This window comes from Crinia signifera, chromosome 3, assembly GCF_055691185.1.
Source record: "Crinia signifera chromosome 3, ASM5569118v1, whole genome shotgun sequence".
Lineage (NCBI taxonomy): Eukaryota > Metazoa > Chordata > Amphibia > Anura > Myobatrachidae > Crinia > Crinia signifera.
Window position 1 is genome coordinate 189,232,113 of NC_139219.1, and position 288,358 is coordinate 189,520,470.

Sequence of the window (288,358 nt, forward strand, 5' to 3'; positions counted from 1 at the left end):
CAGCGCAACCATCGGACCCCATGCGAACAGTCCTGAATAAGGTCCAGAGTCTCTTCCATATGTACTGTATATTCCAAGAAATTCCCAACTTCACTCATGCAAATATTGTTGGCCCTATTTACCTCCATCCTCTTCGTCTCTGTGAGCCAGTCACTATGAGAGTGGTAATCACTCGAGCTGGGAAAGAGGCTATATTTGGCAGCAACAACAGAACCATCTCCTTTTTGAATGTGGACCTCAAGTTGTCTATAAAAAATATAGCCAATAAACTAAGCAAAGCAATTACGATTCTCATCCATTTGGATCAACTGGGATTTATGCCTAAGAGATAAACCTCTGATAATACAAGATAAACCTCACACCACTTTCCAATAAAGCCAAACTCCCTACTGTGATGGTGGTATTATATGCAGAAAAGGCATATGAAAAAGTTGGGAAATGGAGTTCTTTCCTTCACATCATAGACACTAAGCACTATATATTAATCTCACAGAATATTTAATTGCCAATGGCATAAATAGTTTCCTGATTCTGTGGTGAAGACTTTGCTAAGGAGATTTCTTTATACTGTAGTTGTACCCTTGCCCAATGCTGGAGAGGAGGCAGGCCTTCACCCTGTCTGAGCCTGGGACTGCAGTCCCGTCAGTCCTTCTAGATGGTTAGATGCCTCCAATAAGAAAAAGTGGATAGTGTCTTTAGACACTGATCCTCCTGGCGCTGAGGATATAATACAAAATGATAATAATTTCTAAAGGATAGATATAAATAAAAAATGTATATAAAATATATGATAAAGATAGTTAATCTTAGCTTCCCTGCTGCAAGATTAATGCGTTATGGTTCTCATGCTATTTTGCATTAACCTTATTTGAATTAAAGCACCAGTTGTTTTTTTATCTGTAATTTTCCCCCTCTAACTTTAACTGTATTTCTTTCTTTTATGAATTTTACAAACGTGTTGAAAATTATTAAGCAGTTTTTAAAAGAAAAGAAATCAAATGTCTGAGCGGCAAGTCAAGTAGCAGGGTCAGGAACAAGCTAAAGGTCAACAACATTCATCGCTCCACTCAGTGTCAACATGATAGGTCAACATACAGGTCATCATGTCATCCCGCTACATGGAATCTTCAAAATTATATGCACAGACATTGGTGTGCTGAGTTTAGTACAGATGCATCAGTATAGTGTGTGATTTATAGACATCTTGTTAGTTACTTTAAAGTAATGTTTTGATTTGTTGTATTTTTTGTTAATGCAACACAATATTAATTAGGATTTCTTGGATTTTCATTTTTGGAAAATATTTCTTTCAGTTTGGATTTATTTAAAAAAAATTCACCTAAATGTCTCCACTTGTATACAAACGCCAAACATCCAAATTGTATATGTAATAAACAATCCCAAAACTCAGTGTGAATTTTTTAGTATATAAATACAGTATAGCACAGCTTATTGGCTTATTGAAAATGGAAAACAAATAATATATTTGAATGTTCTAAACTATATTTGTGTTTTAAAAATACTAAACTATATTTACCTTTCCAAACTATACTGAAAATTAATATTTTTTATTTGGCACATTTAAAATCATTAAAACAATCACAAATGTATATTGCATGTTTTGTTCAGTTGTGATTTTTCTGAGTTGTCTGTTGTAAAGTGTATTGCACTGGTTCACAGAAATGTGTTTCTAATTAGAAATCTGTCTGCAAACAGTATCATTTACTTGTACATTTGGTATCTGGTGCTGTTTGCACAGGTCTGTCACATCTGAAAACAATGTATAACACAATCTGTTGTGAGTTTACAGAACTCAACTGCAGAAATAGTTTACTAACGAGATGGCGAAGCTGAAACCATTTCTACTCTACTAGGATTTATAAAACAGCACTGGTTGTCAACTTTAATATTTGTTTTACAGTTAAACTTGTCTTGAATGCATTTTAAAGCATATGAACAGGTAAACACTGGTTCTGTAACTAGCTGAAATCACTATGTAAGTATGGCCAAGGGACTATTAAACATAAGCCGTTGTTGCCATTGCATATACAGCAGAATTATTGCCAGCACTGCACAGTATTTGTGTTTATCTGTATTCAAGATACAGTATTTAATTTTAAGATAAATTTAAATTTATTTAAGTTAAAAGTAGTTCATAAATTCCTTGTCAAGAAACTGCCCTGTTGCGGAGTGTGGAGAAAATTGCATGATCAACATTGAAAGAAATATGGAAATGTAATATGATCAATCTCTCTCCTATTTTCACACGTATTATTTAATTATTTATTTAAATAGAATCGACCAATTAAAATAAAAAAAAAAATGTTCTAGAATATCAGATAATTAATTCTATGTAGATCAGAATATAGAAATATTAACTTAAGTAGGAAAAATTCTACCAGAACAGGTCAATTACAGTATTGCTTCAAATACACAGCATTTAGTCATTGAAAGATTTTTAAAATCGAGTGCCAAATATTCTGAGACTATTATAATGGTGCCCCACTTGTCTCCACCCCTTATCTGACTGTCCACACACAAGTGTGCACATACTGCGATACTTACCCCATCAACCTGTTCTTCTCTCCTATCTGTTGGCACATACTCAAGGCTCTCACTGTGTGCACATTGAGGAAATGGCACAATCTGCAATTATCATATAGCTGTGCATGCAAATAGGCATGATTTAATTAAATGAGTGGTCAAATTAAAATTACATTAATTCATACATTAAAATATGTGTTATATTAGTTCCAATAATGATCACTAGTGCTAAATAATACATTTCATATGTAGCTATTCATTTTTCAGCATATGGCCACCTAGGATTAGATCACTCAAAATAAATCCCATTCATTCACATTCATTCTAGCAAATTAACATCTTTTTGCATAAATTCATTCCAGTCACCTGTAGGCAAGTTGGGAGTTTGGTACTCACACCCTTAAAAAAAAGGGTAACAATGGCAGATGGGTCAGGTTCAGATTTATGAGATTCAGCCATCTTAACATGAGAGCAGAAAATATCTTTGCCCCCCCCCCCAACCACAACCCCCTCCACACACAAACCTACCTACATCTTTGCAGGGGCTGGCAAAACCATCACCAGCCGCCTCGTGAGTCGCTTGTGCACCTGGTGGCAATGGAGCTCCCTGCCACTGTCTGACGCCTCCCGGCTGCCAGAGCCGGTACCCACCGCCGCCCCAAGACCCCCCCCCAACCCTGCCCTTCTCCCTGAATTGGTCACGGGCAGGGACCCGCTGCCCAGCCGCTGAGAGACTGGGATGCACGTGCGCTTGGGATGCACGCGCATTACAGTTTAATGGAGTCCCTCTCCCACTGCGCTCGCCAGAGACATCACTGGCGGGCACTTGCTGGGACCGCTGAAGAAGATTCTGAAGGCCGCCGTGGACGCTGGGGGACGCTGTGGGACCATCAGAGGGACCAGGTACGTATGTAAAAAAAAAACGTAAAAATCCCTTATTCAAAATGCTCGTGGTCCCGAGCATTTTGGATAAGGGATACTCAACCTGTATTACAGACTTTTAAATATATAAAAATGAAATGGGGGAGGACAAACGATCACCATAAAAATTTAAATAATTTATGTAATAGAAGAATACTGTAGGTGAATAACTGCATTAAAAATATTCCAATATATTGTTACTTGTTTTTATAAGTTCATTTTGAAAAATATTTTAGGCTTTTTGATATACCATAAAGACAATAGATTGATCACAACTCTACAGTAATCTATAATAATCCTGCTTTACATGCTTTGAAATGTAATAAGAAATGTGATATTTTCCTAGAGGTTTTGTAGAATAATACTATGGCAAAGCTCTGTTTATTATTTTTTGCAGTGCTAAAATGTAGAGGAAGCAGATATTTCTAAGTCAATGAGGCAATATGTGGGAAAGTTTCTATAGCCTTCGTTTTTTCATCTACTTTTTTAAGTCTGCATCTCCCAAGAGCAATGACATATATTGCCACCCACCTTAGTTCTTCCTTCCTCTGCCCTTACAGAACCTCTTTGTTATTTTATCTAATCGGATTCAGGGGCCTTACTGCAGTTGGCTAGCTCACAATGTTCAAAGACTTTCATTTTTTTTTTTATTTCCCAGGCTTCAGAGAGACTAAAAATAACCGAGAAAAAAAATGTAAATGTAAAGCTAAAATGTCTGTTTCTAATAAATAAAAACCCTTAGCCATTCACAGTGTGTGTGTATATATATATATATATATATATATATATATATATATATATACAGTTATAAATATGAGGATTTTACATATTACTCATTATTTAGACAGATAAGAGACATTTTGTACACATGCTAAAGGTACTGCACAAACATTAATTAGATTTAGCACAACAAAGTTTTGTTTTGATTGGAGAATCCAAACGTGTGCAAACATTACAGACAGGTAACTCTGAACAACAGACCTAAGAATGTACTGTAGTTTTGAGTTGGGTTCAATGAGTTATACGAAACAGAATCTATAGTGGATGCACAGATTACCTGGTCTACTGTGTACTTGATGGCTGTGACAGTCACACAATGCTCTTTTCTCTCCTCTACCATTTGTAAGAATGGGAAGTTTATTATTTATTTACAGTTTCTTATATAGCGCATACATATTCCGCAGCACTTTACATAGGAAAGTTGAACATTCACATCAGTCCCTGCCCCAGTGAAGCTTACAATCTATATTCCCTACCACATACATGCACACATATTCATTCTAGGGTTAGTTTTGTTAGGAGCCAAATAACCTACCAGTATATTTTTTGATTGTGGGAGGAAACCAGAGTACCCGGAGGAAATCCACGCAAGTACAGGGTGAATATACAAACTCCGCACAGTTAGGGCAATGGTGGCAATCAAACCCATGACCTTAGCGCTGCCCCTCACACCCTCACATGAACATGGAAGTTCATGTGAGGGTGGCAGGGCATTGACTCCTACTAGGGCCAATAGATGATAAGAGACTTCAGGGCAGCCAGCAGATCAATTTTAATTAATAGATATTACAAAGTAAAATCTCTAACATCTATAGATAGATCAAAATAAAGAGCAAATAAATGAATAAAAGGATAGACAATAGGTCAACATGAAAAGGTAAAAAAAAAATGCACAAGATTTACATTGACAACATGTGGACACGAAGGTCGATACAAGAAAAAGGACATGGAAATGGTCGACACGTGAAAAGTTAATTTTTTCAATTTTTTGACTTTTTCATACTTTAACATCCACTTGGACTCCAATTGGGAACAAAGCAGGCAAGCAAAACAAGTCATTGTAGTTTATGCGCTACACTAATTGGGTGTCCACATGCTTAGGTGTCAACATTGTTGCCAAAAATAAAAGAAAAAACCCACGTCGACCTTTAAAACGGACTAGAATAAGACAACATAAAGCAGCAGTATCAGAATGCAATCTGGCTTTGATGAATAAAAATTCTATGCAGAATTCAATAGAAAATGAAAGAAATCAAAACATTTAAATGTGCCTGACGCGGTCAGTCTTAGAGGGGCCAGTAAGGAATGTCAGCATTGATAGCTATAGGGCATATCCCACTGTTAGCAAAAACATACAGACCTAGGACACAGTCATTTGCTGTCAAGTAGAAATTGATTAATTCCTTTACAGATACCCCCCAAGTATACAGCATTACCATTGCCTAGCAACAGCATAGGAATCAAAGTTTTAAGGATGTTAACCCAATATTTAAGGTATTTTTTTTATCATACCATATAAAATTAATGTCTTAGATTAACAAAAAAATTACTATCTGCATCACAGCGACCGCTCGCCACACTTCGGGGTGGTGTGGATAGTGGAATGAACAAGGTCGACAGCTGTCGACTAGAACAGGTTTAAGAGTGTTTTGCACAGTGCACCCCTATGTAGATGCCCCCCTTCTTAGCGGTTTCCAGGGAGTCTGGATTTAGACGCTTTAGCGTCTAAATTTTAGCGTGTGCCGGGGTGCAGAGAGTCTGGATTTAGACGCTTTAGCGTCTAAATTTTAGCATGTGCCGGGGTGTCTAGTTTAGAAGCCCCTACATTAGCGGTGCGCCGGGGTGTCCAGTTTACATGCCCCCGTTGTCAGCGGTGTGCAGGACTGTCTATTTCACTGTGGAAATACAAGTACCACAGTGACCTGTCAGCGCTGGGCAGCGCGCACTGCTGCTGCCCAGCGCTACGCTGATAATGTAGATTACATATGTAAAGCAGGCACGCGCTGCGCTGAGAACAGCTAGAGCGGCACGCACACAGTAAACACAGAGTCTGGCAAGCTGCCAAGTTTCAAACACAGACTGTGCGCGCGGTGGCGCCGTGAAACTACACAAGTACCCAAATTTTAAACTGTTATCTATTGTAATCATCTGTCACTTGTCTAAAGGTCTGCCTCCTTTTCTTTGCCTTATGGAAATTATAGCTAATTGGATGATCTGTGTGTGAATGTCAGGTCATGTGACCTCATTAAATGTAGGGTATATATACTGAACCATGCCTTTGATAAAGCTGCCAGGAGCAGCGAAACGCGTTTTTTTTTTTTTTACATTACCCCAACGCAGAAAAGGCCTAAAATTGAAAATACAGTACAGGTCTGGTCTAACTTATCTGTGTATTTCCCCCATCCACACCCCTTTTTTTCATACTTACTTCATCCCCCGATATCCAAGGCGGCCTTGAGGATCCTCATCAGTGGCATCTCTGGTCCCAGGGGTGCACTCGCGCAATACACCCCTGGGACCGGAGATGCAGCTGAAGAAGATCCTGAAAGCCACCGTGAATGCTGGCGGATACCGTGAAGGTCGGGGGGACCATCTGGTCATCTCCAGGAGACCAGGTAAGTATAGGGGGAAAAAATCCAAAATACGGAAAAATCCCTTATCCAAAATGCTTGTGGGCCTGAGCATTTTGGATAAGGGATACTCAACCTGTATTACCATTGTTAATTGGATCTCTCTATTTTTACTTTGCAGAAGTTACAATGCAACCTGCTTGGAAGCAGGGAATACAATCCTTTTTGAGTGAATGAAAACTTCTGGTACACATTGCAAATAATACCCCTTTCACACTCACAGAGCCAGGTCATACCTGGGAATGTGTTCCCAGATGCTTCCCGGGACACTACCTTGGAATGTACCCTTTCACACTGCACTCAGACCTGGGATCGACTCTGGACAGCCCCAGTCATACTGATCCCGGGAAATCCCTGCAAATACATATGCATGTCATTTGAAATGGACTCCAGGGCTCTGAAAGATGACATCAGGATTTGTGAGCCCAAGAAAGCTCCAATCAGCAGCTTTTTTAAAGTCCATGACAATGAAATAGAGATACATCTACATGCATGAGACAATTGAACATGGTTTGTGATAGCATCTTATGACTATGAAATGATTTAACTGTATGTATATATGTTCTAGTTCAATAAATGTGTATGTACCCAAACTGTGATGGGTTATCTTTGTATCAGCACATATACGCTATGCCCATGTTCCCCTGCTATTTCTATTACCTTTACTAGAACCATGACGTATCACATGATATCTTAGCCAGGTGCCTGGGCTTTATAGAGTAACATCTGCCAAGAGTAAATGAGCTCAGGACTTCAGAATTCTTTTGATAATTACCTTTTAAATATACTACATAAAATTTGTTTCCTAGAAATCTCTGACAGCATTCCATGATATTGTAAGGACAATAATTTGTTTACTGATTTATTTATAGACTGATCTAACATGCATGGTTTTCATATTGGAGTAACTGGTTAAGATAAAACACATGCAGATACTACAGTACAATCAGAGGAATAACGTCTAAGAAAAGAACATGTCTGATTTTAAATGTATATAATAAGGGACTGATGCTGAGAGAGCAGCAAAAAAATTCCTGATGCAATAAAATTATACTCCTACTCATAAGGTAGCAAATGCACCTCGTTTACTACTGGAAGCTATTACAGATTTTTAAGACACTTGTACAGTGGGTACAGTACAGGCCCCTCTTCACCCTGTAGCCAGAGTGAATGACACAGTAGTAGTATGCCTATCCGGGGTCCGCCTCCAACTTTTGCTGTCTGCCTCATCTTTCTTTTATATATTCTGAAAGATGATAAATATTAACTTATGTAGTCCCCACAGGTGCCTAATATGGCAATTGGAGCACCAGTGAAGTAGCCAAGCTTGCCAGTTGTCATTTCAAGTGCTGAATCTAAGGTGGTTAGTTGTGGCAGAATGCAGCTTGACACGGTTGCCCCTTCAGCCTCACTTAAATTGGTTGTTGTATCTGGAATATGTACTGTTTCCAAGCATGCAATAGCACTGCAGGATGAATGTTTGGTGTTTTAACCCAATAAAATCTAACATGTTGACACATGTCAATGTTAACTAAACATAGAGTGGTGATGTGGGCAGAGTATAATGTGTGACTTTGTGTCACTGGCATGAGGTTGTTGACAGAACTGTTAATTTTATGAAAAACAAAAATCATATGGACTCAAAAAATAAAAAATGTGCTGTAAAATCAAAGTGCCAGAGTGACCAAAGGTAAATTAGGCAATTTACTGAATCATCTATGAAAGAATTCCAACTTCCTCTGCTATGTAAAAGCGTAAATTCCTTTATCTGTGCAATGGAACCAGGAGACAAATAGAAAAATTGCAGAGCTGACTGGGCCTGATTCAGGTTCCAACATTGTTGTGGCATGTGCCGAAAAGTGCCCATGTTCGTTAGGGCAAACCCTACTGCGCAAGTGCAGTACAGGTCTGTGACGTTGCACGTTGATTGGCAGCAGACTGTAAGTGATTGATTTCCTGGCATCTTTGTTGCATCTGCGGCATCCAGTTTGCATGGCCCTAGGAGTCATGCAGGTCGATGATGTTAAGGTTGTACAAAAGTGGCAGAGTATGTGTGGTATGGGGGTGATCCCACCCAACTAAAATCTCCCCCCCCCCCCTCCCCCACCCCCTCCCCCCGGTGTGATTTGCCACACGTTTCAAATATTATTATAGAAGACCATTTAATTGCACTAATATAGGTGATTGGTACATTGGTGAAATTTAATAGGATGAGAGATTCAGAGAGAGAGTTGGTAAGAAATCTCCAGTTTTTTTAAAGCGGCAATCATTTACACTGCAAAATCAAACTGGTTTTGCCGTGCAAATGATTACCGCTTTAAAAAATGGAGATTTCTTACCAAATCTCTGAATGTCTCATCCTATTAAATTTCCCCCATAGCCTCGTGAGTGCATGGAAGGCATCTTGCATTTGTGCACATAAGATACTGGAATAAGCCACATGCTCATTGGTTTACTAAGCTCTTCTATTTACTAGACTAGCAATTTAATTAGAATAGCTGTTACCACTTATGACCTGGTTCCAAACAAGACTGAGTATCATGTAGTACAGTTTATAATGAATAGATTGTTTCATGTGCTTAGGACTGCCTTTAGTATAATAGAATAGTCAAAATACATACAGATGCCGGCATCCCGATTCTTAACAGGGGTCAGCTAAGTATACTTACCCTCCCTTGTAAACCTTACACACCATTGTAGCAGCCTAACCCTAACCCCCCCCCCCCCACACACACACACACATACACACACACACACCCTGACCCTAAATCTGCTTGCTTCTCTAACCCCCATACCCTGCCACCAAAACATAATTCCCTTGCCCCGCAGCCTAACACTAACCTCCACTCTAGGTGCCATAACCATAATTATCCATTCACATTGGATGGTCGGCGACCATTGAATGATTTCTCCAGCGCTCTCAGATCAGAGACACCTCTATGGTGTCTCTGATCTACGAGCACCCTGTGCGGCAAAGCTGGAGGACAGCTGATATCCGCTGATATCAGCTGCCTGCCCCCCGCCCCCGCGTCATCTGGCGATTTGCATGGGAACGCCCAGTGTTTTCATGGGAACACCCATGTAACACTGTGCATTCCCATGGGCTGTGGGAGGGATGGTGAACATGTAGTTCACCGTGCCCGCTCGCACCCTGCATCTGCACATACGCCGAAATGCGCCTGCCCTGCACATGCACAAAAAAACGGTACCCTGTGTGAACACGCAGGGAACATATTAAATTAGAATAACCCCCATAGTTTGTTGCTAATCAATATGAGGAGGACTATGAGGAGAAATTTCTCTATTATAGTGTTTTTACTGGTTTATTCATCAAAAAATATACTTGGCATATATACAGTTAACAGTTCAGCTGTTAAAAAAGACCCTCATTGTCTAAATAAAGTGAAATAGTAACACTATTGTTACAAGACACTGGAGACGTTTCTCACTATCTGGTGTCTGTAAAAGTTGTAATGATATCTCTTAGTGATTGTATAATTCCTACATGAAGATATACTTACAGTATGTAATATATTCAGTAACAACCATTGCAAGGTCTGCACTTAAAAGAAACTTCAACAGCTTATTCCTTTACAATAATCATGTTACAATCAGCATTTTAATATAATAATATAAATTTGCTATTCATTATTTATTCCTATAGAAGGAATAAATAATGAAGTGAAGTACTAATTATTTATACCAGGGGCATTCATGTGGGATATTAGCATATTCATTAGATGCACAGAGATGTTTTTAGGGCTGGGCAACTTCAAGCCGTGTAATGTACAGGAATTTTATACCCGGTTAGATCGTATATATTTGTTCAATTTAGAAAACACAAAATATAACAAAAAATCAAATATAATTCAATTATTGCAATGTTTTTTTTATACTTAGTTTTAGTTTTTAAATCTTAATTGTTATTTTATTCATTGTGAAGTATCAGAGTATAATTTGTACTCCTATAATATGTGTACATTTGTGAGACTCTGTAAGACTCCATATAGATGGAAACAAAATCCCTAGTGTCTCATATTCATTACAATATTTTTTATCTTCAATTAAATTATTTGAGATCCCTATGTTGCTATAAATTCCTTGGAGTAAGCTGACTAATTACAATAGAGAATTATAAGAGTTATATTAGCTTACTAGAAAGCACGCTCGAAGCAAAAGCTTCGAAAGCTAGTCTGCTACCTACTGTGTTTGTGCATGTGTGTGAAAGATGTAGTTTCACTCTCTGCCAGCAGATGGCAGGGTTTCCGAGACTCATGGACACTAGAAATAAACAAATATATATATATATATATATATATATATATATATATATATATATATATATATAGATGATCAGTTCAGAATAATCTTTATAATCTAATATACAGAATATTGTTATACAGTATTATTATATGTATTATTATTCCACAAATCTTAAATGTATGTATTCAATTAAAACACTGCACCTTAATAATTGATATTTACCTGCAAGACCATTCTTTCTACATGTGAATAATAAGAACATTAATAATTTAAACATATAATATATTGTAAATATGTAAGAACAATGAGACAAATGATTAATATTTAATTTTATTTTCACATCTTTCTTTCATTGCATTCTCATAACTTTTAACTATATTTCACTGCATGTATTTAACAGTCTGATAAAATTCTAAGGTACTTGTGAGTTATCTGGACGCCCGATTTTTTGATTGTATGCCTTAAGTTAAGGCATACAATCAGATACGATGCGATGCGATATCGCATCGCATCGCATCGCATGCGACCATCGGATGCGATGACCCGATTTTTCCATAGGAATCAATGTTAAAATGATTCCTATGGAAAAAGGGGTCCTTTTCATACCCCTACTATCCAAGTGGGCATGGAGTTGGATATAAACCTGTGGCGAGCGTAGCGAGCCACCGAGCCCGAAGCGTGGCGAGCGAAGCGAGCCCCGCGAGGGGACGGTATTCCGTGTCCCCTCGCGGGGCTCGCTACGCTCGCCACGCTTCGGGCTCGGTGGCTCGCTACGCTCGCCACAGGTTTATATCCAACTCCATGCCCACTTGGATAGTAGGGGTATGAAAAGGACCCCTTTTTCCCATTGAATTCCATGTTAAAATGGACTCAGTCCATTTTAACATTGATTCCTATGGAAAAATCGGGTCATCGCATCGCATCGCATCGCATCGCATCCGATGGTCGCATGCGATGCGATGCGATGTGCCCGATCCGACCCGATTTTGAAATCGGGCGTCCGGATAACTCACAAGTACCAATTCTAAATTATAATTATATTTTATTGTGCAATAGTGCACGAATATTGACTTTTTTCTTTGACTTGTTGTAGCTTTTGCAATTCTGCAATGTAGAGATTTATTCACTGTATTAGGTGTTAATGTTTGCAGGATTGTCGTGGAATAATGTAGCATTGTCGTGGAATAATGTAGCTAGTCCATACACAACATTATACAGTTAGCATAAAATGGCATATTTGGGTACTTCCTCATATTTGCAGTCACTGCTTATGCTGAGGAACTTATGTAGCTTCATCGTCCCGACGCGGGCTCACTTCACACACCACGCTCACTCGCTTTGCTACAACTTTACTAAAGGTAATAGATGGTGGCATGGACACAGGAAGGTGGTGTGGACACAGGGTGGTGGTGTGAATATACCTTTATTTGTCAGAGACAGGTGGCCAGATGTCAGAAATTGCTTTAAGAATAGTGGCTAATGTAAAGCTGTGTACACACGGGGGCAATATATTGCTGAGCAATATATTGCTCAGTGTCTCCTTTTCATCAGGGACCAGAGATGGTCACTTATGAAAGGGAACCTCTGTCGGGGGAGCTGCAGAGGGAATAAAAATGCTAAAAATGGGAGCGCGCACCCAGAGATTTATCGCCGGTGCACACTCCAATCGATGGCAATATAGCCGCTCAGCAACCATATTGCCAGCGATAAATGCCCGTGTGTATGCACCTTTACTGGTGTAGCGGCAGCAAAGATAAGGAAGTACCCATATTTGTCATACACTAAACATCCTAGCATCTGATGTGTGTGACCTCTAGCATGTATATACATCACATTTCAAGACTTACAAACTAAAATTTAAATAAAAACTCGGAGACTTAGATTTGGCAGAAATTGTTAGCTGATTTATTTTGCACTTTTAAGCTAGATTAATTTATTAATAATTAATTAATTAATGAATGGTGGCCCAGAAAGAACGACTAATTAACTAAGCTCCACCCACTCCATCTGCATACGTAATGAAGCCTACCCTAACAAGCGGTATCCGCTCGACCTACTGCATTGACTACCCACCCATCCGGGTGGGGTCGCTGCCCCCCGAGCGGGTGATCGAGCGAAGGCCTAAGTCAATGAGAGGCGAGCGCACCGAAAAGCAAACATATACGTAGCATCATCATCATTTGAATAAGAAGTAATTCTTTTTTTTTTTTTTTTTCAAAATATGTTTTATTGAACCTCACAGGTCATAAATGATACATACAGTGAAGCTAGTATTAAGGTATCAAGTGAGGAACAATTCACCATTTTCAAATTTTCCACAACTTATATAAACAGAGGAAGGAACATAATATGGTAACTCTATTAGTAATTCCATGTTGGACATAATATTGGTGTAAGGATACATATGGCGTGTGTGAAGCCAGAGGCATCACCAATCATTGAAAAGGAGCGTTACCAAAAACAATCAACAATAGCCGATATTATCAAAAAAATAAAAATAAAAAATAATTAAAACAAAATTATATATGTATATGCACATACATAATAAAACAAAGAACAATAACATCAACTGTCCGCTCCCAACTCCAAGCCGACAACCCATCCATGGACTGATCCAGCCGTCCAGCAGGAAAGAAGGAGAGAGATAGGGGGTTATGTGAAAGAGGAAGAGAGCAGGTAAGAGGGTAGCAAAGGCCTAGTAGTTACATAACTATGGGGGTTCTGTTCTGAAGAAGCTGAAGGTTATACCATGAAGTGGACTGGAAGCAGGTCTGGATGGCCTCTTTGGTCCTGGGGGGCAGGGTCTGAATGTATTTGTCCCACACTTGGAACAGGACCGAAGTCATAGATTCCTTGTGAAGAGATGCCTCCAACCAGTCCATGGTAAATAGGAAAAGTAATCGAGAAGTTGCCATCTCCAGTGAGGGGGCAGTGTCATGTATCCACTGCTGCAGAATAGCCTTCCTACCTACCGCTGATAAAAGTACAAGAAGTTTTTTATCATGTTTGGGGACCCCAGTTTGGTCTGCCACATATCCAAATAAAGCCCAGGAGTCACTGCAGTGAAAGGTCAGTTTCAGTGAAGAGGCAGCGTAATTATGCAGGGTATTCCAGAAGGTTTGAATATGGGGGCAGGACCATAGGCAGTGGAATAAGTCTGCCCCATGTGAGTGACATTTTGGGCAGTCAGAAGAGTCAGCAGTACCCATCAGGTGGCAACGTTTAGGGGAAAAGTATGCCCTGTGGAGGATTTTATAGGACATTTCTTGATAAGAGCTGGCAGGGATGAGCCTCAGATTTAAAAGGAATGTGGATAAGATGGTGTCAGGGTCAAGGGTTGTGATTTGTGAAGACCATTTGTGAAGACTCGGAAGGTCCGAATCAGGATCCAATTCGGGGCGTATTCGAGCATATAATGTAGATATGGTATGTGTACGGGTGCGGATGACGGAGTCAAGAGGGTTCGTGATGTCTTGGGGTGTTAGTTTGGGCAGTATGGATCTTAAGTAGTGAATGGCTTGGAGGTAAGCAAATTTATGTTGAGGGGCCAAATGAAAGCGTGACATGGCTTCGTCGAAAGTTAGTGGTTCGTGTGAGGTGTTCAGTAAGTGGCGTAGGGATAAAATGCCTAAAGAGCGCCATGAAGTAAAAGGAGACGTGGCTTTGCCGTTCTGAAATTCTAGGTTGCCGACTAGAGGGAGGGACAGGGAGTGGTAATGTTTTAAATGTAGAGATTTCCTAGCCCGTCGCCATGCATGAACAGTGGAAGAAAGGAGGAGGTTATCGTATTGGCTGGATTTTAATTGGGAGGGTTTAGCATGTAAAATGAAGCTAAGAGAAAGGGGGTAGCACAGTTGGGAATCTAGGGATACATCTGTAAAGATGTTGGAGTCAGTAATCCAATCTACTGCGAAGCGAAGAATGCAGGCTAGGTTGTAGTATTTAATGTTGGGCAAGTTGACACCGCCTCTTTGGGTAGTTTGCATTAATTTATAAAGACTAATCCTGGGTTTTTTGGAGTTCCAAATGAATTTAGAGATCATGGCATTAAGCGCTGACAGGTCAGATTTGGAAAGCAAAATTGGGGTCATTTGTAAAGTGTATAAAAGCTTGGGGAAGCTAGCCATTTTAAAGAGGTTACAGCGCCCTAGAAGGTTGAGAGGCAGATTTTGCCAGAGAGCAAGTTCCTGTTTTATTTTTTGAATAACAGGAGTGATGTTGCAGGCGTATAGGTTATGGGGATGTGGGGGAAGAATAATGCCTAGAAAGGTTATGTGAGAGGGAGCCCATTTAAAGGGAAAGGGAGTGGACCATCCTATCCGTGCCTGGCCAAATATGGCCAAAGCTTCGGATTTTTGAAAATTAATCGAAAATCCAGCAAAGGAGGAGAATCTATTAATTGTGTCAATGAGAAAAGGGACAGAATATTTGGGATTGGATAGAAAGAGGAGGATGTCATCAGCAAAAGCCACTGTACGTAACTCCCTAGTGCCTATAGAAATACCCTGTAAGTGAGGTGACGATGAAATATAGCGGAGGAGCGGTTCAAGTGCTAAATTAAAGAGTAGGGGAGATAGGGGGCATCCCTGACGGGTCCCTCTTTCAAGAGGAAAGGAGGGGGAGGTGACGTTGTTAACTGTTACTTTGGCTATGGGGTTGGTATACAGGGATTTAATGAGAGCTCGAAAAGACTCACCAAATAGTTGGCTAGCCAGAACTCTATGGAGATGAGGCCAAGCAATCTGGTCAAAAGCCTTTTCGGCATCTAAATTCAATAGAATATTGTCATGAATTTGATGGAGACGGGTATAGGAGATAGCGGCAATGGCTGCACGGATGCCCATCACAGATTGTCTCCCTTTAACAAAGCCCAACTGGGCAGGTGAGATCAAATGTGGTAGACACTTCTGCAGGCGATTAGCCATTAGTTTCGTTAAAATTTTAAAATCTTGGTTTAGAAGGGATATAGGGCGATATGAGCCGACAAGAGAGGGGTCCTTGCCAGGTTTCGGGAGGACTATAATTTGGGCTTCATTGAAATTATGTGGCAGGTTTCTTGAGGTCAGAATATGGTTAAAGAGAAGGGCCAAAGTCGGGGAGATTTCAGGGCAGAGTAGCTTGTAGAACTCAGCACCAAAACCATCCGGGCCCGGACTTTTGCCATTAGGGAGGGATTTAATGGTGGTGCATATTTCCTCCTCCGTGATAGGGCTATCTAACATGTCGCTTTCCTCTTGTGAAAGTGTGGGTAGGTTAGAGGCTGTTAAAAAAACTTCACTTTCAGTTATATTGTCTGGGCCTACTGAGTACAAAGATTTATAAAAATCCATGAATTCTGTACAAATGGCGTTGGGGTCAGTGAGAAGTGTTCCTGATTGTTTGATCGTGTGGACCCACGTGCGGGAGCGTGATCCTTTAATTAGGTTGGCCAGAAGCTTGCCAGATTTGTTTCCAAATCTATGTAGCTTATTTTTAAAATAGTTATGACTGGTCTGGGCGTGTTCTGTGAGAAATGTGTCGTAAAGCAGTTTAGAGGAGAGATACGCCTCCTTGTTAGCAGGGGTGTCAGAGTGTTTATAGGTTCTGTAAGCCTCAGTAAGAGTCCTACTTAAGTCTTTTAATCGGAGTGTAAACTGTTTGCGAGTAGAGCTTACGTAGGACATAATGTGTCCTCTGAGTACTGCTTTCGAAGCGTTCCAAAACAGTGGGGGATCATTAACATGAGTTGTATTATCAGTAGTGTAGTTGAGCCATGAATGTTTAAGATGCAATAGGAAATCATTAGAGTAAAAGAGATGGGTCGGAAAGCGCCAACATTTGGTGAAGGATTGGGGGAGGGACAGTCTAATAGATAGCAAAATAGGGGCATGATCAGAGATGATGATATCATGAATAGAGGTATGTGTTATCTTAGGGAGGAGATGGTCTGAGATAAATAAATAGTCTATACGAGAGTGTGTCGAGTGGGGGTGGGAGAAGAATGAATAATCTCTTTGTAGGGGGTGGAAGATACGCCAAGGGTCGATCAAGGAGAGCTGAGAGCATAAAGGTGAAAGAAGATTAGAAAGTGCTAGAGGCTGGCGTGAACTCACCCCTGATCTGTCCATGGATGGGTCGACGACTGCATTAAAGTCTCCTCCAAGGATGAGGTTGGTATGTTCCCATGAGAGCAATTTCTGTAGGACTAAGGAAAAAAAGGATTCATTAGGGTTCGTAGGGGCATAAACATTGAACAAGGTATAAGTAATATTATCAATGAGTACATCTAGCAAGATAAATCTACCATCGGGGTCTATAGACTTTCTGACTATGGAATATTGAAGATTTTTGTTGAATAAAATAGCCACACCTCTAGTTTTGTTGGTAAATGGAGCAGAAATGTATTCGCCTAGCCATGGGGCCCTAAGTGCAGGTTGTGAGCCATCAACCCAGTGGGTCTCCTGTAAAAAAACAATGTGTGGGGACATACGTTGTAAATGTGTGAGGACTTTGCGCCGTTTAACTGGGTGATTTAGGCCCTCTACATTCCAGGAAATAACATTAAACGAGAGAAGAGGGGTATCTCTCCCGGAGGATATAGGTGAAGGAGTGTGGTCAGTTATGCTAACCAACTCCTGTGAGCGGGATCATATAGTAAGATGTAAATGATAAGGGAAACCCCCCTCCGTCCCAGCGAGCGAAGGGGGGGCACCCCACAGAGGGAATCGGCCCGAGGTCAGAGCGGACAAAAACAAAAAACAACCTATAAACTAATAGAAAGAACATTAGCAATAAAACATATAGAGACCCAACGGTCACCTAACTAGCATTCGGTATGTAAGAATATTCACACATCATAGCCAACATACAGTTAAACGTAAATGAGGTGTCCACAGATATAGTTGACAGCACCCACAGTAGGCTCCAGCAGAAGGGAATAAAACCTTATGAAAGAGGGAGGAGTTCAGGTGTCAGGAATTGAGAAATGAGCTTTTGCATCTTCTGGGGTGTCGAAGAAGCGTGGCTTTCCATCCTCAAATACCCGAAGACGAGCCGGGTATATTAGGGAGAATTTGATGCTGGAGTCAATGAGATGTTTGCAGACCGGTGTAAATTCCTTGCGCTTGGCGGCCACCAAAGCGGAAAAGTCCTGGAAGATGAGTAGGCGTTCTCCATTGTAGGAGATTTGGGCAGTTTTGCGGTAGTGATCCAGAACTTTAATTTTGTCTGCGTAATTGAGGATCCTCAGTATAACAGGGCGTGGGCGACCCCCACGGTTGGGCCTATCCGGGCCAATGCGATGCGCTCTTTCTATGGCGAGAGGGACCCCCTTGAGATCGAGTGCCAGCTGCTCGGGAAGCCAAGTAGAGAGGAGGTGTAGGAGTTCAGGGCCCTTCACTGATTCGGGAATACCCACCACCCTCAGATTATTACGACGGCTCCTGTTTTCCAGGTCGTCGATTTTCTCCTGGAGGGCCGCAATGTCTCTAGATTGGGTGTCGACAGTGCGTTGGCTCGCAGTAAGGTCATCCTCCAGAGACGAAATCCTCTGTTCAACCTCGTCTAAACGCTGGGAATGGTGGGTTAGTTGAGTGAGAGTAGAGTCAATGGCCTCTTTGAGCCCAGCCAGTTTCTCATCCAATAAGGGGCCAAGCACTGCCGCGATATCGGCCGGCTTCATTTTGGGTTGCTTTGGTTTGGTCGTGGATTTGCGTTTTCTTTTAGAGATAGATCCGATGGAAGAACGGTCAGAGTCCGTGGAGTGTCCACAAGTGGTAACCTCGGAGGGGGCCAAAGCAGGGTCCGCAGAGGACATTTGAAGCGGTATCAGAAACCTTTTCATATACAGAGAGATTACTGGGATGGAGGGGGTGGTTGAAAGAGCGCAATCGGGGTGGTATGAAGGCTGTCCGTGTGGAGTTAAAGTTGCATGGTGTATATGCAGATGGTCACATTATTGAGTGGGACGGAATGAGGTCAGGTCAGGCCCGCTGGGGTTTGGAGAGCCGGACCAGGTTACATTGCCTAGTCCTTCCAAGTATTATAGTCAAACATGAAGGTATAGAAGCAGAAATCAGTCACAGTTCAAATAGAACAGAAGAGATGGTTGGTACACAATATGGGAGACAGGTGAATCCGATAGGCTGTGTAATTTAGATGGGGGCAGCCTTAGTGAGGGGTATCATAGAGGATTTGAGAGGCTTGGTATTAAATTATAGCAGGTGATTTCACTCTAGGAAGTGTGCACATCTCCTAATACTGATAGTACCCCCGCAGCAGGTAGTGCAGCGATTGGCGGTCTGGGGGAATGCTCCAGACACTGTAGGGAGATGGGCCCAGGCTTCCCCAGTGAGCAAGCCCCAGCCCAACCAGGCAGACTCGGAGCCCCACAATCAGGGCCACATATGTTGTTATTGAGTACCTGAGTGAAGGGATGGTCAGCCGAGTCAGTGTATATGTAGTGAAGGGTTAATTTCAGTGGCTGGAGAGGTCCAGGTCCCGCTGAGCTGTGCAGTCCCTCTTCTGAAGCCAAAATAACGTTGGTGGAGTGGTGGGGTGAGGTGCAGGCCGGGGTCCGCTGTGTGGACTTTGGGGCAGGCAGCCAGGTGCCGCCGGAGCCCCCCCCGCGTGCGTCTGCTGCCGCGAACGCGGCCGAAATTGAGTCCCCGGCTGCGGCCTCCTCCACGGCGCCCGGACAGCGGCAGGGGCGCAGTGTGTGGTGGACTGAGGTCCGCTGCTCCGCTGTGCAGCGGGGATGGTCAGAAGCCCCCGGAGCGCTCCCGCGTGTAGCCGCCGCCGCAGCCGCGGCCGAAATCCAGTCCCCGGCCTCGCCCGGCGTGCTAGGCCGCAGTCCGCGGGAGGGTCGGGAAGCCGTTCCCGGCCCCGCAGCAAGCACCGCCCGGGTCCCCGGGTTATCTGTAAGGCAGCGGCGGGGTTTTCGTGCGGGCTAGGGTGAGGGGGATGAGGGTTCTCTGCTGGCTATGCGGGAGCTGGGGAGAGATGCTGCCCTTCAGAATGGCTGCCAAGAAGTAATTCTATTAACCTGCTGTTCTTTCCCGCCTATCAGCCAACGCGATTAACACCCACCCCACCACATTAACATAAGGGAGGGAGGGCGGGAAAACCTTCAGGAAAGAGAGAGGAAGACTCCTCCCTTTCCTGACATGATATCCCAGCTAACACTGCCCATTCCCGAGTCCTTATTGGAACACTGAGTCACATGCTTCCCAAGGTCACACAGCAGCCTTGGATGTTTAACCCACTCCATGCCTATTGCAGGCATTACGTTATTCATTTATGATATTCATAAATATTTCCTAAGCTAGAGTTTCAGAAACATATCCTCAATGGACACTGACAGTGCCTAAATATCCAGATTTTAAGGTTGTCCATGCTTGTGCACAGATGGTGTAATCAAACCGATTAGAGTACTAATTAAGTCACCTGTGACTAAGCCAACTGAGCTAAAGCAAGGACAGCTATAAAACCTGGACTATTGAGGACCATGTTTGGTAACCATTACCCTAGGTTTAGGTCAAAGACTCTGTACTCCTTATTTATATTTTGGAATAAATCAGCACACAATACAATAGACCTCACATGGGATATACCCTCCACACAGAGAGTGAAAAATATTATAGGTATTATATCAAACAATTGTTTGTTGTTGAGTTGTTCAGGGTTATAAAAAGATTGAACATGGTTCATTTCCCCCCAAAGGTACTTGGAGGTATTACAAATAAATGTCATTGATGCTAAAGTTATTGCATAAATATTTGTATGGTGAGATGTACTGCATATAAGGTGACATTGCGCTGGGTATTCTACATTCAGTGACAGTGTTACATCTAAAATGAAGTGTTGTGGCATATTATATATAAAGTGATATGGTGGTGGTGTTACTTATAAAATTACATGATGTAGAGATTTACATACATACACATATCTTTTTTATATATATATGTGTGTGTGTGTGTGTGTGTGTGTGTGTGTGTGTGTGTGTGTGTGTGTGTGTGTGAAGGGATATATAAGTAAAATACATGGGGGGGGGGGTTAAGTGACATGGTGTGAGTGTGTGTATGAAAATGTGTGTGTGTTGAGGAGAGTGTGTACATAGTAAATGCCCTCACATACACATGGCTGGAAAGAGGATACAGTATTCCATGATGCAATTTGGGCACGTATACACTTCACAATGTACTATTGATTGGATGTCTAGATTAAAGAACATTCCTTTATATCACTCCCTGTATAAAAATGTTTGATAAATGAAATGTATTTGTTGTTTACTACTTTTTACTGTACTTGTTGTTTACTAATTACTTTGTTCATAGTAACTAAACTAAATACTGTATGTGAGGAGAGTGGGTTTCCATAGCTTGTCCTTATAGGAAGTACGATGATATTCTCTTGGTATAGTCTAGGCATAGAATGGATAGGGAATTTGTTCTGTCCTTTCTATAAACTTCCCTATGATCTAGGTTAAAGTTAACTGGCAGTATAACCACAACTACTGTATACTAAATAAAATCTAGATGTGGAAATGTGAAGAACGGTAATAGGAATGACTGAAGTGATGGTGAAGTGATGGTGAGGTAGCCCTCCTACCTCAAAGTCTGTCTGTTATTACCCAGTTTGTTTTATCACTGTCTACTATTGTAAAGCGCAACGGAATCTGCTGCACTATATAAGAAACTGGAAATAAATAAATAAAATGCAATAGAAACAAATAATGGAACAATATGCACTTTGTATAATGCAAACATAAAAACATGCAAGATGTACAGTATGAGATATAGCAATGTTCGCAAACATCAACAAATACAAACAAGAGAATTAACTACCGTATAATAATTTTCTGAATACACAACTAAATTCTGCACTATCATCAAACCTAATGGTAGCAGTTTTAGTTCAGAATTCTTACCATTGATGTTGTTACAAAGAGAAAAATATAGTTACACCTGTTGAAGTGACCATGAAGATTCCAAAATGGAAGACCTGCACTAACATCTCCCCAGGATGTACGGTATTAGGAAGCTTTGATGGAATGTACACCTTAAGGTGATATCAGACTTAAGGCCCATACACACTACCCAATCCTCGCCGCCTCCGTTATTGGCGGCAGTGGGGTCTACATCGCAAGTGAAAATACACGGTGGGGGTATGCAACACCCACAAGGGGAGCGGGTGCACTCATTGTTAACTATATGGAATGCACATACTAGACGAGATAGCAAAAGATATCACTTGGAAGGGCCTGCTGAGCGATATATTTTACTATCTCATCTAGTGTGTATGGGGCTTAATACTAGGTTGAGCACTTACTTAGAATAGATGCATATAACAAACATAACAAGATGCTGACGGCTTGATATAGGTCCTGATTTAGAGTTGATTGCAAATTCAAAATCTTTCTTAAATGGGCAAAACCATGTGCAGAGAGTTACTGTAGATTTGGGTAAGTTATTTTGTTTCAGTGCAGGATAAATACTGGCTGCTTTATTTTTACATTACAATTTATGCTGCTTTCACATTGCCTAAACGTTTAAGACCCGGTATTTCAAAACGGTATTTAAAACGGGTCAGAGCCACTAAACCCCATTCAAACCCCTTTCACATTGCAGGTGAAAACCATTTTAAAAAGCATATAATACTTTACACATTCAACCGTTTAACCCCCAAGGAACACTTTTCAAGCAACAGAAATAGACCCTTTCTCACTGCCAAAAAAAGGCTCTAAAACGGGTAGGACCAGTGGCGTAAGTTTGTCCATGTCGCCCGGAGGCAAGATAAAAGTTGGTGCCCCCCATAGATAGATAGCTAGAGAGAGGGAGAATGATAAATAGGGTGAGCAAGAGAGAGAGAGAGCATGCGAGAGAGAGCGGATCATGAAGAAGAGAGAAATAAAGAATGTCAGGGGGATAAGGGTGCATCAGGGAAAGTGAGGAAATTAGAGGGGAGAGCGAGAGAGTGTCAGGAATAGAGAGGGTGTCAGGGATAGAGAGAAGGGGGTTAGAGGATGTAAGGGTAAGAGAGAGAGGGGTCAGGTACAAAGAGAGAGGGGAGGTCAGGCAGAGAGAGGGGGTTAAGCGCGTGAGAGAGTGGGGTCAGGCAGAGCAAGGGATGGGGTGAGAGGGGGGTTAAGCAGAGAGAGAGGGGGTTTACGCAGAGAGGGGGGTCTAGCAAAGAGAGATGGGTGACAGTGGGGCCTGGGAGAGAGGGATTGGCTGGGAGGGGGGTTAGGCAGAGAGATAGAGAGGGGGTCATGCAAAGAGAGATGGGTGACAGTGGGGTCAGGCAGAAAGAGAGGGGGGTCAGGCAAAAAGAGATGGGTGACAGTGGGGCCTGGCAGAGAGGGATTGGGTGGGAGGGGGGGGGGGTTTAGGCAGAAAGATAGAGAGGGGGGTCAGGCAAAGAGATATGGGTGACAGTGGGGCCTGGGAGAGAGGGATTGGGTGGGAGGGGGTTAGGCAGAGAGAGGGGTGGGGTCAGGCAAAAAGAGATGGGTGACAGTGGGGCCTGGCAGAGGGGTATTGGGTGAGTTAGGCAGAGAGAGCGGGGCAGGGGTACGCAGAGAGAGATGAAGGGTCATGCAAAGAGAGATGGGGGGTCACGCAAAGAGAGATGGGTGACAGTGGGGCCTGGCAAAGGGGGGATTGGGTGGGTTAGGCAGAGAGAGGGGGGTTAGAGAGAGAGAGAGAGAGAGAGAGAGGGGTCAGGCAAAGAGAGATGTGTGACAGTGGAGCCTGGGGGGGGGGGGAGAAGGAGAGAGACAGAGAGAGAGAGACAGAGAGAGAGAGAGACAGAGAGAGACAGACAGAGAGACAGACAGAGACAGACAGAGAGAGAGTCAGGTAAAGGTACCTTCTCCAATCTCCTGATGGTGGTGCATGTTTCTGGTTTCAGCCCCCAGGGCCTCAATCAGTCCTGCTTAGATCTGGGCTGCAGTAGTGGCCTCGGCAGTCCCTGCGCAGCGGCTGCAGCGTGGCGCTTTTCCGCAGGTAGCAGATTAGCTGCTGCGGAGGGGGGAGGGGGGGGCCGCGGCGGCACGGATATTTGCGCATGTTGAATGGCAGTATTAGGGGGCAGGCGCCGTGGAGATGCTTCTCCAAGGGGGCCCTCAATCGCTGCAGGTGACGGGGGGCGGGGCTGACACCCGGCAGCTGACGCACACGCCGCACGGTTACTTGAGCTGTCTACTGCTCAGTGCTGCCGGAAGCTGCTGTGCTCAGGCCAGGACGGATATATTTCTTTGGGGAGGAAGAGCAGGGGGGGCGAGGGTGATGGGGGATGCCGCTGCATGCAAAGGGTACTGCTGGGGAGCACCTCTAAAATAGGAACATCGGGGGCAATGGAGCCAGTGCCCCCTTTAAGGCTGGCGCCCGGCGGCAGATGACTCCATTGCCTCCGGGAGTTCCGCCACTGGGTAGGACACTTGTTAAACGGTGAAAGCGCCCTGGAGATTTCACACTGCAGCTCTAAACGTTTTAAAAGGCTAAAAAAATGGCAATTTAGCGTTTAAGAGCTGCAGTGTGAAAGGGGTATTATATGCCAGTTTAAACTCACCCCAGCCAAATCTAAATCTTTCTGCACATGTTACATTTGCCCCACCTGCAGTGCACATGGTTTTGCCCATTTGAGAATGTTGTTGCTTTTGTGATCAACTCGAATCAGGCCCATAAGCAATCTGTGACCAGTCCTGCAATGGTCGCTGGTCGCAGGAGCATGCTCCTGCGACCAGCATCTTCCCCCAGCTGGTCGCTGATGAAAACAAGACACTCAGCAATTTGGTCGCCAAGCAATATATCGCTCAGCACCCAATCGCTCTGTATGTACAGAGCTTTAGGTCATAGTTGCCTACCCTCCTGCATTCTGCAGGAGACTCCCTGAAATAACAGCAATCTCCCTCTCTCCCTCATTAGTCTAGCAATCTCCCTCATTTCACTTAGCTCACATTACACTGTTCCATTTTTTGGTGAAAAAGGAATGAGAGAAAGATACATAGTATAGTATCTCTTACTAACTGCTTTGGGGCTCATCTACATTTGGATCTGTAATTTTAAAGGATTCCTCTCCATTGTAGCAGTACACACCCACTCCTCTAGGTGCCACGTTCACAATCTCTTTTCACAATTTCTCCATATATGAAACTAGACACGCCGTTTGGGTGGAGCATGACACGCCCCCTCAATGGGGCGTTGTGCACAATTCTACTACCAACTATAATCTCCCTGAAACTAGTTTTCAAAAGTAGGCAAGTATGCTTTAGATTTGTATAAATTACTACTTTCAGGGAGATCATAGATGATAATAGAATTGTGCCCAGTGTCCCCATTGAGGGGGCGTGTCATGCTCCACCCAAAGGGCGTGTCTAGTTCCATATATGGAGAGATTGTAAAAAGAGATTATGAGTGTGGCACCTAGAAGAGTGTGGGTACTTGTGTAGTTTCACGGCGCCGGAAGTGCAGAGGCTCGCGTGCCGCTCTAGCTATGAAACTTGGCAGCCTGCCAGAGGCTCTGATTAACCGTGCGCGTGCCACTCTAGGTCAGACAGAGTGTGCTTGCGCCGCTCTAGCTGTATTGACAGCTACGTAAACAGCGTATAGCTGTATTGACAGCGTGGCGCCGGGCAGCAGCAGCGCGCTGCCCAGGCGCTGAGAGGTCACTGTCACTGTGGCACTTGTAGTTCCACAGTGAAATAGGCAGCGCCTGGGCAGCGCTGACAACGGGGGTATGTTAAAGTGGACACCCCGGCACAGCGATGCCGGGGCTTCTAAACCGTACGCAAGATTCAGACGCAACTGCGTCTGAATCTCGAGTTGCATAGATAGCCGCTAAGAAGCCGGAAAGCCTGGATTCAGACGCTAAAGCGTTAGAATACAGGTGCCTTGCAAGCCGCAAAGGTGTTGGGGCTTGTAAACCCAGACGCAAATGCGTCTGGATTTACTTAGGTGAAGGGGTACATCTAAATTTAGACGCAAAAGCATCTAAATTTAAGTGGCCCTAGGGGAACACTATTGAAACCCACCCTCAGTGCCACTAGTGGACGCCACAGCTGTGGACCGTGTAAATCCCACTATCCACGCCCACCCGAAGCGTGGCGAGCGGCGGCGGTACGCGTCCTACGACCTTTTTATACCCCCACTATCCACGTTGGCGTGGAGTTGAGAATAGATTAGTGTGGCGAGCGCAGCGAGCCCGAAGCGTGGCGAGCGCAGCGAGCCCCGCGAGGGGACGCTGATACCTTCACAGCTATCCGCGTCCCCTCGCGGGCTTCACAGGTGTCAGCGTCCGCTCGCCACGCTTCGGGCTCGGTGCGTGGCGAGCGGACGCTGACACCTATGAAGCCCACGAGGGGACGCGGATAGCTGTGAAGGTATCCGCGTCCGCTCGCCACGCTTCGGGCTCAGTGGCTCGCTGCGCTCGCCACACTAATCTATTCTCAACTCCACGCCGACGTGGATAGTGGGGGTATAAAAAGGTCGTAGGACGCGTACCGCCGCCGCTCGCCACGCTTCGGGTGGGCGTGGATAGTGAGGCTGATTCAGGAACACATTCACCTCAGTGTCTCATACAGGGCTACTGCTGACTGACTGACTACGCAAACTGCGTAGCTCCCTGATTGACTACGTAACGCTGTCCACGCGCGTCTAAGCCGAAGTGCCGGGAGTGTGAATTGAGACGCTAAATAAGTTAGCGTCTGCATTGGGAACACCAGCGGTGTGCCGGGGTGTGCGATGTGCCGGGGTGTGCGATTTATAAGCCCCGTTTGTGTTTTTAAGCCCCGTTTGTCTGTTTTTTTACACGATACACTTCATTACATTTGGCGCGCGCAGCGCTACGCTACCTGGCAGGCTGCCAAGTTTCATAGCTAGAGCGGCACGCGAGCCTCTGCACTTCCGGCGCCGTGAAACTACACAAGTACCAGAGTGTGTACTGCTACATCTGAGAGGAATCTTTTATAATGACTTACATAGAAAGGTATATGAGCCCCAAAGCAGTTAGTAAGAGCTACTATACTTGCTAAAGTGCTGGGAAATAGTACCGATGATTCAATGTAAATGTATCTGTCTCAATCCTTTTTTCTCCCAAAAATGTAACAGTGTAATGTGGGCTAGGTGAGATGAGGGAGATTGCTAGACTAATGAGGGAGAGAGGGTGATTGCTGCTACAGTATTTCAGGGAGTCTACTGCAGGCTGCAGGAGGATAGGCAACTATGGTATAATGTCATGTTTATCAACTACATTGTTTATGCAACAAAAATGCAGATTCTGCATATAATACGGTAGTATTGTTATTATTGTTTTATTATAATGTGTTTTTTTATAAACCTACGGTTAATACCTAATTATCCAGGATAGAATGGTTACATATACTTATTAGAAACATGTTTTATTTATTTATTAACCGTTTCTTATATAGTGCACACCTATTCTGCAGCGCTTTACAGAGACTATTTGAACAGTCACATCAGTCCCTGCCCCAGTGGAGCTTACAATCTTTATTTCCTATCACATGCACATGCACACTCACTCATTCATTCTAGGGTAAATTTGTTGGGAGCCCATTAGCCTAGTCCTGTACATTTTTTGATTGTTTGGATGTATTACATGAATATGTTATAAATTAGATCTTTGTGGATATTTGGTATATGAACTTTTACATATAGAAAAACATCTAAATGTATGTCAGTTACTAGCATGTTCTGTTACATAACAGCTGCTCAGTTTCATTGATTTCTCTTGGTTGTCGGTCTTTTTCTGGCCTCTGCTGGTGAAACAGTGGTAATTGTCACTGGATAGAAAAACAAAATCTTGAATAGACCCCACAATATTATTATTATTATTAGCAGTAGTAGCAATAGTACTACTAGTAGTATTATATAAAGTTTAAAAGTAACAGTTACATAGTATATTTAATAGCAATAAGAGGTAACTTCTCAAAATAAAAAGCAGCAATGTTGCCCCTAGCAACCAATTAGATTCTGTATATCATTTCTACATGGCATCCTAGAAAATGATAGACATAATCTGATTGGCTGCTATGGACAACATAACCTCTTTTCATTTTTGGAAGCTTTAGTAATTTTACTCCTAATAGTCAATTGGCATTTGTTGTATAGAAGAATATATGTAATTATTTTCGATTGTCCATGGCATTGTAATATACTGTACTATAAAATTATTTGCATCGGTATTTGTTTCCTAGCACGGCCACAACGATCATAATCGCGGTCATCGGGGGTAAAATCGGGGCCATCGCGGGCATCGCGGCCGCTAAAAAATCGGGTGCGATGGGCCAGACGCGATGCCCGCGATTTCCCCATAGAGAACAATGTTAAATGCCTCAATTTACCCGCGATGACCACGATTTCCCATAGGAAACAATGTGAAATGGCTCAATTTAGCCAAATTATCATAGGAACAATAGTAAATGGGCCAAAAACACCCCTGAACATTGAAATGTCCCCCCAAAAGTAGTTGACATCACCCCGCCATCAACGTGAACCCGAAGCGTGGCGAGCGGCGGCGGTACGCGTCCTCTGACCTTTTCATGACCTACTATCCACTAGGGCGTGGAGTGAGAATAGAATAGTGTGGCGAGCGCAGCGAGCCACCGTGCCCGAAGCGTGGCGAGCGGACGCGGATACCTTCACAGTTATACGCGTCCCCTCGCGGGCTTCCCAGGTGTCCATGGCGACGCGGACACCTGGGAAGCCCGCGAAGGGACGCGTTTACCTCTGAAGGTATCCGCGTCCCCTCGCGGGGCTCGCTGCGCTCGCCACGCTTCGGGCTCGGTGGCTCACTGCGCTCGCCACACTATTCTATTCTCACTCCACGCCCTAGTGGATAGTAGGGCATGAAAAGGTCGGAGGACGCGTACCGCCGCCCCTCGCGGGCTCGCTGCGCTCGCCACGCTTCGGGTTCACGTTGATGGTGGGGTGGCGTCAACTACTTTTGGGGGGACATTTCAATGTTCAGGGGTGTTTTGGGGCCATTTACTATTGTTCCTATGCTGATTTGGGTAAATTCATCCATTTAACATTGTTTCCTATGGGAAATCGTGGTCATCGCGGGTAAATTGAGGCATTTAACATTGTTCCCTATGGGGAAATCGGGGGCATCGCGTCTGGACCATTTAAGCATTTTTAGGTGCACACGACGCGACCGACCTGATTTTTCACTGTTTTCAATGCATTTCAATGGAAAAATCGGGGGCATCGCGTCGGTCGCGACGCAGGCCACTCAAATTACCCCCGATGGCCAAGATTTGTGGCGTGCTAGGAAACAAGTACCTTTGCATCATCTAGAAACAGAAAATATGACACAAAAAATAACTGCTCAATTTTTTATTATCTATTTTAAATATCAATCTTGCCATTATCAAGTCCTTTGCTTTTATACATAAAATGATTGCATAGTAAATATTTTAGCAAAACGTGTTTGAGATAAGGGGCCAGATATAATAGGAGAGCATGCATCAGCATCCATAGAAAGCTTAAAAACATGTTCTGGGTCCCTAATGCTAAGTTTGAATCTGAGGTGCGGAACCCCAAAAAAGCCGGCATAAGCCAGTCACCCCAGGGCACCACACAGGTGAAAAACTAAGCTATACGTTTGTTAATAAGAAAGAAGCAGAAGCTAGAGGTTAAAACGTGTAGTGGTAGAAAGGGGGAACGTGCCCCCTGTCATTTCTGACATAGCTATTGCTGACTGCAGCTGAGAATCTGGGCTTTTTAAGGAGCCCGGCCCCTTGTCTCTAGCCCTCCGGGAACCAGAGATACCGCCAGGCAAAGATGGAACATTTTCCCAATAGAATAACATGGGACCCGCTAATTCCGACCCCCACCCGGTTCTGATGGCCGCCAGTTCCCCCCTCCCCCCGCCCACCCGGCATCACATAAGTACATGGCTGATCCTTCAATCTGATACAGGGCTGGTCTATACAGGTCAATTGGTTCCGGAGCTATTGTGGGCAAACCGATTCTTTTATTTCTGAAATGTAATTTCATGGGTGTTCATGTTCTTTGAAGGCAGATTTTTCTGGAACCAAATGGCCCAGTTTCAAAATCATTCGAAGCCCACTCAAAAATTCTTCAATATGATACTGGTCTCATGTAAAGGGGTCAGTTGGTCCCAAAGATATCGCCGGTTAAACAATATAGCTGGTGGGGAGGAGGGGAGAAGGGGGTGGTTTTCTCTCCGCATCACAGCAGAAATGCAGGGACTAGGCTGGTGTGAAAGTGGCCAACCCGGGCATGATCCTGGGACCATATTCACAGGTAAATCCCTGCATTTTCTGGTGTCTAAGGGGTATTATTTCAAATAGCCGGGACCAGCAGTGCTCTGAATACAGCTGAGCAGCCCCCACTGCTCGGCTGTCACTTCTGCCCGGTGGCGGCTGTCCCACAGTTACCGGGAGCATCTATTCCCCCTTGGCAATGAGCATGGAACCCCTAGCAATGAGCATGGAACCCTTGGCAATGAGCATAAGCAGCGCTTAATTTTGAATAGGCATTATGGTGTTTGGCATAATACGTAATGGACATTATGATGTGTGGCTTAATATGTAATGGGCATTATGGTGTAAATTTTTAATGCGCGTCTGGCACGCAATGTCCCTGTTAATGAAGCATATTGGGAATTTTGGCTCAATCCGTGTATCATCATGTGAATTTTGGCTCAATCTGTGTGGCATTATGTGAATTTTGGCTTAATCCGTGTGGCATTATATGATTTTTTTTTGCTTAATCTGTGTGGCATTATACAAATATTGGCTCAATCCGTGTGGCTTTATATGAATTTTAGCTCAATCCGTGTGGCATTATGCAAATTCTGGCTCAATCCGTGTGGCATTTTGCAAATTTTGGCTCAATCTGTGTGGCATTATATGAATTTTGGCTCAATTTGTGTGGCATTATGTGAATTTTGGCTCATTCCATTTGGCATAATGTGTAAGGGGCAAGTATAATGGAGTCTAGTATTTTGTTGCATAATGTGTAGAAGTTGTATATGGTGTGGTACTATACACTCAAGGACACGCCCCCTTTTGAGTGAACACACCCCATTTTCCGGAACGCGACTTCGGCGCGCACACAACTACATCCTTCACTTTTGTCACCAAGGTGGGCCTGTGTTCTTTAAATGCCAGTGCCTATTTTTAATCCCAACCCCCCCCCCCCCTCTCTCTCGCCGCTCTCTTAGCATTTACACTGGCACCAGTAACACCCCCCTCCCCCTACATCCCCTCTCCTGTCATTTTCTTCTGGACCCACCACTGCGGGGCTATTGTTACACTGCGGGGGCAATTGTTACACTGCTACCTGCTGGAACCTGCCTTATCCCGCTGCTTGCCACTGGGATTCGGGACCCGCAGATCTACTATTTTGCATCCCGGCGCTCCTCCTGGCTCCTTATGAAAAATATTCCTCACAAAATGGCCGTTCCCTTATAGCAGACAGCTTTTGAGGAGGCTAAAGGTGGCAGCGGCCTCCTCTAGCATCCATCCTTAAATGGGCGGGTGGGGGGGTTCTTAACTTTACTGGAGGAGTGCCAAAATTTTTCAGTGTGGGGGGGGGGGTGTAAAATTTGTCGTTATGCCACTATCCTCAGTGGCACAGTGTCTGGGGGATGTGGTGGTCAGGAGGATCCCGATGGTCACAATTCCAACAGATCCCAAAGGTGCCCATACACTATGCATCTTCTCCCCTTGGAGAAGTCGCATCGGGTGGCAGTATCGCATACAAGGCATTTCATTTGGTACCTCTGCATGCAATGTATCACATGTGATCACCTGGGATGGGTCCGACCAGGAGATCTTATGTACAGCACAAATGATCTCAGCAGATCCCATGCGCATGGAGTCATGCATCAGATTGGATGTCACACACATGCTATTTGGCCCATTTCACCTGATTTCTCTGCACGATCCACCAGAATCGGGTGAAATTGGGCCCAACTCGCATAGTGTATTGGGGCCTTAAGTACTGTCCTTGAGGTTATGGCTTTGGACTCAGAGTATTGGTATTAGGTTACAGAAGTGGCGGTGGTTAGGATTAGGAGGCAGGGGGACCAGAGGTAAGAGATAGGCTTCAGGAGAGGATGGTAAGGGTTAGGCTGTAGGAAGGGGGAGTTTAGGGTAAAAATACAGAGATCGGTCGGAATTCCGACAGTTGGGATCCCGCTGTTGGTATTCTGACTGTGGGGATTTTGTACCCAACCAGTGCCTTTAGATGTAAAAGTAAAGTGTACTTATCTCACCCTTGTCGGGATTCCATCCATCGAGATGTTGTCATCGGTATTCTGAATGCCGGCATCTCTACCGCTGTATCCCATAAGATCAGGTATATTGACTGCTTAAAGTTACACCTCCACATATGGAAATATTGTTGTTTTCTGAAGGTGCCCCTTCCTCTATGTAGCCATTTGCCGGTTATGGGTAAAAACCGGAAGCAGACAGCACCCCGGAAAGGACAGGCTCCATTCATCAATATCTGTCTTTCCGAAGCTTGTAGTGTCCAGTCTGGGGGTTCCCGTCCAGTGGGGCTGCTGTGACACCACTTACCAGGGAAAGGAGATGGGGGGGGAGGGGATAAATCCTCCCTGTATGGTCCGGGGATGTATTAAAACCAGAATGGTCTGGACCATAGGAGGAGTCTGTAATCTCGCCTTCCCCATGTCCCTGATGAAAGTTATCACAGGGAACCCCCGGACGTGACACTTCCTGGACCTGCACTCCCCTGGACAGTAGTGCACCCAGGGGGGGGGGGATTCTGAGTACCCAGAAACCCCCCCTGATGGGCCAAATGTGGGGTTTTTTGCTGGTCCTGGGGCTGGGTCGCAATCGATTGTAGCTCCACCCACTTAGGCTCCGACCACTCGCAGCATTTTACCGTGATTAGAAGTGCTGTCTAAGGGCAGAACTGGAGATGACACACTGAGGGGAGCCACAGGCAATCAGAAGCATTGAGAATGGTGCCCCACAGCTTCAAACAAGCATTAGCATAGGGTGGGTAGGTGCGGCACTCGGTTCTCTCATGCATAAAAAAGATGACAGGACTATGTCGACATATCGTGTCAACGTTTCAGTGCTTTATTCCGCACTATCATCAGGATACAAAAAATGGTACAGTGATCAAGCCGTAAATAACATTACCAATGTGTTAGCGGCATGCAGGTGCCTCCTTCCGCAAGCGGTAGGGGATGACGTCATGCAGCTGACTCTGATTACAAAGCATCAACTTCAATTAACGAAAATGCATATACAGCTGTCAAATAATGTGACCAAGTCATATAAAAAATATAAATATGAATACATATAATAGTGACTGAGTCATATAGAGGATGTATGAAACATAATTATAAAGAATTTTTTTGGGTATTACTGTGAGATGTCTTCATAACAAACGTGCTAATTGAAAAAGAAAACAAAAATATATAAAAATGTGAAAAAATACAAAAGTTGTAAAATGAAAAATATTGCAAATCAATTACCAAAGAACATATCTTATTATCAATTGTTCTAAAAAACAGTTTCAATACACAGTATTTGAGCAGTATTCAAAATGAGGTACTTGTTTCCTAGAAGGGCGCCCATCGCGGGCATCGCATGTACATCGCATGCCATTATAATGGCATGCGATGCGACCGATGCGATGGCCGCGATTTTACACAGAAATGCATGGTAAAATGTAAATCGCGTCGGTCGCATCGCATGCGGCCAAAAAATCGCATGCGATGCGACCAACGCGATTACCGATTTTACATAGGGAACAATGTTAAATGGCCCAATTGACCCGATTTTACATAGGGAACAATGGTAAATGGCCCACAGACCCCAAATAGCCACCCTGAAGTGTGAAATGGCCCACCCAATTGTTAACGCCACCCCACGATCAACGTCAACCCAAAGCGTGGCGAGCGGCGGCGGTACGCGTCCTCCGACCTTTTCATACCCCCACTATCCACGTCGGCGTGGAGTTAAGAACAGAAAGTGTGGCGAGCGCAGCGAGCCACCGAGCCTGAAGCGTGGTGAGCACAGCAAGCCCCGCGAGGGGACGCGGAATACGAGCCCGAAGCGTGGCGAGCGCAGCATGTTAAGTAATCCGTGTCCACTCGCCACGCTTCGGGAGCGTGTTCCCCGTCCGCTCGCCACGCTTCGGGCTCGGTTGCCACACTTTCTATTCTGAACTCCACGCCGACGTGGATAGTGGGGGTATGAAGTAGTCGGAGGACGCGTACCGCCGCCCCTCGCGGGCTCGCTGCGCTCGCCACGCTTCGGGTTGACGTTGATCGTGGGGTGGCGTTAACAATTGGGGGGGGGCATTTCACACTTCAGGGTGGGTATATGGGGTCTGTGGACCATTTAACATTGTTCCCTATGTGAAATCGGGTCAATTGGGCCATTTAACATTGTTCCCTTGCGATGCCTATGATCAAAATTGTGGGTGCCCTTCTAGGAAACAAGTACCCAAAATGATGTTAAACCTGATCTGACTACAGGTATATTGCAGAATAATTAAAAAGCAGCAAACTATAGATACTCGTTCAATCCCCTGGGAGCTAATACATCCAACCGATGTATCCACTCTGCTTCTCGTTTTAATAGTGCTCTATTACGGTCACCACCTCGCGTTGGTTTGTCCATTTGGTCAGTTATGCGATATCTGAGACTGAAAAGTGTATGTTGTTTCTCCACAAAATGACGGGCCACCGGTTGATCACTACTCCCAGCTGCCAATGCAGCTCTTATGGTGGACGATGACCCGCCATTCTTTCCTTGAACTTGCGTTGGGTCTTACCTATATAGGTAAGACCGCAAGGACATAGTAATTGGTAAATAACGAACATGCTGTTACAGGTTAAGTGTTGTCTAATCAACATCTTCTTCACCGAATGGGGATGGTTAAAGCTATTACCACTCAGCATGAACTGACACCGTGGCATGAACTGTGGAGAAACAACATACACTTTCCAGTCTCAGATATCACATAATTGACCAAATAGACAAACCAATGCGAGGTGGTGACCGTAATAGAGCACTGTTAAAACGAGAAGCAGAGTGGATACATTGGTTGGATGTATTAGCTCCCAGGGGATTGAACGAGTATCTATCGTTTGCTGCTTTTTAATTACTCTGCAATATACCTGCAGTCAGATCTGGTTTAACATCATTTTGAATACTGCTCAAACACTGTGTATTGAAACAGTTTTTTAGAACAATTGATAATAAGATATGTTCTTTAGTAATTGATTTGCAATATTCTTCATTTTACAACTTTTGTATTTTTTCACATTTTTATATATTTTTGTTTTCTTTTTCAATTAGCACGTTTGTTATGAAGACATCTCACAGTAATCCCCCAAAAAATTATTTATAATTATATGTTTCATACATCCTCTATATGACTCATTCACTATTATATGTATTCACATTTATATTTTTTATATGACTTGGTCACATTATTTGACAGCTGTATATGCATTTGCGTTAATTGAAGTTGATGCTTTGCAATCAGTCAGCTGCATGACGGTGATGTCGTCCCCTACCGCTTGTGGGAGGAGGCGCCTGCATGCCGCTAATACATTGATAATGTTATTTACGGCTTGATCACTGTACCATTTTTTGTATCCTGATGATAGTGCGGAATAAAGCACTGAAACGTTGACACGATATGTTGACATAGTCCTGTCTTCTTTTTTATGCATGAGAGAACCGAGTGCCGAACCTACCCACTATATATATATATATATATATATATATATATATATATATAGATAGATAGAGAGTTCAAGTCGGCACTCCAATAGAACAATAAGTATAAGTAGTGGCCCTGGTGCCATGTAATGTGTAAAAACACAAAAATGTAGAAACCAGGTCGGTACCGGCACTGTCGGGACTTAATCAAGAAAGGATGACAGACACAGCGGTCCGTGAAGCGACGTTTCGGTTTATTATAACCTTTTTGAAAAAGGTTATAATAAACCGAAACGTCGCTTCACGGACCGCTGTGTCTGTCATCCTTTCTTGATTAAGTCCCGAGAGTGCCGGTACCGACCTGGTTTCTATATATATATATATATATATATATATATATATATATATATATATATATATATATATATATATATATATACATATATAGAAACCCCCGGTACTTGTGTATTATCACGGCTCCCACGATTTCCATCTTATGGGATCTTATACAATTTAAAATTGTACACCATTGTATATGGCATACAATGAGATGAGATTTTAAATTGTATAAGCACACTAATGGGTGCTTTCAAGGTCAATTGGCCCCCCTATAAGATTTTTAGGTACTTGTGTATTATCACGGCTCCCACGATTTCCATCTTATGGGATCTTATACAATTTAAAATTGTATACCATTGTATATGGCATACAATGGCATACGATGAGATGAGATTTTAAATTGTATAAGCACACTTATGGGTGCTTTCAAGGTCAATTGGCCCCCCTATAAGATTTTTAATTGTATAAGCACCCTAATGGGTGCTTACAATGTTAAATGCACCCCCACGCCACCTCCACTATCAACGGCAACCCGAAGCGTGGCGAGCGCAGCGAGCCCGCGAGGGGCGGCGGTACGCATCCTCCGACCTTTTCATACCCCCACTATCCATGTCGGCGTGGAGTTGATCTTATATAGTGTGGCGAGCGCAGCGAGCCACCGAGCCCGAAGCGTGGCGAGCGCACGCGTAATACTTTACATGTATTACGCGTCCCCTCGCTGCGCTCGCCACACTATATAAAATCAACTCCACGTCGACATGGATAGTGGGGGTATGAAAAGGTCGGAGGACGCGTACCGTCGCCACTCGCGGGCTCGCTGCGCTCGCCACGCTTCGGGTTGGCGTTGATAGTGGGGGTGGTGTGGGGGTGCATTTAACATTGTAAGCAAACATTAGTGCCACCCCCACTATCAACGCCAACCCGAAGCGTGGCGAGCGCAGCGATCGGTGCGTGTGTGGGCACCTTAAGCCTTATGGTATGCAACGAGATGGGATGAGATGGGAGCCGTGATAGTACACAAGTACCGATTTTTAATTGTATAAACACCCTAATGGGTGCTTACAATGTTAAATGCACCCCCACGCCACCCCCACTATCAACGCCAAGCCGAAGCGTGGCGAGCGCAGCGATCGGTGCGTGTGTGGGCACCTTAAACCTTATGGTATGCAATGAGATGGGATGAGATGGGAGCCGTCCTGCACGCATGTTTAAAACCTATGATCGTGAGTGACAGATTAGGATTAGGTAGTAATTCCCTTGGTGAGAGCCGCAACGGCCAGGGCTCTGGAACGCCGAGCCCTGATCTCTGCCGCTCTGCAGATCTCTGTGCGCGTCCCCGTATAAGAGTGACAGGTGTCAAAGAGGCAACGGCGCAGGAAGACGCTCACAGAGAACTTCACAGCGGCAGTCGTCGTCGGTGGAGGGAGTTCCGGAGTCCGGTCCTTTCCGAATTTCTCCTAATCCCTTTCCGGTGCATTACTGATTTTTAGTTACACATACTTCGAAAACACATCAACTCCAAAATGCAGGATTACAATAAAAGCAGCGGCAGTGTGCTGTGACATACATCACATGGCTGCCAGGATCCTGCAACACAACAACAGTCATCGCCACAGCGTCTCTATAGCAACACACTAGCGTCGGCTGCGGGAGACAAGCCAGCCAATCAACGCGCGCCGGGCTCCGGATTCAGCAGAGAAATCGTGGTAAAACCGGAACGCTATTGGATGTTAAGAATAAGCAAGGGATTGGCTATGCCGGCATTGCGGTGGGCGGGAATACTGGCGGCAGGGAAGTGCCCCCGGTTACCTGTCCACGGTTACTACTAGTACAGATCCCTGTATTGCGGTCCCCTGTACCCCCAGAACCGGGGACTATTGGGTGGTAGGTGTCTTAAAACGTCTGTATACCCGCCGTGCTTACACACGCATCACTCCTTACACACTTTCACCTGTGATCTGCCCGCATATATACCTTGTAATAGACGCCTTTATACTAATAATGATTATTTATTTATTTATTTATTTATGAGCAGAGCTGAGCCCGGAGCAGCTATGGCGCATCGCTTATCAAAAGAGGAGCTGGATGAGCAGTTTGAACAGTTTTTAAAAGAGGTAAGTAACACTGTGTATATTTGACAGTGGTGTGTGTGTGTGGCTACTGGGGCTGACATACTAATAATCTGGGGCTCTCCTTGCTGCCAGCAATTCGATCAGTTTTCATCTGATTTACTTCAGATCCAATGTGATACCATACTATTGCATAACAGATGTTCTGCTTATAATTTTTTATTCAGTGCTTGCCAATATATATGTATTGTTAGGCGCTGCAGAACCCATATAAATAAATATTAATAATCTATGTTCTGTCCTGCAGGGCACTGCTTGTGTTCTGCCGCACATGAGAGTTCTTGTGTATGGGCAGTGGAGCAAGCCAGGAGGTGAGACACAGCGCATTAGCACTAGGCTGCTGCACTGTGACGCTTGCAGGGCTTGGCGGTGAAGAGAGTTTTCACTCCCCAACAACATAGGCCAGTAATTCTTCAGTAATAGGCAAAGCGTGAAGCACTATAGTACATCTCTCCCTGTGTTCTAATTTTACAATTCTATAGCAATTGTTGATTCATTTGCAGACAGTCAATGTACCTGTTTATCTCTGATCTCTGTCGCGTTGCCCTGTTTTGATTCACTAAATCAGCCCAACAGGTTTGTATGGGGATACTTACATGACAAATTTACCTTTTTGCTTTATTTCCCCCAATATTAAACACCATCTGTAGATTTTTTTTTTCTTTATTAAGTTTATTTTATTGCGCAGCATATTCTATTGCAGTTTACAATTGGACACAACAATGAAGAAACCAAACTGGGTAATAACCGACAGACACCAAGAAAGGAAGGGCCTATTCACAAACTTACAATATATAGGTATAGCTTTAATCATGTAGCCCAGAGGTTCTCAATCTTTTTTGATTCACGGCACCCTAGAGAATCAGAATTTTTTTCACGGCACCCCTAGGTCCAAAATTTTTTATTAGATTGGGTTTATATGCGATTCTTAGCGGCAGTTATGTGGTAAAGGGCAGGATTTGCTTCTGTTTGTACACATTCTATGATTGGCAGCCACCAGCACTGGTTTTGCTCCTAAATAATTAACCATTAATAATTTGAGTTGGTCCTGGACCACCAAGCTGCGGCACCCCTGCATGTGTCCCGAGGCACCCCAGGGAGCCACGGCACACAGTTTGGGAACCACTGATGTAGCCTATGAATTAAGACTACCCCCCTTTCCCCGGTTCTATCTAATCTCACATTCAACAAGCTATGCCCATCTAAATATGCCCCTTTAGTAACTGTTCTAAATATAGTCTAATTGGTTCACATAGGTGCAGATCCGTGTATAATTAATCATAAATAAACCTACTTTACTGCAGATGTGGCTTTTTCTTAATATTGACTACAAACTTGTCCTATCATGTGAGAAATGATGCATGTGTGCGACGATTTCCATACAGCAAACCGTTTCCCTGTGCACTTCTGTATGTTCAAATTGTAATTGTTAGACAGATTGGCCTTTGTATCTAAAGCAATGTACGTTGTAGCCGTTTAGCAGTATGTGCTTTATCAGTGCCCCCCCCCCCCCCAACTTATGCAGTTGCTGGCGGTGTTGGCAATTTTGGTACTTGTGTATTATCTGGGCGCCCGATTTATTTATTTTTAATCTTAGGGCATTGTACAACCAAAAATCCGTCGCATCGCTTGCAACACGACGCGATTGGACCCGATTTTTAATTGTACAGGCACCCAGATGCCTGATTCCTATGTTAAATGCCCCCCCAGACCCGATTTTTTTAATTGTACACCCACCCTGATGCGTAATGACTATGTTAAATGGCCCCCCATTGTTAACGCCACCCCACTATCAACGCCAACCCGAAGCGTGGTGAGCGTTGCGGTACGCATCCTCCGACCTTTTCATACCCCCACTATCCACGTCTGCGTGGAGTTGATTTTATATAGTGTGGTGAGCGCGGACGCGGATTACTTCACATATATTCTGCGTCTCCTCGCGGGGCACGCTGCGCTCGCCACGCTTCGGGCTCGGTGGCTCGCTGCGCTCGCCACACTATCTGAAATCAACCCCATGCCGACGTGGATAGTGGGGGTATGAAAAGGTGGGAGGACGCGTACCGCCGCCCCTCAGGGGCTCGCCGCGCTTCGGGTTTGCGTTGATAGTGGGGTTGCGTTGACAATGGGGGGGGCATTTAACATAGTGATTACCCATCAGGGTGGGTGTACAATTAAAAATCTGGTCTGAGGGTACATTTAACATGGGAATAAGCCCAAATCGGCTATAATCGCGTCGCATCGCATGCCATTATAATGGCATGCGATGTGACGCGATATAAAAATCGTACAATGGGGTTTTAAAACCCCTGAAATCGGGTACCATTGCATGACTTCATTAGTGGCATGCGATGCGATATATCGGGCACCCAGATAATACACAAGCACCGCAATTTTCGCTGCATCCATAGACGACAGGGTGAGGCTTTGTTAACAATACTGAGCATACACACTAGACCCGTTTTAAACAATATCCTTCAGAAAGGCCCTTCTGAGAAATATCTTTTAAATAAGCATGTAGCGCATGGGTCCTCAAACTGCGGCCCTCCAGATGTTGTGAAACTACAAATCCCAGCATGCCTTGCCACAGTTTTGCTATAAGGGAGTGTTAAAACTGTGGCAAGGCATGCTGGGATTTGTAGTTTCACAACATCTGGAGGGCCGCAGTTTGAGGACCCATGATTGTAGCGTGTAGGAGGCTGAATTTGTACAAACTGTAACACTTTTGTAACCAGTTAAGTCACCTCTTGTTATATGTGCACAGTGTGACTGTAAAAGACCGCATATCCTGCCTCATGGTCCCTAATGAAAAATAAATAGCCAGAACATTATTGTTCATCAATGCATTTTGTAAGAGTTACCACTAAATAGTGCTGTTTGTTGGTGGTTACCTATAATGCACTCTTTAGATATTCAAATTGTACAAGGATTTTCATATTGAATCATTGTTTTAGCTGAAATTAAACATTTTTTACCTTAGCATAAACTTTTTTTGTCTTAAATATGTTTGTTTTATTAGCTTGCCTTTAAGTTACATGGTATGCTCTGCATTTTGTTTAGTCCCTTTCAGATGATTCCTTTGACAGTAATAAAAAATCAGCTGTGCTTGAAAATCTTGGAAAGCCTAAAGTTAAAAGAATCAAAAAGAAAGATCCTTCCCCATGGTGGGCAGCGGAGGATGACTCTGACGATGGAGGTAGATTTGACAGAAACCGGTTATGATTGAGATTTTTTGTTCTTGTTTTAGCTATCAACTGTATATATTTATTTAACATTTATGTCATGCTGTAAATTTTGTACAAAAATATCAAACAAGCGTTCAGGATTTTCACAAATAGGTATAGGTAAGTATGACGTTTACACAAAAATGGTGGTTAAATTATATCCTATATCTAGTATAAATCCATTTTCTCCCAATGTGCTAATGTCCCATTCTCAGCGTGGAATCTGATAATCCAGATCAAAACATTTTCCTTCAACAGAGACAAAAGAGAAAACAGTGCAGCACCTTTTTGACAAAAGGGGTTTTTATTTGCACATTGGACTCACATTAGAACATATTAAACCACCAGGTTATTTGGAAAATATGTTCTTTGCAAAAAGTATTAACTTTGCCATGGATAACTCTCACTAAAATCGTCTTGGGTTGTCCTTCTAAATCCCGGACTGAAAGGCGTTCAGTACCTTTACTACCCTGACCATAAAAAGCCCTTTCCTTCTAAGGGTACAGAATCTTCTCTCCTCTAGTCTGAAGCATGCCCCTGCGACCTAGTTTCAGATCTCATAGCAAAGAGGTTGCCTAATAGTTCAGAATATTGCCCTCAGCATGTCTCCCCTTAAACATCTCTCTTCCAGCGTAAACATTCCCAATTTTTACTAGTCCTGTATTTCTAACTTAAAGACTTCATCCTTTTTATTAGCGAGGTTGCTCTTCTCTGGACTTTTTCCAGTTCCAAAATGTCCTTTTTGTAATATGGGTTCCAGAATTGCACTCAAAGTTCCAGGTGAGGTCTAACCAGTGCCTTTTAGAGTGGCATAATTGCATTGTCTTCGCTAGTTTCCATGCCCCTATTTTTACAGTATCCTGTAGGCTTTAGTGGCTGCACCATGACACTGATCACTGCATTCCAGTTTGTTGTCAATTTGGACTCCTACTGTAGGTCCTTTTCCAATTCTGATTTGCCCTATTCTACACCGTTTAGTGTATAAGTCGCACACTGTTATGTTTTATGAGATGCATAAACTTACATTTAACTACATTGAACCTGATATTCATTTATCAGTCCATTCATTAAGTTTGTCCCTCTGTAGAATGGAGACATCCTCAACCATTCTAACCACCCTGCACCGTTTTGTGTCATCCGCAAAAATGGGAAATCTGCTTAGTATCCCATTCTCTGTTTCATTAACGAATATGTTAAATAGAATAGGCCCCAACACCAAACCTTGTGGTACTGGTATCCAACTTGAAAATGCACCGTTTACCACGTGGCAGAAGGGACTTATATACACCATAAATAGGTGATTAATTCCATAAACTATAGGTGCATTAATTCTCTCATCATCAGTATTTGCTGCACATTTATTGCATTCCACTGAGCAGAAAATACTTCATGCCACGGCCGGAAACAAGATGGCTACCGCAACATGCATTCCACCCTTTGTTCGGGCGGAGGTCTCACCCTGTGTTCTGGTGTATGTATCTTGCTCCCACTACCTCTGTATATTCCCCTCCTCTTCTTGCCTTGAGCTTTCTTTTGTTCCCTATAACTGAGATTTGTATGTTCTTGCTTTAATTACTTATTTACTGTCTATCTTCTGCCTGCTTTGTTAACTTAGCTATCCTCTTGTTTGTATGGGTTTTTTTTTCCTAAATCTTTTCTTTCTTGTTCTTTAAGGACATCGACCACAATCTTATATAAAACAGAAGAAGCAACAGAGCGACCCATCAGTTGTTTCTGATAGGTTGGGATCAGATGTTCGAAAACAATCAGTTACAAGCTGCCATATTGGTACTTTTTTATTTGGTGCTTGATAATATACATTGTATTCCCCAAAAAAGTAAATTATATAAACAAAATCGAATCAAAAGGACATCAAACCGTTTTCAGCCACATTCGAACCTGATGCACAGCATCTAAATCGAATGGAAAAATAGACTGTGCAGGCAAGACTATATAGTACAGATCAAATCGAATGCATTTTGTCAATCAAATCACAAGCAAATTGGCACAGTGTGAACACCCCCGGAAGTGCAGTGTCAGATTTTTATCTGTTGAGTTTCACAGTTTTTTTTTTTTTTTCAACCATTGAACACTAAAACAAGGATTTGCTCCATCTTCATAAACACACATACTTTATTTTTGCATTGTGATTTAGAAAACCCATATGGCTTGCATCTTGTTAATTATTATACAAGTACAGATCAACTTGGATGATAGCTGGCTTCTGAGGCCAGTTTAATACAAATGTAGCCAAAAGCATAGTTGCGGCGATCCGACTGCTCATGGTAGTTTGTCGCACCAGTATCGCCACACAATTCACATGGAGTAGCATGTGATGATTGGCGCAGCATCTCGCAAGCGGGGGTCTGTTAGTGCAATCAGAAGTTGACCACATAAGCAAATAATTTAATATTGTCTGGATCTATGATTGGCAAATAAAGTGATGCAAACCTGATTTTCTTTTAAGTGTTTAATTTTTCCTTTTTTTTTTTTTTTTATTTTTTTTTTACTACTCTCCAGGAGGAATTTCTAAGATCCAATGGGTACAAATGCATCCATTTGTACCCATTCGATATCAAATACAACTGTAAAATTAGCATCCGCTTATTTACTATCAGCTGTATTTATGTACAGTATGCTCAGCCAAATTCTATAGAACTGGGCCATATATGGCCATTTCTATGGTGGTTTACTCATTTACTAACATTTGTACTGCCAAATTCGGCTACGAATTCAGCAGACAATACAAATGGAAAATACTCCAAGATTGGCATGGGGTCTCCCCCATGAGCATAACCAGCCCTCAACTCTTTGAGCCAGTCCTGGTTGCAGAAATACAGGAGAAAAAACTTGTTCCCCAGGTATTTCTATAACCAGCACCGGATTCTTGGACCAGTCCTTGCTATAAAAATTTGGGGGACTTTTTGTCCTGTCAAAATTCCAAAAGGGTACCTGTGAAAAAAATGTATATTCACCATTCCACTGGTGTAGATCGCATCCTTTTCGGTCCCTGTAGGCATCCACGTGGATAAATATTTTTTTTATAAAATTGCAAAAACCTGGTATATGGGATTCCTTCCTCCGAATGCCAGTCCCCCTGTGATTCCTGTCACTGCAGGATCCAGCAGCCAATCAGGGAGCACCACATCAGCAGGACTCTCCCAAATGGCTGAGCTCCGCTGACCTGTCAGTCAAGTGGAGCTCTCTTTAAATAGGCATAGAAACTTTGTGGTTTCCAAAACTACAAAGGTTAATTATGTCAGAACACACACTTGACCTTTACAAATCGCTTCACCTCCGGAAAATACTAATCCTGAGAATACATTATTTTAGTAAATTAGCTGTATTCTCGGATTTTTGGCTGATCCCGTTCCTACTGCAGATCGGCCTTAATCGGCAATGTTAGTCAATTTCCCCCTCCCTCTCTGGTTACTGTGGTTATGTATTTCCTTTTAAAAATTCAACTTGTGCTGCTTTTTTCTTTTTAACTTTTGAGTACTATAAGTATTAACTAACCTATTCTTGTATTTTCTTCTCCCACTCCTTTCCAATTGGCCCCTGGTTCTATTTTCCTGTCTTTATATTTTCCTTTCATTATCCCATTGTAATGTAGTAGAGCAGATTCCTTGTAGTTCATCTCTTAACAGGACACTGGATAAATGCATATCACTGGAAGAATCTTACAATTCAAAAAGCAAGTCTTGCTTAGATCCCCAATCTGATCCTCCCTCTTCTGACAGTCCAGAAAGCCCTGATGGTAAAATGTGTTCAAACATTGACTGCGTTTTATGGGGTGCATACATATACCCTAAAGTTCTCTCAATTCCATTATGTTATCATCTAAAGAAAGTGTTTGGTTCATCTAGGTTGTTTACTGTAAAAGATACTACATCATTAAGATTATTTAATAATCCTACCCGTTTCAGACCCTTTTTTTTTTTTTTTTTTTGCTGTCTGAAACGGTACCCAGGCAGCAGTGAGCACTATTGGTCCCCAGCGCCGTGCATATTTAATGAGCCGGCCGCTCATTACATATGCACATATGTAATGAGCGGCCGGCTTATTAAATATGCACGGCGCTGGCTCAGAAGGGACCAGCTAATGCTCAGTGTACCCGGCACCAGAGAGAGACTTCAGAGAGTGGAGGGCGCAGCAGCACAGAACTGTAAGTCACTGCACCAGGATCCCATTCTCCTCTAATGGCATGACAAGGGTGTGTGCTGGAGAGAAGGAGTTCTCTCTGACATATGGGGTGAACCCCTCAGGGAACATACAGTACATGCATGTACTAATACAGCTGTGTTTTGGGCTGTGTGTGCAATTGTTGAATGCAGTGTGGTGTGCGTGAAGCAGTAATGTCTCAGCTAAGGGTTTGGTCCTGGCTACACTGTTCTGTCACTGATCCAGAGAGCTAGACATTGTTACATTGCTTGAGAAAAGAAGAGATAAGTATACATATTGTGATGCTGCTTTCACACCGCAAAACCTGCTTTAGACAAGGTATTTACATGCGATGGAAAGGGGTTAAACTTGCTCTGAGTATTTAAAAAAAAAAAAGTTTTAAATACCTGGTCTAAGCAGGTTTTGCGGTGTGAAAGCAGCACTAGTGCTTCCAGACTATAGGCGCTAAGAGCATTGCAACCTCCATCGTTAAATCTTGTATATTAGAGATTCATCAGATATGGATGAAATAGTATGTGTGTGTGTGTGTGTGTATATATAGGTTGGTGCGGCCCGGCACTCACCGATATGATTCAGCTGCCCTGGTGCCCTTCCACAAGTCGGTATGAAGAATCAAAAAAAAGGCTGGCACTCCGGGGTCTTTTCAAATGTGCTGTATTGATGGCAAAAACTACCTTGTTTTTGCCATCAATACAGCACGTTTGAAAAGACCCCGGAGTGCCAGCCTTTTTCTTGATTTGTGTATGTGTAATATGTTAACATGCCTTATTCCGTAGATCTGGCAGGGACAAGCCGGAGCTTTCTGAAATCACAAAGCACATCCCAGCCTATAGAAGAGGTTGAAGAAGAAGAAGATGATCAAGTTGAAGAAATGAGACAATCGATAGATCCTCTGATTACATCAATAGAGAAGGACAGCTTAGAAATTGATGGTGATTATGCATTATGTTTCAAATAAAAATACTTAAGATCTTCATTGGAGGGTATAGCTATTTGTGAAAATGTCACTTTCATCTCCTTGTTCTCCTCCTTTTACATTTGATCTGTGTTGTAATTCCCAGCTGCTAGTCGGCATATCAAGCAATTGCCCTCCAGCTTCTTCCAATATGACCTCTCTTCTTATTGATTTTTATTTTTATTTTTTTCAGTTCTATTTTCATCAGATGGCACAGAGGGTTAGAGGTATGGAGAAGTGAGCCATAGGAGATGTGCCCATGTCAACCAATCCGCACTAAAGTAACATCTGTAATTTGCATAATATTAAATTATGCAGAGCAGCTGATTGGTTGCCATGGGCCACTTCTACGGCTCACTTCTCCTCCCTTATCACTGCTTCATACATCTACCCTAAAATTTGTAAAATGTGTTATACCCGCGTATCTGCCTGCATGTGTAGATTTGTCTTTTGTTTAGAAAAAGAGGACATTATATATAATTTGTAGTGTCTGTGTGTCACCAAATCACTCTGTTGGCAGCAAGTTAAACTACATATATCTCACTCACACACGCTACCTTACTAGTTTTCGGAGCATTTGCTTTGAGCAGGTTTTACTAGTAATGAATATTATATGTAAAATGCACTCTTAGAAAGCTTTGCCTTTTAAACTCTCTCTCTTTGTGGGAAATGTAATCCCTGCCACGGCTGTCGGCAGGGATCGACAGCCGTGATCCTGGATTGCATACCCCCCTGTGTGTGTGTGTGTGTGTATATATGTGTATATAATATGTGTATGTAATGAATGCTCATTTTCTACTTTAGATTCTGTTTTAGCTTCTGGCCCACATCAAACACACTATGGGGTCGGCCTGGATACATTAGAAGAACAGGAAGAAAAGGAAAGGTTTTTTGCTAGACTTGAAAAAGGTGCTTCATCTACAATTGACTATTCAAAATTAAATAAAGAATTGGATTCTACAGATTCAACACAACTTACAGCTTTAATACGGTAAAGTATTCAGAGAAACTGACAAATTCAATATTGCCATAATAAAATTCTGAATATCAACGATGATAGAAAGATAGATACATACATACATACATACATACATATGCAATTCTAATACTACAGAGACACACCCCAGACCCATAAAATTACCACCATTGGGGCAGATTTCTTTTTACCTACATTTTTCTGTAGATATGTTTCCTGTGTCAGACTCCCATGGCAGCCCTGACTTATTGGTCAATCCTTTCTAATCTGAGATGAAAAGGAACAACACAGTTACCATGTAAGGCAGGGCTGGCCAAACCGATCCTCGAGATCTGCCAATGGTCCACATTTTCCAGTCATTATGAACTGTCACATTTTCAAACATTCTGCATTCATTCCTACTATAGTTCCACAGGTTGCCAGAGAAACATGAACTGGTGCTAGATCTTCAGGACCGGTTTGGCCACCCCTGATGTAAGGTATCATTTAGGATTTGCCACAGCCCCGAAAATACTTTTGGTGGCAGCTAAGCTAAGAGCATATCTTTCACTGTAATGGTTCAGCAGTCCAAATATACTAGGGAGGCCGATCGATTTTGGCCTAAAATCGCCGGGATTTCAATCCCGGGATTAGCAACCCCATTAGTTTTTGCTTAAAGCCGGGCAGCGCTGAGCACCAGAATATGGCTCAGACGCTGCCCGGCTGACTCTTCCTTACCCCCGGTGCTGCTGTCGGGAGTTGGGAGGGACTGTGTGCTGTGCTGACAAGCATGGCAGCGCCCAGGCTGCGCAGCATGACCCCTGACATCACGTCACGCTGCGCAGCCCGGCCGCTGTTCTGCCTGTCAGCACAGCACACTGTCCCAAACCCGGACAGACGCCCGCTGTTACGCCCCCTGCCTTCCGCCCACCCACCGGAGATAGATGTCCTGCTGCTGCCTGTGCCCTGTCACCACCACTGCCGCCGTAAGTGACAGGGCAGAGACTATGGGCACGGCCACACGGGGAGGATGTGCGGGGTGCAGTAATTTATATTGACATCTGGGGGAGGGGCCATTTTTTTATTAGGGAGGCCAATCCCGGGATTGAGCATTTTTCAATCCCGGGATTGAAAAAATGCCCCGGGATTGGCATCCCTAAAATATACCCTAACATGGTTCCCTTTCATTATATTTTTGGGAAAAAATTGATTGTGATCAGTCAATAATGTACTGTAAATAGCATCAAAATGCTTTTATATGCTGCTTCTTCAAGACAACAATTCAGGCAGGCGAGAAAATACCTTTTTATGGCAGACTATATATACAGAACGATATCCAGATGCCTTTTTTCTTCTGCTTTTTAATGGGAAGAAGGAAAGCAATCCATAATCACACAGCTGAATTACTCTGTGTGCAAATGATTCGCCCTGCTGTGGTCCCAGGACATTAGACAGAATGGATACAAAATCTTTTTTGATGAATCCAGGTGGGGATATTTTTTACAGGTAAAAACCTCACAGTCCTACAGTATATTCAAAAGCAAGCAGCATCCAAATACAATACATTTTATTGGTGCAATCTCTCCAACAGATCTTAATGAGGGAGAGCCAATGTTTTTCTGGGGGTGTGAAGGACTACCTGAAAATGGTCATTAAATGTAATTTTTATTTAGATAGTGTCTTTTATATATATTCTTAAATATGTTTTCATGTTTAATTTCAGTAATGCAGAGTATACTAAATCCGAAGATGATGAAAGTAAGGATTTGTCAGGTACTTCTCTCTGAGTCTGTACTAGGAATAAATTGATGCCCAATACAACTACTGCGATGGATTGTTGACGGTGCACTACAATAATCAAACTACAACTCTATTTGAACCCCCCTCCACACACACACACACACACACACACACACACACACACACACACACACACACACACACACACACACACACACCTACCTTTTAGGGATATGCAAATCATCATATTTGAGACTAGTCAGGCAAATCAGTGGGTAGTAGTGATTACTTTGTAACACTTGTTAGTCATTTCTCTTAGCATAATGGGGCAGATGTATTAAGCCTTAACAAGAGATAAATGCAAGAGTGATAAGGCGAGATAAACGTCCAGCCAATCACCTGCTCACTGACTTTTTTCAAACACAGCATGTAACATGGCAGTTAACAGGTGATTGGTTGGACGTTCTCTCCTTATCTCTTGTTAAAGCTTAAGTATATATATATATATATATATATATATATATATATATATATATATATATATATATATATATATATATATATATATATATATATATATTTTCTCATTGGAGCTGAATTCTCCTTTCTGTTCACTAGCAGATGTTCACATTATTCTGTATTCCCTAGCCTGTTTAGCATGCAGCCATGCAGCATCTCCTGTCTCACATGGTTTCCCAGATAATATCTTTTATATCAGTGTTGGCTTGTTATTGACCTTGCGATGCGGGTGCTGAATTTCAGGCATATATAGATATTTGGCCAGACTATAAATCTTACGGTGTGCTAGATTTGACAGTAGAGGTTACACACAGAGAACAATAACCCTTATAGTAACTGCTACTGTGCAGAGAACTGAAATCTCCCAATATAGATTTGTCTCACTACAGCTGTGCTGCGCATAGCAGCTTTCTGTAGCAGGATACATCCTGGCATGCAAAGTGCTACAGATTGAGCCCCTGCCATCCTTGGCCAGCCTCCCCAGATCCTCCTCGCTGGCGAGTGCCGGCGGCATGTGGTACACTGAACTGGGATGCGCGTGCGTCTCACACGCACGCGTGTCCCAGTCTCTCGGCGGTGAGGGGTACCTGTACCGACGGACGGGGGAGGCGGCTGGGACCGGACCAGGGGGCGCGCGAGCTGAATTGTTTCAAATCTGACAAAATCTTACAAGTGTACGGGGCCCTTAAGAGGAGACATCTGTGTCAAGCAGGGAAAAGAGTGGGGAAGTTTTCAACAGCTACCAGTCAGCTTTGAGGGAGCTTTTATTAAGTACACCTTAGACAAATACAAAGACATTTGCTATCCGCACCAACAATAATATACTGCAAATCCGTGTGTATGTACAGATAGGAACATCTAAACAGGATAGGCTTGTAAGCCACACCCAACTTGGCATTTTGTAGCATTTTTGTAATCTGCCCTCCATATACACCTTAGAAGATGAAAGGTAGATGCTCTTTCCATTGTTTTTTATAAAAAACCCTTTATTGTAAAACCATACTCCTCTCCAGTCCTCCTTCTCTTTCATCCCATGTTACAATATCTACATGCATGATCGCATGGCTAATGAGGGCCTGGCCCTGCTTATGAAGTTACATACCAATTTCCCAGATTTGAATGCTAAGCAATTGGATCTGATCCATTGTCCAGCCTGGATTATATGACATTACATTTTCAGTGAGAGGAGTGTGTAGTGGATATTTCTAATCGTAATGGGGCATTGCGTTGTGACAAAACATGAACTGGATATCATATAAACTGTGATGTGGCATAATAAGAATTGGGGACATTGTATGGCATAATGTTTATTGGCAGCCCTGCAATGTGACTTGTAAACTAGGGAACTACGATAGATAGGGAACTAGAAAATAGGCTAGGGCACTTTTATGTGGCATAAATGTAATAACTCCTGAAAAAAGGTCTCTTCAATATGTTGCTATTTGGCTCACAAAGTTCTGGTTACGCCCATTTATATTTTTAAAAAGTGACTGAATTGAACGATATTAACATCCGGAACATAGCCCGTTATTTCCTGATTATGCTTCTGTAAATTAATTTATTTGTCCAGATTTGCTCATAATGTCAATAAAATGCATATAAATAAGTCACATGCTGTAATGGCAATCTCCTGTGTACCTGCTGACAACATGGCTATTGTCAAACATTCAAATGTTATACTAAAACTGAGAGGGGCGCACATGTTGCGCTTAACCTTTTGTTAACAATGCCTGGTTCTGATTCCACATCAAGAGGAGTTTAAAATTCAGTACTTAATTTAGAGACTATACCAGTAGATTACGTATTCAGAGGAGACTTATTAGCTTCAAAATATTGCGTGTCTTGATGTAATACTAATGATAACAAAAATACATCTCTACGTTCTTTTGTGATATTACTTCTGTATTAGGATAGCCACCCCGCTTATAGCATGTCAATCTAAAAGTCAATTAGAGTTGCCCATACACTTGCCCCTCTGTCCGCCCCCCCGCCGCTGCTGCAGCAGCTCCTCTGAGTTATTACATGCAATAACTTGCATGCAATTATTGCATCTAAAAATGGCACATTAAGTGCCAGGCAACTCAAGGGCATATTGGTCCGACTTGTCCGTAGGGGGGGGGGGGGGAAAGAGAGGGAGAAAGTTATTTATTCTGTTTACTTACTTTTCAATTTGTTATACTAACAGGAGAAGCTAAAAAATGCAACCAATACATAATTAGTGTTGTGTGTCTTGATTTATGCAAGTCAATCCAAAAGTAAAGTAAATGTAGAAAAGATATTGTTATTGCTGTAGATAGGTTTTCCAAGAAGTATGCTTTGTCCTGTGCCAAGTGGCCTTCTTAAATTTGCTTTAAATAGCAAGTATACCAAGTCCATTTTCCTTTCTTTGCTAGTTAATTACAGTGAGGACTTTGAAGATGAACCGGAAGGTAGCAGTCCCATTATCAAAAAAGCACCTGCACAAAATGAGGATTTGTCTGATAATGCAGAGTTAAAAAATCAGGTTGGATTTTTTTTTATCATTAAGTTTTATATAGTAGTATATTGGTATGCAGGGAATAAAACTGACAATGCATAGATGGCTATAATCTATAATTGCAACCCACAAAATGAATAATTAAGAAAATAAGACTTATATACGTAAAATGATCTATTTCTGAGTTTGATGGATCTCTCTCCACATAACCAAATGGTAAGTTTCAACATAAAGCGCATGTGCAAATGTTATGCTTTTTTTTGCCTATTGCCATATCTTTGCTGATTCTGTATCTCCATTCCATAATGCAATCACAAGGAACTGTTCTGTCTTTTGGGCATGTAGATTTTATTCTCTGCTAGTTGGAGTCATGTGTATGGAGAAAGGGAAGCCTGTTTCAGACAATTCTCTTGCCTACCCATAATAACACCAGATGCAATTGCTAATATTAAGGATGACTTCAGTGTGTAGAGTGGCTTCCCACTTAAAGCCACATAGAACTCTGCATTAACTCGAGGGAAACTTGCATTAGCATAAGAGTAACTTGGACTTCTGTTGTATCACAATAAAACAGCCATTTTGTGACCAACTTAAATTAACCGGCTGTTGTACTTTTATTCATGGACTAGCTCTGAGGAGAAAGAAGAATATATTCCAGAATGTATTCCAGACCAAAAATTCACAAGTTGTTACAGTGAGGCAGGGTTAAAAAAAAATCTATCTTCATAAATGATTTTTCTTGAACGAAAATTAACATTGTCGTTTTAATGCTATATTTGTTTGTTCTTTAACACTCTTCAGAAAGAAGAGACACCTGGAATGCTTGCCAAAGGTAAGGACCGTTGTAGATGTGGCAACCATGATTGATACATGTTATACACTGCTTAAGGGGCATACACATGGGGCGATTTAAGCCCTATTTCTAAGTGATCTCACTAGATTGCTTAGAATTGAAGCACGGATCGCTCTGTGTGTACACTCTCTATAGTGATGGTGATATGCGGTCCCAGGCATCACCATTGACCGCACAGATAGACAGTGCTTGCACAGTCTATCCTGCTTAGGCTTCCTATAAGCATACACAAAACACTGTTTTTAGCAAACATCACAGGTGTGCAGTGAGATTGTAAGCTTGCGAGCAGGGCCCTCCCACTGTTTTTTCCAGTTGTAAAGTGCAACGGAATGTGCTGCGCTATATAAGAAACTATAAGTAATAAATAAATGTGTTTTGAGCAATCTATGCTTAGGCAGCTCGTTCAGCATGGGGCTCAAGTCACCCCATGTGTATGGGGCTTTCAGCTAACGATTTAGGGAACTAGCCGAACACAAGGGCAAAGCTGGAAGCATTTAGTTGTGAAACAGAACCTATTGCATAGATGGATGTGCAGTTGCCAGCCATGGACTCCATATGTATTGAATTTATTTTTTTCTGCGCATGTGATGGATGCGACTGGGCACGTGAAATGCTAGTTCACTGTCCCGTTGGCACCTAGCCATGCATGCAGGGGGTGGTGGCGACGGGCTGAGCCCATGGGAACCCCCAGCGTTTCATGGGTGCTACAGTGTAAATGCTGGGTGTTCCCATAGGAATTAGGCAGTGACGTGGGTGCTGGGTGCGGGCAGCTGATGTCAGCTGCCCGCCCTGTTCCCGCAATGATAAGACAAGTTTTGTGTGCAACTTCCAAATCATTCAATGGTGTTGGGGGGGGGGGGGGGGGGGGCTGTAGGAGCTGTGGGCGGCGTTTTATCCACACGCAACGCTGCAAATTTTGCAGCATTGCATGTGGACCAGAATACGGTCCATGATAGGATCAGCAGATGCGGGTACCTGGTGGGCAGACCGCATCGGCAGGCGGGTGACGAATGAGGATGGAGGGCATGAGCATAGCTAGTTTCTTATATAGCGCACACATATTCCGCAGCGCTTTACAGAGAATATTTGAACATTCACATCAGTCCGTGCCCCAGTGGAGCTTACGATCTATATTCCCTACCACATGTACACACTTTCATTGTAGGGTTAATTTTGTTGTGAGCCAATTAGCCTACCAGTATATTTGGATTGTGGGAGGAAACCGGAGTACCCGGAGGAAACCAACGCAAGGACAGGGAGAATATACAAACTCCGCACAGTAAGAGCCATGGTGGGAATCGTACCCATGACCTCAGTGCTGTGAAGCAATAATGCTAACCATTACACTATACATACTGCACCATTACAGATACTTCCACCGAAAATAGGCATGACTCACCTACATTTTTCTGACCTCTCCCCATAAACTCCAAATTAAAACTTGCCCAACTGGTCAATAATACAGCACTTAGGTAGATAACTATTGTTGTATTATAAACTGCTGCAATGGTTTACAATATGCTCCACATAGAGAGTTAAAGTGCATGTTTAGGTAATTTTTAAGTAAACAAATAAAAATTTACAAGAAAAAATGTTTCAAAATGTTTTTCATTTAAAATTCAATTTAGTTGTCCTCCTTGACTCAATGGATTCCACAATTGACGCTCAAAAGCTTTTGCCACCAGAGGAATCTCAGTCTGTGACACCACAAGGGACCAATGAGGCAACAGGCACAGGTGGGAGACATTCCTTTTGTAGTCTGACATGTTAAGTCCACTTTTTAGTGTGGTTTCTTGCTGACCATAACAGTTGTCATGTTATTGTGGTGGGGAAAATCCCAGCATCACACCTTACTGTTTGTTGTTGTGTATAGTTCTGCAGTGGCTGTCAGGTTGCTAAATAATAGTTTTATAGCTGCATCCAAAGTTGCTTATTGTGTCCAGGGCACATACAGTAGGATTAGTATTTGCTATGCAATGGAGTTAGTATAAAGTTGCACATTAACCCTTTGCCAGTGCCAACATCTGTTAGTTGTGCAAAATATCTGCTACAAAAGAAAAAAAATCTCTCCTTTTGATAAATGCACTTGGCACTCAAAGGGTTAAGCACAATGTTGCATGGTGTGGCTCTTTGGTCCCAGTTCTGCGTTTTGGCCATTTTACCCAGTTTATCACCCGAGTCGCACACAGCTGCTGCATACAGTGCTAGCGCAATGTCCATATTGTTCATGTAGTTAACCATTTAGCCACATTTATGTGCGTTTCCTTTTTTTTTCTCTACTTTTATAAAGGTATTTCGAACCAGTACACAAATAGTGACATGGAAGCTTTGCATCAAGCATATCAAATTTTGGACCAGTCTATGGAAAACACAGATGAACAGAACAATTATCTTAAGACTGTAGACCACACAAGCACATCCCTTGGGGATACTGCGAACTCTAAGGCAAAGAGTCTTAAAAATGTTCTCACTGGCGATTCAGGTAATGTTTTCTTTATCAATTGTCCATTTATTTGCAACAAGGTTTATTTTTCTATAGATAATGTAATCTAAACTTTCCCATTTAGATGAAATAAAAAGGTTTTAGGATCTTTTATGTCAATTTTTTTACTTTGTGCAGAATGTGACGTGACAGAGACGAATGTAGGGGTTTCTCCATTATTTGGCAAACAAAGAACTACATTGTAAAGATCCAACTCCATTTATTGGCTAAAACCTTTCACTGCACAGGAATTAAGAGCAGACCACACTATACAATTGCAGCTTTATTTCAACAATTAAATATACATATATTAAAGACCTTGTGATAAATGGCTTAGTTTGCTCAGATGACACAGTGTGATCTGCTGGTGTGTCTTCAGACGCAATAGCGGTTCAAGGAAGCAGTCAGAAGGAGTCTATTTACACACCACACTATCCTGCTTCCTTGTGGCTGTATAGTATCGCACTATTCTGAATCAGGCATTCAGAGTAGTTACGATATACTGTAACTCTGGTATACTCTGGTCATGGGTACCAGGAGGTCAGTGTTCTCCAAGTACAGGGACCAGATCATATTTCAAGCTTGTATATTGTCCTAACCTTGTGCAGGCACTTTGGCAACACAGGTGTCCATGTCCACTGGATATCCATTATTTTTCTTGCATATCAAAAGATCAACATGAGTTTTCAATTTTTTTGGTGCGATATGTCGACATCCAAGCATGCGGACCCCAAATTAGTGTAGTGTTTACCCTTGCACGGCTCACTTCCCCTGCCATGCTTCAGGCCAGGAGCCTTGCTCCGTTACTGCTGCACTCTGCACACTTTTCCCATTCGGAGTCCAGGTGGATGGTAAAGCATGATTTAATCAAAGAAAATGACCTTTTGTCACTGTCTACTTGTTGACTGTTTAACTAGACATTGGGCCAGATGCACTATGCTTCAAAAAGTGATAAAGTAGAGAGTGATATGACCTGCCTTGTTACAGGTTGGGTTTTAAAAATGGCAGTTGGGAGCCATTTGGATGGTGGTTTATCACTATCCACTTTATTACTTTTTGAAGCTTGGTTCATTTGGCCTATTGTCTGTAAACCATCCGGCTTCCTTTTTTAAGCCACTTATTTTGGTTAATGTAGACTTACTAATAAGACTAATGGTCTTATTAGTTCTTCAGATAAAACATAGAACTTTAAACTTTGTGCTAAAATTTCCTCTGCGTGAGAGAAAAATAGAAAAACATGTCCGCACTCAGATTTAGGGGGATATTCAATCTCCATCGAGCATCTCCCGTGGGGTAGATGCTCGACGGGCCCTATTCAATGCTGTCTCCCCGACAGCATTGAACAGGGTTTCCTGCCAGAACGAGCCCGACATCTCTAGCTGTCGGGCTCGTTCTGCCGAGAACAGCCGGGAAGTGACGAGCTGCCGGCTGCAGCTCGTCACTTCCCGGCCGCAACTCGCGGCCACGCCCCCTTCTCGCCCCGCTGCAGGCGGGACATTGAATCCCGCCTGCGTGTTCTCGGTCGAGCTGACCGAGAACGGGACTGGGTCACGGCAGGCGAGCAAGCTCGCCTGCCGTGACCTGAAGATTGAATATCCCCCTTACTGACATTATACATGTTACCAGCTGCATGGTAATATTAATGCCATGCATGGAGACAAAGAAGAAAGACAATTCTTCTTAGTTCTGGTCATATTCACTGAACATCTCTCTATAGCTAGGAAATAAAAGCGTGCAAAATTTGTTCATATTTTTTATCAAAACCTCTATGTTTAAAGCCCATTGTCCAGGCATTCTCAATCTCTACACTAACATATATATATATATATATATATATATATATATATATATATATATATATATATATATATATATATATATATATATATATATATATATATATATATATATATATATATATATATATATATATATATATATATATATATATATATATACAGGTTGAGTATCCCGTATCCAAAATGCTCGGGACCAGGAGAATTTTGGATAACGGATTATTCCGTATTTCGGAATATTTTAATATTTCAATGATGTATTTTGAAGTATCTTGCATTTATGCTGTATAAACACATAATATACACACAAATATATTTTATTACCACATAAAATACACACAAACATATTTTAATTGTTCAAAAAACAAGGTTTCAAAACGTGAAACAAAATGTGTGTGTACTATCTCAGCACTGAATTTGAATGCCAAGCAATCATTGTCTTGCACATATATAGTGCCAGTTACATATCATGTCCCCAGTGATGCTGTTACATATGTCCCCAGTGTCCGTATTTCGGAATAATTCGGATAACGGATATTCGGATACGGGATACTCGACCTGTGTGTGTATATGTATATATATATATATATATATATATATATATATATATATATATATATATATATATATATATATATATATATATATATATATATATATATATATATATATATATATATATATATATATATATATAGCCCCAACAGTTCACATTTTCCAGGTCACCTGTGGACTTTTAAAATGTGACAGTTGGTTATGTATATACAGTGCACCGGTTGGGTGACGTGGAAAACCTGAACTGTTAGGTGTACATAAGGACTGGAAACCACTGATCTCGGGGTATATTCTTTAAATTCAAATTGCGGTCAATCAAGGAGATAAACATTTATTTTTGGCCATTCTAAAACCGTTGCAGGGCGTGCTGGACTGTGTAGTTCAACAGCTGGAGAAACGAAGGTTCCCTATCCCTGCTATTGACCCCAACTTCAGTAACTATACCCCGTAGACGGGGGCTGTCACACCCAAAAATCACTTTTTATTGCCTTGATTGACAGCACTCATGCAAACACTAGGCAAAATTTTTAAATATGACTGCATTCGGTTTTAGCCATGTCATTCTTGGTACCAGCTTAGTGTGTGTGATATTAATGTTTTATATAAAAGAAACAGAGACCATTGTTGGCACTTGTCACTACCGCTGTGTGGATACAACAAATAAAAAAATGAGGATCTTGTTCATATTTTGGTCAAAACATTTAAGCTTACAGCCCATCATAAAGGAACAACAATTGAATTTTTGTGGAAGAGTCTGCTCTTGATTGGCTATTAAATAAATAAGCTCAGTAGTGTTGTGCTATATTTTTACAATATTGCCTTGGTACCCAAGGGCCAGAGAAATGATGATTGTCTCACTGCCACTATGCATTGGGCCAATGGGCCTTATTCTAGTTCACTCTTTCTGACCAAATCCTTTGTAGATGGACAAAACCATGTGCACTGCAGGTGAGGCAGGTGTTACTTGTGCAGAGAGAATTAGATTTGGGTGGGGTTTTACTTCAAAGTGAGATCTGTATTGCAGTGTAAAAATAAAGCAGCCAGTATTTACCCTGCACAGAAACAAAATAACTCACCCAAATCTAATTCTCTCTGCACATTTTACATCTGCCCCCCCTGCAGTGCACATGGTTTTGTCCATCTAAGAAGGATTTTGTCAGAAAGAGTGAACTAGAATAAGGCCCAATGTGCCTAGGTATGCTGATAAGGCAGGGTATTTATTGACTGAAAGGTGTGGTGTGAAACTGGATAGTTCCCTCCACTTTAACTAAGGATATATGTAGAATTGTTTTGATCCCATTTCATAATAGTAAGTGATCATTTCATAACATTTTCTGTTCTGTTAACTAGTACTTTTAGTATTTGTTTCCTATTAATATCCATCTGTTTTGTACATTTAGACATGTCTACCAAGGATGAATTCATGCAACCTATTAGAGGGGAAGAAGGCTTTAACATGAAGCCTTTAAGGTAAATAGAGCTTAAGTATTCAGAGCATAATCAAATATTGTTTTTAATTATATTCTAAAACTTGTTTTAAACACTTTGAAAACTTTTTTCTTCATTAGTGTTAACATGCAGACAAACACTGGACTGTCTTCATTCAGTCAGAACAAATTATTGGAAATCGATCCTAAGGATTTACTACCGAAAAATAAAATCCTAGATTATCATGAGATTGATGGAAGATCTGAATCGGTAAATGTCATTTCATCACCTGAATTTAATCTGCATCATCAAAGCAGCAAGACCAGGATGATCGCTAAGGATCACCAAAGTCCACAGCATGTGGCTTTCAAAGAAGCAAAACATTCAGGAATGTTTGCAGCTCACCATGGTGTAAGAAGAATACATTTAGTTTTTTACACATTTTGATAAATCTGTTTCATAATACATGATGATTTTTTTTCTTCTTCTATACAAATTTTTGCTAGACCACTCCTGTTTTTGCCAGATTAGGATTCAAATTGTAGGACGTCATTAGAACTGAATTTTAGCATTTTTGGGTAAAAACAAAAAAATATGTAAACACTGTATACTATATAGATATATGATACTAGTAAGCCCGCTCAAAGCAAATGCTTCTAAAGCTAGTCTGCTACCTTGTGATTGCCTCTGTGCATGTGTGAGAGAGAGAGATATGTAGTTTCACTTGCTGCCAACAGATGGCAGTGTTTCAGAGACACACAAATGGACACTGGATATATATATATATATATATATATATATATATATATATATATATATACAAGGTGATGAGGCCGGCACTCAGGGCTTAGGTAATCGCCAACAAATAACCGGCTCCGGTGCCTTCTTTGGAGAAGGATGGTGTCCTCCCGGTATACAGCATAGGAGTAAGCGGCACTCAGAGACTGTTGTAATTGGTGTAAACAGACTTTCATATCTTATAAATGAAAGTCTGTTTGTCTTTGTGATTACCTCCAAAACCACTAAACTGAATGCAATGCAGATTTTTTTTTATCCTTGTGTAGGTGATTTTCCCAGGCAAGTCATCTACTGGAAACGTGACTCATCTGGCCATGCCATGTGTAGCCAGTCCTCCAAGGTCCAATTAGTGATGTCACAAGCCCTAGTGAGGCACTCTGCTTGGTGTCATAGTGTTAATATGGTCACTCTCGTGGGTCTTCTACTACCATATCCAATGGAATCTAAAGAACACTGCACTGATGTATCTCGTAGCTCCTTTATTGAATGGGGATGGAATTTGAGCCAGTGTCGCTTGTCTCTTGCCACAGACAATTCTGGGCAGATGCCATTGGTCTCCATCATTAAGCACCCATGGTCATGTTGGGAAGTAACGATTTCCATAAGTTATTTCCAGTGCACCCTTTGCAACATTTGCACTCAAAGGGTTAATAATGTCTGCACAACTTCGGGAATAGATTGTCACCTGATATTTTTTTAAGCATCTCAATTCCCCTTGAGTTTGTACTGAATGTATAACATTACCTGCAATTTTTTTATATTGTCCTTCTACACACAACTTTATTCTTTATACCATGTGCAGTGAGATGACAAATTGTAGATCATTGTGTACCTCGCTGTACTAATGCCTGCTCTTTGAGATGCATAGTAAGCATCATGTCCAAAGGGCATCAGCAGTTGAATGTAGCTCTTTTATCTGTGTAGAAGCTCCTTAAGTAAGTAATTCATACATACAACATATTTTGAATGGTTTCCTGTCACTTTGCAAAACCAGCCTGTAGCATAACAATTAGGAGCTGATTGGTTGGGGGTTTCTCACTTTTTATGCTTAGTACATCTGGCCTTTTATGTGATAGCTGTTGCTATTTCATTTACTTGTAGAAAATTGCTCTAAAAGTTGATAAAACCTTTCCTCATAGGTTTCTAACCACAGGAATTCTACTGCTGTGAGCGCATCGATCTCTTCCCGGCTGCTCCATAATAAGCTCTCAAACAAGAGTCCAACATCGCTTGCAAGGAAAACTCAAAACACGCACTATGCTTATGTTAAGAGCTCTGGCTATGGAAAGGCTGGAACACAAATGAATTGCTCCTCTATTGCTGACTTATCCACTTCAAAGGAGACCAAGGCAAAGTCACCTACTGATAAGAAACAAAAAGGTATGGTGGATCAGTTGCTGTTTCATTAATACTTTAATTATTTAAGGAGCACCCAGTAATGATGAGTTACATGTAACAACATATGGTTTACATTTGTAAAGTGCCTCAGTGCATTTTTTTTGCTTTATCATTTCAGGTTTTATAATATTCTAATTCTCTGCTCTTTACCGAAATAGCATCATTTATCTGTCAGGATTACATATTGCAATATTATTGCTTTTGGTCCTTGGATATAAAAAACACACTTACTTGTTCCATACTTTATGGATATCCTTACATTGATATAAGTTCCTTGTAAGTTCACTAGATATTTGGAAGCAGAAATATGATCCCATACTGTGTGTGTGTGTGTGTGTGTGTGTGTGTGTGTGTGTGTGTGTGTGTGTGTGTGTGTGTAGATATGTATGTATGTATATATGTGTGTAGACTCTATGGAACTCCCTTCCCCGCACAGTTCAAGAGGGGCCACCACTCTCAAATGTTTCAAAAACAGACTGAAGACATTCCTGTTTACTCAAGCATTTCCGTAATTCCCTTAAGTATTGTCTGACGAGCTTTTCTGTACTTCATTGTTCCTGTATTGTATTCTATCTGTTAAGTGCCTTGAGTCCTATTGGAGAAAGAGTGCTATATAAATAAAATGATTATTGTTATTATAGAAGTGTTATACTAGTAGTGTATTACATGCCCAGCCAACCCATGGCTCTCTAGCTGTTTAATAACTAAACGTTTATTTATTAACCGTTTTTTATATAGCACACACGTATTCCGCAGCACTTTACAGAGAATATTTGAACATTCACATCAGTCCCTGCCAGGGTCAGATTGGGCAGAAAAACCAGCCCGGGAAATTTTTGGAAGCAGCCCTAATTGGGGCGGGGGGGCGACTCGTGGGGTAGTGGGACAGTTTTTTTTCCTCCGATGCAAAAGCTTTTACAAAGCTGAAACTACCAATGTTTCTTTTTTGATGATAGGGCTCTTTTATAGGGATGCAGTTCTGATGTGTTAAAATTGTCCCAATCCGCAATGCGATAATTAATTACATTGCTCAGATGTATCAATTGTTGCCTGCAAGGATTTACTATTTCAGGAATGCACCTGATGTTTTACTGTTTTGTGCTCGCATACAGTGGATACAGCAGAGGGGAGATTGTAAGGGTCAAGCTGCAGGAGAGAGGGGGACATTTACCCTACAGTGTACCTTCTCCTGTGACAGCGCCTGACTTGATCAATCAGTATGACCAGGGACCAGGAGGTGCCTGTACCGGGAAAATCTGGCTGACGAGCTGGCAGCAGTAGATTAGTAAGAGATAGTGGTCAGTGGTGAGAGATGGTGGCCTTACAGCTGCTGCGGGCTGCCTGATCACTACTTGCTTACCACACACCATAATGCCCTTTACACTTTTCACCACACACCAAAATTCCCATGCCGCATTATACCACACCCCATAATACCCATTACACAACATGGCATATACCGTAATGCCCCAGTACTCCTGCTTATACATATGATGCCTCTATTAGTGTCCCTCACACAATGCCCTTAACACAATGCCCCCGGTAGTGCATTTCACAAATGCCCAAAGTAGTGCCATTTACAAACAATGCCCCCAAAAGTGCCACTTACATTATAATCTGCTGCTGTGGGGAGCTGATGCCAGATGGGGAGATTGCAGAACATGCGCTTGCTCCCCTCTTGGCAGACATTTCAAATGTGGTCCCGGTCGCTAGCTCTGACTGGCTGGCGGCTGGGACCATATTTAAAATGTCAGCAAAGAGGGGAGCATACGTGCTGCTCTCTCCTCTTCTCCCCACCTGCCGTCTTCATCATCAGTGGGTGTAGCTGATAGCGGCCAGTTGTGGGCGAGCGGTGCTGCTAGATGGTGTGCCCACAGTGCAAATGCACAACGGCCCTGTGTGGGACACACAGACCAGGCTGCTTCTGCCCCAAGCCATACAAATTATGTTGTTACACTGTCCTTGGTGCACTGCCCTCCCCCTAAATCAGCCACTGTCTGCCTGCCAACATGATCTTTCATTTACTTACCATTTGCTTGGACGACTTTCCACTCTTTTTTTCTCCTTCTGTCTTCCAGGGATCCTCTCTGCATGCTCCTCACTGAATGACGGGCTAACTTGATGACGTCAGACTTATGCCCGACATTCAATGAGAAAGGAGCAGGCAGGAGTGGACTGCGGAGGATGCTGGGTCCTCCCAGGCGCCTCCATATTAGGTATTATAGGTAGTAGTATGTGTATTTTTTTTTATTTTGATAATGCCAGCAGCAGCCAGGATCTTGAGCCGCTGAGTAGCTCAAGGAAGTTTAGCTGCCCGCCTATCACAGTGAGAATGGTTGCAGCTGCTGCACAGCCTTCTCCTGCAGCCAGCTGAGCCACATAATACGGTATGATGCAGGGGACGGATGCCTGCAACAAGAAACAATAACAATGTACCGGCCAGGGGGTTAACTGGATTTTCTGTGCATGCCAAGTTTTGGTAGCTGCATGGCAACTGAGAGGGGTGCGGGACCCGGGCCACCGGCATTTTGCCCGGCTTCCCGGCGTCCCAATCTGCCCCTGGTCCCTGCCTCCGTGGAGCTTACAATCTATATTCCCTACCACATGTAGACTCACACACAGACCTTCTAGGGTTAATTTGTTTGGAGCCATTTAGGCTACCAGTACATTTTTGGATTGTGGGAGGAAACCGGAATACCCGGAGGAAACCCACGCAAGTGCGGGGATAATATACAAACTCTGCACAGTTAGAGCCTTTGTGGGAATCGAACCCATGATCTCAGTGCTGTGAGGCAGTAATGCTGACCATTACACCATCCGTACTGCCCCGTATACATCCAAGTATGCCATGACACAGTATTCGCATTCCTTAATAGCAAAACTGTGGCAGGGCATGTTGCAAACAGCTGAAGTGCCACTGTTAAAATTGTATCAGATACACATCAAATCTGCATAAAATGTGTGTACATTAAAATTTCTTGTAAGTATAATACCCCTTTTACACCAATGTGACCTGGCAGTTGTTCCCTTTCACACCGGCGTCCCCCCGGCATTATGCCGGGTAGGGGACGCCGGTGAATTTGGGCCCTGAGCCGGTGCTCTGACATGACATCTCCAAGCGCCGGGAAACTTACCGACCGTCACCCCCGCAATGCAGCCTGACACCCCCGCAGCGCTGACCGATGCACTGGGGGCAAGCCCAGCACCCCCAGCCTTCGTCCATGAGGTGAATGGATGCCGCACACAGACATCTATTCACCTCTGCTGCTGTCTGCATAGTACTGCAGACAGCAGCGGAGGCTGTACGCAGCCCCTACCCAACCTCCGTACTGACCTCAGGGCTCTGCGGTCCGGAGGTTGGGGATCTCTGATTGGAGGAAATGGGTCCCTGGGTCGAATGACCCGGGTTACCCATTTACACGGCCCCTGATTCCGGGGAAGCCCTGTGTCAGACCCTGAACATTTGCCAGGTCGGACACCGGGTAACAGGGTTATTTTTTTTCACGTTGGCACAAAGCCCTGGCCCGGACTGGAGCAGCAATAATCAAGGTTGCCACTCTGGTGTAAGGTGTAAAAGGAGTATAATATGCTTATCTGAAATGATCTGGGTAGGTTCTTCATCTTTCTTCTCCACGTTAAGGTGTTGGAATTTGTTCTATATTCATGTTATAATATAATGATACTCTGTCAGTGGAACTGTACCACATTTACTAGGGTATGTATTGCAGTCTTTTAACCCTTTGAGTCCTAAGTGCATTTGTCAAAATTGGTGTGAAAATTGCCAAGCAAACTTTTATAAGTAATCAAAATGACCTGTAAGGTTTACCTTTTAATATAGGAAATAGAATAATTATTATTATTATTATTATTTGCATTTATTGAACAAATGTGAGCAGCTTGACCAACCACTCTATTAGGCGCCCGCTAACTTCTAGCTGCAAGGCTACCAGTTAATTATTTTTGCACCTTACAAATGTGAGGAGCAGTGCTGGCATCTTTAGCGGATATCTTGCACATCCCTCACAGAGATGCTGGCATTTTTAGCAGATATTTTGCGCGTCTCTCACAGAGATGTTTGCACTCAAAGGGTTAAACGCAAGCTAGGTGTTTTGTGTGTGTGTTGTTACTTTGTGTATGGGTTTGTTTACATACACAGGTTGAGTTACCCATATCTAAAATCCCAATTTAATTTTGTAAGAATTAGTAATATATAATAATGTAGTTCTCTACAATAGGTAGGTGTTGATCGAGTACTTGCATTCGGGTACAGCACAGCAAGCTTATGTCCACAGGATGATGTTTGTGTCTGAACAGGTGTGGCTGTCTTGATAAAACTGCCTGTATTACAGCAGTACTGTGATGCGTTGATCGCCCTTTAAAATGCACTTTAAAATACATTATTTAATTATGCTTGTGCAGATATGTAAATGGCCCACTTGCACTGAAACAAAATTAAATTTACAGAGCTCTTAAAAATAATTCTTTCAATTTTAACTAGATCTCATCTGGCCCTGAGATGTAAGCTATCCCCAGCTATAAAAAAAATACTTTACTCCCAAAATTTGTCTTCTAGGAATATTATCTGCTACCAGGACCATAAGATTTGCAGAAGATTCAACCAATTTTGCAAAGGCCACTGGGAACAGTGATACTATATGGCAACAACAAGAAACTTCTGCTAAGATAAACTTTGAAAAATCCATGGACAACGAACAGGTAAGTTAGTATAGTCAAGTAGTAATGTAATATTGCAAGTGGTTAGAGACTGAGGCCAATATTTTTAAAGCTGTGTACACACGGGGGTGATATATTGCTGAGCAATATATTATTCAGTGTCTCCTTTTCATCAGCGTCCAGAGATGGTCGCTAATGAAAGGGAACCTCTGCCGGAAGCTCCTGCAACCAGCGATCATAAGGGGGCTAAAAACGGGAGCGCGACCTGGCGATTTATCGCCGGTGCACACTCCAATCGCTCAGCAACCATATTGCCAGTGATTATAGCCCGTGTGTACACAACTTTACAGCTTGTAAAGCAGACAAGTGGTGGGCTAATAGCAGCCAATTAGTCAATTTCTACAATGCAATAGAGAAATGATAGATAGCAAACTAGAGCGATCACATTACCCTGGATAAGATAAAGAAAATCGAAATATATAGGGCGGTATTCAATGCGACCGGCAAGGATGGCTTTTCCTCCTTGAAAACAAGCCATCCTCGGCATCAAAACTCCTCGCTGTATTCATTGTAAAGGACAAATCCTCGCCGTGAGAGGACGGTGAGATTTGCAGCAAATGCAGCGAGTTAGACATTTTGAGGTCGGTCTCCCTATCTGAAAAGGTTAAAGGAGATGTGAGGAAAACAAAACATCTGTTCATACTACATTTAGTAGCGAGGAAGGGTGAAGCACCATCTAAGGTTACTATATCCAGGCGGATAAAAGAAATAATGACCTTTTTGTCTGTGAAGAAAATGGTTGTGAGGTTTCAGAGAAAGGCACACTCTACCAGGGCCGTTTCTACTTCATGAGCAAAGAAGGCTCAAGTCTCTGAGAAAGATATCTGTGCGGCAGTAATGTGGTCTTCAATACATACTTTTTTCCAGTTATTATAACATTGAGGTGTTCTCTCCCACTTTGGGAAAGTTATGCTTGAACAAGCAGTGTTGAGAATGAATTATTCTTTAAGCATGACTTTGGCTATATGTCTTAAACTCCCCCTCATTAAAATGCTTTGGTATGTTCCAGAGTAATGGCTGCCATGGAGTGTGGTGAAGAAAATTCAAATTTATACTTATGATAATTTTGTTTCTTCAGACAAACTCTATGGCAGCCCATAGATTCCCTCCCTTGGTTGTTTTTTTTACCTTATTTATAGGGAGACACTCAAAAGACTAAGGAAGGGGAGTACATGTACCCCAGGTGGGCGGGGCTAGGAAAAAACTACCTGTCTAGAGGGGATACGCTCGTATTCTCGACCCAACTTAGGTCGACTTGGGACAAGGTCAACATGGTTTTAGGTCGACAAATGCGTTAGATCAACATGGGTTAGGTCGACATGAGTTTTTTCACTACTTTTTTTTTTTTAAGTCGTAAATTTTATTGAATGAATGTAATTACATAACATAGTCAGCAAAACAAACATATAATTGTGTTAACAATTGTAGTACTGAGTATAACGTGTCACTGCAATGAATAGATTAGATCAGAAATTATGAAACATGACTATAGTAATGATTCAAAAGTGAAGTGAGATCTTTGGGTGGTGTTCTCCAACAACTCCTTAGATAGGGTAGTGGCCGGAGAGTTATACAACTTAGCTCGATGTGGGCTTATATTGTTGGATCATCACTATCACTTGGTTTCTGGGAATAGGTACGGGAGTAAGCTTTGAGGTTTGAAGGGATATGTTTGGGGGTGGAGGGAAGGGAGGGGGGGACCCAACGACGGGGAGAAAGGAAGTTATAGGAAGAGTCGAGGATAGTAAGAAGTACCAGTAAGTTAGATCTGAGGAGATAGGTTATGTGCATGTGAAGGGGAGTGTTAAGATTGACCCGGGAGGGAGGTGTTGTGATATGTATACCATGGGAGCCAGACAGAGTGGAATTTACGAACAGTGTTGTTTTGTAGACTTGTGATATATTCCAACTATTTCTTGTCGACTAGTGGCATTCGGGTTTTTCCAATTGCTAGCTATTTGATGCTTAGCCGCGCAGGCCGTGTGTAGAATCAACTTATTTGATTCCTTTGGGAGATGGTCAATTGGGGCGCATAAGAGTAAGTTTAATGGGTTCGATGGGAGTGGGTGGGACGACAAGTTGAGAGAGGAGGGCGAGAACCATCTTCCAGAAATGGGCTATAATTGGGCAGGACCACCAGATGTGGTAGAATGTCCCCCTCTGTCCGGAATTTCTCCAGCATAGGTCTGATGTATTAGGATAAATGCGGTGAAGACGAGTTGGGACCAGATACCACCTGGAATATACCTTGTAGGAATTTTCTTTTATTGATACGCTAATTGAACATTTTGAGATGGCTATTCGAATTGATTCTCATTCCTCCTCCTCAAGACGCCGACCCAAATCCTTTTCCCACTCACATTCATGACTATCTAGAGTAGGAGTATCTGTTATTAGGATATAGTTATAAAGTTGTGAGATAGATCCCCTGTCAGTTGGTCTATATATGCAGAATCTTTCCAGCTGGGAGGGAACCTGTCGTGGTTGTGTGGGTTGATATGAAGCTGAGAAGTGTCGGAGTTGTAGATATTGGTAGCTTAAGGTGTTCAAGATATTATATTTTTGTTGCAGTTCGTCAAACGTTTTGGGGGCAAAGTATGTGGTGAATTCTAGTCATGCCCGCTCGTATCCAGGGAGAGGCCATCGAGGGGTTGAGGCCCGGAGGAAAAGATGGGTTATTCCACAAGGGGGTTAGAGGTGAAGGGGATGATGTAAGTTTGAATTTTTTACTGAGTTTCACCCAGGACTTAAGTGTCAAATCTACTGTAGGAGATGCAAAGGAGAATTGTGGGTGGCTCTTACGCGGCAGCCATGGGAGATATAAGATGGAAGGATCCCCACTAAGTCACTTTCCAGATCCACCCATCTTTTACTCTTAGGGGGAGAGTGCCATGCTATGAGCTGGCTTAGCCGAGTGGCATCTAAATAACGTTGAAGTATGGGGAGGCTAAGGCTGCCATTTTGGGATCATTTAGATAAGATGTCTCGGCGAATTCTGGGCTTCTTATTGTTCCGTATAAATTTACAGAGAGCGGATTGTAGAGCAGTAAGCGTGGACGATGGAATTGGAATTGGAAGGATTTGGAAAAGATAAAGTAATTTAGGGAGTGTATTCATTTTCACAGCGGTAATGCCGCCGATCCATGAGAGGAAATGTGGTTGCCAATTTTGTAAGTCTTTATGAATTGATCTTCTAAGTGGAGGATAGTTGGCTTGATAAAGGGAGCTTTAAGATTTAGTTAGCTGAATCCCTAAGTATTTGATGGAGCGTTTCCTCCAATTAAAATTGAAGTTAGTCTGAAGAAGTTTTTTAGTGTTCTGTGATATGTAGTGGGAGGGCTTCTGATTTTGAATTGTTAATTTTGTACCCTGAGAGGTTTCCAAATGTTGTGAGTTCTTGGAATAGGTTCGGGAGTGAGATTAGAAGGTTGGTAAGTGTGAGGAGAATGTCGTCCGCAAATAAGGAGAGGGAGTATTGAGTGTCTTTGATGTGAATTCCTGCGATATCTGGATTGGATCTGATGCGGCAAGCTAGAGGTTCAATTGTTAACGCAAATATGAGGGGCGAGAGGGGACATCCCTGCCTAGTTCCGTTTGTAATCTGAAAAGGGGAGGAGAGTAGTCCCCCCGCCAGAACCGAAGCTGAGGGGCAGTGGTATAGTGCTTGTATGGCTGTAAGGAATTTGCCCTGGAGTCCAAATTGTTGGAGGGTTTGGGTCATAAAAGGCCAGGAAATTCTGTCGAAGGCCTTTTCGGCGTCTAGGGCAAGGACTAATGAAGGAGTCTTAGTGGTGTTAATATAGTGGATGACGTCAATGGTTCTTCTAGTGTTGTCTAAGGCTTGTCTTGATGGAACAAAGCCTACTTGGTCAGGGTGGACCAATGATGGGAGAAGTGGGTTTAGACGATTGGCCAAGACTTTGGCAAATATCTTTAGGTCCGCATTAAGTAGTGAGATGGGGTGGTAATTAGTGACAAGCTGGGGTTCTTTATTAGGTTTGGGGATGACCCTGATGGTGGCAGTTGTAGTGGCTGGATGAAACTGGGCTCCTTCCAGTATTTGATTAAACATCGTAGTTAAATGAGGAATTAGTGGGGTCTGAAATGTTTTATAATATGAGATCGGATAGCCATCTGGGCCAGGGGCCTTTGACGGTTTTTGTGTTTTAAGCGCAGATATGACTTCCTCGTCAGTGATGGTTCTACTTAGGTTCGCAGAGGTTTCTGTATCTAAGCTCGGGAGGTTACATGAGGATAAGTAATCTGAAACTGAGTCAGGGTGCGGTTGGATCATATCTGAGTGGTTTTTGAGGTTATATAGTTGCTCGTAGTATGTTTTAAAGAGAGAGAGTTAATCTTAGTAGGGTTATATTGTGGCGTGTTTGTTGTGTCTTTAATAGCAGGTATAGCCATCAGGGCCTTACGGGCCTTTCGTCTATTAGCTAACATAGAGTCCGCTTTATTGCTTTTTTCGTAAAAATTTTGCTGAAGCCTACGCAGGGTCCTCTCTGTCTTCTCAGCTAGTAAAGCATTGAGAGACGCCTTAGCTGCAGTGAGTTGTTTATAGACTATGTCCGTGGGGTGCCTTTTGTGTTGAGCTTCTAGACTACTAACCTCGGCAGTAAGAGCGTTTAGTTTAGCTTTTTGTTCCTTATTTCTAAAAGATGCATAGCTTATGATATGGCCTCTAATAACGGCTTTGTGTGCTCCCCACACCAGGGGAGTACAGGGGAACCATTGGTATTAAGGGAGAAATAATCCGTGATGGCTGCGAGTATTTTTTCTTGGAATTGAGGGATTTTGAGTAGGGCCTCATTTAGTCGCCAAGATGGGCGAGAAGTGGGAGTATCTAGAAAATCAAATGAGGCAGTGAGGAATGAGTGATTGGACCATGAGTTAGGAATTATTGAGGACTTTAGGATATGTGGGGCTACCGAGGGGCAGCAGAAGAACATGTCTATACGGGAGTAAGACTGATGTGGTATTGAGAAAAATGTATAATTTCTAGAAGTGGGGTTATTTGCTCTCCAGACGTCAAATAATCCCGATTCTTTTATGTATTTGTTCAGTGAGTGAGAGGTAGAATTAGTCTGTGAGCTTGTTGAAGGGCGAGATTTGTCTAGTGAAATGTCTAAAATAGCATTGAAGTCCCCACCTAGAATAAGGCATCCTCTTCGTTTCTTCTCTAGTTCTGAGAAAAATGCTTTAAAAAAAGAGGATTGACCTGTGTTAGGAGCATATATGTTCGCAATCGTACATTCTAGGTGGGCTATCAATCCCGTGATGATGATAAAGCGCCCATCTGAGTCAGTGTGGGTTGAATGAAGCATGAAGGGGACTTTACTGCTTATTATAATAGCCATGCCATTATGTTTGGTTTGACTGGATGAGTAGAAGACCATGGGGTAGCGTTTGGAGCTAAGAGAGGGGTGAGAGTTATCTTTAAAGTGGGTCTCTTGTATAAGTAGAATATCAGCTTTGGCATCGTGAGCTGTGCGAAATAGGGTGGTGCGTTTTTGAGGAATGTTTAGTGCCTTAACATTCATGGAGGACAATGTAAGGGGCATGTTTGGTTAGACAAGAAGGAGTACAAATGAAGAAAGAAGAGATTTCGACCCGTCGTTGGGGGGATAGGAGAAATGAATCTCCTGATGGTTTTGTGGGAGGGAGGATCTGGGAGAGTGGGCCTCACGACCAGCGGAGGACCGCACACCCAGAGTTTGGGACCTTTAGGTCCAAATTGGGGCAGCCTGGGGAGAGTACCAAGCTACCTCAAAGAGGGGTTAGGTGGTACAAATAATAGTAATTTTGCTGAAATGAAGACAATGTTTAAAAATTGAATGCAGCTGAAAAACTAGTAAACACAGAGATGGAGGGTAGCATCCCTCCAGTGGGATTTGAACTTATAGAGTTGCAACTTGGCCTCTAAAATAGGGTCATCAACCGGTACATTGCCCTAAGAAGGCTAAACTAAATAACTTGTACATATAGAGATATCATTTGAACAGCTTATTAACAGCAACTGGACTAGTTCTATAGAAAGGGCGTGCCATGAGGGAAGCCAAAAAAAAAAGGGGGGGGGGATGGGAGAAGCTGAGGGGAGAAAGGAAGAGGGCATACTTAAAATAAAATAAGTAAGTGTTGATGAGGAGGGGGAGGGGGGCACGATACTAAGAGTCTTAATCTAATGTTCATGGGCATAACATCTTCCGTAAACTTAATAGTAACATGTAAGAGGGCGTTAATATAATAAGGCTTTCAGAGGGGGGGTGTTTGAAAATACTTCGATATTAGAATGGACGTTAGTATGGCACTTAATCAAGTCCATCTGAAGGTATCTATGTATTTTAAATTAACTATCAATATAGATACGAAATTAGGCGTTTGGAGGAGGATCAGTAGAAGGACTTGATTCTTCTAAATGTGTGAGGAAGTCTTTCCCTTCTTTGGGGTCGCGAATAATAATAGTCTTTCCGTTCAAATCGATCAGGAGCTTGAATGGGAAACCCCAGCGGTAGCGGATCCCTTTTGAGCATAAGACACTGGTTAAGTCCTTGAGTTCTCTCCTTTTAATTATGGTTACAGGAGCCAGGTCCTGGAAAAACATTCGTTTAGAGCTGTCATACAGGATATGGGGCTTGTTCCGCGTCGGGGCCAATACTTTTTCTTTGTCCTTGAAGCTGGAGAAGCTCATAATAACGTCTCTGGGGGGTTCGCCATCTCGTGGTTTGGGCCAGAGGGCTCTGTGAGCCCTTTCAAGTGGCAGTTGTTGAGACCCAAGGTCTGGCAATATGTGCGAGAATAGTTTGTGTAGATAAGGTTCCAGTTCCATTGGGGGGACTGTTTCAGGAATGTTCCAAACCCTAAGATTGTTTCTCCTTTCCCTGTTCTCCAGTTCTTCATTTTTGGAGCATAGGTCGGCCAGATCCTGGAAGACATGGTCGAGGTCTCTGTGTCTCATTTTGAGTTTTTTGTAGGGAGTCTTGCTTGGTTTCAAGTTTGGTTGTTCTGGCGGAAAGGGTTGATAGGTCGGATTTAATGGTGGAGACAGCCTTGTCGAGTTTAGTTTCAAGTGATTCCTTCAGGTCCTCTATAAGAGAACGCAGGGCTAGGATGTCGTCTTTAGTTGAGGGGGCTGATGAGAGCGAATCTTCTTTATCTGTTTGTGGGCTGCCAGGAGAGGGGAGGCCAGAGTTCCTTGAGGATTTGTCATTTTTAGCAAAATGTTGAGAGATGTCAACTCCTCTTTTCCTGCTGGTAGTATTACCTCTGTTCATGATGGAAGAAGAACTTGAAAAGAATGTGATAACGTAGCGGGTTGTTAGAGGGCCTAATTGAGCTTTATAGAAGGCCTGGTGTATAACCACTGGAGGGATGTGAGGGCGCCTCCTCAGGGAGTCATCAGTATAGGGTTTCTGGACCTAAAATAGAAATGGGCCAGGGGCACAGGCAGCAAAGGCCCCCACAGGGAGGGGCTTCTGTTTTTGTTTACTTGTGATAGGAGTAGGTAAAATGTCACAGTTTTGGATTACCCCTGATATTCCCCTGGTCTGGTTCTCTGTCTTTGGAATCCACTAGGTCGCGGGGATCAGGGTCAGACGTCGGATCTGGTGGGGGACACTGCCAGGGTTTGGGTGACCCTGTATGATGGGGTAGGTCGTGGTCAGGCATGTGACAACGTAGCGTCTTGCTGTGTAGGGCGGCTGGAGGATTTAAAAACAGTTTCACTGATTATCCGCGGCATTCAGTGTGAAGGTCGAGTAGCTCGGCTCCGGTAAGTGAGCTCGTATCCACAGTTGGTGTGGTTCTGCGTGGCAGCTAATCATGTATCAACTGGGCACTCGGCTACTCGAGTAGCTCGGCTCCGGTAAGTGAGCTCGTATCCACAGTTGGTGTGGTTCTGCGTGGCAGCTAATCATGTATCAACTGGGCACTCGGCTATGTGAGAGGGGAGTGGCACTGGGTAGATGTCCAAGCCTCCGAGTCGACAGCTGGAAATCTGACCGTAGGGCCCTTGGTTCTATGGGCGGATAGGTCTCGAGATCTTTTCACTGTTTTTTTTTTTTTTGTGCCAACAGGCGGTATTTCATGCCCTACCATCCACTATGGCGTGGTGGGAGAATAAAATAGTGTGCCGAGTGCAGCGAGGCACCGTGCCCGAAGCATTGAGGTTGACTTCCAACTGTGTCCATGTCAACTGTGTCAAAAAACAGTGAAAAAAACCATGTCGACATCGCGACCTGTCGACCTAGAACCCTGTCGACCTTGCTGCCTGTCGACCTAAGTCGGGTTGACAATACGTTCCACACCCGTATAGAGCTGGGGGGATGGGATGTTAACCCAGAGTAATGGCTGCCATGGAGTTGTTCTGAAGAAACAATATTATCGTAAGTATAATTTTACATTTTCTTCAACAGATTGACAGAATCCAGTAGATGATACGTTTAAATAGGAACCTTTGATAGCAACCCCCAGGTATTTTCTAAGTGATCTCACTAGATCACTTAGATAATGCCCCTAAGTCACTCCGTGTGTAGGGGCATAGCATTAGCGATATCGCCCCAGCGGTTAATATCCAGCACAGTGGACAAATCTAGTTAATAGCCGGGGTCAGGGCCATTGTTCTCACGGATAACACTGACCCTGATAGATCGCTCAGTAGTGGCACATCGTTGGGTTCTGAGAGTACTCGCTGTGAGTTGGAGGTGTTTGTAATGCAGCCTACAGAGTTTAGATTTTTCGGCAAGATTGGAAGGTTAAGCTGCCTGGAAAGTGTGTTTCTCAGGCATAGTTAGATGGAATTCTAAAGACATGACCCAAATAATGTGAAATTCTCTATCTTTCAAGATACTGTGTAAACTAATATTTCTAGTTATACTTCACAAAACATATGATTTTTCATCTATGAAAATGGTAGTAAAAATATGTATGTATGTATGTATGTAATAAAAAAGTATGGACACATCCTGAATGTTCATCACTGGCTTTATTAAAATAAACTGTTTTATCTTTTTAGAATGGGTTGGTGGGTGGATGGGAATGATGCTAGAGAAAGGGGAAAAAAGTGGAAAAGTTCTTTGATATGTGGGAACGCTATGTAGTAATGCTATCAACCCCTATAAAAACACAAATACATGAGTTCTTAACCTTTTGTGTGCCAAGTATATGTATCAAAATAGGTGTGAAAATTGCCAAGCAAACATTTTTATTCATCATAATGACCTGTAATGTGTAACTTTTTTATTTTATTTAGGAAATATAATCTTTTTTTTTTTTTTAAACAACATTTTTTATTTGGATTTATATAACAAATTTAAGCAATGCTGACCTTTCTAGCAGATATAATATTGCCTAGAGTGCACCAATGGCATCTACAGTGGCTCCTGTGACTGTTCAGTTGTCTAGTGTTTAGCCAGGAATCAGTACCATGACCTCTGGAAATGCATTCTCTGCTCTGCAGTCCTCTGGAGACTCTCCACAGGTAGAACTTATCTTCCTATTAGGCCAGGAGTGGGGAACCTCAAGGCCGGGGGCCGTATGCAGCCCCTGTAGCCGGTCTGTGTGGCCCACCCGCCGGCTATGCCGGAAGTCAAGTACAGGGGAATTCTCGCAAGAGGTTGGTAGTTCTCCCGAGATTCCTCTTAATCAACAGCAGCCGGAGATAGGACTATTCAGCGGCAGCCGCCTGAGCGTGGCACAGCTGCAGCAGGACAATTTGTTAGAAAATTTTTTACACATGGCTCCAAAAGGATTTATTCCCCCATACAAACGGTCCTTTGCACAAAAAAAGGTTCCCCACCCCTGTACAAGGTGATAATCTCTGGAAGCAGCAGAATTTATTCTACTGTTCTTAAATGTTTTATGTGGATAAAGTTGCTTGATAACTGCTACATCTAGTTCTAGAGATTGAGAGAGGTTTAGTCAGTCGCACAGAAATAAATGGATTTTAATGCAAGGGTGGACCCTCCTTAAATATTATCAACACTCAATTAGTGATAGATAGGGTCCTGAGGAAGCTTTTGTTGCGAAAGCGTACGCTTGACTACATTACACACCTAGTGTGTTTAATACCCCACTCTCCCTTCCCCACTTATATATTGTATATTTTGAATTGTTGGCTACGTTAGGCTGACCGTTGGACACGGTCCCCTAAAGATTAACACTGGTACGGTATCTGGCGCCAGAACCGTCAGTGTTCCTGCTTGTTCTCAAATCCACTTGAGCGAGGAGGTGCACGCAGGCACTCCTCTCACGCTGCTCAGTGACAGAACTGTAGGACGTGGTACTACTGGCTCCAGCAAGCCTGCAGAAGCACTGAGACGGAATTTATCCGTGCTCAGGGGCTCACCAGCGGCTGCTAGCAAGAGCCCAGGGATAGTTTGAAACATTGTATACATAGTAACCATAACCCTGAACCACGCTACAATTGTAAAAAGCCACACAGGTTATCCTAATAGATTGGGAGAATTAGTGGGGTTTCACACTAGGTGTAAGGATTTTTATCCTTTTTTAGATCACTATGTGTTGTCTTATGTCTTGTTATTTTCTTTTATATTCGCAAAAGATTTTAATGAATTAAATAAAAGTGATGTTTTATTGAATTACTTTTCTCCAGGTGCACCAACAAAAGACACTCTTTTCTTTCATGATAAACTACATCTAGTTCTACTTTTGATACTAGAAAACACTGTACCCGATGGCATGCGATGCGACGCGATTTTGACCCCTTATACGATCAAAAATCGTATAAGCACCCTAAAGGGTGCTTTTGAGCACCCTAATGGGTGCTTACAATGTTAAATGCACCCCCACGCCACCCCCCCACTATAAACGTAAACCCGAAGCGTGGCGAGCACAGCGAGCCCGCGAGGGGTGGCGGTACGCATCCTACGACCTTTTCATACCCCCACTATCCACGTCGGCGTGGAGTTGAGAATAGAATAGTGTGGCGAGCCCGAAGCGTGGCGAGCGCACGCGGATACCTTCACAGGTAAACGCGCCCCTTCGCGGGCTTCACAGGTATCCGCGTCCCCTCGCGAGCTTCACAGGTATCCGCGTCCCCTCGCGGGGCTCGCCACGCTTCGGGCTCGGTGGCTCGCTGCGCTCGCCACACTATTCTATTCTCAACTCCACGCCGACGTGGATAATGGGGGTATGAAAAGGTCGTAGGACGCGTACCGCCGCCCCTCGCGGGCTCGCTGCGCTCGCCACGCTTCGGGTTCACGTTTATAGTGGGGGGGTGGCGTGGGGGGTGCATTTAACATTGTAAGCACCCATTAGGGTGCTTAACATTGTATAAGCACCCATTAGGGTGCTTATACAATGTTTAATCGCATCGCATCGCATCGTATGGCATTGTATGCCATGTACAATGGAATACAATTTCAAAATTGTATGCCATCGTGCACTGTCGTACGATATCGCATCGCATACCATCGTATGCGCCAAAATACACAAGTACCCTAAATTGTTCTGATTAGCATTATTGAGGTGAATATCTCAAAATTGGGCCACTGCCCAATGAAGATCTACTTCAATTTACTTATTTAAATTTTTTTTTTTTTTTTTTTTACTTATTGAAAAATATTGTCAATCTGCATGGTCTTGCCTGATATTGTTTATGTAAATGGAAATAAATGTGTGTAAATATATAATAAATCTAGTGTGTAAAGTTGAGGCTTGTTTGAATATACCCACCAAGACAAATGCTAATGATTTGCAGATCAATCTTCCTATGGTTTCGTATGGAGTATTCAATGATTCCGTTATAAGCGGTAATAGCCTATCTGTGCTTCAGAGACTTCAGAAAGTAGAAGAGAAAATAAATGCTGGGCATTTGCATACAACAGCCCCCAATGAAAACTCTTTCAGTAAGGAAGATCAAAGTAAGCAGGAAATGGAAGAGCTCAAACTAAAATATGAGGAGGAAATCAATGAGCTTAAACAGGCAAATTTCATACTACAAGCGCAGGTATGTTTCATAGTTCTGAAGTATGCAGTGGCTCCTTGTTGAGAATTGCAATTGGGGTTTTTGTTTGTACCTGATAAAGAAGGCAAAGAAAAAAATTCAATATATATAGCTCCTATATGTGCTTAATTTCCCAGATCAAATTCTAAGATAATAAAAGCCATTCAAATGTTAATTAAATTAGTGGAGTTGAATGTCAGAGTTTTCTTTTGCATACAATAGTTGCTGCTTACCTAAATTTCAATTTAAAAATGGTGCTGGTGTACAATTAAAGGAAAAATATCTATCCTGTAATAGGTAGAAGGCAAAAAGAATGCATTTGTAATCGAGCTTTAAAGCAAAATATGTGTAAGTAAATATATTGCTTTAGATATTCTAATTAAGAGTAAAATGGGCTCCTGAACCACTAATTATACCCCCTGGTAGTACTCACCCCATGGACTAAAAAAAAGGATTTAACGAGCAAAGAGCCCTTATATATTTTTGTATTTTGTAGTAAAACCTAATTTTATATGCACAATGATTTACTACAAATATTTGTATTTAGTTTAATGCAGGCAAAGAAACAATCAAGAAAAAGACTGATCTCTTTGGAGACCAGAATGTTCCTGCAACAGAAGAGAAAATCCTGCATATAAGGCAAGAAATAGAAGAACAAGAGACTCTTCTACGAGGATATCAGCAGGTATGTTATAAGACACAAAGGGTGGTGTTCAATTGTTTTTTTCACCAGGATTTCAGCTCGCTATCCCCGGGGATGATGAGCTGATATGTGCAAGTGTGTGGCTAAACCTAGAAAAAAATAGATTTCATTATGTGAAATGTCTTTTCACATTTTTTGCCCCCCGAAATTCGCACATTTTATAGGGTGTAAGTTTTTAAACATAGGGGTGTATACAATGTGCCACCGCTATTTCCGACCGGGGAAATAGCGGCGGCTCCCTATTCAATGCTGTTTCTAGCGACAGCATTGAAGCGGGAACACAGCAGAATGGGACAGATTTTAGAAGCTGTTGGGTCCATTCTGCCGATAACGGCCGTGGATTGCCGCGATCCCGGGCACAGATCGACAATCCACAGCCGTTTTGGCGGCCATGCCCCCTTTGCACCGGTCGGTAGATGGGACATCGAATCCTGCCTGTCGTTCTGCAGTCAATCAGACCGCAAATGGGCCAGGATCACGGCTGTCGGGAGGGATCGACAGCCATGATCCTGGATTGCATAACCCCCAAAATCGGAAATCGCTTGCAATTTCTGGTAATTTGTAGTAACGGTAATGTGCGTTGGTGGGTTTTGTTTGTTTGTTTGGGGTTTTTTTTAGGTGGCTTGGTTCCCCCCAGCATAACCAGTCCCAGGCTCATTGAGCAAGTCCTGGTTCCCCAAATATGGGTGGAAAAATGAGTGGGGATAACAATAATATTTTGCCTTATTTCTTGACTAAGGGTAGGCAGCCATTGGCATTTCACCTGCTGAGGAACCATACATCCCAGAATTATCAGTTGTACTGTTAAATCTTAATAAAACATGCTGGCATATCTAGTTCTACAACAGCTGCAGTACCAAAGGTTGCTTGTCACTGTTGTAGACTATAAACTATTGTATTTGTATACAAATAGTCTTTATGCATGTTCCAGGAAAATGAAAGACTATATCAACAAGTCAAAGGACTCCAGCTTGAAAATAAGCAAAAGGAAGAGCAGATGTTCAAGGAAAATCAAGCACTGAAAGGAGATCTAATTGTCTTAAGGTAATTTGACCAATAAACCAATAACAAGCACAGCTTTCTGAAATTAGTATTGTAAGTATTGGACCACTAGAATAATGCTCATTGGACACTTATTTCACACAGAAAATAACCTCCCAGTGTATATAAAAAACTTCAACCAGGGTGTGCTGGCTCCTCCCCTCTATGCCCCCTCCCACAGCTCAGTTTAGAAAAATGTGCCCTCAGGAAGTTGGTGATGAGGCCATTCAATTTGATCTCCTGTGCAAATTGTCAGGCTCCCTTCTGCACATGCATCGACTGATACGGCTCTCCCCTCGGGCCAGAGTTTCACTGGTGTGGTGTCTTCAGTCACCCCACCTGTTGGAGGGGCAACAGTTTGGGTTCCAAAATTGGGTCCTTTTAACGAGGGATGCAAGCCTAAGAGGCTGGTGAACTGTCACCCCAGGGGTAGAGTTTCAGGGCAGGTGTTCAAGCCACGAGTCTCTCCTTCCAATTAACATCTTGAAACTTTGGCCCATTTACGAGGCTCTGATTCAGGCCTCCCAATCAGGCTTTTCAGGTGCAGACCAACAACGCTACGGTGGTAGCGTATGTCAATCCTCAGGGAGGGATAAAAAGCAGAGCCTACCAGGGCTGGGCAACACCGGCCCTCCAGATGTTAGTGAACTACAAATCCCATGATGCTTTGCATTAGTTTTGCTATGTGGCCATGCTGAAACTGATGCAAGGCATGCTGGGATGTGTAGTTCATCATCATCTGGGGGGCCGGTGTTGCCCAGCCCTGACCTACACCATGGGAAGTGGAGTCTCTGCCCACGGATATTCCAGCTGATCACAGACCCGTGTAGTTGTCTGGACATCGATTTGGTGGTCAACAAGAAGCTCCAGCTTTTCTGTGCCAGGACCAGAGACCCTCAGGTGGCGGTGGATGCACTGACGAAGCCTTGGTCATACCAGCTGGTATAATTATTCCCTTCAATTCAGTTGCTGTTCTGAGTTCTCTGTAAGATCAGGAGGGAGAGGGTACAAGAATTTCTGATTGCCCCGGACTGGCCACGAAGGGCGTGGGTACGCCAATCTTCTGGCCATGTCGGTGGACGAACCTTGGCCTCTTCTACTGAGAACGGACCTTCTTCAGCAAGGGCCGTTCGTTTACCCAGACTTACGACAGCTTTGTTTGTCGGATTGAAGGTTGAGCGGCTGATTTTAGCTAGGAAGTGTATTCCGTGAAACGTAATACCTACCATGATTCAGGCTAGAATGCCGGTGACGTCCAGACACTATCATCAGATTTGGAGGAGATATGTGTCGTGGTGTGAGGGGAGATGATGTTCTTCTACGGTGTTCTGACTGGGTCCAAATCACTTTTTGTGTTTTATGACACTCCTAAAAAGGGTTGTCATGCTTCAAAGCAGTCAATTGCTCGCTGGATACGGCTGACTATCCAGCAAGCTTATTCTTGAAACTTCTTTTGTTTGTACAACAGTTTGTTGTTTTATGTTATGAATGGTGTGTTGGTGTTTGTCTCTCCACTTCCTTATTCAGTTTCCTTCTCTCAAGTATGTCTTCCTCCTTTGGGCGCAGTTTTACCTAGACTACGCTGTAGGAGGGGCCATAGAAGGAAGGAGCCCGCACAACCGGGTTACATTTTTTTTATGTGCACAGGCTCCTTTGGACCCTATCTATCTATCTATCTATACCCCATAGTATTAAGTGAATCCACAGTATCCCTTATAGACTCAGAGAAAAGGATTTACTCTCTCTCTCTCTCTCTCTCTCTCTCTCTCTCTCTCTCTCTCTCTATCCCATCATAAAAATACGTGGACAAACAGAAGCAAATCATGTGCTTTACAAATAATTGAACCTAATAGGGTGTAGATGTAATATATTTTTCTATTCGATTTTTGCTTATAGAAGCAAAATCGAATCGAAATCAAACGCATTCTATTTCAATTCGATTCCAATGCGCGGCCCTACAGCATCGAAATCGAATAGAAAAATAGATTGTGCAGGCAAGACTATACAGTACATATCTATACTATATAGTCTAAATCGACTAGAAAGTAAATTGCAGTGTGTGCACTCCATAAGTATCACATATAAACACAATTTATTTAATTTTTTTTTTTACATTTCTCAATAAGAAATGTTTAGCCTGGGGGAGCTGTGAAAAAATATTGTACTCTAGGGAGCCTTGATTCATAAAAGTTTGGGAACCCCTGCATTAAAGTAAGTGGAAATACCGGAAATACCAGAAAGCAAGCATTTGTTACATGGGGCTAGATGCGCCAAGCTAAACTGCAAGAAACCATGTTCAATATAACTATTATAGTTAGGGAAAAAAAGTTAATATCTTGTCTGGGCCATGGTGAGAATCGAACCCATGACCTCAGTGCTGTAAAGCAATATTGATAACCATTACACTGTATGTGATATTAGATGGGATTTATGTTGTAATATTAAATGCCTTTCTCAGACATTTAAGCTCAGTGTATGCTTAGTTTTACTAAGTTTATATTCTGTTAATGTATGACCAGCTAGTAGCCAGCGATTGACTCTAAAGTAAGCTAATAATTGTCACAAAATGGAACTGTAGGTGTATATGTGTGTATGTATCCACACATACCACTCCAGCATCTTTTAGAAATGACAGACCCAAACTTTAATTTCATCATCAGGATTCTCGAAACGTTGAAGTTAAACAGGTCTCATTTCTAAAAGACGCAGAAGTGCCGCCCACCTATCTGCTATATGTTGGAAACCTAGCTAGGTTTGTTTAGGGAGGGCACCTGGCACGCTACTGAGACACACACTCTTATCTATATATCTGTATCTGTCTTTTTCAAGATTTCTTTCCTGCATCCCCTTATGTACCTCTTTCAATTTAGCAGGTGTGTGCCACTGTGGAACACAATGGGTGTTATTCAATGCTGCCAGCGAGGCGGTTTGTGCGGAGAGGATGGTGTGTTTTCGAGGAGGATCATCGAAAACAAGCCACCCTTGTCGTATGCAATGTTCCACGGAAATCAGTCAGAGGATGGCAAGGTTCGCCATCAATGCAGTGAGCCCACTGCATATAGTGGCGAGCCTCAACCTTTTGACAGCCGCACTCGCCATTTCCACCTCGCTGAAAAGAACCATCGAGGTGGAAGAGGTGAGTGAAGGGGGGGGGGGTCAGTTGAATACTGATGGCGAGCTATGACGGCAAGCTATTGCCACTGCTCGCCGTCCTACTGTAGCTTGCCTAAAGGGCAATGAATATATCCCAATGTTGAGTACAATCCATCCGTTTAGTTCCCTAAAATGTCCACAGTAAATTGTGGATACAGTGTCCATAGTGTACTATCGCATGGCCAATAAAGGAGCAGAAAAACTCATTATTCAAACAAGCACTGCTGTTACAGAAGTTTTTATTTTTTATTTTATTTTTTCATAATGCATATAGCATAATTACAATAGTGATGACATGACCACAAAAAACATGAGCACACAAAGCATAATAATTATCCACAAAGATAAAGAATATGGATGAAATCTATAGATCAGTGAATGTATCCATTACGGATGGTGTAATGGTTAGCATTACTGCCTCACAGCACTGAGGTCATGGGTTCGATTCCCATCATGGCCCTAACTGTGCGGAGTTTGTATATTCTCCCCGTACTTGCGTGGGTTTCCTCCGGGTACTCCGGTTTCCTCCCACAATCCAAAAATATACTGGTAGGCTAATTGGCTTCCAACAAATAAATTAACCCTAGACTGTCTGTGTGCATGTATATGTGGTAGGGAATATAGATTGTAAGCTCCACTGGGGCAGGGACTGATGTGAATGTTCAACTATACCCTGTAAAGCGCTGCGGAATCTGTGTGCGCTATATAAGAAACTGCTAATAAATAATAAATAAATTGGGACACCCCTCTCTAATATCTCCATGTTATACCAAGTAGATAGACTTCATTCCGTTTTGGATATGGTCTTCTATCCAGTCAGCAATTTGTTTTTTAATGCTATTATAAATGTGCAAAACCAAAACTACCATATATTGTATATGACACAATGGAACACACAGTAATACATAAACAAGCATTAAGTATTATGTGCTCCAGAATTAAACGCAGACCTTTGATTACAAAATTAACTTAATTCTGGCAAATAGCTATTCATACAGAGGATCTGCAGGCTGCCAAAGAGGGCCATTAACAAGAAGAATAATTCCATACTTAAATATAGAGGAAAATACAGAGTAGTTGGTATTCACAGATAATTATTGTAATTATCCTGCCGGTGTCATGAACAAACCACAGAGAGGTCAGTAATAGAGTTGTGGATATGTAGATGTTCACATAGCATTTTCTGTAAATGTTCATATCTAATAGTAATCTGCTAAGGTCTTCAACTTGTATACACAGTGGGAGCCAGGGAACCTGAGAGCACACCCCAACAGCTCCCACTGTTAGGGAGAGGTGTCAGACCCTAGCCTAGGTGGAAAGCCAGCTAGGGACAGGATTTATGTGGATACTTACTCTCCCCCTGACCTGAAAGGAGCATACACACGGAACGATGTGCATATACACGGGGATGCACTTTTTGTACTTAGGTTTCATCACATTGCATTGCATTGCATGCACAACGCATGCACAGGCAATGCAATGCAATGTGATCCGTGCTAGTACAGCACGGAAAGCACGCCCTCATAGCAGCGTGTATGGGCTGCTTTAGACCTGATCGCTGATCTGCAAATTTGCAGAGAGCTGCGAGGAGAAAGCCGCCGCTGCCCAAAATACAAGACACCCCTTGATAAATTGCGAGGGAATTGCGAATGGAACGTTATTCACTATCCTGTCGCGAATCATGAAAGATGTAATGATTTTTCTGGTCTGTGCAACTATATGAGTATGTCTGACTTTTCCATAACTCTGCGACTAAGACAGTGGAAGTGGTCATCGCAGACCCTCCACCACACCCAGAAAAGGTTTCCACCCAGTAAAGCCAGCTTCCTGTCAATCAAACTGCAAATACATAGCAGTCCAAAATTGCACATGCGGCTGATGCGCACATGCAGTTGTTCGATAGTCTTCTGAATTGTAAAGTCGCTGATTAACCATTAACTCCGAATCAGGCCCAATATTCCAACTGACTTTTTGTACAGTTTTCTTCCAGTTAGAATGGATATTAATGTTTACGGCTCTATGAGCACAGCCTCTTGTTTTCTTTGGTAGCTTAAGTAGGGGTCTTCACCCCCATGTGTTAAGTAGAGTACCTACAAAGGGGGGGGTGTGTGTGTGTGTGTGTGTGTGTGTGTGTGTGTGTGGTTTTAGGTAGACAGGTTACATTTACATTTATATAAATAAAGTTGGAAGTTGGCAAGTTTACTTTTTACTATGTTGCAAATAATTGAGAGAGTACAAATCTATTAAATGAAAAGGAGTGTACTTTGTGTTGTCCGTTTCTGATTCCTTCATATGCAGGTCTTTACAAAATCAGCATTAAAAAATATATATTGCGTAAACATTTTCTTACAATATTTTATTCATGTGCAGTAAACTGTATATCATGTATGTAATCTACGTTATGTAATTTTTATTTTAGAGAGAAGTTGAAGACTAATAGTAACATGCTACATATTAACCATGCATCTCAAGGATCTGAATCCAATACTCAGAGTTTTACAGAGCTGATTGCTGAGCTACGTGCTCTTCAGGTAACGGAGATTATCCTTTTAGTAGGTTTCTGTAATGGCTCTGCAGCAATCATATCCTATATCACAGTTGAAATCATACTTAATTTACATTATTACTCCTGAACTGTTTTTCAGTTGTGGTCTCATTTTATGTGTGGTTTGATTATTTGCTTTTAGCATTATGTTTATAGCTATTCATTAACTTCTACTTACTCTCATTAAATCGCCTTTTTTTTTTTTTTTTTATAAGTTACCTCTTTCTTTATTGTTTTAGGTCTTTCTTGAAGTAATGTATAATTGTAATAACTGTAAATACCTTAATTTATTGCTGGTTTTGTGTGGATGGCACAGAGTAATTGGATTATGCGGTTTATACGGTCTCCTGGATCTTCTACGCCAGTACTGCTAAACGGCAATTATCTAGACACAACCTACAAAACTCGGCCAATGTTATGGGAGCCAAGTTTGTAGCTCTCACACAAAACCGGTCTATAAAGTCAGACAGACCTATTTAGACCAGGTTTGTTTGGGCAAGTTATCCACAAGAATAAGCAATGTTTAAATAAACTTACAAGTATAAAATTAGAGCACATTTGTATTAAACATTTTCAAAATGATTTCTAACCTTTAAAAAGCTAAATGTACTGGGCAGTATTCAATAAGGCCAATTCGCCATGTTTCACGGCAAATTTGTGCTATTTGTGTGCATTGGAAGGTGATTTTTTTGTCAGAAAGTGAATCACCCTATTCAATGTGCACTTTTCGCTGTCTGCGATAGTCTCCGCAATTCGCTGTGGTTTTTCAATGTGATTCGCCGTGAAGATGGCAAATTGCTTTCTAAGTGATTTTCGCCGTGTGTCACTGTGTAGCAATCGCCATCTTTTCATGGGGAAGTGGAATGTGAACTTTTAAAATAAAGTTTTTAGTTTTTTTTTTAATTTGGTGTCAAAAATTTGGAATTTTATTATGTGAAGGGGCGTGCTATTTTTATTCATGTGCTTACAGCACATGAATATATAGTTAATTAAAAAAAATATTTTTTACACATAACAGCCAGCAGGGGGCCAAGAGCCACTCATTACATATTCATATATTCACTTCTCCAGATCATTACATATGCATGATCTGGAGCAGTGTTAGCGGCTCCTACCCGGTCCCCTGCTAGCTCTCCCGGGGGGTGCAGCTTGTTTTGCCTGGGTCCCGAGGAGCCCACCTCCCCCCCACATACATTCTGGGGCAGGCAGGGAGACTTCCATCTCCCTGCCTGCCACCGGCTCCTGCCGAAGGGGTTCGGATTCGTCGTCAGGGGCAGCGAGCCCCTGCGGCATTGAATACGGGGACAGGGAGGGCTGGCAGTGAAGGCTCCAGCCCTCTGCAACACGGCAACAGTGCAGCGAATCCTAAACGGGATTCGCTGCACATGCTGAATTTGCTCATTGAATACTGCCCACTGTGTGTTAAAATAGCTCCATATACTATACATTTAAATTTTTCATTTTGTTCCCTTAGATGCTAACTAGATACATAAGCAGCTTTTGCTGATTAAAATAATATAAAGCATGCCTATTTTTACCTGCATAAAAAATGTTCTGATAGTATTTCCTAGTCACAATGTAGCATTGTTATGCATACGGTCGCAATTAGAGATGAGACGCGTATCCTTGTATGCAAGTGTATCTGCATAACAAATAATTCTGCAACATTTCCTATAGTTGGTTGTTTGTTTGTTTGTTATGTTTTCCTACCTTCTTCCTTTTTTTTACAAAGAAACGAGAGACTGCTTTACTTGAGGATATAGCTAGATACAAGAACGAAAAACAGGCCCTGGAAGTAGATCTCGTACAAATGCGGAAAGAGCGTGATCTTCAAAAAGCCCAAGTCTCCAACACTGCAGGTATAGCAAAATATATGCAAAGCTAAATATTGTGTGATATATTCATACACAAAACCAGATAATTATTGTGAATGTTCCCCATTATGTGTGAAACACTGATCTGTAGCATGTTCTGGCCATCGAAAACTGCTCCTTTGCTATTTCTGTCTGCAGCTCTAACTCACCCCCATCACTGGATGAGCTCCCTTGCTTTATTAGACACTCCCCGACTTTGCAGAAAAATACAAAAGGAATAGTCTCACTTTGCGCTGATAGTACTGTCCCAACAAAATAGGTATGAGTCCACGTGATTTCCAGTAGTTCTCTCCAAAGATTTTTCAATGTGGAAAAAACAGAAGGATAATGCAACAATATTAGGATATATTGCAATAAATGGCAGTCTCTCTCCAATAGTGTGAAGGGGACTATGAGGAAACAGTGCTCCCACAACAGCTCCCAAACGGTCCTGGGGAAATACAGGGTCACCTCACTCGTGTAAAGATAAGCGAATGCTTACATGTATGCTTACATGTAATAATGCAGGTGACTCATATAAAGGTTTCTTTCAACAGATGCGGAGTCTCACCATTTCATTCCAATAAAAACGGTATTTATTCAATATAAAACGGTGTAGGATCACAATTCATACAGCCAATGTACCATACTAGTTGGAACCCGGGTATATATATGATGCAAATGATACTGAACGAAAAGTACTCCAAATCACCGAACAGGATTAAAAGACACTTAATATATTCAACGCGTTTCGGCACACTGCGGTGCCTTTATCAAGAAGCGTGTCTATAAAAAATATATAAACAACATATTCTAAATACCAATAACGGCCATAGAATAAAAAAACAATATGCAAAGGTATAATTATCTGTAACCATAACATAATGTGGGCTTACCAGCAGCGAGTTCTCTAGTCAGCATAAGTGTGGGGGACTGTTTACACAGCTCCCTCCACAGGGAATCCAGCAGAGCACTGCTCTCCGTATGTCAGGGCTTAAAAGCCGGCAGACCGGAAGTTCAGGGACGCATCACTTCCGCCATATGTGGCTAGTGTGTGCGTGTGATTGTATTCCCCTATCTGGCGCGCTGGACGTTAGTGCGGCGGCGGCCATCTTTATTGTGGGTAATGGTGCCCTTATTCCATAAACGGAAAAACGGACATCTACTAATACACAAACAAAAAGCTATTATGACGTGTATGATGTTCCGGAGTGTCCCCGTTCCGTTAGGAACGATCTTTTACTCCTTATCATAATCAAAGAAGGATTAGTATCCCAGTATGATATTCTCATATCGGTGGCCATTTTTGTTAAGGGATAATTTGCCCTTCTTCATTGTATCAGACTAGAATGCCAGTTTTTAACATGTAATAGATGTTACAAACCCAAACATCCAGGTACCCACTGGTTATATACCATAATTATAATATAAGGCACATATAATAACATAAAAATGACATAAAAATATTAGAAGAATTACATAACAAAACAAGTACATAAATGATGAACTGAAAAAAATTTACATAAATGATGAACTGAAATTTTTTTTACAAAAACCATTTCAACTCAAAATCCACGTTTAAACCTGTGGGTGCAAGGGTGTTTAGATCAAAAATATATCTCATTTCTGTTTGAGCTAAACGTATATCCCTATTCCTAGTTCTCCAATTGTCACGAACCCAGGATATGGCACAGAACATTTTAATTCCCTCAATTTTACATTGATGTTTTTCTTTGAAATGCATAGAGAAAGAGTGACTCACATTACCATTAAGAATGTTGCGTACATGTTCTGCCCACCTTACTTTGACTTGACGTTTGGTCTTGCCAATATAAACGAGATTACAGGTGCATATTATGGAATAGATTATGTAACTGGTATGGCAAGTAATGAAATCCTTGATTTCCACCCAAATACCATTAATCTCTACTTTAGTGAATTTGGTAAGTGAAGTTTTACATGATTTGCACATCCTGCAATCGCCGCAACGGTAAAAGCCTTTGTTTCTGGGTAGGAATCTTTTGCCGTCCATATGTAAGGCACTTGTAACTAACCGATCTTTTATAGTTGGTGCTCTTTTGTAAATAAATATTTGTTTTGTTGGTAATGTTTTTTTGAGAATCTCATCTCTCAGGAGAATATTCCAGTACTTCCTGAAAACTCCTTCTACTTGTTTATGCCTTTTATGATACCTTGTATTAAAGGCTATGGTATAGTTCTCCTTCTTTCTTTCTGAGTCAGGAGCTTTATTTGCTAAAAGGAGATTTCTATCAACATCACCAATCTGATCGGCCACACTCTCCAAATATTTTATATCGTACCCTTTGACGGCAAATTTATTTACCATTTTTTTGGCTTGTTCTGTATATTTCCTCTTTGAAGAACAATTTCGTCTTAGACGAGTAAACTGTCCTTTGGGGACATTGTTAAGCCAGGTGTTCAGGTGATTACTGGTCTTGGGAATATACGTGTTGCAATCTGTCGGCTTATTGAAAGTTTAGCTCAGGGAGAAGGGGAGGGGGATGAAGGCCAAGGGCACAGGACTAATTTGTTAAGGGGTTAGAAGGTTTTCTCCAATCAACGTATAAGTTTATAGTATATAATATTGTTGAGGAGGTGCTCCCAGGGAGTAGGGTAAGTCAATTGAAAAGGGTTGATACTCAAGAGAGAGTATCAAAAAAAGAAACTCCCGGGTGGGGCACAACCTTCTAAAGTCTGTGTAACAGTCTAAAATGTCAACTTTATTTATTACTAAAATTGATCCTTTAATTGAATCAAATCACAAACATGAGACAAGAACATACAAATAACATGAATAATAATATACAATTTGAGAAGATGAGTGAAAATATATTGTAGAAGTCTGAGAAGAGAACTATGTTGCCTCTATCTTTAGTCTCACAAAAATATCAATAAGTTTGTGTGAGAGATTCCTCTCAGACTAGGCACGTCTTCACTTGACCAAACAATTGGTTAACACATCAAAGCATCAAGATAAATATCATATTAGGAATAGAGGGCTCACTATCAAACAGCACACGTTAATCTAGTGAATATAATTACACTTAAAGTTAACTGCAGAGTCGTAATAAATGTAAAGATAAGAGTAGAAATGAAGTACCTGGGCTGTATATACTCGCGGGGTGGCTGCTGTCTGTGCTTTCGGTGGCAGTCTGGTATTTGCACAGTTGAGCGGACTCAGCGAGTATCACAGGTACGGAAGTAGAGCAAAAAAGGGGGGTTTCTGCTGTCTCCAGAGGCGACCAACCTGGCCCTGTTATACAGAGACAGCGCAGAGTCAGGTAATGGGTCCTCCAGGGATGAGAGAACCCTGATGGAAGGGGGTCAGTAAAGAGAGCACCTTCACTATGTGTCCCTGGCATACGCTACTATCCAGTGTGTGTGTCCATAGACACAGTGAACACTGGTTGAGCGGTATGCCTGGGTGGTGAATTGCAGAAAAAAATATAGATTGTACTGTGGTTTTCACTCGTGGATTCCTATTGTACCATGCAAAGGTGGTAAATAAAAGAAAGATTTTTTCAAAAGAATGCAAGTCTATGTTATCACAGATGTAATGCCCTATATTGTCTAGATCCCAGTGCAGATCTGAGCTAATAGAATCTGGGGTCACCCAGGTTTTGATGGACCTTTTAGCTGGGTGGCCTATTTACAGTAAATACTGATCTGTGATCCTTGATAGGGAGTAACACTAAAATGTCAATTATGAGAAATACTCCAATTATCTCCTATACAGTGATTCATGATTTTTACTATAGTTCCACAAAAAGACCAAGGTGCAAGAAGAAAAATCCTTACGTAATGCAAAACACACAGTTTAAAGGATAAATGTATGGATCAGTAAATAGCCTGCTACTGTGTCAAACGTATAATGTAGCACTCAATCTTTGTATGTTACAGAGTCACAAATTTAGATATATATGTAACATCCACTGTGATCAATTGACGTGCAACATAATATCCATATAATCTTTTTTGCAATAGGTAACAAGCCACAGAGTTAGAGTATATATCACAGCGGAGTATAAATATTAATTAATAACCCCATTGCTAGAATGGTAGAGGATATGTTTAAATATAAACAAAAAATATACTGCCCTGAGGGCTATTAGACTCACGGACACCCGGTCCCGGGTGTATCGCTGGCCACTCTGGACATCAGGTAACAAAATCCCCTCGTGTGTATACTCCAAAGAGGTACTGCAATCAATTAGCCTTAAATATGTAGATTTATCATAGTAAATGGATCCAAAGAAAAATAGTCTGTATATGCGGATAAATATTAAGGATAACAGTCTCTGCGTTTAATTTGAACAAATCCCCAGCATATATTGAAATTTTTCATGTATGGCTGTGAGTTCAGCTGTTTAGTCCTATACGGCAGCCGAGTTTAAGCAGGGGAGACAGACGGTGGTTAAATGTCCCAGATAGGGATTAGTTCCGTCGGCGGCAGAGGAATGAATTTGACGCTATGTGTCTCCGGCGGCTGCGCTGTCAATCAGTCAGAGCCTTAGTGGAGAAGCGGCGGTGAGGGGATGTCCCGTCCAGGTGTTGGTGCCGTCGGCGGCAGGAGGCTTATTGAAAGTGCAAGTTTCTATATTACCATCAATAATCTCTATTTGTAGATCCAAAAAATGGACTGTACTTTGGCTAATGTCAAAACTTAGTACAATATTTGCCTCATTATTATTGAGATATGTACAAAACTTTTTAAGATCTTCCTCACTCCCCCGCCAAATAAATAAAATGTCGTCGATATACCGCCACCAATGCACCAGGTCCGCACTCCAGCCATGCCCCGTCCATACATGGGACTCCTCCCATCTTGACATGAACAGATTAGCATAGCTGGGCGCGAACCTGGTGCCCATGGCGGTACCGACTAGCTGTTTGTAAAAAGAGCCATCAAAATTAAAATAATTATTTTCTAAAATGAAGGAAATTCCCTCTACAATAAAACCTCTCATATTGGCATCCATATTACTGGTGAGCAGGGTTTTTTTGATAGCCTCTATACCCAAATGGTGTAAAATAATAGTATAAAGGGATGAAACATCCGCTGTCACCAAAAAGAAATTGTCACCCCATTGTACTTCTGTAAGACGATTTAAGATATCTTTCGTATCTCGTAGGTGTGATTTTTCTACCGTTACAAAAGGTTGCAGTTGATGATCAATATATGCTGAAAGATTTGCCGTGATGGAATTAGTGGCCGCCACAATCGGCCTCCCTGGTGGCTTTTTAGCATTTTTGTGAATCTTCGGTAGAAGATATAGAACTGGAGCTGAAAAATTCTCATTAATCAAAAATTCTTTTACATTTTGCGACCATCGAATGACGGTGGTGGTTCCCCCTAGCCTGCACATGGTTGTTTAAGTTAAACATCCATTCTCAGCCAGTGCAGGTGAACCATTCGTTTGGTGTACTCGCAAGGCTGCGAATTAACCAGAATAACCCTTTATATGTATAACACTGCCTTTATAAATAAAATCATCTTTGGTGAAGTTCCCGTGCCTCCCCAGATTCTTTGCTGCTGAAGGGCCAGACTTGGGGGTACATTGATTGGTTGCTATGGGCAACATCCCCTCTTTTCATTTTTAGAACCTTTAGTAAAAATTAGAGCAGGGTAGATTATACTGTAAAAAAATAAAAAGGTATAAAATTATTTATAGTGTAGTGGTATAAAATAATTACTGTATGAGCGTAACCACCGATGCTGTCCTGGTATGATTGTTTTAAACATACAGCCATGTTGTTGAAACTATGGCTCTCCTAAATGTGCTCATTACATAACACCCAATAGTATAACAATCACTCCTAAATATTTACGGTTGTCCACATGGGACAGGATTCAAATGCCAGTCTCAGGTGGGTGGGGTCTCTCTCCACATACCTGAGGTGTCTGCCCAGCCTATATATGGAAGAATGGATGCCACTTTTCAAGGGCCTACAATCAGTTCAAAAATACAATTGGACAACAACATGGCTGCGGTCTAACATGATCATCAGGGAAAGCAGGATCTACTATACTGGGATGTAGTGCCTCTTTCTGAGGTAGTCGCCCTCCCAGCTGGAACACTCCCTCTTCAACAGGTGGTCTTCCAGCAACTGGTAGAGAAGTATGTGGGCCAGGCATCAACATGATGGTTCCTGGCTGAATTAACCCTTTTGGTGTAAAGGTGTAGGTCAGGGCCGTCTTAACAGCAGTGTGGGCCCCTGGGCAAAGCAATGCACTGGGGCCCTTACCCATTCTCCCCTCCAAGGGGTGAGGGGTGCTATCAACAGCAGCTTTGATGTCTCACTGGTGGCAGTGGGTGCTCTATCTTCCACTCAACATGTAGGACCAGGAGCAGTAACTTCTGCTAATTACTCCTTTACTGCACAGGTGGTGGGAGGGTGAACACTAACGTGTTGAAGTGGGCACTGAGCTGCATGAAGGGTCCCTTGTAAATGAGTTCGAGGGAGGTAGGGGGTGTTTTATACGCAGGGGAGGGTTGGATAATGGAGTGGGCTTAATATTCGTCATTTTCCGGTGGAAGGGCAGCTTGTTTGACTGCAGATATCGCCATTATCTGGAAATAGATTTCTTAGCCTTCAATAGTATAGAAACCTAGAGTCCCAACTTTCAGGAGGTGCTGGGAACTTGGGGATCAGGGATTAGGAGCCAGAGCAATCCATTGACAAAAATATAAAACTGTACACTAGACGTTTGGAGCTGGAGCCGGGACCGGCTGCTGGAAGGCTGATATCTCTGGGCATGATATAGACAAGCCACTAGTGTCCACAGAAAGGGGAGAGTCCCAGCTTTTGGAATATACTCTCAGAAAAACTATGGGGCCCATTTATCAACTAATATTTGCGGATAAATCCCTGAAAACACCTGTTTTCGGGGGTTAGCCGCAAATATTAAGTTTCACCTAAATGTATCATAGGGGGACTGCAGCAGGAATCTCCGATCCCTGCTGCGATCCTCCCTGCAGCGCCGCCGGCCGCATACCCCATAGGTTTCTATGGGGGATGCAAAGTTGCCCGATGTATCAACATCGGGCAGCCCGGCTTCGCACCCCATGGCTATCGCCATTCTGATATGGCGATAGCCCATTGTAGCCTATGGCTACACATCGCACTGCCCGGGCAATGCGGTAAGAGGGGTCGTGGGGGTCAGCACAAAACCGCGCATGCGCTGACCTTCCGGCTTAGCACTTCGCAGGGACGGGCTCCTTTCGGAGCCCTGTCCCTGCAGTGCCAGGGATGACACATCCCAGTGATCTGATCGCATTTTACAATGCGATCCTGGGCGGTAATATTCCACCCAGATCGCATTGTAAATGCGATCATTGATAAATGTGCCCCTAAGTCAGAGAGAACCTGAGAAATATGACTGGGAATTGAAATGAATAGGTCTGATGTGGACTGCTGCTTTGAAGTTGGATATCTCCAGTTCCAGTTCACCTGGGGCCCCTGGGCAAGTGCCCATAAAGCCCATACGAAAAGACGGCCCTGGTGTAGGTGTAGAAGGTGAAGAACCCTTGGGGTGTTGCTATTAGACCTCATGGTGGAATATGCTTTCATTTGTATTTTCCCTCCAGCCATGCTACTGATGTTCTTTTTAAAAAAAATGTAATTAGAAAGGAAGTCCCTGTCATTCTGGTAGTCCCTGATTGACCAATGAAATACTTACAGTATATTCAGAAATTCACAACATGGCAGAAGATCTTCCATGACACCTCCCACAGAGACCACACCCTTTATTTTGTGGCCCCTTTCAACAAGGTGCTGTCAAAATCCCGACAGGATCAAAATCCCGACAGATTTAAAATCCCGACAAGGTCAAAATACCGTCATATAGAATGTACGGGTGAAACGGTCAACATGACTTTCCGTCGACAGGTCGTGAGGTCGACATGGGTTTTTTAACCCAGCACAGTTTTTTGACCCAACATGTGCCGACAGGCGATATTTCATGCCCTACCATCCACTAGGGTGTGGTGGGAGAATAAAATAGTGTGCTGAGTGCAGCGAGGCACCGTGCCGAAGCATTGCGAGCGAAGTGAGGGGCTCCGGTTCACTTCCAACTGTGTCCATGTTTACATTCGGGTCAAAAAACAGTGGAAAAAACCCATGTTGACCTCGCGGCCTGACGACGGAAAGTCATGTTGACTGTTTCACCTGTACATTCTATAGGTAGGTATTTTGACCCATTCGAGATTTTGACTCTGTTGGGATTTCATACCGAATCCTTTTCGAACATCATGGGTGACATTCTATGTGATGAGATGTGTGTTTTTTGGCGAAATTTTCGCAAAAAATGGCCGAAATCCCGTTTTCGCATATTTAATGAGATGCGAAAAACTGCAAAAATCACAGATTTTTCCGCGAAATCGCACTTTTACCAAGTGCAATTTTAAACTCACGCCAGAACTCGCATCCAGATGTTTTCCCATTGAAAAGTATACAAATCGCATATTTAATGAGATGCTATTTTGGGAAATGTGTCTTAAATTCGCCAAAAAATCAGACCAGGTTCTGATATGCGAGTTGGCCAGAACCCTGCACAGATCATTGAGATCTGTGCATGGTTCTGTGGTAAAAAATGTGTTGTTTTTTTGGGGGAAAAAAATGGCATGGGTTCCCCCCCTCCTGAGCATAACCAGCCCCTGGCTCATTGAGGGAGGGAGTCAGCGCGACTGAAGCTGTTAGCTCCATCGGAGAAAGCCGGTTGTCCCCGCTGTCAGTGCGGGGGTAGCCGGCTCTGCAGAAGGGAGACCAGCGCTGGATCGGTGAGTATGTGGGTGTAAAAGTGAGGTGTGTGGATGTGTATGTAATAAAGTTTTACTTCTCTGTGTGTGTGTGTGTGTTTTCTTTTAACATTCTTTTTACAGGTGGACTATAAGTCCCAGCGGGCCCATTAATGCCCCGCATGCTGGGACTTGTGGTTCTCCAAGTCCCAGCCTGCGGGGGAGGTCTGCTGGTACTTGTAGTTCTCCTGTATAAAGCAATGTTAGGATTGAAAGATTTAACCCCATCAGGCCGGCGTTCACTGGCTAGGGACGCCGGTGACAGCCCCGGGCTTCATCCCTGGATGGGTGAAGCCTGGGGGGGGGACCCCTTTATTTGGGGGAGGGTCCCCACTCCTCCAGGTACCCCGTCCAAGGCTGACCAGCCACGGTGCTCATGGTATGGCCGGGGGACCTTATGTAAGAAGTGTCCCCTGGCTGTGGCATGACACTGCGGGCTGTTGGAGCCCGGTACTGGTTTCAAAATACGGGGGACCCCCAGATTTTTTGTCCCCCGTATTTTTGGAACCAGGACCGGCTCAATGAGCCCGGGGCTGGTTATGCTCAGGAGGGGGGACCCCACGCAATTTTTTTTTTTTCTTTATACAAACACAAAATCGCACATAACCTCAAATGCGCAAATTTTCATGCCTAAAAATCGCACATTTTCATGCCGAAAATTTGCCCATTATCGCACTACATCGCACTTTTCTTGCTGGAACACGCACCTCATTAAATATGCGAATCCACGGCAAAAATGCGATTTAAAAAAAGTGCGATAATGGGCGAAAAACTGACGTGCGAAAAACTCTTATCCCATAGAATGTCACCCCATCTGCGTTCCAGTGTCCACAAGAATGAAAATGGCATTTCTGTAAATCCATTCAATCCTTTTCTCTGAGCACTGATGTGCTCTTTTTAGACTTATTCTTCTGTACTTTTCTGTAATCTGTCCTAGTTTGTAATTGTATGGGGAGTCTTTCCTCTCCCTTATACTCCTTTTGCATGTGTTAGTAAAGTAAACTGCATTTTAGACAAACCCACCCAAAACAGAATCCAAAAGATATGTGAGACTTCTAAAAGGTTTTTATTGCGCCAGATCAGTTGTTTTGACATTTGCAAACATTTTCTCTGCTTCTCCTTTTTATTACACACTTCTTTATTGAGGTTTACCAGCTACATTAAATAATTACACTGCCTTCCCCAAGTATATGTTGGTAGAAAGGACATACTATATGGTTTTGTCTTTTGTGTCTTCCCCACTTTTTCACATTGCCTCCCCATCTCTCACTTCTCTTTATTCTTCTGTACTCTTGATTCTTGTATTTAATTGATTTATTTCTGATTGATACTGATATTGTTACTATCGCATGATCTAGTATTATGTTTTCTATTTGTCTCATTATATCTTATGAATACCTCTTTCCTATTTGATGTTCTTAGATGCTTACCATTATTAGATTATCTCTTGAGAGGCTCACTTCCTAAATAATGACGATCCATAATGTTTACGTACCTGATTACCATTTATTACTGTATTTTTATATCCCGATTTCTCAATGTCATGCTTTATTCTCATAATTGCTTTGATACTTGGATTGTTTGCGAGATGTCATTCAATGCTGTACAATTCTCTTTTTGTACTTAAAATAAAATGTCTTTTTACAAAAAAACTAAATTTAGAGGCAGCTAAGCTGAGTATGTGCTGCTGCTATAACCAACTGTTCCAAGTGTTCTATAACCAACTGCTTTAACATGCCCCATGGAATGGAATACAACAAGTATTCAGGATCAATTCAAAACTCCATTTTTTTATCACACTTTCTTGTTCATGATTTCTAGATGAAAAATCTTATGAAATTAAAATTTTGGAAGACAGTCATAAGCAAGAAGTCAGCAGGCTCAATAAAAAGCTTCAGTGGTTTGCAGAAAACCAAGAGATATTGGATAGAGATGCTGGACGACTTAGAGATGCTTATGAACAAATTGAGAGCCTGAAGGTTCAGGTATGTAATATTAATAAGGAATATGTGTAAATCATTGAATGAGTTCCTTTTTGCTTTCTTTTTCTCTACTTTTCCTCCCTTCTCCCCTGTTATGTCAACTTTTCTCCAATGTATTTACTCCTGTTCCTTCCATCTCCCTATTAATCCCATCTCTCCTGTTTTCACGCTATTCTACAATTGTCCCATGTTTTCCCTGCTCCTTACAGGGAAGAGCTTCAACAGGGAGTATACGGTACAGCAAAAGGGAGGAAATGGTGTAGCTGTTTAACTGTGGTGAGACGAGGATGTAGTGTCCAAGCAGCCAGTGAGGGCTGTTCTCAAGTGATAGACCAGACCTTCCCAACCTCGGTCCTCATGGCACACCAACAGTGCAGGGTTTCAGTGATAACCAGGTTCCAGCATAAATGGTTAAATAAAAACAACTGATGTACTAATTAAGCCACCTCTGTTCAAGCCTAAGTAGCACTAAAACCTGGACTGTTAGTGTGCCTTCAGGACTGAGGTTGGGAATGCCTGTGCTAGACACATGCCCAGCACCAATTTGTAATCGATTAGATATATAGGTAAAATTTGAAGTATACAAACTGTATTATTGAAGTTCCGATCAACTTGCTTGTAAAAGATCATAACTTTTTTTTTTTTTTTTGCTTGCAAAGGTTGAAAAGCTTAGATATGATGCAGGAAATCAGTCCGTGCAACAGCAGAAACGTCTTAAGGACAGAGCAGCTGATGCAAAACGAATACAAGATCTTGAACGGCAGGTAATATTATGTTCTTGGATTTCGGGTTTTTCAGATTTTTGGTAAAATTGATTTATTGTTTTGTGGCGTACAAAAAAACAAGATAATGGGGGGAGCTTTACAGTCGTACAGTTCCTTATGATTGCAATGCAATACCTGAGTGAGGTAATCAAGGCTGTGTAGTGCACAGAAACTGTAGAGCAGTTAAAGGTTGTATTTTTTATGTAGGTTTGTTTTGTTTTTTACCCCTGATCTGTTCATGTTGTTTGACTGTAATGCAGAAGCATTTTGTTAATTACCATTTTTCAGGTACATTTTTGAGGTATAAAGGTGTTCAACAAAGAATGCACGGCAAAGCATCGTGCTGGTATAAGGGGTGAGGGCTCTTGGGTAGGGCATGGCCTTGTGGCTTAACCTGTTTCATCACTTCCTGAGATGCAGGCTGTCCATGGAGACCAGTAGAAGTACAGTGACCAGAATCAGGTTCTACCCTTTATGTAACAGTGCAGCAGCTGGCTTTTGTCATCGAGCAGGAGTTTGCACTTTGGTACCACCCCTCAGAAGATGACATCTGGTTGCAGCCCGCAACCCCTTTCATTGCCACTGTTTCTATTTATTTATTTATTTATTAACAGTTTCATATATAACGCACAAATATTCTGCAGTGCTTTACAGAGAATATTTGAACATTCACATCCTGCCCCAGTGGAGCTTACAATCAATATTCCCTACCACATGTAAATGCACACCCAGACATTCTAGGGTTAATTTTGTTGGTAGCCAATTAACCTACCTGTATATTTTTGGATTGTGGGAAGAAACCAGAGTACCCAGAGTAAACCCACGCAAGTACAGGGAGAATATACAAACTCCGCATAGTTAGAGTTATGGTGGGAATCAAACCCATGACCTCCGCACTGTGAGGCAGTAATGCTAACCATTACACCATCCGTGCTGTAATGGTAACATTTGAAGAAAGTTATTCTTTTAGTTCAGTGGTTCCCAACCTTTTTTCTCTCCCGTACCCCTTGATTAGGCTTTTCATTGATAAGTACCCCCTCCTCTCATTTTGAAATATGGACAGTACTTAGCGGTATCCGGATCCTTATGTATGTCCTTATATTAAGGAGGAGCGGAGGAGTAGTATACAGCAAGGAATCATGCCCTGCTGTGTCTAGACACTGGTTGTGTATTATCTCCAGGATTCCCGCTAACACCGGAAGGATTAATGCCGCTGCTTCCTCCACCTTTGTCAGTGCTGGGCAGATGACTGCTGATGTCTGAGGGCAGCATGGGAAGCTCCCAGTGGATTGCTGGTCAGGCATATGACACAACATGGTTTGTCTCCATGGCAATGGGACTTCTTCAGCCATCAAAAGACCTTGTCATCGTCCGCCATTACCAATATTATTTTCAAGTACCCCCAACTGGTCTGCAGAGTACCCCCAGGGGTACTAGTACCCCAGGTTGGGAACCACTGTTTTAGTTGATTGATCCTATAGGATGGAAAGCTGAAGCTAATGAACAGTCTGAGTATTTTTAATCTCTCCAGTATGATTGTTGAATTTCTCTTGGAAGACTGCAATTCTTAAGGGTCAACTATTGACTACTGTAGAGGCTGGGTTCAGCGATGTGTCTCTAAGCAGGCTAGTTACTAGTGAAGCGTCTCGGAATCCCTTCAGGATCACACTTTGGGCGGTATTCAATGAGAATACCTGCGAGGTGCAGCGAATCCTTTTTAGGATTCGCTGCACATTCGCCACGTTCCGGAGCCGGCGGGCTCCGGTATTCAACGTGTCAGGGGCTCGCTGCCCCTGACTGGCGAATATGAGCTCCTGCGGTGATTGCCGCAGGGAGCCTGAGGACGGTGCCAGGCAGAGAGATGGTAGTCTCTCTGCCTGCCCCAGAACTTTGTGGGGGGTAGGTGGGCTCCCCGGGTGCCAGGCAGCACAGGCTGCCCCCCGGGGGTGCCAGCAGGGGAGCATATATTCACTATACCCGATCGTAACGATCGGGTGCAGTGAATATATGAATATGTAATGAGCGGCTCGGCTCCCGCGCCCCCTGCTGGCTGCTGTGTAAAAAAAATATATATATATATTTTTTTAAATTAAATATATATTCATGTGCTTACAGCACATGAATAAAAATAGCATGCCCCTCCTCAGAATAAAATTCCTGATTTTTTTACACCAAATGTAAAAAACAAAACACTTTATTTTAAAAGTTCACATTCCACTTCACCATAAAAAGATAGCGATTGCTACTCGGTGAATCATGGTGAAAAAAACCTTGAAATGTATTCGCCATGTGGTCATTGAATAGGGTGATTGGCGAATTTCTGACTAAAACGGTGAAACAGCACAAATTCGCCATAAAAACATGGCGAATCAGGCTCATTGAATACCGCCCTTTGCCTTAATGTTTTTTTTTTAAATGTAAGTAAATAAATGTGTTCATTGGGTGTGTATAGTTTAGTTTTGTAGTTGCTGAAAGGACACTAGTGACCTGATTGTAACTCTCCAATGGTGTAGCGTCTGAATCCGCTAATGAAAACTATTGAATTGACCTTCTGATAGTGTCATGATGTAATTCAAATTTGGACCAGAGACAAATGCCCTAATTAAGTGCAAGGGGAAATGTCAGATTTTATTGTAAAGACACAACCAGACAAATATATCTCCATCTGTAATGGTGGCATCACCATAAATGGAGTAGCAGGACCACCTCTTCCCAGCTGTCCATAGCAATAGCCATCAGGGAACTAGGCAAACTTGAAATCCAGCAGAAGGAGGTTTCAATATAATGCAGCAGATGGTCACACTGATGTAGGTGTTGATTTGGTCACAAACAATGTCTAGGTAGGAAGTAAATCGACATGCACGAGGTCAACAGTGACAAATGGTTGACACGGAAAAGGTCAAGTGAGTTTGTCTAAATTTATTTTGGTGTCCATGTCGACACCTCAATTAGTGTAGAGCTTTCGCCGTGCATCCGGCCAGACACTTAACTTTAATGGTTGGGGTTAAAGCATGAAAAACTAAAGTGTAAAATAATCTTGAAATCCAGCAGAACTCAAGCATTGCCATTTCAACCTCTTGCTTGTGTCAACATTTTGAGAACGTGGACCTAGTGAATGTTGACCTAATGATTGTCAATCTAACATCTGGATCCCACACTGAAGTAACAGCACCATTGGTGTGAACACAGATTTTGATCACAGATTATGAAAGAGGGTACGAGTCCATGCAATCAGGTGACACACATTTAGGGGAAGTTTTAGCAACATTTCTAAAGGGTTGATACAGTATGTTGCCTGTAGTAGCCAATCAGCTTCTACCTTTGTATAAAATGTACCTAATAAATGCTACCTCAAGAAAGAGAAAACAGTCATGTTGACCTTTTGAACTTGACCTATTGTTTATACAATGTCTTGGACCCCTTTTCTCGATCAAAGAAAATTATTTACAGAAGTGTCAGGTTTTGTTTAAATCTTATTTACGCATTAGTTTTAACTGTCTAGGTGTGTAGCACATGGTGCTATTCGAGTGCTATGCAATCTTCGCTAACTCTGTACTAATTACATACAATCTGCAATATATTTGTACTATATAGTCATTGCTGCCGTGTCTATCTGGGTTTCGATTTGTGCTGTCACAGGAGTGTGCATTGGGATCTACATGCGATTTTGACTATAAAGTCAAAATCTAACGTGTGTACACAGCAGAACTTTATACATTTGATACCGAAATTAAATGTTGAAACAATAATATGATCAAATGCAAATGAGAAATTGTGTAATTGCTTTTTTCAAAGACACCTATGCTCCAATTCTAAAAGAGTGTGTGCCATATTCCCTTTCTTTCCTGCCGGTTGCTACCACACAGCGCTTGAACAATGTTCTGAACTGGTAAATGGTGAGTGGACTCTCATCTGCATGATCTAGGAATGATCTACCCTCTCCAGTTCTGAGTGTCAAGAACTCTTTTACCCACTTAACTGGACATGTTGCTGGGTTGCTTCCCTCCTTCAGCGTCATCCATTTTCCTTTACCTTGCTGGTCTGTCTTGGACCTGTGTATCTTGCAGACCACTACTGTTTCACTAACCAATACGTTGCTCGCTAACATGCCTGATGCCTTGCACCCCTTTGATGCAGCCACCAGCTCGCTCACTCACTCACTCTAAATGCCCCATGAAAGGCCATTGCAAAAGCCACCCTAAGCAGTGCTGTTTGGTGTTCCCCGTTGCAAACTTCCCTCGCTTACCCTCTCTTGCTGCCGCTTCTCTATGTTTCTACCACGCTTCCCAAGCTGCCCTGTAGCTTCTCCATGTCGCCGGCGCTAATGAGTCCCTCACCATCTTGTTCACCCCGTCTTCACAATCTGTCATAAGTGAGGAGGACAGGTTAAACCTTGCAGCTGAGCCTGCGGTGCCGCATCCCTAAAGGCTTTGCATTTTCCACTGGAGAGTGCATCTGCTATTGTGTTGTCTACCCCTGGCACGTGCTTGGTGTAGAAGTTAATGTTGTGTTGCAGACACCCCATTACCAGGTGCCTGATCAGGTTAATCGCTGGCGGGGAGGAGGCACTTTGCTTGTTGACCGCCTGCACCACCCCGTTAACCTAACTAAGTGATGCGTGCATCTTACAGTATTAGCCTGGCCGACCATTACAAAGTCATCCAAGTAGTGCTTGTTTGGCACAGGCGGTGCCGGCCAGATCTGTACTACATTGAATTTCTGTAAAAAGGTTTCCCAACTTCATGCAATTCTAATACCTTTGTTCAATATACCATGTTTTTGATGTATTTGAAGCAACTTTGAGTGCTATGGCAGAAAAGCACTATATAAATAAAATTATTATTATTAAGTGGTGTGCAGGTGTGATCCCACTGAAGAAGAAAAAAGTTAAGAGTGGAAAAACACGAGGAAGAGACTTTGGGCCTCTTTCAGGTTTTTAAGCAAAGCAAAAAAGGGTAGGTACTATGTTGCCATGCAAAGGAGCAAATACATTTAGATTTTTTTTCTGTATAGCATAAATATTTGCTGCTTTCGCATGTAACCCACAAATGTTAAACTAATTTATTTTTACACAGAAATTTATATTTTTAAACATACCCCACTCAAATCTAAATCTCTGTGCATGGTACATCTGCCCCAAATGCAGTGCAAAATGGTTTTGCACAATGGCTTGCTCTTTCTGCTTTGTTTGCAAACCAGAGTCTGGCCCTTTGTATAGACTGAAGAATAGAGGCAATTCACCAACAGTATGTGTATTGACCGCAGCGTGTTGTCGGATTTATGGCAATTTTCCCTTGCATTCTATCATTGTGAGCAGTAAAATCTGGCAATATTGGGATACTATGTTTTTCTATGATGTTAGCATCCATAGCATTTTCATAGAGCTGTCATCTATTCGTCTCTGCAAACTCCCAGTTCGTTATTTCCTACAGCTACTACATTACATGACCACAATATACACCTCTTGAAGAGCTTAGCACTTAATCATGGGGCGAGACACTTTGCACCAAATCGACCTCCTAGATGTACTTTACAGTGGCGGAACTCCCGGAGGCAATGGAGTCATCTGCCGCCGGGCGCAAGCCTTAATGGGGGCACTGGCTCCATTGCCCCCCGATGTTTCACTCACTTAAAGTACCCTGATAGTAAGCAGCGGCGCTGCATGACCCCCGTCCCCCCGTCAGCTGGTTTGCTGCAGCAGCAGTACTCACTGAGTCGGGTGGGAGACTCGCAGCAAGTGCGGCACAGGTCAGGTGACACACAGCATATGAGCTCCCGGCAGCCCAGCCCCGCGCAGCGAGCTTCAGCCAGCTGTCAGTCTAGCCTCAAGTCACCGGCTGCCGTTGAGGGACCCCAGATAGAAGCCTCCCCACTGCGCCTTCCAGACATCGGATTTGCGGTGCAGCCTACCCCCGGCCCCCTCTGCCCAGAAGTACATCTGCCACCACCCGCGGGGAAGGCAGAGGCCGCTCTACGCTCCTGCTGCAGCCCAATTTGAAGCCTACACTGCCAGCAACATCAGGAGAAGCCTGTGAAGCAGCAGCTCAGCGACCCTGAGGGTATGGAGCTAAAAGGAGAAGGTACCTTTCACCCCCAAATCCTTCACCATCACCTCACACCCAGACGGCCCCTGCGTTGTGTGTACCGTCCAGAAGGGATCAGCACCACAGTCGCCCACCTCCCACTCTAGCCCTGAGTGCCTGCATCCAGGCTGTAGCAGAACCAGGCTTGTGCCCACCAAGCTATCTTTTCCTACCTGACACCCTCCTATATCTCCCTCCTATACCCTCCTATACCTCCTTCTCTCTATCCCTGACAACCTCTTGACACTCTCTCGCTCTCCCCTCTCTGGGCAGTATTCAATGAGAAAAGTTCTCCGTGTTTTGTGGAGAACTTGTGCTTTGTTCGCCTTGGACGGAGCATTTTGCTCTCCAAAAGCGAGCAACCCTATTCAATGTGAAATGTTCTCCGTCTTTCTAAGTGACTTTCTCCGTGTCTCTCCGTGTAGCAATTCTCCATCTTTTGATGGAGAGCTGGAATGTGAACTTTTAAACTAAAAGGTTTTTTTAAGAAATTTTGGTGTCAAAAAATCAGGTTTTTTTTTCTGTGAAGGGGCATGTTATTTTTATTCATGTGCTTATAGCACATGAATATATATTTAATTTTTAAAAAAATATTTTTTTTAATTTTTTTTTTTTTACACAGTGCAGCCAGCAGGGGGCCGGAGCGCTCGAGCCGCTCATTAGATATTCATATATTCACTGCACCCGAACGTAACTATGCACAAACGGGTGCAGTGAATACTGGGTCCCCCGCTGGCTATAGGGGGGTGCAGCCTGGGTCCTGGAGAGCCCCCCTCCCCTCCACAGTCCTCTGGAGCAGCCAGGGAGACTTTAATCTCTCTGGCTGCTTCCGGCTCCCTGAAAGCTCCCTGCTCCCTGCAGGGGTTAAGACTCTCCGCGAGTGGCGGAGAGCATCAGCCACATTGAATAGAGGGAGCAGGAGTGGCAGAGAGCCCTCCGGAACACGGAGAGTGCATGGAGAGCGAAATAAAACGCTCTCCATGCACGGAGAACTTTTTCATTGAATACTGCCCTCTATCTTTATTTGACACTCTCTATCCCTGACACTATCTCGCTCTCCCCTCTCATTTCCTCACTTTAGCTATCTATCAATGGGGGGCACCAACTTTTTTTTTTGCCTCCGGGCGACATGGACAAACTTACGCCACTGGTACTTTATACAGTTGTTCTGTATACTAGAATTTGATTTCCTTCATCTTGTATTACAAATGCATTGCATGATTAAGATTACAATTTACATTTGATAATGCATTGTTTTTATATTTGCTTATTCTGTTACATACTGTAATGCAAAGTATTATTGTGTAAACAGGTTAAAGAAATGGAAGCAATTATTAAGAGAAGGCATCCCAACTCTATTCCTGCACTTATATTTGCCGCTACAGCAGTTGCGGAAGCTGATAATTCAGCCAAAAGCAATACAGTGGCCTTCTTGGAAAAGAGAATTCAAAAATTAGAAACCGATCTGGAAAGCAAAGATGAAGACGCTAAGAAAACTCTGCGTAGCATGGAACAGCAATTTCAGAAAATCAAGGTGACCCATAATATTTCTGAAAACACCTGTAATGGTACTGAACACAGTTCATATTAAGATGCCTATCCCCATCCCTACCCCCAAGGGGGGATTAGCTCAAATGCTGTTTTATTCACAGGTTGATTAGGATGACATGTAAGGAAGATCTCTATACTCTTTCATGTAGTCATTACGTAGTATTAAGCTATTGCTAACTAATGATTTCCTTGACTTCATTATGGGGGAGCTCAATACCTTGTCCACTATCACATTTCATCATTGAATCTAGTGAAGTGGTTCTCAACCTTGGTCCTCACGACCCCCACACAGTGCATGTTTTCCAGGTCACCAGCAGTTGCCCTCTATCACCAACTATCACATTTTAAAAATGCACAGGTGACCTGGAAAACCTGAACTGTGTGGGGGTCCTGAGGACCGGGATTGAGAACCACTGATCTACTGCATTTATAATTTCTATACACTCAATACTATCAACATATGTTTCTTGTTTTTTATATCTTTCTCCCCGGTGAAATACATTTTTATAAATCACATCAGATCAAATTTGCAGCAGTCATCTCCCTTCCTATTGGTATCATCTGCTTTGAACGGTTCCACAGTTCCTGCCTGCCGATATTATAGATTTAAGAACTTTTAGATAGATGTATTATACACGCAGGTATCGTGGGGGTATATTGCTTTTTGTTTCACATTTTTACAGAGGCGAATCAGGAAGTGAACATACATTATATATCTTGAAAACTCCCCTATCTGGAAATCCCTGTTACAGCGCACAATTGATCAGCCTAGTGCTGAATGGTGGTCTATCTTCCTCTGACCTGCTCCTTTGGGCTTGCGCAAGATCTCGCTATAATGGCGAGTTTTACTGTGCCGCTCAGAGTCTGCAGCCACGGACAGTGTATAGGCAATGACAGCTGCCGCTGTCAAAACCGCTAGCTGCAGTTGTTGGAACGGTCCGTGTTCTTGACCATTCATACACCTCATGTAATCTGTCTGTCTCCCCTTGACCGTTCATAAACATATTCTCACCTACATCTAGCCTCCCTGCATGTTAAACAGCCCTTCTAGTCAAGTCATGGCATGGCTCTGTAGCACTGAGCATCTTTGCCTTCAACTTTTTTCATTACAGTGCATCTTATTAACAAGCAGTTTCTGCTTGTGAATACGTCTGTTAGTTACAGTGGGGCAAAAAGTGCATGGAGCTGCAGGTTGCGGTAGATTGTTAGTGATCTTGTATTCCATTTTCTAATAATTGCGCCAACAGTTGATCTCTTGTCACCAAGCTGCTTGCATATTGTCGACTAGCTCATCCAAGCCTTGTTTTTTTGCGGTGAAGAGGTTGCAGTCTTACTGTTTGAGGGTGTTGACAGGTGTCTTTTATACAGATAACCTGTTCAAACAGGTGCCATTAATACAGGTAACGAGTGGAGGATAGAAGAGCTTCTTAAAGAAGAAGTAACAGGTCTATGAGAGCCAGAAATCTTGCTGGCTGGTAGGGGTCCAAATATTTATTTCCGCAAGAATATACAAATTGTTTTTAAAATGATACAATGTGACTTCCTGGGGGGGTCCACATTCTGTCTCACAGTTGAAGTGTACCTATGATAGAAATTACAGACCTCTCCCATCTTTTTAAGTGGGTCAACTTGCACAATTACTGGCTGTCCAATTACTTTTTTGCCCCACTGTATGCTCCGCTGCTAAAGGCTTATTATCCCCATCCATTGACAATTGCTCTTATATGGTACCGCCCCCCTCCCCACCATAGACAAACTACATCACATCTCTACCTGCAATAGTATCCAGCAGTACTGCTGGGAATAGTCTCCCTTGGCCCAACAATTTCTGACAGCAGTCCTGATATCTAATTTCACAGGTATCCAGATGGCTGACAGACAATGTCTGGTTGACAGCCTATATATGACTATACATATGACAGCACATTAAAAGGATCTTTTACTTTTGTCATACTTTACCATCCATGCGGGATCCATGGGAACAGTAAAGTGTGGCAAGCTCAGTGAGGCAACTTCCCCAAAACATGGTGAACTACGGTATAGAGTTCCATATGCTCAGGTGTCAACATTGACACACACCCAAAAATATTGAACAACCCATGTGTACCTTTTTCCAGTGTTGACCTTGTGCACGTAAACCTAGATATTGTCTACCTGCTATACCACACCCAGTTCCACAGTGCTTATATTAAATCTTCTCTTCCTGTGAGTTATGCTGAGTTATTTGGATCTTTGTAAATTGTATACCCAGGTATAGTGGAGTAGATTAAACAATAAAGCAAATCATTTCTCCTGTTTGTTCACCCTGACTGACCTTTCACAGTGCGTCTCCAAGCTCTTGGATTAAGATTACTAGAGACAGGATTATATGCATTTGCATATGCATTTGCATATTTTGCCCATTCCCATTGGTTATTGCATATTTTACCTAAAATCTAGTAATGGTGCATATTTTAGGCCCCGCCCTCTTCCCACCCACGAGTCACAGCACTGCTTTGCCCTGTTGCTGCTGGCCAGGTAGTGGAAGAGTGTGCAGGCTGGGGCAACATGTGCGCAGAGTGGGGAACCTTGGATGTACGCTATATCTGACACTGCTCTAAGCTGCCAATCCATGTTGATAAAAGTCAGTTGGGGCGGATGCCATTACGAAGCTCCTGAACCTTTGCCTGCCCCTGGCCTGGGACTTTACACCAATAGACAGACTTAAGCAGCAGAGGAGGCGAGCGGAAGGGTTGTGACATCACGCAGCGTGGAGGAAATGCCGTGTCACAGTGAGTATGCGGCGCAGGGAGGAAGCCTTCCACTGCGCCGCCCTCACACGTTATGCTGACATTTGATCCATCGGCGCTGTAGATGAGGGTCTGTGTAGTTGATGCAAGAAGAGCTTTGACGCTGCAGTATTCTGTAGCAGCCAGCATACTGACATCTGCAGATGCTGTGGGCCTATTTTTGAGGTTTATTTGCAACTAATTGTATGATGAATTTTTAAATAAAGAAGTTAAAAATTACTTTTTTTATTATTTAATGTAGCATATTTTAACACTTTTCATGCATATTTCATATTTCATATAATCCTGTCTCTAGTGATTACTCTCCTCCACCCTGATCACTGCATCCCATACTAGAGTACAGGACTTTGCCCTTGCTGCACCCCTTCAGTGAAACGCACTCCCTCATTCCATTAGACTCTCCCCGACCTTGCAAAGCTTCAAACGGGCACTGAAAACTCACCTACTCCTCAAAGCGTACCCTTCTGCTGCATAAACTAGTCCTGAGGCTGGTTCTCCGACCCCTTCCTGCTTACATCCTGCTTTCAAGCCACCTACCACTTGCTTGCACCTCATGTAATCAGTCTGTCTCCCCTTCCTACTAGATTGTAAACTCCTCAGAGCAGGGCCCTCTTCCCTCCTGTTGTCAAAGCCCTCTTCACATTTCACACACATAATAATATCACATGTACATTTAAACACATTCATACTGTTGGGAGCCAATTAATCTAGCAGAATATTTTTGCATTAGTGTGTGCAGTTCTCCTGACTTACAACAAGCAAGCACAAAGAACTGTACTAGAGAACAATTGGTTAGGTCTAAGGGGTTCATTTAGTAAGTAGGGCTTTTGGAAGTCACGGTGTCATTTGAAGTTTCATCTTTAACCCTTTGAGTGCCAAGAGAATGTCAAAATAGGTGCGAAAATGGCCAAGCATTAGCAAACCTTTTTATTCATCATATTGACCTGTAATGGTTACCTTTATATAGGAAATATAATCTTTTTTTACACAACATTTTTTTTTTAATTGAATTAATATAACAAATGTGAGTGACGCTGGCATGTTTTAGTGGATGTTTTGCACATCTCACTGAGATGTTGGCACTCAAGGGGTTAAAGTGGCAATAATATTGAAACCGTCTTTTATTTAATATTTCCCCTTTAAACTGCAGCTGCCAAAGTGCAGCTTAGTAAATGTATCCCTAAATCTTTTACATTTTAAATAAATATTTATTTTTCTGTGATCAGTCTATAATTCTGTAATCTGTATTTATCATGTCACGGATGATAACGATTGTATAAGCAATTCTGTTTTCTATTCATTCCTGTGTAGATTCAGTATGAGAGTCGAATAAATGAACTGGAAGAATTACATGCTCAGAAGCACCGAAATGATCCCCAAATACATGTAGGCACCACGATACAAATGAAAGCACTTGAGCAAGAACTATCTATATGTAAGGATGCTCATCACTCTACAGTTATGAACCTGCAAAAAGAAATTGAGACCCTCAGACAGAAGAATTTGTTTTTAGAACGTAAGTCTACCATTAATGAACACCATATTACTTCAAAAACTAAAGAGGAGGAGGTGCTTGATCAAGTAAGATTGACAAGACTTCATCAGGAACTCATTACAAAAAATAAGGAGATTCAAGAGCTCTCAAAAACAGTGGAAAGACTTCAAAAGGAAAGGATGATTATGCTCTCAGTCAAACCCCTTTCAAGTAGAGTCAGTAACGTGAACAAGCACTTACATGTTCCGGATGCAGGCGTAACAGCTTCCTCAAAGAGAAGCACAGTAGAGGCCGAAGTTTTTCCATCAATGTCGGATGATAAACTGTATCAACCGGATACTTTTGCAGACTTTCATATTTCTGATCTCTTACAAGAAAACAATAGACTAGAAGTTGAAGTGCGCAAATTGTCTGAAGACTTGAACCAACAAAAGGCAAATTATGAAACTGCTTTGACTAAAGCTGAGCATGCTATAAAGAGGTAACCTGATTCAGAACATACTATATAAGATGTTTATTAAATGTTAATACAGGCACATGTGTCTTTATACAAAGCACTATAGAACTTGACATAGAAAGCTGTATTTTTATATCCTTCCCCCACCTGCAGTGCCTCATGGTTTTACCAAGGTGCACATTTACTTATTCATTCTGAAGCTGGGTACACAGACAGTATAATCTCACTATTTTCCTTGAACTGCCTGGAACTAATGGACAAATGATGTACAGCCATGGCCAAAAGTTTAAAATGACAAGTATTCGTTTTCACAAAGTTTGCTGGTTCAGAGTTTTTAGACCTTTTTTTTTTTTTTCAGATGTCACTATGGTATACTGAAGTAAAATACAAGGATTTCATAAGTGCCAAGGGCTTTTATAGCTCGCACGCCACCCGCCCCCTCGCTCGACGAGTTCCCTGCACGGCTGTGATTGGATGTTTTGCATAAACATCCATTTGCAGCATTGGTTGTGGGTACCAAAAAATCATTCAATGGTCACCAACCATCGAATGAGTTGGAACGAGCACGCAAAACTAAGACACTCTCAGGTGCCTTTGTTTTGTGTCACTGCCTGATTTCCATGGGAACATCCAGTGTTTTCAAGGGAACACCCATGAAACGCTGGGCGTTCCCATGAGCATGTCCACCCCCCACTGCCGCCCACACTGGTGGGTGCGAACAGGAGGCATGCCCGTTCGCACCCAGTGCATGTGCAGAAATGCGCGTGTGCATTAGGGAAACCTCAGTCCCCCGTGTGAACACACGGGGGACCAAGCAAATCAGAATAACCCCCAAAGTCCCCACATTTGCTTTGAGATTCTGGCATTAGTATTAGATAATAAATAAAGCTCCTGCAACTGCAGCAACTTAGATTCAGCCCCTTGAGTCTAACAATGTTAATTACAGTATATAGCACTCTCTCTTCAAGGACTGAATTCACTTAACCGATAGTAAGAACATAATAGAGCTTTAGATTTTCCAAACAGCTCAGAATATAATACGTTAATGTGCAACTAAACAGTCCACTAAATAAATATATATATATATATATATATATATATATATATATATATATATATATATATATATATATATATAATGGGTGGAATATATTAGGATGAGAGATTTGGTTAGAAATCTCCAGTTTTTTTAAAGCAGCAATCGTTTACCCTGCAAGACCAGTTTGATTTTGCAGTGTAAATGATTGCCGCTTTAAAAAAACTGGAGATTTCTTACCAACTCTCTCACTTTCTGAATTTCTCATCCTATTAAATTTCACCCATAGTGTGTACAATAAAGTAACCTTGTTCACATTCGATAAATTATTTCACTATTGTCACTTCTCTTTTTTACAATTTCTGTTGTTCGAACAGTTGTGTATGGCATTAAACCAGTCAGGAGTATTCATTTTACGTTGAACAAGATCTAGCAGCCCATGAAAAGCTCCTCCTGTTTGAGCAATAAGTGCAGAAAAACTTTTCCATAATGTAAATAAATATTGGCATTTATTAAGCTGATGTTTACAGTACAGCTGTAGCATATAACTTGTAATATACAGTATACAAACCTAACCCGAAAATGTAAAAAAAAAAAACGCAGGCAAAGCCGCCTATTGGTAAATATCCCCTGAAGACTGTAATTTGTTGTTTCTGTAGGTTAAAAGGCGAAACTGCTGAGCAAGTTGCAGCACTTAAGAAATCACACCAGAGGGAGATAGAAAAACTAATTTGTCAGAATGCATTAGAACATTCATCATCAAGGGTGGCTGAGTTAAGTAGCAAAATTTTAACACAAGAGGTAAGCAAAATAATCATCTCAGTGTGTCTTAACATTTTTCATAGTATACTTATTGTGTTTTACATTTTTCATAGTATACTTATTGTGTTTTACTTTGTACTGGCAGTTTTGTCTACTTGAATTTCCTCTGTCAACTACTATGAAAGTACTTTGGTCTGAATGTGTATGTGGCTATCCCCCACATAATCACTGTACCTTAAACTAGTACATCATAAATATAAGTTGATCACAGTGATGTCGCTGTGTTCTAGCAAACGGAAGGACTGCTCAATGAGGACTTTAGATCAGGTTTCACCAAACCGGTCTTCGAGATCTACCAACGGTCCATGTTTTCCAGATCACCTAGCTGGTGCACAGCTGTAGTCATGACAAACTGTCACCTTTTCAAACATGCTGCATTCATTCTTACTATAGATCCACAGGTTGCCAGAAAAACAAGAACTGTTGGTACATCTTGAGGACAGGTTTGGCTACCCCTGGTTTAGATGTTTTCAATGATTTGTCCCCCTTTTAGTTGTTCTATTCTATGCAATAAAGTTGTTGTTTAGCAGTTGACCAATAATTTTTTTTACATATACTATAAAGTAGTGAATATTCTTCGTATAGTTTTAATAATTAGTTCATATTTACTACTAAAATATATAGATAGATAAAGACAGATGAATAGCTTAGGTGTCATGGAAACCCTTTGCAGGGAAGTTAACACAGCACGGCACTCCAGGGGCTTAACGCAATTGGTGAAAAAAGACTGTTTATATGCGAGAATACTGTAACTGGCACTCAAGCTCTCCTTGGGAGAATGGCCCCGGTGTCTGGCTTAAAAAACTTAGTGTTCAAATATTTGTGTGTATGTATGGATATGTGTGTGTTTGTATATGTGTGTATCTATATAGAGATATCTATATAGAGATATCTATATAGAGATATAGATATCTATATATAGATATCTATATATCTTTGTGTTTAACTTTTTCAGTTACAGCGTGAGTAGGATGCACAATCTGCTTCTGCTGATTAAAATTATATGCAGCACTTCATTTTATGTGTGACTTTATATGAAATACTGCATTACAAAATTCCACATTATAGAGTTTCTGTAAAACTACAGTATATGCAGAATGGGTACTTGCTTCCTAGCATGGCGCCCAATCTTTTGATTGTATTACATCTTATACAATCACATCGCATGCAATATAGTGGCATGCGATGCGATTCGATTTTTAATTGTACAAGCACGCTTTCAATGTTAAATGCACCACCATTGGCAACGCCACCCCCACTATCAACGCCAACCCGAAGCGTGGCGAGCCCGCCAGGGGAGGCGGTATGCATCCTCCGACCTTTTCATACCCCCACTATCCACGTCGGCGTGGAGTTGATTGTATATATTGTGGCAAGCGTACCGAGCCCAAAGCGTGGCGAGGGGACACGGATTGCTTTACATGTATTCCGCTTCCCCACGCGGGGCTCGCTGCGCTCGCCACGCTTCGGACTCGGTGGCTTGCTGCGCTTGCCACACTATCTAAATTCAACTCCCCGCACACCGTGGATAGTGGGGGTATGAAAAGGTCGGATGCGTACCGCCGACCCTTGCGGACTCGCTGCGCCCGTAATGCTTCGGGTTGGCATTGATAGTGGGGGTGGCGTTGACAATGGGGGTGCATTTAACATTGTAAGCACCCATCAGGGTGCTTGTACAATTAAAAATCGCATTGCATGGCATTTGCTGGCATGCAATGCTATGCGATATTTCATTGTACAAGCACTCCTGTTAATTTAACATGACTATCGCATCGCACACCACACCACTAAGTATGGTATGCGATGGGCGCCGTGCTAGGAAACAAGTACCGCAGAATGAGCCACAGTCCCACACAGAATGTATGCATGTTGCATATTTTAATCGGCAAAGGTTTCTTGTGCATCCTATTTGTACCAAGCTGGGACTATATGCCTGTAACTGTTGCTTGCAAAGGCACTTGGAGCTATTGAGTAACACCACGGCATGATGCGACTATTAAGGCTAGTTAGCACACAAGATGTGTCCATGTATGCCTTCATTTGACATGATATTTATAGCACGGTTAAGCAGCATCTTCACGAGTAGTGATTGGATGGAGTCTTTAAGAAGGTTTTTGTTTGCAAAAGAATCTGTATAAAGTAGCATATGAAGTATGAAATTTTAAGAAAAAATGAAAGGATTTGGCAGTCACAGATTTTATGGCCTGCCAAATTGAGCCATATGGCTAGATTTAAGGAAAGGTCTAAGTGAACACATTTAGAGATTACAATAAACTCTTAGATTTTAAAGGTTAACAAAAAAAAAACATGCAAATGGTATTTCAAATTTTAGTACATCATCTAAAATGCATGGAATTCAGTTTATCAATTTATTTGAATGATATTTTCAGGTGCTGTTCTTTATTCATGACGCACATGTATTGTCCATTTCTGAAGTTTTGCATCACTTGGGTCATTTTTGGCATTATTGCAACTTCTTGATGAATCTCACTTTCATTTGACTGGCTATGTAAACTAGTAGAATTTTCATTGCCGGGCAAAAAACAATCCACATCACCAGCCTTATGAATGACCTCTACGCTGCCACTGAGGACTGTGAAAGCCAAGGTCTGCAGACATCAACTAGGAACCATTAATAAATTGAAGGATATCCTATTGAAAAACAATTGAAAATAAATTGTATTCCATGCACTATTAGATTGTGTACTAGAGTTTTGAATAGCATCTAGCATGCATTTTTTTTTGTCAAACTTTAAAAATTGCAATTTGTATTTTCTCTATGCCACAATACTATTTCTCAGTAAATAACCTTAAACTACACTCTACAGATCCATATAAAGCATCTTCAAAAACAAGTTAGCGAGCTACAGAAGGACAGAGAATCACTGGCTGTTTTACGCATTCGTGAGGAAACTCTACAGAGAGAGGTACTTAACCCAGTTTAATATAGATCTGAAAATAAGGTAAGCCATTACTAATACAGGGCCTGATACTGTATGTTTGCGAAAAATGTTAACCGCTTTAAATACTTGTTTCCTAGCACGGCGCCCACGATTTTCAATCGTATGGCATCTTATGCATTGTATCGCGATGCGATTTTGGCCTCCCTATACGATTTTTAAATATATACGCACCCTAATGGGTGCTTACAATGTTAAATGCACCCCCACGCCACCCCCACTATGAACGCCAACCCGAAGCGTGGCGAGCGGCGGCGGTACACGTCCTCCGACCTTTTCATACACCCACTATCCTCGTCGGCATGGAGTTGATTTTAGATAGTGTGGCGAGCGCAGCGAGGTGAGCGCACGCGTATTACTTTACATGTATTCCGCGTCCCCTCGCGGGGCACGCTGTGCTCGCCACGCTTCAGGCTCGGTGGCTCGCTGTGCTCACCACACTATCTAAAATTAAGTGAGGGTATGAAAAGGTCGGAGGACTCGTAACGCCGCCCCTAGTGGGCTCGCTGCGCTCGCCACGCTTCGGGTTGGCATTGATACTGGGGGTGGCGTGGGAGTGCTTTTAACATTGTAAGCACCCATTACAGTGCTTATACAATTAATAATCTTATAGGGGGGCCATTTAACATTAAAAACACCCATTAGGGTGCTTATACAATTTAAAATCGTATACCATTGTATATGGCATACGATTTTAAATTGTATAACATCGGGTGCCATTGGGCAACATCGCATCGCATACCATTGTAAAGCTTATGGTATACGATGCGATGGGCGCCGTGCTAGGAAACAAGTACCAAAACTTTATACAGATTTAAAAATATAATTTAGTACTTAATAATATAGAAAATTAATAGCACAACTTTCCCCCCACTGACTGCTTTCAGGTGACAAAACTGTTGGATGAACTAAAAGTGGCCAAAGAGTGTCACAGTCCAAAAATGAAGCACTTTTTAGCTCTTGAAAGTAAGATCAAACACATGGAAATCAAGCATTCACAAAGAGAACAAGAGCTCCAGCAGGTACATATCTCTCTTTTTTTAGGTTAAAATGTATCTTTTATAAGATTCCCTTAATAGCAGCTCCACATATAAACACTGCATACTTTCCTATATTAGATGCCTAGAGTATTTTCCTGCTTGCATGCCTGCAATGTGCACAAAGGGTCTGATTCTGAGCCAAACCAGGGTCTGTATTACCCCTTTCACACCAGCCTAAATTCCAGGGTTGTGTCCGGGAACAACCCGGTACTACCGCTGGTGTGAAAGGTACCCGGGACAAATTAGCGGGCTAATTTGCCGGCAATCCAACCCTGCTAGTTAGCAGGGTTGTTCCCGGGTTCAACCCGGGGACCTGGCTGGTGTGAATGGGGTAGGGTATACTTACCCTGGTTGCCAGTCCTCGGTGTCCTGTCCGGCGGGAATCCACGCAGGCGGCGGGCGCAAATGACGGGACAGGCGGTGGATGATGATGAGGCAGCTCTCAAGTGGCAGTGAGGGCGCTGGAGAGCTGCATCATCTTCATCTGCCGCCTGTCCCGTCATTTGCGCCGTCGCCTGTATGGATCCCCGGCCTGCGCGGAGGACCAGCAACCGGGTGAGTATTCTTACCACCTCCTGCCCACCTCCACCGCCATCCCGCCGACTGCCCGACGCCATCCAGCAGACTGCCCGCCTCCTCCCCACCTCCTGACGGCCTCCTTCCCGCACCAGAAAATGCAGGGACTTTTCTGATGTGAAAGGGTCCCAACCCGTGAATATCCCTGCTTGTACATTCCCGGGTTTGTCCCTGCATTTCTGGTGTGAAAGGGGTATATGTGACCACATTTAGCATTGTTTTGCTTACTGTGCATGTGTCCCAGGTAGTGAGGCCAATCCCGGGATCGGGATCGGCGGGATCCCGGGATTTAGGCCTAAAATCGGCGGGATTTCAATCCCGGGATTGAAGCTTTCAATCCCGGGATTTCGGGATTAGTATCCCAGTGCTAAATGTACTTTTTTCTCCAAAGCCGGGCAGCGCTGAGCACTTTAGAATGGCTCAGATGCTGCCCGGCTGTCTGCTGTGTACCCTCCGGTGGCTGATTGGTCAGTGTCATGATGACGGCGCCCAGGCTGCGCAGCGTGACCCCTGACATCACGCCACGCTGCGCAGCCCGTCCACCGCCATGCCTGTCAGTGCACTGTCTTCGGCTCAGCCGCCTGCCCGCCCCGCCGCTGCATGGATGGAGACGGATGGACGGACATCCTGCTGCTTGTCACCATACCTCTGGTGACAAGGTATGTGACAGTGCAGGGCAGGGGAAGAGTGGCTGGCGGGGGGCGAATAAGAGGGGATTTATATTGATATTTGGGGGGCGGGTCATTTTTTTTTTTATTAGGGAGGCCAATCCCGGGATTCCCGGGATCCCGGGATTGAGCATTTTTCAATCCCGAATCCCGGGATTGAAAAAATGCCCCGGGATTGGCCTCCCTAGTCCCAGGATGCATACACTGTAGGGTGGCCCTTATTTTTAAACTTTCTAAAAGTTAAAAAAATATATATATTTTTTTTTGTACCAAGTCTGAATTCGCATGTGATTTTTGGCTATTTTTGATAACAGCCAGGGGACACTTTTTACACAAGGTCCTTCGGTGGAAACATGATGGTCCTGGTTGGCCGATAAAAGGGTGACCGTGTCACAATGTTACAATAAATATACGGACACATAGAATAGTACAGCTTTGTTATCACACCTTTTACACCACACATTCACAAAATTTTTCATGTTATTTCAGTACTTTTACAAACTAACTTTCGGAAAATTTGATTCAGAATGGGTTGCCTGGATGTGTCCATATAAATCTCTCTAAGAAGAAAAAGAAAATAGGGAAGAGTATACCGGTTTTGAACAAAATTAATCGTTGTGTATACTACTGTATGTTTCAACATCAAGGCGTTTGAGGGTCGCCTAGCAGTTGTCTGATTGAGCTGAAATTGTGCACATCCCGTTTTCTGTTGTTGATTGGAACAGGATTAGGGGGTGGGAGCAGCAACATTTTTCTTTTGTAAAATTACCTATTGCTAAGGGCCAACCTAATACACACACGATTTAAAGTTTTCCAGGTCTCCACTATTTCTTGCAGGATGCTAAATGTTTGTTTCCAGGAGATCACTACATGAATGCTCACAAGACCGCATCAGGTGGATGTGTTGGACATGTGTCATCGGGTGGATGTGTTGGATATGTGTCATCGGGTGGATGTGTTGGATGTGCTTATAGTCTTGTTAGCATTCCATTCGCATGCAGAATGTGGTTGTATTTGGACCTGGCCCAAAACTCTGATTATAGGATGTTCTGGGGTCCATGACGTTTGTCACGTTGATTGTGAAATAATGATTTTTAAGTGTCAATGTATATATATTTCCATAGGCATTGCCAAATTAAGAATACTAGACACTCATTAAGTGAACACATCTATGTAGTGTATTTTAGTAAGCCCCAGAGTTTATAGGAAGACTCCTAGGACCATTCTATGGACCTTTTTAGAGGAAGACATAGTTTTTTAGCACATCGCTAAGGAGGCTGCATTCTAATCTATATTAGATACTTACAAAGATTTAGCTGACTGACTTAGTTGTATGCATGTACAGTATATAGTACATTTGAAATGACTTTTTTATTAACTACTGTGAATATAATAGTTTTTAAGAAAACAAATGTTCTCAGAGGGTTGCCGCATTATTTATTTATTGGCTATTCTTCAAAATCTGCGGTGGTTCCCATGTTTTTGATTGCAGAGCGAGCCACCATAGATATGTGGACTGCAAAAGGATTCAGCATGAAAAGCCGGCGGTCGGGATCCCGGCGCTCAAAAACCCGACGCCAGAATCCCGACAAGGGGGGATGTGGATCGCCCCCCCCCCCCCCCTTGCGGGCTCGCTGCGCTCGCCACGCAGCGGGCCCGGTGCCTCGCTACGCTTGGCACACTAATTTATTCTCCCTCCGAGGGTGTTGTGGACACCCACGGGGGGAGAAAGTGTCGAGATTCTGGCGCTCGGGATTTTGAACGCCGGTATCACGACCGCCGGGATTTAAACTGCATCCCCTGCAAAATGCCCAATTTACCATGTGCCAATTAGATTAGCTTGTGTTAACCGTTTGAGCTTAGAGGCTACATTTTTTTACTGGAGAGGTGTATGAGCATTATGAAAGCTGTGTCCGAGATTGGCAGTAAAGTGTTGGCGTAAAACTAATATTGTATTCCGGTAGAGCCTCCTTTTTCACAGCAATTAAAAACCTAAATAAGTTAATTAATGTGTACATCAAAAATGTAGACCATACTTTGCGAAGAAAAAGGGTTGTTGTTTTTTTTTTGCCAAGGATTCTCCCAATCCCAAGATACTGTATTTGCACTTTGAAAGACACCTACTATCAACAGATGGCACCAATTCAAAAGATAGGAAGCAGAAGATAAATATTTGTGGCTTTAAATTATTAGCATGTGAGGGTGGTAACAGACTAGAACTCTTAAATCTGTGTGTCTATACATACCACCTTGAGCTTTTTCTCAAAAGAAAATGTAACAAATATGAAAGTCTTAATGTCATTTTGCAGGTAATCCAGCATTCAAGATACGTTTCAGAAGCTGCACAGGCCAGCGAGCTTGACAAATGGAAGAAACTTGCACAACAAAAAAATGTGGAGTTAGAGCGGTTCAAAACAGAGTTAGATGCAATTTTAGATGTTCTCCGTGTGTTACAAAGACAGGGAGTTGTCATACCAACCTCGGCATCACACAGCTCTGAATTACACTGGAAAACATAACTATTAACATGCACTGATATTTGAAGTTGCGCCATGTATTTATCAATTTTTTTAATGTATTTATAATTGGAAATTTTGTGTATAAAAATTTTTTGTATAATTTTTTTTTTGCATTCCTTTTATTTTGGATAATGACACTCATACCCAGAGTACTGCAGCTAGAAAATTAATAGAATGTGGATGCATGATGTGTTTCTTATCCATTTGTGTGTGTTTGTGTGTCCACAACACTTCGCAATGCCACCATTAGAGACGTACTGGAGTAGAGAACCAGATTTCTTATGCATCTGTCCACCCACTGTTGAACTGATAACTTGTAGGACACATAGCCATATCCTCTGCACCATGTACAATAAGACTTTGTTTCTGTCACCTGTTAAAACCCCAAAAGTCAGGCTTGTGAGGCCCATTTTCACAGTCTGTATTCGTACTGAAACATATCAAGCATGCTTTTGCCACACTCCCAGTAGTGGCATATCATACCTTCCAGATGAGTTTATTAGGAGTTTCCTGTTGCTCATGCTCCTCCTGGGACCTACACATTAGCACACAGGAATCGGCTAGTCTGGAATACTGTGCAGCTATTAATATTCTAATGCTCTTAGTAGTTAATTAATTAATAACATTGCCCACTTATGGTTGTCTGTTAATATAATAATTATAATATCAACATAAAATTGACCACCATACACCAATATCCAGTCTATTAACACTTCTTTGTATGCTGTATGAATGCCAGATGTAGTAGTAAATTATTATTGTGATATTAAATGATTCAATAAATGATCTTCAAATTTGACTGAATGTATCCACACAACTTCTAAAATTGTAGAATTTAAGGAGATGTTAATATGCTGTATTCTTTTGGCAAGAGAGAATTCTCGGTGGTCCCCAGTTGCATGCCAGTGTGCCAAGTTGAGAAAACACTTGATAGTAGTCAAGTCAAACATGAAAAAAAATGTATAAATAGTGTTTTTTATTCATAAGAATATTTCCTTTTAGAACTTTAGAACATTTTTGGTTGGTACATTTAAACAATAATGCAATATTATACATAGTTGCCTTTCAAATGCATAGCCATTGCATACAGCCTAAAAATGAAAAGGTGTGTGGTCACTTGATGAAGTGATGCTTGGTGGAACAGGCTGGTTTATTTTCTAAAATAACTGGTGGATCATAGAGTAGAAGATCCTCATCGGCTGAAGAGGAATTCTGGTCTGTACTCACAAAGTTTGGTATGTCGAATTTTGCAAGACCCTCCTCAATTTTGCAATTTCTAACAGTTTGATGAATGAGAATACCACTGTCCATTGTTCTGTTAGTCAACTTTGTCTTGTCCAACTGATCAACTTCATTTATGTAGCAATGAAAGAGCGACCTAGATTCTTCTATTCCTTGATGGGAGAAAACTCTATCATTTTCTAGTGGTCTACCAAAGTCTCCTGTAAAACTGTTCATTTGGAATCTCTTTTCAGAAGGATCCACATTTCTAGTAGAAAGAGACATGTGTTTAATATGTTTATTAATAGTATGTATTGTCTTACCCGTATCACTGTAAATCAGGTCAGTTTACTGGCCAAAATGTATAAAATTAATTTACAATGACAATTTTTACCAACTACTAAATGAAATGCATGAAAAATCTATGAAAGAAGACAATGGTGAAGTATCACTTGGCTCTGTTAATAACCCAAATTAAGATATTCAGCAATCTATAATTATTAGGACACCCTTCTCCACACTTCTTTCAACTTGAATATTATTTTTAAAATCTCTACACTTAATTAATATGAATCACATGCAATGATAACTATTTGTTTTGCCTGGGGCAGGTGAAACAAATCCCCAATAAGCAGAGATAGACCAGAGCGAGCCTATTACCCACAATCAATGATAGCGGGCAATAGGATATCTCCGTTATTTAAAATATGTATGTCAACTATATACAGTAGGCACCTTTTTTGTGTTTTTGTCTCTTAATGATACACATGTATTGTGTAATATTCGCAATCTTTCAGGAAGGATACTCAATTTTTCTCAATTAAAGATGGTATGCAAGCAGAAAAAGAAAAGCACAATGCCGTTCAACATCAATCCTACTTTAGTTCATAAACTTAATATGACCTAAACAAAAATTCCTCAAAGTACAATACAAAGCATCATAGCGGGAGAGTCCACAGTCTGTAAATAAATATATATATATATATAATTTCACTTTGTTTTTGATTGCCCACTATGTATCCTGAAGATGGGTTGGGCCAGAAACGGCATTGACTGCAATAAAGTACTGCATTCTTTGTTTAAGAGACCCGGAGGGACGCTTTTTTTTTTTTTTTAATGGATTTTTAGAGTTCAACTGCTCTGGTGCCACTCGAAAAATCACATATATCCAAAAAGGAAGACACTTGGAGACTGTATAGAAATTCAAAACTCTGTGTATTAAAGTAAACGTTTTCAGGACACCAGTCCTGTCTTCAGATCAATGGTTCCAGTCTATTGTTCTGAGGATGGGGCCGGTGTCCCGAAAATACACTGACTTTGAATTTATATACAGTGTCCAAATGCCTTTTGGATATGGATAGATATATAGAAATACATACACACGTTTGAAAGTCAAGTATAGATAATGAAAAGCACAATACGTATGAAATCATCAGTAGACTGAACTCTTCTAATCACCTTCTACTCACTGGAAAGCCTATCAAGATGTGTGTGGAAATCCAAATGTAAGCCCATGTGGAATTATCATTTTATTTTCTATCCAAATGGTATACTTACTTATTAATTAGTTTGTTCCACATAGATTGCTCATAAATGGAAACAAATAATGTACATAAATGTTACTCTCAATATGTTTAAAAAAACATCAGTATCAATTATTATTTTTTACTAAAATAGTGGTGTTTACTCCTACCAGAAACTTTCATAGGAGTCCAGCTCAAATTAGATGCTTATTTGCATCATGGTGTCCTGGAAATCTAGATGAGCGTATGGCTCTGTGTTGGATTCTCTCCAATGAAACATCGATCCTCAGCTTTATATCTCAATATGAATGCATAGAGAACACAAAAGTTATGTTCTCTTCTATGGACTTACGGAAGCCTTAAGAGCAGGGAAAATGAAACCGAACAGCAAGTAAAGAAGCAGAGCACAATGATTTATTATACTCTGTATTACATTCATATGTAATTACTTGAATGTTGGAAAATAGCTTGGACTTCTACCACTGCTCATAAGAGCCTGAACTATTGTTAGTGTTTTGATATGCATGAATTCAGATCAGGGATCCTTCAACAGATTGATGGGCCTATTCAGACCCATTCATTTGGGTCTGAATTTGGCTTCCTTCCTGATGTTCGGGGGTTGGTGCATGCGCAAACCGAAGTCACGAATGGCTTTACTGAGTTTCACAATCGCTGAGCCGGTCGCTCGAGGAGGGGCCGAAGCAGGGCAACGCCCAGCGGTTTATGAGCATCCACATAGAAATGCTTGGCATTCCCCTGGGAATGCTGGTGTGTCTATGCCTGCTTCAGGCAGGCAGCTGAAGTCACAGGTCAGCGCCAGCCCGAATTCAGAGATCAGCGGCCATCTGAAAAGTAAGCATTGACTTAAGCTGGCCATACAACTACAGATTTATTGTCCGATCTGGCTGGTTGGAGCAAAAACCTGGTAATGGATGTGAGCAAATGACAGTTGACCATTTTGCTTTGGAAAGCTGCCAAACTGTAATTTAGATACTACCAGGTTTTTGGTCCAACAAGCCAGATCTGACAATTAAGCTGTAGATGTATGGCCAGCTTTACTTTTCAGACTGAAGGCTGCAGAAATAATTTGATCAAATGATTTCTCCTCAGCGCGGCTGTATGCAAGGCGATGTGTAAGTGTACACATCCCCTCACATGTGGGGATTTCGGGGGTATCAGTTGTTTGGGCAGGGTGGCGTTTACCTGTTCGCTAGGCTAGCGCGAGCATATGCAGCCTAGCAAACAGGTCTGAATCAGGCCCTGAGTCTGCCAAATGAGCTTTCCCAAAAGCTGTTTTTTGCAGGGGCCCATAGGAAGAACAATTTAATCCAGTCCTTATTAATAGCCTAAGAAAATTAACTAACTTTACAGTATAAGTTTATGGAAACATAAATGAAATGGCTATTGCAAAACTTGTTTTCAGATTCTAGGTATATAACCAACACTTCAACCTTTAAATAAATAAAAAAGTATTCTAGAATAAAGAAAGCACCCTGATAGACACCAGTTTAATAAATCCTGCACTGTGAATGTTTACATGGTGTGTTCAATCCCCACAGTCTCTTGATGGTTTGCATATGTGCACCAGTCTGGGGGTCGACAAAATTATATCGGTGGTTGACCTTTGCATGGGAATAACCAGCCCGCTCAAGTTCAGTGGAGTTGTATCCTCGCCAGCAGTCGCTGACAATAGTTGTCCCAGGCTCTATGTTGTCGGTTATTGCCACCATGAGGGTCGCGGCATCACCCTGCTTGACAGGCAGCATAAAACATTTGCCGGTTTCCTGGCATACTCCTCCAAAGGCCCACTGTTGTGGGAGGATTCTTCTGACATTCGCCTGCCTCTTCACAAATAATGTCTCATCGACCTACACAATTCTGCCGCTTCCACCTATGCGGCGTTGCGGCTGGGACAGGAGGTCACACTTGCACACCTCCCTCATCAACGCGTTCAACAAGACAGCCGTCTTGTTTGACAGGTTCAGCTCCTTGTCACAGAATTCTATGGAGGTCAATTCCTGGCTCCAACAATAAATGAATCTGATTATCCTGACAAATGGGAGCCTGCATCCTGGATGAAATAGTGAGGCCCGCAGACTCACCTTGGAGCAGCTTTTAATGTAGCAGCGCCACTTCTGCTCCTTTATCGACAGCCGCATCACGTGCCCATTTGGACAGGTGGCTGTCGCTGACAGCAACGAATATTCCTGTAGGAACGCCACAGCTTCCTCCTCTGTCTGGGGAAGGCTGAACAAGGACGCTGAAGCCATACTCCAAACGATAAATATCCAGCGAAATGGACCAATATCCAATCATGGAGTAATATCCACATATATAGACCAATATCGACAGGATAGAAATTCGATCAAATTCACCTCAGAATACGTCACGAAAACAGCAGCTCACCAACACACTCCTCTCCTCACAAAACACCCTCAGAGTGACATTCTGCCAGATGTGACAGAGGGCGGGATTAAAATTGGGCGGGATGGGTTAAAATCGCATCGCATGCAATTACATAGTGACATGCAATGAAAAAATCGGGCGCCCAGATATTACGCAAGTACCATAAATTTACCCCTAAATTGCCACCAATGCCCATCAGGTCCTTTTTATTACAGCAAAACCACAACTTAGCAGATTTCACCAGAATTATTTTGGATGTACAGAAGTGTCTTCATACATCTTTAACTTTTTGCTTCATTTGGCACGAAATGCTTAGCATGACTAAGATGCTCCAACATGAGTAGCGATAGGGTGGATTCCAATTAGTTTTTTTGCCACAGAACAATTTGTATAAAGTAACCATTTATTAAAGTAGCATCTCTTAAGAAAAAAACACGAGATGTGGTTAAGTCACAGATTCCAGTGGCTAATGGCTAATTTGGCCATATGGCTTAAATGGGGAAAGGTGTCTGTGGACACATCTGTAGAATGAAAAACAGTGCAGGTAACAACTTCTGCTTCATTTCCAGTTGGACTAATGTAACCTACAATACAGTTATGTACAGTGTCATGGACTAGCTGAATCCACAGGCAAACTGAATATGCAGTCATTCGGTCAACACGTTGACCACTTTTGGTCGACAGGCAGAAGGTCAAGACCTTTTTACATGTCTTGACATTTACAAGGTTGACATGGTCAAAAGATCATCACAAGCAAACGGTTGACATGGAAAAATAATTCTGACTTGTGCATACTTACCTACATCCCAGTAGGCATAGAGGGAGAATATAATAGTGTGCTGAGCACGAGGCCACCGAAGCATGACGAGTGCACTAATACGGTGTCCATGTCAACCAATGTTGGCATAGACAAAAAAAACATGTCAGCCTTTTTCTATGTAAACATTTTGCTTGTGTTGACGTTATGACCATGTCAACCTATTTCATGTATCGACCTTCTGCCTGTCACCCAATAGTGGTTAACCTATTGACTGTTGACCTAGACGCTCTTGATTTAATGATCCACACCTGGCAAAAGGGACCGGTAAGAATCACAGATACCAATCTTATTAAATGAAGTTTAATATGGGAAAGATACTTTTAATACCTAAGCAGTTAGTATAACAATCAATAAGAATTACAGAGATAATGTTAAGCAAATATTTTTTCTTATAAACTAAAAAGAAAAAAATTAATAGAACAGTCATACTACCACATATTTATATTCTGGGAGAAGCAACATGGACAGTACTGACCAATGTGATACCCCGTTCTCACTGCAGCCAAATTCCCGGGTCTAGCATGTAGACCCGGTAATTTTCCTTTTAACACTGGATTTTTGGCAGTGTGAATGGGTCGCATATCCGGATTTCATACACGGGTAAAACCCTTCTTTTTACCCGCGTCTGCGATCCGGATATGCAGACACGGGTTGACCCGTTCACACTGCCGAAAAACCCGTGTTTAAAGGCAAATTCCCGGGTAAAACTTCTTCACCCGGGAATTTGCCTTGCAGTGAGAACGGGGGTCCAGCACGTCAGTCCCCGACATTTTAATGCCAGGTAAAAGCCGTGTCTTTAGATAGACTCTCAAAAAAAGTTTTTCAATGTAAATATGGTACTTAATCAAACCTGGATGTCAGGTTGTTGTCCTCTCCCTTGTGTCAATGCAGAATAGCCAAGAATCTGCTTTCCAACATTCCATAGCTAAGTTGGGTGTATGTTGTCACTAAGGGCCTTATTCTAGAGAGAATTAGATTTGCGTGAGTTATTTTGTTTCTGTGCAGGGTAAATACTGGCTGCTTTATTTTTACACTGCAATATAGATCTCACTTTGAAGTGAAACCCCACCCAAATCTAATTCTCTCAGCACAAGTAACATCTGCCCCACCTGCAGTGCACATGGTTTTGTCCATCTAAGAAGCAATTTGTCAGAGTGAACCAAAATAACCCCCTAAGGCAGGGAAGGGCGACACACGCAGCCTAACCTCATGTTGGTGAGAAAGGTTAGGCCTGACATGTGTAAGACCTCTAATGTTACCATTATCTGTGTTGCATCGTTCACAGGTCACCATGTTGCTTATATATAAAGAAATACAAAGAATATTATATAGGGTTATGTGTTGCCTAATATCTGATGATCCATAACATAATCCTGACAATCTGCTGGCTTACTGTTTCTTGCAAATCATTAAAAACAAATATTTAGCTGGAACACATACAGTATTCATGTTTTATCTCCCACATTGTTATGTTATTGAAGTCTTGTATTTACTCAAAACAAGACACTGCAGCTTCTGGAATAACCAGAGCTTTCTACCAAGATGTTCCATCAATTTCCTGTTGCTATGGAGCTCTCAAATGACATGCAAGGTGCTTGAGTAAGATTGCTAGCTGTATATTTATGTAAACCATTGCAAAGCAAAAATGCAGTGCTTCCAAATCCTTTCATAATTTTGCCACCTGGCAAAATTTCCCTTACCCAAATACTCTATTCACTTCAGATGCATCTGAACAGACCTATGATAAACCCCTGACCGTTTCAGATCAGATGGATCTTTGGTGCAGCACCTAAGATTTTTTTGTCAGAGGGATCTGAGACTCAGCCGCACATCTGATCTGAGGGAGCTCAGATTTGGCCTTTTTTCTTCAGATTGGTCTGTCAGATACATCTGAATCTGGAGAAAACAGGCCAAATCTGACTAGGGGATGGGGGGCCTTTAGTCTTCTCGCTGCAGATGGTCCTTCTTTCTGCAGTGGGGCTGCCTCAGTTTCAAGACTCTCCATCCTGAGCAGTTCAGACCCCTTTTCACGGTCTCCTCCTCATGGGAGTAGCTGGCTATGACTTTCTGTTAATCTGGTCTGTACTCTCCTCCTCTGGCACATGCCTGGATCCGAGTCTGGACATACTGAATGTCTCACCCAGACTGGATATATTCATAGCAAACCAATGGTGGATGAAGATACAGGCTGATGGCTCATGATTGATGCAGACATCAATGACACCATCCACCCCTTTTAAAGTGCTGTGCAGTGTCATTCTTGGGCAATCCCAGTGGTTAAATATAACAGAAGGAAAAAAAATGAATGTGGTTAGGTAAAAGGACTCCTAGAAAAGGCAATACCCTCTGCATATTTTCTCCCACATCCAGCAGGGGACACTGCCTTAAACCATGGGGATTGGGATGTGGTCTGGAGGAGCCTGCACTTTAAGAAAATTTGACCTGCTGGCTACTTCCCCTACCATTCCCCTCCAGACTGCAGTCTTTGGAAAAAGGTTTCCGATGGAGTAGGATCCCCGGCTAGGTCTCTCTGGGAGACTGTAGTTCTTTTATTTTATATATATATATGTTATTTCCTGGCAGTGTTTTCTTGTTGCATAAGTCCCTGGAGGGAGCCAGGTCGTCACTGCACGCAGTGTACCTCCTGGGCTCAGCCACCGGGAGCTGGTCCCGGGGGCCTGCTGCAGCAGGCATTATGGGCCCAAGGCTACCACACACCTTCAGGGACAGGACTTAAGGAGCGCTGAGCGCAGTGTGGTCCCGGCCAGATTGCAAGCTGGCTGGGGGGAGACAGGCAAATCGCGCTCAGCGTTTGCGATATCAAGGGCGGTGCTGTGTGTGTGGGCTTACCAGAGTCCTCTGTCCACTCAGGGCAGCTGACAGTGCAGGGTGAGACCTGCGGGCTACATGCGCCGGAGGGACCAGAAGCCGGAAGTGGGCAGTTTCCTGCAGGGGATCTGTCATCCGGCAGCAGCGTCCTGTATAACACAGGGCGCAGGGTCCACTTCTTGCCTGTACTTATCGGCAGCGGTAGCTCCCAGTGGCAGGGTACCTGAGCCAACCATAGCAGTGGTTCTTCTGCCGACACAGGTATTGTGGTCTGGGGAGAAGCTTGGTAGTGGGCAGAATTCGAGGTTGCGGCTACCTTTTCCCCCTGTTCCTTTTTTTAGACCCAGGTTAGTAAGATTTCACTTAGGAGTCTGGTGCACTTTGTGTGAAGTATGGCTGAGAGAAGTACTTCTAAAGCAGCTCTTAAGCTGTATACCTGCAAGAAATGTAAAGTGCAGTACAAACAGAACATTAAGGGTGTGTCTGTATGTGAGGCTTGCTAAGGTGCACCTCAAACTTCACAGGTGAGCTCACATCAGCAAACTCCTGAGCTCACAGCTGTTTCTTTCTAGTTTAGCAGCAGAACTGGCTGCTTCTAGTAGAGAAAGAGAGGTGCTGCAGGCTCAAATTGAAAGCTTATCATCAGCTGAGCCTCCATGGGCCACGTCCTTATTAAGGTCAGTGGACAGTCTAACTAAATATTTTTCCTCATAGTCTCAGGCTATCCCTTCATCCCCTAGGACAGTGGTCAGGGAACTCGGTCCTCATTACCCACGCAGTGCATGGTTTGCAGGTCTCACAGAATCACAAGTGAAATAATTAACTCCACCTGCGGACCTTATAAAATGTGTCTGTGAGTGATTAGTACACCTGTGCACCTGCTGGGTTACCAGCAAAACATGCACTGTGTGGGGTAATGAGGACCGAGTTCCCTGACCACTGCCCTAGGAGAAGGGGCCCGACTGTATTACTACAGTCAGATGAGGCGGAGGAAGATTCCTCTGCAAAAGAGGGGGAAGTTATGATTGATGAATATGCAGAGGAAGACTCTCAAGGTATTGATGCTCTAATTAGAATGGTCAAACAGACCTTGGAGTTGTCGGATCCGGAAGTTCCGGTATCCATTTTTGGAAAGACCCCTAAACAGCAGGTGTGTTTTCCAGAGTCTCCAGAATTGGATAAAGTGTTGCTAGAAGCCTGGCAGTCACCGGATAAAAAAAATTCCAGGTGTCTAAAAATTTTTAAGTATTATATCCATTTTTACAGGAGTCAAGAAACAAATGGGAGTCTCCTCCAGCGGACACTTCGGTGTCAACTCTTCCTATTCCAGGAGCTGTGGCGCTGAAGGAGGCTCCTGACCGCAGGCTGGAAGCCACACTTAAGTATGTGTATTCTGCCTCTGGGTTTTTGTTGAGGACTGCTTTAGCAGGGGCCCGGGTAATCAAGGCCGTTGAAAAGTGGGCGGCTCAGCTGGGGGCTGGCCTAAAAGGTAATAGGCCTAGAGCAGAATTGTTGCCCTTGGCTGAATATATCCAGGATGCGGCTGGGTATCTGGTGGAGGCTGCCACAGATACAGCCACAGTAGGGGCCAGGATTTCGGCATCTGCTGTGTTGGCTAGACGTTCGCTATGGCTTCGGTCCCTGCAAGCAGAGGTGGAAATCAAATAGGCAGTGGAGGCCTTACCTTATAATGGAGATATGTTATTTGGACCAGAATTGGATAAATTAATCTCTCAGGCCATAGGCAACAAATCAACTTTCCTGCCATCCTAGTCGCCACCTTCGAAAAGGCCTTATGGAGGAACGTCCTTTCGAGCTTTTCGAGGTGCATCAGGAGGTAGAGGAGCATTCTCAGCTTTAAGAGGAAGACGTGGCAGAGGGGCAGCCACGTCTGTTGCAACAGCATCTACCGCTCGTCGCCAGGAGCAGAAGCCACCACATTTGTTTTTCAGAGCTCTCCGGTGCATTCTTTCTTTTTAAAAATGTTCCAAACAGTTGATTTGGTCACACCTAATGTTTTTGCTATCTCTCTAATGGGTTTGTTTAGATTTTTCAGCCTAATGATGGCTTGCTTCACTGATAGTGACAGATCTTTAGATATCTCATCCAAATGCAAATGTCACACCTGGAATCAACTTCAGACCCTTTACCTGCTTAACTGATGAAATAACAAGGGAATAGCCCACACCTGTCCATGAAATAGGTTTTAAGTTGTCTGTCCCATTATTTTCGGTTCCTTGAAAAGTGGGAGACATATAGAAACCGCTGTAATTCGTACACTGTTCACCTGATTTTAGATGCATACTTGCCTACCCGACCCTCTCCATGCGGGAGAAAATGCTCTGTTCCTGGACTACCCTAGTAATGTATGATTGCCATCACCTGTGGTGAAACACCTTTACCTAGCTCCCCACCAATGGCGTAGCTTGCTTTGCGGCGCCCCCCCGCCGTTAATGGGGGGGGCGCCGTCGGCCTCCCTCCCCCGGCCGCCCGTGCCCCCCCATCGCCGCAGGCTTACCTGTCTGCGCTGCAGCGCGTCTCGGCTGCCATCCTAGCTTCAATTAGATTCTATGTAGACGGACCATGATAAAATGGCCGCCGCCATACCGCAGACAGTTTCAGAGAACTGTCTGCTTTATGGGGCGGCCATTTTATCGTGGTCCGTCGCGCAGAGCCGGGACGCGCAGACATGTAAGCCTGGGGGGGATGGGGGGCGGGGGCATTACTATAGCACCGCAGCCCCCCCCCCGGCGCCCCCACATGCACAGCGCCCCCCCGCGACCGCGGGGGCTGCGGTGCTATAGTTACGCCCCTGCTCCCCACAGGTGATTGCAATCATACATTACCAGGGAAGTCCAGAAACCGAGCATATTCTCCCAAATGGAGAGGGTCAGGTAGGCAAGTATGTTAAGTTGTAAATACCCTCAAATTAAAGCTGAAAGTCTGAAGTTAAAGTACATCCTGGTTTGGTTCATTTCAAATCCATTGTGGTGGTGTATAGAGCCCAAAATATGAGAATTGTGTCGCTGTCCCAATATTTATGGACCTGACTGTATGTATCTGGTTTATGCATGAAATATTTAAGATACAGTTTTGTTCATATTTTTAAACACTTTTTCTTTCAGAATATGCATTTGTTGTTAATTGTGAATAATAGAACATGATCTCTTGAATACAGTAGGCAGAACTCTCCATTATTGTAATCAGTGCACAGTAAATGTGCACCAACCTTCAGGCACCCACAGAGGATATGGCTTTTACAGGCATCTATGCATCCCTATGTTAATCTGCATACTTACTGTAATTAATTATTAATTTACTGTACCTTGCATATGCTAGAACTAAATTCAGCATAGTGTTAAAAGTAACACACTATATGAACATGCAAATAATGCCATCCCTAAAATTATCTTTGTACATGAACTCCCGCATGCCCTCGCTAGCATGCAAGGGGATGTGTATGAGAACGCTGAAGGCAAGATAAATCATTTGATGAACCCTTTTTCTGCCCCCATAGAGATAACAACAATAGTAGCAATACATGTATTACAGTATATAGGATATTTATATCACCGATCATTTATGTGCTTTCTTGCTATTCTAAGGCCCCTATACACTACTACTTGTCTGAGGCACTGGTCGGATACGATTTCCCTTGAACTATCCGCAGCAGGTCCCCGGGAGGGCTTCCATCCCCTTTGTCAATTGATGTGTCATTTTTTTACATGCAATTTATCGCATGTAAAAGGACACCCAGGTGAGTTCAAGGGAAATCAGATGCGATTTATCATACGGGCAGCACGTCCAACTTCCGAGCCGATGCACACGGGACTGTACATCAGAGTGGATCTGATGTCAAACACCTTTGATTTGGCCAATTTTCATCATCTCAATTAGGCCCCATATGTGCCCCATATATAGGAGCTGATGTACCAAGCCTTGAAGAGTGATAAAGTGGAAAGAGAAAAAGAAGCAACCAACCAGCTTCTGTCATTTTTGAAACACAGCCTATGTGGCAGTCAGGAGCTGGTTGATAGGTACATTATCTCTCTCCACTTTATCATCCTCCAAGCCTTAGTACAACTAAACCATAATATGTTCTCTCCTGTTGTTTGATGCTTACTAGAGTTTCATAAAAAATAAATCACATACAGTATGCTTTCCTCCCAAAAGTCCTGCTTTTCACGGGAACATCCCATTTTTTGGGGTGGGGGGGGGCAGTTGGGAGTCCCCACTGTCATCCATGAATAGACGCTGTGCACATGCATCTATTCCTGCAACCAGAGAGGCTGGGTTCATGGTTAGCAGCTCACAGAGCCGCTGGCCAGGCCCCAACAGCAGTATAAATGGGGGGTGTGGCCTCATGGGAGAGTCACAAGTATAGGTCATGCCCCTTGCCACTAGCCCCCCCCCCCATTTTAATGTCAGTGTCCCACCTTACCTCTCTTAAATTTTGGATATAAAATATAATTCTCGGCCTGTGCAGAAAGCTTTGTTTTCTCAAACTCACAAGCACAGTGAATATATAAATTCTTCAAGTACAGGCAGTAGTCACACATGATACTTACTCTTGGTGAGGAGCTCCTGTCTTGGTCAACAAAGTCAAAACAAAAAACATAAAAACAACAAAGACAGCCAGGCCAACCCAGAATCCGATCACAATAGAATCTGTAAGAGAAATAAACTGTAGTAAACGTAGTTATACTGGTGGGATTTTCTAGTCTTCTATCAGTTTCAGTGTCATATATTAACTTGTGGTGTAATTAGAATGAATACACATTTTTAAAATGAGTGATAATTTCATGAAGGTACCATACAACGTTTTCAAGGAGATTTTGGGCCCAATTCAGTCTTAACCCCTTCCTGACACAGCATGTTTTTGCCTTTCTGACAGAGCCCTTTTTTTCAAATCTGACATGTATCACTTAAGTGGGGATAACTTTTTTTTGCTTTTACTTATCCCAGTGATTTTGAGATTGTTTTTTCGTGACACATTGTACTTCAAGTTAGTGGTAAATTTTCGTCGATACAGTCTGTGTTTTTTTGTGAAAAATACCAAAATGTCGGAAAAAAATGGAAAATTTAGCAATTTGCAAAATGTTAAATTTTCTGCTTGTGAGACAAATAATCATACCACTCAAAATAGTTAATAACTAACATAGACCATATGTCTACTTTATGTTTCCATCATTATTTCAACTTCCTTTTAATTTTTTTGGACACTAGGAGGCTTACAATATGAATAGCAAATTTTCAAGAAAATTTCAAACACTGATTTTTTTAGGGATCAGTTCAGTTCTGATGTGACTTTGAGGGACTTGTATGTGAGACACCCCCATAAATGATGCCATTTCAAAAACTGCACCCCTCACAGTATTCAAAACAGCATTTTGTAAGTTTGTTAACCCTTTAGGTGTTTCACAGGAATTAAAACAAAGTGTAGGTGAAATTTCAAAATTTCATTTTTTTTGCAGATTTGCAATTTTAATACATTTTTCTAAGGAACACAGTACATTTTACTAGAGAAATGTGACTAAAAATTGATTCCCCCAATTCTTTTGTTTTCATAAATATCCTATATGTGGCCCTAGTGTGCACGTTGACCAAACCACAGGCTTCATAATAGAAGGAGCACCTACTTGATTTTGGAGCCTCCTTTTTATGAGATTATTTTTTAGGCACCATGTAGGTTTCTAGGCACCATAAGATGCTAAAAGTTAGGAACCCCCCCACAAGTGACCCCATTTTGCAAACTACACCCCTCAGGGAATTCATCTAGGGGTATAGTGTACATTTCAAACCCCCAGGGGTTTCACCAATTGTGGTACAACTGGGCAGTGAAAATGAAAAATTAATTTTTTTACACAAAAATGCAGTTCTGGCTCCAAATTTGTCATTTTCACAAGGAATGAAGGAGACAAAGCACCCCAAAATCTGTGCCCCAATTTCTCCCGAGTATGGCAATGCCTCATATGTGACCAAAAAATACCAGTTGGGTGCATGGCAGGACTCAGAAGGGAAGGAGTGATTTTTGGATTTTGCAGCTCAGATTCTGGTGGAATGTTGGTGGGTGCTATGTCGCATTAGCAAGACCCTTGAAGCACCAATACAGTGGAACCCCCCCACAAGTGACCCCATTTTGCAAACTACACCCCTCAGGGAATTCATCTAGGGGTATAGTGTACATTTCAAACCCCCAGGGGTTTCACCAATTTTGATACAACTGGGCTGTGCAAATGAAAAATTACATTTTTTACACAAAAATGCAGTTCTGGCTCAAAATTTTTCATTTTCACAAGGAATGAAGGTGACAAAGCACCCCAAAATCTGTGCCCCAATTTCTCCCGAGTATGGCAATGCCTCACATGTGACCAAAAATACCAGTTGGGTGCATGGCAGGACTCAGAAGGGAAGGAGTGATATTTGGATTTTGCAGCACAGATTCTGGTGGAATGTTGGTGGGTGCTATGTCGCATTAGCAAGACCCCCAAAGCACCAATACAGTGGAACCCCCCCACAAGTGACCCCATTTTGCAAACTACACCCCTCAGGGAATTCATCTATGGGTATAGTGTACATTTCAAACCCCCAGGGGTTTCACCAATTTTGATACAACTGGGCAGTGAAAATGAAAAATTACATTTTTTTACACAAAAATGCAGTTCTGGCTCAAAATTTTTCATTTTCATAAGGTATGAAGGAGAAAAAGCACCCCAAAATCTGTGCCCCAATTTCTCCCGAGTATGGCAATGCCTCATATGTGACCAAAAAATACCAGTTGGGTGCATGGCAGGACTCAGAAGGGAAGGAGTGATTTTTGGTGGTGGAATGTTGGTGGGTGCTATGTCGCATTAGCAAGACCCCCAAAGCACCAATACAGTGGAACCCCCCCACAAGTGACCCCATTTTGCAAACTACACCCCTCAGGGAATTCATCTAGGGGTATAGTGTACATTTAAAAGCCCCAGGGGTTTCACCAATTTTGATACAACTGGGCAGTGAAAATGAAAAATTACATTTTTTTACACAAAAATGCAGTTCTGGCTCCAAATTTGTCATTTTAACAAGGAATGAAGGAGAAAAAGCACCCCAAAATCTGTGCCCCAATTTCTCCCGAGTACGGCAATGCCTCACATGTGACCAAAAAATACCAGTTGGGTGCATGGCAGGACTCAGAAGGGAAGGAGTGATTTTTGGATTTTGCAGCTCAGATTCTGGTGGAATGTTGGTGGGTGCTATGTCGCATTAGCAAGACCCCCGAAGCACCAATACAGTGGAAGCCCCCCACAAGTGACCCCATTTTGCAAACTACACCCCTCTGGGAATTCATCTAGGGGTATAATGTACATTTCAAACCCCCAGGGGTTTCACCAATTGTGGTACAACTGGGCAGTGAAAATGAAAAATTAAATTTTTTACACAAAAATGCAGTTCTGGCTCAAAATTTTTCATTTTCAGAAGGTATGAAGGAGAAAAAGCACCCCAAAATCTGTGCCCCAATTTCTCCCGAGTACGGCAATGCTTCATGTGTGACCAAAAAATGGCAGGACTCAGAAGGGAAGGAGTGATATTTGGATTTTGCAGCTCAGATTCTGGTGGAATTTTGGTGGGTGCTATGTCGCATTAGCAAGACCCCCGAAGCACCAATACAGTGGAACCCCCCCCACAAGTGACCCCATTTTGCAAACTACACCCCTCAGGGAATTCATCTAGGGGTATAGTGTACATTTCAAACCCCCAGGGGTTTCACCAATTTTGATACAACTGGGCTGTGCAACTGAAAAATTACATTTTTTACACAAAAATGCAGTTCTGGCTCAAAATTTTTCATTTTCATAAGGTATGAAGGAGAAAAAGCACCCCAAAATCTGTGCCCCAATTTCTCCCGAGTACGGCAATGCCTCACATGTGACCAAAAAATACCATTTGGGTGCATGGCAGGACTCAGAAGGGAAGGAGTGATTTTTGGATTTTGCGGCTCAGATTCTGGTGGAATGAATGGTGGGTGCTATGTGGCATTAGCAAGACCCCCGAAGCATGGTGAAATGATGAACCTAAAAATCCATAGATGTGTGGTATATTTTAAAACACTCCTTTATACATAGGCCGGGTTTGTCGGGGCAAGTGTCACACTGGAAAATAGTTTGCTTTCTTATTCCCTTTTTATAGCAAACTTTGCACCTTTTTTGTGTCCTGCCCTTTTTTCCAGTGGAGGGGATTTCATCAGGAAAATGCTGCCCTGGTACAATACGGGGGCCAGTACTAGAAGTACTGGGGCCCTCTGCCTGCTGGTTCCCAAATATTAGGCCCTTTATGACTTCCTCTTGAAAGTGCATAAATGTCCCCCTCTGGCTGGTAGAACGGAATAGCACGTAAGCGTTATACAGTGCCATCTGGATGATATACACGGCCAGCTTCTTGTACCAGATTTTTGTTTTCCGCAGGGCACTGTACGGCTTCAGTACCTGATCTGAAAGATCCACTCCGCCCATGTACCTATTGTAATCCAGGATACAATTAGGTTTTGAGGTGTGGGTACTGGTACCTCGTACAGGGACGGAGGTGGTACTGTCTCCGTGAATTGTTGTCAGTATAAGGACATCCCTCTTGTCCTTATATTTGACCAACAACATATTTTCGGTGCATATTCCCCTGCTTTCACCCCTTCTCATTACTTGGGCAATGTGCGTTTTTGGGAGGCCTCTTTGGTTCTTGCGCACAGTACCGCAAGCTGCTGTACCTCTTGAACCAAGGGCCTTAAACAGGGGGATGCTGGTGTAAAAGTTATCCACATAGAGGTGATAACCTTTATCCAGGAAGGGGTGCACTAAATCCCAGACAATTTTTCCACTAACACCTACGAGGGAGGGGGGGCATTCTGGCGGTTCAATTCTTGAATCCTTCCCTTCATATACCCTAAACCTGTGGGTGTACCCTGAGGTGCTTTCACACAGCTTATACATTTTTATGCCATACCTTGCCCTCTTACCGGGAAGGTACTGGCGGAATTTAACCCTTCCTTTAAAATGTATAAGGGACTCGTCTATGCAAATGAATTTATCTGGGATGTACATCTCTTCAAATTTGGCACTGAAATGATCAATGACCGGCCTGACTTTGAATAGCCGGTCAAAGGTGGGATCATCTCTGGGTGGGCACTGTGCATTATCGTTGTAATGCAAAAATTTAAGGATTAACTCAAAACGATTCCGGGTCATGGCCATACGGTAAAGTGGGGTGCTGTACAGAACATCTGTACTCCAATATTGCCTAATTTCTGGCTTTTTTACTATGCCCATATGAAACACCAGACCCCAAAACGTCATCATCTCTACTGCATCTACAGGGGTCCACCTAGCAAATGATGACGTGGGGTTTTGAGCAATAAACTGCTGGGCATATAAATTAGTTTGGTCCACCATTAAATTTATAAAATCATCAGAGAAAAATAATTTGAAAAAGTCAATTTCTCTGAGACCTGTGGAATCAAATTGGATTCCTGGCATGGCCAAAAACTCAGGAACCTGGGGCTCAAAATTGTCTGGTGGTGGGGTCCATACGAGATCAATTATTGGGGGGGGGGGGTCTCAGCTGCTCTACGGGGGCGTCTTTGAGGGGGTCCCTCATCACTAGAGGAGGAAGAGGAGCTTAAGATGAATCCTTCAAATTCCCCGCTTGCCTCACTGGCTGTGTCAGAGTCAGAGGCAAGCATGGCATATGCCTCCTCCGCTGAATACATTCTTCTGGATGACTGGGATGACATTTGGGATGACATTTAGGATGACATTTGGGATGCCATTTTTATTTTTGTGTTACTGGTAGTGAAATGTTTCAACACGTGTATAGTGTAGGGGGGGGTACAAACTTTATTTCAACCCGGGGGGTATGTAGTGTGTAGTGTGTATGTAGTGCAGAAAAAAAAAATACTTTATACAGGAATTTGATCCCAATAAAAAAAAAAAAAATTGAAGGGGTTAAAAAAAAGGGGGATTTTTGTCCTTACCTGGAAAATCCTTATTTCTGAATCCTTTGGTGGACACTGGGACAGTGGGAAGGGGGCGGAGCCATGGCGACAGGCACCAAGTAGCTTACACTTTAGTGGTGCAGCCCAGGCCCCTCCTTCCCCACACTCCATCCTAGGTCAGTTTAGACTACCACCGGACTTAGGAGCACAGGAAAGGAGAGAATGAAAGAAAGAAAAAGAGAGATCTTGTATCACCATGAACAAGAGCATTCCCTAAAACCAACCCATCCGCCGATCAGGGGCGTCTGGGCGGGCGCCCAGTGTCCACCAAAGGATTCAGAAATAAGGATTTTCCAGGTAAGGACAAAAATCCCCTTATTTCCTTCATGCCATTGGTGGCCACTGGGACAGTGGGACGTCCCACCGCTGTCCCCTCACGGGAGGGAACGCTCCTGAGCTGCAGAAAGAACGCCACGGCCGAACGCAGAGTCGACCTCGGTGAAAGTATCAAACCTGTAGTGGCGTATAAAAGTGTGCATGGAAGACCATGTGGCTGCGCGGCACAGCTGCTCTGCGGAGACTCCTGAAGCCGCAGCCCACGATGATCCTACCGAGCGAGTGGAATGGGTCGTGAGCCCTGCTGGCGCCGGCCTATTCGCCAGGAGGTATGCCTGCTGAACCGTAAGCCGCAACCACCTGGCAATGGACTGTTTAGATGCGGGCCAACCCCGCTTCTGATGATCATAAAGAACAAACAAAGCTTCTGTTCTTCTAATCTCCCTGGTCCTATCCACATAGATGCGAAGGGCCCGAACCACATCAAGAGCCCCTCCACTTCTTGAATCCTGGAAAGCAGGAACTACGATTTCTTGGTTTACGTGAAACCTGGATACCACTTTTGGCAGGTAACCCAACCTGGTACGGAGGACTGCCCGATCTTGGTGGAAGACCAAAAACGGTGGCTTACAAGATAGAGCGGTCAAATCCGAGACCCGCCTAGCTGACGCAATCGCCAGAAGGAAACACACCTTCCATGAAAGCCAACGCAACTCCACCGACTCCAGAGGCTCAAACGGAGCCACCTGAAGAGCTCTCAGAACCAAAGGCAGATCCCACGGGACTACGGGACTCCAAAAGGGAGGAGTCACGTGCATGACCCCCTGGAGGAAAGTGCGAACCTCCGGTCTTGTCGCAATGCGCCTCTGAAACAGAACCGAGAGCGCCGAGACCTGAACCTTCAAAGTGGAATGTTGAAGGCCCAAATCCACTCCCGACTGCAAGAAGGCCAAAACCTTGGGCAACGAGAACCTCCTTGGATTCTTCTCGTGCTCTTCACACCAGCGAAAGAAAGAACTCCAGATCCTGTAGTAGACTCTTGCTGAAGACGGCTTCCTGGCCGCTATCATGGTTCTTATCACAGAATCTGAGAACCCCCTGTCTCTTAAGATCTCCCTCTCAAGAGCCAAGCCGTCAAACCGAGACGAGCTAGGTTGGGATGTCGACAGGGTCCCTGAGACAGAAGGTCTGGCCGGAGAGGTTCCTGCCACTGAGGTTCCTCCGCCATGAGCCGGAGATCGGCATACCAGGCCCTGCGTGGCCAGTTTGGGGCCACCAGGATTACCCTTACCCGTTCCCGCTTGAGTCTTCTTAGGAACCGAGGAAGAAGAGCCACCGGCGGGAAGGCGTACACCAGATCGAACGGCCAAGGTGCCGACAGAGCGTCGACCAGAAATGCGCCTGGATCCCGAGTCCTGGACCCGTAACAACTTGTGATTCCACCGGGATGCCAGGAGGTCTATCTGAGGCCTTCCCCAACGAAGGGTTAGAGAGTGAAACACCTCTGGATGAAGAGACCATTCTCCGGAGTGGATCTCTTGGCGGCTCAGAAAGTCTGCTTCCCAGTTTTCGACGCCGGGAATGTACACTGCCGACAATGCCAAGAGGTGACGTTCTGCCCAACGAAGAATTGGCTGTACCTCCAGAAAAGCTGCTCTGCTCCGAGTTCCCCCCTGGTGATTGATGTATGCCACCGCCGTGGCGTTGTCTGTCTGTACCTTGACTGCACGAGAGCAAATCAGGGGGGCTGCCTGGAGAAGGGCTAAGTAGATCGCCCTGAGCTCTAGAATATTGATCGGCAACCCCGACTCCTGGTGGGACCAAACTCCCTGGTAGGATCGGTCCTCCACCACCGCTCCCCAGCCCCTGAGGCTGGCATCTGTCGTCAAGAGTACCCAGTCGGAGACTAGGAAGGGCCGTCCCATGGACAGGTGACGTGGCTTGAGCCACCAGAGCAACGATAGTCGAACCTCCTGAGAGAGTACTACCTCCTGCCTCTTCAGAGCCTGTGGTGAACGGTTCCAATACTTGAGGATCTGGTGTTGCAACGGACGAGAGTGAAATTGGGCAAATTCCACCATCTCGAAGCACGAGACCATCTTGCCCAAAATCTTCATACATAGATGAAGAGAGACTCTCCTGTGCTTGAGAAACCCTCGTAAGAGGGCCTGCAAAGCCAGCCGCTTCTTGTCTGGAAGATAGACCCTCTGGGCCTGGGAATCCAGACGCGCTCCCAGATGTATCATCTCCTGGGAGGGTTCCAGGCTGGACTTGCGCCAGTTCACTAGCCAACCGTGAGCCTGGTGCAGGTCCAGCGTAATGCCTAGATGTTGCAGGAGTAGTTCTCTGGACTGTCCCAGAATCAGAAGGTCGTCCAGATAAGGCAGAATCCGCACTCCCTGGAGGTGAAGGAAGGCTGCCATAACTCCCATCACCTTCGTAAAGACTCTTGGTGCTGTAGAGATTCCGAAGGGTAGAGCCCGAAATTGGACATGAAGATCCTTGGTTGCAAACCGGAGGTACTTGCGGTGATCCGGATGTATCGGAACATGCAGGTATGCATCTCTGATGTCCAGAGATACCATGAAATCCCCCGGCTCCATTGCCTGTATAATGGACCGGAGGGACTCCATGCGAAACCGCGGAATGTTCAAGTAACTATTGAGATCCTTGAGATTCAGGATTGGTCGGAATGAACCATCCGGCTTCCCGATCAGGAATAAATTGGAGTAATAGCCGTGGCCCCTCTGCTGAGGAGGAACCACTTCTATCACCTGAGACTGGAGAAGAGTCTGAACGGAGGCGTTGAGAGCCTCCGCCTTCAGAGGACAGGCCGGGCGCCCCGTGATAAAGAATCGGGTCGGCGGACGCCTGTTGAAGGAGAGATAGTATCCTTCCGATACTATACTCAAAATCCAATTGTCCGATGTCGTCTCCCTCCATCTGTTGGCAAAATGGAGGAGGCGAGCCCCTACCGGCAGGGAGTCGACCTGAGGGGTCCCCGAGTCATTGGGAGGCCTTCTCCGGGGCCTTAGGAGGCTGACGTTTGCCAGACTGGGACTGTCTGCTCTTACCAAACGACTCCCTCCTGGGAGGACGGCTTCTAGTTGAAGATTGTCCCCTCGGCTTTCCCTGCGGCCGAAAGGAACGAAAGGACTGCTTTGGCTTAGAGGGTGCCGACGGGAGGAAGGCTGTCTTGGAAGTGGCTACCGTAGTCACAATTTTGTCCAGCTCCGGACCGAAAAGCATATCGCCCACAAAAGGAAGGGCCTCCAGGGCCTTTTTGGACTCTGCATCCGCATTCCAAGTGCGGAGCCACAAGGCTCTTCTGGCTGCAACCGAAGACGCCGAGATCCTAGAGGCTAACGTAGCCGTGTCCAGGGCCGCCTCGCCCAAGTACATGGAGGCTTCTCTGATATGGTCCACCAGAGAAAGCAGCTCCGACCTGCGTATGCCTGACGTCAGGGTCGTCCGGGTCATCCAGGTCAACAGGGTCATCTGTGTCCACCTGGTCGTCCTCTGAAGTATCCGTCCCCGTAGAGTCAGCTTTCTGGGTGCGGGCTCTGGGGTTCTTGCGCTTGCTAGCGGCACCCAGCAGGTTCTGTAGAGAGGAAGAAACCTGAACCAGTCCCTGCACCGAGGAAGAAAGGCCCTGTACCCAAACTGGCTCAGGCGCCAGCGTCAGCAACTGAGGCTGGGACTGCGTGAGCGGAGCCGGTTGAGCTGGTGGAAGAGTCGCCTGTGAAGGCTGACTCAACACTGGTGGGGGCTGAGGGTGTGAACGGGAAGCGGCTAGCTGTCCAGCAAGGTCCCTCATGGCTGCCGTCAGGGCCTGCGCCCAACCCGGTTCCCCGGAATGGGATGCCTGTGACGGGGCCGAATCCACAGAGTCCCCACCATTACAGCGTGTACACACACCCCCATGGTCTGTCGAGGTGGAAGAAAAATTCTCCTTGCACCTAACACACTTAAAGGCCCTCAGGGCAGGAGCGTCCCCTGACCGCGAGGGTCCTGCGGACTTTGAGCCTGACTTAGAAGTCATGGCTATGCTCTATCCCACTTCAATACAAGACAGAGTGAATAGAGAGATTTGCACAGAAACCCCTATATAAAGAGGGGTGTGAAAACACAGCACTGAACACCTCAAGGGTGCAGTGTCAATGTAGTACAACCTGACCCGTCTGGAGACCGGGGAAGGAAGGGTGCCACAGTGTCCACACAAAAGCTGCTTTTCTGCTGCTCCTCTGCACCGATGTGTGACAGAGTCAAGCCTCCATTAGGACAGGACGCTGGCAGTCCCCGGCGGGAACTCATATAGAGGCTCCCTGCCGGGGATTGGGCGGGGAGGAGGTGAGAGACCTCCCCCCCCTCCTGGAACCTTGCCAGGGCTGAGAAAAATATGGCGGCCCCCACCGCTACAACAATAGCCCTGGTGGTCTAGTGGCCTCGGTTTCCCCTGTGGGGACCGAGTGTCACCGCCAGGAAACCGCCGGGAGCGCACCCACCCCCGGCGGCTACGTGCGCTGGGTTCCCTCCCTCCGGCATCTATTCAGACGCCGCTGCGAGACAGAGCGTCTCGTGGTCACCGTTGCGGGACAGAGTCAAGCTTCCATCGGGAAGCGTCTCTGTCTCGCGTCTCCCCCAGCCGCGATACCGCTGCGTGCTGTGGGGAGGGAGGGGGGGAAGTGCGGCTTACCTGCTCCGTGGCGCACGGTCCCTCTGTGCTGGGACCCAGCCTGCAGGTCCGTGGCAGTTCACGACGAGCTGGCTCCGGAGCAGGTGAGCAGCCTGGGTGGTCCACCCGGCTTGCTCACCGCAAGTGTAAAAAAAAAAAAAAAAAAAAAATATTTTTTAAAAAAACGCTGCAGAAAACTGCAGCAGCTACTAAAAACGTGCCTGTGCTCCTAGGCACCAAGAAAAAAACTGACCTAGGATGGAGTGTGGGGAATGAGGGGCCTGGGCTGCACCACTAAAGTGTTAGCTACTTGGTGCCTGTCGCCATGGCTCCGCCCCCTTCCCACTGTCCCAGTGGCCACCAATGGCATGAAGGAAATAAAAAAAATTAAAGGGGTTAAAAAAAAAAAAAAAAAAAAAGGTCCTGCGCCAAAAATTGAGCACAGATGTTGGTCAGTAACGTCCGTCACTGAACAGCGCTCAAAGGCAACAGGAATTTGATCAAAAAAAAAAAAAAAAAAGATCAACCCTGTGCCGAAAAAGCTGATCAGTGATGTACGTCACTGATCAGCGCACAGTGGCCACAGGACACCCACAAAATCACAGTGTGTGTAAAAAAAGACCCCACAGCAGCCTCAAAAAAAAAAAAAGGTGATCAGTGATGCGACACTGATTACCAGTGAGGGGCAGCAGGTGCACAACCTTTGGTGCAACTGACAGTGCAACTGGCAGCAACTGACAGGTATATATAAAAAAAAAAAAACCTCTGCACCCCCAAAAAGTTGCTGATCACCTCAGATATAGTGATCAGCACAAAAGGCGGGGGCAGCAGACACAAAATATAGCACTCTCTATCACTCTCTGTCACTATCTCTCTCTATCTCTCACTATCTATCACTCTATGACACTGCAGCAGCAGCACTGACAGTTATATATATGAAAAATAACCCCTGCACCCCCAAAAAGTTGCTGGGGGTGCACAAAAGGGGGGCAGCAGACACAAAATATAGCAGTCTCTATCACTCTCTGTCACTATCTCTCTCTATCTCTCTATCTCTCTATCTCTCACTATCTATCACTCTATGACACTGCAGCAGCAGCACTGACAGGTATATATATATAAAAAAAAAAACCTGCGCCCCCAAAAAGTTGCTGATCAGTTAATTTATACTGATCAGCACAAAAGGGGGGGCAGCAGTCAGTTATATAAAAAATATATAGCACAATCTGTCACTATCTCTCTATCTCTCTCTATCTCTCTCTATCTATCTCTCTATCTATCTCTCTATCACACTGCAGCAGCACAAAATATAGCACTCTCTGTCACTAGCCCTCTCTATCTCTCTCTCTCTATCTCTCTATCTAAAACTCGATGACACTGCAGCAGCACAACACAGCACAGCACAACACTGGAGGTCACAACAAGTAGCAAGATCCCAAGCAGTGATCAGGTAAGTATTTTGCAAGGTTCTGGTCAGTATATCGCGGCAGCTAGGCACGGTGACCGCACTGCACGCAATTCCAGACCGGAATGGCGTCTGCAGTGCAGTCACCGTTAGTTTAAACCCCCCTCCATGGCTGTGATTGGTCCGTCGGTCCGACGAACCAATCACGGCCTTTGGGGGCGGGCGGGGTGAGGTGGGGTGACACCAGTGTCACCCTTACACCCCGCGGTGATTGGTGCTGTACTTTACAGCACCAATGACCTCCGATCCCTGTGTCACCGGCGAACGTTATTCGCCGGTGACACAGAAAACGCTGTAATTGGCTGTTCACACTGAACAGCCAATCACAGCGATCGCCGACGGGGGGGGCGGCATCGCAGCCCCCCCTGGGCATGCAGGGACATGTCTGCTGTCAGGGACAGCAGACATGTTTAAACTGTCACCGCGTCTATAGACGCGGTGACAGTTTAAAGCCATGACGTACATTTACGCCATGTGTCGGGAAGTACTTCCCGACCATGACGTAAATGTACGTCAAATGTCGGGAAGGGGTTAAAGGAACGGCTGAAATTTATTTGGGAGGCCAGCGACCAGGTATACACTGCTCCACCAGCGTGAAATCCCGCCCTGCAAAATAATGTGATCGCTGTGCGAATAGATGCTGCAAATATGTCCAAATCCATTTGTAAGCCACTTACCATGGAATAATTTTTCCATTGGTCACCACTCAATTACTTCATGGCTGCGAGAAATCAGCCTGGTCAAGGCCGGAGAAATTGTCCAACACCTTTCCCTAAAACGCTTGGGAATGCCTGTGTTTTCCTGAAATACCGGCCTTGCACAGCGGGGTGCATGGCCACAACAATGCAATTGTGCTGACCACACCCCCAAACAGGTCATTCCCTCCATGGCTCCGCCCCCATTCCATTTTTACTCCCTGCGGCAGCCCTGCCCCTGCCTCAATGAGCTGGGTGCCCTTTCAATGGCATCACCCTCAACTCCTAGCAGTTGTTATATAATTGTGCCTCACAACTTTTTGCAATATCACTGATCTTAACAAGATACAGTTGCAAAAAACTGCACTCCTCCAACACCCATGTCAACATTTTACTTGTGTCACTCTTTTGTCAACATCGCATTGTTGATGTCGACCTAGACATTGTTCGTCAGTCATCCAGATTCCCTGCACCATTGCTTTTCATTGTAACACATACTATTAAATGTACTGACCAGCACTGTGAATGGAATACTGGAATACTGTACATTACAAGGAATCATTTTATAGTCAGCAACTAAGTGCGACACAGCACAAACAATAAAAAATTCTAAGATGTATATATACTTGGAAAATTACACTGAGCAACTTACTATGCAGTATATGAATGTAGAAGTCAGTGTTGAGAATGTTCATTGACACTTTATAGTGCATAATATATATATATATATATAATGTGATACAGTATATTTTAATAATGAATATATTAATAAATAAGCTCCCACCTTTAATTTTTTAAACCCAGCCTGTAACATGACTGTCACAAATCGAGATCACGGCTGAACCAATCATGCTGTCCGCTGACTTAAACTCTAAAGGTTTGGGTGAAATCGGGCCAAAATCGCAGGTGTGTGATACCTGATCCAATCCGATGCGCGGTCCCGTGCGCATCGGACCGGATCAGGGAGGTCGGACGGTCAGCATGTATGATCACGTCCGACCTCCATGTATGCATATGCCTGCCCACCTGACAGGCATATGCATGCAGACACTGGGGAAACAGTGGGGTGGGCAGCGGGTCCCTGAGAGCTTAGCTTGCGGCGCCGGCGAGTGCTGACCTGGCCGGGCGGTGATGATCATAGATATCAGCAGTGCTGCGGGAGTCGGGACAGGACGCGCAGTGGCGGGTATTAGATTTTAAAATACCTGTCAAATGACTAGCCGTTCTCTGATTGGCTGAGCTCTCAGCCAGCCAATCAGAGAACGGCCAGTCATTTGACAGGTATTTTAAAATCTAATACCCGCCACTGCGCGTCCCGTCCCGACTCCCGCAGCGCTGCTTATATCTATGATCATCACCGCCCGGCCAGGTCAGCACTCGCCAGCGCCGCAAGCTAAGCTCTCAGGGACCCGCTGCCCACCCCACTGCTCCCCCTGATTAGAGCAGCGCCGCCCCCTGAACCTCACCGCCCGCCCCCTGCACCCCGACATGTGATAAATCGCAAGCGATTTATCACATGTCAAATTTGGCTCATCAAGTGCCAAATTGTGTGTGAGCCTCCGGGGAGCTCCCGGGCAGCTCACAGGAGAATTGGGTCTGACTTGTCCTAAGGACAAGTCGGCCTAATGTATGGGGGCCTTAACCTGCACACCTGAGTCCTGAACTAAGGTACTCACAGGTACTTGCAGCCAATCATAGGCAGGAAAGGGAGATATAGGTCAACCTTCTGGCCCTATCTCCTTGCCTTGAATAATTGTTCTATTCTGTTCCCTGTGTGCTTGTGTCCAGTGTCAGAAGTTCCTAGGCTCCAGACTATCCTGTGCTCCAGCATTACCATCTTCTCTGTCCTGCTGCTGCTGCCTATCTGTTTTACCCATCATCTGACAGTTACCCCTGCATATTACATTTCTGCTGTTGAGTGTTTCCAGCTATTCCCATCAGAGGTCATTGCTGGCCTGGGCTAGTGATCTTTCACTAGTTCACAGGCTAGTCTCCTATATTGGCTCACAGGCCTGTCACCTATTATTGCACTACGTCAGTGACTAACACCATCAGTGTCCTTACCGTCAACAGTCACCGTTGACATCCAGGTCAACCACCTGTTACTGTGCCATTAGAGACTGTGTCCTGACTGTCAACATCTCCTAACGGCTCCCAGGCCATCGACCCCCCCCCGAACGATTTCTAGGTCTTCAACCACTCCTAACGCCTCCCAGGCTGTCAACATCTTCTAATGGCTCCCAGGCCGTCGACAAGTCCTAACGACTCCCAGGTTATCAACAACTCCTACAGGCTCCCAGGCCGTCGACACTCTACTACCGGCTCCCAGGCCATCGATACTTACCCCCGGTTCCCAGGCCATCAGCTATTATCTAGAGCTCATTGGCTCAAGTCCAAAGCTCCTTGCAGGGGTCCCTGGTGAAAACCACTGGCGGGTTAGACTGTCTCTGGTCTCCGCCAACCCTCTAGTCTGTTCACTGGTATCCCAGTGTATGTACTCGCCATACATTAAACAACACAGTTTCCTGTTCCAGGAACACAGAACTCTCCGGTACCGACACTGGCTATTTATCACTTTCCATTTTATAACTTTTTGAAGATTGATACATCCGGCCCTAAAGGTCCATACACACTGAGCGACTATGCCCAGTGTGTATGGACAGTGATGATGTCAATCATCGCTGCGGGGAAAGCCGCTCAGTGCATACACACTGAGCGGCTTTCCCCCTGCCCATCGCCAATGGAGGGGGGAGGACGGCTTTGCATAGCGCAGAGCTATGCAAAGCGGTCCTCAATGCCGCTCATCTGCTGGTATAGAATATAATTGAATAGAATTCCTTTATTCGTCTCACAATGGAGAAATTTTCAATCGTTACAGCAAGGTTCAAGTACAGATAAGAGTAATAGCATAATAAGAACACACATAATAAGATAAGATCCAAACAATATAACTCAAGAATCTAGGAACATGCAGGTCTTCTTCAGAACATGACAGTTGTACATTCTAATTGCAGCCGGAAGGAAAGATCTGTGATATCTCTCCGTTGAGCATCGAGGATGAAGCAACCTATCACTAAAAGTGCTACACAGATCCGTAAAAATGTTTTTGAGCGGGTGTGAAGCATTATCCAATAATGATGTCATCTTGCTGATCATTCTCCTCTCACCCACAATCTCTACAGAATCCAAAGGCATTCCTAGGACAGAACTGGCCTTCCTTACCAGTCTGTTTAGTCTCTTATTGTCGGCTGTTGAAACACTGCTGCCCCAGCAGACCACTCCGTAGAATATGGCCGATGCCACTACACAGTTGAAGAAGGTCTTCAGGAGCGCTCCCTGCACTCCAAAGGACCTCGGTCTCCTCAGCAGATAAAGTCTACTCTGCCTCTTCCTATATAGAGCAGCGGAATTATCAGACCAGTCGAGTTTATTGTCAAGGTGAAAATCTCAATATCCATTCCCTGAATGCTCACAGGAGTTGGGGGGGGGGGGGGGGGGGGGGTATGCTGATGTTTCCTGAAATCAACTAACAGCTCCCTAGTTTTCCTCTTATTAAGTTGAAGATGGTTCTCCACACACCGTAGCAAAGTTCTGCACAAGTTCCCTGTACTCCCTATCGTCCCCATCTACAATAAGGTCCACAATAGCAGAGTCATCAGAGAACTTCTGTATTACCAGCAGATGAGCGGGTTTCCCGGCGATGATGCGGGAGCGCGCAGCAGCGCTCACCGCTCATCGCTGGGGCATACACACTGGGCGGCTTTGAACTGAAAGCCGCTCAAACAGGCTGTTTTGAGCGGCTTTCAGCTCAAAGTTGGCCAGTGTGTATGGGCCTTACATGTTTTAATATATATAGTAGCAAATGACAATTAGCAATTTGCTTACAAACCCAGGAAAATGGCCAAAAATATTCAGTAAAATTGTTTAAATCAAACAGATACAACTACTTGCTAGTTATTGCTATAAAAGTAATTGCAATAAAGTTGCAAAAACTTTACACAGATCACTTTTATCAGACATCACAAAGTTATAATACTATTACTTCTGGAGATCTGTCATCAAAATGGGCCATCAATACATTGCCTGGTGACTACATGGGAATGGTCCAAGGTGTTTTTGATGTATCTTTTTCAGATTGTGGTAGGGCATCCATTCATCTGTATTTCATAATTGTCATTATTTTTTTTTTTTGTCATTTTATGGTTTTTGTAGGTACAAATGAATATACTGTATAATAAAAGCATCCTTTTTAAAACAGTATTGCACTAAATTATTCTATTCTATCCTCCATGTTGCCTGGTAGACATAGCCTATACAAAAAATGGCTAACAATGCTCTTGACATCTTTGGGGGGATTAAAATGTTGTGCCTGGCTACTGCCACTAGATGGTGCGTGGAGGGTGGACAGAGCTAAAATTAGGTGGATGGGGGATTGAGCTGCTGCTACTAGAAGCCAGGTCCTGGTACAATCAGAAAATGTATTGGTGAGAGTTGGACCCTCCGCCAGGGAACAGGACTCTTAGAGCGAGTGTGTGGGGTCAGGCAGAAAACAGCAGCAGTTCAGAGGTCCCTTCTCCAGCTCGGTGTCACCACCATTACTGAGCACCCATCCCAGTGTCAACAAACCTACCCAGTGTCCCCGTACTTTCATCCCCAACCAGCCTACTGAACCCATCTCACTGCCCCCCGCACCTAGAACCCCCCAGCCTGGCATTTACAGTAATCCCCCCTCATTCAGAAATTGTTACCTCCTCCCACCCCTATCTCACTGTCCCCTTCTCACCCTGCCCAGTGGCCCTCATTCACAAAATGTCCCCATCCACTATCTCAATGACACCCCCAGCACAGTCCATTCCTTCTTCACCCAACTAGCCCACTTTCCCCCTTCTACCTTCCTTTTAGCAAGAACCCCCCTTCACCTAGCCCAGTCAGTGTCCCTCCTCAATCATCACAGCAACCCCCCCCCCCCCCCTTCCCCATCATCCTCTATGTCACCCACTGCCTTCCCCTGTCACCCATTTACTGGCTACTTCTCCCTTGCCCTATACTGCGAGGCCACTCACACTTTTCAGTCACGTGCTTAAAAAAAAAAAAAACTTCCTCTTTTCCCACTGTCATGTTGGCTCCCTTGTTTTTTTTCTGAATCCATCCCTGGCAGTGCCAGCTCCTACCTATGTTAAGTAAGGGGGCTAACTGGTTCACCCAATGAGGAGAGCCCCTGTCACTGCTGGCTGGGTCTCGGCATCTACATAAAGAAGCTGACAGTCGCCGGGACCAGTGCATGCGCAAACCCGGCTTCTATGGACTTCCTCAGCTGCAATCTATGGAAGCCAGCTTGGGCTGAGTGGCTTCTAGCTCTCTGCTAATTGCAGTCCGGACTGCCAGTCCAGGAGGAAGGAAATAACTCCAAATGGGACTGTCTGTGACTGACAAGTAGGACTTCCAATAGAAAGTCACTACCAGTCACTGTAAAGCCATTGCAATTATGGACTGCATCTGGCTCACTCCCGCAGTATGCTGGGGCAGCACTGGCCAACACAGGCCGAAGAGTTAAGTACAATTATGGGTGAAGGGTGTGCACCACTGGCTCCAGTTGACAGTGTCTAGTTTGATAGCCAATAGGTCCACTAATGTTTGTCGATATGCATTAGGTCAACATTGACAAAAGGTCAACACAAGCAATAGCTCAACATGGTAATGGTCAATATCAGTTTTTCACAAATTTCATTCAGATACTTTATGATCCAAGTGGATCACAATTGTGAATGGTACAGTGCGCAACACGAGCCTTGCGAGGGTACATTTTACACTAATTGGGGGTCCATTTCGACAGATGTTGATAGACACAGAAAACTGTAAAAAAACTCATGTCACCTTTCCATGTTGATCTTTTGTGCATGTCAACCTAGTGCATATTGACATTTTCACTGTCGACATACATTAACTGTGATTTCTGCTTTATTTCCAGTTGGACAGATATAACCTGATATAACCTACAGTACAGTTATGTATACTGGGTTACCTGATTCCACCGGCAAAAAGGGTATGCAGTCATTAGGTCGACAGTCAATAGGTTGACCACTACTGGTCGACAGGCAGAAAGTCTAGACATGTAAAAGATCGACATGGTCAAAAGGTCATCACTAGCTAACAGTCAACATGGCAAAAGTTTTTTTCAGTTTTTTTTTTTTTTTTAACTGTCCTCTTCATACTTTACTATCCCAGAAGGCATAAAGGGAGAATATAATAGTGTGCTGAGCACAGCGAGGCCCCGTGTCCGAAGCATGAAGATTGGACAGGATACACTAATATGTTGACCAATGTTGACATAGACACACAAAAAAAACATGAAACCCCACTTAAACCTTTTTCATGTCAACCTTTTGCTTGAGTTGACCCATTTACCATGTTGACTTAATGTATGTCAATCTTTTATATGTATCGGCCTACTGCTTGTCACCCAATAGTGGTCGACATATTGACTGTTGACCTTGACACTATCGACCTAGTGCACCTGTGAACCACACACCGTGCTCCCATTATAGATACTCCAATCAGGGCCGGCGCCACCACTAGGCAGCTTTAGGCATTTGCCACTGGAGGGCGGTGGTGAGCTGCGAGCAACAGCAGCAGTAGAGCTTCGAGGGGAGAAAGCGGCTGGGAGACTGGGACTCACTGGAGCAGGCTGCAGGTGAGTCCGCAATACCCCCACCCCTGGATAGCGCTGCCAACACACCACTGACCCCCCTGCCCGCCCGGAGCTTCGGCATGTCATCCCCCCCTGCCCGCCCAGAGCTGCGGCATGTCATCGCCCCCCTGCCCGCCCGGAGCTGCGGCATGTCATCCCCCCCCCTGCCCGCCCGGAGCTGCGGCATGTCATCCCCCCCCCCTGCCCGCCCAGAGCTGCGGCATGTCATCCCCCCCCCTGCCCGCCCGGAGCTGCGGCATGTTATCCCCCCCCCTGCCCTCCCGGAGCTGCGGCATGTCATCCCCCCCCCCCCCTGCCCGCCCGGAGCTGCGGCATGTCATCCCCCCTCCTGCCCGCCCGGAACCGCGGCATGTCATCCCCCCTGCCCGCCCGGAACTGCGGCGTGCCACCCCCCCCCCCCTGCCCTCCCGGAGCTGCGGCATGTCACCCCCCCGTGGAGCAAAGTGGCGGGGGAGCGCCTGGGTGCCCCCTCCCGCCTGGGGCGCTCCAGCATGTCGCGCCGGCCCTGACTCCAATGATAGCAAAATACCTCTTGAACTGGAAACTGTTGCTGGGAGTTTTTTTTAACAATGTTATTAAAAACAGAAATCCCACTTTTTTTTTCTCTTTAAAGAGCAAATTAATGACATTTTTAAACATTCATCTGCACCTGTCAGGCAAGAGAATGGGTGGGAGATGTTAAAAGGGGATGCAGTGTAAATCCCGGCGGTTGGGATCCCGGCGTTCAAAATCCCAACGCCGGAATCCCGACCGCTGAAATCCCGACCGCCGAAATCCCGACACTTTCTCCCTCCGGGGGTGTCCACGAGGGAGAATAAATTAGTGTGCCGAGCGTAACGAGGCACCGGGCCCGCTGCGTGGCGAGCACAGTGAGCCCGCAAGGGGGGGCGATCCACGTCCCCCCCCTGTCGTGATTTCGGCGGTCGGGATTTTGAACACCGGGATCTCGACCGCCGGGATTTAATACTGAATCAGTTAAAAGTACAATGAGCTCACTGCTTACTACTGTACATCATGTGCCATGTGACTGTGGTTGCTTTGGTAATCACTGTAAGATTGTAGTAACTAAAACTGCACCATAACATAAACCCCTGCCCCCAATCTATCCCTCTACACCCATTACCATCAACCCATGATAGGATGCGTTTTAATTTTATGTGTTAGAAATGTAACAACAGTAATAGCGTACACTTACACTTATGCGCCTTTAATCCTTCAAAAGAAACAGGAGCATATTCATAGTACTCATATTCCCATGTGTAATCAGATTTGGGGAGTTTATGTGACGTTCTACTAATATTTACACTTTGTTCCGACATATTTAACCTAAAAGACAAAGAAAAACATACATTACATATAATGCCTCAAAGCAAATACATTTTCCAAAAGTCATTCACTACCTGAATGTACATTATAATGACCAAATAAATATGAATTATTTGGCCATAATTATATGATTGAATACTATAAGAAAGGTCATACACACGGGGCAGCTTCTGCTAGCCGGAATGCTGAGCGATGTAGGCCAGGGAACTTGCTTCACGACGATCGCCAATGCACAGGTAGCGATGTGTGTTTGGGCGATCTATGCTAACCAGTATTCTCTTGTTTGAACACTGGTGATCTGACTACATATTGACTACATGTAGTAGGCGACGGCAACGTGCAAGACCGTGCATCGTCGTCACTTGGGGGCATACACACGGAGCAATCCATGCTTAATTTCTAGGTGATCTGGAAAGATTGCTTTTAAAAAAAGGGCAAAAAATCGCCCGGAGTGTATGTCCGCGAGATACAGCAGTATGCAGTCCCGCGTGTCTTGACAAAGTGTGAAACCCAGGTAAGTATGGGTACAGGGTTGTTCTGGATCTTTTTGGATCATAGGGATTTCTCTGATTATCTTCAAAGAAGTTATATTTATTACCAAATTGAAGTCAATATTATTACATCAACAATGTTTTGCACAATTAGAATTATTACAATTCAAAACATATCCATTATTGGCATACACACAGAGGTCTATTAACTTCTCTGTACTTAATAAGCATGATTCACCTGGAGTTGAAACACCAACTTAATATTATCGCAGGCAGGCAAGTGGGTAAAGGTCAATACACATGGACAGCGATGATGATCGCTGCCTCACGCGCACGCGCGTCCCATTTGAATGGAGTCCCTCTCCACCAGCCCCGCCGTTCTAGCGGGCACCGGGCAACAATAAGAGGGGCTTCATCTGTATGCATGTATATGCAGCATCATAAGGCAATTTTCAAATAAAGTTAATTTATTAAGTGTCTACGCCGCAGGTACTGTAAGTAGGCGGCTATCAAGGTCTTTCATAAATAAGAGATAGAAAAACTCTCAACTTGAATTAAACCTTTCGATATATCAATTGTCATGAGGAATAAGCATACATTCCATATTTGCCTACCTGACCCTCTCCATGCGGGAGAAAATGCTCTGCTCCTGGACTTCCCTGGTAATGTATAATTGCCATCATTGAAACACTTTTACCTAGCTCCCCACAGGTGATGGTAATCATACATGACCAGGGAAGTCCAGGAACAGAGGATTTTCTCCCGCATGGAGAGGATCAGGTAGGCAAGTATGATACATTCACAGTGCAAGACTTTTATACAAGTGAAAAAAAGGAGAAGGGAGGAGGAAAACCCTGTGTTCAATCAACAGTGCAGGGTGTGTGCGTAATGATTGACAGATCATTTGTACAATTGAGGTCACACTGTAATTAAAAATTCAACTGTCATGGTAACCAGTAATTAGAATACATAGGTTGCAGAATTGATATATACAAGCAATAGAGAATGTTCAAACAAGATGCATAATACAAAACATTTCACAAATGATACATTAAGCTGTGGAAGTTGCATTTCTCAAACATAGTATACAATACTTAAAGTGTATAATATTTCGTTTAAGACATAATACAGGGATACTGTATTTAGTGGGGTTGGGATCATTTGGTCTACAGCATGATGGTCGACAGTCATTAGGTCGACATGGGAGAAGGTCGACATGGGTCTAGGTCGACATGGGAAAAGGTCGACTTGGGAAAAGGTCGAAAGGTCATTAGTTCGACAGGTCGTTAGTTCAACAGGGGGACTAAAATTGCTCATTGTGGAGTGAACCGTGGACAGAGGAGGACAGAGTGCGCCAGAGATCAGCTGACTGATTGGTGAATTGGACCCAGATGCACGCAGCCAGACTTCACGGCTGTGACGCAGGGCCATCTACAGAAATCTTGGGGCCCCATACACTGATATCTTGGGGCCATCCACCCCCTCACACGCTATCATTCCCAACCCCTATGCCGGAACATTAAACTGAACGCACTGCAGCCTGCGTTCTATAACATTGATGCACTCAACCTGCGGCCTGCATTCTATCATACCGTCATGCTCCCTCACCCTTCAGCCTGCACTCTATCACAGTGCTACCCTCCCTCACCCTGTGGCCTGCGCTCTATCACACTGACACTCTCCCTCACTCTGAGGTCTGTGTTCCATCACACTGACGCGCTCTATCACAGTGATGCCCTCCCTCACCCTGCGGCATGCGCTCTATCACACTAACACGCTCCCTCACCCTGTGGTCTGCGTTCCATTACACTGACGTGCTCCCTTACCCTGTGTTCTATCACACTGATGTCCTCCCTCACCCTGCGGCACACCGTAATGCCGCCTACATACGATGCCCACAGTATTGCTGCCTATGCACAATTCCCAGAGTAATGCCGCTTGCACATAATGTCCAAAGCAATGTCCCTCACCCATAATGAGCCTCCCCACAATAGTTACCCACCTTCCAATGGTGCGCAATTACCCCCCCCCTTCCCCCGCCCATAGTACACACAGTTCAACCCCCAGTCTCTTCCACATATTACACTGTTCCATCCCTCCCCATGGCACAGGTTTGTTCTACTGAGACTTACAGTTCTGATAACAGAAGCCTCTGCTGTACATATCCAGTGACTGTTCAGGGCTCCAGTTGAAGCTCAATCAGATCAGAATCTCTGGGGTCAGTTTACACAGACTGTACCTGTACACGTAAGGGAGACGCTATCATTTAAATTCCTTTGTCTAAAGGGAATACTATTCAAGATCCCCTATTTACCCAGATGTGTAGGTATACTAATTAAAACCTGGAACTCACTACTACCAGTCATAAACTTCGTCAGTGGGGAATAAGTCTATGACGAAATGCGTAGGTACGTGGACAGCACAGGGCCGGCTCTACCATTAGGCAGCTGTCTAGGGCGCCGGGATCTGGGGGGGCACCACTGAGTCTGCCTATCCAAAAATCAAAGATGTCTATGAGGATCCTTGTTGTACTTAATGCTCTGGAACGTCTAAGGCAAGTATGCCTAAGGGGTTGGGAAGTGGGGATTGGTAGAAGTATTGGGGGGGACATTAGTATGACATTTTGCCTAGGGTGCTGAGAATCCTTACACCGGCCCAGGGACAGCATGCCGTGTATCCCAAGTGGCTGGCACCCTGCACCTCGAACCAGGGAGCATCGAGCCCCGCTGTGTTGGAAGACCCCTGCAGTCCGACCACACAGGTCAGATAAATTACATCCTAAACGGTGATATTGGCTTCAAGCGGCTGATTTGCCAGTGGGAGATTTATTGTTATATCAGGTAGTAACCAGCCCACTCCTGACAAATCAACTGGTACGAGTCCTGTACACAGAGTTACTATATTTATATGGGGTTTTTTTTTCAAATGAAAACAACAATACTGCACCCCCGTTGTTCTCTTCTACTTCAATATATATCTTCACACACGGGCACCCAACTCAGAACCTTGCTATATTTATGTATATATAGCACCCTAATTTGTAGGGTAACATAAAAATTATGGGATATATTGGTATTGACAGTCTTAGTAAAATAGCAAATCATGGGATTACAGGAAGTGATGTAATTGTCACCACCCTATATATAGCCAGACCTGAGCCAGGTTAATTGACTCCTGCTTCAGACTCTGAGAGAACAGGCTCTACTATATGAGGTGAGCTAACCTGCATGGTACCAACCCTAATGGTAATTATAGACATATCATTCTGCCTTAATGTATTATTGTATTTATATTTTATACATGGTATGCATATTTGTATTTATTGTAGGTCAATTTGAAATGCCTTTTTTTGTTTTTTACTCTCATTACCCCTATGCGCTTTGTCTTCCCATATGGGAAAAGGCGTATGTATGATTCTTATAGTACTTCTATTATGTATTATAACAATGACCTAGATTGTGATGGCTATTTAAACTGTACATTCATAGGATTACATTTAGTTGATATTTCCCTACAGTATGGTTAAATACTGCATCTTTCAATAAAGCTACCATCAAAGGTATGACCTTTCAAAATAAAGTAACACTCGCATAAATTGAGTAGCTCCCCCCACTTGAATCCATTTTCCATCTTCCATCTTTCCCCCTTCATTTTTTTCATAATTTTTTCCCATATGAAGTAAAATGAAATTTCTAAGTTACCTCTTTTTGACTGTGAAAAACTGAAGAGCCTGTTGGCTTGTGCCAGTTCATATTTAAGACTTTTTAAGTTCATATTTAAGACTGGATAAGACTTAAGGTGGTCATACACACGCAGATTTATCTGCAGATCTGTCTGGTTGGAACAAAAACATGGTTATGGATGAGAGCAAATGACAGTTGACCATTTGCTTGGAAATGCTGGAAAACAGACAAACTGTCACTCATTCATAACCAGGTTTTTGTTCCAACCAGCCAGATCTGAAGATAAATCTTACTAGTGTATGGGCACCTTAACTTCGTAGAAAACAACATTATTCACATTGGCAACCATTTTGGACATTTATTACTAGTACCAATACACTACTGCCTTGCATTCAAGGGATTTAAGTGTATTTTGGCTGGTGTATGGCTGTTATAGGCATGTTCATGTGTCACAGATCTGGGTACAAATGACTCAAAAAAGAATCCCCCTTTTGGTAAGAGGGAAGTGTCATACCACTTACCCCAATGTAGAGGAATAAGCAGACCCTGGCCTGTCTCCCCAGGGGTAACAGCAGCTGAAAGTAGTCCCCAGAGCAGGTGACCACCATTATATCACTATTATTGATAGGGCCCCTCCCCACAAGTTTGTTGCCCAGGGCCCCCACAGACCTTAATTAGGCCTTTTGAATGTGGACACATCTGTACATTGTTAGATTTAAAATAATAGGGATACAGTAAATGGATTATGAATGAAACAGTTCTCACTGATGCCTTGTAAAGTCATATACAATACATATTTTTCTAGTGCAGCAAGTTATAAAGTATAGCACCAATCTCTGATTTTTGTTCTCTTTTTATAGAGTACAGTATATATATATATATATATATATATATATATATATATATATATATATATATATATAGTATGTATATAAAGTATAACTACAAAAAGCTAAATCATTATTGTGTGTTCAGATCACTTAGAGTAAGGTTATTTAGGAGAAGGATTAGTTTTAGCAACCATTTCTTTGATGTCAACTCCTCCAATCTGCATATTTATTTTGTCCACGGCATAAATGGTCCCGTTCCATCTCAATCTCGCACTTGTAGAACCTGTTCTGTGACAATCAGTGCATCGCAAATAATTTACTTTCTTTGACTGTCTCTGTTTGAGGATGAAAATGTAAATTAAGTTAATAGAAGCAACAACATATCCCTTCATGTTTTTTATAATCAACACTGAAATACTAAAGTAAGCAGTCTTTATAATGAATTCATGGACCTCCTATAATAAACCATTATTATCCCTACTTAAATAGTATTTGGTAATTCCTCAATCTGAATCAATCAAGACAAATACCAGGGGCGGAATGTAATGCCACCTGAGTTTGGCAGGAATGCTGGATGCCGACCGACCCTTGAAGTTTTATAAAGGGATAATCAATTAGAAACCAGAAAGAAAAAAAGCAGTGGGGCTGCGCTTTGCAAATTAGTACACAATTTATTAAAACATAAAATACATATTAAAAAAACTTTTATGATACAATTGATGTTAGGTGGCCACTGTGACAGACAAGACAAACACACATATAACAAATAAATGCTCTTTCTCAGCGTTTGTTAGTATGATATTACTCTGTATTTATCTTGTTAGTCCATTGGTGAACCGGTTAGTATACTTTCAATTGCTTCACAGCTGTTAAAATATTATAATTGTCCCCCACTCATGTGCACATGGTTAGTAGTTTGTAACTCACTCTCATTGTGGTTTTAGTAGCTGACACATGGGGATCCGGCTCTTGGTACCTGGGAGTTTGTATCGACCAGTTCTTTAGCAGTTCACTGCGGTCATTTACAGCGTGCTGTGCTCCCCTCAGGCTTGTCTCCAGTCACCACCAGATGTCCCTGTCGCCCTCTACGCGTTTCTCCGCCTACTCACGTCAGCGGCTTCCTTAGGAGGTGTATGCAGCTTCTCCCATCACTCTGCCTTTTATGTTGCTCACTTCCGGTCCGCGCACGCGCGCGGTTTGTCGGCTCAAGCCTCATTTTGATTTGTACATCCGCAGTCATTGTGCGTGTTACGTCTCATTTTTTCCCCCGATCTCGTGAGATCTGGGGGAGAGTTCCACATGTAAGTTCGCACCTACATGTGCGTCATCTCGCGGCCCTACGTGAGATCCATGTACTTCGTGCGTGTCACCTCTTCGGATTTGCGTTCCACTTAATAGGAAGTCACTTGTACCACACTTGCAGCTCAGATATTCGTGTGGATGTGGTTACGCTGCATACAATCGTTGTTTGTGCCTTTCACATATAGATGGTTGCGGCTTCCATTGAGCATATTAAGAGCACATATAATAATAACATAAACAGGACAACATATAACAAATACCTATAACTTTTAATTTATTTCATCTAGAGCAAGATATGCGGACCCCATAATATATACATATACGTAAATACATAGTACCAATTATTATAATTCATGAAATTTCCACATATATAATTTCTCAGTATTTAGTACCCTTTTCTAAATCCTTTAATAAATCTTCATCATAGGATCTCTATATACATCTACAAAGCCTATTTACTTCTCCAGCTCTAATTAGAGCCTCCTTTCTGCCTGTTTACTTTTGCATATATAATAAAATCATATAGAAACGGAACCATTAATCCTATGTATATATATATATATATATATATATATATATATACCATACACAATCGTTTTCTATGGATGCCTAAAACACAATTTTATTAGTGATCTCATAAGTTAAATCTTATATTACATATTACATAGGTGCAGAAGTTGCTACATCTGAAATACATCCCAATGGACGGAGGTGCACTTCACTTATAAAGAATCCTCCCATTCCCCCCCCCCCCTTTTTAACCCTCCCACCCCATCCCCCGAAACAGCAGGTAAACTTGTAACTAATCTTCCCTCCCCTCCCCCTCTTCTTTATAAAGTTTTGAATCATATTATTTTTTATTTTTTATACATATATTTTTCCACCCTTCCAATTTGAGTGCTAAAATTGGGGGTTGGGAAGCGAGTCAAAATTACGAACATTTAGATTCCATTCAATTCAATTGTATCGTTAAGTCCCTTTGGTACTAAGGTGGGTACTTGTGTATTTTGGCGGCGCCCATCGCATCGCATACCATAACGCATGCGATGGTATGCGATGCGACGCGATTTCGGTGGTCAGTGTACGATGGCATACAATTTTGAAATTGTATGCCATTGTACATGGCATACAATGCCATACGATGCGATGCAATGCGATTAAACATTGTATAAGCACCCTAATGGGTGCTTACAATGTTAAATGCACCCCCACGCCACCCCCCCCCACTATAAACATAAACCCGAAGCGTGGCGAGCGCAGCGAGCCCGCGAGGGGCGGCGGTACGCGTCCTACGACCTTTTCATACCTCCACTATCCACGTCGGCGTGGAGTTGAGAATAAATTAGTGTGGTGAGCGCAGCGAGCCACCGAGCCCGAAGCGTGGCGAGCGCAGCGAGCCCCACGAGGGGACGCGGATACCTGTGAAGCCCGCGAAGGGACGCGTTTACCTGTGAAGGTATCCGCGTCCGCTCGCCACGCTTCGGGCTCGGTGGCTCGCTGCGCTGGCCACACTCATCTATTCTCAAATCCACGCCGACGTGGATAGTGGGGGTATGAAAAGGTCGTAGGACGCGTACCGCCGCCCTCTGCGGGCTCGCTGCGCTCGCCACGCTTCGGGTTCACGTTTATAGTGGGGGGGTGGCGTGGGGGTGCATTTAACATTGTAAGCACCCATTAGGGTGCTTATACAGGGGGGGGGGGGGGGGGGAGTGAAAGGATTCACTCAGTAGCGCTGGCTGGTACACTGGGGGATTTTAAGATAACATCCAATATTTCAATTAAGAATTTTGAGTATGGCTGCTGCCACCTTCTCAGAGAGATTGTGTTTTCTCTGCGCAGCAAAACAGAACAAGGTGTGTGGAGACTATGATTCCCCACTAGATGGCGCTGCCACACTCAACAATTTCCAGAATAAATTTTCAATAAAGAGTTACTTTTCATATATATATTCTTTTGTTTAATAAAAAACCATGGTATACATTTAAAGATGAATAATGCGCATTTTCACAAAAATATAATTACACTCAAATAGGACAAACTAGACATACAACATATAACATAAAAAGCTGTTTAGACACGGGCTGGCTATGAGGCTCACAACTGCATGTGAATATTTAATGAGACAATAGGCTTTTAAGCAAATATTTACCAGTCCACATGGAATGTCCCTCTCAGTATACTGGGTGCTGATAAGGAAACCAAGTCCTATATCTGAGCCAGAGGTAGCTTTGGATCTCCACAGTGGGTGTTCACTCCGTTTGTTGGAGGAGTATAGCTCTAGCTCCAGGCGCTGGTCCCGTTGATTATCAGTGTCCCGATCCCAAGTGGGATACTTGTAATCCAAAGGTGATTGTGGTGGCTGGCAACAATAGGGCTCAAGCAGGCTCCAGAACGCGTTTCTCCGCCTTCAATACGATCGGCGGCTTCCTCAGCAAGTTTGTTGCCCAGGGCCCCCACAGACCTTAATTAGGCCTTTTGAATGTGGACACATCTGTACATTGTTAGATTTAAAATAATAGGGATACAGTAAATGGATTATGAATGAAACAGTTCTCACTGATGCCTTGTAAAGTCATATACAATACATATTTTTCTAGTGCAGCAAGTTATAAAGTATAGCACCAATCTCTGATTTTTGTTCTCTTTTTATAGAGTACAGTATATATATATATATATATATATATATATATATATATATATATATATATATATATATATATATAGTATGTATATAAAGTATAACTACAAAAAGCTAAATCATTATTGTGTGTTCAGATCACTTAGAGTAAGGTTATTTAGGAGAAGGATTAGTTTTAGCAACCATTTCTTTGATGTCAACTCCTCCAATCTGCATATTTATTTTGTCCACGGCATAAATGGTCCCGTTCCATCTCAATCTCGCACTTGTAGAACCTGTTCTGTGACAATCAGTGCATCGCAAATAATTTACTTTCTTTGACTGTCTCTGTTTGAGGATGAAAATGTAAATTAAGTTAATAGAAGCAACAACATATCCCTTCATGTTTTTTATAATCAACACTGAAATACTAAAGTAAGCAGTCTTTATAATGAATTCATGGACCTCCTATAATAAACCATTATTATCCCTACTTAAATAGTATTTGGTAATTCCTCAATCTGAATCAATCAAGACAAATACCAGGGGCGGAATGTAATGCCACCTGAGTTTGGCAGGAATGCTGGATGCCGACCGACCCTTGAAGTTTTATAAAGGGATAATCAATTAGAAACCAGAAAGAAAAAAAGCAGTGGGGCTGCGCTTTGCAAATTAGTACACAATTTATTAAAACATAAAATACATATTAAAAAAACTTTTATGATACAATTGATGTTAGGTGGCCACTGTGACAGACAAGACAAACACACATATAACAAATAAATGCTCTTTCTCAGCGTTTGTTAGTATGATATTACTCTGTATTTATCTTGTTAGTCCATTGGTGAACCGGTTAGTATACTTTCAATTGCTTCACAGCTGTTAAAATATTATAATTGTCCCCCACTCATGTGCACATGGTTAGTAGTTTGTAACTCACTCTCATTGTGGTTTTAGTAGCTGACACATGGGGATCCGGCTCTTGGTACCTGGGAGTTTGTATCGACCAGTTCTTTAGCAGTTCACTGCGGTCATTTACAGCGTGCTGTGCTCCCCTCAGGCTTGTCTCCAGTCACCACCAGATGTCCCTGTCGCCCTCTACGCGTTTCTCCGCCTACTCACGTCAGCGGCTTCCTTAGGAGGTGTATGCAGCTTCTCCCATCACTCTGCCTTTTATGTTGCTCACTTCCGGTCCGCGCACGCGCGCGGTTTGTCGGCTCAAGCCTCATTTTGATTTGTACATCCGCAGTCATTGTGCGTGTTACGTCTCATTTTTTCCCCCGATCTCGTGAGATCTGGGGGAGAGTTCCACATGTAAGTTCGCACCTACATGTGCGTCATCTCGCGGCCCTACGTGAGATCCATGTACTTCGTGCGTGTCACCTCTTCGGATTTGCGTTCCACTTAATAGGAAGTCACTTGTACCACACTTGCAGCTCAGATATTCGTGTGGATGTGGTTACGCTGCATACAATCGTTGTTTGTGCCTTTCACATATAGATGGTTGCGGCTTCCATTGAGCATATTAAGAGCACATATAATAATAACATAAACAGGACAACATATAACAAATACCTATAACTTTTAATTTATTTCATCTAGAGCAAGATATGCGGACCCCATAATATATACATATACGTAAATACATAGTACCAATTATTATAATTCATGAAATTTCCACATATATAATTTCTCAGTATTTAGTACCCTTTTCTAAATCCTTTAATAAATCTTCATCATAGGATCTCTATATACATCTACAAAGCCTATTTACTTCTCCAGCTCTAATTAGAGCCTCCTTTCTGCCTGTTTACTTTTGCATATATAATAAAATCATATAGAAACGGAACCATTAATCCTATGTATATATATATATATATATATATATATATACCATACACAATCGTTTTCTATGGATGCCTAAAACACAATTTTATTAGTGATCTCATAAGTTAAATCTTATATTACATATTACATAGGTGCAGAAGTTGCTACATCTGAAATACATCCCAATGGACGGAGGTGCACTTCACTTATAAAGAATCCTCCCATTCCCCCCCCCCCCTTTTTAACCCTCCCACCCCATCCCCCGAAACAGCAGGTAAACTTGTAACTAATCTTCCCTCCCCTCCCCCTCTTCTTTATAAAGTTTTGAATCATATTATTTTTTATTTTTTATACATATATTTTTCCACCCTTCCAATTTGAGTGCTAAAATTGGGGGTTGGGAAGCGAGTCAAAATTACGAACATTTAGATTCCATTCAATTCAATTGTATCGTTAAGTCCCTTTGGTACTAAGGTGGGTACTTGTGTATTTTGGCGGCGCCCATCGCATCGCATACCATAACGCATGCGATGGTATGCGATGCGACGCGATTTCGGTGGTCAGTGTACGATGGCATACAATTTTGAAATTGTATGCCATTGTACATGGCATACAATGCCATACGATGCGATGCAATGCGATTAAACATTGTATAAGCACCCTAATGGGTGCTTACAATGTTAAATGCACCCCCACGCCACCCCCCCCCACTATAAACATAAACCCGAAGCGTGGCGAGCGCAGCGAGCCCGCGAGGGGCGGCGGTACGCGTCCTACGACCTTTTCATACCTCCACTATCCACGTCGGCGTGGAGTTGAGAATAAATTAGTGTGGTGAGCGCAGCGAGCCACCGAGCCCGAAGCGTGGCGAGCGCAGCGAGCCCCACGAGGGGACGCGGATACCTGTGAAGCCCGCGAAGGGACGCGTTTACCTGTGAAGGTATCCGCGTCCGCTCGCCACGCTTCGGGCTCGGTGGCTCGCTGCGCTGGCCACACTCATCTATTCTCAAATCCACGCCGACGTGGATAGTGGGGGTATGAAAAGGTCGTAGGACGCGTACCGCCGCCCTCTGCGGGCTCGCTGCGCTCGCCACGCTTCGGGTTCACGTTTATAGTGGGGGGGTGGCGTGGGGGTGCATTTAACATTGTAAGCACCCATTAGGGTGCTTATACAGGGGGGGGGGGGGGGGGAGTGAAAGGATTCACTCAGTAGCGCTGGCTGGTACACTGGGGGATTTTAAGATAACATCCAATATTTCAATTAAGAATTTTGAGTATGGCTGCTGCCACCTTCTCAGAGAGATTGTGTTTTCTCTGCGCAGCAAAACAGAACAAGGTGTGTGGAGACTATGATTCCCCACTAGATGGCGCTGCCACACTCAACAATTTCCAGAATAAATTTTCAATAAAGAGTTACTTTTCATATATATATTCTTTTGTTTAATAAAAAACCATGGTATACATTTAAAGATGAATAATGCGCATTTTCACAAAAATATAATTACACTCAAATAGGACAAACTAGACATACAACATATAACATAAAAAGCTGTTTAGACACGGGCTGGCTATGAGGCTCACAACTGCATGTGAATATTTAATGAGACAATAGGCTTTTAAGCAAATATTTACCAGTCCACATGGAATGTCCCTCTCAGTATACTGGGTGCTGATAAGGAAACCAAGTCCTATATCTGAGCCAGAGGTAGCTTTGGATCTCCACAGTGGGTGTTCACTCCGTTTGTTGGAGGAGTATAGCTCTAGCTCCAGGCGCTGGTCCCGTTGATTATCAGTGTCCCGATCCCAAGTGGGATACTTGTAATCCAAAGGTGATTGTGGTGGCTGGCAACAATAGGGCTCAAGCAGGCTCCAGAACGCGTTTCTCCGCCTTCAATACGATCGGCGGCTTCCTCAGCTGAGGAAGCCGCCGATCGTATTGAAGGCGGAGAAACGCGTTCTGGAGCCTGCTTGAGCCCTATTGTTGCCAGCCACCACAATCACCTTTGGATTACAAGTATCCCACTTGGGATCGGGACACTGATAATCAACGGGACCAGCGCCTGGAGCTAGAGCTATACTCCTCCAACAAACGGAGTGAACACCCACTGTGGAGATCCAAAGCTACCTCTGGCTCAGATATAGGACTTGGTTTCCTTATCAGCACCCAGTATACTGAGAGGGACATTCCATGTGGACTGGTAAATATTTGCTTAAAAGCCTATTGTCTCATTAAATATTCACATGCAGTTGTGAGCCTCATAGCCAGCCCGTGTCTAAACAGCTTTTTATGTTATATGTTGTATGTCTAGTTTGTCCTATTTGAGTGTAATTATATTTTTGTGAAAATGCGCATTATTCATCTTTAAATGTATACCATGGTTTTTTATTAAACAAAAGAATATATATATGAAAAGTAACTCTTTATTGAAAATTTATTCTGGAAATTGTTGAGTGTGGCAGCGCCATCTAGTGGGGAATCATAGTCTCCACACACCTTGTTCAGGGTGCTTATACGATTCTTAATCGTATAGGGGGTCAAAATCGCGTTGCATCGCGTCGCATCGTATGCCATCGGGTGCATGGCATGCGATGCGATACGTTCATCGTACGATGTACATCGGGGGCGCCGCTATAATACACAAGTACCCTAAGGTGCATAGGCGGAATATCCAGTAGGCTTCTCAGCTGCATAGTTTATTAAATCTATCCCCGCCCCTTTCTGTATTTTTAATGTGTTCTATAGCCTTAGTTTCCACATTATTCAATGATGTTCCTTGACATTCTTATATATGCTTGGATAGTGGGTGATTTTTAACACCCTCCAGGATATTCTGCCTATGCTCCAGGTACCTTACATTTAAACAGCGTATGGTACGGCCCACATACTGTAAGCCGCAACCACATTGGATCACATAAATTACGTAGGAAGTCCTACAATTCATAAACTCTTTAATCTGAAAGATCTCCCCAGTATTGTTGGATCTAAACTCCACCGATTTCCTTGTTACCCCTTTACAGGTAATACATTTGTCATTACCACACTTGTGGAATCCCCATGTATTTTGGCGGCGCCCATCGCATCGCATACCATAACGCATGCGATGGTATGCGATGCGACGCGATTTCGGTGGTCAGTGTACGATGGCATACAATTTTGAAATTGTATGCCATTGTACATGGCATACAATGCCATACGATGCGATGCGATTAAACATAGTATAAGCACCCTAATGGGTGCTTATACAATGTTAAGCACCCTAATGGGTGCTTACAATGTTAAATGCACCCCCACGCCACCCCCCCACTATAAACGTGAACCCGAAGCGTGGCGAGCGCAGCGAGCCCGCGAGGGGCGGCGGTACGCGAGGGGCGGCGGTACGCGTCCTACGACCTTTTCATACCCCCACTATCCACGTCGGCGTGGAGTTGAGAATAAATTAGTGTGGCGAGCGCAGCGAGCCACCGAGCCCGAAGCGTGGCAAGCGCAGCGAGCCCCACGAGGGGACGCGGATACCTGTGAATCCCGCGAAGGGACGCGTTTACCTGTGAAGGTATCCGCGTCCGCTCGCCACGCTTCGGGCTCGCCACACTCATCTATTCTCAACTCCACGCCGACGTGGATAGTGGGGGTATGAAAAGGTCGTAGGACGCGTACCGCCGCCCCTCGCGGGCTCGCTGCGCTCGCCACGCTTCGGGTTCACGTTTATAGTGGGGGGGTGGCATGGGGGTGCATTTAACATTGTAAGCACCCATTAGGGTGCTTATACGATTTTTAATCGTATAGGGGGTCAAAATCGCGTCGCATCGTATGCCATCGGGTGCATGGCATGCGATGCGATACGTTCATCGTACGATGTACATCGGGGGCGCCGCTATAATACACAAGTACCCTAAGGTGCATAGGCGGAATATCCAGTAGGCTTCTCAGCTGCATAGTTTATTAAATCTATCCCGCCCATTTCTGTATTTTTAATGTGTTCTATAGCCTTAGTTTCCACATTATTCAATGATGTTCCTTGACATTTTTATATATGCTTGGATAGTGGGTGATTTTTAACACCCCCCAGGATATTCTGCCTATGCTCCAGGTACCTTACATTTAGACAGCGTATGGTACGGCCCACATACTGTAAGCCGCAACCACATTGGATCACATAAATTACGTAGGAAGTCCTACAATTCATAAACTCTTTAATCTGAAAGATCTCCCCAGTATTGTTGGATCTAAACTCCACCGATTTCCTTGTTACCCCTTTACAGGTAATACATTTGTCATTACCACACTTGTGGAATCCCCATGGTTTTTCTGGAATCCAACTTCTTCGTCTGTGTATCTTCTTTGCAGAACAAAGGGCCCTTTGTAGAGTGCTTTTACAAATCCACATTGGATGAATTTAGATCCATGTGTGAGAGGAGTGAAAAAAACGATGGAAAAATCTGGAATGACAATCTACGTAAAGGCGAAAGAATAGCCTTGAGATGTCTTTATAAAAATAAAAATCTAACAATAAAACCGGCAGATAAGGGCGGTGGGATTGTGATCATGGACACTGTTGACTATATGGAGGAAGCTTATAGACAGCTGAATAACAACGATTACTACAGTGTCCTTGGTTACAATCCCACAATCTGGAAACAGCACTTGAAGAGGGCGCTATATCGAGAGACACTTTTAAATTTTTGTATAGTTCACATCCTGTAGTCCCCATGTTTTATTTTCTCCTGAAAATACACAAGACACTTCAAACACAAACCACCGGGACGTCCAATTGTGTCGGGTGTGGGTTCACTCACTAACAACCTGTCCTTTTTTGTTGATTATTATTTGCAAGGCCACGTAGGGAAACTCCAATCTTATATCCAAGACACCAAACATTTTTTAAATCGAATCAATCAGGTAGAATGGAAAGAAGATTATATCTTATTAACATGCGATGTGGAAGCATTGTATTCAAATATACCCCAAGACTTGGGAGTAAAAATGATGAAAACATATTTGGAGAAAGATGAAAACCTTTCAGACTCCCTACGTGGCCTTATCTTACGTTCGATTAAATTTATTTTCAGTCACAATTATTTTTTGTTTAATTCACGTTATTATTTACAGACACAGGGGACTGCGATGGGGACCAGGTTCACCCCGAGCTTCGCGAACCTATACATGGGGGCCTTCGAGGACCAACATGTGTGGGGGAGCAGGTTCGGGGGGAACCTGGTCCTCTATTGCAGATTTATTGATGATTTGTTTATAATTTGGAAAGGGGACCTCACTAGCTTACACACATTCACTGAAAGTCTTAATTTGAATAATTTTGGATTAAAATTCACCAGCACTTATAGTTTCACTAATATTAATTTTCTCGATATAGCGCTCTCAGTCAAGGAAGGTCAACTAGAGATTGAGACATATATAAATCTGTGGACCAAAGCAGATATTTAAATTATAAAAGCGCCCATTATAAAATCTGGAGGGATAATGTCCCGAAAGGACAATTAGTGAGGGTCAAACGTAATTGTTCATCAAAGGAGACATATCAACAACAATCAAATATATTACTATCCTCCTTCCAAGAACAGGAATATCCTGATAAAATCATTCAAAAAGCAGTGCAACAAGTAGAAGAAATTAAAAGAGAAAGTTTATTAGACATGATTGAGACAAGTCATAAAAAGAAAAATAGTGTAAAAAAAGACAGATCATCACAATTTGTCACACAATACAATATAACGAATGTTCAAATGAGATTAGAAGTATAATGAGAAGGAATACAGCTTTATTAATGCAGGATGATTTTTTGAAGGATATCATAGATCCCAATGGAAAAGTAATTTTTAGGAGAGGGGAGAATATAAAAAACAAATTAGTAAAGAGTCATTTTTCAGAAGATACACAGACTAGGATAGAATCAGGAAACATCAGAAGTTGGATTCCAGAAAAACCATGGGGATTCCACAAGTGTGGTAATGACAAATGTATTACCTGTAAAGGGGTAACAAGGAAATCGGTGGAGTTTAGATCCAACAATACTGGGGAGATCTTTCAGATTAAAGAGTTTACGAATTGTAGGACTTCCTACGTAATTTATGTGATCCAATGTGGTTGCGGCTTACAGTATGTGGGCCGTACCATACGCTGTCTAAATGTAAGGTACCTGGAGGATAGGCGGAATATCCTGGGGGGTGTTAAAAATCACCCACTATCCAAGCATATATTAGAATGTCAAGGAACATCATTGAATAATGTGGAAACTAAGGCTATAGAACACATTAAAAATACAGAAAGGGGCGGGGATAGATTTAATAAACTATGCAGCCGAGAAGCCTACTGGATATTCCGCCTATGCACCTTAGTACCAAAGGGACTTAACGATACAATTGAATTGAATGGAATCTGAATGTTCGTAATTTTGACTCGCTTCCCAACCCCCAATTTTAGCACTCAAATTGAAAGGGTGGAAAAATATATGTATAAAAAATAATATGATTCAAAACTTTATAAAGAAGAGGGGGAGGGGAGGGAAGATTAGTTACAAGTATACCTGCTGTTTTGGGGGATGGGGAGGGTTAAAAAGGGGGGGGGGGGCGGGAGGAAAAAGGGAGGAGGGGCTAAGGGATATTATTTTAGAGGTTTATAATTGCCATCTTCAAAGCATTCTTTATAAGTGAAGTGCACCTCCGTCCATTGGGATGTATTTCAGATGTAGCAACTTCTGCACCTACTGTATGTAATATAAGATTTAACTTATGAGATCACTAATAAAATTGTGTTTTAGGCATCCATAGAAAACGATTGTGTATGGTGTATATATATATACATAGGATTAATGGTTCCGTTTCTATATGATTTTATTATATATGCAAAAGTGGAGTAAACAGGCAGAAAGGAGGCTCTAATTAGAGCTGGAGAAGTAAATAGGCTTTGTAGATGTATATAGAGATCCTATTATGAAGATTTATTAAAGGATTTAGAAAAGGGTACTAAATACTGAGAAATTATATATGTGGAAATTTCATGAATTATAATAATTGCTACTATGTATTTACGTATATGTTTATATTATGGGGTCCGCATATCTTGCTCTAGATGAAATAAATTAAAAGTTATAGGTATTTGTTATATGTTGTCCTGTTTATGTTATTATTATATGTGCTCTTAATATGCTCAATGGAAGCCGCAACCATCTATATGTGAAAGGCACAAACAACGATTGTATGCAGCGTAACCACATCCACACGAATATCTGATCTGCAAGTGTGGTACAAGTAACTTCCTATTAAGTGGAACGCAAATCCGATGAGGTGACACGCACGAAGTACATGGATCTCACGTAGGGCCGCGAGATGACGCACATGTAGGTGCGAACTTACATGTGGAACTCTCCCCCAGATCTCGCGAGATCGGGGGAAAAAATGAGACGTAACACGCACAATGACTGCGGATGTACAAATCAAAATGAGGCTTGAGCCGACAAACCGTGCGCGTGCGCGGACCGGAAGTGAGCACGCTGTAAATGACCGCAGTGAACTGCTAAAGAACTGGTCGATACAAACTCCCAGGTACCAAGAGCCGGATCCCCATGTGTCAGCTACTAAAACCACAATGAGAGTGAGTTACAAACTACTAACCATGTGCACATGAGTGGGGGACAATTATAATTTTTTAACAGCTGTGAAGCAATTGAAAGTATACTAACCGGTTCACCAATGGACTAACAAGATAAATACAGAGTAATATCATACTAACAAACGCTGAGAAAGAGCATTTATTTGTTATACATGTGTGTTTGTCTTTTCTGTCACAGTGGCCACCTAACATCAATTGTATCATAAAAGTTTTTTTAATATGTATTTTATGTTTTAATAAATTGTGTACTATTTTGCAAAGCGCAGCCCCACTGCTTTTTTTCTTTCTGGTTTCTCAATTCTCAAAGGGGTCTGGTAATCCCCCTTTATTGGGAGCTGCTTTCTTTTTTCTTTGTGTAATCAATTAGAAGGCGTAGTTTTGCCTTGTAAGTGATTGCCCTTTTAAAAACATATCCAAGTTCGGCTGGCATGCCGCACTGATACTGAAATCAGTTGGCATTGCATTCCGAACCGGGTCTTTAGGGGGTTTATTCAGAGACCTGATGGTACAGCTTTGAATTAACAGGCTGGGTGATTATCAATAGACTGCTTATGCGTACGGATCGTAGCGCGCATGCGCAAGACCTTCCTGCAATAAAATACTACACATTTTTTATCGCTGGCCGTACGCAAGTTGATTGACAGAAAGACTGCATTTGTGGATGGTGGCCACTTTCTGGGAGTGTCTGGAATGCCTTGAGGTTTGAGGGGAAGCTCCTGTCCTGATTCGACTACTTCTTTTGCAGCCGCCGAGTAAGTCCTGGACTACACACAGACTGCACACACACAAAAATCATTTGATTGAATCAATTGTGAATGGATTTACAGCTAATCTCCGATCCACTCTGGTAGTGCGGCGTATACCTGATTGCAGGGCTCTGCAATTCAGCAGAGCACTAAAAAGGTCTGTATAACGCAGAGAGATAAAAGCATTTCTCCTGCTACAGTACCTTGAAACAATCGTTCAGTGTTGTCGCCGGGACAGTCAACATTAAACTGCATGTACAGTTTACAGGGGGATGGTTAATGATGTGCAGGGCATTTAGCATACACACTAGACGATTTGCACTACATATCACTAACGATATTGTCCATATCGTTAATGATGTATGCTTGAGTTCTTATTAAGATAAGAAAGCGAACATGTTTGTCAAGGCCTGTGCAGAGAAATCTATTATTATTAATTCTTCCCATTGCGACATGTGCTTTCTATAAGATATTACCTCAGAATCAGTGCTCGAAGTTGGTATTTAGAATAGGGTTTATGGAAATTACCCCCCCTTCTTACTGTTGTATCAGCATAGTTTCCCGCTAGCCGGAGCTTACATAGTTAGCGTAGTCAGTCAGGAATCCCTGTCATTCGGCTAAGAGACCAACATCTCGATCCGGTGCCCATCAGGTAACTGACGTGTGGTGCTGAGGACCGCAGGTTGCGGGTGGCATTTGGAGCAGAACCCGCCAGCTGAACCCGGTAAGCTCTGGTGATACCATCAAATTGTTTCAATTGGGACAGAAGTGGACAGAGAGTATCTCTTGTGGAACTACAGGTACATTAATGCCTGTCCATTAAAAAAGCCTATATTGTGACCAATCAGCGGGACTGAACCATCAAGAATAAAGTGCCTATTTTAGGATCTAAGGATATAAAGTTCTATTCATTGGGGCTACAAATTATCCAACTAATTAACCCCTTTAGTGGCAATCCCGAAAATGTTCCAGGCTGTGCCTCAGTGCCCAGTCTGGCAAGCCTGGAAAATTCTCGGGATTGCCACTGGGCAGCACTGCTGAGTTCACTCACTGATCTCAGGCAGCTTCACGCTGCCCGGCTCCCTCCCCTCTGCGGCACCGCCTCCTCCCTCCTCCTCCCTCCTCCTCCCCCCTCCCCTCTGGGTTTCTTATTGATGTCCCCGGCACCGGCTTATGACAAGCCGGCTGCTGGGGACAGGTACGCGGCGCGGGGGGGCGCAGGTCTGGGCAGCCGCTGATTGACAGTGCAGCGGCACTGCCCGGACCCAGGGAGGTAGTGGTAGTTTTTTTTTAAGGGAGCGCTCCCCATAAAAAACTCGCCCAGTGGGGAGCGCTCCCAAAAAAAAACCCCACCACTGAAGGGGTTAATGGATACATGTGCTTCTCACAATAGAAGAGAATACATTGGCCCTTATTCTAGTTTACTCGTAGGATGCGTATTTCGGACAGCCATGAGTGTTCTTAGCCCCGCCTACCGTACCGATCGCTCACACCGTCCAAATGCGGTAAGATGGACCGCAAGTGGATGTTTCATGCTAACACCTCACCCATCTGTGGGAACCTCCCCCATTCTCTGATGGTCAGCAACCATCGAATGATGGACCAAGCGGTCAGGCAGCCCCAAGTGCTCCAGACCACTCGGAAATGTTTCCGTGTGAAAGTAGGGATATGGGTAGGCAGCCGACATCCGGCTATGTCCGCTGTCCGCCCCACACACGTGCGTCACGGCCGGATTACCATGCGTACGCCCAGCGTTTTCAAGGGAATGCTCTGAAACGCGGGGTGTATGCATATGGTAATGAGCCCAAACAGCCCTTCACGCCCTTCTCCACCCCCTGCTTGGATGGTTCCGTACGATTTTCTGTACGGAATTCATGCCGTGCTCGGACGTGCGAGGCATTCGTACATGCGCAGAAACTCCTCTGCACATGCGCAAACACAATACATCTACCGTCCAACCGAACACGCAGCCATCCAACTCAATCAATTGCGTGTCAGTATAATTCTGGACATTCTTACTGGATATTAGTTATAAAAGGACTATGCTCAAAAATGATTATGTAAATGTACTAAATTTGTCTTACTAAAGACATATTTATTTTTTAAGTGTTATTTTAAATGTTATAATAAATTTATAGTTCAACTGGTATAAATGCTCTCTCTTTAATTACTTTATCATTGGTGTATCGACTTCCAGTGTTGCTCTGGGAGCTGCAGTTATACTAGTTAAAAACAAAGTTGATATTAATTTGTTTGGTACTTGTGTAGTTTCACTGCGGCAGTTACAATGGGCCTTATTCTGGTTGGTGCGTCCGGGCCGTACGCGTACGTCCCGGGGTTTTTAATGATCTGCGCATGCGTACATTCGCTAATGCGCAGGCGTGAACACTCCACAACGCTTACGGACGGGTCTCTACGTGCGAAAAAACCTGTACGCGAGTGTACGGGCATTGGGGGCGGCATAGGGGCGTGATGAGGGGAGTGGCCGAAATAATGAGGGAAAATGGGCGTAAATATGGGCGTACACGGGGGTGTGCACCAAAAATGAGCGGTGCTACTACCGCACGATCGACTAAAGCACCGTTCATTTCGGACACAAAACAGGCCACGCCAACCGCTATCTCAAACCACCCCTACAGATACCGCATGCCAGCGTGCGCCTGGGTTTGCTAATTTACGCTGATTACTACCAAACACATACACCTGAATGTAATAACCAATGCTGCAGTCTATTAAGTCCAAACCATGATTTCACTACCTGCAAGCCACACACAGCACTCAAACACATTGGAAGCTTATCTTTCTATACTTCTCTACATTTAACCCCTTCCTGACAGAGCCAGTTTTTGCGTTCCTGACAGAGCCCTTTTTTTCAAATCTGACATGTATCACTTAAGTGGGGATAACTTTTTTTTGCTTTTACTTATCCCAGTGATTTTGAGACTGTTTTTTCGTGACACATTGTACTTCAAATTAGTGGTAAATTTGGGTCGATACAGTCTGTGTTTTTTTGTGAAAAATACCAAAATGTCGTAAAAAAATGGAAAATTTAGCAATTTGCAAAATGTTAAATTTTCTGCTTGTGAGACAAATAATCATACCACTCAAAATAGTTAATAACTAACATAGACCATATGTCTACTTTATGTTTCCATCATTATTTCAACTTCCTTTTAATTTTTTTGGACACTAGGAGGCTTACAATATGAATAGCAAATTCTCAAATTTTCAAGAAAATTTCAAACACTGATTTTTTTAGGGACCAGTTCAGTTCTGATGTGACTTTGAGGGACTTGTATGTGAGACACCCCCATAAATGATACCATTTCAAAAACTGCACCCCTCACAGTATTCAAAACAGCATTTTGGAAGTTTGTTAACCCTTTAGGTGTTTCACAGGAATTAAAACAAAGTGTAGGTGAAATTTCAAAATTTCATTTTTTTTGCAGATTTGCAATTTTAATACATTTTTCTAAGGAACACAGTACATTTTACTAGAGAAATGTGACTAAAAATTGATTCCCCCAATTCTTTTGTTTTCATAAATATCCTATATGTGGCCCTAGTGTGCACGTTGACCAAACCACAGGCTTCATAATAGAAGGAGCACCTACTTGATTTTGGAGCCTCCTTTTTATGAGATTATTTTTTAGGCACCATGTAGGTTTCTAGGCACCATAAGATGCTAAAATTTAGGAACCCCCCCACAAGTGACCCCATTTTGCAAACTACACCCCTCAGGGAATTCATCTAGGGGTATAGTGTACATTTCAAACCCCCAGGGGTTTCACCAATTGTGGTACAACTGGGCAGTGAAAATGAAAAATTACATTTTTTACACAAAAATGCAGTTCTGGCTCAAAATTTTTCATTTTCAGAAGGTATGAAGGAGAAAAAGCACCCCAAAATCTGTGCCCCAATTTCTCCCGAGTACGGCAATGCCTCACATGTGACCAAAAAATACCATTTGGGTGCATGGCAGGACTCAGAAAGGAAGGAGTGATTTTTGGATTTTGCAGCTCAGATTCTGGTGGAATGTTGGTGGGTGCTATGTTGCATTAGCAAGACCCCCCAAGCACCAATACAGTGGAACCCCCCCACAAGTGACCCCATTTTGCAAACTACACCCCTCAGGGAATTCATCTAGGGGTATAGTGTACATTTCAAACCAACAGGGGTTTCACCAATTTTGATACAACTGGGCAGTGAAAATGAAAAATTAAATTTTTTTACACAAAAATGCAGTTCTGGCTCAAAATTTTTCATTTTCAGAAGGTATGAAGGAGAAAAAGCACCCCAAAATCTGTGCCCCAATTTCTCCCGAGTACGGCAATGCCTCACATGTGACCAAAAAATACCATTTGGGTGCATGGCAGGACTCAGAAGGGAAGGAGTGATTTTTGGATTTTGCAGCTCAGATTCTGGTGGAATTTTGGTGGGTGCTATGTCGCATTAGCAAGACCCCCCAAGCACCAATACAGTGGAACCCCCCCACAAGTGACCCCATTTTGCAAACTACACCCCTCAGGGAATTCATCTAGGGGTATAGTGTACATTTCAAACCCCCAGGGGTTTCACCAATTTTGATACAACTGGGCTGTGCAAATGCAAAATTACATTTTTTACACAAAAATGCAGTTCTGGCTCAAAATTTTTCATTTTCACAAGGAATGAAGGAGACAAAGCACCCCAAAATCTGTGCCCCAATTTCTCCCGAGTACGGCAATGCCTCACATGTGACCAAAAAATACCATTTGGGTGCATGGCAGGACTCAGAAAGGAAGGAGTGATTTTTGGATTTTGCAGCTCAGATTCTGGTGGAATGTTGGTGGGTGCTATGTTGCATTAGCAAGACCCCCCAAGCACCAATACAGTGGAACCCCCCCAACAAGTGACCCCATTTTGCAAACTACACCCCTCAGGGAATTCATCTAGGGGTATAGTGTACATTTCAAACCCCCAGGGGTTTCACCAATTTTGATACAACTGGGCAGTGAAAATGAAAAATTACATTTTTTTACACAAAAATGCAGTTCTGGCTCAAAATTTTTCATTTTCATAAGGTATGAAGGAGAAAAAGCACCCCAAAATCTGTGCCCCAATTTCTCCCGAGTATGGCAATGCCTCATATGTGACCAAAAAATACCAGTTGGGTGCATGGCAGGACTCAGAAGGGAAGGAGTGATTTTTGGTGGTGGAATGTTGGTGGGTGCTATGTCGCATTAGCAAGACCCCCAAAGCACCAATACAGTGGAACCCCTCCACAAGTGACCCCATTTTGCAAACTACACCCCTCAGGGAATTCATCTAGGGGTATAGTGTACATTTCAAACCCCCAGGGGTTTCACCAATTTTGATACAACTGGGCAGTGAAAATGAAAAATTACATTTTTTTACACAAAAATGCAGTTCTGGCTCAAAATTTTTCATTTTCATAAGGTATGAAGGAGAAAAAGCACCCCAAAATCTGTGCCCCAATTTCTCCCGAGTACGGCAATGCCTCACATGTGACCAAAAAATACCATTTGGGTGCATGGCAGGACTCAGAAGGGAAGGAGTGATTTTTGGATTTTGCAGCTCAGATTCTGGTGGAATTTTGGTGGGTGCTATGTCGCATTAGCAAGACCCCCCAAGCACCAATACAGTGGAACCCCCCCACAAGTGACCCCATTTTGCAAACTACACCCCTCAGGGAATTCATCTAGGGGTATAGTGTACATTTCAAACCCCCAGGGGTTTCACCAATTTTGATACAACTGGGCTGTGCAAATGCAAAATTACATTTTTTACACAAAAATGCAGTTCTGGCTCAAAATTTTTCATTTTCACAAGGTATGAAGGAGAAAAAGCACCCCAAAATCTGTGCCCCAATTTCTCCCGAGTAAGGCAATGCCTCATGTGTGACCAAAAAGTGGCAGGACTCAGAAGGGAAGGAGTGATATTTGGATTTTGCAGCACAAATTCTGGTGGAATGTTGGTGGGTGCTATGTCGCATTAGCAAGACCCCCAAAGCACCAATACAGTGGAACCACCCCACAAGTGACCCCATTTTGCAAACTACACCCCTCAGGGAATTCATCTAGGGGTATAGTGTACATTTCAAACCCCCAGGGGTTTCACCAATTTTGATACAACTGGGCAGTGAAAATGAAAAATTACATTTTTTTACACAAAAATGCAGTTCTGGCTCAAAATTTTTCATTTTCAGAAGGTATGAAGGAGAAAAAGCACCCCAAAATCTGTGCCCCAATTTCTCCCGAGTATGGCAATGCCTCATGTGTGACCAAAAAGTGGCAGGACTCAGAAGGGAAGGAGTGATATTTGGATTTTGCAGCACAAATTCTGGTGGAATGTTGGTGGGTGCTATGTCGCATTAGCAAGACCCCCAAAGCACCAATACAGTGGAACTCCCCCACAAGTGACCCCATTTTGCAAACTACAGCCCTCAGGGAATTCATCTAGGGGTATAGTGTACATTTCAAACCCCCAGGGGTTTCACCAATTTTGATACAACTGGGCAGTGAAAATGAAAAATTACATTTTTTTACACAAAAATGCAGTTCTGGCTCAAAATTTTTCATTTTCATAAGGTATGAAGGAGAAAAAGCACCCCAAAATCTGTGCCACAATTTCTCCCGAGTATGGCAATGCCTCATATGTGACCAAAAAATACCAGTTGGGTGCATGGCAGGACTCAGAAGGGAAGGAGTGATTTTTGGATTTTGCAGCTCAGATTCTGGTGGAATGTTGGTGGGTGCTATGTGGCATTAGCAAGACCCCCGAAGCACGGTGAAATGATGAACCTAATAATCCATAGATGTGTGGTATAATTTAAAACACTCCTTTATACATAGGCCGGGTTTGTCGGGGCAAGTTTCACAGTGGAAAATAGTTTCCTTTCTTATTCCCTTTTTATAGCAAACTTTGCACCTTTTTTGTGTCCTGCCCTTTCTTGCAGTGGAGGGGATTTCGTTCGGAAAATGCTGCCCTGGTACAATACGGGGGCCAGTACTAGAAGTACTGGGGCCCTCTGCCTGCTGGTTCCCAAATACTAGGCCCTTTATGACTTCCTCTTGAAAGTGCATAAATGTCCCCCTCTGGCCGGTAGAACGGAATAGCACGTAAGCGTTATACAGTGCCATCTGGATGATATACACGGCCAGCTTCTTGTACCAGATTTTTGTTTTCCGCAGGGCACTGTACGGCTTCAGTACCTGATCTGAAAGATCCACTCCGCCCATGTACCTATTGTAATCCAGGATACAATTAGGTTTTGAGGTGTGGGTACTGGTACCTCGTACAGGGACGGAGGTGGTACTGTCTCCGTGAATTGTTGTCAGTATAAGGACATCCCTCTTGTCCTTATATTTGACCAACAACATATTTTCGGTACATATTCCCCTGCTTTCACCCCTTCTCATTACTTGGGCAATGTGCGTTTTTGGGAGGCCTCTTTGGTTCTTGCGCACAGTACCGCAAGCTGCTGTACCTCTTGAACCAAGGGCCTTAAACAGGGGGATGCTAGTGTAAAAGTTATCCACATAGAGGTGATAACCTTTATCCAGGAAGGGGTGCACTAAATCCCAGACAATTTTTCCATTTACACCTACGAGGGAGGGGGGGCATTCTGGCGGTTCAATTCTTGAATCCTTCCCTTCATATACCCTAAACCTGTGAGTGTACCCTGAGGTGCTTTCACACAGCTTATACATTTTTATGCCATACCTTGCCCTCTTACTGGGAAGGTACTGGCGGAATTTAACCCTTCCTTTAAAATGTATAAGGGACTCGTCTATGCAAATGAATTTATCTGGGATGTACATCTCTTCAAATTTGGCACTGAAATGATCAATGACCGGCCTGACTTTGAATAGCCGGTCAAAGGTGGGATCATCTCTGGGTGGGCACTGTGCATTATCGTTGTAATGCAAAAATTTAAGGATCGTCTCAAATCGAGCCCGGGGCATGGCCATACGGTAAAATGGGGTGCTGTACAGAACATCTGTACTCCAATATTGCCTAATTTCTGGCTTTTTTACTATGCCCATATGAAACACCAGACCCCAAAACGTCATCATCTCTACTGCATCTACAGGGGTCCACCTAGCAAATGATGACGTGGGGTTTTGAGCAATAAACTGCTGGGCATATAAATTAGTTTGGTCCACCATTAAATTTATAAAATCATCAGAGAAAAATAATTTGAAAAAGTCAATTTCTCTGAGACCTGTGGAATCAAATTGGATTCCTGGCATGGCCAAAAACTCAGGAACCTGGGGCTCAAAATTGTCTGGTGGTGGGGTCCATACGAGATCAATTATTGGGGGGTGGGTCTCAGCTGCTCTACGGGGGCGTCTTTGAGGGGGTCCCTCATCACCAGAGGAGGAAGGGGAGCTTAAGACGAATCCTTCAAATTCCCCGCTTGCATCACTGGCTGTGTCAGAGTCAGAGGCAAGCATGGCATATGCCTCCTCCGCTGAATACATTCTTCTGGATGACTGGGATGACATTTGGGATGACATTTGGGATGACATTTGGGATGCCATTTTTATTTTTGTGTTACTGGTAGTGAAATGTTTCAACACGTGTATAGTGTAGGGGGGGTACAAACTTTATTTCAACCCGGGGGGTATGTAGTGTGTAGTGTGTATGTAGTGCAGAAAAAAAAAATACTTTATACAAAAAAAAAAAAATTGAAGGGGTTAAAAAAAAAAAAAATTGAAGGGGTTAAAAAAAAAAAAAAAAAGGTCCTGCGCCAAAAATTGAGCACAGATGTTGGTCAGTAACGTCCGTCACTGAACAGCGCTCAAAGGCAACAGGAATTTGATCAAAAAAAAAAAAAAAATAGATCAACCCTGTGCCGAAAAAGATGATCAGTGATGTACGTCACTGATCAGCGCACAGTGGCCACAGGACACCCACAAAATCACAGTGTGTGTAAAAAAAAAATTTAAAAAAGACCCCACAGCACCCACAAAAAAAAAAAGGTGATCAGTGATGCGACACTGATTACCAGTGAGGGGCAGCAGGTGCACAACCTTTGGTGCAACTGACAGTGCAACTGGCAGGTATATATAAAAAAAAAAAACCTCTGCACCCCCAAAAAGTTGCTGATCACCTCAGATATAGTGATCAGCACAAAAGGCGGGGGCAGCAGACACAAAATTTAGCACTCTCTATCACTCTCTGTCACTATCTCTCTCTATCTCTCTATCTCTCACTATCTATCACTCTATGACACTGCAGCAGCAGCACTGACAGTTATATATATGAAAAATAACCCCTGCACCCCCAAAAAGTTGCTGGGGGTGCACAAAAGGGGGGCAGCAGACACAAAATATAGCAGTCTCTATCACTCTCTGTCACTATCTCTCTCTATCTCTCTATCTCTCTATCTCTCACTATCTATCACTCTATGACACTGCAGCAGCAGCACTGACAGGTATATATATATATAAAAAAAAACCCTGCGCCCCCAAAAAGTTGCTGATCAGTTAATTTATACTGATCAGCACAAAAGGGGGGGCAGCAGTCAGTTATATAAAAAATATATAGCACAATCTGTCACTATCTCTCTATCTCTCTCTATCTCTCTCTCTCTATCTCTCTCTATCTCTCTATCTATAACTCTATTACACTGCAGCAGCACAAAATATAGCACTCTCTGTCACTAGGCCTCTCTATCTCTCTCTATCTCTCTCTCTCTATCTCTCTATCTAATAACTCGCAGCAGCACAACACAGCACAACACAGCACAGGATGTCACAAGAGGAAGCAAGATCCAGGCAGTGATCAGGTAAGTATTTAGCAAGGTTCTGGTCAGTAAATGGCGACAGCTGGGCACGGTGACCGCACTGCACGCTATTCCAGACCGGAATGGCGTCTGCAGTGCAGTCACCGTTAGTTTAAACCCCCCTCCATGGCTGTGATTGGTCCGTCGGTCCGACGAACCAATCACGGCCTTTGGGGGCGGGCGGGGTGAGGTGGGGTGACACCAGTGTCACCCTTACACCCCGCGGTGATTGGTGCTGTACTTTACAGCACCAATCACCTCCGATCCCGTGTCACCGGCGAACGTTATTCGCCGGTGACACAGAAAACGCTGTGAATGGCTGTTCACACTGAACAGCCAATCACAGCGATCGCCGACGGGGGGCGGCATCGTAGCCCCCCCTGGGCATGCAGGGACATGCAGGGACATGTATATATACGTCATGTGTCGGGAAGTACTTCCCGGCCATGACGTATATATACGTCAAATGTCGGGAAGGGGTTAAAGGTTTGTTTAATTTAAGGTAAGAATCTTTGTAAGACCTGCTTATATATGCTAAGGTAGGTATTTGTTAAACAGTTAGACACATTCACTACGTGCTTTCATAGACTTTACACAGTAGCACACTCAATCCACACAACGTCAACGTGTTCACTCTAATACAAACATAGGTTTTGTATTTATGATACAATAACATAAACCACATCTAACACCTACAAAGGATGTTTCAGCAATGTTTTAAGCCCATGGCCACTATTTTGCACATTAATTAATTCAATCAATTAATTAATTTTCATAATTAGAGTTGAAAGGCAAGATTTGCAGGTCCATATATGTGAAGGGTATGTCAGCGTACACGGACGTACGCTCACTCTCACGAGCGGTGACATAAGCTGACTTTTCTATTGAAAACAATAGGGACCCGTCCGTGCAAGCTGGCGTACGCTCAGATAGCCGCAAGAAGTCGGTGGGAAGACGGCCGAGAGACGTCCGTAAACGGTGGTGTACGCTCAATTGTACGCCAGTTGTCGGAGTGTAAGGGCTGGCCCGTCCGTGTACGTTGGCGTACGCTCAATTGTACGCCACTCCCCTTTGCCGATGTTTCTGGCCGTACGCATGCGGCTGAGTTGTGGGTGGACTTAACCCCAACGGCCGCGTATGGAGAGCGTACGTTAATAGCGAACGTACGCACGTTTGGCCGCTACGATCAGAATAAGCTCCATAGTCAGCTGTCAGAATCAGTGTAGTTTTCCCGCCCGTTCGCGGCTAGCCGGAGCTTACGTAGTTAGCGTAGTCAGTCAGGTGTCCCTGTCAGTATCAGCGTCATGTTCCCACCCATTCGCGGCTAGCCGGACCTTACGTAATTAGCGTAGTCAGTCAGCGTTACGCAGTTAGCGTAGTCAGACAGCACTTATTACATTGTGTGGGAACCATTGCCCATTTTAACCTGCCTGACATGACAGGTGTGAATGTGTTCCTGAAACACCCCCACTATCCACGTCTGTTCGAAGCGTACAGTACACGTCCTCCCGACCTTCAACTCCACGCCGAAGTGGATAGTGGGGGTATGAACAGGTCGGGAGGACGCGTACCGAGTCCCCTCGCCATGCTTTGGCCAGACGTGGATAGTGGGGGTTTGAAATGGAGGCCTTTGCCAGTATGTAACATGGAGCACTGGCAAATGCGTCCTTTATTGTGCATGAGACGCACTTGCGCACCGCACCCCCACCCCCTTTTGTGCAGGAGAGGCTACGAACCTCTAACGCTGTCCGTCTACCAGAATCGGACACAGGCAGGGTTGCCGTACCCTCCCACAACAATTACAGAGACACACAAGCGTCTCAGAGAGATGGAGCGCCTCTCCGCCGACACCCGCATGATCGCCTGTCCGCCGGCGGCACAGGGGATCTCGCGGTTACCAGTGCTGTGTGAGAGGTGCTCACTAGACTTGCCATGGGGACACTATGCTGACTACGCTAGGCAGCCGTTGCGCTACGCTGACATTGTAGTATAGCCTGCCGCCGTGAAACTACAAGTGAGTATGGGTATGGTGAGGCAGGGTCATATTATTGGTTTGGCAGTAAAAGTGGGCATTAGAGGGTAGTCCTTATGACCCTATTGTGAATATAGGATCTACCAGCATTAGTTAGAATATTATCATTATTATTATTAAAAACTGTGTTTCATTTACGGGGTGTAGCTTCGACTCTTATAACAGGAGCCGGTGATTTATTCACTGACTCCAATTGCTACAGTTTTCTCTCAAAAGTGATGGAATCCACAAGGATATCCAGAAACTGTAGAAACTGACCATTTATAGTAGGCAATTGGGAGTAGTCAATTAGCTGCAGTAATTTACAGTAGATAACTGATTCACCGCTGGCACCTATCGGGAATAATGACATGGGCATGAGTGCTGTTTGGATAGGCTGTAACAGTTAGCTCGGAACCTCCTGGGCATTTGCATGCAACAATTCACTTGGAAACATTTGATAAAACATTGAGTGGTGGAGAAGTATGCCATGGCAACCATTAAAGTACATTTATAAAGTGCATTCTCTAAATTATACACAGCCGCTGGTTGGTTGCCATGGCATACTTCTCCACTGGCACACTTATTTATTTTATTTAATTAACAGTTTCTTATATAGCACACACATATTCCGCAGAGCTTTTACAGAGAATATTTGAACAATCACATCAGTCCCTGCCCTAGTGGAGCTTACAATCTATATTCCCTACTACATGTACACGCACACACAGACATTCTAGGGTTAATTTTGTTGAAAGCCAATTAGTCTACCAGTATATTTTTGGAACGTGGGAGGAAACCAGACTGCCCGGAGAAACCCATGGGGAGAATACAAACTCCGCACAGTTAGGGCCATAGCGGGAATCAAACCCATGACCTCAGCACTGTGAGGCAGTAATGCTAACCATTACACCAGCTGTGCTGCCCTGGGTTATCCATCAGCCTGCCACTCACAGCCCTGGGGTGACAGGGACAGCATTGGGCTTCATCAAGGGTTGGGGTTCCCCTAGATTTATTGGGGGGGGGCACTCTCCCAGGGACCTATCTCGGGTTGACCAGCCATGATGATCATGTTTTGGCTGGTGGACCTTATATCAAAAGTGTACCGCTGGCTGTTTCAGCCTGGGACCCCTACTCCATTTGTCCCCATATTTTTGGGAACTGGGCCAAGAGTCTGGTGCTGGTTATAGAAATTCCCCAGCTTCCCCCCCCTCCACCCAGTATTTCTGCAACCGTGACTGGCTCAATGTGCCCACGGTTATAGCCGGAAGGTAGAAGTAAACCCACGCACGTACGGGGAGAATATACAAACTCTGCACAGTTAGAGCCATGGTGGTAATCAAACCCATGACCTCCGTGCTGTGAGGCAGTAATGCTAATCATTACACCAGGCATGTCAAACTCGTGGCCCTTGGGTCGCATGCGGCCCCAGCCACCTACTTTGTGGCCCACAGTGCTTGTACCTGCGAAAAATTCTGCTGGGAACGGGCTTCAAGGGCTGCTGGTGGGACTTGACGTTTCTTCTGCAGCAGTCCTTTGCGGAGGTGCGCGGGTGCACGAGCGATGTCACCACACACCCCCGCACTGGTGTACGGCGCTTACACGACATCAGTTGCCAAAGGAGTTGGTGGAGGCGGGCAGTTGGCCATAGTGCGGGAAGGATTTCTTGCGGAAGAATCTTGTTTTGTTACTGTTTTCAACTTGCAATTAAGACTGATAATAGAGAGCGTATCTTACCTAGAAATAGTGGTGGAAATATAAATAATGCACCCCCTTGCTGGAATTTTTTAAACATTCAACCTCCCCCCGTTTGAAGTTGAAATACTGACAACAATTATTAATTTTAATAAAGGGTGTTCTCTCAGCTCATACCCCCACCAGCTCCACAGAAAATCAGAGAGTTACAGATATGCAAGGCTTATCTATGACAATAGTATATTGGGTACTTATGTAATATCTGGACTCCCGTTTTTCTTATGAGACCGCGTCCCCTCGCGGGGCTCGCTGCGCTCGCCACGCTTCGGGCACGGTGGCTCGCTGCGCTCGCCACACTATATAAAATCAACTCCATGCATAGTTGGATAGTAGGGGTATGAAAAAATGGGGTGCATTTAACATTGGAGCCCAGATAATACATAAGTACCGTATATTGTATTGTCAGAGAACAGACTAATTGGGAGGTGATCCCCACAACTCCAACCTGAACCTTCCACTCTGGAATCTCTGAGATGGGACCATTAAAAAATCTTTTTAGGTTTACAGAAGGGTGAAACCAGAATTACTTTGCTGCATAAAAGGAAAAGAAGGATTGAGTACTGCATAACAAATGCAAGAGGGTGAGGGACAGTTGTCCATGAAACAAAACTGCGCTAATGTGTTTGAGCTGCGCAGTATTAGTATTAGTATAAATTTAAAATTAAAATAATAAAAATAAAAAATAATAGAATAAAAATAAAAAAATAAAGATTCAAGGGACCCTCTCCTTTATACCCCAACGCGTTTTGCATCCGTTGGAATGCGAAACGCGTTGGTATGCAAAAGAAGAGGGGGGTCCGCGGGGGGTGAGCGGTGGGGGCGGGTGGTGGGGGGGGGGGGGTATGGCTGGGGCGTACAAAGGCTTTGCACTGGCCCTGGGTGGGCCTGTGTGCAGGGCCTATTTTTAGTACAAGCCAAGACCTGGTGCTGCATTACTAGGCTTCAGAAGTGGAAAAGAGAGGAGATGCTTTTCAGGATGCCAGTGCTGCTGTGCTGTCATATAGATACACTGACAGGCGCAGCAGTAACCACGGACATGCAGATCTTGCTGCATGTCTGTGGTTGCTGCTGGCATGCGCTGCACCTGTCAGTGTATCATACCCTCCAACTGTACCGATTTTGCTGGTACAGTTCCGTTTTTTAACGGTCTGTACCGGCAAAAAACAAAGTGTACCGATGTACCAAATTTCAGCCTAGTTCCAGCACCATTCCCAGTGGTTCTTTGCGAGCCCCTGCCGGCTGCCAGCGTGCGTTGTGCTGACGTCACGCGGCTCCGGTGCGTACCCTCCCGCACTCCTACATCGGCGCATGCTCTGCTGAGGCGCCATGAAACAGGAGGACTTCCGCACTCCTCCGCCGGCACATGGTCTGCAGAGCATACAAGGCGCCATGGAGCAGGGGGACTCTGGAGCACCTGCGGCGGGTGGCGGGACGAAGTGAGAGGGGAGCAGTAAGCGGCACACAGTGAGTGGGCATACACACACACATATATATATATATATATATAACCACAGTAACCCAACTGCGCATTACAAGAGTGAGGCAGCACCTCTGAGGGGCCCCCTGTTAGACAGGACCCAAAGGTTTAGACATAGAAAGGAGGGAGTTTCAGAGTGCGCCTATTCGTTTACACATATGACAAGTCTGTTATACAAACAATGCAATGGTACAGAAAGTATTCATATTAATATAAAAGTATTTATTCAGGAATCTTCCAAATGATGATAAAGGCCCAACGCGTTTCGTCAACAACTTGACTTCATCAGGGGCATTGGAAGCAGAGCAACACAGAGCAATTTCACACTGTAAATTGTAACAAATCTGTGTCATTTACACATAAAAACAATGAAGCAAAAGTTGAGTAAAAAGATAAAAAGAATGAAGAGCATCATGGAGATGGAGGACACAGTTTGAAGAGGAGGATAGCAGAGGAACCACTGATAAATATCTGTGTTGTGGAATTCAGTTATTTCAACACCCAATTTGTGAATCTTATTAGTCGGCCAACCATTGAAGTGGATGAGCGGTATTATTGAGAGGGAAAAAAACAAAAGGTGAGTTTCACATAAGTGTTTACCCAAAACACATTAGGGTAGTCTTAAATGTATCATACCTAGAAGTATTCCTTCTTAAACAATTGTTTAGAAAGACAGCAGATGTTTTCTTACGAGAAAAATATGTGCTGGAAATAACTTATGCAGATAATCTAGAATAAGAAAAGATTTCACACTGTATAGAGTTTTGCTTTCAGTCATGATCCACTAAGGAGTGAAAAGTATTTTAAAATAACATACCACTGGAGATCAGTAGGGACAATTGAACTTAGTGTGGTAGTAGTCCAATATTCTCCAGGGGTAATTTGCCAATATTTAGGGGGAAGATTTAATAGCCCCAAACCTCAGCATCAAAAAGAGATCAATCTATAAAGAAAAATACAATGGCTGCTAGTCTATACACAATGGCAAATTATGTGGCAGTGATCAGACTCAGAAAGTGAAACAGTGTACTTACAGTGTAAGTGAAACAGTGTATATGTGTAGAACCGGATGTGAACTCCTGGATTCCAAACATTGAATGAACTCCTAGAGTTCATTGTCGTCTTATATAGGGGACTAGTCTTTACATCACTTCCTGTTCTCACATTATTAGAGTAATCTGAAAAAGGCATCTATGCGCCTCACTTACTGCGCTAATTATTAACTGATGGCTATGTTGCACATATACTAGTGTATAGGGAATAAAATGACCCATTAATGTAATGATATAAGCCACTAAATATCCTAATTAAGCCGTGGAACGCATGGCTACGGCGCCATGCGTTCCAATTGGTGGCCATATTGTTTCCTGTGCTATTAATCAGCCCTTTGTGACGAGTGGGCAGAGTATTATATATGTGACCCCTCCCTTTCATCGATGTAGATCGGGCGTCATCTCGGGCATCATCACTGGCGTAATCCGGATTGGCCACCTCCTCTAGGGGGGCTGGAGACAGTCCGAACCTCTTTTACTAGTTCTTAATCACGGCGGTGATCACTTCCAGGTCTGTGGGACGCAATTTGCATTCCATTATCAACCTGTAGTTAAATCTATATAAAATACTTATTCAAAATACTTATTCAGGACCGCCTGCGGCCTCCCACTACTAATATAGAATAAGTGAAGTGCCTTTATTACTATTAAATGATGTATATATCTATATTGTGACGATGTGTCTAAAATAGCATTAAATTCATAATTGTATGGATTAACAAATCACGCAGTGTAAGAATAATTTAGTTTAATTTTCTTATTTTTACCTAATTTTATATATATATGTGAGCTACAGCGATAACATATATCGCGTCCGGGTTTGTGGAACGCAATTTGCGTTCCATGGTTTGATCTGTAATAGGATCTATACAATACTTCCATATTACTAATAATTTTACAAGGTGCCTACATAAGTGATCTAAAGGTGATACGTCTAATAGTGATAGTGAAAGAAATACCTATAACTCGAAATCTAACAATTGCCTATTTAAGGATTTGGTTGACAGACGTGGGTAAGCTATGCAATAATTAAATTCTTATTTAGTGCCTATATTAGTATGGACAAGGTCTATTATCTATGGTCATAGGTGAGCATTATCTAAAGATACGGGCTACAAAGGTATCCGTTCATGTATGGACTGGGCAGTATACTATCTGCGCTAAATTCTGTAATGATTTATGACTATGAATAGTGGGAGTAATATCTATCTAAATTCTTACTAGATGTGGTAGCCCAATTAGTCAAATCTTGTAAACTAATGGGTACAGTGTGGAATATGCCACCTTCTAAGTATCATCACTGTCACATTTACAAATCCTTTTAAAAACCACATACTTATAAAGCGTAATAAGGCTAATACATTGGTCATCGCATAATGATAATCAGTCTTGCCTCATATCACACCTCAAGCGTATTATAACATATGTATAGTAAAATTTACAACTGACCAATAGTTACTACAAATGAGATAGCAGTTGAGAAATGTAGTAAAGGACGGAGGTGACCTCTAAGTGAGGAGAGATAAAGGAAGTGTGGAGTGGGAGATAGATTTAGCTAACTTAGCTTAACCATCCAAATGGGGATGGGTGGGATAGGGAGGGGGGCAAAAAGGCTTGGGATGTCTATCACAGAATTAAGAATACCCATATTCATCAGTAATGGTTTCATAGAAAAGCCACGATGTCTACCCCTTCGTTTAGGCCTCTAGTGAATTCATGGAGTATATCCAAAAACTTTCTTTTTTAATAAGTTCTTTATCTCTATTCCCTCCTCTGGGGTTTGCCGGTACTCGTTCAAGGATAGTGAAGTTGAAGTTATCTTTGGTTACAGTGGAATTGTGTTTCTCGGTATAGTGTCTTGGTACACTGTGCATCTTCACCTTATTCCTTATATTTCTGATATGTTCTTGGATACGTATCTTAGTTTGCCTAATGGTCTTCCCTATGTAGTTCAGGTTGCAACTACATGTGATCATATATACTACATGATCAGAGTTGCATGTGACAGCTTCCTTGATGTTATATATTCTGCCGTTATCGAAAGTGTGGCTGAATTGATTTTTATCCAAATATTGACAACAAATGCATTTGTTGCATGGAGTGGTCCCAGGTTTTTTAATCAGGAAGTAGGAGTTTTTAACCGTAGGGGCAGTGATAGATTTTATTTTGCTTGGTGCTAAAATGGTTTTCAGATTTTTAGCTCGACGAAAGACTATCTGTGGTTTAGGAGGAAGATGTTGTCCTAATAAGGGATCACGTAGCAATGTACTCCAGTGTTTTTCCAGGACATTTTTGATTATGTGATTCTCACAGTTGTATTGTGTGACGAAAGGTCTACATTTGAACTCTTTTTTGGGTCCAACGGATCTCGAGAGTAAATCATTCCGTTCTTTAAGATGTGGTTTTTGTCTCGCTTCTTCAATTAGTTTGATTTTGTATCCTCTTTCGATGAATCTATCTACCAGAAGTTGGGATTGAAACCAAAATTATTTTTCGTCACTGCAGTTTCTTCTTATCCTCAGGAGCTGAGCGTATGGTACGCTGTTCTTCCATGCTGGAAAATGACAGCTGGTGGCTGGTATGAAACTGTTGGCATCAACTGTTTTAAAATGCGTACGGGTGATAATTTCTTCGTTGGGTCTTCCCTCCAGTTCTAGGTCCAGGAACTCGATTTTTGCAGGATCAGATTTGTATGTAAATTTCAAATTAAGATCATTGTTATGAATGTATGATATGAACTCTGAGATGCTAGTTGCATCTCCATGCCAGATAAATAAGAGATCATCTATGTATCTTTTGTATATTATTATATTTTTTTTGAATTTGGATCCATAGATGAACCTTTCCTCCCAAGCTCTCATGTGGAGGTTGGCGTAAGCCGGAGCAAATTTGGTCCCCATGGCAGTTCCCTGTGTTTGGAGATAGAATTCACCATTGAACTCAAAGAAATTATGGTTGAGTATGTATTTAATACTTTCTATGAGGAATGAGATTTCAGATGCTGAGTTTTTGGGGTCACCTTGAAGGATTTCATTTACTGATTGGAGACCTTTACTGTGTGGGATTGAAGAGTATAGTCCTTGTACATCGACTGTCAACCAACAAAAGTCTGTCGACCAGATTTTACCTTTTAAAAGTTGTAAAACTGAAGAACTATCGTTCAAAAGGGAGTCATTTTGTAAAACGTAAGGTTGTAATTTGAGATCCAAATCATGTGACAGATAGAGGTTAAGGAATTAATACCGGCTATTATCGGCCGTCCAGGTGGTCGTGATTGATCCTTGTGAACTTTAGGTAAGTGATACAAGATGGGGACGGTAGGATGTTTTACATTCATGTATTCGAACTCTTCTTTGCAAATAGCTCCGTCCTGTAAGCCGGAAGATAGGAGGGTTTCTAATTCTACTTGGAATTCAATTGTCGGATTACACTCTAATTTTGCATATGTAGTCTCATCATTAAGGATTTTACTTGCTTCCATCAGATAGCCAGATCTATCCTGTAATACCACCGCCCCACCTTTATCCGCCGATTTGATAATGGTATTTTCATCTTTTCCTAGTGATTTTAAGGCTTTGTATATATAGATTTAACTACAGGTTGATAATGAAACGCAAATTGCATCCCACGGACCTGGAAGTGATCACCGCCGTGATTAAGAACTAGTAAAAGAGGTCCGGAGTGTCTCCAGCCCCCCTAGAGGAGGTGACCAATCCAGATTACGCCAGTGATGACGCCCGAGATGACGCCGACCTACGTCGATGAAAAGGGAGGGGTCACAGATATAATACGCTGCCCACTCGTCACAAAGGGCTGATTAATAGCACAGGAAACAATATGGCCACCAATTGGAACGCATGGCGCCGTAGCCATGCGTTCCACTGCTTAATTAGGATATTTAGTGGCTTATATCATTACATTAATGGGTCATTTTATTCCCTATACACTAGTATATGTGCAACATAGCCATCAGTTAATAATTAGCGCAGTAAGTGAGGCGCATAGATGCCTTTTCAGATTACTCTAATAATGTGAGAACAGGAAGTGATGTAAAGACTAGTCCCCTATATAAGACCACAATGAACTCTAGGAGTTCATTCAATGTTTGGAATCCAGGAGTTCACATCCAGTTCTACACATATATAGTAAGTACACTGTTTCACTTTCTGAGTCTGATCACTGCCACATAATTTGCGATTGTGTATGCACTAGCAGCCATTGTATTTTTCTTTATAGATTGATCTCTTTTTGATGCTGAGGTTTGGGGCTATTAAATCGGTACTCTTTACCTAGAAGGGCGCCCATCGCGGCCATCGCGGGCATCGCATGTACTAAAAAATCGCATGCGATGCGACCGACGCGATGACCGCGATTTCCCATAGGGAACAATGTTAAATGTCCCAATTGACCCGATTTTCCTGTTCAACGTCCCAATTGACCCGATTTTTTCATAGGGAACAATGTTAAATGGCCCACTGAGGCCAAATAGGCACCCTGAAGTGTGAAATGGCCCCCCCCAATTGTTAACGCCACCCCACGATCAACGTCAACCCGAAGCGTGGCGAGCACAGCGAGCCCCGCGAGGGGACCCGGACACCATCACAGTTATACGCGTCCCCTCGCGGGCTTCACAGCTGACCCCATTATACTTGCCCCTTACACATGATGCCAAATGGAATGAGCCAAAATTCATATAATGCCACTCGGATTGAGCCAAAATTCACATAATGCCACATGGATTGAGCCAAAATTTACATAATAACACATGGATTGAGCCAAATTCATAAAATGCCAAATGGATTGAGACAAAATTCACATAATGCCACAAGGATTGAGCCAAAATTCACATAATACCACATGAATTGAGCCAGAGATCACATAATGCCACACGGATTAATCCAGAATTCACATAATGCCACACAGATTAAGCCAAAATTCACAAGACGCTTCATAAACAGGGACATTGTCCACCAAAGGCACGCATTAAACATTTACACCATAATGTCCATTACATGTTAAATTACACGCCATTATGTCCATTATGTATTATGCCAAACACCATAATGCCTATTAAAAATGATGCTACATAAGTGCTGCTTATCTACATGCTCATTGCCAAGGGTTCCATGCTCATTGCCAGAGGGTCCATGCTCGTTGCCATGTGGGATTACATGCTCATTGCCAAGGGGGAATACATGCTCACGGTAAATGGGGGACAACCGCCGCCAGGCAGAAGTGATAGCCGCTGACAGTGGCAGAGCCTGGCTGTATTCAGAGCACTGCAGGTCCTGGCTATTTGAAATAATACCCCTTTCACACCAGAAAATGCATTCCCAAGTTGGCTCCTTTTACACCAGCCTAGTCCCTGCATTTTCTGGTGTGAGGGGGAGAGAAAACCACCCCTCCCCCCCTTTAACCAGTTATCTCATTTAACCTATCTTTGGAACCAACTAACCCATTTACATGAGACAAGTATCATATTTAAGAACTTTTGAGTGGGCTTTGAATGATTATGGTCCAGTGAAACTGGAACGTTTGGTTCCAGAGTAATCTGCCCTCAAAGAACATGAACAGCCATGAAATTACATTTAAAAAATAAAAAAATCGGTTCACATGCAATATCTCTGGAACCGATTGACCGATATGGACCAGCCTGGTATCATATTGAAGGCCCAGCGATTTTGAATTGAATGAGGTCAACCGCAAGCTTCTGTGATGCCAGGGGGGGAACTGGCAGCCGTCGGAACCGGGTCCCATATTATCCTATGGAGAAAAAACGTTACAGCTTTGCCAGGCGATATCTCCGTTTCCCGGGGGCTAGAGACACGGGGCTGGGCTCGTTGGAAAGCCCTGGTCCTCAGCTACAAAATTAAATGACAGGGGGGCACGTGCTCGGGTGCCCCACCCTGAATCCGCCACTGCTTCTAGGTGTGATACATTTAAGACTACCCTAATGTGGTTTGGGTAAACACTTATGTGAAACTCACCTTTTGTTTTTTTCCCTCTCAATAATACCGCTCATCCACTTCAATGGTTGGCCGACTAATAAGATTCACAAATTGGGTGTTGAAATAACTGAATTCCACAGCACAGATATTTATCAGTGGTTCCTCTGCTATCCTCCTCTTCAAACTGTGTCCTCCATCTCCATGATGCTCTTCATTCTTTTGATCTTTTTACTCAACATTTGCTTCATTGTTTTTATGTGTAAATGACACAGATTTGTTACAATTTACAGTGTGAAATTGCTCTGTGTTGCGCTGCTTCCAATGCCCCTGATGAAGTCAATTTGTTGACGAAACGCGTTGGGCCTTTATCATCATTTGGAAGATTCCTGAATAAATACTTTTATATTATTATGAATACTTTCTGTACCATTGCATTGTTTGTATAACAGACTTGTCATATGTGTAAACGAATAGGCGCACTCTGAAACTCCCTCCTTTATATATATATATATATATATATATATATATATATATATATATATACTTGGCTGGTCGGCCTGGCACTCTCCCAAAGCGTTAGTGCCCCGGTGCCCTCCGGAAAATATTAGTATGGATTTGAAGAAAACAAGCTGCGGCACTCAAGGGTCTTGTAAAAGGTCAATTAGCATTTATTTCATAAATGCAAAGAAAGGATGAAATAAATGCTAATTGACCTTTTACAAGACCCTTGAGTGCCGCAGCTTGTTTTATTCAAATCCATATATATATATATATATATATATATATGCACCACTTTGGAGTAGCACTCCCTTGTCTCGGGGTATAGTTGAAGGGTGCCCGCCCAGATCACTTCCAGTGACCAATATAGTAACTCCGCGTGGTGGCACTCCAAACACAGACTTCTTAACACCGCAGGTAACGACAATGTTTCGAGGTTTTTATTTAACACCTCTTCATCAGGTCACATAAAAGAATAACATAACATAATCACATTTATACTCACAAACCACCAGTGCACGCCTCCATGTTCCGGTATTCGCGCCGTCTGTGTCCGACCCCGTCATCAACGTGCGTCGTAGCACGTCACTCCGCACAGACGTAGACCCGGCACACACGTAAGGCGTCGTCCGTTACCACGGAGACCTGAGAAAATATAAACAAAACACGTTAATACAGAGATCGTGTACACCATCAAAAATACAAAAAGGTTAAAAGCAGTTGCAGGCATAGCGGCCGCTAAGCAACTGGACAGGATCAATTTAGGCAAAATACTTAATATGCATACAAGAATGAATAAAGAGATATCATGATATTAAAGCATCATGCGCAAGTACTCTTCTCTAGCACATAAAAGTGTAATAAAGGGACACAATAGTCAAAACAGTGTCACAGGCCCAATTCAAAGCAACCTCATGTGCCCTGAATCAAAAACCTTAGACATATACAAAAAACAAGAACCATGATATACAACGAAACTCCTAGACATAATAATGAAGGGGGTATATGATCAATCAAGATATATCGGAGTGACGAGATGTTGTGACCAGCCTGCAAAAAATGTCTGGCCACAGGCTGGTCACTAGACCCGCTTTCAAGTGCACTTTTAATAGAATGTCGATGGGTGGCCATCCTTTCACGCAAGGTGCGGTCTGTTTTCCCGACATAACTGCGTCCGCAGGGACATGTCAGGAGATAAATCACGTACTTAGTCGTACATGTAATTCTATGACGGATATCAAATTTTTTCCTGATGATGGATGGTTAAATGATGAGGCGGCCACCATGGACCTGCATGTAATACAGTTAAGGCACTTAAAACAGCCCATTTTTTTGGAGAGAAAATTTCTTGTATGGGTCTGGCTGCTGGTTAAGCCAGTTATGTCCGTCCGGACCACCCAGTCGAACACATTCCGACCTCTCTGATAACAGGGCATTAGCTTGCTATCACTAAGTCCTATTTTAGGGTCTGCGGTCACCAAGGGCCACCAACGTTTTGACAACTTATTGATTTTAGTACTCTGGTCATTAAAGTGGTTGACCCACGGTAGACGGTCACCAACTGATTTTTGTGGCTGTATCTTGAGTAAATCAGCCCTAGGTGTATCCATGGCTCTCTTCTTTGCTACTTCCAGTGATTTTGGTTCATAACCACGGTTCACAAACTTTGCCGCCATGATATTCATTTGTGTTTCAGCATCCAAGTCTGAACTACACACCCTCTTGGCCCTAAGAAATTGGGAGTATGGTAGTCCATACTTGGATGCTTTAGGGTGGAAACTGTTGGCGTGCAAAATTGTGTTCCGATCCGTCGGCTTTGTAAATAAATTGGATGAAAGTTTGCCCTCGCTCAGTGTTACTTCAACATCCAAGAAATGGACTCGATTAGGATGTATAGTATATGTGAACTTAATGGGTCCGCCAGACTCATTGTGACCTCGTATGTACTCTTCTAGTAGTTCTACTGGGCCCCTCCATATCATAAAGAGGTCGTCAATGAATCTGGCGTAAGCCACAATATGTTCACAAATGCCAGGTGCTTCGAGGAAAATTTGGCGCTCCACCTGCAGCATGTAGGCATTAGCGTACGATGGGGCCACATTGGACCCCATCGCACAGCCCGACAGCTGCAGGTAGAATGCCCCATCAAATATAAAGTAATTGTGGGTTAAAATTAACTCCAAAAGTTGTACAACTAATCCACATGGTGGACCAATGTAGTGAGGATTTCCCTCCAGCAAATTTCTGATGGCATGGAGTCCTTCTCCATTGGGGATCACAGTGTAAAGGCTGGTGATGTCAAGGGTTACCAGGACACCACCAGTCGGCACACACTCCACACTCTGTAAAAGGTTTAGGAACGCAGTGGTGTCCCTAATATGGCCACTGCTATTAACAATGCATGGTTGGATAAGAGCATCGAGGTACACAGCAAGAGCCTGGAACAGAGACCCTCTGGCGGATATTATCGGTCGCCCTGGAGGCTGCTCCAGGCTCTTGTGCACCTTTGGTAGGGTATATAAAATAGCCACCACTGGTTCCTTGGGTACAAGGGCATCAAAAAGTTTTTGGTCAATAAGACCTGCAGACAAAGCTGGTGTTAAAATGTCCACCAGTTCTTTCATATAGCCAACCGTAGGATCACCGGAGAGTTTACAATAAACATTAGAGTCCGCCAATTGGCGTTGGATCTCATCCTTGTACGGCTGTATGTCTTGAATGACTATTGCCCCGCCCTTGTCGGCGGGGCGTATGACAATGTCATTATAACAGGATAAGTCCTTGAGAGCCTGGAATTCATCCTGGCTGAGATTGTTGTATTGGTCATGGTCCTGGTCAATTTGTATCTGAGTGTCCAACATATTTCCATATGCTTTAATAGATGTATTATAGGAAACTGGATCGAATGTAGAGCGTGGAATAATTTTCCTTAGTTGGTGGGGGATAGTGTCAGCCGTGGGGGGTTTAGGGTTATTGTGAAAATGCTCCTTGAGCCGTAATTGTCTTTGAAGACGATACTTTTCCACTTCCCATTTGAGGCCATTTAGTTTTGTTGTGGGGACATAGGACAAACCTTTGTTTAGCACCTTTTTCTCGGAGTCTGTCAACACGTGTGTCGACAGATTAATTATCGTGGTCTCCGGTTCCGGTTCAGTGGTGGGCGACCCACTTTTCCACGTCCTCTGCCCCTTCCCGCCGCGGCGGGTACACTTGCGTTGGCGATGCGGCCTTGAGAATTGGTTTGTACACCTAAAGGGGACTGACCGCGGGTATTGGAGGGGCCTGATGTGGTGTCTGAGTCACTGGTTGTGATAGCCTCATAAGATGAGCCAGTGTCCTGTGGTGGTTTCCACCTCCTTCTATTACTACCCCTCTCTCGAAATCTTTGTGGGGGCTCCGAACGTCCGCCATGTACCCACTGGTGTAGCTCACAACACAAGCAAACATTTGAGGAGGATGTGGCTAATAATTGGATTGATAAGCTGTCCAAACAGGTATCAGCCTATAAGAGGGACCTTATAGCTTTTAAAAAACAAAAGCTACAAAAAGTTATAGGTGACTATGAAAATAATCATGTCTACCAGTGGGTACATGGCGGACGTTCGGAGCCCCCACAAAGATTTCGAGAGAGGGGTAGTAATAGAAGGAGGTGGAAACCACCACAGGACACTGGCTCATCTTATGAGGCTATCACAACCAGTGACTCAGACACCACATCAGGCCCCTCCAATACCCGCGGTCAGTCCCCTTTAGGTGTACAAACCAATTCTCAAGGCCGCATCGCCAACGCAAGTGTACCCGCCACGGCGGGAAGGGGCAGAGGACGTGGAAAAGTGGGTCGCCCACCACTGAACCGGAACCGGAGACCACGATAATTAATCTGTCGACACACGTGTTGACAGACTCCGAGAAAAAGGTGCTAAACAAAGGTTTGTCCTATGTCCCCACAACGAAACTAAATGGCCTCAAATGGGAAGTGGAAAAGTATCGTCTTCAAAGACAATTACGGCTCAAGGAGCATTTTCACAATAACCCTAAACCCCCCACGGCTGACACTATCCCCCACCAACTAAGGAAAATTATTCCACGCTCTACATTCGATCCAGTTTCCTATAATACATCTATTAAAGCATATGGAAATATGTTGGACACTCAGATACAAATTGACCAGGACCATGACCAATACAACAATCTCAGCCAGGATGAATTCCAGGCTCTCAAGGACTTATCCTGTTATAATGACATTGTCATACGCCCCGCCGACAAGGGCGGGGCAATAGTCATTCAAGACATACAGCCGTACAAGGATGAGATCCAACGCCAATTGGCGGACTCTAATGTTTATTGTAAACTCTCCGGTGATCCTACGGTTGGCTATATGAAAGAACTGGTGGACATTTTAACACCAGCTTTGTCTGCAGGTCTTATTGACCAAAAACTTTTTGATGCCCTTGTACCCAAGGAACCAGTGGTGGCTATTTTATATACCCTACCAAAGGTGCACAAGAGCCTGGAGCAGCCTCCAGGGCGACCGATAATATCCGCCAGAGGGTCTCTGTTCCAGGCTCTTGCTGTGTACCTCGATGCTCTTATCCAACCATGCATTGTTAATAGCAGTGGCCATATTAGGGACACCACTGCGTTCCTAAACCTTTTACAGAGTGTGGAGTGTGTGCCGACTGGTGGTGTCCTGGTAACCCTTGACATCACCAGCCTTTACACTGTGATCCCCAATGGAGAAGGACTCCATGCCATCAGAAATTTGCTGGAGGGAAATCCTCACTACATTGGTCCACCATGTGGATTAGTTGTACAACTTTTGGAGTTAATTTTAACCCACAATTACTTTATATTTGATGGGGCATTCTACCTGCAGCTGTCGGGCTGTGCGATGGGGTCCAATGTGGCCCCATCGTACGCTAATGCCTACATGCTGCAGGTGGAGCGCCAAATTTTCCTCGAAGCACCTGGCATTTGTGAACATATTGTGGCTTACGCCAGATTCATTGACGACCTCTTTATGATATGGAGGGGCCCAGTAGAACTACTAGAAGAGTACATACGAGGTCACAATGAGTCTGGCGGACCCATTAAGTTCATCATTTAACCATCCATCATCAGGAAAAAAATTTGATATCCGTCATAGAATTACATGTACGACTAAGTACGTGATTTATCTCCTGACATGTCCCTGCGGACGCAGTTATGTCGGGAAAACAGACCGCACCTTGCGTGAAAGGATGGCCACCCATCGACATTCTATTAAAAGTGCACTTGAAAGCGGGTCTAGTGACCAGCCTGTGGCCAGACATTTTCTGCAGGCTGGTCACAACATCTCGTCACTCCGATATATCTTGATTGATCATATACCCCCTTCAATTAGAAGGGGTGACAGATCATTAAAACTACTTCAGCGTGAGACCAGTTGGATATATCGCCTCGGGACAATGGCTCCCCGTGGCCTTAATGAGCAACTGGGCTTACGGTGTTATTTGTAATAATTTATCGTTATTATGTCTAGGAGTTTGCTTGTATATCATGGTTCTTGTTTTTTGTATATGTCTAAGGTTTTTGATTCAGGGCACATGAGGTTGCTTTGAATTGGGCCCGTGACACTGTTTTGACTATTGTGTCCCTTTATTACACTTTTATGTGCTAGAGAAGAGTACTTGCGCATGATGCTTTAATATCATGATATCTCTTTATTCATTCTTGTATGCATATTAAGTATTTTGCCTAAATTGATCCTGTCCAGTTGCTTAGCGGCCGCTATGCCTGCAACTGCTTTTAACCTTTTTGTATTTTTGATGATGTACACGATCTCTGTATTAACGTGTTTTGTTTATATTTTCTCAGGTCTCCGTGGTAACGGACGACGCCTTACGTGTGTGCCGGGTCTACGTCTGTGCGGAGTGACGTGCTACGACGCACGTTGATGACGGGGTCGGACACAGACGGCGCGAATACCGGAACATGGAGGCGTGCACTGGTGGTTTGTGAGTATAAATGTGATTATGTTATGTTATTCTTTTATGTGACCTGATGAAGAGGTGTTAAATAAAAACCTCGAAACGTTGTCGTTACCTGCGGTGTTAAGAAGTCTGTGTTTGGAGTGCCACCACGCGGAGTTACTATATATATATATATATATATATATATAGAAAAACAGAATATCCAGAGGATATAAATGGCAGCACTCCTGATGAAACTTGTAAAAAAGATTTTTATTCCATATGTCACCTGACATTGTAGTTTTAGCATATACTGCTGGGGTACAACTGCAACTGATGGAATTCGCAGGTACAACAAGACATGGGTCTCAATTCAATGAGTAAAACATAGTCACCATTATGGCAGTCAACGGAGCCCGTTTCGGCTTATCCAGCCTTCATCCTGGACTGACCCACACTAATTCAGTGCCCCAGACTCATATATATAGCCAGCAATAATTAAGTTAATTCACACCACACTGTGTAATTCACTAGGTCCAATTGCGCTACTCCGTTACCCTGCATATGCATATTACCACCTACCGGATCTCCAAATATGGACTATCCGGTTTTGTACCAATCAAAGAGTGCGGGACAATACACACCTCCGTACGTATAACGGAGCTCAGCCTAAGGCAGTGTTTCCCAACCTTTTTTCTCTCCCGTACCCCTTGATTAGGCTTTTCATTGATGAGTACCCCCTCCTCTCAATTTAAAATATAGACAGTACTTATGAGTGGAGTGGAAGTGAGCGGTATGCGTGTCCTTATGCATGTAGCAGACAGGAATCGTGCCCTTCCGTGTCTGGCAGCTAGTTGTGTATTGTCTCCAGGGTTCCCACTTACACCTGTAGGATTAATGCCGCTGCTTCTTCCACCCATGTCAGTGCAGGGTAGATGATCGCTGATGTCTGAGGGCAGCATGGGTAGCTCCTATTGGATTGCTGGTCAGGCAAAAGCACAATGAGAAGCTGATGACACTGAAGACAGAACCATAAGTGACACAACATGGTTCTTCTCCATAGCAATGGGACTTCTTCTTCTGCCGTCAAAAGACTTTTTTTCAGTTTCGGCCATTACTAATATTATTTTCAAGTACCCCCAACTGGTCTGCAGAGTACCCCCAGGGGTACTAGTACCCCAGGTTGGGAACCACTGGCCTAAGGGACGTGGGCGTGCGTCCGATGCGTCATAGCGTCATCGCGCATCCACCCGTACAGCCAGACTCCGGGACAGCCTCCGTGTTGGAAAGGTTACTCCTCCCAACTCACAGCGTCATCCTGACGTGATGTCAGGACAGTCAAGTTAGTAACGTTGCCCTGGTAACCCGCTGCCACCAATGTACGCTGCAGTAAGCAAAGTCATCGGGGCCGAGTTTCCTCAGGTGTATACATTCTATTAGAAGGCAGCTGTCAAATACACATCAAATATCCATATGTTGCCTGGTATCTCGTCGCAGCAGTTAGTCGACACCAGTCAGTGTCGACCACAGTGCCGAGCCTCATCAGGAATCAGGAAAGCGGTCTGTGACCTTAAGGGACCGCCTTAGGACCCTCTGGAATGAAAGTATAGTGTGCATAGAGAAGGGTAGGGGTAGTTTTAGGAAGCATATGCATTACAGTAGTTAAGGAGTCACGCAATCTATGACCACCAAAAAACAAAAAATAGAAAATACACGTAAATAATCAAATACCCAAAAAAACATTCAATAAAGAGAAAAAATAAAGAAGGAAAATCAGCAAAATGTGCTAGATATATTTACAAAAATGTATATATATAGAGATCTCTGTGGAGGCAAAGCATTTCATAGCCATATCTCATCAACAAAAGACATCTATGTCAAAGGATATGTATGACAACCAACATATGTCACATCAATAATTGCTATTCACCCATTAGGGTATGTTATTGACTCGAAGGAAATAATTTCAAAATTGTAGACTGAGGATCATCTATTACATGAGAGCAGTGGAGGATCTATAGGAAGGATGACAATGGGAACTCTTCATTTAGGCCAGAAGGTGATAAAGATGCAAGTTTCTTTATCCATTGGCATTCTCTTTGGAGAAGAATTTTATGTCTATCACCCCCCCTCCGCAACGGCGGTATCTGGTCTACCGGGATGTAGAGGAAATCACGTAGAGAGTGTCCTGCTTCATGATAATGACGGGCCACTGGTGGGGTGGCCTGATCAATACTGGTTAATGCCTTTTTGATTGAGGACCTGTGCATAGAGATCCTCTCCTTGACCATTCTAATGGTCTTGCCGATGTAGATCTTCCTACACGGGCATACGATGGCATAAATAACAAACTTGGATTCACAATTCAACCGGTGAAATATTTTGTATTTAACACCCGTGCCTGGATGTGTAAAATGTGCTCCCGTGATGACAAAGGGACAGTTCACACATCCAGTGCATTTATATGATCCGGTTGGTCTTCTTAGCCATGTGTTATTCGAACTCGTAGATGGGCTAATGTCAGAATATGTGATCCGTTGTTTGAGATTGGGACTGCGTTTGAAACTGAAGAGCGGTAACTGGGTACAGTCAGGTCCAATGACTGGGTCTGTACTTATTATATGCCAGTGTTTGATAACTGCCGCTTTAATCGACTTTGACTTTGTAGAATAGGTCGTTGGAAAGACCACTCTATTGATATTCTTTAAATTGGAAACAGGATGTAGTAAAGTCTCTCTGTCAAAATTCTTCTCCAAAGAGAATGCCAATGGATAAAGAAACTTGCATCTTTATCACCTTCTGGCCTAAATGAAGAGTTCCCATTGTCATCCTTCCTATAGATCCTCCACTGCTCTCATGTAATAGATGATCCTCAGTCTACAATTTTGAAATTATTTCCTTCGAGTCAATAACATACCCTAATGGGTGAATAGCAATTATTGATGTGACATATGTTGGTTGTCATACATATCCTTTGACATAGATGTCTTTTGTTGATGAGATATGGCTATGAAATGCTTTGCCTCCACAGAGATCTCTCTATATATATATTTTTGTAAATATATCTAGCACATTTTGCTGATTTTTCTTCTTTATTTTTTCTCTTTATTGAATGTTTTTTTGGGTATTTGATTATTTACGTGTATTTTCTATTTTTTGTTTTTTGGTGGTCATAGATTGCGTGACTCCTTAACTACTGTAATGCATATGCTTCCTAAAACTACCCCTACCCTTCTCTATGCACACTATACTTTCATTCCAGAGGGTCCTAAGGCGGTCCCTTAAGGTCACAGACCGCTTTCCTGATTCCTGATGAGGCTCGGCACGGTGGTCGACACTGACTGGTGTCGACTAACTGCTGCGACGAGATACCAGGCAACATATGGATATTTGATGTGTATTTGACAGCTGCCTTCTAATAGAATGTATACACCTGAGGAAACTCGGCCCCGATGACTTTGCTTACTGCAGCGTACATTGGTGGCAGCGGGTTACCAGGGCAACGTTACTAACTTGACTGTCCTGACATCACGTCAGGATGACGCTGTGAGTTGGGAGGAGTAACCTTTCCAACACGGAGGCTGTCCCGGAGTCTGGCTGTACGGGTGGATGCGCGATGACGCTATGACGCATCGGACGCACGCCCACGTCCCTTAGGCTGAGCTCCGTGATACGTACGGAGGTGTGTATTGATTGGTACAAAACCGGATAGTCCATATTTGGAGATCCGGTAGGTGGTAATATGCATATGCAGGGTAACGGAGTAGCGCAATTGGACCTAGTGAATTACACAGTGTGGTGTGAATTAACTTAATTATTGCTGGCTATATATATGAGTCTGGGGCACTGAATTAGTGTGGGTCAGTCCAGGATGAAGGCTGGATAAGCCGAAACGGGCTCCGTTGACTGCCATAATGGTGACTATGTTTTACTCATTGAATTGAGACCCATGTCTTGTTGTACCTGCGAATTCCATCAGTTGCAGTTGTACCCCAGCAGTATATGCTAAAACTACAATGTCAGGTGACATATGAAATAAAAATCTTTTTTACAAGTTTCATCAGGAGTGCTGCCATTTATATCCTCTGGATATTCTGTTTTTCTATAAATGCTTCAGGCTGATTTGCACCCAGTATATCATCAGTTGTAATGAGTGCTTGCTCCCCCAAGGTTTCTCTCTATATATATATATATATATATATATATATATATATATATATATATATATATATATATATATATATATATAAAAGATCCAGTAGACCGGCACACGCACTGCTCCTACGCTGTACAGTACTTTGCTTGGTGCCCACACTAAGAGATTCATATACGTGTAGTTGGATGGTGCGGCACTCCACGCATATTGAAGACAGGAGTAAGGTTTAAAAGGCAACGTTTCAACGTCTTTTAATAGACGTTTTCATCAGGCTAACAACATAATGAAATGTAACATACCTTTATACACCTTTGTGAAAGCAAGATTGGGTGCGCTCCCGCCGTCCAGAGACAAGGCGCATCAGGACTGACGTCATTGCGCGATCCAATAGTGCAACCATCACCATGACAACATACAAACAATACAAAACGAAGTAAACTGACATAGAAGGCAGTAGCGCTAGCAAGTACAGACATTTATCATTACTATACAAACGCTAATTACTATCAAGTAAAGTGCTACAGCAGAATAATACACAAATACGTATAAGTACTTGGCAAGTAATGGATGAATCACAGCTAATTATGAAACTAAAGCTGGAAACCAAGAATACATTTATCTCCGTGTCAAACAGCTGATACCTAAATTCTCGTTTAAGCCCTTGGGGGCTAGTGTATCAAGGCGGTATATCCACCTTGTTTCACACTTCAAAAGATGGAGACCACGATTACCCCCTCTGATATTTAACGGTACATGATCTATCATCCAATATCTCAAAGAAGGCAAAGTGTGTTTCAAAGCAACAAAATGTTTTGGGACAGGTAGATCACATTTACCCCCTGCAAGCGCTTGTCTAATAGTGGAGCGGTGGGTTGTAATGCGCTCCTTAAAAGTTCTTTCAGTCTTGCCTATGTAAGACAATCCACACGGGCAGATAAGTTGATATACAACAAATTTAGACTCACAACTGAGGGTATGCCTGATCGTGAACTTAGTACCCTGTTGGGGATGGTAAAAGATGTTACCGGGAATCATACAGGTGCAAACAGTACATGTGCACCTGATACATCCTCTCTGGGGTGGTTTAGATGGTTGGTTGAATGTGGTGATATCAGTTTTCACCAACATATCTCGAAGATTTGGGGCACGCTGGTAGCAGGCTAAAAGTCTAGTGTTGGCAATATTAATGTCCCGATCACTCTGGATAATCGGCCAGAATTTTTTAGAGGTTTTATTAGCAATGGGACTAGCCGTGGTAAATTTGGTCACCCACGGGAAAATTTGAGGAGATGGTGCTACAGGTTTAGGCTCCAGAAGTTGGTCTCTGGAATAAGAAGAGGCCCTCTCTCGAGCTGATAATAAATCATTTAATTTATAGCCTCTGGCCAAAAATTTCTTAATTAATACATCAATTTGTAATTCGGCCTCCACCGGGTCTGACACAATTCTCTTGATATGAATTATTTGGGAATAAGGTAAACCGTTTATGAGACTTCTAGGGTGTGCGCTATTACCATGTAAAAGGTTATTCCTGTCTGTTTCTTTTTGGAACAACCTAGTCTCAATAATACCATTGTTCAGACATAAAGATACATCAAGAAAACTAATGGATTTTTGGTCACTTGTCATGGTTAATTTCACCGGGCTATCACTCAGATTATGCAAGTCGACGTGTCTTCTCAAATCCTCAATAGGCCCAGACCAGACTATGAGGAGATCGTCGATAAAACGCTGGTATAGCAGAATTCTGGCTGCCAGAGTAGGGACATCAAAGAATAAAAGCTGCTCAACGGCAAACATATAAATGTTGGCATACGCTGGTGCAGCGTTAGATCCCATTGAGCAGCCATTTGTCTGGAGCCAGAATTTCCCATCATGCAAATAATAATTCTTTGTCAGAACAAAATGCAACAAACTCAACAAAAAATCAATTGGTGGACCATCATAATCACTTTGTGCACACAAAAAACCATCAACTGCCTTCATACCTTCCTCGTGAGGAATAATGGTATAAAGGCTTTTGACGTCAAGAGTAACCAACCAAATTTCACCATCGAGAACAGGTAATGCTTTTAATACTTGTAATAATGAGGTAGTATCCAATAAATAGCGGGGATGTCGCACAATATATGGCTGTAATATGGCATCAATATACACCGATGATAATTGTGATAGCGACTGTCTGGCCGCTATAATGGGTCTACCCGGAGGGTCAGTCAATGACTTATGGATTTTCGGGATACTATATATCACGGGTACCACTGGAAACTTTGGAACAAGGGCATCACTGAGAGACTGTTCAATTTTATTCGTTTGAACTGCAGACTGTAGTAAGGCTTGGAGCTGTTTCTGGAAGGATGTTGTAGGGTCGCGGGGTAATAGCTGATAAGTGTGATGGTCAGACAATTGCGAGTCCAACTCAGCTTTATACTTAACAAAGTCCATAATGACTAGTGCACCTCCTTTATCTGCATTACGGAATATTAATTGCTGATTATTTGACAGGTTTTTCAACTTGAGTCGCTCAGCTGCAGATAGGTTGGAGTGCTGGATAGGTTGCACAGACAATTCCTTTTCGACTTGTGAGCTCAGCAGACGCATAAAAGTTTTAATAGATGGATTATTGGACTGGGGCTCAAATGATGAGCGGGGTAGAAGCTTGCATAATTGTGCAGGCAATGGAGAAGGATCACTTGGTGTGGGATTTTTCGTGAAAAACTCTTTAAGCTTCAACTGGCGATTGAGAGTAAATTGTTCTGTCTGCCAGGATAATGGATCCATTTTTATGGACGGCACGAACGATAATCCCTTGTTAAGGATCCTATACTCCTCATGAGTAAGGGTATGGGAAGAAAATTTCACCACTAAGCTTTTGTTTGGATGGGTGGTTTCTTGGAGACTGCCCTGCCTCTGCCACTGGTGCCCTCGTCTGGTAAACCTGCGCCGCCTTCGATATTTCTCAGGCGGGTGGTCACATCTAAAGGGCCAGTAGGTTGCCTTCTTCCTCTACTACTACCTCTGCCCCGTCCACGTCGCTGTTCTGGTTCAGCATCACTGTTAGATGAATAATTGTCAGATGATTTGTCAGTTGTCATGTAACCTCTGTATTTATTTTGTCAAAAAAATGGGCGACGGTCACCTCGATTGGAGAATGTCCACTGATATACTGTATTGCCCTCATAATCCGAGTCCACTTTCTCCCTCTTTTCTTTCTTAAAGCGGGTTAATTCACGTTTATACGTCACAAGTTGATTAGAAAGTTTTTCATACCATTTTCCATCAGTATCCTGCATGAGTGTAGGTTGATGGATGGACTCAAATTGCTCGATTTTGGACTTTAATATTGCTGCCTCCTTGGTAGTGAATTCTATTATTAACAGCATCAAGTCAAAAGAGCACTTGTTTAAGGTGGCAACCCACTTACGGCAGAAAATCGGGTCCTTCCTGCCCAATGTCAGGGAATTTTTAACACGTAAACCGCGTGGAATTTTATTAGCGCGGTAATAGTCGCTCAAAGTCATTCCGTGAAACATGAGATCAATTTCACGTTTTTTGTGTTTCAACAAATCACGGTATAATATGTCTGTTGTAGGTGGCTCAAACAATTCGTTCATCTCAGGGGCACAGAGAATAGATGCAGCTTTCACGAAGGTGTATAAAGGTATGTTACATTTCATTATGTTGTTAGCCTGATGAAAACGTCTATTAAAAGACGTTGAAACGTTGCCTTTTAAACCTGACTCCTGTCTTCAATATGCGGGGAGTGCCGCACCATCCAACTACACGTATATACAGGTTGAGTATCCCGTATCCGAATATCCGTTATCCGAATTATTCCGAAAACCATACATTCCAGAAAGTGAAAAAAAATATTTTTTTTGCTAAAAACTCACTGGGGACATTTGGAACAGCACTACTGAGGACATGATATGTAACTGGCACTATATATGTGCAAGGCAATGACTGCTTGACATTCAAATTCAATATCTGAGATAGTACACAAATTTTGTTTCATGTTTTGAAACCTTGTTTTTTGAACAAATAAAATATATTTGTGTGTATTTTATGTGGTAATAAAATAGATTTGTGTGTATATTATGTGTTTATACAGCATAAATGCAAGATACTTCAAAATACATAATTGAAATATTTAAATATTCTGAAATACGGAATAATCCGTTATCCAAAATTCTCCTGGTCCCAAGCATTTTGGATACGGGATACTCAACCTGTATATATATATATATATATATATATATATATATATATATATATATATATATATATATATATATATAAATATATATATACAGTATGTTCCTATTCCCATCCTTATTGGCGGGTCGCCAGAACGTACGCGCTGGCGACCCGCCAGCAGCCACGCCAGCGAGGAGACTGAGACGCGCGTGCGTCTCACGCGCACGCGCGTCTCAGTCTCCGTCGCTAGCGCGACGGAAACCCTGTCCGTCTCCGCCTCAGGGAGACGGACAGGGTTAGGGGGGGGTTAGGGGGGGTGCGGGCAGTCGGCGGGGACCCGGGGAAACGTATGGAAGCGCCGTCGGAAGGGGACGCGCGCGCCTCTCGTGCGCTCGCGTCCCCTTCTCACGATCGCCATGGCGCTGGCGGGGGATGGCGGCTGGCGACGCCAGCGCCATCCCCTGCCAAGATGGGAAAAGACCCATCTGTATATATATATATAGTCTGTGCGTTATTGTCCTGAAGACGAGCTACAGGCTCGAAACGCCGTTGGCAAATACAGATTATGTTTCTAACAAGAGCCGGGAGTGACGTTCCTTTTTTCACTGTTATATATACAGTATGTATATATATATATATATATATATATATATATATATATATATATATATATATATACACATACATACACACACACACACAGTATATATATATATATATATATATAGTCCAACAAAAAAACACGTCACTCCGGGACTAGTGAAATAACATACCCTCCAACATTTGACGGGCGTGGTCACACCCCCTTTCCGAATGTGTACTGGGCAAGTTAAATTCCTATAATATACATATATTATATACCTGTGTGTATGTGTGTGTATATATATATATATATATATATATATATATATATATATATAGGTAGGGGTGATGTCCGGCAACTCCTCCTGCTGACAGGTACAGCTTTGTAACTTGCCCGGGTGCCCGCGCTGAAGGTTTGAAGGTGACGAATCACCCACAAATGCAGTCCAACAAAAAAACACGTCACTCCGGGACTAGTGAAATAACACAAGGTTTACTGCGTACTGTCTACGCCGTTTCGGGCTGGGCCCGTCTTCAGGACATTTGCAGTAATACAGACATAAGTGCAATATATACCTTACCAGCTGTTCAGGTCCATCCCCGCCGCCCTAAGCTCACCGTCCGTGTCCCGCTGCTGCTTCCGGTCAGATGGCCGGAAGTGACATGGTGCCGGCTCTCGGAGCCGTCAGGAGTAGGGGCAGCTCTGTGGGCATAACATTCACAAGTCAAAATCGTGCAAAACAAAGACTCGCTGTTAAGCGAGTGAAAGTGACAACAAAAGTACATGTAATAGTGATAAGCAATGATTAATTTGATTAAAGTACAAAAAACATATATACACACAGTAATCGACACGTAGTGTGTCGTTAAGCTAATGGCTGCTAAAGTGCTAAGATTGGAAGGCCACTGGGTGGCAGTGTGCACCACTAATATGGTATCCTTCCCCCAGTTGTTGAAACCAAGGGGGGCATACTCAGTGTCCCTAATAATTTGTTAAAGTGCTAGTGCATGTGACGAGATTTGAAAGAAATTTCTCTTTCAAAAAGATTTTTTATTTATTTTTTATTTTATTTTAAAACGTGACTATCAGTGGTGCATTTTCATATTTTAACTGTGCTCAGTACTGTCTATTCGCTATTTTGCGTTGGAGATCCTTCTGTCAAGTTCTGCACCTATCCCGATGATTAGATTTAATTTAAAGGAAACAATTGAAATTAATGGCCTCATTTAATCCCCCGGGGTTGACAGTGTTTAGGGTGTATATCCATCGGCTCTCCAAACGGAGTAACTGCCTATCCCTGTCTCCTCCCCGTGATGAAATGGGTACATGGTCAATGATGAGGTAGCGTAACTGTGCCATGCTATGTTGGGCCTGTGCATAGTGTCTGGCCACCGCCTGATCACTGTTTCCCACCAGTAACGCTGCCCTGATGGCCATTCTGTGTTGGGCCATACGTTCCTTAAATTGTCTTGCTGTCTTGCCCACGTAGTTTAGCCCACATGGACAAGACAGCAAATAGACCACATACTTGGAACTGCATGTGAGGGGATGTTTTATTTTGTACTCCTTCCCTGTGTGGGGATGTTTGAAGTTATTGCCCGTCAACATGTAATTGCAAGTTGCACATCCTGTGCATTTATAACAGCCAGCCTTCCTGCTTAGAAAGTGCTGAGTGCTGGGTTTGGGGATCTTACTTAAATCGGTTTTGACCACCAGGTCCCGTATGTTGGGGCCTCTTTTATAGCTGGGCATCAACCTGGTTTGGTGCAAACTTTTCAGATCTGGGTCTGTGCTGATCATGGGCCACAACGACTTTACGTTGGCTACTATGTCAGTTGTTTGTGTGGAATATTGAGTCACCCACGTCAGCATGTTGGATTTGTCATCACTGGGTTCTACACTTGGATTCAACAGCTCCTCTCGTGTTTTTGCGCATGCCCTGTCTCTGGCTTTGGACAGCTCCCTAAGAGGGTAACCCCTCTGTAGGAATTTGTCCGTCATCTCCTTCAATTGTTGATCCCGCACCTGTGTGTTATTATTGATGCGGCATACTCGTAGGTACTGAGAATATGGGAGGCCAGATTTGGTATGTACAGGGTGAAAGCTGCCATGATGTAATAAATTGTTTCTGTCAGTGGCTTTTGTAAATAGTTGGGTATTGATGGTATCCCCTTCTATTGTAATCTGGACATCGAGGAATTGTATTGTTTTATTATCCAGTTTATAGGTAAATTTTACCGGGCTATTAGAAGCGTTCTGGGTTTCAAGGCAGTTAATCAATACATCCTGGGGTCCTGTCCAGAACACCAGGATATCATCGATATATCGATAATAAAGTGCAATGTGTTGATGCATAGTTGGTGTGAAAAAGATCTGTTTTTCCACACTGTGCATGAATGCATTTGCATATACCGGAGCTGCCGCAGAACCCACAATTGTGAGTCAAAGTAAACTTTAAAATGTCAAGGAAGAACTCTATGTCAGGACCTGTATATTGCACGTTGCCCGTAATTAAAGATTTAGCAGCCTCTATCCCCTCCTCGTGGGGGATGCATGTGTAGAGGTTACATACATCGATACATGCCATGGTTAAATTCTCTGCTATATGTGTAAAACTTGACAACTTTTGTAGCAGCATGGTAGTGTCTTTTAAATATGTGTCCGTGCTCTGTATACAGGCCTGCATGTGATGATCGATATAGATAGCTAAAGGTTCGCACAGAGACCCCCGGGCAGATATGATGGGTCTGCCAGGGGGTCTCTGGGCGTCCTTGTGTATCTTTGGAATTGTGTAGAACAAGGATGTCTTCGGCTTAAGTCTCAGAAGGCGTTTCTTGAGATCAACACTAATCTGTCCCTTGTCCACTGCTGAGGTTAATAGAATGTTCAATTCTGCAATGTATTGTGGAGTTGGATCCTTGCTCAGAGGGGTATAGGTGTGTTGATCCAAGAGTTGACGGTCACATTCTTCTCGATATATGGCAATGTCCTGTATAACTATCGAACCCCCTTTGTCCACTCCCCTTATTGTGATGTCACTCCGGGTGGACAATGCTCTCAAGGCCTCCCTCTCTTCCTTCGTCACATTGCTGTTTTGAATGGTTTGGGCGTTGGTACATTTTAAGTCCATCATCCGTGAGAAAGTTTTGAGGGTTGGGCTAAAGGATTGGGGGTCGAAAGTGCTGATAGTGCCTAATTTTTTATTTATTGCAGTGAAAGTGTCTTGTGCAGATTCCGTTTTGTTCCCTTGTTTATCAAAGAATTCGCGTAAGCGGAGTTTTCTCTGGAACTTGTAATTGTCCGCCTTTTGTTGGAACGGTGGACAATTACAAGTTCCAGAGAAAACTCCGCTTACGCGAATTCTTTGATAAACAAGGGAACAAAACGGAATCTGCACAAGACCCTTTCACTGCAATAAATAAAAAATTAGGCACTATCAGCACTTTCGACCCCCAATCCTTTAGCCCAACCCTCAAAACTTTCTCACGGATGATGGACTTAAAATGTACCAACGCCCAAACCATTCAACACAGCAATGTGACGAAGGAAGAGAGGGAGGCCTTGAGAGCATTGTCCACCCGGAGTGACATCACAATAAGGGGAGCGGACAAAGGGGGTTCGATAGTTATACAGGACATTGCCATATATCGAGAAGAATGTGACCGTCAACTCTTGGATCAACACACCTATACCCCTCTGAGCAAGGATCCAACTCCACAATACATTGCAGAATTGAACGTTCTATTAACCTCAGCAGTGGACAAGGGACAGATTAGTGTTGATCTCAAGAAACGCCTTCTGAGACTTAAGCCGAAGACATCCTTGTTCTACACAATTCCAAAGATACACAAGGACGCCCAGAGACCCCCTGGCAGACCCATCATATCTGCCCGGGGGTCTCTGTGCGAACCTTTAGCTATCTATATCGATCATCACATGCAGGCCTGTATACAGAGCACGGACACATATTTAAAAGACACTACCATGCTGCTACAAAAGTTGTCAAGTTTTACACATATAGCAGAGAATTTAACCATGGCATGTATCGATGTATGTAACCTCTACACATGCATCCCCCACGAGGAGGGGATAGAGGCTGCTAAATCTTTAATTACGGGCAACGTGCAATATACAGGTCCTGACATAGAGTTCTTCCTTGACATTTTAAAGTTTACTTTGACTCACAATTGTTTTATCCATGATGGCAAATTTTTTAATCAGAACAGGGGCTGTGCAATGGGTTCTGCGGCAGCTCCGGTATATGCAAATGCATTCATGCACAGTGTGGAAAAACAGATCTTTTTCACACCAACTATGCATCAACACATTGCACTTTATTATCGATATATCGATGATATCCTGGTGTTCTGGACAGGACCCCAGGATGTATTGATTAACTGCCTTGAAACCCAGAACGCTTCTAATAGCCCGGTAAAATTTACCTATAAACTGGACAATAAAACAATACAATTCCTCGATGTCCAGATTACAATAGAAGGGGATACCATCAATACCCAACTATTTACAAAAGCCACTGACAGAAACAATTTATTACATCATGGCAGCTTTCACCCTGTACATACCAAATCTGGCCTCCCATATTCTCAGTACCTACGAGTACGCCGCATCAATAATAACACACAGGTGCGGGATCAACAATTGAAGGAGATGACGGACAAATTCCTACAGAGGGGTTACTCTCTTAGGGAGCTGTCCAAAGCCAGAGACAGGGCATGCGCAAAAACACGAGAGGAGCTGTTGAGTCCAAGTGTAGAACCCAGTGATGACAAATCCAACATGCTGACGTGGGTGACTCAATATTCCACACAAACAACTGACATAGTAGCCAACGTAAAGTCGTTGTGGCCCATGATCAGCACAGACCCAGATCTGAAAAGTTTGCACCAAACCAGGTTGATGCCCAGCTATAAAAGAGGCCCCAACATACGGGACCTGGTGGTCAAAACCGATTTAAGTAAGATCCCCAAACCCAGCACTCAGCACTTTCTAAGCAGGAAGGCTGGCTGTTATAAATGCACAGGATGTGCAACTTGCAATTACATGTTGACGGGCAATAACTTCAAACATCCCCACACAGGGAAGGAGTACAAAATAAAACATCCCCTCACATGCAGTTCCAAGTATGTGGTCTATTTGCTGTCTTGTCCATGTGGGCTAAACTACGTGGGCAAGACAGCAAGACAATTTAAGGAACGTATGGCCCAACACAGAATGGCCATCAGGGCAGCGTTACTGGTGGGAAACAGTGATCAGGCGGTGGCCAGACACTATGCACAGGCCCAACATAGCATGGCACAGTTACGCTACCTCATCATTGACCATGTACCCATTTCATCACGGGGAGGAGACAGGGATAGGCAGTTACTCCGTTTGGAGAGCCGATGGATATACACCCTAAACACTGTCAACCCCGGGGGATTAAATGAGGCCATTAATTTCAATTGTTTCCTTTAAATTAAATCTAATTATCGGGATAGGTGCAGAACTTGACAGAAGGATCTCCAACGCAAAATAGCGAAGAGACAGTACTGAGCACAGTTAAAATAGGAAAATGCACCACTGATAGTCACGTTTAAAAATAAAATAAAAAATAAATAAAAAATCTTTTTGAAAGAGAAATTTCTTTCAAATCTCGTCACATGCACTAGCACTTTAACAAGTTATTAGGGACACTGAGTATGCCCCCCTTGGTTTCAACAACTGGGGGAAGGATACCATATTAGTGGTGCACACTGCCACCCAGTGGCCTTCCAATCTTAGCACTTTAGCAGCCATTAGCTTAACGACACACTACGTGTCGATTACTGTGTGTATATATGTTTTTTGTATTTTAATCAAATTAATCATTGCTTATCACTATTACATGTACTTTTGTTGTCACTTTCACTCGCTTAACAGCGAGTCTTTGTTTTGCACGATTTTGACTTGTTAATGTTATGCCCACAGAGCTGCCCCTACTCCTGACGGCTCCGAGAGCCGGCACCATGTCACTTCCGGCCATCTGACCGGAAGCAGCAGCGGGACACGGACGGTGAGCGTCGGGCGGCGGGGATGGACCTGAACAGCTGGTAAGGTATATATTGCACTTATGTCTGTATTACTGCAAATGTCCTGAAGACGGGCCCAGCCCGAAACGGCGTAGACAGTACGCAGTAAACCTTGTGTTATTTCACTAGTCCCGGAGTGACGTGTTTTTTTGTTGGACTGCATTTGTGGGTGATTCGTCACCTTCAGACCTTCAGCGCGGGCACCCGGGCAAGTTACAAAGCTGTACCTGTCAGCAGGAGGAGTTGCCGGACATCACCCCTACCTATATATATATATATATATATATATATATATATATATATATATATATACACACACACATACACACAGGTGTATAATATATGTATATTATAGGAATTTAACTTGCCCAGTACACATTCGGAAAGGGGGTGTGACCACGCCCGTCAAATGTTGGAGGGTATGTGTATCTGTATGACAGCACAACAGAAACACCGGCAGCTTGATAAGCATTTCCTTCTCTCTCTTCCATGGCCCCGCCCCTTTCTTTCCTTTCAGCCAGTTCCTTGTTGCTGTCTACTTCCGGGTTGGAGGAACAGGACCGCCCCCCATAAGCAGCCCAGTCCCCTCTACTTGGCTTTTCCTCTCAAACATCCTCTGTCCCGGCCAAAGGATCAAGCTCTGCCCCCCACTTTCCATCTGCAACGTGTGTGTTGTCCTGGCCAGAGGAGTGGAGGAACAACTAACAAGCCCTCTACCCAGCTGTCTCTTGGGGCCCTGTCCCCCCCTTCCACTGTACCATGCTGCAGGGTCATCCTCTGAAGCTGTGGTGGATACAAGACTTCATCATGGTGAGTTAACATGAAGGGTGGCACAAGGATGGGTTATTGTTGTTGTGGGTAATGTAGCTCAATGTATGAGGGAGAGAGTGTGCTGTAGTGATGTAGTGCAGCATATGGGGGTTTAGTGTAGTGATGAGGTGTAGCATATATGGGGTGAGATGTTTTGCTGTGAATATGGGGTATGTAGTGCAGCATGTAGTGTACTGATGTAGCACAGCATATAGTGGGGATGTACTGCGGTGAATAGGGGGTATGTAGTACAGGTACATAGGCCCTTATTCTAGTTCACTCACAGAAAGGAAGCAGAACAATAGGGGCATTATGTGTTTGGTCATTACGGTGTGTGGCATAAAGTTATTAAAGCATTACAGTGTTTTGCATAACGTCCACTAGACATTACGGTGTGGGGCATAATGTGTAATGGGTACTACACAGTTTGTGGGGCATAATGTGTAAGGAGCATTACATAACGTTGCTCCGTGCGCCATATCACCTAGCTACTGCTCTGGTTGCCAGTGCTGCAGAATCTGAGCAAGAGAGAAATGAAAGGCGGGAACGTAATTGCACAGCTCATGCTGTTGCAAATGCTTCAGGATCTATACTGTGTGTTTAATATTTAAATTGATTTTTGTAAACAAACATTCTTAAAATCCACTTTAAACAGTATAGATAAAGTGTAGACCTTCAAACTGTGTTAAATTAGGGCTAGTTCAATATATTGACTTTGTAGAGAAATCGTTAATTTCTATCTAGAAAATACAGATTTAGTGAATTTATAGCACAAGTTTAAGACATTTTGATCCAATGACTAAAAATATTTCAACTATTTTATCATAAAATAAATGCAGTAAATAAAACAGGATTCCTCCTCCACATACCATTCCGCTCCCTGTCAGCACAGCCATGACAAGAGAACAGGTGGCCAAGTACATTAGGTGACGTCTGCTAATGTTATCTCATCCAGAATATCACCATTTCTACAACTGCTAAAACTTTGAATATCACTGTTAATGCTTGTATTTGCACTGTCTGTTTTGAAAATGCACAGCTGTACCTCTAATGACTTCCCCTCTCCTGCTCTTCCATTGATAGTAGGTGTCCCCAACATTTTATTCTTGCCCTTCTTCTTCTCTATCCCTACACGTCCACTCTGGGTGAGTTTATTTGCTTACTCGACTTCCACTATCACCTCTATGCTGATAATACTAAAATCTACCGCTCCTTTCCTGATCTCTCTCCCTCTATCCTCACTCAGGGCCAGATGTATCAAGCTTCAGAAAGTGATAAAGTGGAGGGTGATAGACCACTAGCCAATCAGCTCCCACCTGTCATTTTTCAAACCCAGGCTGTAGCATGACAGGTAGTAGCGGATTGGCTGGTGGTTTATCACTCTCCACGTAATCACTTTTTGAAGCTTGATACATCTGGCCCTCATATCTCCAACTGTCTCTCTGCTGTCTACTCTTGGATGACCCAGTGCTTTTTTAGACTTAAAATATTAAAGACTAAGCTGACCCCTTCCCACCCTCCTGCATAAACCCACCTGACCATCTTTCATCCTAACCTGTTTATGCTCACTTCTTTCCCTTCTGTCTTTCTAACCCTCCCCTTTAGAATGTAAGCTCTCACAAGCAGGGCCCTCTCTCCTCATGTGCCTTTCTTAGAATATATAAACCACTGCCACCCTGATGATTGGTTCAGTGTCCTGTCCCCTGATGCAACTATCCTTATTTACCATGTACTTGTCCTAAACTGTCTTGTACTGTGATTCGGTATGTGTTTTTGCTCATAACTATGCTCTGTAAAGCGCTGCGTAATCTGTGTGCGCTATATAAGAAACTGTTAATAAATAAATAAAATAATGTCATTTATACAATCATTACTACTCATCACTAAGCATAATGCACAGCATTACATTTTATATGTTGCTGGCCCTTCCTATAAAGATGCAGTGTATGCGTACACTTCAGTAAGTAGCTAATTATCAAATGAATACATTGCAGTGCAAGAAGTGTCCATGATTTCTCATACAAAAATTCATTCTGACATAACTGCATTAACAATATACACCACGATTTCTATACATACTGTATTACCATACTCCTTTCCACTGGCAGGAATCACTTCTCTCTATAAAGCACATTAGCAGTCTTTATTTTTAGGTGACCTCTCGCACTCGGTCACATGTTAGCACTTATATTGTCATTTAAAGAATACTTATGCTGGGTACACACCAGCAAGATGCTGCTCGTGAGCGGGTCGTCACAGGAACGTACAACCCGCTCACGACCTGACGGAGCCGCCAACTGGCACAGAAAAAGCCCCTGATGTGATCGCGACCCATACCCACTCCAATGGTCGGTTCTGAGATCCTACCTGCAGCAGGTAGGATCTCAGAAAAGACCGACAGACCGACACGCGGGGCCGCGCATCGGATGGGGATCGCATCAAAAGGGCAGCGAAATGGCACAAAACACGGCCGATTTACATTAAATCGGTTGAGATTGTATCTAAATTGGCTAATACCCCACCATCTGGTTTTGTAGGAAACTATAGATAACAAATCATGTATTGTCTATAGCTGTGCAATATTTCTAGTAAAAATGACATGACAGAGTGGGCTGTCACACCTTATGTCACAGCGTAGGCATAGGCGAGAGAAGATATAGTCCCTGATAAATAATAGAGTGTGATCAGTAAGTACAACACATGAATACAGCATGTGTGACTGCTAGGGAGATAAGAGTGAAGGCATGAAGCAGCCAGGAAAATCAATATGATCCTGTCCATCTCAGTACAACTGTTGTTCACCGCCATGAGCCCCTCACTGGTCAGGCAGTGTGTATTTAGCTTCATAACTGGATTACCGCTGCTAATAATAGTACATACATACACACAGATTGTATCAGCTTGGAACACAAATCGATTGTTACCCATCATACACAATCATCAATGTCCCATCATCCAATGAACTAATCATTTAATCATTTGTAACACACACACACACACACACACACACACACACACACACACACACACACACATACACACACACTTCTTTAAATGGGTATTTCACAAATATGTCAGGTGAGGAACGTTATTAGTTCTAGATAAGAACAAGTTCATTTAGAACTATTGCTTGGAAAGCATGTGCAACCTAATATAATACTAAATGTCTGCATTCAACCAACGTAGTGTAAAATAAAATAAATAAATTAAAATAAATACATTCAGTGCAAAAGAACACTACAACTATATCAAGTACAACAACTGTATGATGATGTACAGACCTGTAAAAAAATACACCTTGAAGAATTATGACATCTTACTTTGTTGAATGAAGAATGCAGAAAAACATGGCTAGTGTGATAGTCCGATCTATATAAAGACACTGTACTCACAGTCCGGTGCAGCGATGCTAGGGCAGATCTCGCACATCTCACTCGCAATCATCGCTCTCACGGCACCGGCGGCCAAAGGAAACACGCATGCGCAGTGCTACATGTTGCGGCTAATGAGAGACCTCCAGTAGTTGCAGTCAGTGTGATAAGGGATTAGGGATCCTAGATAGCTACGTCGTAGCCGCGGTTCTCTGGCGCTGCTGCGGGCGTTACCCATGTTACATCTGTAAATCTGGCAGCAATGAAGAAGAAAACCGATTAAAATATAGCAAGTGTATTAATTTACCACTGAATTGTATGACAATTAGAGACGTGAGCGCATGCACGTGCTGTAACTCTCCCAGTGACGTGCGGTGAGGTTAGTGGCAGGTGAGGCAGGTGCTTTTGAAAAATGGGAACGAGTCCTGCCAGTGCTGACATTTTGGTGCCCTGTACCAGAAAGGGAATTGGTGCCCCCCTTATACTGAAAACAGGGAAGGTGTGCACCAACATTTTACTGGTGTGGTTTCACGGGAAAGGGACATGGCCACATAATAGTACCAATAACACCGTAATGGAGGAACCAGAGCTCACTAAGAGCACAAGAAGCAGGGACCAACGAGGAGGGAGGGGAAGGGCGGCTGTCTGTCATATAGACAGAAGCATTGCCCGCACATTAAGCGCATTCAAACTCGGAAGAGAGGGGAAGGGTGGGCGCTGCAGGGCAGGGGCGGATTGGGATGGAAAACCAGCCCGGGAAATTTATGGAAGCAGCCCTAATGGGGGTGGAGTCTGCTGAGGTTGTGGGGTCTGTGAAAGGGGGCAGGATGCCTACTTATAGGGTAGGTTTCCAAGTTGCAGCCTTTCTTGCAACTTTCGCTGCAGTTGCATCTGCAACTTTATGCTAATGCCGTTACACTGCCCTGGTGCATGGACGTGTACAAAATATATTTATGGACTGGCCCCACACATTTGCACCAGTAGGAAAAAAAAGAAAACATACATGGCACCCGATATTTGTTCATGTGTGCGCACAGAAAGAAGGGAGAAGTGCACAATAAGCTTAACATTCACAACACTCTACTAGGTGTAACAGGCTCACATACATGATAAATAAGGTGACGTTTCCAGCCCCCGCGCAGGCAGTTCGGACGCCTGCCTCGGTATACTGGGCGCTGGCATCCTGACTGTTGGGATGCTGACCACATCCCATGATAAATGGGGACCGCAATCACTGTTTAAAGTCCTACTCTGCACTCTTGTATGCTGCAGCACTGAATCACAGTATTAAGAGCAGGCCATGCCCTATATACTATAGTATACATTGAATCAGCGCTGCAGCAGCAAAGAAAAATTTTACAATAGTAAATGCTATTACCTGTGCAGGGTGCCGACCACTTGCAGGGTCAGGGAGCAGGGGCAGGGGGGCTTCTCCAACTGGCTGTTTTCAACCTTTGCTGGGATTGGGGTGCATGATGCTGCTACTAGGAGTCGGCAGGCTCTGTACACACGTGGCTGTGAAAGACCAGCCAGCAAGGGGTCCTCTAAGGGGCAGCTGAGCAACAACCGCAGAGGAGTTCTCTGCACATTTCATAAGTGATCTCCAGTCACTGTTGGTTCTCAGCAGCCCAGCTGCTCCACCCCACGGAGTTCGCATACTGGATATCTGACACTGCTACTCACTACTGCTGGCTATCGGAGGTCGGAAGCTGTCACTCAGTACACACAGTGACAGCCGCTCTGCCCCCTCCCTGCACGCTGCCCTGCACACACTACTATCGCCCTGACCTCTCAGCCACGGTCACAGGCTCAGCCATGAGCAGAGCTATTACAGCAGGACCTAGGAGAGATAATGGAGCAGATGCCCTTTCAGGGCTAAAAGTCTGGTGGCAAATCATATGTCTGGAGCAGGCTATGCATATATGCCGGCCCCAGACAGACTTTAACGGCATTAATGGGTGGCATGTGGCACCCTGCCCCTCATCCCAGTCCCCCACTGGTGAAGTTCTGGCATCCCGCCCCCTCCTTCTCTGTACTTTCATGCAGCCCGGCCCCAGGATGTAGAGATAGCAGCCATCTGATCAGCGGCAGTGAGGAGACTCCCCCACTGCCGCTGATCAGATGGAATTGTTCCAGACTGCTATCTCTACATCCTGGGGCCGGGCTGCATCAAAGTCGCACTGGCTACAGAGAAGCCGTATAAGCTAAAAAACCTCCGTCAGAGCGGCACTTTACCTGCTCCTATGGAGGCTGTCAGTGTCAGTGTAAGCACTGCGGACCGCAGCCAAATCACTGACTGTGGGGGCAGCGGCCTTCCTCATACCCGTGGAGCCGCTGATGCTCTGTACAAGGCTGACATCGCGGCTTCAGTCCACTGGCGGAAGTTTGTCAACGGCGCCTTTAGGTAGGTTAGGCAGGCCCTCCAGAAGAGGGGGGATGGGTCCGGACCACCGGGAACTGGCCCGGTATCCCAGTGCCCCAATCCGCCCCTGCTGCAGGGTTCCCCGGTGCCGCTGTCTGTCACATAGCGCGGCAGCTGCCAGCACCACATGTCCCTGTACTGTAGACTCAGTGACAGCGGATACAGGCTGTCACTGTGTGACAGCCTGATCCGCTGTCCTATCACATCTGTCTCAGTGACAGGGGCGTGCTTTGTATGTGGGCTGAAGGCACGTTCCTGTCACTGAGGCAGAGGAGTAGGTGCCGCTTCCCTGTCGCTTTTCAATGGGATTTTCAGCTTGTTTTTGTCCCCGCAATTTAGCCCCTCCCCTGCTGCTGACAGTTTTGAATTGTCAGCAGGAGGCACGGCTCCCGATGCCTCCCAGTAATCCCACACAGCAACTCACCCCATAGATTATAAAAAAAAATACTAATTAGATATTTATTACACAGTATGTGTTATAAATATCATCTTTGCATTTTTTTTTCCTGATTTATGACAGGGGAGGCTCTGCCTCCCCTGCCTCCCCTGACTGCACGTCCCTGAACTCTCCTACTTACTATTATTAATGAATCGATGCATGTACAGTATGGGTGATGCGGAGATTTAAGGCCAAATGTTTTAGTAGCCTTAACAAGTGAGGAAGTGGAAAGTAATAAGAGATAAAGTACCAGCAGGGGCAGGCTGGCAACTTTGAGCCTGGGGGGTAAACACAAGCAAGTGGCCCAACACATTGCATTGACAGGCAGTGGGTGACGGCAGCATGAGGGTGATGGCAGTGCAGGGGCAGGCTGGGCCGGGGGGGCAGGGTGGCATATGCCCCCCAGGCCGTTATGACTATGTGCAGGCTGGGCCGCTGTGTGCATCTTGCACACACTGCCGCAACCCAGCCATCACCTCTGCAGCCGCCCACCACCTCCGTGTTTCACTCCAGCTCATCCCCGGCTTCCTCCTGGCCGCAGAAATGTAAGGCGACGGCCTCCCAAAAAATGTCCGCCTCCTTATAGGAGACCGACACTAGAGGTACTGCCATACCTCTAATGTCTGTCAGAAGACAACAGCGCGGCCAGAGCTACCCAGAAGTGCGGGTTCGGGTAGCGCTATTTAAATAGAACCCCTTGGCGATGAGCATGTACCCTGGCTCCCCCCTCCCAAAAAATCCCCATGGCAACAAGAATGAAACACCTGCCAAGAAGCATGTAACCCAACAAGTCATATACTTCTGACAATAAACATGTAGGTAAGCAGCAGTTATATGGTATAATATGTAATTGCCATTATTACACTATGTCTTATGGGCATTACGGTATTGGCATTATGTGTAATGGGCTTTATAGCATGTGGCATTATGTTTTATGGGCATTACGTTGTTGGTATTATGTGTAATGGCCATTACGGTGATGGCATTAGGGTGTTGGCATTATGTGTAATGGACATTAGGGTGTTGGCATTATGTGTAATGTGCATTCCGGTGTTGGCATTATGTGTAATGGGCATTACTGTGTTGGCATTATGTGTAGTGGGCATTACGATGTGTGGCATTATGTTTAATTAGCATTACAGTGATGGCTTTATGTGTAATGGCCATTACGGTGTTGGCATTATGTGTAATGGGCATTACGATGTTGGCATTATGTGTAATGGGCATTACGGTGTTGGCATTATGTGTAGTGGGCATTACGGTGTGGCATTACCGTGTGTGGCATTACGTTTAATTAGCATTACAGTGATGGCTTTATGTGTAATGGGCATTATGTGTAATTGGCGTTACGGCAGGGCCGGCGCTACCCGCTCAGCACAGCCTGCAAAGCAGGTAGGCGCCGGCCCATAGAGGCGCTTCCTCCCCTCCTCTGTCCAACACTGTAGTTGTGGGCTGCTGCTGCCGCAGCCTGCGCCTGTCAAAATATATGACAGGCAGCGGCTCCGGCAACAGGGTTAGCGCACAGGACAGGCAGCCGGGCAGAAGCTTACCAACCCCACAGCAGCGCCGCAACACTGTGTCCCACGCTGCTTGGTGACGTTTGCTAGCCGGACTCCTGTACGGCGGACAATGCCGGGGGGACCTGCTATTCCCTTCCCCCTGTCCAGCCGGGCAGATGACGATGTCGCCGCGTGGAAGAGCCAGTGAGAGGTTTTTTGAATTATGCAGGAGGTTGTCTTGGAGAGGCGCAGAGCAGGACTCACTGCAGGAGCCGGGACACACACACAGTCAGGGAGGCCACGCTGGCAGGGACTGTCAGTGTTACAGTGCAGCTAACAAAGGTATGTGCCACTCTAAATAAAGGGGCACCAGACTTGGTAGTGGAACTCTCAGAATTAAGAGTACGAATAATCACTCACAGACGCTGTTCTAGCCCAGTGTTTCAATTTGGGACAGAAATATTTATCAAGAATCAGGTAACTAGGGGAAGTGGTATATTATAGAGATGGAAGGGGACATTGTGTGGGCACAACTCTGGGCATTATCTTTAAGCAACAGTATGGTTGGCATTATGGCTTATGGGTGCTACTTTGAGCATTTTGCATAACTGTCACTACCCTGGGCATTATACATAGGCAGGGCTATGCTAGGCATCATGCATAAGCAGCTTTACTGTGGACATTACGCATAATGAGGGCGCAAATTTAGAGTTTGCAGGGAGGCACCGAACACCCTAGCACCGGCCCTGCGTTACGGTGTGTGGCATTATGTGTAATGGGCATTACGGTGTTGGCATTATGTGTAGTGGGCATTACGGTGTGTGGCATTATGTTTAATTAGCATTACAGTGATGGCTTTATGTGTAATGGGCATTACGGTGTGTGGCATTATGTGTAATGGGCATTATGGTGTGTGGCATTATGTGTAATGGGCATTATGGTGTGTGGCGTTATATGTAATGGGCATTACAGTGTAAATTTTTGCAACGCTCGCGTACTTTCCCTTTTCTGTTGTATTTGTGTGTGTGGGGGGGGAAGAATTGTTTAATCCTTGCTGCATACTAGAGGGAAGAGGGTAGGGTGGTGAAATGATGGCGATGGTGATGGGCCACTTGCTTGTTTTGCCCCCCAGGCTGAAAGTTGCCAACCAGCCCCTGCGGCAGTGTATGGTTGACTGCAGTGGGAAGGTGACAGCAGTGGGAGGGTGAAGGCTGTGAGTTGGTATTTGTGGCGTGAGAGTGATGGCAGCATGAAGGTGAAGGCAGTGTGTGGGGGCAAGGGCGGTGAGAGGGTTAAATCTGTGTGTGGGTGATGGTGGCATTAGGGTGATGGCAGCATGAGAGTGACAGCAGTGTGTGGGTGACAGAAAAGCAGTAGCGTGTGGGTGATTACAGTGTTTGCCTACCTCCCAATATGATCCTCTCCAGGAGGGACACAATGCTCTGTTCCTGGACTTCCCTGGTAATGTATGATTGCCATACCTGTGGTGAGCTAGGTAATTGATAAGAAAGGTGCTTTAAGAGAGAAGTCCAGAAACCGAGCAACGTGTCCATCCTGGAGAGGATCATGTTGGGAGGTATGTGTTTGGGTGATGGCAGCAAGAAGGTGATGGTGGTGTGAGGATGATGACAGTGTTTGGGTGATGGCAGCAAGAGGGTGATGGTGGGGTGAGGATGACAGTAGTGTGTTTACAGCAGCTTGTGGGTGATCATCCTTCCCCCCACACACACACCCTTTTACAGCCTGCACCTGGGTAGTTACCTCCTTTGTCTTCCAGGATGTCCTGCAACAGCTGCAATCTCATGGTTTCTTCCCAGACGCAAACCATCAAGGTAAGCGTCTCATAGGCAACCCCCGGGGAGCCGGGTGGGAAGCACATACAAACTGGCGCTGTCATAGTTGCATAGAACGGGCATATGAAACACCTGAGAGCAAGTGCTGTGCAATGCTGTGGCCCCAGAAAGTCAGCGGGCGCAGGCGGAACTTCATCTGCCTCCTCATACAGCCGGGGGTAGTCTAGATGCCTGCAGCCGGGAGGGAAGACAGCTGCCACAGAGAGAAAGCTGCTACAGCCAGGCAGCAGGGAAGATGGAGGTCCCGCTGCCGGGTGCTCAAGCTGCTGGGAGCGGGCGTAAGAGCAAGCATGACTGATAGTGGGAGGAGTCCGTGTAGCCGGGGGGCAGAAGATCTGGAAGAAATGTTGTTGACTCTGTAGGTGTAATCCTGGAGGCAGCTCGGCCTGGCCATAGAACAGCGCACCCCGGCCCCGAAGTAGTACAATTGTGCCAGCCCAGGGGGCATGTGGCACCCTGCCCCCCGGCCCACTGAGTATCAGACAACCCGACCCTGTCAAGTTACAGCATAGTTGCCTACTCTCCTGCATTCTTCAGGAGACTCCCTGAAATAGCAGTAATCTCCGTCATTAGTCTAGCAATCTCCCCCATTTCACCTTTATCACTTTCCACTTTATCACTTGTTTAGTCTTAATGCATCTGGCCCTATATTACATCAAAAATATTTCCTTCAATTACAATTTGAAGTCATTGATGATGTGTGGCTAATATTGTTAATACATACAGTACAAAGGTGTTCCTTCTGATCAACAGTAATTAGGGGTGTGCGAGTAGTGCCATTCCCCCAGCACCACCACTGGTACAGACAGGGCAGCCGAGAGGGGGGGGGGGGAGCGGGTACTAATTACCCAGGCCCAGGCTTGCTGGAGGGGCCCCGCAGGAGTTTTCTTTCACCCCCATTGCTGCTATGCAAACAGTTGCATTTTTAATTCACATTGTACAATCACATTGATCATGTAAATGCAGTTTTCTCTGGTTACTGGACTTCGTTGTGCATCTTTCCTAAACATATTTCTCTCTCCCAAATAAACGCAATAGTCCTACATTTGGGCAGTACGGATGGTGTAATGGTTAGCATCAGGGCAGCCGAGAGAGGGGGGGAGCGGGTACAAATTACCCGGGCCCAGGCTTGCTGGGGGGGCCCTGGTCTGACCCCTCCGTCCCTCCCGGGTAGCAACAGTAGCACACACTTCTACAGCATGTGCTGTGCTGACAGCAGGCTCAGCGAGAGTGTCTCACTGACCGCGTGAGAGGTCATGCTGAGCCTGGTGTCAGCACAGCACATGCTGTAGGTGTGTGCTGCTGCTGAGATTACAGTTTTTAGAGTTTTCTTTCACCCTCCTTTAAACATTTTGGGGGCGTGGCCTAAGTGCGGGAGGTGCCCACACCTCCCACACTTAGGCCACGCCTCAAAATTTTTACCGGGGCCCGGCATTCCTCTCGGCTGCCCTGGTTAGCATTACTGCCTCACAGCACTGAGGACATGAGTTTGATTCCCACCATGGCTCTAACTGTGCGTAGTTTGTATATTCTCCCTGTACTTGTGTAGGTTTACTCCGTGTACTTGGTTTCCTCCAACAATCCAAAAATATACTGGTAGGTTATTTGGCTCCTAACAAAATTAACCCTAGAATGTCTGTGTGTGCGTGTACATGGATAGGTACTTTCTTACCTGGTGAGATCAGGCAGTCAAACAACATAATAAATCATAGACGTGTGCCAACAGCAGTTTAAAACAAGATAATTATGGGACAAAAAATATTAAAGGCAACATTTTCAATAATGGATCAAAATTTAACATTTGTACCTGGTTTTAACATTTGTACCTGGTTTTAACATTTGTACCTGGTTTTGTGTGCTATAAATACTTTGTGTGCATCACATACAAGTGCAATTTGCATATTGTGGACAGGACATACCTTAGATCCAAATAGCACACCCACACAGTCTTACACCTAAGTATAACCTTCCAGACATTTAGTGAGTCTGACAGGAGGGACCCATTTCGAGTGGGCCACACACAGAGTGCGCATTTCTACCCCTATACACTAACTATTGCTTCTTCAGGATGATGGTGAATTCTGGACCTCTCTCCCCTTTGCCTATTTATAGCGCTGTCTGCAAGTGGTCTCCATCTTCAGGGCTGGTCCTGGCTGTCAGTGGGCGGTGACGTTATATCCGCCCTTACATCTGTGCGGTGATGCCGCTATCCATTCTGTAGCTTCCGCCCTTCCATCATGTTCCTTCCGTTGGGTGGATATTTGGTGGGCGAGTGGAGTGTTTCATCTCTGTGTTCACAGTCCTATAGCACTGTGGAACGCAAAAGGACCCAGCCCGGAGATGGAGCGCATAAAGGGGAGGAAACTGAACACGGAGATGAAACACTCCGCCCGCCCACCAAATATCCACCCAATGGAACATGATGGAAGGGCGGAAGCTACAGAACGGACATAGTTGCCTACCCTCCTGCATTCCGCAGGAGACTCCCTGAAATAGCAGTAATCTCCCTCTCTCCCTCATTAGTCTAGCAATCTCCCTCATTTCACCTAGCCCACATTACACTGTTACAGATCAATTTACAGATACAGTGGATCAATTTACATTGAATCATTACCACCATTTCCCAGCACTTTACCTAGTATAGTATCTCTTACTAACTGCTTTGGGGCTCATCTACATTTGGATATAAGCCATTTTAAAAGATTCCTCTCAGATGCAGCAGTACACAGCCACGCTTCTAGGGGCCACGTTCACAATCTCTTTTCACAATCTCTCCTCATATGGAACTAGACACACCCTTTGGGTGGAGCATGACACGCCCCCTCAGTGGAGCGCTGTGCAAAATTCTACTACAAACTACAAATCTCCCTGAAACTAGTTTTCAAAAGTAGGCAAGTATGCAGAACGGATAGCGGCATCACCGCACAGAAGTAAGTGCGGATATGACGTCACTGGCCACTCACAGCCGGGACCAGCCCTGAAGGAGGAGACCATACGCAGACAGTGCTATAAAAAGGGGAGAGAGGTCCAGAATTCACCAGCATCCTGAAGAAGCCTGTTTTTAAGGCAAAACTAGTCGATGTGAAAACCCTGGACTCACCCAGCGCTGCTCACATTGGGGGTTATTCTAGTCCATTCTTTCTGACAAAATCCTTCTTAGATGGATAAAACCATGTGCACTGCGGGTGGGGCAGATGTAACTTGTGCAGAGAGAATTAGATTTGGGTGGGGTTTTTCTTCAAAGTGAGATCTATATTGAAGTGTAAAATCATGCAGTCAGTATTTTCCCTGCACAGAAACAAAATAACTCACCCAAATCTAATTCTCTCTGCACATGTTACATCTGCCCCCTTGCAGTGCACATGGTTTTGTCCATCTAAGAAGGATTTTGTCAGAAAGAATGAACTAGAATAAACCCCATAGTGACAGCACCAGCGAGAGTCTGCCGGCAGACACTCACCCCAACCTGAGAAAAGGGAAAGATACCTTCTACATCATGGGCCTTCAACCTGTGGCCCTCCAGATGTTATGAAACTACATGTTCCAAAATGCATTGCCACATTTTTTCCTATAAGAGCATGCCAAAACTGTCAGGGCATGCTGGAACATGTAGTTCCACAACATCTGGAGGACCCATGTTCTACATCATACTAAAAAGTAAGAACTGCGGAATCAATCCGGCTCACTACAAGAGCATTTAAAGTGGCATACGCTCACCAGCACTAACTCACTGGTACCAGGAGGACTGTGTTAGTTTGTGTTTGTCATTCCCCCCCCCCCCCCCCCCCCCCCTTCCCCTTAGGAAGCATCCTCACTACTTGAAAAATATATACAACCTATACTACAACATTATTATTCTGACTACAACTGTATAGCCAGTACTTAATACTATTGCTGTTAATGTCTAATTGGTAAAAGTATATTTTATTTATTTCCATCTATTTTTAAACTCATACATAAAATTTGATACTTCTTTGTATTCTATTTGTATTTATAATTCTCGGTACTTGTGTATTTTGGCGGCGCCCGATTTCAGCATCGTACGATGAACGTATCACATCGCATCTCATGCCATGTACCCGATGGCATGCGATGCGACGCGATTTTGACCCCCTATACGATGAAAAATCGTATAAGCACCCTAAAGGGTGCTTTTGAGCACCCTAATGGGTGCTTACAATGTTAAATGCAACCCCACGCGAGGGGCGTCGGTACACGTCCTACGACCTATTCATACCCCCACTATCCATGTCGGCGTGGAGCTGAGAATAGATTAGTGTGGCGAGCGCAGCGAGCCACCGAGCCCGAAGCGTGGCGAGCGCAGCGAGCCCCATGAGGGGACGCGGATACCTTCACAGGTAAACGCGTCCCTTCGCGGGCTTCACAGGTATCGGCGTACGCTCGCCACGCTTCGGGCTCGCCACACTAATCTATTCTCAACTCCACGCCGACGTGGATAGTGGGGGTATGAAAAGGTCGTAGGACGCGTACCACCGCCCCTCGCGGGCTCGCTGCGCTCGCCACGCTTCGGGTTCACGTTTATAGTGGGGGGGTGGCGTGGGGGTGCATTTAACATTGTAAGCACCCATTAGGGTGCTTAACATTGTATAAGCACCCATTAGGGTGCTTATACAATGTTTAATCGCATCGCATCGCATCGTATGGCATTGTATGCCATGTACAATGGCATACAATTTGAAAATTGTATGCCATCGTACACTAACCAACGAAATCGCGTCGTGGTATGCGATGCGATGTGCGCCGCCAAAATACACAAGTACCTAATTCTCTTTTTACAAAATATATTTTTAGTGATTGTATGCACTTGAATAATTTACAGAACTTTTTAACCCCTTCATGACAGAGCCAGTTTGTGCCTTCATGACAGAGCCCTTTTTTTCAAATCTGACATGTCTCACTTAAGTGGTGATAACTTTTTTTTGCTTTTACTTATCCCAGTGATTTTGAGATTGTTTTCTCGTGACACATTGTACTTCAAGTTAGTGGTAAATTTGGATCGATACAGTCTGTGTTTTTTTGTGAAAAATACCAAAATATCGTGAAAAAATGGAAAATTTAGCAATTTGCAAAATGTTAAATTTTCTGCTTGTGAGACAAATAATCATACCACTCAAAATAGTTAATAACTAACATAGACCATATGTCTACTTTATGTTTCCATCATTATTTCAACTTCCTTTTAATTTTTTTGGACACTAGGAGGCTTACAATATGAATAGCAAATTCTCAAATTTTCAAGAAAATTTCAAACACTGATTTTTTTAGGGACCAGTTCAGTTCTGATGTGACTTTGAGGGACTTGTATGTGAGACACCCCCATAAATGATGCCATTTCAAAAACTGCACCCCTCACAGTATTCAAAACAGCATTTTGGAAGTTTGTTAACCCTTTAGGTGTTTCACAGGAATTAAAACAAAGTGTAGGTGAAATTTCAAAATTTCTTTTTTTTTGCAGAGTTTCAATTTTAATACATTTTTCTAACGAATACAGTAGATTTTACTAGAGAAATGTGACTAAAAATTGATTCCCCCAATTCTTTTGTTTTCAAAAATATCCTATATGTGGCCCTAGTGTGCACGTTGACCAAACCACAGGCTTCATAATAGAAGGAGCACCTACTTGATTTTGGAGCCTCCTTTTTATGAGATTTTTTTTTAGGCACCATGTAGGTTTCTAGGCACCATAAGTGCTAAAAGTTAGGAACCTCCCCCACAAGTCACCCCATTTTGCAATCTACACCCCTCAGGGAATTCATCTAGGGGTATAGTGTACATTTCAAACCCCCAGGGGTTTCACCAATTGTGGTACAACTGGGCTGTGAAAATGAAAAATTACATTTTTTTTACACAAACATGCACTTCTGGCTCAAAATTTTTCATTTTCACAAGGAATGAAGGAGACAAAGCACCCCAAAGTCTGTGCCCCAATTTCTCCCGAGTACGGCAATGCCTCACATGTGACCAAAAAATACCAGTTGGGCGCATGGCAGGACTCAGAAGGGAAGGAGTGATTTTTGGATTTTGCAGCACAGATTTTGGTGGAATGAATGGTGGGTGCTATGTTGCATTAGCAAGACTCCCAAAGCACCAATACAGTGGAACCCCCCCACAAGTCACCCCATTTTGCAAAGTACACCCCTCAGGGAATTCATCTAGGGGTATAGTGTACATTTCAAACCCCCAGGGGTTTCACCAATTGTGGTACAACTGGGCTGTGAAAATGAAAAATTACATTTTTTTACACAAACATGCACTTCTGGCTCAAGATTTTTCATTTTCACAAGGAATGAAGGAGACAAAGCACCCCAAAGTCTGTGCCCCAATTTCTCCCGAGTACGGCAATGCCTCACATGTGACCAAAAAATACCAGTTGGGCGCATGGCAGGACTCAGAAGGGAAGGAGTGATTTTTGGATTTTGCAGCACAGATTTTGGTGGAATGAATGGTGGGTGCTATGTTGCATTAGCAAGACTCCCAAAGCACCAATACAGTGGAACCCCCCACAAGTCACCCCATTTTGCAAAGTACACCCCTCAGGGAATTCATCTAGGGGTATAGTGTACATTTCAAACCCCCAGGGGTTTCACCGATTGTGGTACAACTGGGCTGTGAAAATGAAAAATTACATTTTTTTACACAAACATGCACTTCTGGCTCAAAATTTTTCATTTTCACAAGGAATGAAGGAGACAAAGCACCCCAAAGTCTGTGCCCCAATTTCTCCCGAGTACGGCAATGCCTCACATGTGACCAAAAAATACCAGTTGGGCGCATGGCAGGACTCAGAAGGGAAGGAGTGATTTTTGGATTTTGCAGCACAGATTTTGGTGGAATGAATGGTGGGTGCTATGTTGCATTAGCAAGACTCCCAAAGCACCAATACAGTGGAACCCCCCCACAAGTCACCCCATTTTGCAAAGTACACCCCTCAGGGAATTCATCTAGGGGTATAGTGTACATTTCAAACCCCCAGGGGGTTTCACCAATTGTGGTACAACTGGGCTGTGAAAATGAAAAATTACATTTTTTTACACAAACATGCACTTCTGGCTCAAAATTTTTCATTTTCACAAGGAATGAAGGAGACAAAGCACCCCAAAGTCTGTGCCCCAATTTCTCCCGAGTACGGCAATGCCTCACATGTGACCAAAAAATACCAGTTGGGCGCATGGCAGGACTCAGAAGGGAAGGAGTGATTTTTGGATTTTGCAGCACAGATTTTGGTGGAATGAATGGTGGGTGCTATGTTGCATTAGCAAGACTCCCAAAGCACCAATACAGTGGAACCCCCCCACAAGTCACCCCATTTTGCAAAGTACACCCCTCAGGGAATTCATCTAGGGGTATAGTGTACATTTCAAACCCCCAGGGGTTTCACCAATTGTGGTACAACTGGGCTGTGAAAATGAAAAATTAAATTTTTTTACACAAACATGCACTTCTGGCTCAAAATTTTTCATTTTCACAAGGAATGAAGGAGACAAAGCACCCCAAAGTCTGTGCCCCAATTTCTCCCGAGTACGGCAATGCCTCACATGTGACCAAAAAATACCAGTTGGGCGCATGGCAGGACTCAGAAGGGAAGGAGTGATTTTTGGATTTTGCAGCACAGATTTTGGTGGAATGAATGGTGGGTGCTATGTTGCATTAGCAAGACTCCCAAAGCACCAATACAGTGGAACCCCCCCACAAGTCACCCCATTTTGCAAAGTACACCCCTCAGGGAATTCATCTAGGGGTATAGTGTACATTTCAAACCCCCAGGGGTTTCACCAATTGTGGTACAACTGGGCTGTGAAAATGAAAAATTACATTTTTTTACACAAACATGCACTTCTGGCTCAAAATTTTTCATTTTCACAAGGAATGAAGGAGACAAAGCACCCCAAAGTCTGTGCCCCAATTTCTCCCGAGTACGGCAATGCCTCACATGTGACCAAAAAATACCAGTTGGGCGCATGGCAGGACTCAGAAGGGAAGGAGTGATTTTTGGATTTTGCAGCACAGATTTTGGTGGAATGAATGGTGGGTGCTATGTTGCATTAGCAAGACTCCCAAAGCACCAATACAGTGGAACCCCCCCACAAGTCACCCCATTTTGCAAAGTACACCCCTCAGGGAATTCATCTAGGGGTATAGTGTACATTTCAAACCCCCAGGGGTTTCACCAATTGTGGTACAACTGGGCTGTGAAAATGAAAAATTACATTTTTTTACACAAACATGCACTTCTGGCTCAAAATTTTTCATTTTCACAAGAAATGAAGGAGACAAAGCACCCCAAAGTCTGTGCCCCAATTTCTCCCGAGTACGGCAATGCCTCACATGTGACCAAAAAATACCAGTTGGGTGCATGGCAGGACTCAGAAGGGAAGGAGTGATTTTTGGATTTTGCAGCACAGATTTTGGTGGAATGAATGGTGGGTGCTATGTTGCATTAGCAAGACTCCCAAAGCACCAATACAGTGGAACCCCCCCACAAGTCACCCCATTTTGCAAACTACACCCCTCAGGGAATTCATCTAGGGGTATAGTGTACATTTCAAACCCCCAGGGGTTTCACCAATTGTGGTACAACTGGGCTGTGAAAATGAAAAATTACATTTTTTTACACAAACATGCACTTCTGGCTCAAAATTTTTCATTTTCACAAGGAATGAAGGAGACAAAGCACCCCAAAGTCTGTGCCCCAATTTCTCCCGAGTACGGCAATGCCTCACATGTGACCAAAAAATACCAGTTGGGCGCATGGCAGGACTCAGAAGGGAAGGAGTGATTTTTGGATTTTGCAGCACAGATTTTGGTGGAATGAATGGTGGGTGCTATGTTGCATTAGCAAAACTCCCAAAGCACCAATACAGTGGAACCCCCCCACAAGTCACCCCATTTTGCAAACTACACCACTCAGGGAATTCATCTAGGGGTATAGTGTACATTTCAAACCCCCAGGGGTTTCACCAATTTTGGTACAACTGGGCTGTGAAAATGAAAAATTACATTTTTTAACACAAAAATGCAGTTCTGGCTCAAAATTTTTCATTTTCACAAGGAATGAAGGAGACAAAGCACCCCAAAATCTGTGCCCCCATTTCTCCAGAGTACGGCAATGCCTCACATGTGACCAAAAAATACCAGTTGGGTGCATGGCAGGACTCAGAAGGGAAGGAGTGATTTTTGGATTTTGGAGCACAGATTTTGGTGGAATGAATGGTGGGTGCTATGTTGCATTACCAATACAGTGGAACCCCCCCACAAGTGACCCCATTTTGCAAACTACACCCCTCAGGGAATTCATCTAGGGGTATAGTGTACATTTCAAACCCCCAGGGGTTTCACCAATTTTGATACAACTGGGCAGTGAAAATGAAAAATTACATTTTTTTACACAAAAATGCAGTTCTGGCTCAAAATTTTTCATTTTCACAAGGAATGAAGGAGACAAAGCACCCCAAAATCTGTGCCTCCATTTCTCCAGAGTATGGCAATGCCTCACATGTGACCAAAAAATACCAGTTGGGTGCATGGCAGGACTCAGAAGGGAAGGAGTGATTTTTGGATTTTGGAGCACAGATTTTGGTGGAATGAATGGTGGGTGCTATGTTGCATTACCAATACAGTGGAACCCCCCCACAAGTGACCCCATTTTGCAAACTACACCCCTCAGGGAATTCATCTAGGGGTATAGTGTACATTTCAAACCCCCAGGGGTTTCACCAATTTTGATACAACTGGGCAGTGAAAATGAAAAATTAAATTTTTTTACACAAAAATGCAGTTCTGGCTAAAAAATTTTCATTTTCACAAGGAATGAAGGAGACAAAGCACCCCAAAATCTGTGCATCCATTTCTCCAGAGTACGGCAATGCCTCACATGTGACCAAAAAATACCAGTTGGGTGCATGGCAGGACTCAGAAGGGAAGGAGTGATTTTTGGATTTTGGAGCACAGATTTTGGTGGAATGAATGGTGGGTGCTATGTTGCATTACCAATACAGTGGAACCCCCCCACAAGTGACCCCATTTTGCAAACTACACCCCTCAGGGAATTCATCTAGGGGTATAGTGTACATTTCACACCCCCAGGGGTTTCACCAATTTTGATACAACTGGGCAGTGAAAATGAAAAATTACATTTTTTTACACAAAAATGCAGTTCTGGCTCAAAATTTGTCATTTTCACAAGGAATGAAGGAGACAAAGCACCCCAAAATCTGTGCCCCCATTTCTCCAGAGTATGGCAATGCCTCACATGTGACCAAAAAATACCAGTTGGGTGCATGGCAGGACTCAGAAGGGAAGGAGTGATTTTTGGATTTTGCAGCTCAGATTCTGGTGGAATGAATGGTGGGTGCTATGTGGCATTAGCAAGACCCCCGAAGCACGGTGAAATGATGAACCTAATAATCCATAGATGTGTGGTATATTTTGAAACACTCCTTTATACATAGGCCGGGTTTGTCGGGGCAAGTTTCACAGTGGAAAATAGTTTCCTTTCTTATTCCCTTTTTATAGCAAACTTTGCACCTTTTTTGTGTCCTGCCCTTTCTTGCAGTGGAGGGGATTTCGTTGGGAAAATGCTGCCCTGGTACAATACGGGGGCCAGTACTAGAAGTACTGGGGCCCTCTGCCTGCTGGTTCCCAAATATTAGGCCCTTTATGACTTCCTCTTGAAAGTGCATAAATGTCCCCCTCTGGCCGGTAGAATGGAATAGCACGTAAGCGTTATACAGTGCCATCTGGATGATATACACGGCCAGCTTCTTGTACCAGATATTTGTTTTCCGCAGGGCACTGTACGGCTTCAGTACCTGATCTGAAAGATCCACTCCGCCCATGTACTTATTGTAATCTAGGATACAATTTGGTTTTGAGGTGTGGGTACTGGTACCTCGTACAGGGATGGAGGTGGTACTGTCTCCATGAATTGTTGTCAGTATAAGGACATCCCTCTTGTCCTTATATTTGACCAACAACATATTTTCGGTGCATATTCCCCTGCTTTCACCCCTTCTTAGTACTTGGGCAATGTGCGTTTTGGGGAGGCCTCTTTGGTTCTTGCGCACAGTACCGCAAGCTGCTGTACCTTTTGAACCAAGGGCCTTAAACAGGGGGATGCTAGTGTAAAAGTTATCCACATAGAGGTGATAACCCTTATCCAGGAAGGGGTGCATTAAATCCCAGACAATTTTTCCACTAACACCTACGAGGGAGGGGGGGCATTCTGGCGGTTCAATTCTTGAATCCTTCCCTTCATATACCCTAAACTTGTGGGTGTACCCTGTGGTGCTTTCACACAGCTTATACATTTTTATGCCATACCTTGCCCTCTTACTGGGAAGGTACTGGCGGAATTTAACCCTTCCTTTAAAATGTATAAGGGACTCGTCGATACTAATACATTTATCAGGGATGTATAGCTCTGCAAATTTGGCACTGAAATGATCAATGACCGGCCTGACTTTGAATAGCCTGTCAAAGGTGGGATCATCTCTGGGTGGGCACTGTGCATTATCGGTGTAATGTATAAATTTATGGATTGTCTCAAAACGAGTCCGAGTCATGGCCATACGGTAAAATGGGGTGCTGTACAGAACATCTGTACTCCAATATTGCCTAATTTGTGGCTTTTTTACTATGCCCATATGAAACACCAGACCCCAAAACGTCATCATCTCTACTGCATCTACAGGGGTCCACCTAGCAAATGATGACGTGGGGTTTTGAGCAATAAACTGCTGGGCATATAAATTAGTTTGGTCCACCATTAAATTTATAAAATCATCAGAGAAAAATAATTTGAAAAAGTCAGTTTCTCTGAGACCTGTGGAATCAAATTGGATTCCTGGCATGGCCAAAAACTCAGGAACCTGGGGCTCAAAATTGTCTGGTGGTGGGGTCCATACGAGATCAATTATTGGGGGGGGGGTCTCAGCTGCTCTACGGGGGCGTCTTTGAGGGGGTCCCTCATCACCAGAGGAGGAAGAGGAGCTTAAGACGAATCCTTCAAATTCCCCGCTTGCCTCACTGGCTGTGTCAGAATCAGAGGCAAGCATGGCATATGCCTCCTCCACTGAATACATTCTTCTGGATGACTGGGATGACATTTGGGATGACATTTGGGATGACATTTGGGATGACATTTTTATTTTTGTGTTACTGGTAGTGAAATGTTTCAACACGTGTATAGTGTAGGGGGGGGTACAAACTTTATTTCAACCCGGGGGGTATGTAGTGTGTAGTGTGTATGTAGTGCAGAAAAAAAAAATACTTTATACAAAAAAAAAAAAAATTGAAGGGGTTAAAAAAAAAAAAATTGAAGGGGTTAAAAAAAAAAAAAATTGAAGGGGTTAAAAAAACAAAAAAAAAGGTCCTGCGCCAAAAATTGAGCACAGATGTTGGTCAGTAACGTCCGTCACTGAACAGCGCTCAAAGGCAACAGGAATTTGATCAAAAAAAAAAAAATAGATCAACCCTGTGCCGAAAAAACTGATCAGTGATGTACGTCACTGATCAGCGCATCGTGGCCACAGGACACCCACAAAATCACAGTGTGTGTAAAAAAATTTTTTAAAAAAGACCACACAGCACCCACAAAAAAAAAAAAAAGGTGATCAGTGATGCGACACTGATTACCAGTGAGGGGCAGCAGGTGCACAACCTTTGGTGCAACTGACAGTGCAACTGGCAGCAACTGACAGGTATATATAAAAAAAAAAACCTTTGCGCCCCCAAAAAGTTGATGATCACCTCAGATATAGTGATCAGCACAAAAGGCGGGGGTAGCAGACACAAAATATACACTCTCTATCACTCTCTGTCACTATCTCTCTCTATCTCTCACTATCTATCACTATCTATCACTATCTATCACTCTAGGACACTGCAGCAGCAGCACTGACAGTTATATGTATAAAAAAAAACCTGCACCCCCAAAAAGGGGGGGTAGCAGACACAAAATATACACTCTCTATCACTCTCTGTCACTATCTCTCTCTATCTCTCTATCTCTCACTATCTATCACTATCTATCACTCTATGACACTGCAGCAGCAGCACTGACAGTTATATATATAAAAAAAAAACCTGCACCCCCAAAAAGGGGGGTAGCAGACACAAATCTCTCTATCTCTCACTATCTATCACTATCTATCACTATCTATCACTATCTATCACTCTATGACACTGCAGCAGCAGCACTGACAGTTATTTATATATAAAAAACCCCTGCACCCCCAAAAAGGGGGGTAGCAGACACAAAATATAGCTCTCTCTGTCACTATCTCTCTATCTCTCTCTATCTCTCTCTCTATCTCTCTATCTCTCTATCACACTGCAGCAGCAGCAGGAAGTCTCAGGAAGTCAGATCCAGGAAGCGTCCAGCACGCTACAAGCAGTGATCAAGTGATCAGGTAAGGTATTTGCAAGGATCAGGTAAGTATTAGCAAGGATCAGGTCAGTATCACGGCAGATAGGCACGGTGACCGCTCTGCACGCAATTCCAGACCGGAATGGCGTCTGCAGCGCAGTCACCGTTAGTTTAAATGTCGCGCCTTGGCTGTGATTGGTCCGTGGGTCCCACGGACCAATCACAGCCTTGGGGGCAGGTGGGGTGAGGGTGGGGTGAGGTGTCATCGTCACCGATGACCCCCTCATGCCCCCTGACGCCCGGCGGTGATTGACACCTGTGTTACCGAGCGTCTGATTCGCTGGTAACACAGGAAACCGCTGTGAATGGCTGTTCACACTGAACAGCCAATCACAGCGATCGCCGACGGGGGGGGCGGCATCGCAGCCCCCCCTGGGCATGCAGGGACATGTCTGCTGTCAGGGACAGCAGACATCGTCCCTCTGTCACTGCGTCTCTAGACGCAGTGACAGTTTAAAGTCATGACGTATATATACGTCATGTGTCGGGAAGTACTTCCCGGCCATGACGTATATATACGTCAAATGTCGTGAAGGGGTTAAAGAAACAATAAAATGACCTATATTTTTACAATATAACACAGTGTATGTGATTAATGCATTGAAAATCCATAACGTAACACATACACATAAATTGTCAAGTGAAACCGAGCGCAGGGTGACACCCTAGGGCAGGCATGTCCAAACTATGGCCCTCCAGCTGTTGGGAAACTACAAGTCCCATCATGCCATGCCACAGTTTTGCTATTAGGGAATGCTAAAACTATGGCAAGGCACGCTGGGATGTGTAGTTTCAGAACAGCTGGAAGGCCGTAGTTTGGACATGCTTGCCCTAGCTAGCCACCCCACTGCAGTATCATCTTTAGCAGCATGGGTGAGAGATACGCCAGCCTACCATCCATACGGTGTCTCCCCACATCCCTCTCACCAGAAAAACACTCTTATTTCAAACATTGGCTGGATTCTTAGCGCACAGCTTGCGCAGGTGAGAGACGCACTACTGTGCACTTACAGCATCATTTATATGCAAAAGATTATACAACTGGTGAACGATACTTAATCAAAGACTCGGTGGGTACTGCAGCCCAGCACCACTGTAATTGTGACTGAGCAAAATAATTGTTTCTATTTGGAGATCTATTCATTTTTATTTTGTGATGGCAAATGCATTATACAGATAAAAAGGGTACTTGTTTCCTAGCACGGCGCCAGCGATTTTGATTGTGAGCATCGCGTCGGAAAAAATTGCGTCGATCGCACCGCATGCCAACCAAATCGCATGACAATCGCATGATTTTGCATTGATTTTAATGTGAAATGCCCCAAAACACCCCATTTTTATAGAAACCCCCCCTGATGTTTGAAATGGCCCCCAATTTTAATGCCACCCCGCTATAGACGCCTACCCGAAGTGTGGCGAGCGCAGCGAGCCCGAGAGGGGCGGCGGAACGCGTCCTCCGACCTTTTCATACCCCTACTATCCACGGCGGCGTGGAGTTGAGAATAGAAAGTGTGGCGAGCGCAGAGAGGGGACGCGGATACCTTCACAGATATCGCGGCCCATCGCGGGCTTCACAGGTATCCGCGTGCGCTCGCCTCACTGTGCTCGCCACACTTTCTATTCTCAACTCCACGCCGACGTGGATAGTAGGGGTATGAAAAGGTCGGAGGACGCGTACCGACGCCCCTCGCGGGCTCGCTTCGCTTGCCACGCTTCGGGGTGGCGTCAATAGCGGGTTGGCGTTTAAAATTGGGATGGCCATTAACCATGCTTTTTACACGTAATCAATGTTAAATGGGCCATATTGGCCCATTCAACATTGTCACCTATGTGAAATCGGGTTGATCGCATCGCGGGCCATTATAATGGCCCGCGACGGACGCGATCAACCTGATTTTCACTTTAACATTGTTCCCTATGGGGAAATCGCATTGATCGCGTCGGTCGCATCGCGGCCCCTTATTAGGGGCCATGATGGACGCGATCAACGCGATTTTCACATTTACCGGCAAATGAGCCAGTTAAAGACAGAAAATCGGGTCCATCGCGTCCATCGCATGCCTTAAGTACCTTAACTTAAGGCATGCGATGTACCACGACGGGCGCCGTGCTAGGAAACAAGTACCATAAAAAGTAATCTGTGCTGGAATATGGACTGGGTATCAATAGTGATATATACATGAAATTTTCCCAATTTTAATTGTATGAATTTCTTATATTATATTAACTTTGATAAGTAATGTATTATTATTGTTCATTTGTAGGTGGCTTCCTATAATATGTTTTTTACATTTTTTATTGCTTATCAATAAAATTATACAAAGTATATTAATAAATACGTTGAGTGTCCGTGTGAATTACATTCATTCGTGGTGCCTACAATTACTATTAGCACAGAAACTACATTTTTCTCAATTAACAAATAACCAGAAAGAACTAAAAAGAGGCTCAACGCACACAAATATTTGACTGCATAGTATAAATAAAACGGTTTCATCTTTTAAAATAACGTGACATTTGTATGGCTTATATCGATCTTCACCAATTAATATGAGGCCACTTACATTGCCAACCGACTGGTGACCATTTAAATACCATGGTGCATTTCATTAGTCCCTACATCTTGAAAAAGGCTCCCAGAGAGTCGAAATGCATAGCTCCAGGGAGTCACTACATTTTGGACCCCACAATGCCACGGAAGTAATGTTGGACTCCCTTCATTTGTCACTTTTGTCCGAGCATTTTTTCATCTTTAAGTGATTACATTGTTGATGCCTTGCGTTGCCTCTGGGCTTGGGTTCATTTTTTTCTTTTTATTCTTTATTTTTTTAATCTTTTATTTTAATTTAATAGGAAATATTTTACCTTTGTACACATTGTACCTTCATGTCCAACTATGGCCCATATGTGAAATAAATTTTATTGGTACTTGTGTACTTTCACGGCTCCCATCGCATGCCATCGCATGCCATATGTAGTAGCATGCGATGGGCTGCAATTTTCCTGTGTTTTTATGCATTTTTATAAAATTGCATGCGATCGCATCGCATGCGATCGCATGAGATCGCATGCGATCTGATGCGATGCAATGTCATTTTTCACAGAAATAATGGACATGAGTTGACATCATGTAAAATGCACCCCAAATGTCATTTTTCACACTGTACCACCCCCACTATCAACGCCAACCCGAAGCGTGGCGAGCGCAGCGAGCCCGCGAGGGGCGGCGGTATGCGTCCTACGACCTTTTCATACCCCCACTATCCACGTCGGCGTGGAGTTGAGAATAGAAAGTGTGGCGAGCGCAGCGAGCCACCCAGCCCGAAGCGTGGCGAGCGGACACGGATACCTTCACATGTATCCGTGTCCCCTCGCGGGCTTCACAGGTATCCGTGTCCCCTCGCCACGCTTCGGGCTCGGTGGCTCACTGCGCTCGCCACACTTTCTACTCTCAACTCCACGCCGACGTGGATAGTGGGGGTATGAAAAGGTCGTAGGACGCGTACCGCCGCCGCTCGCCACGTTTTGGGTTGGCATTGATAGTGGGGGTGGTACAGTGTGAAAAATGACATTTGGGGTGCATTTTACATGATTTCAACTCATGTCCATAATTTCTGTGAAAAATGACATTGCATCGCATCAGATCGCATGCGATCTGATGCAATGCGATTTTTCCCTGTACGATGCACATCATGGGAGCCGTGAAAGTACACAAGTACTCATTTTTTCTACTATACATGTATTCTCCCTTTATTTTTGGGGACACTCCGTGGCTCACATTTTCGGGGATCCAAGCCTCTTATAATTAATGCAAGGGGAAACAAACTTAAAGATACCTTGATGTGATGTATCCAGTCTCTTATACCGTGAGTGGGGTACACCCCTTATTGTGAAACCTTTGGGGTGAAAATAATATAAAGATACCTTTATGGGCTTCTTTCCTTCTCTTTGGATGTGAGTGGGGGTATGCGAATCGGAGTCCTCATTTCTTTATACTAAGCCTATATGTAAGCATATACTGTATATAGAAGTGCGACTTGAGAATGTTTTCCTTTTCCTGATGAATAAAGATACCTTTATGAGAGTACTACAATTTGTTTAAGAGTGAGTGGGGTACACCATTTTTATACATTCAACATTCCTTCTTGGAATATTTAAACGAAAACTGAAAGAAACCTTTATGGGTGTTCATCCAGCTAACATTTAAGTGAGTGAGGTATGCACCTCTGAAATAAATTTGGGCAAGTAGACCTGTTTAAAAAAAAGAAACCTAGGAGGCTGACTTTCCTTAGGCTGCACTGTGCCACTTTTTTTTTCTTCAGAGCCCTTTTTTTTCGAAAAACAAAAAAAATGAAAATAAAACATTGGCAGAACATCGAGGGAAAATATTCTATTTGCCTCAATTTTTCATTAGGGCTGAAATATACCTTCCAATGTGTGAATTGTTCATATAAGGTAATATCTGGTTATAGGTTATAGGTTAAGCCAGTGGTTCCAAAACGATGTGCTGTGGCACATTGGTGTGTCTCGAGACACTTGCAAGGGTGGCATTGATTAGTAGTCCTGGACCAATTAAAATAATTTATAATCAATATAATAGGCAAAACCAGTTTTGTTGTGCCATAAAAAAATTCTGATGCTCTAGGGCAACATGATTTAAAAAGGTTTTGGGTTAAGCATCATACTGTACTTTTCCTAGGACTAATAAAGGTTTGCAAGGAAAGGAAGATACAGTACAGTATATTTATAAATAAAAAATCATTATGTTCAGCTTCCACTGCACCTACTGTATGTTCCTGTAAACGTAATGTGAGAGCTGCACAAACAGGCTTCTTTGAAGAACACATAGGCATAGCTGTGAATAATTACTTTGCAGTAGAGCACATTGCATTTTTAGTGTAAATGGAAAAGAATACAGTACATGCAAAACCAATATTCTAATAGCAGTGTTTAAAGCACATTTCATTATACTGAGCAGATATTGCTGACCTTTATTACAACATTTTAATTCCAATACTAACTGAAATTATATTTTTGTAAATACAATTTGCAGGTCAAGATGTCTTTGGCTTGGGAAATTCTAGAAACATTACAGAAGAGGATACATAAGATATGGTTGGATATTTAACAATTTTCTCTTGCTATCTTTGAAGGGGTATGGATTAAAAGGTTGACATACACAAAAGGTTGACATTTTTGTGTTACTTTAACTGTGTCACAAAACGGAGACTGTCAGTGCTCCCAGCCGCACATTGCATTACATGCATCGCTCTGTGAAATGTTGGCCATCATCGGCTGCCTCATCTGGCATCCCGCTGTTGCCCCTGTGGCATTTGGTCCTGGCGGCCCGTCGTCCTGCTGCACATCCCGGCGGGCCCACCACACTAGCGTTGGTGCCATTCTAACCCATAGGCAGCGCTGTGACAGTTCCTGGTCATCTGACCCTGCAAGACCCAGTCAGGACTGACTCCCCTGCAGGTGAACACTTTAATGTACACAAACAAAACGGCTTAATCTTATAGTTGACAAAGAATAAAGTAGCGCTAATGACAGGGAATTGATAGGTTTCTTATATTAATTGGTTATTTAGCCCAATAAACCCAGCTTCTAACTAATAGGGAATACCACTCCTTGTGGACAAAAAAGAATAGACAAGCAAGAAAGCGCTCAGATTTTTAGGGCAAAGAATGTAGCCAGTTCAACTTTGAATCATGCAATATTTATAAACATAAAAAAGACTCAATAAAAAGCAATACATCAATATACATATAATAATTCTCATAAGGTACCGGCCGATACCACCAAAACAATTAAAATAGAATCAATTAGAGAGAGTTTTAAAAAGTCTTTAGTGCATCCAAAAAATTGCACTGCTTATCTCTGCTTCCAAGACACAGTGCAATTACCAGCTTAAGCAGTCCCTGGCTCCAGGTGTTCATTAAGGACAGCTTCTCCTATTCTCATGCTCCTTAAAGAGACTGTACAGTTCCATCTGCAGCTTCGACTGGCTCTAGGCAATCTGGTTGTCCTGTCCTGCTGGCGCTCCCAGCTTCAAGCAACATTGCCACCTGTACAGCTAGTATCCCCAGCTCCAAGAAAGTCTGCACTCCTGCATCACTGGTGTCCCCAGCTCTAATCTGAAAAATCCCATGTCGACCTTTTGACTGTCGACCTAGATATGGTCGAACTAATAACCAGTCTAACTAATGACCTATCTAATGCCCCTTTCAGACCGCACTTTAAAAACGGTATATTGCCGTTTTTTTACCGTTTTAAAACGGTAATGTGTGCGGTCTGAAAGGTGCAGGACCACTTAACCGGTTAGAAAAAAACGTTTTTTCTAACCGGTTAAAATGCAGGGTCCTACCCGTTTCAGAACCGGTATTTTAGGCTCAAAATCGGTTCTGAAACGGTATTTAGGACCCAGCCAATGAGCTGGGTCCTAAATTCAGCACAGTGAATACTTAATGAGCGCTCATTAAGTATTCACAGCACTGGAGCCCCCCCCGCGCGTGTCGACACCCCCCGCGCGCGTGTCGACGCCCCCCGCGCGTGTCGATGGCCCCCCGCGCGTGTCGGCGCCCCCCCCCCGTGTCGACTTACCCCGTGCCGGTATCTCCGTTGTGGTTCCCGGCACTGCAGCTCAGTATGCTCGGAAAGCACTTATGAAAAAAGTGTCTTTCAGAAAATGGCTGCCCCCATACGAAAGACAGTTTTTTTAAACTGGGTTTCCTATGGGGCAGCCATTTTCTGGAAGACACTTTTTTCATAAGTGCTTTCCGAGCATACTGAGCTGCAGTGCCGGGATCAACAACGGAGGTACCGGCACGGGGTAAGTCGACACGGGGGGGCGCCGACACGCGGGGGGTCGACACACGCGGGGGCGTCGACATGCGCGAGGGGCGTCGACATGCGCGGGGGGCGTCGACACGCACGAGGGGGGGGGAGCTGCACGGAGGGGAGGGCTGAAGGCTGCACTGGCTTTGACCCTGTATTTGGAAAGTTTCCAAAAACGGGTCTGCCAGTGTCAAAAAATCGGCACTTAAACGGTAATATACCGTTTAAGTGCTGCGGTGTGAAAGGGGTTTTATCTGGCAGACCCGTTTTTGGAAACGTTTCCAAATACAGGGTCAAAGCCAGAGATGCGGTCTGAAAGCAGCATAACTAATGACCTTTCGACCTTTTCCTATGTTGACCTAGACCCATGTCGATCTTTTCCCATGTCGACCTAATGGTGTCGACCATCATGCTGTAGACAAAATTACCGCATCCCCATCCATGTGCTGATGTCTTCAGTAAAAGTGGCGCAGACAGACTTCCACCAAACCGGCAGTGGGATTGTCCCATTGATCTGATTCCTGGGAAGATGCCGTCTGGAGGTAGAATGTATCTGTTATACACTCCTGAAACTGTTGCTACTTTATGTCCGAGTACATCAAGGAAAACCTTGAGAAAGGCTTCATACATCCTTCATCATCCCCTGCTGGAGCAGGATTTTTCTTTGTCAAAAAGATGGAGGACTCCGTCCCTGTATTGATTAATGAGGGTTTAACGATAATACAGTCAAAAACCACTATCCTTTGCCCTTAATAACAGAACTTTTTGATCATGTTAAAGGAGCTACTATTTTTTCCAAGTTGAATTTAAGCGGTCCATATAACTTCATCCCTATCAGAGCCAGAGATGAATGGAAAACGGCCTTCAACACTCGTGATGGGCATTAAGAGTACTTAGTAATGCCCTTTGGCCTTAGTAATGCACCTGACATTTTTCAGCATTTTGTTAATTAAATATTTCAGGACTTATTATATCTCTCAGTTGTCATATATTTGGTTGACATCCTAATCTTCTTCCAAGATTTACAAACTCATCGTCAACAAGTTCAAGAAGTACTTGGAAGATTGAGAAATCACCAACTCTTTTGTAAAAGTGTATCTTTTGAAGTCCCATCTATCTCCTTTCTCAGATACATTATTTCTGGCTTTAATCTTCACATGGATCCAGAGAAAGCCATTCTGTCCTGGAACGAACCCTGAAGGCAACTCAACACTTTTTAGGGTTCGCTAAATACTACAGAAAGTTTATTTTTGGCTTTTCAACTTTAGTAGCTCCTATCACAGTTCTCATTAGCAAAAATGTCCACCCAACTAATTGGCTATCAGAAGATAAACAAGCATTTTGTCTGTTAAAATAAGCTTTTACCACCACCCCTGTGCTTCAGCAACCAGACTTTTTAAGGCCATTCATTATCGAAGTGGATGCTTCCTTGGTGGGTGCCAGAGTGGTTCTCTCTCAACGTTGTTCTGAGGAGAAGATTCACCCTTGTGCATATTTTTCAAGGAAATTATCTTCTACCGAATAAAACTATTCTGTTGGTAAAATATAGTTATTAGCTATTAAACTTGCCTTTGAAGAGCGGCGCTACTTATTAGAAGGAGCTCAATTTCCAATTACCGTCATCACGTATCATAGGAATTTGTTGTTCCTCAAGAATGTAAAATGCTATGTATCCTCGCCAGGCACAATGGTACCAGTTTTTCTCTTGCTTCAATGCTAAGCTCACCTATCATCCTGGTCCTCAGAATGGGAAGGTGGATTCACTCTCTTATTCGATCTGCCCTGAGGAGGAACTGCCTCAAGAAGATTACTGCCCAGTCCTCAATCCACCACAAAAAATCCTACTCCTCCTGCAGGGAAATCCTATGTTGCTCCATACTTTGCAAGCAACTTCATCAATGGGCTCATTCTTCTTTATTTTCAGGCCACGTTGGAACTTTAAAAACTTTTGTTGCTTCCTGTGTCAAGTGCGCCCAGAATAAAGTACCAGGTCAAATGCCAACAGGTCCATTACACCCACTGTTCTTTTTTTTTTTTTTTATTCATCTTTATTAAGTTTTCAAGACAAAAACATAGAATATTGACATACAAAATTACAGACAATTACATACAATAAATAATCATCCAGACAAGCACCCCAACCAACGTATTTAGGGTTAACATGTATGCTCAAGGCCCACTTTTATTATTCTAATAAAGCGATTTATCGACTCAGCAGATTTTCCAATAATTATAGACATTTAAAAGAATCAATTTACTTATCGTCCAGTAGCCAAGTTAAATTTGCCTTATCAACCCATTATAATTTAGTGACATATATACACAATTTTCACAATCCAATTTAACTTATGCAAATCATTCTAACGTGTTATCACTTCAATTAATCCTTTAGTGCAAAATTTAGGCCATCAAAGCTAAATACATAAGTTACTTTTAAAACTCCACCTATATATTACTTACACATTAGTGCTCAACAATTTAATATACAGTAATGTTAAGGTTAATACCCATCCCCCGAACCAACAGAGTTAATTCCCTTAGTTCCTTGGGATAGATATGTACCTATTAATAACTTAAACATTAGTGCTCACAATTTAATATACAGTGTAGTATTGAGAGTAGTACCATTCCCCCCAAATATCATAGAATTTACTCCCTTGATTTCATGAGAAAAACGTGTACTTTTTGTGCTCCATAGTGCAATTAACTAAATTAATCCACTCCTGGATAACAGGCCCTTTATGTGCCATCCATGAAAAAGCAATTATCACTTTGGATACTGCACACAAATTAATCGCTAACTGTCTCTGTGCCGATGATATCAAGTCATCTGACCAAACCCCCAATATAAAACCAGCAGGATGTAAACAATGGATGGGGATTCCCAGATTTTTCAGGACTTCCCCTATTCCCTTCCAGAATTCCTGCAGATATCTACATTTCCAAAGAAGATGCCAGAAATTACACATTTCACCACCACTCCCCTCCTTGTATTTGGGAAAGCGACTGTAGTTGTTCTGAGAGAATTTGCGTATCCTTTCAGGAGTCAGGTATATCCGATGGATAATGTTAAATTGTACCTGCTGAATCCTACTTGAGTTAGTGGCCGTGCTCTGTATCACTAAGGCTGTGTTCCAATTATCTAAAGTTAAATCCGGGATGTCATTAGACTTACATTACATTACATTACACTTTGAAAACAATCCCACCAGGTCCTCACACTGAGTTATCTCGTGACAAATCTATAACATTTGGATACCACTTTCACTGTACCCAGCTTACTTAGAAATGTTTTAATCGGAGACTCAAAGATCCGTTGGGTATTGTCCCTGTTATATTGATACAGAGCACTCCTCAGTTGTAAGAATCTATAAAACATGCTCTGCGGAAGCTGAAACTCATCCTGCAATTGAGAAAAGCATTTAATAAAGTTACCCTCATATACTTGTCCGATGGAATTTATATTATACTGCATCCAAACTTTAGAACCCTGATATAAATTGAGTTGTTTCAAAGAATCTAATGAGAATAAATAAGTATCAGGATCCACCCCGTCATAGTCAGTTTCCTTAGTCACCCACCGCCATATTTTCCTGGCTTGCTACCATTATCCGCCACTAGTATTGCCTGTATTGGAGTGTACCCCAGGGCCGCCCTCCTTATAAACTCTACCAGCTCAATCGAGGCCTCCTCTACCCTGATCCAGGCCCGAGAATGGGCCAGTTGTGCTGCATAGTAGTAGTGTTTGAAGTTGGGCAGTGCCATCCCTCCTCTTTTCCGCTCTCTGGTTAATATACCTAATTTAATTCGGGGGATTTTATTTTTCCAAATAAATGAAGAAATACAATTATTTATCCTGCTAAATACCTAATTGGGAATAAAAATAGGGGCATGCTGAAATACATACAAAAATTTCGGCAGTATTGACATTTTTACCAAGTTAACCCGTCCCAGCATAGTTAGAGAAAGTTTAGCCCAGTTCTTACATTTAATTTTTAGTTGCGATATTAAAGGGACAATATTATCAATAGCAAATTTTCTAGGGTCCTTGGAAATGATAACCCCCAGGTACTTAAACCTGTCTACCTTGGGAAGATCTAAGTCAATATCATACTCGCAACTTGCAACAGTTAACTATTAACCCAGAATACCGCCCAAACTCCTCAATGCACTCATCAACTATTGGTAGATCCCTCACATACTCCGAGGAGCCCACCAGAAGGTCATCAGCATAAAGGGATACTATATGAGTCTTATGCCCCACTTCACCTCGCCCATCGCCATTCTCAGCTTGCAAGCGATTGTCTCAATCGCGATTGTGAACAGGAGAGGGGAGAGGGGACACCCCTGCCTAGTGCCTCGGTTTAGTTGAAAGGAGTCAGTAATGTAGCCATTAACTAATATTCTAGCCCTTGGATTCTGATACAAAAGGAACACCCACCTTATAAACCTAGGGCCAAAACCTAAATCTCGCATAGCACATCTCAGATAAGACCACCATTCTACCGAGTCAAAGGCCTTGTTTGTGTCAAATGACGCAATCGCAAAATGGTTACCCATAATATCTGCTGTTGGTATATAGGTAAAAACTCTTTGTATATTGATGGCCGTAGAATTTCCCTTCATAAATCCAGTTTGGTTGGGATGTACCATCTCCCTGATTACCCCGCCCAACCTGGTTGCCAAAATCTTAGTGAAAATCTTAGCATTGGCGGTAATCAGGGAGATTGGCCTATAAGAATCCACCAATGTGGGATCCTTGTCAGCTTTTGGAATGACGGTAATTATTGATTCCATCATAGAATCGTCCAATTTCCCTTCTGAGTCCATACTCTGGAAGCAGTGCAATAATTTAGGGGCAATAACACCACCAAAGTGCTTGTAGATTTTTCCTGGAAGACCATCAATCCCTGTGGCCTTACCCAACGAAAGGGCCTTAATTGCTGACTGAACCTCCTCAAGCGTAATAGGTGACTCTAAAATATCACAGCTTTCCTGTGACAGCCTAGGTAGATCAATTCCATTCACATACTCCAAAAAATATATATATCCACAAAGTATATAAGGCGCAGCCAATTAAGTACTAATTTAAAAAAATCACAGCACCAGTTCTATATTTATGCTGCTCCCAAATGAAACAAATTCAATTAAAGACTAAACAAAACACTAAATAAAGAGAGCGCATGGTGTTGATCAATTCAATTTAGTAGAAAGAAATATAAAAATTATACACATAACCATACATATAAAAGTATATAAAAACAACAGATATTCAGCAGTGATGTCTTAATAAATTTGATATTAGCACTTTCTATCTTTAATTTATTAACACAGTCCCCTTAATTTGATGATTGATTGAAAAAAATTCAATTCTCCATATTAATTTGTTTGACTCCGTTTGTTTTTAAACATGACAGTTCAAGTGTCTTAAATGATTTATTTATACTCCAATTGATCGGAGAACTCCGTTATTATAGTTACCAGAGACCACGCTTGAAGTGAGGTGACGCCAGAGGGATATGATGACTTGTAATGGGGATCTTCGTCCACTACAACCGGCAGGGCTCTGTTATAATTGGAGCCTCCGTCAGGAGCAGACAGTTGCACTCCCGTCCCACGCTGTCCTCTAGATGTTTGGAGAGAGAGGAGGACATCACACTCACCGGCCTGATGTTAGCGCTGTGGGGATCACCGCAGGTCACTCCCAGCGTTGGGCTTATGAAGCGGAGGTCTCAGGAGTCGATGCAGAATTGGAGATGAAACAGGCAGGGGGCTGTAGATTCAATGCTGATAGCAGACTTGTACTGGCTTGACGCATTTCTCCGTCCACAATGACTGACGGTTTCCTCAGAAGCTTCTGAGGAAACCGTCAGTCATTGTGGACGGAGAAACGTGCTTTATTTTCAATATGGGAAATATGTTTTAGCAAACTTTTGGAGGAGAAAACTAGGTCAATCCTTGAAAACATGTTATACGAGGAGGAACAACATGAAAATTACTGTTTGTTTTGGTATCTCTCTCTCCATACATCACACCACCCAATCTCTGCGATGAACTCAGCTAGTCCATTCTCATTCCTAACCGAACCTTCACCCTTTTTCCATCTATCGATAAGAGGATTCATACCTGCGTTAAAATCACCCAGACATAGAACATGGTTGTCTGGACGCGATGAAACAAAATCCAGGGCCTTTTTCAATACATAATATGAGAAGGGAGGGGGAATATAAACCACCAAAATGGAAAACCTAGTGGAATTATTATACCCATCCAAAAATACATACAGTATTGACCACTTGGGTCGATGATAGTTGAAATGCCGGTACTCTTTACCTAGTACGGCGCCCGTCGCGGGCATCGCGGGTACATTTATGTATGGCCGCGACGCGACCGACGCGATGCCCGCGATTTCCCATTGAAACCAATGTAAAACATGAAAATCGTGTCGGTCGCGTCGCGGCCGGCCATAAACGTACCCGCGATGCCCGCGACGCGATGCTCCCGATTTCCCATAGGAAGCAATGTTAAAAGCCGCGATGGACCCGATTTTAGTGTTAAATGCCTCAATCCACCCGATTTGGCCATAGGAATCAATGTTAAATGGGCCACAGAGCCCATTAACCCTTAAATGTCCCCCCAAATTTTTAACGCCACCCCACGATCCACGCCAACCCGAAGCGTGGCGAGCGCAGCGAGCCCGCGAGGGGCGGCGGTACACGTCCTCCGACCTTTTCATGCCCTACTATCCACGTCGGCGTGGTGTGAGAATATAATAGTGTGGCGAGCGCAGCGAGCCACCGAGCCCGAAGCGTGGCGAGCGCAGCGAGCCCCGCGAGGGGACGCGGATACCTTCACAGTTATACGCGTCCCCTCGCGGGCTTCACAGGTGTCCGTGGCGACCCGGACACCTGTGAAGCCCGCGAGGGGACGCGTCTACCTGTGAAGGTATCCGTGTCCCCTCGCGGGGCTCGCTGCGCTCGCCACGCTTCGGGCTCGGTGGCTCGCTGCGCTCGCCACACTATTCTATTCTCACACCACGCCGACGTGGATAGTAGGGCATGAAAAGGTCGGAGGACGCGTACCGCCGCCCCTCGCGGGCTCGCTGCGCTCGCCACGCTTCGGGTTGGCGTGGATCGTGGGGTGGCGTCAAAAATTGGGGGGGACATTTAAGGGTTAATTGGGCCTAATTCAGGGTTAATATGGCCAAATCGGGTCAATTGAGCCATTTAACAGTGAAATCGCGGTCAATCAGCCTTTTTAACATTGTTCCCTATGGGAAAATCGCGGTGATCGCGGTCATCGCGGGCATCGCGACCATCCAATTTTACCCGCGATGACCGCGATCACCGCGATTTTTACCCGCGATGACCACGATTTTGATCGTTGGCGCCCTTCTAGGTAAAGAGTACCAAAATGCCTTCAAATAAAACATTTTTCTTAATAATTATCGACACTCCTCAAGAGGATGATGAAAACTGTGAATGAAAAGACCATCCAATCCAGGGAGGCCGAAGGGTTAACAATCTGTTATCACACAGATGGGTCTCTTGGAGACATACAATGTCAGCTGCCAGGTTTTTACATCGTTTGAGGACCAAAGCACGTTTCACCCTATCATTCAAACCTCGCACATTCCATGTAAGTATCCTCACCATTATAGATTATTAACTTTAGCACTAAATTCATGGCGGCTTTACCCTAGCCACCACTAACGTGACCGTGATTAGCCGCCATCCTGGATGCACACTTATACAAGGACAAACAACATTAAACATAAACCCACCCTCCCACACCCACCCTGTATAACCTAGCCATTTAGGCATACCTATTTAAAGACCTACCCATCCAATCCTCCCACCCTTGTTGCTGAGGGCAATTTACTATCAGCCACCCTAACCAAGGCGTGCCCAGCTCTCCAACGTCCCACTCAAACTTAATTATTTATCCCCACTCCTCCCCACCAAGCCCACTCATCACTATATAGCAAAGCAGACTCTCAGAAAATTACATTAATACAGTGGTACAGTAGGGCACAAATTAATCAGATCAGCCTATTTTTACCTCCCCATGTACATTATCCTGCAAGATATGCAATGAACAGATGTACATAATGTCCCCAAGATATCAAAATTAATATTATTGCCAATTTTTTTTCTACTGGCGAAGGTTTTATCAATCCAGACAGCAGCATCCTCTGGTGACAGAAAAAATTTGGTATCGTCATTAACAATCACACGTAATTTTGCAGGGTACAAAATAGAATATTTGATGTTTAGACCTCGAAGCCTCGCTTTTATGTCTCGATAGCCCGCCCTCCCCTTCTGAACATCATAAGGGAGATCGGGAAATGCTGAAATTTTTTTCCCATTATATGATAGATCCCCCAGAGTTCTGGCCAATCTCAGTATATTGTCACGATTTTTGGATTGAAAAATCCTCACAATCAAAGTGTGTGGTGGACCCCCTGGTATTGGCGGTCTGGTTGGGACATGATGGGCCCTTTCAACAGAGAAAAAGGGGGAGAGAGCCTCATTCCCCCAAACATTTTTTAATCCAGTCCTCTATAAAAAAAATTTGGTTAGGACCCCTCCACCCTTTCCTCAAACCCGACAAACGAATGTTATTTCTGCGCATCTGTCCTTCCATGTCAGATATTTTAGTGCGCATCTCAGACAATTTCTCGGACAGAAGCTTAACCTGAGTTTGCATGGGACCAACAGTATCCATAATCTCGGAGACCCGATTTTCAACTTCAGTTACTCTTGCACAAATTTTTTGTGCATCATCCCAAAGCAACATAATGTCTGTCTATACTATATTTATCTGCTCGGTCAAGCGAGATTCACACGTGTTTATAGCCTCCAGCACCTGCGATAAGGTGACCTCTTTTGCTTGAGAACTGCTACCTGTTTTTGTGGGGGTATTTTGCGGGGTATTTTCCTGAGACCCATTCAGGCCCTGCGCCTGTGAGTGGGCATATTTTCTTAGCCTTGCAGCTGCAAAGGTTTGAGTCGTTTTCCCCATGTCTAGATATTGAAATTCAATCCAAGCCACAGAGGGCCGTGATATACAGTCAGGCAGCTAGATCTAAATCTTTTTTTTTTTTAATTGAGTCTTTATTTAACTTTTTCACAATACAAAGCAAAACAATACCGTTCCTTTTTTTTTTTAAGACAGACTTTACATTGCATACATACATAACAAACATTTTCTACAATCACTGCACATTGCTTATCCTGCTTAAGATTCTATGGCTCTTCTGTTAGGGAGTTCTGATGGGGAAAGTATGGAGATGGGGGAGGGGGGGGGGGGGGGGAGCCGCGCCTGGTGACCGAGGGATATCAGGGGACTTTATGTGGGGATAGGGGATATTTTTCCAACCCGTTTCCCCATCTGCTTTTTCCCGGAGGTGGATGTAGTGCTTCAACTGTCTATACAAAGAGTGCAACCAGAATTCATAGGAGTGGGATATTATATGGAGTGGACATGGTTTTATTTTATATATGTTTTTTTTTTTTACTTAAACTGAACACCTTACTTATCAATACGTCGTATACTCTCCCTGTTCCAAACTCTTGAATAGTTTGCATAAATCACCTCTAGTTAAATGACCGTTATAAAAACAACTTCTTTGACTGTGAAAGTCAAAATAATATACTTATTATTTCTTCCCCCCCCCCCACTCTAATTGCTTTATTTATCTAAAGATACTTCTTTATACTCCTGTAAATTTATACCATTTAGATTGGTGCCATTGGTGCCAAATGTCATGAAATTTGTGGAGCTCCCCCTTGGAGGCATAAAAGTATTTCTCGTGTTCATATATTGTATTGACTAGATTGGTCCATTCTAAGAATACCGGACCCGTTTTAGCCATCCAGTGCCGTGCAATTATCATTTTGGCCGAAGCCGTGAGGTTAATTAGAAGAGAGCGCTGCTCTCTAGATAGGTGTCCGTCTTGCCATATCCCTAAAACCATTTCTTTACCCGTAAGAATATCCGAGGTATCCCTATATCTACCAAGACCTGACGTATTTTGTCCCAAAATTGGCCTACTATAGTACACGACCAAATCAGGTGCCAGAAGGCGGCTTCCGACTCCTCGCATCTTGGGCACCTATCTAAGGCTGCTCCGGCCATTTTCCGTAGGCCTACCGGCGTTATGTATGTCCTATGAAACACGTTGAATTGCACCTGTCGAATGCGGATCGACTTTGTTGCCCACCTTGGCATTGCCATAGCCTCCCGCCACTGTCTGTCCGATAGGGGAGGGATGTCCTGCGCCCATTTTTGCCTTAGCTGGATTAGCCCTTCATCATGTTCAATTATGAGCAAAAACTTAATAATTTTTGATATTCGTTTTTTTGGGGTCATATTTTTCAAAAGCTGTTTTACCGGGGTATCCTGTAACCCTTTCTCTTTCCCTCTTTCCCATTGTAGCATAGCATTTCGCAACTGCAAATATCTATAAAACATTGATCTGGGGAGGGAATACTCGCTACTAAGTTGATCATAAGATTTTAAGTTATTATTATGGTACAATTGGCCCATGGTAGTGACCCCGTATTGGGACCATAATTTACCCCCTTGCTGTTTATAGACCTCCCTGGCTGACGACAGCATTAGAAACGATGTATCTGGGTCCGTCCCTTCATAATTACCCAGCTTTTCAACCAATTTCCATATTTTTATAGCCTGGACTATAATTCCCGGGTATTTTTTCCCGGCCGTGCCCAACAAAAGTGTCTGGAGGGGGGTTATGTAGGGGTCTAGACATTTTACCAGTCTGCATATATCTAGTGAGTATTCATCCTCCTGTATCCAGGAGGCAAGATGCACTAATTGGGCCGCCATATAATACCTTTTGAAATTCGGCAAAGCCAATCCCCCCTTCTCACGACTCCTCCATAGGGTGGCCATCTTGACCCTAGGTCGTTTGTTGCCCCATATGAATGACAAAAGTATACTGTTAAGATTTCTGAAGTGCTCATCTTTTATGTAAATGGGAGAGTGCTGTAGAATATACAGTATTTTGGGAAGAATGACCATTTTTATCAGGTTAACGCGGCCCATTACTGTAAGGGGAAGTCTGGCCCATCTTTTACATTTAACTCTTACCTCCTGGATAACAGGGATGACGTTATCCCTCAAGTATCCTTCTGTTTTGCCCGTGACTACTACTCCCAGGTATTTAAACCCTTGTGTTTTTACTAGTGGGTCATAGCTCTGCCCCGTCTCCCGTAGCTCTTTCCCTAGCATTAGCAAGTGGGATTTTTCCCAATTTACAGTCAAGACTGAAAACTTCACGAATTCTTTAAGTTGAGTCACTATCATCGAGAGATCTTGCTCTGGATCCGCCAGACCGACCAATAGGTCGTCTGCGTAGAGTGAGACAAGGTTGTATCTGTTCTCTCTTGCCGGATCTGGGTTGACTAGTCTCGATCTTAACATACAAGCAAGGGGCTCTATCGCCACTGCGAATATGAGAGGAGAGAGCGGGCAACCCTGCCGTGTCCCTCTATTTATTGTAAACAATGATGAGGTGTACCCGTTAACGGAAACTCTGGCCCTAGGGTTTTTGTATAGGACCTTTAACCACCCTATAAATCTGGGTCCAAAACCGAAGGCTCTAAGGGTGCTCCACATATAGCTCCACTCGACCGAGTCGAACGCTTTGTTTGCGGTGAATGAGGCCACTGCTGCGCCCCATCCTCTCACATTCGCATGTTGGATGTACGTGAATACACGTCTAATGTTGATAACGGCTGATTTACCGCTCTTGAACCCCGATTGGTCGTGGTGTATTATACCGTGAGTTTCCCGGCCAAGTCTATTCGCCAATATTTTTGCTATTATTTTCGCGTCCGTTGATATCAACGATATTGGACGATAAGAATCAACTCTGGTCGGATCTTTATCTTTTTCAGGTATAAAAATCATAGAAGCATCCCCCATAGACTCTGGGGGTTCCCCTTCCTTCATAATCTCTTGACAGAGAGATACCATTCTAGGGGCTATGATTTTTACATATTTTTGATAGACTTCAGCCGGGAGACCGTCAAGGCCTGGTGCTTTTCCTTTGGGCAACGATTTAATTACGTTTACCACCTCATCAAGGGTAATGGGCTTAGCTAAGAGCTCCTGGGCTTCGGCCGACAGACGCGGGAGATCAATATCCCCCAAGAATTTCTCTAATTCCTCTTCGACTGGGGGCATTGTTGATTGATAGACCTTACCAAAGTGGGCAACAAACTCCCCCGCTATGTTCGGAGTTGAGGTCAGTATCTCATCCTGTTCCGTCAGGATTTTAAATATTACGTTAGAGGGTTTATCTGTTGCAGATATAAATGAAAGTAATTTCCCCCCCTTATCTGCGTTGGAGTACCACTGTTGGGATTGTTTCCGGAGCCTTTATATAATTAACCTCTTGTAGGTATTCCAGCCACCTGTCCTGCATTTTTTGCCATTCTAGTTTATCAGCTTCTGCCTTACTTAATAGGTAAATATTTTCTAGTTCTAATGTACGCTGTGCAACTTCAGTTACTCTTGCACAAATTTTTTGTGCATCATCCCAAAGCAACATAATGTCTGTCTATACTATATTTATCTGCTCGGTCAAGCGAGATTCACACGTGTTTATAGCCTCCAGCACCTGCGATAAGGTGACCTCTTTTGGTTGAGAACTGCTACCTGTTTTTGTGGGGGTATTCTGCGGGGTATTTTCCTGAGACCCATTCAGGCCCTGCGCCTGTGAGTGGGCATATTTCCCTAGCCTTGCAGCTGCAAAGGTTTGAGTCGTTTTCCCCATGTCTAGATATTGAAATTCAATCCAAGCCACAGAGGGCCGTGATATACAGTCAGGCAGCTAGATCTAAATCTTAGTCACGCCAAAAGAATTGAGGCCACTTATCTTAATCCGTTCTTGCACGGTTATCTACACATTTCTTCACCACACACACTAAGTTATAAGCACCTCCAGCACTACCAAGTTTCAGGAGTGAGCAGGTGAAAAACGGATATCCAATCCACCCAGGGTGTATAAATGCTGCCCAGATTGAAAAGATACACAGAGAATCCATCCACGTATAACTACTGTCCAGCTCTTGACAATATTCAAAATAGCTGACAAATCAATTTAATAGTGTGGACTTACCTACTCGATGACAAAATCGGGACTACTGTCTGTAGTGACTTCCGGTGGTGGCCGGGGATGGTCGCATCACGTGGAGCTCCGATCTCCCATCCACGGAGCTCCACCATCCCCGGCCTCTGGAGCAGCGTGGCGGCAGCGGCGGGCAGAGAGGAGGAGGCGGCCGGTGGGATCAGAGCGGAGGAGGCGGTCGGAGGTGACCTGCGGTGGGAGAGAGTGAAAAGTGAGCACCGTGTCCCCCGTGTCCCCTCGGCGCAGGATGCGGCGTCACCCGGCCAGAGGCGGACAGAGCTGTGCTCCCGCCTGCAGCACCATCGATCGAGCAGCACTGCGGGCCCCCCCAGCAGCACCATCGGGCAGCGCGCCCCCCCCCACCCGCAGTAGCATCTTCTCCCCCCCTGGCAGCAACCCAGCACCGGCAGCACCATCTGAACATTTGTCCGGGGAACCACCCCCCCCCCAATAAAAACTTCAGGATCAGAAGATCCCCCGCACACTGCATTGGGGGAATATGGCTGAACAAGGCAGTTTGGGGGCAGGGCAGGTCTCCACATCAGATCAGTCTGGCAGGATCCCCCCCAGACAGGCCGCACCGGCCCCAGGTAACTCTGCAGGCCCCCGAGCCCTCCACCCCCCCTTCCTGACTGACTCTCCCCTGGCCTCACTGACTCTTTCTGCCCCCTCCCCCCGCCACCATCACCACCACCACCACCCCAGGAAGATACAAGTTGGCGCCGCAAATGGCTGCCTAGGATCTGTGCACTCAGGCATATGTAACCCCGTGTCCCCTATGTGATAACTGTACTGTCTCTGCTTTAATTGCAATGTTTGTGCTCATACTGTTTCTGCTACCTTCCACAGCTACTTCAGCGACCAGTGGCGCCGCGGATGGCTGCCTAGGCGCTGTGCTGATCGGCGGGCTGCGTTCCACACATGTAATGTCTCAATGTAATGTATGTAATGCCCCCACCCCCCCTTTTTTCATCCCTGCTGATGCTGCACTGTATATCCACAAAAAATTCCTAGTGTGCGCAAGCACACATGGCCAATAAAGTTGATTCTATTCTATTCTATTCTGTAGGGCACCTTAGTGTTCTTACTGAACTAGCGTTTCAGTTATACACAGTAGAGGTGCTATAATAACTTAGGCAGGGTCCACACTACTGCCATACACATATCACTGCAGCTATTTCCTGGCAGATGGCATCCAGCAACCTGGGTTTAGCAGTATATAAACAGAAGCCACGGGACTTCCGCGGTACTGGCACCAGCTGATGAGGGCAACCGTCCAGCGTCTCTCAGCAGAATCTTCCCGGCAATGCCTGCTCCCTCTGACACCCGACAGGGAGTGCACCGCCACACTTTCACCTCACTGCTTGCTCAATCCATTCTCATTAGAAGGCTGTGCCCCACCCGGGAGTCTTTTTTCGATATCCTCCCTTGGATATCTAACCCTTTTGACTCACCTTAGCACACGTCGGAGCAGAGACACGGCAGAAGCCCGGACGCCGGATGATGATTATCGCGGTCCACCACGTGCTGGATCCGGCCACTTGGAAAGGATGCCGGCCCGACTGAGCAGAATACCACCAGGGGGGTTAGTCTAGCAGGTAGCAAATAGTAATAGTATCCTGCACAGGACACAAGTTAGTTACGTGGGAATCATAGAACCAACTAAACAAATAATATGCTTGTATACATACAACAAATTAAGTGTTGGAGGTGCCCCCAGGAATTAAGTACTGATATACTTAAGCAAAGAGAAACAGTGGTCCATAGGTAGTGGGCCACCGTTAAAAAAATAATTCCTTTTTGGAGGCACACTTTTGAAAGAGTAAGGATAATGTTGAATGAGTGAGATAAAACTTAACTTATATTTCCAATTATTTTAAAATACTGATAACTCTATAATTTCATGTGTTGCACAATTTGCCATGAAGAGTTAAATAAATAATAGTGAAACAAAAAAACAAACGTAATGGCCACTCAAATTTACTATATATTTTTGTCGACAAAATGGCAATTTTAGCATGTGATATTGTCGACACAGTGGCAGGTAGTGGTGTTATTAAATAATCATATACTGTTAGTATATGATTGATTAGGGTCCTTCATAGGCCTGGCTGATGACACGTCCAGAATCTGTGAGAGGTTTGTACTGCTAGCACATTTTATATATCAGAAAAAAATTGTTAAGCTAGGTAAAAACAATTGATCACAGACATACCCGTTGGTAGTACAGATAATATTAGTACATAAGCAAAAATGAACACATTAATGGCATATCAGGTATCATTAAGGGTTGGGAAAGCGAAAGTACAGTGAGATAGATTCAATTCTTTCTGCTGCCCAATGTCTTCACAAATAGGAGCGGACAGAGGGTGAGAGAAGAGATTGATGCACTGATAGAAAAACAGCAAATGTAAAGAGGACACTTCTGTAAGTGGTGTTAGGTCCACCCCGATACTGAAGCATTGTGGGGCGGAGATGCGCCACCAGAAAGTCTCTCTTCCACGGAAAAAGAAAAATGAAGAGACAATGCTAATGAAGACAATAAAGAATTTTTTTTTCTTGAATTGGGTGAATTCAGTATGTGTGGATGTTTAAATCTGATTGCGACAACCAAAAATGATGGATCAAATCTCTTGCTGCAGGATTTATTAATAGAGTGTGTCAAAGTCGCAGTGCTGACGACTGTCAAGTAGCAGGGTATAGTTGTTCTGTCGACATCAATGTGTGGTCGACTTAGCAATTAATGTACCAATAATTTGAGACAATGAATCAGGCTGCTATAGCAAACCATTAAGACATATCTATTGCTGCTTTTATTTATTAATTAAAGTGTGTCAATGTCAAAGTACTGATGACTGCCAAATACCAGGGTATGGTTATTATGTTGACACCAGAATATAAAAATAAACTTGACACACTTCTCAATAGGGGCAAGGCTTTGGCATACTAAACAAACAAGAGCACCAATTTCTCAAACAAGACCATCCCATCATTAATAAATCCTGCAGCAAGAGATTTGATCCATCATTTTTGGTTGTCGCAATCAGATTTAAACATCCACAGAAAGTTAAGAAAGCATTCAGTGGCCACTGCTAAGGGAGGGCATACGGTCACAAAACTGAGACAAAGTGCTCACTGAGACAAACACTCTGTTTCTGCTACCCCATCTGGTGTCCCATCTGGTGTCCCACTGTTGCCTCTGCGGCATTTGGTCCCAGTGGGCCCCTTATGCCGGCCTTGGCATCTTTTTCCTCCATGGCCAGCGCTATGACACTTCCTGTTCATCTGACCCTCCAAGACCAACCACTAAAGAATGAGAGGTTGGTGGGACAGACAAATCTTAGAATGGTACCATAAAAATAACCTCATACCAAAAGGTCTCAGATTAAAGAAAAATCCCACACACCACACAGAAGACTTAACATTTATGAACAAATGGGAGGAAATCCTACATAGATGCTCTAAGGAACTGATACAACTGCTGTTGGACAAACATGACACTGATTTAGATACACTATCAGCACAAGTAGAGATTACCAACAAACACATAGAACCCTTCACCAAAGAAGAAGGCTACCAAGCAATAGAGGACATCACCAAATCTAGATTAACCAACAAAGAAAATTCACTCATAAGAACAAAAATTGGCAAGATCCACAGGGATCTACAGCACAAACTCAACCGTACCGTTAAGACACATAAGTCTAAAGACCACTCACAAAAACAGAGGGGCACTAACACAACCCATAAGAAACGTTTGCTTCACAAACCATCACACAACAGACTAAACCGCACAACCCGGTTAACACCACTGCACAAAGAGACTGGCCTTACATACCAACAGTATATGACAAAACTCCACACCGACCAAAAGAACCACACAACTCAAGGAGAACCCCATACTCAGCCATACTCACAAAACATCTGTATCAGATAGTTAGTCAACATCGTCTACAAGCTTCTCTGTTTATGACATTGAAGACGACACTGAGTACGACGCCCTTGCAAGACTTTCTTTTGACCAGGGCAGGGTCACAACACTCAGGAATTACCAATTGACTGATAACAACAAAGAACCAGACAATACACAAAGCACTATCAGGAACACAAAGGACGACGCATGGGGGGGACATTTTTTAGACTCAGAGACAGGCCAAAGAGCCTGTCTCCTGACAACACAACACACACAAAAAAAACAACAAGAAGTGACACATACAACAAGACGAGGATGTAGAGGAGGCATAAACACACACACAAAAAAAACAGACACAACCAATACCGAACTAGACATTAGCCAGATATTTAACCTCAGCGAAACCAACCTAACAACACCTCAAAAGAAGGTCCTTACTAAGGGACTAAAATTTGCACCTACCAATATACCTGACAAATTCAAAACTTACTGTGACATAGAGGCATTCACCAGAAAACTCCTTAAGAAATATTTCAACTCAAACCCAATAATACGAAACCACAGCAACACCACTAAACAATACAGACATACAACGTTAAGACCACCTTCCACATTCAATCCAGCGCACCTGAAATCACACCATGTCAAAACCTTTGAGACCCTGGTCACAAGGGACATAGAGCACATGATTGACAATAAGTACAAACACCACCACTCACATAATGATAACAACATTACCAAGAAAGAAAGAGAGGCCCTACGCCGACTTGAGCAAAATAAAAACATCATCATCAAACCTGCTGATAAAGGGGGGGGCATTGTAATTCTGAACAAAACCGACTACGTCAAAGAAGCCTCATGCCTACATGACGATAGGAGCACATATATAATACTGAAAAAGAACCCCACTACAGAATATAAAAAGAAACTTGACACACTTCTCAATAGGGGCAAGGACTTAGGCATACTAAACAAACAAGAGCACCAATTTTTCAAACAAGATCATCCCATCATCCCAGTATTCTACTACTTACCAAAAATTCATAAGGACAGCAATAACCCACCAGGCCGCCCCATCATATCAGGAATTCAATCACTTACATCCAATCTAGCTCAGTACGCTCATTTCTACAGGACATTGTTAAATCCCTCCCCTCATACATCAGGGATACTACAGATATCCTCAACACACTAGACAAAATAGAATGGAAATCCGACTATTAGCTAGCAACTAGTGATGTGACTTCGTTATACACAGTCATACAACACGAACAGGGACTTGACAGCACCAAACATTTTCTCGACTCAGACATACACCCAGATCAGACACAATTCATATTGGACGCTATACATTACATTTTACATCACAATTACATTTGGTTCAATAACACATTCTACTTACAAACAACTGGGATCGTCATGGGATCTCGAGTGGCGCCCAGCTATGCAAATGGGAAGAGGATCATATATGGAATTTGCATAGCTGGACCGCCAACCTGATCCTGTGGCGGCATTACATTGATGACATAATCTTCATATGGAAAGGTACACAATCATCACTCATTGAATTTACCTTATACCTCAATAACAACGACAGGAACCACGAACATAAGCCAAAACAAAGTAGAGTTTTTGGATCTAGAGATATTTATACACAATGACCAAATACACACCAAAACATATAAAAAGAACGTCGACGTAAACAGCTATATACTCTACACAAGCGGACACTACAGACCATGGGTACAAAATATACCGAAAGGACAATTCAGAAGAATCAGACGCAACTGCACCAGACTTAATGACTACATGACACCAGGACAGGAACTTAAAAATCAACTTCATGACAAACAGTATGACCATAACATTGTTGAACAAGCATTTCAGGACATCATTCACCTAGATAGATCAGAAACATTGAAAACAAAGACACCAAATACGGACAAAACAGATAGGGACATCATATTCATTACAGAATACAATGGATCAGCCAACCAGATCAGACACATCATGAATAAGCACTGGCACATACTCAAACAGGACAATGACCTAGGAACAATACTCAAGGACAAACCCACTATTACATACAGAAAAGCACCAGATATTTGGAGAAAACTAGTAGAGAACCATATCAAACCAGCCAGCACTACACAAACAACTCTCACCAAAAAAACATCAGGTTTCTATCATTACGGCAAATGCCCAGGGTGTAGATATATGGGCACACATACAACCAAGGGCACACAATCATGGACCTCCACAACCACTGGTGACACATACCATACAAGACACACCATGACATGTGACAGGGTGTCATATACATCTTGAGATGCCCTTGCAACAAAGAGTACATAGGGAGAACCATACACCCCCTCAAAACACGCATATACGAGCATATTAGAAATATCAAGAGGGGCTATGACCATCACAGCGTGTCCCTACATTACAAAGAGCACCATGGATCAGACCCCAGGGGTCTATTCTTCATGTCAATAGAAACACCAGACAGAAATTGGCGAGGTGGACAGTATACTAATACCCTCAATAAGAGAGAACTCTATTGGATTTATAATTTAAAAACACTTACACCAGGAGGACTAAACATTGACTTTAATAGCGGGACCATTAAGTAAATTCGGTTAGGAGACGTAGCGGTACATACACATAACGATGTTCCAAGCTTGACCTCTGACGTCATTAGCCCATGATCATCTCTAGCACTCCTACCCTACTTCTCTCTCTCCAACATACAGTAGCTCCTCACCCAGCCGCATATTCAACTACTTTGCTTTTCTTTTTTTCTCTCTAAATAAATAGCTTTAGCGCTCCCTACCATATCTCTCTCTTTCTCTAATATAGGGCCTTATTCTGGTCTGTGCGTACTTTTGCGCACTCTTTTGGATGGCGTTTTTTAGCTGTCTGCGCATGCGTGGGCAACGCTATGCGCATGTGCCACGCATGGTCTCCGTACTTGTTCGCACTAATACCGTACAGAAATGTGCACCGCATTCACTCGTGAAATATGGGCGTATTATGGGCGTCATTCGGAACTACACAGGGGCGTAGTTTCAAAGTTGGCTAAACTGGGCGTAAACATGGGCGTACACGAGGGAGTGCACTCATTCTGGTACGCGTGCATTCGGACAGCACACCGAATGCACACGAACAAAAAGGCAGGAAACATGCGGTCTTCAAAAGCAAGTATTGCTTTGCGGACACCACTCGGTCATGCGCTAGGCATTCGGAACGCCCCATCAGTACGGGCGCACCGCAACCAATGTCAGCTGAACACAATACAATCCACTCCTTTACTCATTACTCATTAATTACACTCTTCTCATTGCTTCAATTGGAACCATTGCAGCTTAAATGGACCATTACTAAACACACAAATATATGCTGCAGTTTTGACACACATTTACACTGCAAGCAATGGACAGAACTTACTATCACTAATATAAATATACATGTCACTTGTACATTTACCAATAAAATGTTATTGGTGGAGCTCATGACATGCTTCTTATAGCTTAGTCATGGGTGGGTTTGGATTCAGAAGGAGCACTATGACTGAGTAAAGGGTAGAGGGGAAAAAACAGGCTTTCCATCTAGTATATATGCATGTATGTATAGATGTATGTGTCATATATATAGTTATATATGTCTCTATATACATATATATATATATATATATATATATATACACACACACCTGTCACCTTGCATTTATTAAATTTATGTATGACTATATTAAATGTATTCATGAATATCATTACTAATTTTACCCCCTTTAACATGCATACAGATGAGCCTACCCAAGCAGATGAGGGTGTACGTGGGGCCCTCCTGCGTCTCAGGGAACACCTGCACCTGGTCCTGGCAGATCTGTAGGACCTAACAGATCTGCTGCTGTGATTTTTTATTTTTTTTTACATTTTTACTTTTAAATATTTTGTTAGTACAATAAATAGTTGATTACAGTTAGAAGTTGTCTGTGTGTTTTTTTTACATTAAACAGTTGTCTGTGTGTTTTTTTGACATTAAACAGTATATGTGTAAATTGTTTAGAATATTTTTAATTAGCAAAAGGTACATACTGTATATAGATGTATGTTATTGTAGTGTGCAGATCCTTGCAATACACAAATGTACTATAATTGTAGAGCAATTAACATTATCCAAACCACAAAATACACACACACACACACACACACACACACACACACTGTGTTTATAACTGTTGTTAAGTTTCCTTAAGTATGTGTTAGTAATAATTAGCACATTGTAGAATATTGCATTTCACGTGCAATTATGATATAATATGCATACATAAAACCGAGATAAAGGGGTGACAGAATAAATAGAACTTCACATGATGTAAGGGTTAAAGTCTTTAATGAATGTAACAGTAATGTGTTTAAGTATGTATTAGGATTTAATTGATTCCAATAGCAAACAAACACTTTTTAATGAGGTTACCTAATTGCATAAGTGTGTCATGTGTCCGATTTCGGAGTTCAGATAAGAGTGGTGTTTTTTGCGAAAATACACCGCATCGGTGCGTACGGCCAGAGTCCCGTCCGTTCTGACGCGGTAAGACCGTGCAAACGCTGTAAGACCGTGCAGAATATGTGTGTGTCCACCGCACACGCAAGATTTGGACGTCGTCCGTAAACACGCCCTGTTCTTCTAGTGTGAGTCCGTCCATATGCGGAGGTACGGTGGGCGTTTGTTCGGACGATGTCCGCACAGCGTGGCGTGCGGACCGCTCCGAAAGATTTCGGAAATGTACGCACCAACCAGAATAACCTCCATAGTTCTATTTCCAACTGCGTATTATACTCTCACTATAATACCTCTCTTTTGTGTATACCCTGCATCAACACCTTCTTATCACCTTGATTACAGACGCCACTGTAGCTCTCCCAGTCTTATCTCTCTCTACATTATAACTCCCCAGGCAGCAGATTTGAATATCCTTTTTTATGTCCACAACTACAACGCAAACAAGTTTAATACATAACATAATACTGCTTTATTTATATCCACATCTCATTAGGAAAAACTGCACACACTCTCAGTAGTTATCCTTGGATGCAATTGCATGTACATGGATTAAGAATACACATACTATAGATTGTATCACAGAGCAATGAATACAAACACCAGTACTGACACGAACAGCTCATTACCCCTCCCCCTTCAATCATTACCAAACAATCTGTGACAGGTCGCCGCCCCCACCAAGCGAATAAAGCCCATGATCAGTAAACACACAGCAACCCTGGAAAAAGGCAGATTGGCTGAAACGCGTTGGGCATCACTTTGCACCCACCCACACTAGCAGAACAGATCTTCCAAGTTTCCTCCCAGCTGGGAGTTTGAGCGCACAGAGCACAGCGCAATCCGGGCAGCCTGGACCCTCGTGACACTTACCCAGAAGTCGCTCTGTTGCAGGTCAGGGGAACCCGGAGCCAGAGACTGAGCACGGCTGTCATCCCCCTGAGCCGCAAGTTTACAGCAGAAGGCACCACACTCGACCAGAAGGGTAAGCAACAGTGAGCGGGATGCCGCTCACAGCTTACCAACCATCATTGACTTTTACCTGCATGTACTTTGACCACCAGGAACCCGATACCGCTACTTACACCCAGCACCATTGACTTTACCCCACAGTGCTGCTGAGTCAAGGACTCGGTACAACTTCCCCACCCCCACCTGAGACCGCTGCGGTCACCTGCTATTGGACATAGGTCCCTATTGGGATCTATGGTTTAAAGTGTTCCATTCAAATACCCTTAAGCCCCGCACTAAGGCCAGGCAGAGTGATACCTCGCTGGCCTATTCCTGTGAGATAACCAGGACCGTACATTTGCATTTCCACATTAATTATATTAATTAATAAAAAAACATTTTCATTTTACATCTTTGACTACCTCTCATTCTTTAGTGGTTGATATTCTCTTACAGATAGATCCCCACACATTAGGGTGAGCGCTAAGTATTACCTTTCCTTCCAGTCAATTTCTCAGGGTACTGGACATACCCTATACGCAGCAGCTCCCCATAGTCCCATTAACCCTCTATTGGTCCAATCAACCAATAGTAACACCCTTTACGCTAACAGATTTGAGCGTTATTGCCATATATACCTATCCCTCCAAGACCAAGTCAGGACTGACTCCCCTGAAGGGGAGTGCCTCAGTCAATCCCAGCTGGTGCTCCCAGCTTCAAGCAAGCTTGTCCTCTGCAGTGCTGGTATCCCCAGCTTCAAGCAAACCTGCTTTCTGCATTGCTGGTGTCCCCAGCTTCAAGCAAGCCTGTGCTCCTGTACTGCTGGTGTCTCCAGCTTCAAGCAACATTGCTATCGGTACTGCTGGTATCCCCAGCTCCAAGCAAGTCTGCACTTCTGCATCCTTGTATCACTGTAGTCCCCAGCTCCAAGCAAGCCTGCACATCTGCATCCCTGCATTGCTGGTTTCCCCAGTTCCAAGCAAGCCTGCATTCCTGTAACACTGCTATTTCCAGCTCTTTCCATGTGTTGGCCTTTCTATGTCAACTTTTTGAGCTTGTTGACCTAAGACCATGTCTACCATATAACTTTCAACCCTTGGACCATGTTGACTTTTTATTCCTGTAAATGTCTATTTATTTACTTTCTATCTATCTTCCATCCGGATACCCTTTAAAGGTAGAAACAGTAGTAGCTTATCATAAAATGTATCATAAATAACAACATTGCCGATATGCTAATATTAGTGTTAAAAATGTGGGGATTCATTTATAGAAGAAAGAAGAACTTTAAATCCTCAGTAAATGTATCAAGGAGATCAGCAATACCTGGGTGTTGGACTGGAAGGGCCAACCAGGGGAAATACATTGATAAAAGCCCATACTTAGGGGTGTGGCCAGTCTAAATAGAGGGTGTGGTCAGCCACCACAGAGGCTTGGGATAGTATTAGTGCATGGTCTGGGCAGCTTTATAAATATAAGGTAATTACTGCGAGTGCATGGTAATGTACTAGAATATTAACATAAAAAAAATATATATATACCATAGCACTGTGCAGGATTATGTAACCATAGATAATTGATAATTCAATTGCCCAATCTATACACTAGTCCAACACTGAATACATACAATACTTTTGTCAAATGTCTGTTCCATATAACAGACATGGATTTCCGTATTCATTGGGTGGTAAATGGGTTAAATCAGACTTAATTATGTTGCTGTCAACATTTTACTCATAAAAAAATCTTATCTTTGATGATTAATTCTTATTGACCCCCCAGTTTGCACTGCAATTTATTTACAAAACACGTTTGTTCCTTGTTTGCTTCAGGGATAATTGCCACTCTTTTAGAATTTAGTAATTACTTTATTCCCTTTGTTGTCAGCTTGATTTCAGTTTCTCTTTTGTCAGAAATTATTTTTCATTAACTTTTGTATTTCATATAATCCCCCTTTATTGCTTCTGCTAGAGACCTCAGTGGTTAGAAATGATGTATCACACATCTGTATTTTGGGCCTGATTCTGGTTCACTCGCATAAGCAAATTTGCTGTCTAATGGACAAAACCGTGTGCACTGCAGTGGAGGGGGGGGGGGGCAAATGTAACATATGCAGAGAGTTAGTGTTACGTGGCGGGTAGACCGCTGTTTAGAATGGCCACAGCGCACCCTCCCAGTGGCGTAACTACTGTAAGGCAGCCCCAGCTGCCGCTTGGGGTAGCAAGCAGCAGCAGGGTCTGTGTGGGCGCCGGCACCCGTTTGATGCACTGACATGCTGCTGCTGCCTGCCGCTGCTTGCTGGCTGGCTGAGCATCGGAGGTGAGTCATGGCCATGAAAGAGATGACAAATCCCCCCCACTGATTCAATTGACTGTATACAGAGCCGGCTATTGGCTACTGTGTACAGGATGGGCAGGTGGATGGGTGGGCCGGCGGATGGGCGTGCTGGGGTGTCCTGGGACACATCGGAGCCAGTGGAAGCAGCAGTGTCTGCTGGTTTCTCTGCCTCTCTCCTGCTTCAGCTTCTCTGTTATGCATGTGATGTCATCACGTCACATGCTGGGAAAACACGCTGGAGAGGAGCCGGGGGGGGAGGTCGGGGGGCACCCCAAGCTTTTTGGCAGGGGGGAGCAAAATTTATAGTTACACCACTGCACCCTACACTGGCTCTGTTGACCTCCTCGGGTAAATGGCCATAGTCTGCAGTTAGCTAGAGTTCGAAGGAGCGAGTTAGGCACGCTTCAACCCTGATGCAACCAGGTCTTACGAGATACCAAAACTATGGCGATTGTCAGAGGTAGTGTCAAAAGGAGATCTAGCTAACGGGACCTACAGTATATGGATGGAACACCCTGACTGATGGTACCGGGCCAAGGACAGGGAGTGTGACCGTGACACAGACACCAGATATAGATGAACTGGGGTGCCACCAAACAAAATCATGCCAAAGCAAATACAGGATACACAATAACTGACGGTACCCAATAACAGGTGCAAACCCACAACCAAGGGCCTCTCTGTACCTAGGAAAGCCGGACTAAAGAAATAACTAGAACCAAGGACACAGGGCAGCTCGCCCACCATAACAAAGAAAGTAACAGAACCAGGCTCCACTGGAGCACTTAAGTGACCAGTCTGCGAACCCCAGCAGGACAGGATGGAGTAGTGCAGGCCGGGACTGGATGACCGCAACACTGACCAGGACAGGACCGAACCAGGACAGGACTGGACCAAGACAGGACTAGAACGTAACTGGACCAGGACAGGACCATGGCAGGAGACCAAGACATGACTGGACCAGGACAAAACCAGGACCTAGACAGCAGAGCAGCCAGGACACACTGCAGGAAGCAATATCACCAGCAGGGCTGCACTGAGCCAGATCCTTCTTTTGAGTCTAGGAGCAGGAACATCTCTAACATGAACCCATGATCTCTCTTCTGGACCGAACCCCTTCCAGTGAACCAAGAATCGAAGGGAACCATGAACAAACTTAGGGTCCAGAATGCTAGTTCTTGTGGTTGTTAACACCAAATCTTGATGATTGGCCACCTCCAGCCAATGCCTCCATTCATCAAAAGCCCATTTAATGGCTAGCAATTCTCTGTTACCAACTTCATAGTTGGCTTCCGCTGCAGAGAATGTCCTTGACATATTAGCGCAAGGGTTGAGAATTTGGGTTTTTGGGTTGCTTTGTGAAAGTACAGCCCCTGCTTCAAAAGCATCCACCTCAACCACGAAGGGTTGGGGCAGACACAAATGCTCGCTTAAGAGCTTTGATGGCCTGTTTGGCTTGGGGAGACCAATTAGATGGATCCGCCCCCTTCTTGTTAAGGGCTACCAGGGGGCCGCTATAGATGAAAAAGCATGAATGAAGCGACGGCAATAGTTGGCAAACCCTAGACACCTTTGGATTGCCTTGAGATTGCTAGGCTGCACCAAATCTACTACTGCCTGGAGCTTCTTAGGATCCATACTGAACCCCTCAGCCGAGATGATATAACCCAAAAACAATATTTGGGGAACCTCAAACTCGCAATTTTCGAGCTTGGCAAACAATTTTCTCCCAATTTCTGCAAGACCTGTCTCACTTGAGACCTGTGTGATTCAAGATCCTTGGAATATATCATGATATCATCCAAGTAGACAACTACAAACTTGCCTAAGAAATCCCGTAACCCGTCGTTAATAAAATCTTGAAACACAGCAGGGGCATTAGACACACCAAAGGGCATGACTAAGTACTTGTATTGTCCAGACTGAGTACTAAACGCAGTCTTCCACTCGTCCCCTGCTTTTTTTCTGATGAGGTTATACGCCCCTCAGGTCGATCTTAGAAAAGATGGTTGCAGATCTCAACTGATCGAACAACACTAAGATCAAGGGAAGCGGGTACGTGTTCTTAACAGTAATTTTGTTCAGGGCCCGAAAGTCAATACACGGATGAAGGTAACCATCCTTTTTGGCCACAAAGAAAAATCCCGCACTGTGGTGACTTGGATGGACGGATAAACCCCTTATCCAAGCTCTCCTGAATGTATTCATCCATGGCCTTGGTCTCAGGAATAGACAAGTTATAAAGCCTACCCATAAGTAGCAGAGCGTCAGGAATAAGCTGGATAGCACAATCGTAAGGATGATGGGGCGGTAGCTTTTCCGCTTTTCCTTTAAAGAACACATCGAGACTCTGAATCTGAATAGGCCGTTGAAATTGTGGAAAACGAGACGAAGCCTGGAGAATGGAGGTGCTTACACATTGTCTAAGACAACAGGAATTCCACTGAACAATATCTCCAACACTCCAATCAATCTGATGTGTTTGTGCACGCCATGCTTGTGACTGGGAGCAATGGCAGCGGACAGACGGATTGCCGTGCACTGAGTACTGTCACTGGGGGTCAGGAGAGCGGTGCGCCGCGCAGCCGCGGACTCAGCAGCGCTGAGAGGACTGGAGGGTGGCAGCAATGATGGCGCACGGCAGACAGGACGCCGGCAGGGATGACACTTGAACCGCAAGCTGAGCCTGCGGAGGCACTTAGCCGGTAAGAGAGTCTGTCTGAGAGCTCGGATCGTGACAGCACCCCCCCCTTTAAGGGTGGCCCCAGGACACCTTTTAGGCTTGCTGGGAAACTTGGAGTGGAACGCCCGGATGAGTCTGGGAGCATGGACATCGATGGCATTGGTCCATGATCGCTCTTCGGGGCCGTAGCCCTTCCAATCGATCAGATATTGCAGACGACCATATCGGATGCGAGAGTCCAAGATTTTACTGACCTCGTATTCAGTTCCACGCTGGGTGCAAACCTTAGGTGCTTTGGGGAGCTTGGAATGAAAGCGATTCAGAACCAGCGGCTTGAGCAGCGAAATGTGGAATGTAGCTGGCACTTTCAAATAAGGCGGCAACTTGAGCTTGTAGGCCACAGGGTTGACGACTCGCTCAACTGGAAATGGACCAATATATCGGGGAGCGAACTTCATAGATGGCACTCTCAATCGAAGATTCTTGGTTGACAACCAGACACGATCTCCTGGACGGAGGGCTGGCACAGCTCTGCGTTTCCTGTCGGCAAATTTTTTGTACCTGCTTGAAGCTTTCAGGAGTGAAGAACGAATGAGCTTCCAGGATTTGATGAATTGCCGGATGGTCGTGTCGACCGCTGGAACAGAGGACACAGGTTGCAGAGTGAAGTCAGGAACTCGAGGATGAAACCCATAGTTGGCAAGGAATGGAGTGACATTTGATGAAGAGTGATATTGGTTGTTATGGCAGAATTCTGCCCATGGAAGAAGTTGAGCCCAGTCATCTTGGGAGGAAGAGATATATGTGCGGAGAAATGCTTCAAGATCCTGATTCACCCTCTCCGTTTGGCCATTTGTTTGAGGGTGATAGGCTGTGGAGAACTTTAACTTGATTTGAAGCAGGGAGCACAGGCTTCGCCAGAATTTGGCTACGAATTGGACTCCTCTATCGGAGATGATTTCAAGAGGCAGTCCATGAAGTTTGAATATCTCTTTAATGAAGAGCTGGGACAGCTTGGAAGCTGACGGAAGGCCGGTGAGGGGAACGAAGTGAGCCATCTTGGTGAACCGGTCAACAATCACCCAGATGGTAGTGAACTTGTCAGACTCTGGAAGATCAGTTACAAAGTCCATAGATATATGCGTCCAAGGATGATGTGGCACTGACAGTGGCATCAATTGCCCAGGAGGAGACTGACGACTGGTCTTGTGCTGAGCACATTTAGCACAAGAGGAGACAAAGTCCTGTACATACTGTTTGAGGGACGGCCACCAGTAGGACCTGGTGATAAACTCGTAAGTTTTCTGAATGCCTGCATGGCCAGCAAATTTTGAAGAATGCGCCCAACAAAGCAGCTTCTTCCTTAGGGCTGGCTTTACATATCTTTTCCCTGTAGGGGGCGTGAGATTTGAAACTCCTGTTGCGGAGAATGCCACTGGATCAATAATAAAATGTTGATGTGTGGACTTTGACTCACTATCTTGCTCCCATGAGCGGGAAAGGGCATCAGCTTTTCGATTTTGTGTCCCTGGACAGAATGACAGCTTGAAACGGAACCTGGAAAAGAAAAGTGTCCATCTGGCTTGACGGGGATTTAAACATTGAGCAGACTTGAGATACAGAAGATTCTTGTGGTCTGTGATAATTGTGATCTCATGGACAGCGCCCTCTAGAAGATATCTCCATTCTTCTAATGCCAACTTGATGGCGAGGAGCTCTTGATCGCAGATGGCATAGTTACGCTCTGCAGGCAGGAATTTACGAGAGTAAAACCCACAGGGATGAAGACGTCCATCAGGCGCTTTCTGCGAGAGAACTGCCCCAACACCCACGGAGGAGGCGTCGACCTCGAGAATAAAGGGCAAGGTGGTGTCAGGCTGTCTTAACACAGGAGCTGAAGTGAACCTCTGCTTCAACAGATGGAAGGCTTCGATGGCTTCTGCCGGCCACTTCGCTGAATTGGACCCTTTTTTGTTAGGGCAGTGATGGGTGCCACAATAGAAGAGAAGTTACGGATGAATTTTCTGTAATAATTGGCAAACTTCAGGAAACGTTGAATACCTTTCAGCGAAGAGGGAATTGGCCAATCTTGGATGGCCTGCAGTTTTCCTGGGTCCATTTGTAGACCAGAACCAGAGACAATGTACCCTAGGAAGGGTATAGACTTCACCTCGAAGACACATTTCTCCAGTTTGCAGTAAAGATGATTAGCTCGCAGCCGGGACAGGACCTCTTTGACCCAATAACGATGTTCTTTGATGTTATTGGCGTAGATTAAAATGTCATCGAGATATACGACTACATGTCGATACAGAATGTCCCGGAAAATCTCATTGACATAGTGCTGGAACACGGCTGGGGCATTGCTGAGCCCGAAGGGCATGACGAGGTACTCATAGTGGCCGTCTCTGATATTAAACGCCGTCTTCCACTCGTCGCCCTCTCGTATGCGGATGAGATTATATGCGCCCCTCAGGTCGAGTTTCGTGAAGATGGTTGCACCGCTGACACGGTCAAACAGCTCGGTAATGAGGGGCAACGGGTATCTGTTCTTTACTGTGATGTCGTTGAGGCCGCGATAATCAATGCAGAGACGTAGGCCTCCATCCTTCTTCTTTACGAAGAAGAATCCTGCGCCAGCAGGAGAAGTCGAAGGACGGATGAATCCCTTTGCCAGATTTTCCTTGATGTAATCGGTCATGGCCTGAGTCTCTGGAAGAGAGAGAGGATAGGTTCTACCTCTCGGTGGTTCCTTGCCTGGGATAAGGTCGATAGGGCAATCCCACGGTCTGTGAGGAGGTAGAATATCAGCGCTAGACTTGCTGAATACATCTGAGTACTCTTGGTAGGGAAGAGGCGGAAGGTCGGCTGCATCGGCTGAAGAATGACGAGCTGGGAGTACCTTTTGGAGACAGGTACCGGAGCAGGAAGGATCCCAGGAAAGGATTTCAGATGTCTTCCAATCAAGGCGAGGATTGTGAAGACGGAGCCAGGGTAACCCCAGAACCAGAGCATGAGTGGCTCGGGGTAATACCAGGAAGGACAAGAGTTCAGTGTGCAGGACTCCCACTCTCACTGTAAGTGGCAAAGTTCTGCGGGAGACTGTCGCATCAGGAATCCTACTGCCATCCACAGCAGTAAGGAAGACAGTCTTGGAAAGACTTTCAGTGGGCAACCCCCACTTGTGGACCAGTTCAGCAGTAACGAAGTTGCCAGCGGCACCGGAATCAAGAAGTGCGGAGACAGTCTTGAAATGCTGACCAACTTGTAAAGAAACTGGAAGTACACAATCAGTTGCTGATGGAGAGGACTTAATTACTCCTAGCCTACCCTCTCCTTGACGGGCTAGGAGGAGGAGTTTTCCTGACGCTTTGGGCATGCAGAAATTTGATGTGCAGGATCGGCACAATACAGACAGAGCTGTGCCAACCGACGTCGTCGACGTTCTCCTGGGGACAAACGGAAGCGGTTTATCTCCATTGGTTCTTCTTTGGAATGAGCCACGGGAGCAGCAGGTAAAGAAGGCGGAGGAGTTGGCACTTTAACTGGAGCGCTCTTGTGACGTTCTACAGCCCTTTCTCGGAAGCGTAGGTCTACTTTGATGCATAATGATATAAGGTCATCTAGACCTGAGGGTAAGTCTCTGGTAGCGAGTTCATCCTTAATACGGTCGGATAGACCATGCCAGAAAGCTGCGTATAAGGCCCCATCACACCACGAGAGTTCAGACGCCAGAATCTGGAATTGGACCAGATATTGCCCGACGGAGCGGGGTCCCTGTCTGAGACGGAGGAGTTCAGTGGAGGCAGATGCTGATCGCCCAGGCTCATCGAAGATACGCCGGAATGTTGACACGAAGTCCTTGTAGTTAGACAAGATGGCATCAGATCTTTCCCATAAAGGTGACGCCCATTCTAACGCTGCTCCACACAGGAGGGAGATGATATAATTTGTCTGTAAAATACCAGAACCTACCAAATCAGCAATGGATATCTATACCAGGTTGAACTAGATGGACGCAAGTCTTTTTTCAGCCTTACCTACTATGTAACTATGTAACTATGATGTAGGCGATCTTGACCCTTTCAGTAGGGAAGTTACTGGGTTGCAGCTCGAAGTGAATCTTACACTGATTGAGAAAGCCTCGGCAGGTCTTGGGGTTCCCATCATACTTAGTGGGGACAGACAGATGAAGGCGAGGTGCAGCAGCCATTACAGGAGGATGAACTGGACTTGGAAGTTCACTGACAGGCTCAGGGCCACTGAGAGTGGTCTGTAATGTATCCAGCCGGGAAGACAGATCTTGGAGACAATGAATCACTTGGCTCTGCGCAGCCTCTTGCTGATCCAAGCGAACAGCCAGTTGCTGTACAGGGCTGGATGGTGATGCTTGGCTTGCGGCTGGATCCATTTGGCTAGTGCTTACTGTCACACCAGGGGTCTGAGTCGACAAGACTGAGACCTCTGGTGGGGACCTGGACCGGTACCTGAACCGGGGAGGTTGGAGAGGACCCTTACGCATAGAATGCGTGACAGTGCACCCGAAGCCAATGAACAGTCAGTAATAAAATACAACCGAGTTTTATTCAGCAGATGGTTGTAAATAGACAGGCAGTAAAGTATGCAGGAGATATGATACAGTCTATGCAGATAGCGATACTTTACAGCTGGATGAAGATGGTATGGTATCGATGGTGGAACATCGGATCCGGAATATCGGATATGGAGTGGAGACTGTGGGTCCGGAATGACGGACGGAAACTGCAAACAGGAGATCCGGAATATCGGACTTTACAGATGATGATGGAACATCGATGGTGAGCGATGATGGAACATCGGAAGGACCAGAGTCCCGGAGCTAGGCTTGAGTGCTGGGCTGTAAAAGCAGGATCACAGGAGATGGAATAACCTGGACTTCACAGGAGATGGAATGCCTGGAATACACTGCAGCATGAGGAGACAACACCAGCAGGAATACACTTGCACGGAGACAAGGACAGCTGAACACACACTGGAGACAACTGAAGCACTAGCAATGGTTCTGAGAGCTCCCAGCATACTTATACCCACTGAGTGGCCAGGATTGGCCGGGCAGGTATGACTGGGAGATCAGAACCATCAGGATTGGACAGAGCAAACATGTGACTGGGAGAAACATGGCAGCCCCCATGTCTGCTATGGCGGGAAAGTGTGTTTGTGCACGCCATGCTTGTGACTGGGAGCAATGGCGGCGGACAGACGGATTGCCGTGCACTGAGTACTGTCACTGGGGGTCAGGAGAGCGGTGCGCCGCGCAGCCGCGGACTCAGCAGCGCTGAGAGGACTGGAGGGTGGCAGCAATGATGGCGCACGGCAGACAGGACGCCGGCAGGGATGACACTTGAACCGCAAGCTGAGCCTGCGGAGGCACTTAGCCGGTAAGAGAGTCTGTCTGAGAGCTCAGATCGTGACACATTGCCTGATCTTTTGCTGACTTCCTAGGGCAATCATGGTACAGATGACCCTTACGGCCACAGTACAAGCTAATCCTGCGGACCTTCTTTTCGGCCGTGATCCGAATGGACCTCAACTGCCTCAGAATCATGGACCTCAACTGCCTCGGAGGCATCCATCACAAAAGTTATAGGGCGAGAGAGTGACCCTCTTTCTGCTCTGTGTTCTCGGAGCCGGCAGTCGATTTTAATAGACAACTCCATAAGCTTATCCAAGCATCCAGGAAACAGATACTGAATTAAACAATCTTTGATAGTATCAGACAAACCAAAACAGAACTGGCTTCGCAGAGTCGTATCGTTCCAACCACAGTCATTCACCCACCGGTGAAATTCAGTGCAGTACACCTCCACCGGATCCCTACCCTGTCTCAGGGCTCGTAAATGGGACTCTGCAGAGGTCTCTCTGTCAGGATCATCATACAGAAGACCCAACGAACTAGAGAAATTATTAATGGGCTATCAGATGGCAAGCCAAAGGCCCAAGTCTGTGGGTCCCCCTGTAGCCACGAGATCACCAAACTCACTCTTTGGGACTCTGACCCTGAATGATGAAAATACAACTTACAAGTCTCGCGATAATGATAAAACTCCTTCTGATTCCCCGAAAATCGGTCAGGTAGGTTCATCTTAGGTTCGGGCACCACTACCGGAGGGACTCAGGACCCCCTCTCTTGATGGGATTTATATAATCTGTTTGGCCGGTGATAATGTAACATGGCGGGTACATGCGTGTGGTGGGCAGAGCCTGGACAGGACCAAGAAAGGACCAGGATGTAACTGGACCAGGAAAGGATCAAGGCAGGACCAAGACAGAACCGTTCCAGGACAGGACCAAGACGTGACTGGCCCAGGACAAGACCAGGACCTAGACAGCAGAGCGGCCAGGACACACTGCAGGAAGCAATATCACCAGCAGGGCTGCACTGGGCCAGATCCCTTAAAAGGGATGGTCTGGCCAATCAGCCCCTGCCGTCAGACCGGCCCCCAGTAATAATTAATTACTGTACTTTCAGGAGGCCAAGTGGGACCTGGCCAGCGTCCCCTTGTTGCATAGGAACCACCGGGCGACGCGGCCTGTATCTTCACCGTCAGGCGGACGTGACGTTGCTGGCACTGGCACCGCTGGGCAGAAGTACCCGGGCCACCCTTCTCAGGGCACCGGGACTCTGCTGCGGCGGCGCTGATGTCAGCGCTGCTGACAGTTAGATTTGGGGGGAGTTTTTACATCAAGCTGATATCTATATTGCAGTGTATAAATAAAGCAGCCAGTACTCACTCTGCACAAAAACAAAATAACACCCAACTGTAACTCTCTCTCTACATGTTACATCTGCCCCACCTGCGGTGCAGAGGGTTTTGTCCATTAAAGAGTGAATTTGCTTTTGCGAGTGAACCAGAATCAGGCCCTTTGTCTGTATTCGGATTTGATTGCAGTACACATTTGTTCTCAAAATGTGCAAAACCATGTGCACTGCAGGTGGGGCAGATGTAACGTACAGAGAGCGTTAGATTTGGGTGATTTTTTTTGTTTTTGTGCATGGTCTATAGTGGCTGCAATATTTTTGCACTGCAATATAGATTTCAGTTTCAACACACCCCACCCAAATGTAACTCTCTCTGCACATGTTACATCTGCCCCACCTGCAGTGCACATGTTTTTGCCCATTTTAAGAACAAATTTGTACTGTGATCAGATCTGAATAAGGGCCACTGTACTAACTATGCTTCAGGTGTTCACAGTAGAATTTCCTGCATCAGGGGACATACTGCCTTTAACATCCTCATAATGGCTATTGCTGCTTGCTATACCTTGGGAATCCCTGAGGTGGCAGGCTAGTTATCAATTTACAGAGAAACACCAGCTCTTTTCCTTACCCATCAACCCATTCGCTCTCAGGTACATGACTACAATAGATAGCATTGTTCTGTCCTGCTATACCTTCTCCAGTCTGATTTTTCCCAGTCTGGTCAGCCAAGGTACGGATGTTCAGATGTGTCTTCTTCAGAGCTGTTTCTAGTCCATTAAGCTCCCAGTGCCAGGGCCGCAGAGGGGGGGTACTAATTACCCAGGCTGGCTGGATGGGCATGGTCTGACCCCTCCCCCTTCCCCCTCCATCCCTCCCGGCCAGCAGCACACACCTCCTACAGCATGTGCTGTGTGGACAGCAGGCTCAGCATGAGCGTCTCACTGACAGCATGAGAGCTCATGCTGAGCCTGCTGTCAGCACAGCCCATGCTGTAGGTAGATGTGTGCTGCTGCTGGGGGAGGGGGGGACAATAACACTCCCCCCTTAACATTTTTGGGGTGGATCATTTGTGTATGGCCCTGAAGGAGGCATGTCCTGCAGGAAAAGACTACCTTACACCCCAGTTTCCCTCGTGGTATATTGTTCCCTGTGTATTCTTCTCTGCTTTTCTGCCCTGTATGGATTATGCTACGCCCCCTCCCCCACCTGATTTAAACTTTGCTAACCCGCCCCACCATACTTGAACTACACTCCTTTCTTTCCTGCTGGCATTATGTCTCCCCTCTCTGCTTGTATTATGTTCCCCTGCTGGTATTATGCGTCACTTCTCCTTTCACACAGTCTTTAGGTGAAATACTCAAGACACTTGGGGTCAATGTACTAAAGCTGCCCACAAACTAGAACAATTTTTTTGCCGATTTCTGATAAATCGATTGATATATCGGTACTTGTTTCCTAGCACGGCCACAACGATCATGATCGTGGGCATCGTGAGGAAAAATCGGGGGCATCGCGGCCACCGCAAGCACTAAAAAATCGGGTGCGATGGCCACGACGCGATGCCCGCGATTTCTCCATAGGGAACAATGTAAATGCCTCAATTTAGCCGCGATGCCCCCGATTTCCCATAGGAAACAATGTTAAATGGGTCAATTTACCCAAATCATCATAGGGAACAATGTTAAATGGCCCATAAACCCCCCAAAACACCACTGAACAGTGAAATTTCCCCCCAAAAGTATTTTACGCCACCCCACGATCAACGCGAACCCGAAGCGTGGCGAGCGCAGCGAGCCCGCGAGGGGCGGCGGTACGCATCCTCCGACCTTTTCATACCCCCACTATCCACGTCGGCGTGGAGTTGAGAATAGAATAGTGTGGCGAGCGCAGCGAGCCACCGCGCCCGAAGCGTGGCGAGCGCAGCGCGCCCCGCGAGGGGACGCGGATACCTGTGAAGCCCGCGAAGGGACGCGTTTACCTGTGAAGGTATCCGCGTGCGCTCGCCACGCTTCGGGCTCGGTGGCTCGCTGCGCTCGCCACACTATTCTATTCTCAACTCCACGCCGACGTGGATAGTGGGGGTATGAAAAGGTCGGAGGACGCGTACCGCCGCCCCTCGCGGGCTCGCTGCGCTCGCCACGCTTCGGGTTTGCGTTGATCGTGGGGTGGCGTAAAGTACTTTTGGGGGGACATTTCACTGTTCTGGGGTGTTTTTGGGGCTTACTGGCCCATTTACCATTGTTCCCTATGATGATTTGGTGAAATTGAGGTATTTAACATTGTTCCCTATGACAAATCGGGGGCATCGCGGGTACATTGAGCCATTTAACATTGTTTCCTATGGGGAAATCGTGGGCATCGCGTCTGGACCATTTAAGCCTTTTTTAGCCGCATACGACGCGACCGACGCGATTTTGACTTTTTTCAATGCATTTCAATGGGAAAATCGGGGGCATCGCGTCGGTCGCGTCGTATACCACTAAAAATGACACCCGATGCCCGCGATTGTGGCCGTGCTAGGAAACAAGTACCGATATATCAATCGATTTTTTACCGATAACCAGCCAAAAATAGTTCGATATCGATTGGATGCACGCTCCCGCTGATCTTTTGCTAAATCTTCTGATCTTACATGCTGCCTGAAAGATCAGAAGATTTAACAAAAGATCCGTAGGAACGCACATGGGATCTTAAGAAAAATCTTTTGTCCAGGACAGACAAAAGGTTTCAAGGCTAATTTATTTGCACATCTTAAGATTGCAGATCTTTCTAGTGTGCGGGCACCTGACTAATCAGCACAGTCCCCTGGTTCCTACATCATGTTGCAACGAAAGGTGCGCCCACACAAGTTTATTCTTGTGATCAAAATACCAATTTTGATTACCTACACAATTTATAGATGTAGTCTATGATGCCATCAGAAGGAACAATTGAGAGCTTTCATAAGACGATGTTGAGTGAACTGCAAGTTCCATGGAGTTGACAAGGCACATGTATAATATCCCTGATAAAAGGGTGGAATTGTAAAAGATATATAATTCTAGTCATTGGGGTATATTCAATGCTTTCTGCGAGCTGTGACAGCAAGCAGGGCTGCCTGCTCACTGTCACAGCTCACAGGGTCAGTATTCAACTGATCCCCCTGCACATGCTGTTTCCCCCCTCACTAGGTTTTTGGAGCTCCCTGCATTAGCCATGAGCCTCGCTGTTTGGGGGAATCCTCGCTGTCCTCTGATAGTGAGGATTTCCCCACCATGTTGAATAGGGTGAGCAGCTGGCGGGGGAGTTAAACAGCGAGGATCGCTTGTTTTCGGCGTTGCCCGCCATTTAACCCCCTTGCTGGCCGCATTGAATACACCCCCATTGTATACCTACATGTTCTTCAACATCAGTGGCTGATTCAGGGAGGGGGCATCCGGGCACGTGCCCCCCCTGTCATTTCATTTTGTAGCTGAGAACCAGGGCTTTCCAACGAGCTCAGACCCTTGTCTCTAGCCCCCCTGGGAATCGGAGATATCGCCTGGCAAAGCTGTAACGTTTTTTCCCCATAGGATAATATGGGACCCGTCAATTCCAACCCCCACCCGGTTCAGACGGCTGCCATTTCCGCCCCTGGTATCACAGAAGCTTGTCGTTGATCGGTTTCAGAAATATTGCATGTAAACCGATTTTTTTATTTTTGAAATGTAATTTCATGGCTGTTCAGGTATTTGAGGGCAGATTACTCTGCAACCAAACGTCCCAGTTTCACTGGACCAAAATCATTCAAAGCCCACTCAAAAGTTCTTCAATATGATACTTGTCTCATGTAAATGGGTCAGTTGGTTCCGAAGATATAGCCGGTTAAATGAAATAACTGGTTAAAGGGGGGAGGGGTGGTTTTCTCTCCCCCTCACACCAGAAAATGCAGGGACTAGGCTTGTGTAAAAGGAGCCAACCTGGGAATGCATTTTCTGGTGTAAAGGGGTATTATTTCAAATAGCCGGGACCTGCAAATAGCCGGGACCTGCAGCTAGGCTCTGCCACTGTCAGTGACTGTCACTTCTGCCTGGCGGCGGCTGTCCCCCATTTACCGTGAGCATATATTCCCCCTTGGCAGGATGTCTGCCTGCGTACTCTAAGTAAGGTCACTAGTATTTTGGACCTATGTTGCCCGCTGTACTGTTTATGTTGCGGGGGTGCCACTCAGGGTAACTGTAGTCATGTATGGGGAGGGGGTAGCACAGGAGATTGTGCAAAAAAAGATAGTTACACTGGTTGAGTGCACACAAAAATATTTTGCTTGAATTTATATATGATTTACAATTATGGAGTCAGTAAAATTTAACTTTTAATAAACATTTCATAAAATTACCCCTTTGTTGTGTTTCTTTTATTTCTGTATACACAGAGGGGAATGAGTCGTTCTAGGTGAAATAAAGAGTTAAAATCACATATACTTAGACATGGTGCTCATACAAAGAAATGAGAAAAAGTGAAAAGTATTTATTTAAAAAAAGTCAGAGCCCATCTCTTGCTGCACTGTATTAGATTGTATCTTTCTAGGGAGATTTACTTGGTCTATTTATAAGTTTATGTACATCGTTGCCATTAATTTGGCTTCCAGCCCAGTCTTCTCTCTCCTTTGATGTGTTACCATAGAGGTTTGTACTGGCTATTATTTTTGCCAGTTATCTTCCGCTTATTGGCTCTTAGTCCAATGCTTTTTCCTCTTAGGGAAAAGTGTGTGTGTAGGGTATTCTTTTTATTATTTGTAGCCTTTTTATTTCAAGCTCTCTCAACTTGAGGTTATATTATTTGGTCAGGGGGAGGATGGGGGATTTAGACATATATGCACCGTTCTGTGTGCTGCACTCCTATTGGGTGTTGAGTGGCTTTACATTCACTGTGCTCTTTGGCATTACCCACTAAATGGTTGTGTCTGTACAAGAAAAATATGGTACTGTTTACCTAGAAAGGCACCCACGATCTATATCGCGGGTATCTTGCCGCAAATCGTAGGCATTGCATGCATCTTATGTGTTTGTAATGTTAAATTCCCTTCCAATCAACCAGATCAACCCAATGGCCACAATTTTCATAGGGAACAATGGGGTTTATTCTAGTTCATTCTTTCTGACAAAATCCTTCTTAGATGGACAAAACCATGTGCACTTCAGGGGGGCAGATGTAACATGTGCATAGAGAATTAGATTTGGGTGAGTTTTTTTGTTTCTGTGCAGGGAAAATACTGACTGCATGATTTTACACTGCAATATAAATCTCACTTTGAAGAAAAACCCCATCCAAATCTAATTCTCTCTGCACAAGTTACATCTGCCCCACCCGCAGTGCACATGGTTTTGTCCATCTAAGAAGGATTTTGTCAGAAAGAATGAACTAGAATAACCCCCAATGTTAAATTCCCTTCCAATCAACCAGATCAACCCAATGGCCACGATTTTACATAGGGAACAATGTTAAATAGCCCCCAGACCACAAAATGAATTGAATAACCACCCTGAAGTGTGAAATGCCCCCCCCCCCATTGTTAACGTCACCCCGCAGTCA

General features: G+C 43.9%; 2 protein-coding genes across 8 annotated transcripts; one reads left to right on the forward strand and one right to left on the reverse strand.

The window, feature by feature from the left end:
- Nucleotides 1–37,717: 37,717 nt before the first annotated feature.
- On the forward strand, nt 37,718–122,000 carry CEP162 (centrosomal protein 162). 5 transcript variants are annotated; one of them, XM_083177114.1, is made up of 28 exons: nt 37,718–37,862; nt 38,192–38,270; nt 41,343–41,478; nt 43,181–43,294; nt 46,465–46,620; nt 47,448–47,634; nt 49,322–49,371; nt 52,251–52,360; nt 53,135–53,165; nt 54,815–54,922; nt 55,477–55,668; nt 59,420–59,489; nt 59,588–59,858; nt 61,385–61,625; nt 66,217–66,359; nt 78,100–78,348; nt 78,893–79,030; nt 79,980–80,092; nt 85,662–85,773; nt 87,520–87,646; nt 98,281–98,444; nt 99,101–99,205; nt 106,601–106,822; nt 110,940–111,604; nt 113,276–113,417; nt 116,267–116,365; nt 117,286–117,420; nt 120,992–122,000. In XM_083177114.1, the coding sequence occupies exons 2-28, from the start codon at nt 38,211–38,213 to the stop codon at nt 121,199–121,201; spliced, it is 4,350 nt and encodes a 1,449-aa protein (XP_083033240.1). In that variant the 5' UTR covers nt 37,718–37,862; nt 38,192–38,210; the 3' UTR covers nt 121,202–122,000. The 5 variants fall into 5 exon arrangements, with proteins under 5 accessions (XP_083033240.1, XP_083033239.1, XP_083033241.1 ...); XM_083177113.1 differs by lacking the exon at nt 37,718–37,862 and adding an exon at nt 37,930–38,040; XM_083177115.1 differs by lacking the exon at nt 37,718–37,862 and adding an exon at nt 37,930–38,040 and having other exon boundaries at nt 49,322–49,356.
- Nucleotides 122,001–122,162: 162 nt separating this feature from the next.
- On the reverse strand, nt 122,163–222,102 carry MRAP2 (melanocortin 2 receptor accessory protein 2). 3 transcript variants are annotated; one of them, XM_083177120.1, is made up of 4 exons: nt 221,982–222,102; nt 155,040–155,170; nt 134,569–134,668; nt 122,163–122,690 (listed from the first exon to the last, which is right to left on the reverse strand). In XM_083177120.1, the coding sequence occupies exons 2-4, from the start codon at nt 155,161–155,163 to the stop codon at nt 122,315–122,317; spliced, it is 600 nt and encodes a 199-aa protein (XP_083033246.1). In that variant the 5' UTR covers nt 155,164–155,170; nt 221,982–222,102; the 3' UTR covers nt 122,163–122,314. The 3 variants fall into 3 exon arrangements, with proteins under 3 accessions (XP_083033246.1, XP_083033245.1, XP_083033247.1); XM_083177119.1 differs by having other exon boundaries at nt 221,910–222,066; XM_083177121.1 differs by having other exon boundaries at nt 221,871–221,998.
- Between the last annotated feature and the right edge of the window lie 66,256 nt (nt 222,103–288,358).

Bases quoted from the DNA above. Each gene is read 5' to 3' on its own strand.
- MRAP2 (XM_083177119.1), bottom strand. From the start codon at position 221,938: ATGTTTTTCTGCATTCTTCATTCAACAAA. The intron at 155,171-221,909 runs GTAAGATGTCAT...TTTGTCTTTTAG, and splicing joins TGCATTCTTCATTCAACAAA to GTTAAATATGTCGGAACAAA. The intron at 134,669-155,039 runs GTAAGTGTACGC...TTTCTCTTACAG, and splicing joins AGGATTAAAGGCGCATAAGT to ATTCTATTGTGATCGGATTC.
- CEP162 (XM_083177114.1), top strand. From the start codon at position 38,211: ATGGCGCATCGCTTATCAAAAGAGGAGCTGGATGAGCAGTTTGAACAG. The intron at 54,923-55,476 runs GTGGGAGACATT...ACTTTTATAAAG, and splicing joins CAATGAGGCAACAGGCACAG to GTATTTCGAACCAGTACACA. The intron at 87,647-98,280 runs GTATAGCAAAAT...CATGATTTCTAG, and splicing joins CCAAGTCTCCAACACTGCAG to ATGAAAAATCTTATGAAATT.